Source organism: Heloderma suspectum, chromosome 2 (assembly GCF_057233095.1).
Source record: "Heloderma suspectum isolate Gila_16-S chromosome 2, 16-S_ref, whole genome shotgun sequence".
Classification (NCBI taxonomy): domain Eukaryota; kingdom Metazoa; phylum Chordata; class Lepidosauria; order Squamata; family Helodermatidae; genus Heloderma; species Heloderma suspectum.
The window spans coordinates 139,831,277-140,112,717 of NC_139459.1; the positions used below are offsets into that span (position 1 = coordinate 139,831,277).

At 43.6% G+C, this 281,441-nt stretch overlaps 5 protein-coding genes across 8 annotated transcripts; 2 read left to right on the forward strand and 3 right to left on the reverse strand.

The window, feature by feature from the left end:
* Positions 1–4,041: 4,041 nt before the first annotated feature.
* Positions 4,042–51,857, forward strand: GTF2E2 (general transcription factor IIE subunit 2). Of its 2 annotated transcripts, none has more exons than XM_084835043.1 (8): positions 4,042–4,178; positions 13,031–13,197; positions 25,348–25,439; positions 29,837–29,944; positions 38,526–38,708; positions 39,756–39,849; positions 47,346–47,461; positions 49,755–51,857. In XM_084835043.1, the coding sequence occupies exons 2-8, from the start codon at positions 13,035–13,037 to the stop codon at positions 49,869–49,871; spliced, it is 873 nt and encodes a 290-aa protein (XP_084691169.1). In that variant the 5' UTR covers positions 4,042–4,178; positions 13,031–13,034; the 3' UTR covers positions 49,872–51,857. The 2 variants fall into 2 exon arrangements, with proteins under 2 accessions (XP_084691169.1, XP_084691171.1); XM_084835045.1 differs by having other exon boundaries at positions 4,042–4,577; positions 49,755–50,716.
* On the reverse strand, positions 13,549–18,149 carry SMIM18 (small integral membrane protein 18). The gene has a single exon (XM_084835048.1). It carries the CDS (start codon positions 15,790–15,792, stop codon positions 15,499–15,501), a length of 294 nt encoding a protein of 97 aa, XP_084691174.1. The 5' UTR covers positions 15,793–18,149; the 3' UTR covers positions 13,549–15,498.
* Positions 51,858–55,177: 3,320 nt separating the features above from the next.
* RBPMS (RNA binding protein, mRNA processing factor) lies at positions 55,178–201,094 on the reverse strand. Of its 3 annotated transcripts, XR_014787869.1 has the most exons (9): positions 200,655–201,094; positions 130,527–130,604; positions 127,815–127,853; positions 124,586–124,648; positions 102,093–102,246; positions 84,485–84,615; positions 68,649–68,718; positions 60,573–60,679; positions 55,178–58,658 (listed from the first exon to the last, which is right to left on the reverse strand). XR_014787869.1 is itself a non-coding variant. In XM_084835047.1 (8 exons), the coding sequence occupies exons 1-7, from the start codon at positions 200,907–200,909 to the stop codon at positions 68,656–68,658; spliced, it is 783 nt and encodes a 260-aa protein (XP_084691173.1). In that variant the 5' UTR covers positions 200,910–201,050; the 3' UTR covers positions 55,180–58,658; positions 68,649–68,655. The 3 variants fall into 3 exon arrangements, 2 of the variants coding, with proteins under 2 accessions (XP_084691173.1, XP_084691172.1); XM_084835047.1 differs by lacking the exon at positions 60,573–60,679 and having other exon boundaries at positions 55,180–58,658; positions 200,655–201,050; XM_084835046.1 differs by lacking the exons at positions 55,178–58,658; positions 60,573–60,679; positions 68,649–68,718 and having other exon boundaries at positions 84,350–84,615; positions 200,655–201,038.
* Positions 201,095–248,831: 47,737 nt separating this feature from the next.
* Positions 248,832–266,160, reverse strand: DCTN6 (dynactin subunit 6). The gene is made up of 7 exons (XM_084835050.1): positions 266,123–266,160; positions 264,189–264,253; positions 259,673–259,778; positions 257,727–257,815; positions 255,891–255,938; positions 254,436–254,578; positions 248,832–251,396 (listed from the first exon to the last, which is right to left on the reverse strand). Exons 1-7 carry the CDS (start codon positions 266,143–266,145, stop codon positions 251,298–251,300), a joined length of 573 nt encoding a protein of 190 aa, XP_084691176.1. The 5' UTR covers positions 266,146–266,160; the 3' UTR covers positions 248,832–251,297.
* Positions 266,161–266,202: 42 nt separating this feature from the next.
* On the forward strand, positions 266,203–276,008 carry MBOAT4 (membrane bound ghrelin O-acyltransferase MBOAT4). The gene is made up of 3 exons (XM_084835049.1): positions 266,203–266,496; positions 271,988–272,212; positions 273,060–276,008. Exons 2-3 carry the CDS (start codon positions 272,034–272,036, stop codon positions 274,060–274,062), a joined length of 1,182 nt encoding a protein of 393 aa, XP_084691175.1. The 5' UTR covers positions 266,203–266,496; positions 271,988–272,033; the 3' UTR covers positions 274,063–276,008.
* Positions 276,009–281,441: the final 5,433 nt, after the last annotated feature.

Sequence of the window (281,441 nt, forward strand, 5' to 3'; positions counted from 1 at the left end):
TTAGCCAAATGGTTCCTGGATATTTTAGAGTACAATTCTATGGCCCCTAGACAGCGTCTGAGATGTAATGGATCTCCACCTCCAAAGCGGGAGACGGAGCTCTGACCTCAGATCCAACTGTGGATCTAGCCCTCCCCAAGTCCCTCCAAGCTGCTGTGAAAGCTCTGTCGCAGCTCCCAGTTGGAACCTCAGGAAGGAAGAAAATGGGTGTATTGGGGGTGGACCAGATCCAATTGGCTCTAGCCTGTCCCCATTCTGGCAGAGCAAGTGAATCCCATCTAACAAAAAATGCTAATATGGAGGATGGAAAGCCTCTGTCGCTCCTCTTGCCCTGCCAGCAAGAGACCAGCAGGGCTTTGGAAGGATGGAGGGCTCTATCATTTGGTCTAAACACCCATATGATTACTCAGTTAATTAAAAATACTTATATTCTACTTTTGTGCCTGACAACAGGCTTCTAAGGCAGCTGACGTTAAGACATAATATGTCTGTTGCTCCTAATTGCTATATCTGATTGACTAGAGTGTCACTTTTCATCATGGGCAAGTATGATCAGAGTCCAGGACCATTCTTTTTTTTTTTTTAATACTTTTTATTCTATTTTTTAACTTTATAAATGAAATAAACAATACCAACAATCTAATCAATAACTACAATTTCCCAACAATACAGTATTCTTAAGTTGTTCAGTCGTTCAGTCGTGTCCGACTCTTTGTGACCCCATGGTCCATAGCACGCCAGGCCTTCCTGTCCTGCGTGCTCTCCCGGGGCGTGCTCAAGTCCATATTCATTGCATTGGTGATGCTATCTAGCCATCTCATCCTCTGCCGTCCCCTTCTCCTTTTGCCTTCAGTCTTTCCCAGCATCAGGGTCTTTTCCAGAGAGTTTTCTCTTCGCATTAGGTGGCCAAAATATTTCAGCTTCAGCTTCAGTATCTGTCCTTCCAATGAGCACTCAGGGTTGATTTCCTTTAGGACTGACTGATTTGACCTCCTTGCAGTCCAGGGGACTCGTAAGAGTCTTCTCCAGCACCACAGTTTGAAAGCATCAATTCTTCGGCGCTCAGCCTTCCTTATAGTCCAGCTCTCAAACACAGCAATAACGGAAAAAAAAGAGAAAACAGAAGAAGGAGAAGGAAGAGAAAAAAAACATGAAAAAAATATAAAGGATTATTTAAAGAAATTAAATTTAAACTCCATTACACAGAAACTTCAAATCCCATTCTGCTTAAAAATTATACCTATAACATTGGCAATATTACAATTCAGTACAGCATAAATAATCAACCTAACATTTCAATATCATATCATCAGTCTTACAATTCATTTCCAGTAACCATATATTGCCCTTCAGCTAACATATAGTAATAAAGCTTAACAATTTAACCAGCCAAAGATCTAACTAACCAGTAATAATGGTAATAATTAAAAAAGGAGATTTAAAAGGATACATAATAATAATAATAACAAATCACTAATACATTTAATTCTGGAGGTGAGGGACTTGACCTTGGGGGAGCTGGGGGTGGCGATGGCCGACAGGAAGCTCTGGCGTGGGCTGGTCCATGAAGTCACGAAGAGTCGGAAGCGACTGACCGAATAAACAACAACAATACATTTTATAATGTTATATAATAATAAAGCCTAAAATCAACCTCACATCACTAATATATTTTGTACTAGATATATAAATGAGTGTATACATTGTACAGTATATCATGAAGGATTTAAAGAGAGAGTCCAGGACCATTCTGATTAACCTCCCACCCATGGTCTCTCAAGCATCTACAAAGGCTCTCAATTGCCTAACTAAAACTTAAAGATTAACTGTATGAAAGGCTGCCAAACAGTGTAAATAAAGTTAAGTGAAGGTCAGTTTTGCTGAAATCAGAATAAACTTAGGTGAAAAGTTCCAGTACACCTTCAAGACCACTCATGGAGGTCTCAAATACAGGCAGTCAGAATTTCCTACCACACACACAAACTTATTTTAATAAAAGTCGCACACAAAAGCAGCAGGAGCGCAAGATGTCCCACTGTCTGAAGTGGGAAGATATGCACCACCACCCTGCTACAATAGCAGCTGAGAGATTGGGTGGCTGGCTACTCTGGAGAGGGACCCAGGCCCAAATGCTGCAATTGGCTGGGTCCTTCCTCAAAGCACGGCATTGTGATGTGGCCCTGGGGACTGCCTGTACAGAAGCCACCCATACAAGAAGTCTCCAGGGCCACCTCACAATGCCATGCTTTGAGGAAGGAATCCTCAAAGCACAATTGGGCCTGGGCACTCTCAGGAGAGGCCACCCACCCAATTTCTTATCCAGGGGACTCTCCCAGAGCAAGAGATCAAGGGGGTGGCTTGTCTGGAGAGGCTGCCCGCCCGATCTCTTGCTCTGGGAGAGTACCCTGAACAAGATCAGGCGGGCAGCCTCTCCAAAGTGGCTGCTCGCCCACCCGATCTCTTGTTCAGGGAACACTTCCAGAGCAAGAAATTGGGCAGGTAGGCTGGTGGGCAAACTCTTCAGAGAGCTCACCCACCCAATCTCTTGCTCTGAGCCCTCTCTCAAAGCAAGAGATCAGGCAGGCAGGCAGCATCTTTAGAGAAACCAGCCATCTGATCTGTTGCTTTGGGAGAGGGCTCAGAGCGAGGTGGAGGGGGGAAGGTGGCTGCTCCTGTAAGGAGCCCTGCTTACCACTCTCCTGTTGTAGCATTTGCTGTGCAGGTGAGCGGGATTGGTGTGGCAGCAGTGCCCACGGACCCTCTGTAGTGGGGGGCAGCAGTGGCATGAGATCCATAGTCCATCCCACTCTGTTGCTTGAGCCGGGGATTCACCCTGCCTCATGGGACGGCTGGCCCTGAACAGAAGGAAGGAGTCAACCACCAGTCCAGCACACTGCCATAGAAGAAAGAAATGTGCCAGCCTGCCCACCTATAACTCTAATTCTGAGTCCCTGGCTCAGCCAGGAGCTAGCAAAGAATTCAGCACCCTTGTTCCTCTGGTAGGCATCACTCATGATTGCCCAGCACTCGACCGCCCCCATAGGAAGGCGGGGTCATCTCCGATTCGCTGGCTCCGGCAGAGACCTAAACTCAGCAGCTTCTTTCTTTTGGGGGCAGTTCGAGGGCGTGAGAGCCCTCTGGGAAGCATTTTACGTGCATGCGTAGGCACAGTTCTCAAAGTGAAGCTGCTAGTCAGGAGTTCTTTCCTCGACTGGGCCGAAAACGAAAGGGGGGAATCATGTGGTCTATTAGTGGTTCGCAGCCCCCCGTTCCCCCCACTGCCACCCTCTGATTCCCGCCGATCCTATCCACAAGATGTCCACTAGCCCAGTGGCTTCAGAAAAGGATCAGACACAAGCCCCCTTCGTTCGTTAATCGCCAGTGGGCTGGTGTGTAAAAAGGACAGGCTGAGAACGAAGGCGGAACAAACACTGCTTGCATTAGTTTTTTTTTTTTTAATCCATGCACACAATACCTGTTCTCTGTAATGCGCCACATACATAAATGACACCAAAGTGTAATAATAAAACACACCATTGTACTTATGCGGGTATTTTTAGCTTCCCCTTGGGGCAAGGTGGACAGGATATGTAACTTTAGAGGCGCACGATGCCAGTGACCCTGGGGGAGCTGGGGGTGGCGACGGCCGACAGGGAGCTCTGGCGTGGGCTGGTCCATGAAGTCACGAAGAGTCGGAAGCCACGGACCGAATGAACAACACGATGCCAGTAGTCTGATGACCCTTCGTGGTAGGCTCTTTGTTTTTTACTGCGATGTAAGGCTCTCAAGTAGATGCAGATCGTCCGCCCGTCGGGTCCGTATTTCTACGCTACTGAGAGCATCCTTATAAGCGAGCGCCTTACAGCTAGCTGAGTCCTAACCAGTAGGCTTCCTCCGCTTATACCCCTGTTACAGGGAGGGAAGCGTTTCGCTCCGCCCATAGCAACCCGCTGGTCGACTCTTCTCCTCTGTTGCCGTAGTAACTGGAGCTGAACTTCCGGATTTGTAGTATGCGTAGCTGTGACGTAAAATTACGTCGACGAGCGACGGGAAGGATGGGAAGTGTGGTGGAAGCCCCGCTGTAGGAACCTGAGCCAATAGGGAAGCAGGAGCCTCAGGGCTCCGTTGATTCCCCCCACCCCTCTACCCCTCGTCGTTGGGGGAGCCTCGTGCGCGAGGTGAGTGATTTGGTGCGCGCGCAGGCGCGGCCCCGGGACGGGATTGGCGGGAGTCGGTGTCCTGAGGGGAGGGGAGGGGAGGGGAGGGGAGGGCGGCGGCATCATTGTCGCGCGGCACCTGCTGCTGCTGCTTGGCTGGATGGGGCACTCCGAAGCTCGGCCATCTCCGCAGAACTGGGCGGTCAACAGCCCTGCAAAACAGGCGCAGTCAACAGGGGAGCCTCTCTCCTCACGACCCACCTGAGGCGGAAGGGTTCCGGGCATGTCAACCAGGAAGCGCCAGTTTCGTGTTTTAAACACGGGCGGGGGCGTCTCTCCGCGGTAGGCGTTGGACTGAGAACTGTAGTTCCGTGAGGGGAGATCAGACGACGACTAAGGATCTCGTTTTAACTGAGAAAGGTCAGCAGCTTCACCAAACTACAGTTCCCAGGATTCTCTTGGGGGAAGCCCTCATAAGTTAAAATGGCATAGACCTGGTGTAATAATTGTTCCCCCTCCTCAGGGAACTCTCAGAAAGTGTACTTCTGTGATGAGACGTGGGGATCTCTAATGGAGAATTCTTAGCAGCCTCACCAAGCTACAATTCCCAGGATTCTTTGAGGGAGGCCGTGATAGATAAACCAATGATAGTTTTATACAAGTTTGTAGTCTAAATATAGGAACATAGGAAGCTGCTTTATACTGAGACAGACCATTGGTCCATCTAGCCCAGCACTGTTGACACTGACTGGCAGTGGCTCTCGAGGGTTTCAGGCAGGAGTCTTCCCTTGCCCTACCTGGAGAAGCCGGAGATTGAACCTGGGACCTTCTGCACGCAATCATGTGCTCTGTCACACTGAGCTGTGGCCTCTCCCAATATGCCCTTAGAGTTTTCAAAGATGTTCACAGATTCAGTAATCCTTACTACTACTGTATGTTCACCACCACTATTATGAAAGCCAGTGTGGTGTAGCGGTTAGTGTGTTGGACTGGGACTTGGGAGATCTAGGTTCTGGTCCCCACTCAGCCATGAAGCTTACTGGATTACTTGGGCCAGTCACTGACTCTCAGCCTTAGGGTTGTTATGAGGATAAAATGGAAAGGAGGAGGACAATGTAAGCTGCCTTGGGTTCTGTGCAAGAGGAAACAAAGGTGGGATATTTATTTACAACATTTGTATACCCCTCCACATCTATACAGATTGCGGGGTGGTGAACAACAAGAGATAAAAAGAATGAAACATGATGTTAAATTTTTTCTTTAAAAAACAGAGTGTCAATAAAACTGAGGCTGATCATTCAAGGAAAGCTTCCTGGAAAAGAGGTGTTTTCAGGAGGTGCCGAAAACAACATAGTGTTGGTGTCTGCCTGACCTCCAGAGGCAGGAGGTTCCAAAGAAAGGGAGCAACCACACTGAAGGCTCTTCTCCTGATGGATTCCAATTAGGCCACAGGTGGCTGGCCACTCCGCAGAGGCTGGAGGTTCCAAATGTTGCACTTTGATGGGTTCTTCATCAAAGTACGGCATTGTGAGGTGCCTCAGTGGCCTCTGATGACCTCAGTGACCAGGCAGGTTGGTAAGGGAAAAGGTGCTCTTGGGTAAACTGGTCCCAAGTTGTTTAGGGTTTTGTACACTAGTACCAAAACCTTAAACCTAGCCCGGTAACCAATAGGCAGTCAATGCAGTTCCCTCAGCAAAGGAGTTGCATGCTGAAAAGGGGCAACTCCCGATAACAGCCGAGCTGCTATGTTCTGCGCTAACTCCAGCTTCCTGAACAGCCTTAAGGGCAGCCCATGTATAGTGCATTGCAGTAATCCAGTCTTGTGGTTACTAGCACCTGTACCACCATGGCCAAGCTATCCCTGTCCAGTAGAGGCCATAGCTGGCGAACCAGCTGAAGCTGATAAAAGGCACTCCAAACTGCCATGGCCACTTGGGTCTCCATTGACAGTGATGGATGTAGGAAACCCCCAGACTACAAACCTGATCTTTCAGAGGGAGTGCAGCCCTGCTCAGAACAGGCAATGAGCCTATCTCCTGGGCCCAGGAATCACTCATCCACAGGAATTCTGTCTTGCCAGGATTCAGTTTATTGGCCCTCATCTAGCCCATTAATGCATCTAGGCACTGATCCAGGATTTGCACAGCCTCAGCTGATTCAGATGTCACAGGAAGATAAAGGTGTTTGTCATCATCATACTGATGGCACTTGGCTCCAAGTCCCCTAATGACTGCTCCCAGTGGCTTCATATAGATGCTAAAGAACACTGGGGACAGGATGGTACCCTGTGGAACCTTTTAGCTCAATTGCCAACGGGCCAAGGAATAGTCACCCAATGTTACTGTCTGAAATTGACTCCACAAGGAACACCAGAACCACTATAACACAGTGCCTCCAGTGCCCATGCCATGGAGTTGATCCAGGAGGATACCATGGTCGGTGGTATCAAAAGCTGATGAGAGATCTAGTGGAATTAGCAGGGTTGCGCTCCCGCTGTCCCTCCCTTGATAAAGGTCATTCATCAGAGCACCTACGGCTGATTCAGTCTCATAACCAGGTCGAAATCCAGACTGGAATGGGTCTAGATAATCTGTATCGTCTAAGAGTCCCTGCAGTTGTTCTGCCATGACCCTATCCAGTACCTTCCCTAAGAACAGGGTATTTGCAACTGCATGGTAGTTATATAAAAAACATTGGTCCAGACTGGGCTTCTTTAGGAGCAGTTGCAGTACTGCCTCCTTAAGGACAGCAGGAACCACCCCTTCCTGTAGAATAGCCTTCACAACATCCTGGACCCATGCAGTCATACCCTCTTGGGATATAAATGTATTATGACATAATAAATTATCTCATATTCCTAAGCTTGACAGAATACTAACTTGTAAGGCCACTCCATTAACTGTAGAGATAACTGCTCTGTATGCAAATTTTCCAGTATGTTTCATTCACTCACCATACCTAACTTCCCTGTGAGTTCTACTGTATTTCCCTATGTAACGAGAAATACTGATCATACTGTTATTTTACCTGACAACTCATCCTGGGATGAAATGGAAAGTGAGTCCATGTTGCTGAGTTTTAACTCTTCCATTTTAAATTTTCCTTTTGAATGTTAAAAAAAAGCAGAGCTTAAAATAAGCTCAGAGGTTGTTATCCTTGAACAAGTGACTTTGGGCAGCTCCTTGTCTTGAAATGTACCTTGAAGTGAATACAGTTTATAGGTTTGGGAGCACAAATGTAGCTGTTGTTTTAAAAAGTGGTACCCTGGTGATAGGCAAAACTGATGTATTGTAGTAGCTAAGCATGTGCTCCAGGAAGTCCCAATTGGCAAATCTTTTTTTCAACTTATGTTTTATTATAAATTTGAAAAAAAAGAAAGGAAAGCAAAAGATTTGATCAGTTGCCAAATCTTGCTGTGAACTCAAGATGCTCTCACACCTGCAAGACAGAGATAATGTTGACCTATTTTGCAGCATTGTTTTAAGGCAGCCTCCCCCAACCTGGTGCCCCTCAGATGGCCATGCTGGCCGGGGATTATGGGAGTTGTAGTCCAACATATTGGGAGGGTGCAGGGTTAAGGGATGCTGTTGCAAGGAGTACTGAGATATTGGTTCACGCTTAATGGTAAACTATGGTTTAACATTGTGTGCACAAGCTCACTCTTCCTGTGGTGTGATTGTGAGGAGGAGATCAGAAAGTTTTGCCTCTGTTATCAAGTAACTGTGGTTACTCATAATGTCTGAACCAAGAATTGTGGTTAGTGTTACATATGATTTAGAGAAACAAGCCAAGATCTTTTTCCACAGTTTGAAGTTGGCTTGTTGCCATAGTTAACACTAAACACGTGTTGTCTGAGTTTGATCATAGCAAGTAATTGTAGTTAGTTGAGAATAAAAGTGACAGCTTGATCTCGTCACATCTGTGCCAGAGGAGGAGAGGGGAGTGTGCAAGCCCAATGCTCATCCATGCCCATTCCTGCTGTCAGGATTGATTCTGAGCATGTGGAGATGGCTAGCAGCTCAGACTCCGAATGGGAACAGCCAGAACTGGGGGAGGCTCCCTCCCTAGTGAGCTCAGATATGGATAGGTGTTCTTCTCAGGACCTTGGCACACAGATGGCTCAACCTGAAGCCCCCCCCCATTTTCCTCCTCCTTGAGAACTAAGGTCTCTGGGGAGGAGGAGAGTACGGGGTGTAACGTGAAGGATGCTAGAGCCCGGCGCAGAGCAAAGCGGGAAAAGTTAGAGGCGGAGCTCAGATGTTCCACCCGAGTGGCTGTGCATGAAAGCCTACGTAGGAGGGCACAACTGTAAGGGAGGGGCATCCCCCTCAAGTTATTCTGGCCGGCCGGCAAGTTCTTCTTTCAAACTGCTGGCAGTGGCTCTAATTCCCACTTGGCTCCTGTATTGATATTTGTAATTGTGTGGAGTAGCTGTTTTCCTTTATAGCCTGAGAGTCTCCGAGGATTTGCATTTGTAAAGAACCTGGTCATTAACTAATAAAATAGTGAGCGGAAGCCTCGTATCCCCTTCATGGATCACTGCCTTGTTGTGGCGAAGGGGCTTGCGTAACTCAGTGAAGCCAGAAGCTATGCCGTGCAGGGCCACCCAAGATGGACAGGAGAGTTCTGACAAAATGTGGTCCACTGGAGAAGGAAATGGCAACCCACTCCAGTATTCTTGCCAAGAAAACCCCATGAAACGTATCATAAGGCTAAAAGATATGACACCGGAAGATGAGCCCCTCAGGTCGGAAGGTGTCCAATATACTACTGGGGAAGAGCAGAGGGTATTTCCAAGTAGCGCCAGAAAGAGTGAAGCAGCTGGGCCAAAACCGAAAGGACACTCAGCTGTGGATGTGTCTGGTGGTGAAAAGAAAGTCCAATGCTGTAAAGAATAATATTGTTTAGGAACCTGGAATGTAAGATCAATGAATCAAGGTAAGCTGGAGGTGGTCCAACATGAGATGGCAAGACTGGACATCGACATCTTGGGAATCAGCAAACTAAAATGGGCAGGCATGGGTGAATTTAATTCAGGTGACCATCATATCTACTACTGTGGACAGGAATCCCTTAGAAGAAATGGAGTAGCACTTATAGTCAATAAAAGGGTGGGAAAAGCAGTACTGGGGTACAATCTCAAAAACAACAGAATGATCTCAGTACGAATCCAAGGCAAACCATTCAACATCACAGTAATTCAAGTCTGTGCCCCAACCACTGATGCCGAAGAAGCTGAGGTTGATGGGTTCTATGAAGACCTACAACACCTTCTAGAGCTCACACCAAAAAAAGATGTCCTCTTCATCATAGGGGATTGGAATGCTAAAGCAGGAAGTCAAGAAATCACCGGGATGACAGGCAGGCATGGCCTTGGTGTACAAAATGAAGCAGGACAAAGGCTAATAGAGTTTTGCCAAGAGAACATGCTGATCATAGCAAACACTCTTTTCCAACAACACAAGAGGCGACTCTACACATGGACATCACCAGATGGTCAGTATCGAAATCAGATTGATTATGTACCTTGCAGCCAAAGATGGAGAAGCTCTATACAGTCAGTCAAAACAAGACCTGGAGCTGACTGTGGCTCAGATCATGAGCTTCTTGTTGCAAAATTTCAGCTTAAATTGAAGAACGTAGGGAAAACCACTAAACCATTCAGGTATGACCTAATTCATATCCCTTATGAATACCCAGTGGAGGTGATGAATAGATTTAAGGGATTAGACCTGATAGACAGAGTGCCTGAGGAACTATGGACGGAGGTCCGTAACATTGTTCAGGAGGCAGCAACTCAATCCATCCCAAAGAAAAAGAAATGCAAGAAAGCAAAGTGGCTGTCTGAGGAGGCGTTACAAGTAGCTGAGGAAAGAAGGAAAGCGAAAAGCAAGGGAGAAAGGGGAAGATATACCCAACTGAATGGAGATTTCCAGAGAATAGCAAGGAGAGACAAGAAGGCCTTCTTAAATGAACAATGCAAAGAAATCGAGGAAAACAATAGAATGGGAAAGACTAGAGATCTCTTCAAGAAAATTGGAGATCTCAAGGGAACGTTTTGTGCAAAGACGGGCATGATAAAGGACAAAGAAGGCAGGGACCTAACAGAAGCAGATGAGATTAAGACGAGGTGGCAAGAATGCACAGAAGAACCATACAGGAAAGATCTGCGGTCACTGAACTTGAGCTGGACATCCTCGAGAGTGAAGTCAAGTGGGCCTTAGGAAGCATTCCTAACAACAAAGGTAGCGGAGATGACAGTATTCCAGCTGAGCTCTTTAAAATCGTAAAAGATGATGCCGTTAAAGTGCTGCACTCAATATGCCAACAAATTTGGAACACTCAACAGTGGCCGCAAGACTGGAAAAGGTCAGTTTACATTCCAATTCCAAAGAAGGGCAACGCCAAAGAGTGTTCAAACTACCGCACAATTGCGCTCATTTCACAGGCCAGCAAGGTGATGCTCAAAATCCTACAAGCTAGGCTTCAGCAGTATGTGAACTGAGAACTACCGGAAGTACAAGCTGGGTTTCGAAGAGGCCAGGGAACTAGAGATAAAATTGCCAACATTTGCTGGATCATGGAGAAAGCAAGAGAATTCCAGAAAAACGTCTATTTCTGCTTCATTGAATACGCTAAAGCCTTTGTTTGTGTGGATCACAACAAACTTTGGCAAATTCTGAAAGAGATGGGAGTACCAGACCACCTTACCTGTCTCCTGAGAAACCTGTACAAGGGTAAGAAGCAACAGTAAGAACCAGACATGGAACAACCGATTGGTTCAAAATTGGGAAAGGAGTACTACAAGGCTGCATATTGTCGCCCTGCTTATTTAATTTATATGCAGAGTACATCATGAGAAATGCCGGGTTGGATGAATCACAGGTCGGAATTAAGATTGCCAGGAGAATTATCAACAACCTCAGATACGCAGACGATACCACCCTAATGGCAGGAAGCGAAGAGGATCTAAAGAGCCTCTTGTTGAGGGTGACAGTGGAGAGTGCGAAAGCTGGTTTGAAACTCCACATTAAAAAAACGAAGATCATGGCATCTGGCCCTATCACTTCCTGGCATATAGAAGGGGAAGAAATGGCAGCAGTGACAGATTTTATTTTCTTGGGCTCCAAGATCACCACAGATGGTGACTGTAGCCATGAAATTAAAAGACGCTTGCTCCTTGGGAGGAAAGCTATGGCAAACTTAGACAGCATAGTAAGAAGCAGAGACATCACCTTGCTGACAAAGGTCCGCATAATCAAAGCTATGGTTTTCCCAGTAGCAACGTATGGCTGTGAGAGCTGGACTATAAGGAAGGCTGAGCGCCGAAGAATTGATGCTTTCGAACTGTGGTGCTGGAGAAGACTCTTACGAGTCCCCTGGACTGCAAGGAGGTCAAATCAGTCCATCCTAAAGGAAATCAACCCTGAGTGCTCCTTGGAAGGACAGATACTGAAGCTGAAGCTCAAATATTTTGGCCACCTAATGCGAAGAGAAAACTCCTTGGAAAAGACCTTGATGCTGGGAAGGATTGAAGGCAAAAGGAGAGGGGGACGGCAGAGGATGAGATGGCTAGATAGCATCACCGATGCAATGAATATGGACTTGAGCACACTCTGGGAGAGAGCAGAGGACAGGAAGGCCTGGCATGCTATGGTCCATGGGGTCACGAAGAGTCGGACACGACTTAACAACTGAACAACAACAACAATCCTGGAGTGTGTGATTGCGAAGGGAGAGGACCAAGGGGCCTGACAGGAGCGTTAACTACAGTTTAGTACAGCCTTTCCCAAGCTGATGCTTCTCCAGATTGTTTCAATTACAACTCCCAGCATTCCTGACCATTGGCCAAGCTGCCTGGAACTGATGGGTGTTGAAGTCCTAAACATCTGTAGGTCACCAGGCTGGGGAAGGCTGGTTTGACATATCAGTTTTTCTTTGAAATGAGCTTCAGATTCTTCTGCCTAGCTCCTTTTATAATAGAATGCTTTTCCTGATCCCCATAGTTCCTTGTCTGGTTCCTAAGAGTGTCATAACTTAATTGTTTTGCTGGTGGCTTTAGGAGCGACTATAGCAGCAAGTAGACAATACTCTTATGTTTTTGCTTCTAAACTTTCCCCCTTCTTAGAAACCCCTTCACCATTCTCCAAATTATAATGGGAGATGTTCTAGAGGCTGTGCTTAGTTGAAGCTTTAAGACATGCACACTTTAATCAGCTGGTATAACTTAAAGTAGTTCATTCGTAGAAATAACATCCTGTGCTGAAACTTTTTTCTGTCTAAATATGCATAGGATTGCACCCTAAGAGTGAATGTTTTATCTTAGGAAAGTAAAACTTAAAGTGATGTTAGGATCCTTTAGTAGTAGTTTTTAGGCCTTCTCTCTCAGTTGTATCAGCAGAAAATTATGCTCTTTTTTGTTTATATTTGCTAAAAAATAGAAAAAGAGGGAAAGTCCTAATTTCATAGAAGCTGTTCTCCTGCTATGTGACTGCAACATCCTGTAATATGAGTTCCAAGTGTAGCTGTTAGTATGATGAAAATATATTTTGAATTTTGTTTTGGTAGCTAGACTTTCAAAGGCTTGAGATTTATCCCATTATGTTCTGTGGGTCTCCCCAGTCCATCCCTCTCTGATCAAGGAAAAGAATGCTGGACATCTGATAATAAATCTGTGCAGTTCTAGTTAAAGAATTCCGGGAGTTCCCCAAGGAATTACACCCAATAGCTCTCTTATAAATACAGCCCTGGTGTTGATCTGTAGTTCAGAAATGAAGGAAACTATTCTTGACCAGAGCATCTTCAAAGTTATAATGTTAAATTAAGCAGTATTCTGGCCTGTTAATGTGTGTCTCTCACATTTTTTATGTCAGAATTATGGATCCAAACTTGCTACGAGAACGAGAACTTTTCAAGAAACGAGCACTCTGTACTCCTGCTGTAGAAAAACGTCCGGCACCCTCTTCTGATTCCTCATCTTCTAAAAAGAAGAAAGCAAAAGTAGAGCAGGGTGGATCATCCAGTTCAAAACAAAATGCAGGTTCGTAGAGGAAAACCAAAATTGATTTTTTAAGAGTGTTCATCCATTTTTCCCTTATGTCTAAACTTTCCAGAGAACAGCCTTCAGTTAGCTTCCCATGTGGCTTCATAGGGACCTTCTATGTTTCCACCAGTGGAGTAAATAGCAGCTCCAGCAATGAAAGGAGGGGCAATTCAGATCAATTGGCACGAGGGGAAGGACACTATCCTTTTTTCAGCACAACTTCCCTGATCCAGTCTAAGTGCCCTGTGGCTGCTTTTAATTAAAAATAGAAATGGCAGAGGATTCGGTGATGGATCTCCTATGTTTGGCCTTATGAATGTCATCCTAAAATTATTTTTTCTTGAATCTTAGCTTTCTTGAGGTGATATTGGTGGGATGTTCATTTCTTCAAAAATAATACTCAGGAATTGAATGTTGATAACCAAAATTAAGCTGAGGTGCTATTTCTCTGTGTTCTGGTGCTACAGTTGCAGGCAATCTGCTGCAGGAGTAAGCTAACATTTTCTTAACCTTTCATGCAGCATACCTGTAGTAATGAAGTGGTTCTGGTTCTCTTCATAGCGGCTGGTCTTATATAGGTATTTGTGAATATGGTGAATATCATAAGGCATTCCTCTGTTGGCATAATTACTTACTGGTCCTGCCTCTCTGACTCTGCAGCGAAAGTTCGAGTCATATGGATTAGACTACTGTGCACTTCTACTCTTAGAAGAAAAAGTATATTTAGTAAGAAGCCAATATCATATTTATGGGTTTTTATGGTATTATGTCAAATCACACCTGGAATGAGCGCCCAAGACACTCCTCTCCACTTCTTTTGGGACCCACTGACTTGTCCTGAGGTTTTTATTTTGGGGGTGGGGATTTTTTTGTAGTTGATGGTAGGAGCTCGTGCAAGGAAGAAAGGAACGGTGAAACCAGGAGTCCTGCTGGGTGCTCACAATTGCACAAAGGAATAGAGTAACACTTATGTAATAGAGTTGTTGTTTAGCATCAACATCCAATCAGTTCCTCTTGCATAATTCCCCTTCCTTCCCCCACCCCCCTATTTTCTTCAAGCCAGTGATCATATATTTTCAGGGCGGGAAGTATGAGAGGCAATGTGAGTGCTGCAGCCCAGCCAAACAGTTTTAACTGTGCACTGCCTGTGTAGTGTTGAGGTGTGATTTGGATTTTCTGGGGTTTGGCTTTGATTAGGAGAAGACTGCTGTCCCAGTTGGAGCTAAATGTTTCATGGGACTGCTGCCAAAAATTGCATGTTCTGACATCACCACTGCTCACAGGGTAAATGGGTGTTGGCAATGGGGAAACACATAGTATGACAGTGTCAGGCCATCAAATTATACTGGATATCGTAGATTTGGGGGTGAGGATGGGGGCTCAACACAGGATTGCTATTTTAGGTGGCAGACCAAGTTGCTTATAATGTTTAGTCTCATCAAGAGTAGGGACAGGAAACAGGGTTGCTTTCAAATTAGCAGAAGTTATTTCTTGTCTGTTTTAGATATGAAAAAGAGAAATGTTCAACTGGTAATCAAAGGATATATTGCTGGGTTTCTCCTGTTCCTTAACTGAGCTGACGTCTGAACCCTGCACCTACATAGTGGTGCAGATTTTTAAAATACAATTGTGAGAAACACTAAAAACCCAGAGGCTGCCCAGACTCTGAGATAACATGCATGAAGAGCTTGAAACTTGCTGTGCAAATAATAGTAATCCTTATCATTTACATATCTGATTTCTTCAGGTATCTGTACTTATTCTAAAAATGTTCTGTGTTGATGATATAGTTTTCTTAATTGGATGTATTAGACTGTCAAACTACTATAATGACAAATATTTTTAATATATATTATTCAGATCTGTCTTCTTGCTATAGATACATTTGTATTCCCTCTGCTGTCTTAATATGTTTGTATTGTTTTCATATTCTGTGTTTTAATTTATTGGCTGCCTGGGAGTAGAAATACTGAAGGATGCAGTATAATTTTTAATAAATAAAACAATAGGTAAATTGGTCAGATGAACAAGTTTACTCAAATCATCAATTCTAGTCAACAGGAGTTCATTGTAAAACAAAACAAAAATACCCATTTTCACATAACACTGCAGCTCATCACCCATTAATAAGCGTTTTATGAACTGTTCAAGTTTCTATTCACCAGTGAACAAAAAACAGTGCTAGTAATAATATTTAAGGCTAAGCAGGATCTGACTTGCTTGGTCCTAAGATGCAAGAGGCTTCATTATAGTGTTGAACATCTGTTTTGATACAGGTGCTAAGTGATCAGTCCACCACTACACCACTTCTGTTTCACGTTTTCTGAAGCTGTCCATCATAGATCTAACAGGATTTGGTTCATTCTCTAAGTCTTTCATGGTTTTATTTTTCGTGCAGCAACAGCAGTCAAGCAGCTCATATAAGAAAGCTAGCACTACTAAACATATTACAGTAAATATAAATATGACCAGAATGACAAAGCAGGCAGTGTTCCAATTGTCATGGAAAGGGTAAATTTTCTGCACTTGAAAACCAAGGTACTGGTAGAGGGATGTTGTTTCATTCCAGCGACTAATGTTGAAGGTTGCCATATTTTGAGATTCCTCTGGGTTCTGTGTCTGCGGTAGCTCTGTATGTTGAAATACATAAATAGAAAAATATAATTGGAAATTTTCCTTTGTTTTGAGAATTTCCTGATTTTCTTTTAACAAAAAAAAAAATTGAAATATTTTTAGTGGGCTGATTGTCAGTGGGTGCTTCTTGTTATAAGGAGTGTTATACAGTGGTGTTGAGCTGTGGCTGCATTATCTATACTTCCAGTTTTATTTCTAATAAAGCAAAGTTTTGGACCATAGCTTTTACTTTGGTGTGTTTATTCTTACTGTATTGCAAGTATGTACTGTCATTTGTAGGGTTGGGCAATTGAGTGGTCAGATAATGGCCATGTATTTTTAAAGCATTATCTTTATTAGAACAAAAGATCATCAACAGGTTTGGTGCTTATGCTAATTGCAAAAACAAGTTCATTACTGTGAAACAATGAAATTAACTTTTAAAAAATTGTAAGGAATTCATATAACTTCCTAAAATGCTAGGTAAGGTTTCTATAAATGTGAACAATTCACTGTGCAGTTTTCTCTTTGGATTTTATCGCGGAACATTATAGTCAGCCTACAGCAGCGATGCACAACCCACAGACTGCTTGCGGTCCCCAGATGTGGGTTGTGTGGCCCACATGCTCCCCTGGCTGCCGTTGAATTCCCCTGCCACCCATGCAATGATCAGCATCACTGCTTTCATGCCTCCAGTCAAGGTCACTGGGAGGTGAGGAGACTGCAGCCTCCTCCTCCCCCTGGTGACACTGAAGCAGCTGGCATTGCTACTTCTACAGCGCTAATGGTGGCATGAGAGCAGCGAGTCAGGGTTACTGGGAGGGAAAGAAGGCTGCAGCCTCCTCCTCCCCACAGTAACACCAAAACAGCCATTTTAATAATGGCAGTTAAGCAGCTATCAGGTTGGATCACTTCCAGGTGTTCCTGACCATTTTCTTGAGGGCCCTGTCTTACATAAAAACACAGAGATTCTGCAGCATGCTGTCTGCAGACTGAGTGGACATCTTCACAGCCCATGGTTACTCCAGAAGGTTGTGATTAGCAACCTTCTGGGCATGTAGATACCTCTTGGCCAACGGAGTCTACAGCATTGCCTGAAATGTTCTAGCAGACACTTCTCTTGGTGTGCAGCAGGCTCCCTGCCCCTCCTGATTTTTATTATTCCATAAGCGTGTGTGTGTGTTTTATGGGGAGGCTGGCATGCTCCCCATAAAGGGCTGCCCTTCAACACCATCTCTACTGGGGTTTGAAAGAGTGAGTTTGAGTTTTGGAGCTCAGAACCCCAGCAGTGCCTTGTGCTTAGGTTCTTGGACAAATTGCTTTTCTTTTAGTCTCACCATTTTGCCTTCTGGGAAATAAGTGTTTTGTGATCAGCCATGCCCATCATAGTAGGCCACAGGGTTCCATCCTCTCCCCGATGCTATTTAACATCTATGTGAAGCCACTGGGGGCTATCATCAGGAGGTTTGGGGTGCAGTGTCATCAATATGCGGATGATACGCAGCTCTACCTCTCGTTCAGATCTTCACCAAGGTTGGCCGTAGAGTCCCTGTCCAAATGTCTGGAGATGGTGAGTGGCTGGATGGGGAGGAATAAGCTGAGGCTGAACCCTGACAAGACCGAGGTACTTTTGGTGGGAGACAAGAGGAGGCTGGGGGATGTTGACCTGGTGTTGAATGGGGTACGGCTACCCTTGAAAGACCAGGTCCACAGCCTGGGGGTCATTTTGGTGTCCCAGCTGTCCATGGAGGCTCAGGTGTCAGCTGTGAGCCGGACAGCGCTGTATCAACTCCATCTGATACGGCGGCTGTGCCCCTTCCTTCCCGACCATCTGCTCCCATCGGTAGTACATGCCCTGGTCTCCTCTCGTTTAGACTACTGTAATGCGCTCTACGTGGGGTTACCCTTGAAGATGGTTCAGAAGCTGCAGCTGGTACAGAACGCGGCGGCTTGCCTGATTAAAGGCAGCCGCCGGCGAGATCACATCACTCCAGTGCTGAAGGAGTTGCACTGGTTACCAGTTGTTTTCCGGGCCAAATTCAAGGTGTTGGTTTTGACCTTTAAAACCCTATATGGTTCTGGCCCAGCCTATCTTAAGGAGCGCCTCCAGCAACACCAGACAGGCCGCTTAACAAGATCAGCCTCAGATGGCCTTCTCTCTGTCCCATCAGCCAGGACAGCTAGACTGGTGGGGACGAGGGAGAGGGCCTTCTCTGTGGTGGCCCCCACTCTGTGGAACTCCCTCCCTAGGGAACTCCGTCATGCCCCCTCTTTAATGAGCTTCCATCGTGCATTAAAAACGTGGTTGTTCAGGCAGGCATTTGGGGTGGGTTAGGGTATTTAAAAAAAAAAAAATATGGTAAAATTTTATTGTTTTAAATTGTTTTATGGTGGGTTGTACATCTCCCAGAGTGGCTGGGTGACCAGTCAGATGGGCGATTAATAAATTTAATAAATAATAATAATAATAAAAGTAGCCATGTTATGAATGAGCATGGCAGCCATTTTGTGAGAGTACCCATGATACTCTCAAAATTCCAAACGTGCCCACCAACCCCAAAAGATTGGGGACCCCTGCCCTACACAGACAGCATGCTAGGGGATACAAACCCTTCTGATTTTGCCTTGCCACATTTGTTTGAAAGCAGGACCCCTCCACTGGTACACAGAGGACCCCCACCTGTGCATGGAAAATATAAACATATAAAAACCTAATGAGTTGTATTTAATAGAGGCTCCTGGAAAGAATTGCCATTATCTTAAATGGCAATTTGACCAGTTTAATTTTTAAGCAGGACCTACATTGTGCTTTAACATTTCAAACTGGGGTAGAAGAGGAAGCAAAAAGACCCACAAGACTGGTATTGTACTGTTAAGTATCTGTTATTTGGACTGGTATTGTACTCTGGTCCTGTCAAATAGCACGAGATACAGCAAAGGAGCAGAATACCCTCTTACCCACAAAGTCCTTCTCAGTTTGTGCCTGTGCTGTTTGGTGGCAGTGGCAGAGCTTGAGCCATGTTCTGAAGGATCTCATTTAGCCACAGGATTTGATAAATTTGCTGTAAATCTTTCAGGCCATGAATAGGTAGTAAAATTGACACACGGTTGCACACATTCCAGATGTATTTTGCATTTTACTACTGTTAATAGAGTCAACATCAAGTACTGAAATGGGTCAAGATGTTGAGATGCAGGTTTTTGTGGTGGGGGGTATAGAAAATTATTAGCAAAATGCATGGCCTAAATTATTAGAGAACCTGTCTACTCCATAATGCAAAGAAATTGTTTCCTATTGAATGCTTTTCAGGAAAAGGAATCCCTGAGCGTTGAAAATCCTGATAAAGTTGTCAGTGGCTTAAAAAATATTTTATGTATTTTATTTCATTTCACTAGCCTAGAGATACCAACAACCTGAAGTGTTCTTTGCGGAATGATTAAAGTATATTGAAAATGTTTCATTTTACTTTTTTAAAAAAGTGGAGTTACTTTTGAGAATGTATATTTTTTTTCTAATTTTAATCAGATGAATGGTGGTGGTGGAATTGTATTATAAAGTAATAGAAAGCTGTACAGATTTGTACGAAGATTAAAAAGCAATACATTTCAATATTTTGTAGTTAACACACAATATTTGGGGAAAGGGTTGAAAAGTAAACTTTCTCTGTTCAAATGAAATTTGCACCTTATTTTTATAAAGAGAATTACTGCTATTTTTTTTTTAAATCTTACTTGTGCCAGGAGGATTAGGGCATCTAACCATGTCATTCCGCTAAACCAAATCACGCTTGTGCAACTCCGCAAAAACTATCAGTTACACAAACAGCAACAAGATGCACTATATGAGCTTGTGGAAGCTGAGTGAAATGTGTTATAGCACAAAGCGGAGCTGAGATGCACTAGCAGAGCTTTCGCAGGCTGAACCTTGATCTGTTAGTGGAGTAGTTGCGCAAGGGTAACTTTAGTTGGATTCCCCCCTTGCGCATAGGTACGCACCTAGTTTCTGCTAGTGCAAATTTGGAAACAATAATTCTGCTTTTACAGTAAGGTTCATATTTAGGCATTTCATTATATGTTCACATTGTCAAATAGATAAATATTTCATTATTTTTCATGTGTGTTAATTCTAAAAAATGCTTTCTGATTGTTATTACAACAATGACATTTTACTTAGCTATATGGAGATGAGTAAAAGCACATGACTTGCAAAGTAGATTATCTGGGTCATGTTGAAGAAGTTTCATGTGACAACTCAGTTTTGAGTAAGATCCAGAATCTTCTGATAGATTTTGACTGCAATCCTATATCCAGTCATCTGGGGAAAAGCCTCATTGAACTCAGTGGGACTTACTTTGGAACAGATATATGAGATTTCATTGTTAATCAACCAATACAAGATAAATTAACAGTTCATGTTTACTCTCAAGTAAGTTACACTGATTTCAGTGGGTCTTACTCCCAAGTAAGTGTGCATGCGATTGCAGCCCAAAGCAATGATTGTTTAATACTTAAACTGGTAAAGTCCTATTGACTTCTGTAAAGCTGTGTTGGTATTAAGTCACTGATTCATCTCGTACAATAGGCAGTTATTAGGGGTTAAGGCTAGTCTAAGAGACCGGTGTAGTGGGTTTGATTAATAACATTTTTCTTGTGTAGTTTAGCAATTGTCTGAATTGCTAACACTCCTGCAGTAAAAAACACAGGCTTTTAAAAAACTAATAAATGTTTTTACCTTACAGAATTAGATTAATTGGAGGTCACTTAATGCCTCAAAAGGATCTTTTTCACAGAATATTATTTGGGTGTGTTGGGCTCTCGGTAAGATGGATGGTCATCAATTCTTCATGAATGCACAGATGGTAAGATTTTCTAATAGCACAAGGCAAGCATCTCTGCATTTGGGCAGCATACAATCAAGCTTCAGATGCAAGAGAAACTGTAAACTGTTTTATTTTTGTAATTTCATAAAGATAGGGTCCTTAGATGTTCTGATTTTTTGAAATCAGCTTTTCTTTCAGATAAAATACAGACAGTATTTTTTAAAAAAAGGTATAGACCTACCTCTTCAGAAAGGATGCTGGAACAGTGCTGATCTGCTGTTTAATACAGCCTCTGATACAGCTAAGATGGAGCTCTGCTACTATTGGCTGAAGCAGAATGCAGCTGACAACTTCCTTTATGCTCATTTGCATGAGACCCTTACCCGAGGAGGAAATCATTCATAAATCTGAAATATGTCCGATGTCAGAGCAGATCTCTCCCCCACCCCTCTTTTTCTCATTTTCTTTTCTAGGAGCTCTTTTACCAGTGAAATATATTTATAAATAATGTGGCCTTTTGTTCTTTGATCTGAGCATGGCATTTATTGTGTTAACACCTTCAGGTTTCTTTGCTGTTTTAATAGCATATTAAGTTGGGGTCAACCACCCATAACTAATCAGGATCTTGATATAACAGAGATACACACACACACACACTCACACACTCACACACACACAGTACTTGAAGATGTAAGCAGCTTTTGTCTTCCTGTTCTTTGTAGAACATTCATGGTATGAGCCATTGATCTGTGAACCTACAGCAGGGTTTGTGAATTGTCTCTGTAAGATTTCTATTCCCATGTTTTATTGTTGTCTTCTGGCCCCTTTGTATAACTGTAGTAAGCAAGGGAATGAAGCGATAGTTATGTGAATTTAAAAATGTGTGAAATTGTGTTCAGATTTATTTTGTTTACTTTAATATTGTAGGTTGCTTTTCTAGAAGCTCAAAACAGCTGGCAAAAGATAAAACACAAAAAATATGCATAAAGAAGCATAAATAATATGCAATGAAATGGAAAAGTAAGCCAAAAACAGAGTAGCCTCTGAAAAACCAGAAATTCAGATTTGACATTTTTGGTAAAGTTCTGTTTCAATGGAATTCTCTTTACCAGTTGGGCAAGAAAATTGCATTTGTTGCAATTTTTGTGTAAAGGTGATTTGAAAACCATCAGCTGAAATAGATTTGGCAGTATATTTTATCTTGCCTCTTCAGTAGGGAGTACATTGGCCTAGGTCTATCTGAAATAAAGCAAATACAATTTTCTGATTTTTGTAGTTTCCCTACTCTCTCACATCTTATCCTCTTAGAAATATATATTCAAGTTTTTTTCCCTTCAATAAAGAGGAGTTAAAAAGTCACATTCCAAGATAAGCTTTTTTTGGTGGCCATATAATGTTCTTCCCTTTTGTCTAGAGATTGTGGTAAAAGGCAGTTGAAGCAAGATGGATATTTTGTGTAGAACACAAGTAGCAACTTTCTTTTCTTGGATGAAACTGATTACCTAGATCCTTTCCAGTCTGGGTTCTGGCTTGGTTATGGAACTGAAACTGCTTTGGTTGCTCAGATGGATGATTTGCATCAGGAAATGGACAGGGCATGTGACTTTGTTGAATTCCCTGTGAGTACCTTTCAGTGCTATCAACAGCAGTATTCTGCTAGGTCACCTGGCCAAGATGGGGTTGGAAGGCACTGCTTTGCCATGACTCTAGTTCTTAATTGGGGGAGGGATGTTCGTGAAGGTGGTGCTAAGGGACTACTGTTCGGTTTATTGGGTACTGCAGCATTAAACTTAAACGCTATGGTTGTTTTTTTTTTTAACATATATGTGAAATCACTGGCTGAGGTCATCTGGAAATTTGGGCTTAATGTCATCAATATGCTGATGACATCTCTCTCTCATTTTTATCATCCGTCATCTTGGGAGATAGTGGAAATCCTGGACCATTATTTGGGGGCAGGTTTGAATTGAAGAAGATCAGGGTGGCAAGTGGAAACTTGATCCATATAAGATAAAGGTACCTTTTCTTGGAGGATCTGATGATCTGAGTGGAGGTGTGCAACTTAACCTGGATGTGGTTGTATTCCCTCTAAGACAGGAGGTTTGCATCTTGGGAGTACCTTGGATTTGGCATTTCTTTTGGATGCTGAGGTGGGGATAGTGGCTAAAAGTGTGTTTTACCAACTCCATCTGATGTGCCAGTGGTGTCTTTAACGTGGAGTAATCAGACCTGCCCTAATCACCTCCAGGTTAAATTAATGTGGGACTGCCCATGAAGACAGTTCAGAAATTCCAGTTGATCCAGAATGTGGCCACAAGTTCTTTGGTTGGGGCCTGGGGAGCCCATTGCTCCAATTCTTTACTAATTACATTGATTGCCAATTTGTTTACAGGCTCAATTCAAGGTGCAGGCTTTGACCATTGAGGGCATTAAAGCCCTCAATGACTTGAAACCAGGGTAGCTTTAGAACTGCTTTCTCCTGTACAGACCTACCCAAGAACTCCATTTCATTTTGTAGGCCCTCCTCCATGTCCCTTTGCAATCTTAGGTGCAGTGAGTGGGCACGAGAAAGAGGACGTTCTCAGTTGTTGCACCAAACTATGGAACAGCCTTTCCGTGAAGGTATTGTTGTCCTCATCACTGACTGCCTTTTTGTGGGCAGGATAACACTTCATGCATCTGACAAAGTGGGGTGTAGTCCACAAAAGCTTATGTCATAACAAATTTGTTAAGAGGACACAGGACACTTTAAGGTACCACAAGATTCTTTGTTGTTTATGTTGAAACAGACTAACATGGCTACCCTTTTGGAAATGATTTTATTCCAGTGTCCTCTTAGTTAACTGCTTCTCTAGTATAAACTTTCCACTGCTGCTAATTTAATAATTTATCAGTTGTTTTATTTGCAGTTTTGTTGTTTTTATTTTTAAATTGTGAGCTGCCTTAAGTACAGTTTCGAGACAAAAGGGGGAAATAAATTGTTGTAATAATAATAAATTGGATTGCCACTCACATTTTCATGCATAGCCAGTCACTCTTAATCCCACAAAATTCTGGTTTTTCTTTAAGTCTTTCTAAGGGTGCAATTCTATGCAGAAAATGTTTAGACAGAAAACAGTCCTGCAACTCCCAGCATCCCCCAGCCAGCATTGTTGTAGGACTTTTTTCTGTGTAAACATGCATAGGATTGTGCCTTAAAATACATTTTTCCGCTTCACTCCGTAGTTATGTTTGGTGCCAGAATTGCTGAGATGTCCCCTTGCTGGTGTATGGGTCAGATTTGGTGAGATTTTTTTAGTTAAATGGTTTTTCTGGCACATGAATCTAGAAGTCTATATTAATGAGGGTTTTAGCAAATGGTTTTGCTGATTGAAACCCAGGACAAGAGGCTTGTAGCAATGGAGTGAAGGAACTACAAGGCTTTGGAGCTTAAAGTGGGCTGAAGAATTTGGTCCTTTCTTTTGTGGGGGAGCTAGGACATAGGGTTGGATAGCTGACCACTGGGTGTTTAAGCTGGCCAAGTACCAATTCAGGACTACTAGGGAAATTGGTAGGCAGTTTAATTTACTTATTGTCAGTAAGGCATGTGACCCTTAGGGAGGGGTTATTTATTAGTATTGTTTACTTTATTTCATACCCTGCACTTCCAGTCCCAAACACCCCCCAAGAGGGGTTTACAATAGAACAACAAAAATTAAAATTATACTACAAAATGCATTGAAATATATATATATATAACAGTAAAATTGCATAAAAGCAGCAGAAAAATACATTAAAAAGCAGCATGTTAATAAAAGTATCAACATTCCAAAGCTTTTCTGAACAACCAGGTTTTCACCGCCCATAGTAGGTCTCCGTAAGTATGGTGCAGGGATTGAAAATGCCTGTTTCATGGGTCCACCTCCCTCACTTCTGAAGACAAGGAAACTGTCAGAAAACAGAGCTTGCAGGTAGGCACATGCAAGATAAGGTGGTCTTTCAGATAGGTAATTCTGATGAATGCAAACAGGTATGCTGGTTGATTGGCTGAAATGTCTTACTGACTCTGGTACCCTTCACATGCACTAGCCATGCTTCCATGAGTGTGTGAGAAATAAGCAACCAGTTGGCCCCACCCATGTGGTGGTTAATTCACACAAACTTTTTGTCACTATGGGATCACACTACAGGGAAGCAGTTTCCACACAGCTGCATGTGCAGGGAGCCTTATTCATGCTCTGTGGAAAGTCTGAGGCTCTGGTCTGGTGATCTCTTAAATATCATTCACACCAAGGCTGCCAGGCTTTGCAAAATAAATACTCTTTTTTTAATGTCACACACAAGTTGTTCAATTTTATTACTTATTTGTTTGCTTAAAATTCTTTTTCAGCTGCCTTTCAGGATGGAACCCTCCCAAGGCAGCATACAAGATAAAAGAAACTATACAAAACAATAAAATTAAATGAAAACCATGTTTACAAATAAATCCAGCAGCCTAAAAATTAAGAAAAGGCCATTTGAATAAGATCACTCCTTTGATAGAGAAATTTGCTTTAAAAATGTTGATTTCTCCAAATATAAACATAATGTTTCTGAGGATACCATAATGAATGTGTAGAATGCTAGGTATTGCTAGTAGCTTTTTGTTTGTGGGTATGGTAACAGAAGGGTATATTTAAGCTATGTCTGAGTTGCACAATGGAAGTCTTTGTGAAAACATATTTTTCCTTTACAGACCACAGCAATGGATCTTTTAATTTGAAAGCCCTTTCTGGTGGCTCTGGTTACAAGTTTGGAGTCCTTGCAAAGATAGTGAACTATATGAAGGTATAGTAATTTTGTTTCAGATGTTCACAGCAATAAAGCAATACCTTTATAGTATAATTATTTTAATTTCAGCAGCAATATTTAAATGTTTGTGTTAGTGACAGGAAAAATTGCTAGATGCAAAAAATGCCATGCATTTAAATCCTGAGTTCAGTGATCGGGGAGTACATTGTTCTGCCAGATGAAGGCTATTGTTTTGTGCTTAATCCTTCAGAGTGGAAAATAGGAGTAGATTTCAAGTTAAGTTGTGCATTGAAAGCTTCTAATTTGAGTATAAAACAACTGACCATACCTGACAACACACAACAATCAGCAGCCATAGTTTCCCAATGGCAGTTGGTGCCTGGGGATCTTTTTCTTTGTATGGAAATGTCTATACAAATAAGAAGGCAGGGTTTTGTTTGTAGGCCCCTCACAGACTAATTAAACTTCAGGTTAAAAGTCTTTTTTTCTCTTAATAGCAGTACATTTAATACTTATGATGAATCAAGAGGGTAATTTGTTTTTATATAACCACAACACTTAAAATATAGTTTGTTTGTCGTTCCTGTATGACCTTATTGCTTCTTGTTGTTCAGTCGGTCAGTCGTGTCCGACTTCGTGACCCCATGGACCATAGCACGCCAGGCCTTCCTGTCCTGTGCTCTCTCCCAGAGCGTGCTCAAGTCCATATTCATTGCATCGGTGATGCTATCTGGCCATCTCATCCTCTGCCGTCCCCCTCTCCTTTTGCCTTCAGTCTTTCCCAGCATCAGGGTCTTTTCCAGGGAGTTTTCTCTTCACATTAGGTGGCCAAAATATTTGAGCTTCAGCTTCAGTATCTATCCTTCCAATGAGCACTCAGGATTGATTTCCTTTAGGATTGACTGATTTGACCTCCTTGCAGTCCAGGAGACTCGTAAGAGTCTTCTCCAGCACCACAGTTCGAAAGCATTGATTCTTCGGCGCTCAGCCTTCCTTATAGTCCAGCTCTCACAGCCATACGTTGCTACTGGGAAAACCATAGCTTTGATTATACAAACCTTTGTCGGCAAGGTGATGTCTCTGCTTCTTACTATGCTGTCTAGGTTGGCCATAGCTTTCCTCCCAAGGAGCAAGCGTCTTTTAATTTAATGGCTACAGTCACCGTCTGTGGTGATCTTGGAGCCCAAGAAAATAAAATCTGTCGCTGCTTCCATTTCTTCCCCTTCTATATGCCAGGAAGTGATGGGGCCAGATGCCATGATTTTAGTTTTTTTTAATGTGGAGTTTCAAACCAGCTTTTGCACTCTCCACTGTCACCCTCAACAAGAGGCTCTTTAGGTCCTCTTCGCTTTCTGCCATTCGGGTGGTATCATCTGCGTATCGGAGGTTGTTGATAATTCTCCTGGCAATCTTAATTCCGACCTGTGATTCCTCCAACCCGGCGTTTCTCATGATGTACTCTGCATATAAATTAAATAAGCAGGGCGACAATATGCAGCCTTGTAGTACTCCTTTCCCAATTTTGAACCAATCGGTTGTTCCATGTCCGGTTCTTACTGTTGCTTCTTGACCCTCGTATAGGTTTCTCAGGAGACGGGTAAAGTGGTCTGGTACTCCCATCTTTTTAAAGAATTTGCCAGAGTTTGTTGTGATCCACACAATCAAAGGCTTTAGCGTAGTCAATGAAGCAGAAAGAGACATTTTTCAGGAATTCTCTTGCTTTCCCCATGATCCAGCGAATGTTGGCGATTTGATCTCTAGTTCCTCTGCCTCTTCGAAACCCAGCTTGTACTTCCGGTAGTTCTCCGTTTACATACTGCCAAAGCCTAGCTTGTAGGATTTTGAGCATAACCTTGCTGGCATGTGAAATGAACGCAATTGCACGGTAGTTTGAACACTCTTTGGCATTGCCCTTCTTTGGAAGACCTTATTGCTTACAGCATATAAAAGTATTATTCTAGGTAGTGCTTGGCTTTGAATCATAATTTTGTTGTAATTAATTTATGATTACAGCCTTATTAATCCAAAGTCATACATATACCTTAGTTCACACTCTGTTTTATAAAAGGCGGGAGGGAGCGGAATCCTGTAGCTAATTTGTCCCACTGGTCCAGTTGTAACTCTGTGCACACAGTAAGATTATATTTCTTGCATCAAGCAATATGGGCTTGCTGCTGTAAGAGAAGAGAGCTATGTCAAACTGTAGTCTCATACACTTTTGGTAGAAAGCCCTGTCCAAGTTGCGTGGCATAATAACATCTCAACTCAAATTGGGTGAGGCTTCTTAACCAAGTATGCACTTTGATAGGATTAGCCAAACTCACTTTTGACACAAAGCTCTTTGTCCATGTTGCATAGAGGGAGAACATGATGCAGGTTGATTGGGTAAGAGCCGAGCTACTATTAGGTGACCGTGATTTAGAGGGCCTTCTCAGTGGCTGCCCCAAGGCTCTGGAACTACCTTCCCAGGGAGGCGAGAGTGGCATCCTCCTTGAGATGCTTTCGCAGGCATGTAAAACCCTTTTGTTCTGGCAGGTCTTTGGGGATAGCTAGTCTGGACCTGTGAGGATATGACAGGTGGATACAGTGGTTATATTTCTTGTTGTCTTTTAACATTTTATACAATTTTAATATTACTGCTGATTTAGTTATATTTTTAACTTTTGTATATTTCTATTTATAGATTTTAACTGTACAAGTTTTAATGTTGTAAAGCCGCCTTGAGTCCTAGTATTGGGGAAAAGGTGGGATATAAACATAATAATTATAATGATAATGATGATGATAATAATAATAATAATAATAATAATAGATCAAGGGATTCCTCCCATCCATTTAAGTAGATGGTAGCCTCCTTTCTGATAAACATAGGTACCATTTCAGATTTTGAAAACGGTAAGGTACCATCAACAAAGACTTTAAAGCCTAGCAGTTGAATTCCTGTAATGGCAATGTAGTGTTGCTAAAATGCTGCTGTGACGCATTTCTGTACAATGGTGGCATATTTTTTAGTACACATCATCTGGAGCATTTACATGCTGATGTAAAAAAAATCATAGGATTGGATTGTAACCCAGGCAGATAGTGAGAGATAAATTGCTGAAATGTAAGCAGTTATGCTGTGTATCTGATCTTTTTAGCTTTTGAAATTCATTTTGTGTGCAATTCACTGCCCAGCTTCAGCATGTAGTTCATATACTCCTATAACATTAAGAGTATATGAATTACATGTGGAAGTTGGTCATGTAATTTTTAAAAAATGAATAAAATCTAATATACCTCGACTTCAGCAAAGCTTTCAACAAAGTGCCCCATGATATCCTGATGAGCAAACTAGCTCAAAGTGGGCTAGAAGAAACAATGATCAGGTGGATCCACAGTAGGCTACAGAATCGGACTCAAAGAGTGCTTATCAATGGGATCTTGTGAAACTGGGGAGAGGTAACGAGTGGGGTACTGCAGGGCTAAGTCCTGGGCCCAGTGCTCTTCAACATTTTTATTAATGACTTGGAGGAGGAGGTGCAGGGAATGCTGATCAAATTTGCAGATGACACAAAATTGGGTGGGATAGCTAATACTTTGGAAGACAGAAACAAAACTCAAAGTGATCTGGATAGACTGGAGTGCTGGGCAGAAAACAACAGAATGACATTTAATAGGGATAAATGCCAAGTTCTGCACCTAGGAAAAAGAAACCAAGTGCAGCTACAAGATGGGGATACGTGGCTCAACAACACTACAAGTGAGAAGGATCTTGGAATTGTTGTCGAACATAGCTGAATATGAGCCAACAATGTGATGTGGCTGCAAAAAAGGCAAATGCTCTTTTGGGCTGCATTAATAGAAGCATAGCTTCTAAATCCTGGGAAGTACTAGTTCCCCTCTACTCAGCACTGGTTAGGCCTCATCTGGAGTACTGTGTCCAGTTCCTGGCACCACACTTTAAGTAGGACGCAGACAAACTGGAGAGGGTTCAGAGGAGGGCAACAGAGATGATCAGGGGACTGGAAACAAAGCCCTATGAAGAGAGACTGAAAGAAATGGGCATGTTTAGCCTTGAGAAGAGAGAGCGCTCTTCAAGTACTTGTAAGGTTGTCACAGAGAGGAAGGCCAGGATCTTTTCTTGATCATCCCAGAGTGCAGGACACGGAATAATGGGCTCAAGTTACAGGAAGCCAGATTCCAGCTGAACATCAGGAGAAACATCCTGACGTTAGAGCAATACAACAATGGAACCAATTACCTAGGGAGGTGGTGGGCTCTCCCACACTGGAGGCATTCAAGAGGAGGCTGGACACCCATCTGTCAGGGATGCTCTGACTTGGATTCCTGCATTGAGCAAGGGGGTTGGACTCAATAGTCTTGTAGGCCCCTTCCAACCCTACTATTCTTTGATTCTATGATCTCATAGCAATTATGATTTCTGTCCCTAGACACGGCATCAGCGTGGTGATACACATCCATTAACCCTAGAAGAAATATTGGATGAAACACAGCACCTAGATATTGGGCTGAAGCAGAAACAATGGTTAATGAGTGAGGTAAGGAATGTTGTTATTCAGACTTTTAATATAAGGCCAATTTAAATATTCATATTGATCAGATGTTAACTAATACTACTCAGTAATAGTTCAGCTGTAAGAAATAGACCTGGTTCTCACATAACTACAGCAAATAGTGGGTTAATTAATGCCGCACATGTTCCATGGCCATTTTGAATATTCAACCGCTGACAGGAGGGTGCTGTATGACGTCCAAATCTGGACACTATAGGCTAATCATGGGTTAAACAACCCAAAGTTAATCTTCAATTAATAGTTAGGTAAACTGTGGTTTGTTCAACCCACAATTAACCTATAGTATCCAGATTTGAACATCACATAGCAACCTCTGACCTGATTGGAGGTTGAATATGCAAAATGGCTATGGAATGCGGCCAAAATGTGCTGCAGCAAATGTGCCCAGCATGTGGCGCATGTGTGAACTGGTCCACTGTTTTCGGTTGTCACACACAGAGCTATCAAGGGAGACAAACTTAACAAGTTGTAAACTTATTGCTTGATAACCGCTGGTTTAACTTGTATAAAGGTTTTATATGCTCCCAGAGAACGAGCGATCAAACAGGGAGAGCAAACAGTTGCAGTGGAAGAGGAGACAAAGGCAAAGCAGTGAGTGGGCTGGAGTAAGCTCAGGGACTTTCCAGTCTGAGTCACCGTGTGCTCAGCATGTGGCCTGAGTACTCTCAGCAGCTGTGTGGGCCGGGAGTTTCAGTCTGTTTCCTGTCTCCGAGCAGAGGAAGCTGCTCCAGCTGGTCTAGGGGCTATATAAGCAAGCAAGCTCTCAGAGAGAGAGAGAGAGTGAGAGAGAGCAATCAGAGCAAGCAAACAGGGAGAGCAAACAGGAGTTTGGCAGGGGAGGTTAAGGGGAGGTCCCTAACAGTTTTTTTAAATTTCTTTTTCTTGTAACACACACTTCTATTATCAGTGGGGATCTGTTGTTAACCTCCAATGAACAGGGGACAAAGCACAGGCTATCACAGTACAATCAGAAAGCTAGAAACATAAAGGGAATGGAGACTATGGAAGGAAAAGAATCTCCAGTGGTGGAGACTTGCAAGGTCTGTGCAATGTTTGTTTTCTTGCCTGAGATCAACATGGCCTACACGTGCAACAAGTGCAAGTTGATTACACTGTTGGAAGAAAAAGTAAGAGGACTGGAGCGGCGAGTGTCGACCCTCCAGGGGATAAGAGAAGAAGAAGAGTTCTTGGACAGAATAGTGGAACTACAGGAGCAAAGTAAAGAACAGAAGCTAGAAGAGCAACAGCACCCGAGGCAGAAGAGGAAAATGCTGAGGCGAGGAAAAATGAAGTAGAGGATACTCCTTGGAAGAGGGTGACAGTTAGGAGCAGAACAACGAGAAGCCACTCTGCACCACTGGAAGCAGTGGAACTATGAAACTGTTTTCAGGTACTTGAGGATGAGACTGGAGAACAGCCTGCAGAGGAAGAATTACAGGGGACCCTGCATGAGAGTGAGCAAGAGGCTGAAGGTCAGTCAAGCAGAGGCAGTGAAAGCAAGGCCTACAACAAAAAGAAGAGTAGTAGTTGTGGGAGACTCCTTGTTGCGTGGGATTGAAACCCAAGTATGTCGTGAAGACCCATGGACTCGCCAGGTATGCTGTCTCCCAGGAGGATGGATTAGAGACGTGACTGAAGGGTTGCCTATGCTCATAAAGCCTACTGACAGGTATCCCTTCTCAGTCATGTGGGAACAAATGATATCGCCAAGCAGAGCTATAAAGAAATCATGTCAGACTCTGAAGCTTTGGTAAGGAAACTCAAGAACTTTGGGGCCGGATAGTTTTCTTGGATGGGAGACCGCCTGGGAATCAGGATTCCTGCATTGAGCAGAGAGTTGGACTTGATGGTCTTGTAGGCCCCTTCCAACCCTATGATTCTAGTTAGAAGAGCACCAGCAAAGGAGGTTGTTACCTTGTCGTGGTGCTGGAGCTTGAGCACCTCAATGACGCCATGAGCTAAACCATGAAGGGACACCCAAGATGGGAAGGTCATGACAGAGAGGTCAGACTAAATACAATCCCTGGGGAAGGTAACGGCAACCCACCCCAGTATTATTGCTGTGAAAACTAAATGGATCAGTACAACCAGAGATACATCGGTATATTTATTTATTAAAATTTATTTATTAAATTTATTAATCGCCCATCTGACTGGTCACCCAGCCACTCTGGGCGATGTATACCATCGGAAGATGGGACTCCCAGGTCGGAAGATGGTCAAAATGCTACTGGGGAGGAACAGAGGATAAGTTCAACTAGCCCCAGATGTGATGACGCAGCTAGCTCAAAGCTGAAAGGACGGCTAGCGGCCGACAGTGCTGGTGGTGAACGACGAATCCGATGTTCTAAAGTTCAACACACCATAGGAACCTGGAATGTAAGATCTATGAGCCAGGGCAAATTGGATGTGGTTACTGGACTGGGGAGATGTCAAGATTAAATATAGACATTTTGGGTGTCAGTGAACTGGAATGGACTGGAATGGGCCACTTCACATCAGATGACCACCAGATCTACTACTGTGGACAAGAGGACCACAGAAGACATGGAGTAGCCTTCATAATTAATAATAAAGTGGCTAAAGCAGTGCTTGGATACAATCCAAAAAACGATAGAATTATCTCAATTTGAATAGATTGGGAAAGGAGTACGGCAGGGTTGTATACTCTCACCCTACCTATTCAACCTGTATGCAGAACACATCATGCAACGTGCTGGGCTTGATGAATCCAAGGCTGGAGTTAAAATCCCTGGAAGAAACATTAACAATCTCTGATATGCAGATGATACCACTTTGATGGCTGAAAGCAAGGAGGAGCTGAGGAACCTCATGATGAAGGTGAAAGAAGAAAGTGCAAAAGCTGGGTTGCAGTTAAACCTCAAAAAAACCAAGATTATGACAACCAGCTTGATTGATAACTGGCAAATAGAGGGAGAAAACATGGAGGCAGTGACAGACTTTGTATTTCTAGGTGCAAAGATTACTGCAGATGCTGACTGCAGCCAGGAAATCAGAAGACGTTTACTTCTTGGGAGGAGAGCAATGACAAAGCTTGATAAAATAGTGAAGAGCAGAGACATCACACTGACAACAAAGGTCCGCATAGTTAAAGCAATGGTATTCCCCGTAGTAACCCATGGCTGTGAGAGCTGGACCATAAGGAAGGCTGAGCGAAGGCAGATAGATGCTTTTGAACTGTGGTGCTGGAGGAAAATTCTGAGAGTGCCTTGGACTGCAAGAAGATCAAACCAGTCCATACTCCAGGAAATAAAGCCAGACAGCTCACTATTGAAGGCAAAACTGAAGTACTTTGGTCACATCATGAGAAGACAGGATAGCCTGGAGAAGATGCTGATGCTAGGGGAAGTGGAAGGCAAAAGGAAGAGGGGCCGACTAAGGGCAAGATGGATGGATGATATTCTGGAGGTGACGGACTCTACCCTGGGGGAGCTGGGGGTGGCGATGGCTGACAGGAAGCTCTGGCATGGGCTGGTCCATGAAGTCACGAAGAGTCGGATGTGACTGAACGAATAAACAACAAAAGTTAGAAGAGAGATAGAAAGGGAAAGAAAAATACTCTGGGTGAATGATGTGCTACGAAGGTGCTGACGCAAGATATTTGGATTCTGGGACCACGGGCTATACTTCCTGGGCTATACTTCCTGGAAGATGGACTGTTGGCAAGGGATGGGTTGCACCTCACAAGAACTGGGAAGAATGTGTTTGGCCACAGCATGAAGAACTTCATGAGGATGGGTTTAAACTGAATCCTATGGGGGAGGGAGACGTAAAGTTGGGGATAACAGTGGTTGAAAGCTCATGCACCACAACGGAAAGAAGAGATCTAATAGCACCCAATAATAGTCTTGAAAAACATGTAGGAAGAAAGCCAGACTATAAAGCACATGGTCTTCGATGTCTATATACTAATGCCCAGAGTATGGGAAACAAAGAGAACAAACATGAAGTCTTAGTATGGGAGGGAAATTATGACTTGATAGGTGTAACTGAAACTTGGTGGGATGACTTCCATGACTGGAATTCATGGGAGTTATAATTGAAGGATATAACTTGTTCAAAAAGAACAGGAGGAACAGACAGGGAGGTGGAGTTGCACTATATGTTAAAAAATACGTGTATCTGCACAGAAATACAGGAGGATGAGCTTGGTAGCCCCATCAAGAGGATCTGGATTAAAATAAATGGAGCAAAGAATAAAAGGAACGTGGTGGTGGGCATCTACTACCGGCCACCCAATCAAGGAGAAGACGAGGATGAAACTTTTGGAAAGCAAATTGCCAATGTTTCAAGGAAGCAAGATGTAGTAGTAATGGGGGACTTCAATTTCCCCGATATTTGTTGGGAGACAAATTCTGCAAAACATGGCCCCTCCAAGAAATTCCTCACTTGTGTTGCGGATAACTTCCTCCTACAGAAAGTGGATTAAGGAATTAGAGGATCGGCTATCCTTGACTTGAACCTAATCAACAGAGATGACTTAATGGATAAAGTAGCAGCTATGGGAACTCTGGAGGAAAGTGACCATGTTATACTTGAGCTCTTGGTTCTAAAGGAAGCAAAAGCCGAGTATAGCCAAATGCGTACCCTGGATTTTAGGAAAGCCAATTTTAATAAACTCAGAACAATGATAAGTAAGGTCCCATGGCAAGCGCCTCTAATGAGAAAAGGAGTCCAAGATGGGTGGGCGTTTTTAAAAAAGGAAATTCTCAAGGCACAAATACAAACTATTCCAACAAGAAAAAAGGTGGAAGACAACAGAAGAAGCCAATGTGCCTTCACAAAAAACTTAGAGATGACCTGAAAACAAAAAAAGACACATATAGGAAGTGGAAGGAGGGCCAAGCTACAAAGGAAGAGTACAGGCAGGTAGCACAGAATTGCAGGGATGGTGTCAGGAAGGCTAAAGCTGAGAATGAGCTGAGGTTAGCAAGGGATGCTAAAAGCAACAAAGGGGCTTTCTTCAGATATATGCATAGTAAAAGGCAGAGGAAACAAATGGTGGTTCAACTATTAAATAAGGATGGTAAAATGATAACAGATGACAAAGAAAAGGCAGAAGTGCTCAATTCCTACTTTGTCTCAGTCTTTTCCTGAAAGAGGGTCTATAACCCCCCTGGCAAAGGCGGAAAGGGCAGGATTGCAGCTTGAGATCTATAGGCATATGGTCAAGGAACACCTAATTACTTTGAATGAGTTCAAATCTCCAGGGCCAGATTAACTGTATCCTAGAGTAATAAAGGAACTGGCAGAAGAACTCTCAGAACCACTATTATATTTGAGAAATAATGGAGGACAGGTGAAGTGCCAGATGACTGGAGGAGGGTTAATGTTGTCCCTATCTTCAAAAAGGAGGCACCTGGGAACTACAGACCAGTCAGTCTGATATCAATCCCTGGGAAAATTCTGGAGCAGATTATAAAGCAATCAGTTTGTAGGCACCTTGAAAGCAACTGAGTGATTACTCGAAGCCAACATGGATTAGTCAAGAACAAATCCTGCCAGATGAATCTGATCTCATGTATTGATCAGGGAACCTGCCTTGTGGACTCTGGGAATGTTGTGGACATAATATCCCTCGACTTCAGCAAAGCTTTCGACAAAGTGTCCCATGATATCCTGATGAGCAAACTAGCTCAAAGTGGGCTAGAGGAAACAATGATCAGGTGGATCCACAGTTGGCTACAGAATCGGACTCAAAGAGTGCTTATCAATGGGATCTTCTCAAACTAGGGAGAGGTAACGAGTGGGGTACTGCAGGGCTCAGTCCTGGGCCCAATGCTCTTCAACATTTTTATTAATGACTTGGAGGAGGAGGTGCATGGAATGCTGATCAGATTTGCAGATGACACAAAATTGGGTGGGATAGCTAATACTTTGGAAGACAGAAACAAAATTTAAAGTGATCTGGATAGACTGGAGCGCTGGGCAGAAAACAGATATGTAATAGGGATAAATGCCAAGTTCTGCACCTAGGAAAAAGAAACCAAATGCACAGTTACAAGATGGGAATACGTGGCTCAACAATACTACAAGTGAGAAGGATCTTGGAATTGTTGTCGCTCACAAGCTGAATGTGAGCCAGTGATATGATGTGGCTGCTGCAAAAGACAAATGCTGTTTTGGGCTGCATTAATAGAAGCATAGCTTCCAAATCCCGGGAAGTACTAGTTCCCCTCTACTCAGCACTGGTTAGGCCTCATCTGGAGTACTATGTCCAGTTCCTGGCACCACTCTTTAAGTAGGATGCAGACAAACTGGAGAGGGTTCAGAGGAGGGCAACAAAGATGATCGGGGGACTGGAAACAAAGCCCTGTGATGAGAGACTGAAAGAACTGGGTGCGTTTAGCCTTGAGAAAAGAAGACTAAGGGGAGATATGAGAGTGCTCTTCAAGTACTTGAAAGGCTGTCACAGAGAGGAAGGCCAGAATCTCTTCCTGATCATCCCAGAGTGCAGGACACGGAATAATGGGCTCAAGTTACAGGAAGCCAGATCCTGGCTGAACATCAGGAAAACTTCCTGACTGTTAGAGCAATACGACAATGGAACCAATGACCTAGGGAGGTAGTGGGCTCTCCCACACTGGAGGCATTCAAGACGAAGCTGGACAGCCATCTGTCAGGGATGCTTTGACTTGGATTCCTGCATTGAGCAGGGGTTTTGACTCAGTGGTCTTAAAGGCCTCTTCTAACCCTACTATTCTATGAGACTTGAAATTTCTCTTTCCAAGGACATCGTCTCTCCTTTAGAGATCTTGATCACCACTTCACCTGCTGGAAGTCATACGACCTTTATCTCAGGCTCCAAGCTTATCTCGGAAGTCTCTTTGTTGGACTCGATGGTCTTAGAGACCCCTTCCAACCCTACTATTCTGTGATTCTGTGATGTTGAACATTCTTCAAAATGCACAGGTTTGCTATGTAAACTTCATAATATTAAAGTTAGCCATTGTGTATGTGGTAATTATGGAATGGAATTAATATTGAGTATCTCATATTAATAAAAGCTGAGAAGATGGGTACATTTTGCATGTACACATTCTGTAGTTTCTCAAATGTTTTCTATGAGTCATGGCAATGTTTCCTGAAATTCTGATAGCTGTGGCACACTTCTGAATTAAAATTTAATATTTCACTTTTATGCACTCTAAAAGTAAAATAAAAATACACACCATTTGGGGTATAAGACTGCAAGATGCCACCACATTCAAATACTAATTAAATAAAATTAATTAGTTAATATAGGAAGAGTGTAAATATAAAAAAAATTACCCTGTTCCAATAACATCACTGTGAAGGATCCCCTTGAAATGTATGCTTAACAGGACAAAGGCAACCTTATAAGTAAAGTTCTAGTGTTCTGCATTTTTATACAGACTGTGGTCTTTTGTAATGGGAGGAGCAGAAGTAATCCTAGCACTGTGACTCAGTTTGCATCCAGATTACAAAACAACCCAGGAATGTTCCTGGGTTGTTCAGGGAGAAAGAACCCAGAGTTACTTTGTAATCCAGATGTAAAGTGGGGCGGAAGGCAGCGCACCGCTTGCTCCTGGGCAGCCCCAACAATTCATGGGTCAAACAACCCATGAATTGTTGTTATGTGCAAACTGGGTCTGTGTGTGTATTTTACTAAAAGCAATCCTATGCCCCCTAGAAAGTGTCCTGGGGACATGGGATATTTCGGTTTCCTGGCTCCAAGCTCAGAGACAGGGCTCCAAGCTCAGAGACAGGAAATCATGCTCCCTGCCTCCTCCCTTGCCCCCTCGCAGCCAGTGCTGCTGCCACAAGCTCACAAATGTGAGATCATAGGGGGTGAAAGGGGGCATTCTTGGGGGTGGGGAGGGGAGAAGACTGGGGACGTGGAGATACAAGGTATCCCCAGCCTCCTTCACTCCCCCTCTGCAAAGCCACTGCTAGATGTGCAAAATTGCCTGTCTAGCTAAAATGCAGAGTGGGAGGTGCATCGCACTTACCGCTCTGCAATGGATACTCATAAGCTTCCGAGTTTGGAGGCTTACGAGTACCCAGGGTGGACCAGATTGGATTGTGCCCTAAGAGTATATTTTTGGAGCTTATAGACTGATCTGATCCTGTCTCCCTGAACTACTTGACAACTTCCACACTGAGAAGCAGAGATGCAACAGAATGCCTCCATGATTAGAAAGAGGCAAGGCCAGAGCGATGGCTCATGCAGTAATGCACAGGCAAATTCCGTTGAAGGCAGATCATTCTATTGTATCGCTGCATCACATCAAGAGTGACTGAATCATCCAGTCACTCCTGATAGAGACATGGCACAATTTAAAACAACCTCGGGGAGGGAGATCAGAATTGTATCATCTGGACACACAACAGGCAGCTCCTTCTTTGGGCCTAATATTTCTTGTGGCTGTTCAGTATGCAGTTATCTTGTGGCAAGTAGTGTGGCCCAGCACACAATATAAGAATTACTGGTTTAGCAAACTATGTATATGGAAAATACATGTCCTCTCCTATAAATTGAGAATGTGTGTTTGTATTACAGGCCCTTGTCAACAATCCCAAAATAGAAGTTATAGATGGGAAATATGCTTTCAAGCCTAAGTACAATTTGAAAGATAAAAAGGCTCTGCTAAGGCTCTTGGATAAACATGACCAGCGAGGATTGGGAGGAATACTTTTAGAAGATATTGAGGAAGGACTGCCTAATGCACAGAAAGCCATAAAGGTAAGCCATAACGGTAGTTTTATGTTATAAGAAATTGTTATCCTTTTCGCTTCCATAACAGCAAATTTGATAATTGTTTTCAAGACAAATTATTTTTTACTATAAGGTGCAATCCAGAGAGATTTGTGCATATGATCTATGTAACAATCTAAATGTTTCTGAGAGCTAATCAAATGTTTTGGAACTGCCTCTGCAACACCCACCCCAGCTGTTCTTTCAACTCCCTGGGCCAGATTGTTGTTCCCCTTGCCTCAGCTGATACAGGTAGGTAAAAGCTAACTCCCTGTGGGAAACAGGCTTATCATCTCCTTGCTGGTGGTCTTGCTAAGGAAAGCGTGACCCGGTTCACATGATCAAACAACCCATGGTTAACAAACCGTGGGTTGTTTGTGAGCACGAGTGAGTGAGCACACTGGCTCTCACCTAATTCTGCTTTGTTAACCCAGGAATTCCTGGGTTGTTGTCATGACATGTTAACACAACACTGTGGGTTGTTTAACCCTAAATTGTGGGTTGTTTAACTCAACAACAAACCATGGGTTAAAACTATTTTAAGCATGGGTTCTTTGATTGTGCAAACTGAATCGCTGTGCATGTGTGTATGTGTATGTGTGAATGTGTGCGTGAGAGTCCTGATTCTTCTAGTTTGTGATTGGAGCTAGATTGTTATTTCTGTTGCTTATATAGTCATAAAGCAACAAGTTAGACACTTAACATTTGGATTTCACGTTTAGCACTATTCTTCTTTCCCTTATTTGTTAGTTTGAACATAATGTGTAAACTATAGATAATAATTTGTATCTTTCAAAAAATATGTTATATTTGAGTCCAAGGTTTTTTGCCCAGTCATTCACAAAATGCTTTCAAATGATACAAGTTATATTACTTGTAGAGGTCATATGCAAATTAACTGCAGGCCTCTATCTCGTTTGGATTCTGAAATGGGTTTCTGGTGCTGAATGTCCCCGCACTTCTCTTGCAGATTTATTTGTAGAGACTCTCCAAGTACTGGAGTTAACAGTGCTTATTTCTGTGTTTGTATTTGAGGCTTTAGGGGACCAGATAATCTTCGTTACGCGTCCTGATAAGAAGAAAATTCTTTTCTACAATGATAAGAGCTGTCAGTTTACAGTGGATGAAGGTTGGTTTTCTTGTTAGAGCTGTAGCTATGTATGTCTAGCATAAAACGTATGTTATAGTGCTTTTAGAATAGTTAAAAATGTTTAAAATGTCACTCATATGTCTCTCAATTAATGTAATATTGTATAACTTGAACCTGAATACTTGCGCCCTTGCATTTACATTCCAGCATTTTCAAACAATAGGTTTCTTCTGTGTTCCGCAAACAAGATTTTTGAACTTGGGTCATATCTAAGTTTCCTTCCTTTGATCCTTGGTGTCTTTTGGCTAGTTTTATTTTTAACTGCTCCGTACTCCATTCCCTCTGATAAAGAAAAAATAGGCTTTTTTCTCCCTATCCAGCTGGCTATTCCACTGAGCTCCCCCTTATTTATGCTGTTGTTCTTTCTCCTGATGGACAAAGGTATAGTCCTGTTTGTTACTGGGTTGACAGAAAGTAGCTAGCTACATAAGATTGAATCAAGCTGAATAAAAGATCTGCTTGAATGAGGTGAATCTGGCTCATATTTTCATATTGTTCTTAATATCCATGATAGAGGTTAGCAGAATACCAAAAATCTTTGGGGGGGGAAATCTAAGGAGGAAAAACAACAAGGCAGCCTCATAACTCAGTGGCAAAGAATGTTAAGTGAGTGCAAAGGTAAAAAAACCCCTAACAACCTGGTTAGGTGTGGGGGATCAAATGAAGTGCTTCGTTGGAACATGGACTCAGAGACTCATAATAAATATAGAGATATAGAGATATAAATCATTGCATTGTCTGATAGGTCATTTCCTGGTTCACATTGAGAAGCTGTTTTTAAATGCCCCCAGGGATTGAAGAGAAAGCTGTTCACCCCACGCTGTCAAAAAAAACCCAACCCAAAATGAATTGGGGACTGAGGACAGAGCATAGTGAATGGGCAAAGAATGCTGACTGATGGTGAGGGCTCGGTGGGCAGCGAAGGGAAACTGGAGAGGGGGAATGGAATGGAGTGACTGGAATCCTGAACAAAAGGGTTCTACACCGCAACATTTTGTTAATGTGTGGAACTTAAATCCACAAGATAAAGTGGTAGGCACTAGCTTAGATTATTTTAAAAGGGGATTAAACAAGGAGCATATATCTCTTTGTGACTGTTAGCCATGCTGGCTATATGGAACCTCCCAGATTCAGAGGAAACATGCAGTGGAATTCCAGTTGTTTGGGGTAGCAGCAGGGAGAGGTATTACCTCCATGTCCTGCTTGTGGACTTCCCATAGGCATCTGGTTGGTCACTGTGGGTAAAAGGTTGCTAGACTGGAATCAGTAGCATTTTCTGTGTTCGCTCCTTTCACATGATTGTCCCAGTGTCTCAAATCCAAATAGCACCAATCCTATAATCCTTTATTTGACAGGCCTGTGTTAGGTCCCACTTAGGATAGCCAGGTCAGGAGATCACAGGCTTTCAGTATCAAATATGAGTGTATGACAAAGGGGTATGAATTCAGATCCGTATTCCCTATAGGAGGAACCACCTGTCAGCAGACGGCTCCATCTTCTATCTGAATAGAATGGTATAATGGAAAACCAATTTTCTACCCAAAATTGCCTCATCAATGTTCAGAGGTCTGCTGGAAATGTTGATGTGAGAGCAGTGTGCCCTTACAAAGGATATGGTTGTTCACTAAATGTAGGAATGGTTGATAGCTCCTCCATAAAGTCTTCCCTTCAGAAAGAAATATTTTAAATGAGTATGAATAATGTGCATTGTCTGTTTTACTGAGCACTTGCACCGTAAGTAATTACTGTCTTTTTCACAACTTAGGGAATTATAGGCATATGCAGTAATGCACAATTCTCCCCCATAAAACGTAATGATGAGTGAGGTAATTCTTGTCTATTATGCATTGCACTGTCATCACCATTATCATTATACTTTATTTATGAAGTATCTAAGTTTAGTAGGTGTATGTTAGCTGCAGTACAGTCCCAGTTCAGTCCCCCAATTTCAATCCCATTGTCTTTTCTGTAGGAGTTTGAAACTGTAGACACTTAAAGGGCTATATTTACTTCCAAATCGCAAAAATTAACTATTAGTTTAATATTTAGAACTATAATATCCAATTAATATTGTAGTGGAAAGTAAAAGGATTCTTAATTTGATCTGTAGATGGCAGCATAATCTCACATTTGTAGTTTGCTTGAAGATCTGTTAGTAGTATTGGTTTTAAATGTTACTTTGAAATCTGAAATGTTTCCAGTATGATTATCTATTTTTAACACTTAAAACCTGCACTTATTCATTTATCTATTTACAATATTTATATAGCTGCCCATCAACGTATGTTTTCTGTACAGCTTACATAACTCAGAATAAAATGCAATATGAATGTGCAATATTTAAAATACAACAAAAACAGTAAAATGTAGTCTTTAAAACGTTCCCTTTGTTAGTAGTGGAAAAATGGCATCTCAGGCTTTAACAGCTTTTAATTAAAAAAAGAAAAACAATACAAACATGTATAAAAGGCCTAAAACTATATACATAAGAAGCTGGCATCCCGTACACTGGCATGCTGGAGGTTAGTTGACATAACAGTACAAGAGGTTTATAACTATTTGTAGTGAATTATTCTCCTGTTGTGTGTGTGTGTGGGGGGGGGGGGGCAGCATTCAGGTCAGGGAAGATTCTACCTCTGGAACTAGATAATCAAGCTAACAAGTACTTTCTAAGGAGCTGGAGGTGACCTCTCTCTAGATCGCCACTCCTCTTAGGGAGGGGAAGGCTTTCTCAGAGCGCCTTAAAGAAGCTAAGAGATGCAACAAAAAACAAAGATGGAAAGAAAAACGGAAGACAACTAAGGGTAAACATTAAACCTCACCTCATCCAGAAGCTAAAAGCCTCTCTACCTCTGCTGCTACTAGGGGATGGGAGCTAAGGAAATGTTGTTCTAAGTCAGCCACAAATCATTGGCAGTCTGTGGAGCTGTGCAGGTATTCACAGCAGTACCATTGATCTAAAGATACAAGCTCTCCCCAGATCTGAAATAGATGTGGCTAAGGACAGATTGGCAGAGCTCAGCGGCCAGGCGTGCTCTGGCATCAGGGAGAACATTCCCCATCTCCCGTACGTGAAAGCTTGTGCCATAATAAATGTGTGCCATAATAAGGTGGCACAGGGCACTTTGTTTTTGCTGCAGCTGGCAAATACAGCTGGCTTCTAGAATTCTTTTCTGCTTTAGATGTAGACATAAACCATGTTCCCTCCTTGATATTTGAAACATATTTCAAATGTTTTACAGAAATGCTGCTTCTTTTCTAGGATAAAAGGGAAAGTTCTTTAATTTCTGATAGGCATGTTCTCAATTTCTGTTTCTGTTTGAATACATTTTTTCTTGAAGATGGATGACCAGAACTGAACACAGATGTGACCTCCCTTATTAGCTTTTGCAAAAGTACCAGTATTTCCCTTTCCATATTAGAAATGTCTCAATAAGCGCGTCCAAGAATCGCATTTACCTTCTTTGCAGCTGTATGACCTTATATTTCATACTGTTGAATTTCATTCCATTTCTATTATTCCAGCTCATTAGGTCATCCAGTTCTTCCTGCATAATGCCTCTGTTCTTCTCTGCATTTACAATACCTCCTTACTTGGTTGTGTCTGCAAAACTTACCAACACAGTCCTCCCTGCCCAAGGCAATCAAAATACTATAAAGCAAGTGGAGATGTGCAAAGACTTGGAAATCTGTGTATTTGCATTACTTTCTCTGCAAGGCCTTTCCTATTTAATCAGACATGCACACGTGCACACACCATTCAAGTGCTTCTTATTCATTTCATTTACACACCCATTCACTTGACAGGTTGATTAAAAGCTTTTTACCCTGCCTTTCAAACAGGATCCCTAAGGTGGCTTCCATCAAAAAGTTAATAACTTTTTAAAATAACACCTTAAAAATACCAGCAAATGCAGAGAGCTGGGCATGTAAACCTTCCTCAGGAGAGTATTCCACAATTTAGGTACCGCAACAGAAAGGTACTATCTCTAGTGCCCACCCTCAACATTTCAGAGGGCAGGAAACCCAGAGCAGGCTTCGGGTGCTGATTTGAGTGTCTGAGCAGGTTCATGTGGATGGAGGTGGTCCTCCAAATACCCTGGACTCATTGGGTTTAAAAACAAATCATAGCAGCATTCTGAATTGAGCCCAGAAGTGGACAGGGAGCCACTGAAAATGATTCAAAATTAGTTGAATATGCTCCATTCATCACACACGTATTAAGAATTTGGCTGCTATATTTTGAACTAATTGTACTTTCTGGAGGCTATTCAGAGGCAGCCCCACATAGAGCACTTTACAATAATCTAGTCCAGATGTGGCTAAGGCATGAATAGCTGTGGCCAAGTCTTTGTTTTCCAAGTAAGGGTGCAGCCGGTGCATCATCCAAAGCTGGTGAAAGTGCTTGTGGCTACTGCTGTCACCTGGGCATTCAAAAGTAATAGCAGGTCCAGTAGAATCCTTTAGCTATGAATGTTATCATTAATGGGGAGTATAACCCTGTTGAGTACAGGCTGTATATCTGTCCTTGGGTCAACAAAAACCTCAGTCAATTAGACTTTTGTTTTGTCTTAATTAAGCTTCAGTTTGTTCATCCACAGCCAGTCCATTACTGCCATCCAGTTTAGGATTTTTATTACCCCTCAGATAGAAAAGAAAGCTAGAGCTAGGTATCCTCAATCAGCATATTGAGAACACCACAACCCAAATCTCTGGAAAACTTCACCCAGTGGATTCATGACCATGTTAAATAGAATGGAAGACAAGATTGAACCCTGTGGCCTGTGGAACAACGGCCATGGTTGAGCAGCAGTCGCCCAGTACTGTCTTCTGAGACTTAGTTTCCAGTATTTTTTTAATATACTTATATCCCACCTTGGTATGTCCTTGTTGAAGCTGGGATACAAACATATCAAGATATTAAACTTCTACCTGTTTAATACAGGTAAACTTCTACCACCTGCTGGGAACATGAGCGGAAGGGTGCTCTTGCACTTCTGTCCTATTTGTGGTTTCCCACAGGCAGCTGGGTGGCCTCTGTGTGAATGGAATGCTGGACGAAATGTTGGTCTGATCCAGCACAGCTCTTATGTTTGCTGAAGAACAGGAAAAAGTAAAGTAACTGCAGGCACTAAGAGAGGATGCTCCTTTAAAAAATAAAATAAATCACAGAATTCCATGCCGACTCCATAGGAGAGACACATAGGAGTCGGCATGGAATTCTGTGATTTATTTTATTTTTTAAAGGAGCATCCTCTCTTAGTGCCTGCAGTTACTTTACTTTTTCCTGTTCTTCAGCAAACATAAGAGCTGTGCTGGATCAGACCAACATTTCGTCCAGCATTCCATTCACACAGAGGCCACCCAGCTGCCTGTGGGAAACCACAAATAGGACAGAAGTGCAAGAGCACCCTTCCGCTCATGTTCCCAGCAGGTGGTATACATAAGCATACTGCTTCTGATGCTGGAGATGACATACAGCCATCAGGAGTAGTATCACTGATAGCCTTATCCTCAGTGAATTTGTCCAATCCCTTTTTAAAGCTGTGTTGGCCATCGTTCTGAATTTTCAAGCCGCAGCAGGCAGTTGCCGCAGCTTATCACGACATGCGACCCTGGGCAGGGTGGGTTGTTGCCAGGGTTAACAAGAACCATACTACAGCCCATGGGTTCTGGGTGGCTTGTCACCCACGGGTTGGCATGCCTGGGTTGGCATGTCATGATAAGCCGCAGTAACTGCCTGCTCCATCTTGAATCTTCACAATGGCGGCTGGCATGTGCTGCAACCCACTGAAGCTTGATTAAGCCATGGTGGGTGTCACTGATCATGTGAATCGGATCAAAAAGATGAGAGTACTGAGGGATGAATGGGAGCCAATGCAATTCTGTGTGCTTAGGTTTGGTTGCAGTTGGGGATGAAGATTATGGCATTTAGGATGATGATCCCCTTGCTATACTCTTAGTCATCTGCAATGCAAAAGTAACGTCCATGGACCTGCAGAGATCTCTTTCCAGAGATCTCTCTATCAGACATCTTTTTACTGGAGATGCTGCAGACTAATGTGTAAGTATTATACATGCTAAGTACATGGTGTACAAGGACTTGTTTTCAATATTAATATGATTATGCTGTAAACTCAACCATGTTTTCTGTGCATTAAATGTGTAATATTTACTCACAGTTCTAAGACATCTCCCATTTTTGTTTTTTACTGAAAGTCTAAAACCGCTGAATTTGTATGACTAGAGGAGAAATGTCAATGGAACTGTGGCACTTGGAGCACTCAGTAAAACTTCTCAAAAGATAATAATAACTGGCTTCTTCATCAGCTTTTATACATCAGGTTATTCTTCTAGGTTTAAGTAGTGGTGCTACGGGAGTCAGTGTATCTAAAGCAAGAAACATGGAGGATTTTCTTGGTTAGCACCAGGCTGCACAAATTATTTACTGAATACATCAAAGCGACTTGAATACATGGTATATTGCGGAATACCCAAAAGGATTTTCAGGCTCTGTGTTTTAGGATTTTATTTATGGGTTGTGAGCTGGGCCTGTTGACAGGCTCTATCTAACTTAATGACTATGGAATGAAGGGAAGGGGAATTGTGCCAGTCACAGCCTTGATAAAGGCATTCCAGGAAAGCACTTAAAACGATATATGGAGGCTGTTTGTGTGCAGGTTATCTGACTGTTGCTGCTCTTTGAAGGTTTTGGCCCCTTCTTCATTTTCTCTGACCAAGAGGCTACAACAGCTTTTTGGTTTTGAAGGATTTGGGAGTTCTTTAAAACGTCACTAAGTACTATAGTGCAATTTTACAGACTTGAGTAGAAGCATGATGAATCTATTAATTACTTACCTCAAGCCCAAATTAGATGTTCTAGGAATGGGTGGCTGCTGCCAGCCCATGTCTCCTCAGTGAAAGAACACAGATGAGGTCATTGTGCTCAGCGTTCCCTGCCTCCACTGCATGTCATTAGGAGTAGGAAGCTGGGAAACACCAAGTGTGATGACTTCATGTTGTTGGGGAGGTGGTGCTGGCACCAGCTGTCTAGTTTAGGCCTGAGTACACTAAACATGTCAGGTGTCATGGATATTTAATACCAGTCATCAGAATGTACTGAACTAATGCTCACAAAACATAATAGAATGCCTATGAAGGGCTGCACATATGATAAGGAATGAGAAAGCCTCAAATTGTTGGGAGGTCCTTCCTAAAAGCAGGCATGCTGAAGCGGACCTCTCATCAGATTCACTGCTGTAATATGAAACCTTCCCCATCAGTCTTACTGGGATTTTTGGAATCAGTTAGAATCTGCAATGTCACTGACCATCTGGCACATCAGTTTTTTGCACTGCTTAAAATTCTGTAGGTGTTCACCTGCATGAATAGCATAATTGTAAAATCGATAAGGAACTTTTTGTATTTGTTTAGCCAGTGCAATGTCTAATTAATATGCTGTTTTGGTGTTTTAGAATTTCAGAAACTTTGGAGGAGTGTTCCTGTGGATTCCATGGATGAAGAAAAGATAGAAGAGTATCTGAAACGCCAGGGAATTTCCTCCATGCAGGAGGCGGGGCCAAAGAAAATAGTAAGAAAATGGCAGGCTTTCCACAAGCCTTTTCTTTGCTCAGTTTGTGTGTTCTGTTCCAGTGTCAATTAACGTGTTGATTCTTTACCGACTTTTAAGAGCCTGTTAAGAAGAATTGAGTATGGACAGAATTAATGTATGGACATGGGGGGGAAATGTCATTGGTCTGTTTAGAGATGCTTATTTATTTACAATCGTGTACTGCCTCCACATCCAAAGCAGATTCCAGAGTGGTGAACTTAAAAGGTAAAATGATAAAAGAATTAAAATACCATATTAAAATTGTTATTTTAAAAACAGAATACCCATAAAAACTATGGCTGGTCAGTTAAAGAATGCTTCTTAGAAGAGAGCTGTTTTCAGGAGGCACTGGAAGCAGCACAGTGTTGGTGCCTGCCTGACCTCCAGGGGAAGGAAATTCCAAAGAAAGGGGCCACCACACTGCAGGCTTGTCTCCTGCTGGACTCCAGTCGGGCCATAGGTCCATGTGGAACCACCAGGAGCATGCCCTCTGATGACCTCAGCGACCAGGAAGGTTGGTAAGGGAGAAGGCGCTTCCTCAGGTTTCCTGTTTAGGGCTTTGTCCACTAGTACCAAAGCCTTAAACCTGGCCTGGTAGTGAATAGGCAGCCAGTGTAGCTCCCTCAGCAAAGGAGCTGCATGCTGAAAAGGGGCAGGTCCCGAGAACAGCTGAGCTGCTGCGTTCTGCACTAGCTCCAGCTTCCTGAGGAGCCTTAAGGGAGGCCCCACATAGAGTGCATTGCAGTAATCCAGTCTTGAGGTTACTAGCGCCTGTACCAGTCCAAGCTATTTCTGTCCAGGAGAGGCTGTAGCTGGCGAAAGGCAGTCCTAGCCGCCATGGCCACTTCGGCCTCCATCAACAATAATGTATTTAGGAGTGCCCACAAACTATGAAACTGATCTTTCAGAGGGAGTGCAACCCCATCCGGAACAGGCAGCAAGCCTATCTCCTGGACTCAGGAACCACTCACTCACAGGGCTTCCATTTTGCTAGGATGCAGCTTCAGTTTATTGACTCTCATCCAGCTCATTACTTGCACAGCCTCTCCTGATTCAGATGTCACAGGGAGATAGAGCTGTGTGTCATCAGCGTAGTGATGGCACTTGGCTCCAGGTCCCTTAATGACCGCTCCCAGTGGCTTCATATAGATGTTAAACAACATTGGGGACAGGATGGTACTCTGCGGAACCCTATAGCTCAATTGCCAAGGGGCCGAGGACTGGTCACCCAATGTTACTCTCTGAAATCAACCCTGCAGGTAAGACTGGAACCATTGTAACACAGTGGATCCCCATAGCATAATTTCTACAGTGCAGAGCAATAATACTCCAGCACTACCTTCTAGAATCAACCATCCAGGTAGGAGCCGAACCACTACAATGCCCAGCCCAGACAGTCTATTCAGAACGATACCATAGTCAATGGTATTGAAAGCCATCAAGAGGTCCAAAAGAATCACAGCATCACTCATCTGCTGTGTTTCTCATCAAAAGTCACCTCACAGGGTGACCAAAGCAGTTTCCATTCCAAAACTAGGCCTAAAGCCCAATTGAAATGAATCTAAACAATCAATTTCATCCAAAAGTGCCTCTAGTTGATGGGCAACTCTTCATACAAGCACCTTGCCAAGGAAGGGGATGTTGGCAACTGGCCAATAGTTATTTTTTTCTGAGTCCAGAATAAGTTGCTTCAGGAGTGGCCTGATCACTGCCTCTTTCGAAGAGGCTGGTGCTGTCCCATCTGTCAAAGAGGAATTTACAATCCTCTGGACCCAGCTGAACAACCTCTCTGTATTAGATGTAATAAGCCAAAAAGGACAAGGGTTGAGCATACAGGTGGTTGGCCAGACTTGGTCAAATGCTTTGTCAACATCCTTGGGCCCCAACAACTGGAATTCATCCAAGAAAACTGGCTTAGTTAATTTATGGAACTCATTGTCTTTGTGGCTCTAACCTGGATGGTTTTCCAAAAGGATCAAGCAATTTCATGGAGAATTGGTATTTCAATAGCTATTGGCCATGATACTAAAACAGTAATTCCACATTCAGTGTATTGTACTTCCAGTTGTCAAAAGCCGGAGACAACCATCAGATGATAGCTGCTGCCATCATGCTGTGCTCGTGAGCTTCTCAGTGGCATTTGCCAGGTGCTGTTGATGAAATGGGAATGCTGGGTTACATGGGCCTTTGATCTGATCCTGCAAGGCAGTTCCTAATGGCTTTATTAAAAAAAAAAAACTTGAATGTGATCATCTCCCATTTCTCCTTTTAGGTTCCTGTTCAGAGGAGGAAGAAGCCTGCTTCTCAGAAGAAACGGAGGTTCAAGACTCACAATGACCATTTGGCTGGAGTATTGAAGGATTACTCTGATGTGGTTCCTGGCAAATAGGGGGCCGTTTGGAAGGAACTATTGTCAGCTTTTATGCCAGTGCTCAGTAGCTCTGAAGGACAAGTGTCCTGTGTATAATGTGGTGTGGTTCTCCCCACTCAGTGCTACAGCAGCTGAAAAGGAACAGATCTTGAGATCAAGGATCTTGATGCTTATTTTATTGGCTACTGTGAAGTTGGATCAGAGCTGTTCACTGTCAGTAGACTTTTGATATTGGGGTAAAATATATTCAGCATGTAATGCCAGTGTTCATGTTCATCATTTATGACGTTTTTGAAGAATTCTTTGGGGTTCTGTGGGTATTTTCTTTTATTCATCTGGGGTTGACTTAGAGATAAAACTGAGCATTTGTTTTATCTATGTCAAGAAAACATGTTTATAATAAAATCGTTCTAGAAAGAAGGGTATATTTCTTTGCTTATTGACTGAACAGAAGTAAAAGCTGATGTTTGCTGTCTCTTGGAAACAGAAAATAAGAACTGTGGAGGCAGTGTCAGGATACAGCTTAAAATGAGCTCTATGCTTGCAATATAAGCTCCTCCTTCTCCTCCTTCAGGGGTAACACTCCTCAGTATTTTTTTTTTCATATAGTAGTAGTAGTATTAACATTTTTATACCACCCCATAGCCGAAGCTCTCTGGGCGGTTTACAGAGATTAAAAACATTAAAAATACAATATGCAAAATTTAAAAACATAAAAAACATACAACAGATAGTATAAACAGAGACAACATATCTCAGTAGCTGTAAAGATCACTAAAGTCACCTCTGCTCATATTATAGGATGAAAAGCAGAACCTTGTTGTTTTTTAGTAGCTATGAAAATAAATAATAGATGGCTCTACTATTTACCAGCTTCAGATTCTACTGCAAGGTCAGTGGACAGTGGTATGGACAGAAGCATCTATACATATATTTTGTCAGTTTTCTTAACATCTTGGTTTGGGGACACAAGTTCCATAGTGTTTATTTGCTTATTCAGAGTTTGATCAAGGGTGTTCTTTTTCTTCTTTTCCTCTTTCAAGCTGCTCAAATTACATGGTAGCCTAAAAGACTTTACTGTAGGTTTTGGTGTCCATTCCTCATCTGACCTGGAGGACTCATTTGCAGTCTTTGGGGGTTACCGCGCATGATACATAAATGCTGGTTTAGGAGTAGGAAGACCTAGTTGAGTCATAAATTTATAGTTCTGTTTCATGTTCTTATAACAGATTTTCTCCCATTTCAGCCCATTGTTCTTTGGGGAAGTAGATGGACAGGACTTTAAAGGTATCTTCAGTCTTGGGTTTCTGTCCCCTTTTCTTATTGGTCCTTTTGCCACTCTCTGTGGAGACTGTCTTTCCAGAACTACTGTTGTTGGTACCTGAACCTGCCTTAATACCTTTTGTAAGAAGAAAATGAGAAGGTAGCGCCCCACTGGCTTCATCCTTCAAGGGCTTTCCGATCACTTGGATCATTCTCCACAGGCCTTTTCCTCTTAGCAATGTGGAAGTGCCTCTTGGACTATCCTGAAGACCTCCATTAATTTCCAGTAGAGTTTCAATTGGTTACCTGTGCAAGGCACCACTCAAATTATGGAGATCATGCATTATTTGCAAGATCGTGTTGTTTGTACTAACATACAGCTCAGCCTATGTTGGGAATCTGCAGCTTAGATGCTGGGCAGAATTCCCAAAATCACGTCGTCTACTGCCTCTCCTGGTAACATCTGTACTAATTCTAAATTTTTACATTATGCAACTTGTGCAGGAACAAACTCTGCAGGAACAAGGCCTTACTGTTGCCTTATATAGTTTTCTTTCACCCATCTTAATTGCATTTAGAAAAGTGTGGGACAAGTTGGCATCCAAGATCCAAACAAAAATGGGGGTGGGTGTGATCAGACTAATGTTACTGTCTTCTCTAACAGTTTTCCACACTCCTCGGAGATCAAGTATCCTTCCATTTTGAAAACCAAGATACTAATTAAAGTATTTCCTTGGCTCTATATTGTGATTCAGAATTAATTATTTCACTTATACTAAGGATAGTCTATGAGATTGGCTTGTCTCCAATTTCAGAGTGACTGGGAACAGCTCCTGGATGTAACTATTGACTATGTAGGCAACTAGGGGGGAAAAGGGTAAGAATACATTTCCTCCTAATTATTTTGATTGCAGGGGGGTTAATAGGAATAAATTGGGTATGTCTGTGTCTCCCCCATTCTAGAAAAAATAAAGATAACGAGGAAAAACTTTCCGTTCTTGAAGTGGGGTTTGTAGTTGATAATGATAGTGATGCCATCACCACTCTAGCGGTAGATAAGGGACATGTGCTGCAACTCCTCTTCAAATTTAGGGTAAGGGGGATGTTAATATTGGGTATTGTATTCTCTGAGATATGTAGCACCCGAGGTATTTAGGGTACAGTTAAAACTGTATTTAGAAATCCACAGCCAACAAAACTGTTTATGCATCGATGTAATATACAATCATTTCCTAGCAGCACTTAAAAATCTGGTCATCACAAATTGAGCGTGTAATTTTTCATTTTTATCAGCTTGGCACTCGAAATAGAGATTGGTTGGATGCTGGCTCTACAAATTGGTATAACAGAAGGGTAATTTAATTTCCTCCCCTGATATTTATAACTGGGGGTGGGGTGGGGGGAAGGAAGGGAATCAAAAGGGAAGTACCAGCAGGATTTTGCATGGTTGCCTGAGAGAACTGACATGAAGCAATTTGTAATGCATTTGATCTATAATTCATCACAGTCCTTCTAGGCTTTTAGAGAATGGAGGAGAAACAGGCAAGTGAGCTTAAACAAATTGTGTAAAGAATGCCCATTTGGCTTTTCCTGTCACTTCCTGTAAGTGCAGGCAGATAGTGGTAGGACACAGGGGAGTCCTAGGCTCTTGATACTTGCTGATGGAAAGGGATTTGAAGGTAGGGATAACCACAGAGATTGTGATGACAGTGACATCCAATTACTTCCAGCTCCATGGCTCACATTCAGGTAGCTGCTAATGTGCTGGATTGAATTCCTCAGTGTCCTGTTGCCTAGAGACCACCAGGAGCAACACATCCTTGGCTTGATTAAAAATAGTCATTTTTCACTGCCAGGTACATTCAGTCAAGTTGGTACAATTACCACTACTGCTACCAACAAGTGCTAAGTAGAACTGATTTACCTCTTGGTTTCAGACTCTAAAATGGGAACTGTGATTAACATTAACCATTATTACTTGGTGCAGACACGAGTTAAGCTTGAGTTGAGATGGGAAGAGAAAATTCACGCCTGGAAGGTGATGTGGCGGAAGGAGGAATGTTCATTTTGGCAGCTGGTTCCCAAGTTCTTAACTGGGGTTATGAGGGAGCCTGTGTTACATTTTCACCAACTTGGAATGTTTGAGAGGGAAAAAGGATTCCATAATCCCTGACCATTGTCCATGCTGGCTGGGACCAATGGGAGTTGTACTCCAAAATATCTGGAGGGCATCAGGTTCACCAACCCTCCAGTATGGATTGCAGCTTTAGTCTGAGAGATGGTTTGTAGGCAGAGAGCAGAGATGGGGAGATGGTGGCTAAATCTTGCCAGAGGTGGTATGGCCCTGGTTTTGGTGCAACAGGAGCCACCTCGGCTGCCGTGAAAAAAAATGCTTCTCATGAGCACACTGGGTATTCTACGGACACAATCCTAGCCATGTTTAGACATGAGAAACCCCAACACCTCCCAGCATGCCCCAGCCAGCCATGTTGGATGGGGCACACTGGGGAGTAGTAGGACTTTATTCTGTCTAACCATGCATAAGATCATGCTCTAAATATCTCAGCGTAGCTAATTAGTTAAGCATGGTGTTTGGCTTGGTAGGTACTATAAGGGCTCGGCAGAATGGAAAGCCAAGTGCTGCTAAATATATAAATGTCTTATCTGGATAAAGAGCTTGGAACGGTAGTAAAACTTCTTAACAAGTAGATTTCCTGGCATGAAAGCCATCTAATAATCTTTTGATGTGTCTTCAGTACCATTGATTTTGAGAATTCCTTGAAGCCTACCGAAACTGAGAAGTTATCTTAAAGATACTAGTCATATTTGAGGGGTGTCTGATATAATTGATTCAAGATTATTTTATATACTATCTTGTTTAAAAGGCAAGGGGTCCAAAAGTAGCCATCTTCACTTTTTCCACAGTCTTGGTCCATTCACTAATTGCTCATTGCTCATCCTCAATCTATGTTTGCGTACCTAAGATGACAACCAAGTTTTTTATTTACAGAAGCGGTTCCCTCAAAAGGAAACAGAGGTGAGGCAAAAATCGTTAATTATCCACAATTCAAATGTAGATGGAGTCTTTGAGCAAGTAATTTTGAAGGTGGTGAAGCATAACTGAACTGAAATTCTAGTGGAATTATTCCTGACAAAGGGCCTGCTCACATACAGTGCTGACTTATCATGTGATGGGGTTGCAATTCCAAATGAGCCATTACCTTAGGCCTGGGGATAAAGATCACCTGGGGATCCTTCACACTGAGCTTTTATCCTGCAATTGAAATTGCTCCTTCACAGAAGTTTGCAGGCTCTTTACATGACGCCGTGATCATCCAAGGCGTCTCCTGCACTAAATGCCCTGTTCCGTTTTTAAACAGATTGCAGCTAATGAGCTATCGAATTACCCTGTTGTGCTCAGCTTCAGTTTCCTCCATGAAAAGAGTAAAAGTGGCAACAAGAGGAGCGAGATCCATGAAAGATAATGGAAGACTCGGATACGGGGAGAAGGAGGGGGAAAGGGGACAGGGAAAAGGAAGCACGTGAAAAAGGGAGTCATTGTGATCCTGCATTTAAAAGGGAAGCAGAAAGCCTCGTTTTAAATGCAGGATTAGGCTGGTGTAGAGATGCCCCTGGTGTCTACTCAAATAGTTTGCAAGGGTGTTTGTTCAGAATTTAAAAATATTTGAACTATTAAGTAATGGGATAGAATGTAATGCACATGCCTGTCTGAACCAACCAAAGATGTTCATCTCGTTTTCTTGCAGACAGGGTGGAAGAATCAGCAAAAACAGCGTCTCCCTTTTTCGCTGGTGGAAGCCTCTGCTGGATCAAAGAGCCTTCCATTAACGGAGGGGCACCACTGGAAACACCCCTTAGTTTCAAATCTCATTCCTGTTGGGTGTGTGTACTGGCAAGTAGCTGGCACATCCTGCCCCCTGGCGCTTCCTTGCAAGATCCCCAAACCCAGAAAGGAATTTATTCTCACAGGGACTTGTATTTCCTCAAATGGATGCAAACAGATAACCAGACACTGTAGCATAATCCACTGATACATGGATGTAAGTTATAATCATTGTCTTTATTTTTAGAAAATTACAATAGAAAAGTACCTTTTAACAACTTTTAAAAAAAATCAGACAAATTGGAAGCATCATCTGTTTCAGCCATTGCCAATATAAGGTGATAGAGAAAAATCAAGTTTTTGGCTGAATAATTCCAATACAGTTCTTTTTAGAGTTATTCAACCACCTGCTGTCACATTTTAGTTTTGTTCAAGTCATCCATCTATTTTTGTTTGGGTATTTTCTATCCCATTTTTTTCTGAAAATTTTGCAATTTTTGAAGCCTTTAATTTCTTGACATGTCACTTGTATTTCCATGAAAAAATACTGTATTTTCATTAAGACACTGAAGTTAGTTGTTATTCTGACAAGCATTAACAGTACTTGGTGGGGAAGCAGGTTCAGAAAGATTTAACCATATTAAAACAAATAGCTCCTTGTTGAGCAAGCTAGTCTAGTCAGACCCACCAGTATTGTGATGGAGTAGCTGTAGGGTGACCAGATGCAAAGGATGACAGGGTTTCTGGCAAGAAGAGTGATCTCTGGCAGTTGGTGCTTATCAGCCAGGTGTGAGGAAAGCTCCATCTGCTGACATTTCTTCTTCTACACCAATAAATAAGGGCACCGGAGCCTGTCCATCCCTCCTGCATGTGATCATCCTTGCTAGCTGAATAATTAACTGCAGCGCATGTCTACTCAGAATTGAGTCCCACTGGGCTTGTTCACATGATCAAAAAGCCCACTGTGGGTTGTTTAAGCCATGGTGAGCCCCAGTGTGCGCCAGCTGGCATTTTGCATATTCAACCCCCAACCAGGGCTTGTCATGTCGTCCAAACCTGGCCACCGTGCGTTATATGAGAGTTAAACATGGTCCGTTGTAGGGTTATGCGAGGGTTGTTTGTGAACCAGGCCAATTAGTTCAATGGGACTTACTCTCAGGTAAATAGGCATAAGATTTTTTCATGCAGCTTTTTGTCACATGAAAATGCACGTTGATTTTTATAGCCTGTTTTTAGACAGGAATAGCACTGGGGGAGTGCACTTTATTGTCCAAAGCCAGATTATTTTCTCTACAAAACAACATTATCTAATCCACAGCAATGTTGCTTCAAGGGTATGACTTAATTACTAAAGTGATTGTTGGTGACCTGGCTCAGACGGATAAGCTTTGGGTTTCCCACTTGATCATTTGACTTCTCCCTATCTTCACTCTGCTCTCTAGAAAATGAGTTAGCTACAGGAGTTCTGCGAGGGGCTCTACTGATGGTACGCTGGGCCCTGGGAAGAGCAACAGCAAGCATAAGTTTGGGGCTGATTCACAGTATTCATCATTAGATAACTCAGTTCACATTTTTACATTTTTGGCTTTTGGGAATCAGTTTTCTGGTTACAGCAGACCCAAATCCTGATTTGATCTTGACTGGCGGTATCCATTGCAAAGCAATTGCACGACGGTGCCAAAATCATGTAACCTACTTCCTTGTTTGGCCGGAGGAGGAACTGCTCAAGCTACATTCACTCAACTTACATATCACACCTGAAAATGGTGGCATGAATCAGGCTAGAAAGGGGTGAATCATTCGAGCTGCAGGGTCTAGGCCCCACTTCACTGCGGAAGCAATTCAAGTAGTTGCTCAGCCATCGAATCACTGCACAATAAGGAAGAAGCATTCTCCGAAAGCTTTCTCCCAGTGGCTGCTGCGGAACAACATTGCACGTTGATGTCTTCGCCAACACTGCAAGAGGTGCTGGGGGCACGTGTGGTGCGGCCCTTGGGTTAGTAAGATATCTTGGGCTACACCAGTCCATGCTGAACTGTGTATTTTTCCAGCCCGCTGCCTTCACAATACAAAACTGGGTGTACAAGGACTGCCGTGTTCCCACACTTACTCCGTATAAAATGAGCAAAGGAACCAAGCCGAGACAGTAATGGTGGTGGTTTGGTTCTTTATGTGGGGCTGCCTCCTGCAGTGCCACAAACTGGCGCCCTTGCATACGGGAGGGGGAGACTAGTAGTGACAGGGGCAACCACGTTGTATCTTAATTGACACTTTCTCAGGAAAACAATACATTCTTAGCCAGCTGTTGCCCAGAACCTGATTGTTTCACTAGAGGTTGGATGCAGCCTTTGGTTTTTTGATGGACATGGGGTGCCGGTATCAACACCTGAAGTTAAAGCCTCCTGCCTTCCCCACAGATATCAGGTAATGCTAACAACTTACAGGTTACTGGAACCCATCCTCCTTGTAGATGGAGTTAACTACCTACATGTCAAAAATACACATATATATAAGTTTTTGTATTATTATTTTTTAAAAAAACAAGTAGATTGTAGGGATGTTATGAACTTGCTTTACAGAAGACTTTGACCTGGTTTGTATGATCACCACAGTTTAAACAACAGGCCATGGGTTATTTGAGGGCTGTTTTCCCCCTCTAACAAGCCATGCCACCCAGGTTCAGACAACATGAAAAGCCTGCCCAGGAGACTAACTAGGCAAATGGAACCCAGTACATGCTGTGGCTTAAACAACCCACCATGGCTTGTTTAAGCCACAGTGATTGTGCGAACCAGGTCATTTCCTGCATAGCTCTGCCATTCAAGACTGGTTCTCACATACAAGTAGCTGCTTTGTTGTTGTTGTTTTTTAACCAAGTAATCATATAGGGTACACAACTGCATGTTAAGACACGTTTATCTGAATGGAAGCAGTATGCAGACACCATTATTGTAATCATGGCAGCACACTTTCCAGCTGTGATAATCACAGAAATTGGTTTAAATTTTTCCCTGGCTTCCTACTGTGCACTAGTGCTTTTTTCATGCAGTTGTATATCCAAGTATGTGATCAGTTAGAGAAAACACAGCTTGAACCAGCTGTCAAGACTCTGCTAATATGTAGTACAGCAAACTATAACATATCCCAAAGTTACAAAAAAAGATTGTGTTTCTGATTGTCTTGCTCAATATAATTTGGCACAATTAGGAGAAACATGTACATGTACCACAGGAACACTTCATATGTTCAACATACATCATCTCGGGCTCCCAGCCAGGATAACCAAAATGTCTATACATTTTAACAATACAGTTTTTAAAATCTGAACAAAATTTTAAAACAAGCCTTGAACATGCAGCTTAAAAGGATAGGGAAAAGAGAAATCTTAATTACAGGCATTCAAAAGTCAAGCACATAATTAGTGATCCAATCCAGCATAAGATCCTTCTACTTACAATGCTTGGCATAAAAATACTTGATCTCTTTGTTGCTTTGCTTGAAAATACCTTTTCAAACCAGATGTTCACCCATGCTTTTTAGAATTTGCACTCTTCTTTTCCTTGAAATTTTATACAGTGTAGAAGAGGAACACATTATTACTACTCAATATTTCTGATTGTATTTCTAAGAAGCAGATGTGTGATAGAGGCTGTGGCAAAGTCTTGAAGGAATCCAAGCTTGTGTGAGGTTTTTCAAGCCTGTAAGAAAGGGAAGATACACCAATTAGGAAAAAAACCCTATCAAGCTCCTGGAATGGGGAGAAGCTGCAATACCTCTGGATGCCCGTGACTGTGTACAGCAAATGCTCCTGCAGGTCTGTCAAAACACACAGCAAATTAACCCTTTAAGTCAGGGGTGTCAATCGTAAGACACAGGGTCCTCAATAAGAACATAGCCAAGAGCCTTGCTGAATCAGGTAAGATGCTAAAACACGGTGAACCCCACTCATGCCACCTCAGAATCTGCTGGTGGAGAATTTGGGTAACCAGCACGTGACACCTCTGCTCTAGGCCATCTCCAGGTGTAGAAAAGAACCTTTAAAAGCCAATGAACAATGTGTGAGCACAGGCCACAACAGAATACAGGAGGGGTTAGGTTATGTATATTGCTTAGCTCATGTCAGGGATTCTTAAACTTTTGTTGCCTTGTGAGCCTCAGTTTGGATTTGCCTGTTCTTTGCAGACCATTCCATGTCTTCATTACAGCCCCTTATGGGTGAGGACCTTTGAAAGGCTTCCAAATTACATTGCAACTTCTGCACACCAATGCAGCTGTATTCTGTACTACAATGCAATGGATGAAGGAAAAGGGGCAGCATTGCTCTGTAGCTTTGCTCGTTTTGCTTCTGACCCCTACAGATTGTCATGAGGAGCATAAACAGAATCCTGGATTAAATCAAGCATCCATCTAGGCCAGCATCGTATTTTCAACAGCAGCCAACCAAGGCCTCTGGGATACTAACAACTAAAAGGAAAACCAGTGAAAAACAGGGTTATGCTTGCTTGATACAGTAAAATTTTATTTTTATTTTACATACCAGACAGAATATTCAAAAGCTAGGAAGAGCTCAAGACAAGAATGCAGCTATTCAAGCCAACCCACAACAATGATAGGCAATTGTCCCTCTAAACAGTTTAAAATTTGTTCAGTTTACATTTGCTGCTCTTCTGAACTGAGTGCAGTAAAACCGAGCATTCAGTGACACCTAGAGTGAGGGTCGCTGAGATACGATGGGCTTCTACAATCTATGGCTTTAAGATTCCCATCAGTGCTGCCTTGAAGTAGTGGCTTAATGCATACCTGTTTCACTGCCAGGACAACCACTGTTTAGATGGGCTTCTTGGGGAATTTCTCTCCCTGAACACATGTCTTGGCAGTGAGAGACATGCATCTAACCAATTCTAAAACAAAAAGTAACACCAGGTGTTAGCAGCTTGCTAACTCAATTGGCTTCAGCTCAAGCACAAACCAAGCAAAGTTCTTAATGCAGCCAAACCTTGCACAAACACTTGCACAGCTAACAAAAGCTTCAGCTTCTGAAGCTATACCACATATTAATAACCCAATAGCAGCAAATTGGTGGTGCACAGTGCCTCTGGCAAAATGTCTCCATGCAAGGTGTTTCTGACTAGCACCACCAGTTTAATTTCTGCTAAGGAAAACACAGAGAAACAGCATTGCTCAGCAGTGGCTCTTGGCACAAAGCAACAATGATGATAAAAATGGAGGGTCCAAGGCCATGGGGCTGTCTCCCATCTTGCTCACATGCCAGTGAGACCCATCACTAGCACTATGGGGAGTTAACACTTGGTAAAGGAACTGGAAACAAGCGGAAATGCTTGTTTCCAGAAAGGGGCAGGTCAGCAGAGTTTGCAGAAGGGAGTTCCGCTAGCCTGTCCCCTTCTGGAAATGGGCATTTCTGCTTGTTTCGGGGCTTGCTTTATGACGCCCTAACTCCCCGTTGTGCTAGCTTTGGCTCCTGCTCGTACAATGGAAAAAGCGGGCAGGTAGCAGCAGTATAGGATATTGCCCTTCGTTTGCACTACTTCGCTATTAAGACTGTTCGGCTCATCCAAATTAAATCATATTTTCATGACTGGGCCTTGACTTACCCACCACACTGTAACTTTGAAGATGAAGGTAAGATACCAGTAGCGACTTAGGAAGAATGCATTAATACCCACAAGACAGATTGTAGCCGCCATCACACACCTGGTACCTGTGACAGGAAGATACACGCACCATCAGAAACTCTAAAGCTTCTCTTGAATGTAATGGGTAACATGACAAGGACCACCTCCAAGACTATTAGGAGTAGATATGAAATCTCTTTCAACTGGCAACAGGGCAAGTGCACAACACCACCACGACCTTCCTTGGAAAAGTCTATAAAGTTTAAATCACAGCTAAATAATATTTGCAACAAGTTTTACATTTGTATTTATATGTCAATATTATTCCCCATAACTGAAAGCAAGAGAAAGTCAATAAGCCAAGGCCACCCAGTAAGGGCTACTTTATACATGACATTTTTCTTACAATGTAGAGGTCTCCATGTTAACTTACAAAACTGCACATTTTGTTTTCCTTGAGTACACTGATAAAACCAGAAGTTACCCAATCTAAGTATCCACAGTAAAATGAAGTCTTTGCACCAAGCTTCATGTTTGACCCACGTACGTGTTATGTGGAATTATCTCCATACAGGAAAAAATCTTATGTATGGTTGTGCAGGAGACTGACGACAAACTCAACACAAGGTACAAACTCAACACAAAAATCTGCTACAAATAACTGTAGCAGAAATATCTGTGCGTCAAGAATATAAGCATTGCTCTGTCCTGGGTCCATGTTACATGTGAGAAGTGTTATAATTTCAGGGTGAAAATGTACTAAGCCCTTGTTCTTGACAATAGCTTTCAAGAGAGTGCAGACTACAGGAACAATTCCATGTTTGCCCTTTTGCTTTTCGACCTTTCCCACCCTTGTTCTCTTCTTGGCTACATAACTTCCATAGCAGTGTTCCATTTTATTCTGGCTTCAACAGCACCATGTATAACCAAGGATGAAGTAGCAACAGTCCAGCTGAGGGATGGGGTGGGAACACTTCTGAGCTACCCAAGTCCCAACTAAGCTGGACCCCTATCGAATCCTTCCACCCCCTGCAGTTTTCCAATCATACGGTAGCTTTATAACCTAAGTACTGTTTTAGAAATTCTTTCCATTTTCAGAAGCCAAGTCTGATGCTTTCAGTTCTGTTTAATAATGATGATGATGATGATAATAAAAGTGATTAGAAGCTTCTCTTCACCCATCTGATAGGAGCCCAGCAACACAGCGCCGTGAGGTTTCCAGAATATTTGCATGAGGTAATTTGCATCGGAAAATTTTCTTATGCCCTACAGAGTGAACGAATTTGGCATGTTTATTTTACTTGTAAAAAGCAATTTGTTTCCAAGTACACACAAGTATTTGACCTGAAAGCACAGTTAATATGATTCAAAATGTTATTATTATGTTGAAATTTTTATTGGAATTTTTGTGAAAAACCAAACGCAATAGCATGCACTTCCCTTTGTTTAAATTTAAGGGAAAAGGGTAATGAAAACTGATGACACACTAATAAATGTTAGCAATCTAAAGAACTGCGCACGGTATGTTGACAACCATTCATGTAAATCTGAAAATGCAACTTGCCTAATATCGTATTTGCAACTGCCATCCATTCATTGTTACCAATGAACTGATGAAACATAAATCTTTCTTCCCTACATCACTGTCCCTCCACCCTCCAAAGTCTTGTCTATTGTTCCCAATAATGACCAACTAGATGCTTCTGGGGAGCCCACAAGGAGGGCTATTTCCCTGTGGCTTGCCCTGTGCAGCATCTGGAATTCCAAAACATTCTGCCTCTGTACATGGAGGAAATCCCATTTGGCAAATTCACAGAGAAGAGGTTTATCAATGGCTAATCCTTCCATTTAATTCCCTCTGGGCTAGGACAGGTCACTTGATGAGTCCCTCAGTGAACCGGAGTGCTGTCCCAACACTCCAGAAGGGCAACTCTGTTCTGCTTGCCCTATCCTTTTAACATCTCCAGTAATTGTGTGAAACTGTAGCTGGAATGATCCAGCCAAAGTTAAGCATGTTAACATCCCATTTATTTCAGTGGGAAAGCTGAAATTACATTTTCAATCAGCAAAATTGCCAGACCTTAGTTGAATTGTGCCATTATTGGTCAACTATGAATTCCAGCCTGCTTCCTTGAACTGCAGGGCAGCACTGAGAGGAGCTATCCCATTTTATCCTCGCAGCCAGCCTGGGAGGTAGGTTAAGGTGAGCGTTATTTGTCCGAAAGAACCCAGTGAGTTTTGCGACTAATAAAAGAAAAATGTGATGCCTCGAAGCTTGGCTACATTTAGCAGCTGCTCCAGTGGGAAGCCACCCCCTTTGACTGTTAAAAACCCCAAAGGTAAAGCCCTTCCTACAACTATCCCAGCTGACAGGGATGGCTGAAGAATTGGGTCATCCCTAACCTTCCCTTGCCCTACCAAGGAAAATGAGTGAGTGTGGGTCCCTGTGAGTCAAACAAGTAGGAACAGATGTGGCAGTGGTAAAAAGCAGCGCATGCCCACAGAGCTCTTCCATGGCTAGGTGAGCATGCCACGTGTGCTAACTCTACATGCAAAAGGTCCAAGCCTTGGGGAGACAGTTTCTGATGCGATTCCGTTTAAATCGGGTTTTTCATGAAATTGGGTTTGCTCTCCTACAGCAAATGTGGCCAGTAAAGCGGTGTATACATTAAAAAAAAAACCACTTTCATGGGGGTTGGGTGGGCGGAGTCCCGCAACTAAAACTGAATGTCAGTGACTGCATAGGTGCAGGGCAGCGAATGAATGGAGGCTTGTACAATGGAGGACGAATTACTTCCGAGTAGACATGTTAAGCCAACACCTCTCCTCCGTGTCCACCCTTTCATGATGGAACTTTCCCTTCTACCGATCAGGCTGCTCCCCCCAGCCCGCACCGAAGGCAGTTGAGGTCACACAGACTCCCAAACTGGATGAAGCCGCAGCGATAGGAAAACCCTTCACAAAATGAGTTTGCAATAAAGCGGGTTTTAAAGCATGAAAATTTGCATTTGCTATGGAGAAGGGCAAGCATCATGTGCAATGATCACCTTGGGGGTGCAGTAAAACTGGAATAAATGCCCCATGTAGATGGGGACTTGGTCTTGGCATTTAAAAGGGAGCTTTATTGCTTTCTCTGTCCCTCAAGGTTCATACAGAGTTATGGGATGCAAAATGTGGATAGGGATGTTTCTTTCTCCATGGTGGTTTTGCTACTGCTGCAGCCAAGATGCTGTTGAGGGAACTGTTCCCAAATATGGCTCAGTGTGCATTTCAGTTCTTGTCAGAACACTGCTTATTTTGTAGGGGGGAGAGAAATCTACAAATCTACTCAAATCTCATTTTTGCATGCATGTCTCTCTCACAACTATGCTTGTACTAAAATAACTTATGGGCATGCTCACTCTCTCTGCATAACCCCACCACCACCACCACCACCTAATGACAGATGACATATTTGGAAAATAAAATCACTGTACAGGGGAAATGACACTCACTGAGTTTTAAAGAAGAACACCAGCACAGTTCTACTGCTAACCATGCACAACAGCTAACAGAATACACACAACCCATAAAACAAACCAAATCAGACGCACTGGCCAATAAAATCACAGTCAGAGGAAAAAAGTGGAACAAGACAGCCAATCAAAACCAGTCAGTCAGTAGTTGGGCTGAAGGTCTAACTGAAGGAAAAAACACATGTTCAAAGCATGATGAAGTACCACCAAGGAGGTGGTCAGATAGATCCCCTAGGGCAAAGGGTGGGAGCAGAAACTTGGAGGGGGACAAGACACAGAAGAGGCCCTCCAAAGCTGACAGGCAGGATCATATGGGAGGAGATGGTTATCAGTGGAGGTTGGTGGCTCTAATGTCAGTGGGGCAGTGAATCCACTCCAAGTTTCAGCCAGAACCCTAAAGGAGCTACCCAAGCTGTATCTGGCCGAAACCTGGAGCAGATTCAACGCCACTGGAACCACCAGCTTCCACTGATGTTTAGGTATCCCGATTCCAAGCAGTTTCATCTTGTCACTTGCTTCCTCCCCACTCCACCCAGTGTAGAAAGAAAAGCACCTCTTGAAGTCCTAATCCCCTGACCGTTCCTTTTGCCAGAGGAACACTTCTGAAATACGAATGAGAAGCCATGGGCTAAGCGCCTCCCTCCTCTCAAGAGGCTTGCTGGCAAGTCCCACTGCTGCAGCTGTGATGCCCTCCACATCCCACTTTAGCAGCAGAGTTTGCCACTCCTTGAGCAGCTGAACTGGGCTCAGAGGCCAATGCTTGCTGAGCCCTACCCTGATCTGTTTTGTCAAGGAATGGCAGAGGTCTGCACAGAAAGTAAGACCCGTTTCATCATCAGCCTATCTGTCCTTACTTTCCCCCTGCAACTGGGATCCAGGGTTATCCTCTTTCTGTTTTCACTGATTCTTGTTCACGTTTTTTTTGGGGGGGGGGGGGTTAATGTCTCTGCAGAAGTTCTAGATCTTCCCAGATTTTCTCCACCCCTGCTTTTATAATGGTCACATTGGTCCTTGTCCAATTGTTCTCAACAGAATACTGCATGTAAATAAGATATTTCTATCTGTGGTAATGTACACACCAACTACCACCACAGATCCTTAGAATTAAAACAAACATATTAAGCTCCACACAGGCCCTCCCTAGGAATCTGCACCCACCCAAGCTGGCCTGGTCAACACTGAGCCATCACGCACACATAAGGAGTGTTCACTCCCATCCTTTGTTCTCACTCTCTGGCCTCAGGATTCAGAGAGGCCCTGGAATGCCAAGGATTCTTTCCTGCAAGCCTGATTTGGTCAGTTTGCGCCACTAACAGAGACGACATTGTTTGCCTCAGTTGTCTTTCAGCTTGTGGCTAAGCAAAAGCCGCACAAGAGATGCTCCAGAGCTGTGGATTTCAAACTATTCTAGGGACTCCTGGGACTCCTTAGAAGCTTATCAGGGGCCCCTCAATGAGAAAATCAGTAGGAGTTCATGACAAACAGGCTCTGCAACTAAAAGTTACACTGTCAAGCCTCCTGTTCACTGTTCAAGCCAGCCAGTCACGCCTTCCACTCCATCACGTTCCTCCTCCCACCCATTATCCGTTGCTCACCCGCAATACTGACTCCACATTCTGTGGTCGCTGTGCATGCTTAGTCCTCATTAGGTTGTGGGGGAGGGGGGGGCTTTTGCCTGCTTTGGGGTTCCTCCCTAACTTCGGCAAGCTTTGGGGTTCCCCCGAGCATGCCGACACCTCCCTCTTGTTTCTTAATAGCTCCATTTTGGCTACATAGCTGTGATAACTCAGCACCCAGCTTCACTTTTAGTATACATGGCTGTTCCTGAACAACAGCTTGCCCTCCACTCATCTCCCCTTGCAATGGGAGAATATGCGGGTGTGCTCCAGGGTGCATGCAGTTCACACAGTGCAATAATGAAGCCCAACTGATATAGCTAGTGATCATCCTGGCTGAACTGAGTGTGAGCCTTAGTACATGCTCCAGAACCCTCTGCAATACACTGGGGTTTCAGGGGAGACTGACTGATATGAAAAAGGTCCCCCGCCCATAGAAAACTTGAAAAATACTGCCTGGAGAAACAAGAAGGATGAGGCTTGAAGTTCTGTCTGATCTTCTGGGACCAGGACCAGCATTCTATTCTGCAGCGGGACAAACTCCATACTTCTCTCCAGTCTGTGCAGCCACGCTGCTTCTGTCCTTACTGGCTTCCTTTGCGGTATTAAGAACAGCACACATCTTTCCTGCCCTTTCACCCTCACAACCCTTGTCCTTTAATAAACCCATGTGTGCGCATGCATGCACTTGATTTACAACTGTTCAACCTTGATGTGGAGTCAGTGAAGTTTTCATTAATGTTTAAAAACAGGAGATTTGTTTTATTTGGCTAAAAATGCCAAAAACAGGGAGGAAAGATGATGGGTGTATTGCTCCTCTTTGTTTTAGAGAAAAGCAGCAAGAGACCAAGAGGATGCATGTTGGTTGTTATCTTCAGAGGGTCAATGGAGCTGTTGGTAGTTTATGCAACATGAACCTGAAGCAGTTTCACCACAAATTGACCTATCCAGCCAGACTTTGGGCCAGTTCCAATGATGAAGAAAATTCTCAGCCAGTCTGGGTCTCCGGCACTTGCACATAACCCCTCCCCCACACAACACAGGGAAAAGTAACAAATAAACTGAGCTCTACAGTGAAAGTATTACTTACTCCCCAGAAAGAATGGAGGGAGGGTGATCGGTGACCTCACATTTTAATCTTGGGAGCCTCATATTTGAATGGAATCTTAAAATGAGGCTCTGCTCAGGGAGCTCCTACCTAAGACAAAATGGACAGCTATAAAGAGGAGCAGGGCCTTTTGGGTTGTGGCACCTCCCAGAGGAACAACCTTCCTAGAGAAGCCTCTTTGCCCAGTTCACTACAGATTTCTATGCAGCTAAGTCAAAACTTTTTTTATTTAGAACGTTTTTAAAATTGTCTGATGATGGCTGTTGATTTTAAAACTGCTGGCTAGGTGCTGACAATATTTTATTTTACTGTTTCATGCCTTAACTTTAATATTTACTCCTGTCAGCTCACCCACATCCCCTCTCCCCGCCCCACTGCACCCTCCATTTGTCAGACTGACTGGGTAAAATAAGGCAGGGTCCTGTTCCTCCGTGATTTTCTCCCCACAGGGAGAAATATGAGCACCCGAGACATATTCTGAGAAGAACTCTTGTCTAGCCTGAAATGCCTGAACAAGCTCCATATCCATATGGACAGGTACTTAAGCTTAACAGATCCTTAAAACAAAATGTTAACTCTTTCATAGTTCTCAGCGAGAGGGGTAGTAAAGTGGTGATGTGAATTTAAGGATTATCAGAAACGTGAAGACTCTCTGCAGCAGCTTCTCACGAAACTGCAATTCCCAGGGTTCAGGGTGGAAGGGCGCATGACTTGAAAACAGATGTTCAAAGCATACACTATATGCATGCCCATGCCTTAACTGCTCTTTCCACCTTTCATTTCAGGGGCTGTAAGCCCCCAAACACATCCAACGCCCTGCGTGGCAAAGGCATGGGGTTGCTCTCACGTTCATCAAAGCCCAAATGCATCGGCATGGCATGGAACAGCTCCCGAGAAAAGAGGGGAATGCATGCTGGCGACACTCCTCTGGTTGCTGAGATTATACTTGCCACACTGGCCCCATCCACAGTGCAGAGCCAGGAGGCCACCAGACTAGAACAGGTCTAAAGCTGCCACAGCATGGAGAGGAGTGGGCTGGAACCCCAAATGATGAACCATGCAGATACATACTAATGCGACCTGGGATACATTTCCAAGCTCCCCTTAGCAGAAGAAGTCCTTAGGATGGCAGCTTCACAAGGGAGCTTTAGTGCTGTTTCAGACTCCCCACAACCAGCTGGAACTGGATTCTACACTCCTGGATTTGCAACACTAAGAACACACACAGACAACTCTACTTTTGTGACAAGAAGCTTTGCCAGTTCCAGAATGTTGCAAAGCATCCATTATCAACACAGAACCACCTGCGTTTTGAATTAAAGTTTATTCTACCAACCCAAATAGGCTGAAGAATGTTAGATTTGAAAAGCCAGATCCGTTATCTATGGTTGCAAAAAAAGAAGAAAAGAAGAAGAGTTCTTCCACCTCCTCCCACTTGCCAGTTCTGAGAAGAAAAGGCACTACACCTCCAAGAGCAAAGGCCTCAACTTCCTATTTTAAGTACATATTTTCTGAACGAGGTTTACAACTTCAGCAGAAAACTGCAGAACTCTTTCCTTGTAGAGAGTTGGAAGTTAGTTTCTCTCAGAAAGGAGATGGTGGGGGGGGGGCGTGGGGGGCACGGAGAATGTTTAGCAACCAGTTTGGAACAACTACTATCAGCCACATGGCTACAAGACAAGCAGAGGATGAAAGTAGTCACTGGCCTTACATCTATTCCACACACACAAAAGGAAACAAAAGCAACAGCAGCCCTGGCACTCCCCCTAGTGATAATCTGGAGCAGGTTTACAAGGGATGTTTCCCATCCACTTACACAGTATTCAGCAGAACTGACGGGACTTCCAGCCCTGAGAAGTAGCCTCTGAGGGAGGGAGCCAGCGCATCTGAAAAGGACAAAAACCCAAAAGTGAGAGACAAGAATTAGAAAATCCAGAATCCTTGACAACCATGGTCTTCAAACTTTTCAGACCAGGGCTCACTTTTTAATCCCAAACAGCAAGGTGGACCCCACTTTTAATCTTTATTTATTTATTTAGAAATGTATATCCCACCTTCTTGCAGGTGGCTCAAGGCAGCTGACAATGCAATAAAGGTAACAATCCAACAACAGACACAGCAAAGCAATACAGAAAAACAAAATACAAAATTAACAATAACAATGAGCCAGCAAATAAGATGTCTTAAAACAGGAAATAGATATAAGAGGAATCCAGTGCTATTCAAAGCTTGAGGGAAACTGTAGAAATCCTTCCTATTATGTCCACCTTTCTGCTCTTCTCTCTGTGGAACCACGCAAAAAGAGGCCAGGACTTGTGTACCCTTAAGAATAGTTGTAGTACATAGCTACTTAAGGTAAAGGAAATATTAAACATTCTCTCTCTCTCTCTGCCAACCTCCCCAGCCTGGTGCCATGGCAATATGCTGGACCACAGCACATTTGTTGCAGTCCAAAACACAGAGCCACTATTTCAGAGCTCAGCAGAGCAATCAAGCATACCTGGAATGGGGAGGGAAATTGCAAGAACCAAGTGCTTCATTGTTTATTTATTTGTTTGTTTACAATATTTATATGCTGCTCCATACCTAAACAGATTTCAAAGCAGTGAACAGAAAAGATAAAACACTAAGAGCATAAAAAGATCAAAACACCACATTAAAATTACACTTGTTTAAAAACACAATGCCAATAAAAACATAACTGGTCGGTTAATGAATGCCTCTTGGAAGAGAGCTGTTTTCAGGAGGCACCGGAAACAATGTAATGTTGATGTCTGCCTGACCTCCAGGGGCAGGGAATTCCAAAGAAAGGGGGCCACCACACTGAAGGCTCTTCTCCTGGTGGACTCCAGTCAGGCCATAGGTCCATGTGGAACCACCAGGAGCAAGCCCTCCAATGACCTCAGTGACCAGGCAGGTTGGTAAAGGAGAAGGCACTCTCTCCAGTATCCTGGTCTACTTTGAGTAGAACCTGTCCTATGGAAAAGAAAACTTCAGCACTGTTGTTGTTTTTCTACTTATCTAGTTCCTACCCCACTCCCATTACCTGTGGAGCAGCCTGCATTGTCTCACCTGATACGGATGTTTCTTGTGAGAATTTCTGCCAACATACCATGCTGTACAGAACTCACTTCATGCATAGTATCAGTACACATAGAGGCCTTTTTAAGGTTTTACTTTTAAAAAACAATGAGACTTCACCACAGAATCAGTTCTAAAACAGTTGATACACCATACTTGCTTTCTCAGTGAACTATGAGCAAATTTGCTGTGAGCAGAACTAAAAGTGAAGGTGGTTTGTTGCTAGCAAACAGAATCAGCAGAGTTTCACCCAGCTCTGCTTATCCTGGAGGTCACTTCTCTATAATTGATGGAGTCATTCACGATTACTGAACACCAAGAGCAATCCTGCATATACAATTTGCACACCCCAGCTGAGTTCACTGGGTGCACACAAGCAGATGCCCCTCTGATATTTTACAGGTGAAGATCACAGCCCTAGGAAAGTGCTTCAGAAGACTTCCTAACACTCTTAAAATCAAGATAATGGTACAAAATAGTTTTCACTCACAAAATTAAAAAATAAAAAAATTGTAGGAAAAAATTCCACATTTTATATTCAAAATCCGAAAGTAAAGTGTAACATAAGTAACCCAGCTATAAATGGGAACACCAATTCTATTATGGAGCCAGACAGAGGTCAGTCTTTGCAGCAAAACACACTTCTGGTTCCTGGGTCACTGTCAGGAGAAAAGAGCAGCCCTTGAGAATACAGACTGTAGCCATCCCTGATCTAGGCCAACCATTTCATTCCTCAGATGCTATACCCAGCTTATCCCAACCCTAATCATACTTTTAATTTAAACATTTCCCTGCAACTGAAACCAACCATTCCATCAAAACAGATGAAAGTGTTGCATTAAAATGAGAAAACAGCCAAGGTAACTCAAAGCCTCCAAGTCACTCTAGTACAGTGGTGGAATACAGCAATGCTAAATTTCAAAGGATGCCAATTTCTGCAACTTAGAAAACAGGTCTCTCTCTTCCATGCAAACAAAAATTTCCCACCAGCTAGGAGGTGTGCACAAGGCACAAGGGTGCACGAGTCCATTCATTCACAGGTTCATCTGGATCAGTGCATCCTTCTTCCCTTGTACTTGATTTGTCAATTTCAGGAACTATAACTTTTTTCAACCACTCTAAAACAGTTACACATGGGTAAACATCCAATCAGATTAGCACGAAACCAGCCTTTGCCAACCTGCTGCCCTCCCGATGTATTGGACTACAACTCCCACCATCCCTGGGTGGGGATTATGAGAGTTGTAGTCCAACACATCCGGAGGGCACGGGGTCAGGGAAGGCTGGACTCATCTTTCAACACTGTACAGAAGATTTTCAACTATGGGGCAAGATCACCAAGTCTGGCAGGGGTGGAGGGAGGAAAAGAGTCACAAGTCCTGGGATTCTGGGAATGATCTGCTGCTGTCAGAAAGTAATCTGCAAAGGTGGGGGGTTGGGGGTTGGGGGCGGTTTCCTTGCAGGAAGCAAAACCTACAAGACCCCAGACAGAAACACTGCAAGCAGCAGCTGGAAAGAGGAGTTACTCAGTTCCTGCCCTATAAGCCACCAGGCAGGCCTCGTTACCTCCTTGTGTCATCTCTTTCCCAGCCCCACAGGGCCAGTCCTCCCACTTGGATAGAGCAGCTGTCCAGTTTTGAGCTCAGATGAGTGGGACTGAGCCCAGGCAAGAAAGGCGGGAGGGAGGAACTGCTTCTAAGACCTTCTTTTATTATCCCTCATGCACAGCAGTGAGATCCACAGAATTTTGCATGATCCTTGCACACTCAACAGTTAGAAGCACAATCGAACATGCAGCGAGTTCAGAAGAGGCACAGTTCAAAAAGTTCAAGAAACACCGCTATAATCTTAAACCTCCATGACAATGGCCAGAGAATCTATCACTGGATAGTTCACCCCAGGAAGGAGCTCTCAGCCATTGATTGATTGATTGATTGATTGATTGCATTTATATCCCGCCTTGTTTCCTCTTGCAAGGAACCCAAGGCGGCTTACATTATCTGCCTCCTCACAACAACAACCCTGTGAGGTAGGTTGGGCTGAGAGTCTGTGACTGGCCCAAAGTCACCCAGTGAGCTTCCATGGCCAAGTGGGGACTAGAACCCGGATCTCCCAACTCCCAGTCTGTCACTCTCACCACTACACTACACTGGCCATGCCCTTCCATCTCCTTCTTTTCTAGCTAAGGGGAAAGTAAGCACTTCTTGCTCTGAAGGAGTAATGCAGCCATTACTAGATTCAAAGTCACACTGTGGTTAAGTGTCTAATTTCAAACACGCTTATATAGATGGTTAATTTCTAAAAGCTATGGGTCCTATATAAATATAATAATGAATGGTAAAAGAACACTGAAGATGTTTCTATCCTGCCTTTCCACTTAAAAAGCGTCCTGGACAGCTTACAAAACTGACAAAAACCAACCCAACTAATTTTAAAACTCCAGGAAAACAGCCAAGCCGATGAAGCAGTCCTATCCCCCACAGACAGATAAGAAGTAAAGCATAACAAAGAACTTGAGCACCATTAAAAGCTCTGGTGAAGACGATGAGCCACGTGGGGCCTAAAAGGCAGTAATGATGGTGCCAGGCAAATATAACTAGGGAAAGAGTTCTGAACAACAGATTCTGAACATGGTAGCCCTTCTATACTGGCCCAACCCCACCCCACCCCTTTCTTCCTCTGGCAACCACACTCCACAGAAAGAGCACAATGCCGTACCACCGTGACCTACACACACGCACACACCTTCCTTATTTATTTCTGCAGACATCACTTCTGATAAGCCCTCAAAAGGAACAGACAAGCAGAGCAGCCAGAGGCCAGCAGAAAGATGCAATGGGTGACCAGAAAAACAAAATCATTTAAAAACCCATCCTTGAAATGGCAGTGACTACACCGCTTTGCTGTTCAGCACACCAGGACAAGTTTAGAAAAACAGCCACAGACTTAATTCCCTAAGGGAAAAACTCCAGGCCTACAAATTAACTGAAGAAAAAGAAGAGGTTTCTTTACTTTGGTGTACAGCTATCCCCCAAATCTCTGACCAAGAGATTATACAGAACCCAAATAGCTTCTGTAATTCCTAAAAACTGTTCCACACAACGCCCTTCAACAGATCAGCATTTGCCACTGAGTGTAGATTCAACAGAGAACCGTGGCAAGCCCTGGTTCTCTGGTGCATGTGCCTGCACAATACAAATGTTTTCAAACACTCGCTTGTCTTATTCACACTTAAGGGGTACAAAGTCTTAAAGGGTATACAGAACAGAAACTGAGCGTCCTAAGTCATTGGCTGACCCTTTCCCACTCAGTTTCACTGCAGAAACACATAGAAGAAACATAAACATGAGACACCTACTCCTTGCTCACAGGTTTGTGCCCCTGAGTCCATCAGGCCATAACAAAAGAAGTAGTGCTGGCACTGCCTGCTGTCGGCCTGGGCAATGGAGGAGAGAAAGAGGGGGCATCACTGCAGAGGAGGACTGGGTCAAATGAGAACTTGTCCACGGAGAACATAGAAATAGCATAGTCCAGCCTTCCCCAACCTCATGCCCACCAGGTATGTTGGACTACAAATCCCATAATCCCCCAACCAGCATACCAAACCATGGGCAATTGTTGGGTTAACCTTGGGTTGTTTAACCCCTAAACTACCCTGAGTTCCGAGTTCAGACGTGTTACTGGGTTGTTAATTGAAAGCAGAAGTGTTGAGCACGCAGGAGGCAGCACGTTCACTTGCTTCTGTTCAGCCATGGCAATTACTGGATTAAACAACCCAGGAATTGCCATTGTGTTATCCACAATGACACCAAGATCTTTTTTCTGGTTTGTCCCCACCAACTCAAATCCCATCAGCATATGTGTTTTGCCCTAATGCACACTACTTTGCTCTAATTAACACTGCCACATAATTTATTTATTTTTAAAGCACATAGTATACTAGAAAGCTCACTCCCCACAGGCAGGGGAATACAAACATGTTATAGTAAAATTAAAATGTTAAACTATTAAGATCATGGCACATTTTGTTAAGATGATTTCTTGAAATGATCATTCTCCAGGATAGCCCATTTTAGATTGCAACTTTACTTTAACCCACTGAAATCAACAGAAGCAATGCCACTGACTAATTTATGTGGGTCACAGCACAGGTATGCTTCATGTTTTAAAACTGTCATAATGGCCTACCTTGTACTTAGCCTGGAATGAGGTTATGCACTCACTGTATAATACAACATACCTGACTTTTTTCCCTCCACTGCAGCTAACAGCAAGTGTGTGTGTGTGTGTGTGTGTGTGTGTGAGAGAGAGAGAGAGAGAGAGAGAGAGAGTTAGAGAGTTTAAATCAGTGAAATGGCACAGGAAGGGTTGGAATAACCAACAATCCAATTCAATCTCTTCCACCAGACATAGGGAGACAAATCATGGATTTCCCATGTCACATGGAGTTTGGCCCCAAGATTCTTTTAACTGAAGAAGTGAAAGATCAAAACGGAGAGCTTCTGTATACGAAGTATGTACTATAAACCTATGCCACTGAGAATAGTGGGCTGGATAGCAACTTTCGTTTCATGTTAGTACAGTTCGCCCAAGTTATTTAAGTTCCCCAAGTGACACCTACCCTGAGCCTACCTGCCTCATACCTTCATAATCCTCTATAAATCCAAAAGATTCGAGTCACAATCCAGCACACGTTAGTCACAACTAAGTCCCATTGTATTGTTTTCAGTGAGAATTAGTCATCACTAACTTTTGCTGGATTGTACCCTCAAAGTTTTCTGGAGTCTCAGACATATCTCCATTTGCTTCAACTGCCCACTCATGGCAGGACTAAACCTGGTTCGCTATGGACTAACCCCAACTCAATTTCTAGGGCTATCAACCAGTCAAAATATTAATAATCTGCCTTTTAACAGATTAATCAATCAAATAAATTGAAACAAACTTCAATATAGGTGTGTTTGAGATATTAAGGGAAGTGCAAGACAATATAGCAGCTATCAACATCTGTAAAAATGAAAGACAGTATTTTCCCCATTCTTACAATAACAGAGCAATCCAAAATACTTTATAAAACACACACAATTGTCACTTTTAACCTGCAGACAAACCAAAAAAACCTGGCCCTCATCAATTCATCAGTCAAGACTTAATCCATTATTCCACCAATTAAAGCCCTATCTTACTGTAAGAATTAGCTGTCCCCTTTGCCTCGTCAGTAGTTTCTATGGCGGAGACCACATGTAAGTATTTTTTAGGTTACTGGCACTCTGAATGAGAATGATAGTCATTGGCAACCCACAAGTCCAGGATGCCAACTGCTCCTAATCCAGGCATACTAGAAGGATCAGCACAGCCAACACAGAGCTGTTGTGCTCAAAACTCAAAACCTTCATAACAGAAAGTTCCTCTTCATCAAGTTTGGTACTAGAAGACAACACACACAACACACATTTAAGCTGGACGTTTCCAGCGCTGGGATTAGTGACACATGGCCTGCCCTATCAACCACTACTGCAGCCCAATGCTCTTGAATGGGAGCTTCGCTACAGCTCTGCCAAAACTGCCTTTGATGAAGCCCTAAAAACATGTAATGAGCTTAAACAGCATGGGTTGATTATGCATTTTATCCACACAAACCTATTTAGCATATATGTATTAGCACAGGAGGTGGAGGCCAGACAACAAGTAGAGGACTTACTGCAATTCCATTCAGGTAAATTTCCCCATAACAGGACCTTTTAGTACAATACTTTTACAGTACTTACAACATTCTTTGTGCACCTGCCTGTCAAGGCTGTAGTGTAAATGGGCTACCACGATAGTAGCAGTTGGGATAAGAACTGTGGTGCACCAAAGGCTCTCACACAAAAGTAGTTAAAAGGGACAGCATCCAAGCCCTCAGCAAGGTCCACTGGATATCATGTTGGACCTCAATTCAAACCTTAACCTAGCTATGACTTATTGGCTGACTCAAGGGATGTCATAACCAGCATCAGTCCCTAACTGTAAAATGGGAATAGCAGTGGCGTATTACGCCACATGATGGTAAGGATCCGTAAGAGAAGGACTGTTAGGCCCATCAAATTCTGTTTGATCAGAGGCAACATTGAGATGAAAAGATGTGTGTAAACACCATGTGAAATAATGCTTTGCTCAAATCATTTTCAGCACTTAACAACCATTGCCTATCCCCAGTTTTTGGTAACTGGATCTGGATTTAGACAGCCTGGCATAGATGAGAGGGATTAGGACAAAGCAGAAAATTTTTCAAGCTGTAAAACTTTGCCCATGCTGGCTGGGGATGATGGAAGCTGTAGTCCAACACATCTGGGGGGCACCAGGTTGGGGAATGTTGGCCTACGCTGTACTTTCTTCCTCCTGGCATAAACTACTGTTCCATGTGGATGCCATTATCTGAATGAAACTTGGAGCCATGGACAACTGAAGTGGTTTAACAGACCAAACTCTCCTGCACACACAATCCGTCAAAAAGCTCTTCCTCAGACAGAGAATTTCTACTGAAGAGTTTGGTGGGTCTTTCCTTCTCAGTCACTAGTGACTAAGGTCGTCCTCAGGGGCCCTCCTCTGCCTTTAGAGACAAGGCAGGTAACGACTGGTGTTATGGCCTTTAAGGAATGGACATTACAGAAGACAAAGTGGAGCTTAAAACAGAAAAAAACCAAATCAATGGAAGAATCATAGAATAGTAGGGTTGGGCATGAGCATCCCCAATGTATGATGTGCCTGGAATGATATTACTGTGGTTTGAGCTCTGTGAAGAATTCTTAAGTGGAACTGCACCATCTGTCATTTTATTCCTTCCAGCCAACTACATAATACAAATTATCTTCTGGCATATTTCTGATTTGGCCCTTAGTGCAGATTCTGTTTCACACTCCAGACTTGCTCTTGAGCACCAAGACAAACACAAACTGTTAAATACATCTTCTACTTGACATGTTATCAGTCCAGCAGCTAATGTTTACATGGAAACCTAACTTGGAAAGCTACAATCCTGACCTGATCACTCCTAGGGGGTAAGAATAAGATGTAGCTTGCATGTTGCCATTAGCTACAAAAATGAATGGGGAAAATGTGTGGGGTGCTAAACCTGTGGTCTACTCAGGATGTGAAAAGTGCTCCCCGCCAGGAAATCCCACCTTCACATGCTCAGCATCAGCAGGAAACCAGCCAGCTGGACTTCTTGTCACCCAAGTAGACCTGGGATGGGAGAGAATCATAGTCCAAGTACTCTAATATGCCTGACCTGTGGAAATCAGAAGTACTAAAAAAAACCCCATACTCCTCATTAGCTGAATGTTTAGAGACCTTAGAAACTGCAAGGTATGACCTTGATGAGTTAGGTTCCTCTGCTTAGAATAGCTCAGCAGCTGAGGCATAAGTTTGTTTAAGGAAGAAAGGAAGGAGAGGAAGAGTAAAAAAAAGTAATTGACAGAAAAGTGGTGGGCTTGAGAAGAGAGAGTTATTTAAAAACTGAATATTTCAGGAAGGAAGAACAAAATAAAGAGGAAAAAGGCAAGAAAGCCTTTTGCAATGGGGAGAATTTTGCAATGGGGAGATTGCAAGCAAGACAATCTCCAATTAAAAACAAAAAAACAAAAACACCCCACTCCACAATGGCTTCTAAGAATAGCTATAGAAACACAAATAAAATCAATAGGGGTTCTGCAATATGTCATGGAGAGCCCTTGTCTTGTGTAAGGATGATGCAAAGAAGGAGCTGCCTTTTAAATTCCTCATTGGCCTCCATGATGCCCAACCAGCATCCCATTACTCCTCAGTTCTGTGCCACAGGTGTCTCACTGGGCTGTATGAAAGCCTGGGCCATCCTGCATGCGGCCATCCTTACTAGCAGCAGCAGCAGCAACACATCTGCCCCTCCCCAAAGAGCCTAACCAGCAAGGCTTCCAGGGAAGCTCGCCACAGAATTCTTCTAAACTTGCACGATGTACTGAGCTGCGCGGGAGTGCTCGAGCGTGTAGCAGTTCAGGCCAGACGTACTCCTCAGCGATTACTGCCATCCATATTTAATTACTTTTCCCCCTTTGTTTGTTAATTTTTAACTAGGGTATGCCAGCTCTCAGGGGCCATTAGGAGTCCCAGGCAGCAAGGTTCAGTGAGCAGAAAAACTGCTTGTGACAGAACATACATTACTTCGCATTCTTGCCTCCCACTTTGCCAGAGAGGTGTGGAGCTTTGGGGGATTATTTTCATCCTTGCACTCACAGTCCATCCTGCTGCAAGTCGTGAATAAAAGATAGTGTTCCATTTGAAGCTAATTTTCCTTTTCCTCCCTGTCAGAAACTGTTTTCCTCAAGCTCTGGTTCACATTCTCATTTATTTCCCCCAAGTTTCCAGGCAGTAACTTTTATTTCTTTTAAGAGGGGGAAGGCCATGGCTTGGCAAAGTTGCATTCGCTCAGGAACATAAGAAGAGCCATGCTGGATCAGACCAAAGGCCTATCTAGTCCAGCATCTGTTCACACAATGGGGAACACACAAGTAGGACATGGGAACAATTAAAGGACTTTCTTGCTCGTCTTCCTCCGCAACCAATATCCAGAGGCATACTACTGCTCCTGATTCTGGAGGTAATATATAGCTATGTTGACTAGTAGCCATTGATAGACTCATCCTCCAGGAATCATGCATCATTCTTCCTGTTCAGCTTTATATGTTCCATTACCACTGCCTCACCAGAAAAGGTCAAAGGTGAATACCTATCATTCTGCCCCCCAAAACGGCCATGGCCATTGATATTATCCCGAAAGTGATGGTTTAGAGCCTTGCCATATGTTGCCACTTGCAGCCCATTCAACTTAAACGGGATGGAAACTGACATATCCAAGGTATTTGCAAAGAATACAGTTTGTATGCTATAGGTTGGTGGTTCTTAAAATTGTGCGCCAGACAACTCACGATTCACTTCTAGGTGGTCCCTAAGGCCACGATGGAAATAGCCAATGCTGAAGAGGCAAGCGGTTTGCCTTTTCAGCTATGCAAGCAACTAAAAAAAATGAAAAGATGATTAACAGAACCAAGAGGAGAGAATCAGCTTTCAGAGTGGGAAGCACTTAGGGAAGGGACATTTATTTACTTTACTTATTTATTATGAATACTTACATACCACTTAATGTAATAAAATCCCTAAGCAGTTTATATATAACAATATTAAAAACACAGCATTAAAATATACTATTAAAAACTATTTCAGTTATAATAACATTAAGAGCATTCTGCCTCCCACAAGGTAACTTATAGGACAAGCAAACCAAAATAGTGGTGTTAATTTCAGCAACATTTAACTATTGTTGTAGGAAATAAAACACACCACACAACTGGTTAACTACAGCTTCGTGCACCTAAAAGCAAAGGATTGGCCTTCGAAACTAAGCCCTTACCTATAAGCCCTGGCCCAGGACCACCATTCCTCCAGAAAGGACAGCTCTGAGCTGTCAGGTGCACTGATTCATCAAACCTGACATCCAAAAGCCACACAGGGACAACACCAGCCTTCACCAGCACAGCAGGGGACTAGCAAGGGCAGTATGGGTGGCACCGTGCAAGGGACAGAAAGCCAGATGGTGGCAACAAAGTCACAACCAACCTTGAATCACTTTTTACCTTATGGACAAGGAAAGTAGAATTTAAGCCACAGCAGGCTGCTTTGCGTGTGTTAGAAACAGACACCTGGATCAACCAGTTCCACTATAAAAACAAAACCTGGTTAAGAATTTGGGATTTCATGATGGGATTTTAATGTCAGTTGTTTTATCAGATCCTGATATCTCATTGAAACTGTTTTTAGCTGTTTAAATTATTTTAAATGTTGTGTGTCAAAGGTTTTTTTATATTATGTTCTGTCAGTTTTGTGAACTGCCCAGAGAGCTTTCACTACTGGGCAGTATAGAAATGAAATGAAATACAATATAATATAAAATAAAAAGAGGTTGACTGTCCTAGAACCGAGGCTGAACTTCGACTCACTGGGAAGCAATCTGCTTCATCAACTGCAGAGGAGGCCCACAACATAGCCTGAGCCTGAAAGGGATAAAAATATACACGCCTATGAAACTGAAGTCCTACTGTTTCCTGAGATACTTGTATCCTAAAAACTGAACTGGGACCTTTTGCATGCGAAGCTCCCCCTTGGTCACTTCTTAAATCGTTTTTGCTGACGCCTCCAAAGCATGGGAGATACAACAGCACACACTTAACTGCTGCCAGTAAGAGCCAGCGCCTGAACGAAGATCACACGCAGCCATGTACTCATAGGGCAGGCATCGAGATAAAGTACCTGCTGCTCCCAACTGCCTCTACTTATCTCTCTGCTCTTTCCCCACCCCCCAACAGATTGCTACCTGTGACCCCTTTTTCTCCAGCTCCACCATCCTCAGGTCTCCTGCTCCCTCAAAAAGGACTCCACCCTTTCTGCCTTCTGCCCTTGCTGCTTGCAACTGCCTCCCAGAACACCTGCATGTTTTCCTCCTTCAAATCTCTCCTGAAAACCTACCTTTCCTATGAAGCCTTTGACATAACCCCCTATTCCCCATGCCCTACCGTAACTAAGCCTAAGTAGGTGTAATGATGCACATTCTTCCTATTTACCCCCTGCCTCTATTTCCCTCCCTTCCCTCTGTTGTTTCCTTGTGTCAGATGAGTTTCTGGGTAAGGACCTGTCCTCTTCTGCTCTGTAAAGCACCATGCACATTGATGGTGCAGTCAGTCAATAATGCTGTGCACTGGAATAGGTTTGCTTGGCAATTCTATTCCTGGCTTTTATGTTATTACATACTTCCTTTAGAAAGGTCAGAGCAGCTTACAAGCCCCCCATCCCCACCCCAGCCACTTAGCTTCAGCCATGCTATAGCGTTGGATGCTTTTAGTCTGCTCACTGATGATGGACCTTACAGAGGAAGTCTATCCTGAATTACTCTGAAGCACCAGTTGATATTCGCATGCTTGCCCTGTACAGAAGGAGATCAAGCTTTCAGATTATGGCCCTCCTGGTCATAAAATATTAGGGCCCATGAATCCAGCTGATACAGAAGACAGAATTCTCAGACTGTAAACACTAGGACTGGATCATATTTCTCGAGGCCAGAAGAAACATGACAGTTACATAATCTGGATATACAGGATGTGATATTTACTCTAAGTTAGCTCTCTCTTTTAGAACAGGATTTGATTTCTATATGAAGAGCTGCCCACATCCCCAGTCTCCTCTGGAAACTATCCCGGTGTTCAGCTTTTCTCATTTTCCAGTAAATTGACCTAACATCCTGTTATTAGTATTTAAAACTACTGGATTGCAGGAAAAAACACCCAAACTCCTCAATAGTGTTTACAGATAACTTCCAACTGACCCATCTACTGCCTCTATAATATGTCTAATTCTTGTGGTGATGCATCATATATTAATTTTTCCCATTTTTTTTGCAAATGGTTCCCACATTTGCAAAAAAAACCACCAACCCAGAGTATATGAACTGCTCCTCAATGGACGGATATAGTTAGCTGGAATTTACCAAAGTGCCCATGCAAAATGTCAACAGTGTGTCACAACAGATTAGCTTATCAAATGGCAAGGAGGTTCCACTCCTGCTTCCTAGATTTCTTATTCTGACCTGGTTCACACATAGTAACAACCTATGGTTTAAATAGCCCATGGGTTTTCATGCACAAGAGGGACAGAGTGAACATTCCTTTGTAGGTTGTTGACTGTGACGTCTGTGGTTTGTTGTTGGGTTAACTGCTGGGTTCAGATGTCACACTCAACAACCTAGGAAGGAGCTGATCATGGATTGCTGAGTAAAATCGGAAATGGCCTGCAGCACACCCACTCTCTCCTGCTCCTCCCCAACAGCGCATGGTCTGTCGTTACATGTGAACAGCCCTTCTGTGCAGCCATCCAATAAAAATCTTGCCACTTGGCAGGGTGGTTTATTAAAAAAATTATACTCTGCTTAACCAGCCCTATCAGGATCTTGAAGTGGCTTATAATTAAATAATCACTGCAATAAACACCACACAGCATCTCTAAAACCAACCAATTACATCAAATCTGCAGGAACAATAAAAGCCAATTATTCTTCTGCTTCACTGACCCAAAATACCTAAATAGGAAGGTCTTAACAAGTCTTCTGAAAGCTGGAAGAGTATCAGCCAGGCAGCCCCCGCCCCCGTGAAACTCTAAAACTCACTGTCATTGTCCATGGGGTGCAGAATCTCAGACTCAGGGGCCAAATCTGGCCTTCCAGAGTTTCCCAGAGGGCCAGGCCCCCTTCATCTTGCCACCTACCATTTGGTGGTTTCCTGGATTTTGTGCAGTTTTCCCCTATTCCAAAGGTTGAAACACCACTCTAAGGCTTAGTCACTGGCAGTAAGGGCTTTGAGCTACAATCCGCTGGTACTTTGGGTATTTTAGCCCTGCCCCTTTTGCCCCCCCCCACTGGAATGCAGCCCCTGGGAGCTTCTCCGAAATGCAATGTGGCCCTCAAGGTGAAAGAGGTTCTGCACCCCTCCCTGCTCCACGCCTTCAGCAGCAAGGGTCACAGAGTAAGACCTCACTTGCAAATCTCTATGTCTCCCACTCACGTTCTAATATATGCAGCTGAGGCCTTGCTCTGCAAACGTTCAAATAACCTGGACCCAGGCTCTTCAGGGCTTCAAAGGTCAGCACCAGCACTCTGAAATGGGCCCTGAAACAGACCTCTTAATAGGCATAACACCTTCCCCTTCTGTGTATGCTGGGCAGGAGCTTATGCGCAGCATTCTAGACCAGACATTTATCAAGAGGCAGCCCCACATAGAGCACACTGCAGTATTCAAACCTAACCGTTACCCCATGGCATATCTCATGGCGGCCAGATCTCTATTCCCCAGAAAAGAACACAACTAAGGCCCACGGAGCTGGAAGATGAAACTCACTGCTGCCACCATCTGAGAATCAAGTAGCAAAAGCAGAATCAAAGGGAGTATTCACAGACTACAAACCTGCTCATTCAGCAGGAGAGTGAACCTAATCTAGGAACAGGCTGAACTCCCCTCCCCAGGCCAACATCTCTGTATTGCCTGGATTAAGTTTCAGTTCATTAGTTCTCATGCAGCCCATCACCACCTCCAAGCAGCCATTCAGGACCTTTATTGACTCACTGGGAACTGAGAGTGATACAGGGAACTGGCACAGGAAATGTACATTTTCACTTATTAAATGTCCATCTGTATCCCCCTCATTACAGCTTAGAATAAGAGTCCCCAACATGGTGCCCATGGGCATCCATAAAACTTTTTATAATATATATATATATTTTTGAATCCCATTTAAAAAAAAATATGGACATGGATTTGTATATATCCAGATCAATGAATACATATGAAATGCATACAACTTTCTAATAATTACACTTAGGCTTCAACATAAGTGGACCAAATATCCACATAAGTATTCATTTGAAGGTGAGGTCTATATGCCACCGGTTCAAATACTGAAAGCGTTGTAAAGTCCTCAATCCATTGCAATATAGGAGGAGAGTGTTTATCCTTCCAGTGTTGTAATATCAGTCTTTTAGCTGTCGAAAAGGTGCAGAGAATCAATTTACGCTGACCATTTGTTAATTTCTGTGAAGCAGGTAAATAATTTAAGAGAGCATGTAAATCAGTGAATATTAAACACTGTTCTAGTACAAAATGTATCTGTGTAACAACCTCCTCCCAAAAAGAAGCAACTACTGGGCATTGCTAAAACCTAAGTTTAAAAGAAGCATTAGCTGTATTGCACCGCCAGCAATTAGCCAAATTAGACAATCCCTTATTAAAGAGACATTGCGGTGTCCAATAGACACAAAAGTTTTTGCTGAATAAGACACATAGACGTGACAGGTAGATGCCAAAACGGTAATCCACTGATTAGGCATTTTGTGGCGGTGCCCACAGCAGTTTCTCAAATTCCCAAATGTGCCCACAGGTCCAAAACATTTGGGGCATAGAATGTGCCTAGCTTAGAACGTATGTGAACCAAGCTCTCGTGACACAGAGCTCCCTCCATGAATCACCTCCTAGAAGGCCTTGTATTTGCCCTTCTATAGGAGGTGGTTTTCCCTACCTCTCTCCTCACTGGCTTCAGGTACACATTTGTACACAAGCACACTCTCACACACCTTGCCCTTCTCCACTTCAGGGCAATATAGCCTCGGAACTTCAAAGAAAAAACATGGCAACAGCAAGCCCGGGAAGCACAGTCCATATATACAAAGGGGTATATATGTGTACAAAGGCCCAGCAGATATTTCTAACTGCCTCAACTGAGTGGAAGTGAAATTACTCAGGAAGAGAAAGGTGTTCAGGATTCTATCAGGCAGTGGGGTGCTGTCATTTTTCCCAAGCTTGTCCCCAGTAGTCCCAGGAGGACGTGTCAGCTTGATCGAGGTGTGATCATTACTTTCTCCCTGGTGTGCCTGTTAGCCAGACCAGTGTTAGTCGCACGGTGCGCACTGGAGAGGATCAGGTGGTAACGTGGGTGAAGGTGTGACTGATTGGTACAAATTACCTGGGCATGCAGTGAAGCAGGGTAGGTGAAAGCAGGCGGAGGTAGAGCAGGTGCTAACTCCGCTGGGTAGAGAGGGTACGGCGCCCACACTTCAGGGCTACTGGGGTAAAGTGCAGGCACTGTGAGCTCATCTGCAAAAGAAGAATAAGGAGAGTTCATGGTTATAAACACAGCAAGTGCAGAAGACAAAACGGCAAAACGCAAGAGAACCTTCTCCAAAGCCACACTAAACTGGCCCCTCCGATCCGTTCCACCATCTCCTCAACATGCACAATCATAAAAGGCGGGTAAAACTCTGCCCTGAAGGAGGGCGTGAAATCCAAGATCTACAACAAGGTTGTTCTCCAACAGGAACCAGGTGTCAGGGTAGGCAAGAAATGCAAAGCAGTCTACTGCAATAATTCAGAGTGGGAAAGCGAGCCAGAGAAAGGATTCTGATAAAAGATCAAATACAGATTCTGGGGTGAGTAAACATAGCTGAAAACAAACCACATTTCAAGTTTCATCAGGGGAGCGGTGGAAGGTAAAGATCCACAGGAAAGCTCAAAAGCATGCTCTTTGCTGCATTAAAGGTGACATTGCAAAAGAAACCCACACAACCACAGTGTAACTTGAAGAGTACTTGCTGGGGTTATGCCATAATAACCAGTGATCCACGTGCTCCCAAAACATAATCACATATGTTTGGGAATGGGGAGTGGGGAGAGAAATGCCCTCCCAAAATGGTGTTCTGATTAATAATGTTCTGAAGCCTGTCCCTATTTGGATTCCATCCCAATCCTGTATCTGGGATCACCTGCCACAGCAACTGCACTCTTGTAAGCCACCTCACAATCACCACCTTTTGTCAATGGACAATAAATCTGTATCCTCAGTTGTCACTGGGAAGGAGAAACAAGTCAAAAGCCATACACCACTCATACTTGACAAGATGGCTGCTGAGCAACTGTGAGGCCCAACAGGCATGGACGCTACCTGACATGAACTGAGTGTACAACCTAGAACATTCTCCAGAACATTCTGCAGTGCGAAAGGGTTCCATAACAGATATGCAGTGGTTCATTAGCAGACAGATTAATGTGGAAAAGGTGCCCTGAAGAGAGACTTTAAAAACTACTGGCCTAGAAGACCTAATAAGTGTTGAACTTCTCCCAACTTTTTCTCCTGGTTACTCTCAGGTTGGCCTACTGATTAGCTAGGAGACTTACATAAGCATCCCAGAGAAGGTCTAAACGAGCCCTGGGCATCTTGTTAATGATCACAGCCAACAAACCCATCATTGTGGCCAGCAAACTGCAGAAAGTCAATGGCTTTCCCACCTCCAGTTCCCATTCTGCTTTGCCAGTTCCCATTCTCACCCTACTTGCCCAACACCCTTCTCAGACTTCAACTCCAGCTTCCATTCATTTGTACTACAAGCAAGTTCCCAAGACTGACAATACAGTGCCAGTCAAATAAGGTTTCCAGGGATTTACTGCATTAGGCAGAACTCCAGTTCAAACCAGCAGCCCCATATAGCACGGATGGGGAACATGTGGCCTTCTACACCTTCAGTACTGTGTCCAGTTCCAGACACCACATTTTAAGAAAGGTTCAGATCAACTGGAATGAGTTCACAGAGAGCAACAAAGATGATTAGGGGGCTAGAAACTAAGTCATACAAGACCGAAAAAACTGGGTATGTTTAGCCTTGAGAAGACTGAAGGGGGATATGATAGCACTTTCCTAGTACCTAAAGGGTTGTCTCACAGAAGATGGCTGCAACCTGTTCTCTATCACCCAAGACTGTGGGACAAAAAACAATGGGCTTAAGTTACAGAAAGGCAGATTTTAGTTGAACATCAGGAAAAACATCCTAACAGTCAGAGCACTCAGACAACAGAACCAACTGCCTAAATGGTGGGCTCTCTGTCACTGGAGGTGTTCAAGCGGAGACTGGACAGTCATGTGTCAGGGATGTTTTAAACTGGATTCCTGTACTGAGCAGGGGGTTGGACTTGAGGGCCTAAATGATCCCTTCCAACTCTATGATTGTATTCTATGATTCTATGTTGTTGGACTGTAGCTCCCATCAGCCCTAGCCAGCATAGCCAATGGTGAAGGATGATGGAGCTGCAGTCCACCAACATCTGCAGGGCCACAGAGTGAAAAACGGGTTCTGAATGTATTAGATTGGTGTACTTGGGAGCATGCAACCCATGTAGCATAAGTATATGTGTTGCTCTGAGTTCTGAGTTTTGGAAGTGCAGCTGGTGGGAACACGACAGCAACCCTTGTTGATAGTGATATCCAGACTGTGGAACTCCCTCCTGAGTTTGGTTGGCCCCTTCACTTCTGGGGGTTAGGAGAACAGCAAAGACTTATTTCACCATGCCTCTAACTCATTTTGAGATTTTAATCTCCTTCTGTGGCACATAAACTAATGATGTTGTTTTATGTCCCTATCTTGCTGCTTTAATTATGTGACTGTTGCATTATATTTCTTTCTATTTTTTTACTCTTTTATTGTATTTCTTTGTTTTAATCTGGAAGCTATCGTGGGTGCCAAAAGGTAAGGTAAGATTTTTTTAACCTATTTTTATTTTATTTTTATAAATAAAATAAGCACTACCAACAATATAATCAGAATCTTCAGTTTCCAACATTACAATATTCTAAGAAAAGGAAAAAAAGGGAGGATAGCAAAAGAAGGGCAAGAAAAAAAAGACAAAAGAAAAAAAAGAATTATAATAAACTTCAGTAAGAACAAACCAAATATCCAAACAGTCTACCAAAGAGGTAGAAATTTTCTGAAAACAAATATACATACATACATACATACATACATACAAAAAAAAAAATGCTTTTCTACTAATGAAGAAATACGAAAATCTGTAAAACTGCCCTGGAGATTTTTACTGAAAGGCAGCGTAAAAATCCATTAAATACAAAGCATACTAAATTGTGGCTTTCCATCTTTTTACCTATAAGGGATAGTTGCTACATCACATTATCTGCAAAGTTATTGTTGCATATTGCAGAGGATTCTGGGGCACGTTCGACGGTGCAATTCAGTTTACATGGACCATCGGGCAGATGCGTATGTGTAAGACAGACACTGATATTCCACTCTTGACACCATGTTTTTTACACATTGCTAAGAATTTATTATCATTTCCCCCCATCTTTCCGTTTGCAAGTGGTTTTAAATTCTTCTGCTTCTCCTCTCCCCATTACATTTTGTATCCTGCTTTTCCTTCAAGGAACTCCAGGCAGTGTACACAGGGTTCTGTCACTTTATCCTAACAACCCTATGAAGTAAATTAGGGGGGGTCACTCTCTCTCAGACTAAGACCACACAAGAAGCTTCGGGGATGGGGGTTGGTGGGGAGAGACAGGTTTCTCTATCATGGAGGATAAGGCTATCAATGGCTACTACTCATGATGGCTATACACCACCTCCAGGTATATACCAAGCACTGCAGAACGGCGGGAGAGGGCTATTTCCCTCATGTCCTGCTTTTGGGCTTCCCATGGTGATCTGGTTGGCCACTGTAAGACTAGGATGCTTGATTAGATAGAAATCTGGCATGATCCAGCACATGATCTTATGTTGCTCCAGTATACTGCATTAGTCTTGCCTTCTCTTTCTCCTCACCTTCTTGACTTTGATAACAGGATGTGAGAATGAGAAAATTCAAAGTAAAAGATGTCAATAACTGGTTAATGCCCGTATTCATCACCCATATCACAACTCAAAACAGTTCTAGGCTAAGAATGGTTTATTTGATTACTTCTGAGGATCCAATAAAAAGAATTCTACATTGTGTCCTATCCTGCATGCCAGGAAATTTGATGGAGTGGACATAGAGTTTACCTGCATCAAACAATCAGTTCTGAAGACTTTTCCTGAAATTAGGAAGGCCTAAATAATAGGAGATAGGCATCTATAAACAGGGATGAAAAAACATTATACATTTTCCAAAACAGAAGAAAGTGCAAATATGTGTGTGTGAGGCTTGAGTTACACTGCAATCTTATGGAATTTCCACAGCACCCTGCATTCTACAGCAACAAATTAGCTGAATTTGCCAGAGTGAAAATTTGCCACATCTAGGTTCCACCCTTACTCTGCCCTATTGCACTGTGGCAGCAACTGAATCAGGTTGTTTACTCACTTTGACAGCCTCCAAAGCTCTAATTCCCCAACTGCATGTGGGAACACAGCAAGCAAACTGTTAGTGTGCCATGATAAACTAATGACAGGCCCTGTGAACCCAAAGAACCCACTCCCATAGAGGAGGGTGTCCCTGCATCTCTGCATGATCCACTGCTCTAGCCTCATCTTCTGTCCAATCAGCTTCCAGTGGGGGCAGGCAATTCAGCTGCATCAGGTGCAAGAGGATCATTCCAATCACTCCAAAAGCAGAGCAGCAGCAGAATAACTCACCCTCAAAGAAGGTATGCTCAGAACAGTAACTTCAGTAGAAACGCAGATAGTCAGCTCCTTTGAGGGCGTGTAGTTCTTATTCGCTTACACTCTAGAAGCAGACCCTTTTAAGTTTAAGAGCCATTAAGCTAGGGGGCGGGGGGGGGGGAGAAGAGGCTACTCAGGTCATTCTGAACAGACCTTCAAAATAAAGAGTTTATACAAAGACATTTAAGAGGAGGGCAGCTTCTACTCCTCCGCTTCTGCAACAGTTCCTAAGATCCACGTACACCAGTATATCAGGGGATCAAGCACCTTATGAAGGTTGTAATACTGACACCTTCCTCCTCCTTCCTATGCCTGACACCACCCAGTGCTTCTTTGTATCTCCAGCACTCACCTGTCCCTGATGAATTCAGGCCAGGCAGAATAAATAGTTACTCATAATATCAAGGGCATTGCTAGGTTCTTAAAATCGGAGGCACAGGCCCATAACACAAATATGCATATGTCCAAGTCTAAAAATAGCTTTTTAAATATAAATAAAAATAAACATATAAAGAGAGAGAGAGAGAGAGAGAGAGGTGTGTGTGTGTATAGATTACATACACACATAAGACATGTGCACTGACACACACCCCACCCCCACTTCAACTCAGACCCCAATTCAGCGTTTTGGAAAACATCCCACTTCTGCTCAGGCCAATTTGTAGTCGGTCCACTTCAGCTCGGCACCAAACTTGAGTCAAAGTTTGGAAAGATGAGTCTTTATGCTTCCTGTTGACTACCATGGGAAATTAGAAAAAAAATTATTTTCTCTTGGTCAGAACTGGATGATAACTTCAGGCATAGTCACCCCCTAGAAGGGGATTACACCTGCCCAATGTCAGAAAAATAGGTGCACGGTTTATATTTTGCTTTTCTTTTAAAGGGAACTGCCAATAACATTTTATTCTTTGGAAGAACTGGATAAACAATTCAAGATTCATTGCCCCATCAGAAGAGATCATGTCTGCCAAATTTCAGAATGATAGCCACAGGGGGTTTTGTGCAAAGGTTGCCTTGACATTTTGAGGTCTCCAAAAGAGGACATACTTATCTCCCTATGTTCCTTGTGGACCACTGTTCTGAAAATTTCAGACAGCCTAGAGGTGTCCCTAAGTAAGAAACCAGCAAAGTTTCAGAAGGATAGGTGCAGTAGTTCATGTGGAAGGGGAGTTTTCCGATTTGGGGGAGGGAGGGACTTGCTTTTCCTTTGCATCACCCCCCCCCCCCCCGGGCAATGGTTTTGGGGTAAATTTGTATGAAAATGCACAGATCATTAGAGGTGTCCCCCAGGCAAGAAACCTGCAAAGTTTCTGAAGGATATACATGCATGCAAATTTAGAATGACTAGAGTTTATTTACATTTCACCAATGTCAGCAGCAGGGGAACATAGGCGGGAAGGTGCTATTGCACTCATGTCCTGCTTGTGGGTTTTCAATGGGCATCTCGTTGGCCACTGTGTGAACAGAATGCTGGACTAGATGGAGCTTGGTCTGATGCAGCATGGGTCTTCTTATGTTCTTAGATAGAGATTGCTTCTGAGCATGTGCAGAATGTTCTTCTTTCACCACTGAGCACTTGCATTCTCGCCCTACCAATTCTATTCCCCTCCATGCAACCATCCCTCCTCATCCTACCATCCTCCAGCAACTCTTCATAAAAACAGATGCTTTGTTTTGTGCAACTCTCCTCTACCTCTTCCTTGTTATGCACAAGCTCTCATTGTATCTTTCTCCCCGTAACTTAATTTGTGCCAAGACTTCACCAGGACTCAGCCAATGAGTCTGTTTTCAAAACTAGGGCTCAGTTACGGAGAAACTCTGAGCATGCACTAAGTGCTTTTCCCTCACCGCTGGAGCTGAAAGGGTAGTCAATTCATTAGACAGAATTGGGTAGGCACTGTATTCAGCCTGCACTACCATGCTCACATCTCAGGACTTATTTCTGAGTAAACGTGCAGAACGTCAGGGTGCAAACCTCTCTGCAAAAGTAACATGCTAGAATCCTAAGTACACTTTCCTGATGGTAAACCTCGTTAAACATAATGGGGCTTCTGAGTAGGCATAAATAGGATTATATAAATAAGCAGTATTTATCTCCCCTCCATTTGAAAAATAAACCAAAACCTCCTGTTTTTTTTATTAAAGCTTTCTGTTCATAGGAACACACGAAGCTGCCTTATACTGAGTCAGATCCTGGGTCCATCTAGCCCAGTACTGTTGACCCTGACTGGCAGCAGCGTTGTTTCTCTGCAACCATGTGAACCCAATTTTCTCAAAGACTTGAGTGAGGAGGAGGGGAAAACAAATCCTCTTGTCTGTTTGTAAAAAGTCAAATGCAGTTCAGAACTTCTCCTGCCCACAGAAGAGAATTCTCTTTAAGAATTCCCCAAGATATGCTCTGGGTGGAACAAAGAAGGGAAGGGAAGGGAAGGGAAGGGAAGGGAAGGGAAGGGAAGGGAAGGGAAGGGAAGGGGAAAAGAAGAATGCTCACTGGAAATGCGGGGGGGGGGGAGGGAGAGAATTCCCTAAACCAACTGGCTCCTTTCAGAGAGGTAGTACTTCAGAGGAATTTAGGAGGCTGTGGAGGGTTTGTAAGGATTGCATGTACTTAAATTAACTTTATAAGGTGAGGTGGCTGAGGGCTTTCTCTAGCTTTTTAAAAACTGGAGAACCTATTTAAAAGCCCCAGCAGTTCCTCGATCGTGACGCCACATAGTCCTAACCTTCCTTTTGGAATAATTTGAGTCTACAGCTATTTAGGAGAAATTAAAGTAGAGGGGGAGAAAGAAGTTTGTGGAGGCGGACTGGATCCTTTGCTGTACTGAAGCTACTAAACTTCTACAGAAGCCAAAGGTTCCAGTTCAAGGCAGTAAAATCAGATGCTGTGTGAAATACCAGTATTTCAGATGAAGCTCTTTCTTCCCTTCATTCTCCCTCTTCAAAATTTCATTGCAAGCAAGCTCCCAACAGTGGGCATGTAAGAGCTGAAAAGTAGGGGGAGAGAGAAAAAACAATGAGCAGACTGTGGAAGGAAAGGAGGCAGTCTCCCCTCTAGTTTAAAAGGCTGGTGCATTCACACTAGAGTCCCTATTGGTTTGCCAAGGGAGTGAGTCCTAAGGTAACAGCAAGTCTACTGAGCTCAGAGGGAAGAAGCAGGCTTGTATTAAGCAGGGCTGTGCACTGCTTTGGATCCAGATCCAAATTCCGAACTGAGGCAGGGTGATTCAGACCAAAGCAGTCTGGATGTGAAGCAGGTCCGGATTAGTCCAAAGCAGGTCAGATTGGTCTGAGTCACTTCAGATCCCTTCGGAAGATTCTGAAGCCCAGACAGCCCGTCTGGGAAATGTTACAATTTCCTTAAGATTAGGGAAGGGGAGAGGAGGAGTTGGGAGGGGGGAACCAAGCCTTGGCAAGTGACATCTAGCTGCCAATAGTGCTGAACTTTTAACTCAGCAGTCTCCAATCACAATAGGGTGATTGAGAGGGCGTGCAATCACTCCTCTATAAGGAAAGGCTTCAATGTTTGGGCTATTTAATTTAGAAGAAAGGCAAATAAGGAGGGAGGTTTATAAAATTATATGGAGTAGTGAAAGTGGAGCAGTGCAATAAATAAGCTGAGTTCAGTGTGGCTTTTCCCAAGGTAATGTGTATTGTAGCCAAACAGATGTTTAACTTTTTTCTTCCCTCAATGAGGAGTGTCAAGTCATCCAGTGAAACTGAATAGTGGCAGATTCAGGAGAGACAAAAGGAAAGTACTATTTGCACTTCAAAAAAAGTTACAATGGAGATTAGGGATAGTGACTTCCTAATGGTCACCTTCCCCTTCATGGATCACTGCCTTGTTGTGGCGAAGGGGCTTGCGTAACTCAGTGAAGCCAGAGGTTATGCTGTGCAGGGCCACCCAAGACGGACAGGTCATGGTGGAGAGTTCTGACAAAATGTGGTCCACTGGAGAAGGAAATGGCAACCCACTCCAGTATTCTTGCCAAGAAAACCCCATGGAACGTATCACAAGGCTAAAAGAGATGACGCCGGAAGATGAGCCTCTCTGGTCGGAAGGTGTCCAATATACTACTGGGGAAGAGCAGAGGGAATTTCCAAGTAGCGCCAGAAAGAGTGAAGCGGCTGGGCCAAAGCCAAAAGGACACTCAGCTGTGGATGTGTCTGGTGGTGAAAAGAAAATCCAATGCTGTAAAGGACAATATTGTTTAGGAACCTGGAATGTAAGATCAATGAATCAAGGTAAGCTGGAGGCGGTCAAACATGAGATGGCAAGATTGAACATCGACATCTTGGGAATCAGCGAACTAAAATGGACAAGCATGGGCGAATTTAATTCAGGTGACCATCATATCTACTACTGTGGGCAAGAATCCCTTAGAAGAAATGGAGTAGCACTCATAGTCAATAAAAGAGTGGGAAAAGCAGTACTGAGGTACAATCTCAAAAACGACAAAATGATCTCAGTACGAATCCAAGGCAAACCATTCAACATCACAGTAATTCAAGTCTATGCCCCAACCACTGAGGCCGAAGAAGCTGAGGTTGATCGGTTCTATGAAGACCTATAACACCTTCTAGAACTAACACCAAAAAAAGATGTCCTTTTCATCATAGGGGATTGGAATGCTAAAGTAGGAAGTCAAGAAATCACCGGGATAACAGGCAAGCATGGCCGTGGTGTACAAAATGAAGCAGGACAAAGGCTAATCGAGTTCTGTCAAGAGAACACGCAGCTCATAGCAAACACTCTTTTCCAACAGCGCAAGAGGAGACTCTACACATGGACATCAACAGATGGTCAATATCGAAATCAGACGGATTATGTCAGTAAAAACAAGACCTGGAGCTGACTGCGGCTCAGATCGTGAGCTGCTTCTTGCAAAATTTTGGCTTAAATTGAAGAACATAGGGAAAACCACTAAACCATTCAGGTATGACCTAAATCATATCCCTTATGAATATACAGTGGAGGTGACAAATAGATTTAAGGGATTAGACCTGATAGACAGAGTGCCTGAGGAACTATGGATGGAGGTCCGTAACACTGTTCAGGAGGCAGCAACTCAATCCATCCCAAAGAAAAAGAAATGCAAGAAAGCAAAGTGGCTGTCTGAGGAGGCTTTACAAGTAGCTGAGGAAAGAAGGGAAGCGAAAAGCAAAGGAGAAAGGGGACAATATTTCCAACTGAATGCAGAGTTCCAGAGAATAGCAAGGAGAGACAAGAAGGCCTTCTTAAATGAACAGTGCAAAGAAATCAAGGAAAACAATAGAATGGGAAAGACTAGAGATCTCTTCAAGAAAATCAGAGATCTCAAGGGAACATTTTGTGCGAAGACAGGCATGATAAAGGACAAAGAAGGCAGGGACCTAACAGAAGCAGATGAGATTAAGAAGAGGTGGAAAGAATACACAGAAGAACTATACAGGAAAGATCTGAATGTCCCTGATAGCCATGATAGTGCGGTCACTGAACTTGAGCCGGACATCCTCGAGAGTGAAGTCAAGTGAGCCTTAGGAAGCATTCCTAACAACAAAGCTAGCAGAGATGATAGTATTCCAGCTGAGCTATTTAAAATCCTAAAAGATGATGCTGTTGAAGTGCTGCACTCAATATGCCAACAAATTTGGAACACTCAACAGTGGCCACAAGACTGGAAAAGGTCACTTTACATTCCAATTCCAAAGAAGGGCAATGCCAAAGAGTGTTCTAACTACTGTACAATTGCGCTCATTTCACATGCCAGCAAGGTTATGCTCAAAATCCTACAAGCTAGGCTTCAGCAGTATGTGAACCGAGAACTACCGGAAGTACAAGCTGGGTTCCGAAGAGGCAGAGGAACTAGAGATCAAATCGCCAACATTCACTGGATCATGGAGAAAGCAAGAGAATTCCAGAAAAACGTCTCTTTCTGCTTCATTGACTACGCTAAAGCCTTTGATTGTGTGGATCACAACAAACTGTGGCAAATTCTGAAAGAGATGGGAGTACCAGACTACCTTTTCTGTCTCCTGAGAAACCTGTACGAGGGACAGGAAGCAACAGTAAGAACCAGACATGGAACAACCAATTGGTTCAAAATTGGGAAAGGCGTACAACAAGGCTGCATATTATCGCCCTGCTTATTTAACTTATATGCAGAGTACATCATGAGAAACGCCGGGTTGGATGAATCACAGGTCGGAATTAAGATTGCCGGGAAAATTATCAACAACCTCAGATACGCAGACGATACCACCCTAATGGCAGGAAGCGAAGAGTATCTAAAGAGCCTCTTGTTGAGGGTGAAAGAGGAGAGTGCAAAAGCTGGTTTGAAACTCAACATTAAAAAAACATAGATCATGGCATCTGGCCCCATCACTTCCTGGCATATAGAAGGGGAAGAAATGGAAGCAGTGACAGATTTTATTTTCTTGGGTTCCAAGATCACGGCAGACGGTGACTGTAGCCATGAAATTAAAAGTCGCTTGCTCCTTGGGAGGAAAGCTATGGCAAACCTAGACAGCATAGTAAGAAGCAGAGACATCACCTTGCTGACAAAGGTCCGCATAATCAAAGCTATGGTTTTCCCAGTAGTAACGTATGGCTGTGAGAGCTGGACTATAAGGAAGGCTGAGCGCTGAAGAATTGATGCTTTCGAACTGTGGTGCTGGAGAAGACTCTTACAAGTTCCCTGGACTGCAAGGAGGTCAAATCAGTCCATCCTAAAGGAAATCAACCCTGACTGCTCATTGGAAGGACAGATACTGAAGCTGAAGCTCAAATATTTTGGCCACCAAATGAGAAGAGAAAAGTCACTGGAAAAGTCACTGATGCTGGGAAAGATTGAAGGCAAAAGGAGAAGGGGACGGCAGAGGTTGAGATGGCTAGATAGCATCACCGATGCAATGAATATGAACTTGAGCACACTCCGGGAGAGAGCGGAGGACAGGAAGGCCTGGCGTGCTATGGTCCATGGGGTCACGAAGAGTCGGACACGACTTAACGACTGAACAACAACAATGGTCACCTTAAACATCTTCTGATTAGGATCTCTAATCCCCTGTGTGGCTTGACAGTTTTTACTTTTTGTTTTAGTCTTTGAGAAAAGGAAATTTTATGCATGGCTAGCACAAAAGCCACTGGGCCTAACTGTCTGAACTTTGGCAGGTTCAGTCAGCTTAATAAGGGCTGCCAGGTCCCCAAATTCCATGCACTTACGTGGAAGCACAGAAAACTTACAGCTCTTTGCTTTGACAGATTTTCTTGAAAAAAGCAAATTTTACCTGAATAGCACAAAAGCCACAGGACCTAACTGTCTGAAATTTAGCAGGTTCAATCAGCTCCAGAGGGCTACCAGTTCTCCAGATTTCATGTATTTATCATGCAAACTAAAAATGCTATTGCCATTTATGCTTTCCAATGCAAGTCAATGGGAAAATTTTTTTAAAAAGGCAATTAGGACAGCTCAAAAGAGCCGGGGCCTATGCCCAGGTGGCCCTTCATCTAACAACGCCCCTGCATAATATCAGGTTTACCCTTGCCTTGTAAGAAAGCTACTATTACCTGTTGATCATTTTTTGCTGCCCTTTTCTGCATCATTTCCAGCTCTGAAGTACCCTTTTTGAGATGAGGCATCTGAACTGTACCCAGTATTCGAAATGCAGCTCCATTATCAAGGCAAGTATGATAGTAACATTTTTTTTTATTTCCAACCCCTTTCCTAATAATGGAAGTTGCCCTTTTCACCAGTACTGTACACTGGAGTTGACATTTTCATTGACCAAAGATCTCTTTCATAGTTAATCGTTGCCAGTTCAAACTCTACCACTGTTGTGAAGTTTGTGCATCAGGCATGTAAGGACCAGTTCGTTGTTTTTCATAACAGCAGAATCAGTAAGCCATGCTGAAGTGCATGACAGGAGTGCACAGTCTTCTCTGAGGGCTGGTAAACAAACCATCATAGCTTTTCTTGATCTAGGATTATGATGATTATTTTGCATTTCTTAGTTGCCTTTCAAGACAGCAGTCTTCCCAAGTGGACAGTGAAAGAGAATAGATTCATCCTAGGGCTAAACTACACACTACGTTAAATGCATAGCATGTAGGTGATCATGACTGCTTATTTTGCTTTCATGTAAGCAATCCAGATAGGGGCCACCATGCACGGGTGGGGTGAGGTGGGGTTTAAACCTTCCGACCCAGCTACTTTTTTCTTTAAATCCCCCACCACCCACCCCAGTGCATGGCCTTAAAAAAAAAAAAAACTCTAATGGCGCCACCTGCACATGGTGGTCCAGAGCCAGATCAGGGACTTGCGTGCCTACACAAAAGTACAATAAAAAGTTATGATCACCTACACACTACACATTTAATGTAGTGCATAGTTTAGCCCTCAATCTTTATTTAGCTTCATCTTGAACCATTCAGGTGTCTGAGCTGGCGGCAGTTTAGTCCGTATCTTAATTGGTGTGAACTGCCCAGAGAGCTTCGGCTATTGGGCGGTATAGAAATGAAATAAATAAATAAAAATATCTTTTCTATACAGTTGCACAGGCTTCTGTTACAAGCCTAGCACCAACAGTTTGTACAGCTGAGCATCTGCAGGGGCCCACTGTCACACAGTGCTCCTTACAATGACTACTGATGCCACACTTGCCAGGCAAAAGTGGCTGGTTTCTTGTCACTCTCACACAGGGTACTACTTCACCAAGAGACAGGGGCAAGGTGGAGTAATAGGAGGAGGAAGGCAGGAAGAGAAGCTGAGTCTCTGGTACAACTGCTTCCCTCCCAGCTGTTTTGAGTGCAGCAACCAAGAGCAGGGCAGGCAAGCATCAATCTGTGACAGGGCTGCTCCTCCTCCTTTTCTTCCTCCTAGCAGGGCTGGCTTTCCCAACTGCCCTTGCTCCTCCTGGCTGTCATTACTCAACAGTCACAGAGCATTTCCACACAAGCAAGTTACCGCAGTCGTGATTGGCCACTCACGGACGTTTGTGGGTCCTTTACATGATGTCATCAACCTCCAGGACATCTCCCGTGCTTTCCCCCCTTTATCCCACTTTCAAAAATATTGGAGTTAACACGACAAGGGACATTCATCCGTTCTATCGGCAGTGTGTAATGACAGCAAAGTGGTATTATCACAGCACCATCTAGTGGCTGTAAATGAAATGTATAGAAACATATAGAGCTTGCTGAGGAAAGACTTTCGATTCAAACCATGTGTCCGCCTGTGTAAAGGAGCCGGTCATAATCCTGCAAAGAATCTGGAAGCAGAAGCCCCGGTAACGTTGCGGGATAAAAAGCCCGGTATGGAGAAGCCCAGAGTGATGCTGTCCCCACTGATAAGGCCCAGTTATGAAAGGAGGTGGACTATCCACCAGGAAGGAGGGAAACCCACTGGAGGTCTCTTGTCCACAGCCAGCTCTATTTCATTGCACCTTTCTCCTTTAGTGGGGTTTAAAATCCTTCCACCTTTCCACAGTCTATTTCCAAGGCACAATGGCAGAAAACACTCAAGAGCAACAGCCTCAAGAATTACATCTCAGTGGAGCTCACAGGGGATGCATTTTAATTACACTGAAGATTAAGTGTTTATGCTGTTGATTTTAAAGCAAGATAAACAGTGAAAAGCTGGCAAGAGCTAATGCAAACAACCTTCCCTTCTGCCATTCATTTCTAAGGTTTGTGGTCATTCTTGAGGAGAGAGCAACGAGGCTATAAATACACACAGTGCACTGAACGTTGCCTGAAACCTGGAACCCAGGAGGAGTTTAGTAAGGACGCAATGCCAAGGATTCCCTTCTCTCTCTCATCCACCCCAATACAGCTTTTGGGAAACTGCTCTGCCAGTACTTTCAAACAATGCAACTGCAGTCACACATATTCTTCTGCTACCTCTGCCTCTGGCATTTCATCCTCTCTGTATTGTCTCCCCACTCTGTTGACATTTAAGCCTAAGCTCCTTGGGGGACAGGGACTATAACATGCCATGTACAAGGATGGAACATTTTATGATTACTATTAATAAAAATGATATATAAACAAATATTAGCCGTGGGCAGTGGTGCAGCTAGGTAATTCAGATCCTGGGCTAAATAGGCTTACATTCTCTCCTCCCCCCCCTGCATTGAGACAGCCATGTGTATCACTTCAATTGTGAAGCACACAATTAACATTTCTCTTCTCCCCACCACCGTCACCACCACCACCACCCCATGCTTTACGACTGCTACATCCAACATACATTCCCGATACACTGGAGCAAAGAAACATAATTTTGCTTTTAAAAATAAATACTCTCAGCAAGTGCTGTTTTGCATTTTAAACTCACTCAAATCACCAGCATAACAACTGGAATAAATTGGAATTTATTCTTGCTACCCTGACACTAACACATTTGCTTTTGAATAAGCACAATATTGTTATAGAAAAGGATATTTTAAAATGAGCATCTGTAACCATGCCCATCTAGACTATAAAAGGTTTTTGAAAATAGGAAGGATGATGTGGCAACCAGCACAGCCCTGGCATGCCCATGCCAGGCCAGGTGCTGATGCCAGGTTCCTTTGCCACTGTTTCCATCACCTGCCACTCTCCAGGTGGCCCCTGGAGGGGCTCCTAGACTGCGCCACTGTCCTTGGGCCACATTGTCCTTGAGCTTCCAAGGGGCAGTTTTCCAACACATAAAATGTATAAGCAAAGGGGAAACAAGGGACTGAGGTGGCCAAATGAGTAAGTTTGCCCTAAAAAAGTCACATTAGTTCAGCAACAAAGTTTACAATTTGAGATCAATATGCAAACCCCACATTATGATTTCACACAGCATGAATACACTGAAGATAGACAATATTTTTAAGGAAGTTGGGGACAGTATGGTAGAATCATCATTGCTTGTAGTGTGTATACTTGTTTCTTTTTGTCCGACTGTGTTAAGAATTATCCTGAAGGGTTTTTATAATCACCAACCCCCCCTACAAAACCCTGTTCAACCAGGGAAAATACTGGGACAATACAAACAAGCATACACACCAGGTAAAAACTACTATTGTCTGACTCTAGAGTTATAGAGACAACCATTCAAGCTACTTTGTTCATGATTCTAACAAACAATATATAAAGGGGGCATCCTTAATATTATTTGATATAAATAAATGTAATCTCTCTCTCTCTCTCTCTGACAGTTTTACCTTTCACCACGTAAACTTGTGACTTCAAATCTCACATATAGTGCTGGTCTGTATTCCTGCAAAGAGCAAGCCAACGTACATATGGGATGACACTGCTCAATCTCAGAGCAAAGTTGGTGTTCCCTGCCTACCAGCAGGGCAGTGAAACAGGGTCATCTACAGCCAAGGTAGGTGTTGCTGAATACCGGGAGGCCTCCCCAGATATGCAGAAAAATACTAGTTTCTAAATAATAAGAAAAAGAAAAATAGCCTGACCCTTTTTCTGCAAAATGGCCCAGTGGGAATAATGCCATATGTCAAGATGTAGCATCATTCCCATCAGGCTATTTTGCAGCAAATGGGAACACAGCTGGGCTGCTCTGAATGCAGTTCTGCCAGTGCTTGAAGCTGCAGCAAAGTTCTCTCTCTCGTTGTTTCTCTGGTTCTTTATCTTAAATAATGGTCAGATCCTCCCACTGAACAAAAGTGAATACACTTCAGACCATCTCCCCTGAAAATCAATGAAAATCACCCCCACTTTCACTTGGAATAAATGGCCCAACAAAAATGGGGTGAGATATTCAGCCACACACAAGTGTGTGTTCGCACGCGCGCGTGTGTGTGTTTGCCACAGTGTACATAACTTTACACTTACACTAAACCTCATTTGAATTTTTTTTTGCCCCTTCCTCCCAGTTTTGATGTCCCAAAGCTTTGGAGCTTTGTAAAATTCATTTGGGTTTTACCATCTTGAATGATTTGGTGTCATCTATAAACATGGCCACTTCACTGCTCTCCCCTGACTCCAGATAATTTATGAACAAGCCCCAGTCAAAGTACACATGCTTGGAAGTTCCCACTGCTTACTTCCTCCCACTGCAAGAATTGCCCATTAAGTCCTACCCTTTGCTTCCTGTTGCTTAACCAGTTACTTATCCATGAGAGGATCTGTCATCTTATCGTATGACTGGCACATTTCCTCAGAAGCCTTTGGTGAGCATTTTATTAAAGGGTTTTTGGAAGTCCAAGCGTGTACCATCTACCAGATCACCCAGAAAGGTGTTCTTTCCAGCCTCGAAGCCTGGGTAGGAGAAAAGCAGTTTGGGTGTGTGTGTGTGCAGGGGTAAAGGGTTTGAACACACACACACACACACACACACACACACTGCTTTTTCATTCCATCTCCACTTTATAACTGTTCAGCACAACCCACTTTCAAAGACACAGATTGCTACTGTAATATGCAGTTCAGCCCTCTGGAACTCTCCCTAATTATTCCAATGAACCTGGTTCCCAAACCTTAGAACATTGCCCTGACTGGCTAGTTTAAATGACAAGATTCTACCACAGAAACAAGACCAAATTCTGAGGTTGAGGGAGATAGCTGGTGAGATGGGCTGTGAGAGGCAGCAACCAAAGTTCTCTGGAAATACCAGTAGCTGATGTCTGTAGCAGTCTCTGCTCCAGAACTCCTCATCCTACCAACGTAATGTATTGAACAGATCCAGCAAAGTACAAATTCAAATTCTCTACAATGTGAACCTCTGGGCATCTTTCTCACCTCAAAGTGCCAGAGATACCTGGATGCTAGGGTGTTTCTAACCTCTAGGGATATAGTAAACATTACCATGGCCTAGCAAATATATCATTTCATGACAGTTGCTTGGCTCTGTGCAAGCATGCATGGAGACAGAACAACATTGCCAGCCGTCCTCATAAGAGGCATGCCAACAGACAGGGGCCAGGACCTCTATTTTGCAGCTGTCTTTGGCCAGCTAGGGAACCATGCAAAAAGGATTCAAGTGACCCATGTAATGAAAGTAATCTTTCAGGCCAAGATCCATATACCCATCCTTTTGAGGGGAACAAGAAGAACTTTACTGCTGGAGTAAACTACTGCTGTTTGAACAGACAGGCACAAATACACTACTGTTCACTGAAGACTCAGCTCTTAAAGGTACATAGGTTTGCTTGCTGGTTTATAATGACATACACACTACTTACATGGCTCCCTGGTAATGAACTGAGGTACAGTGTTAGGGGTGGCAGGAGTGCTTGGATTTGGCGTTCCCACTAGTTTGCTCTTAGCCATCTTCGTATTGGCCTTTGCGAACTCTAGTCGGAGCGTCTGAGGGATTTCTGGGTCAAAGCGAATTCCCTTTTGCAGAGAGAGAGGGGTGGGGGAGAACAAGATCAGTTCTTCATGCAGGTATAAGACAGTAGGTGAGTTGCGCTAAAAGTTATTGACAAGACTGCAGATAGTATCACAACATAGTAGCAGCATCATACAAAGCAAAGCAATCCAAAAAGAGGGAAATGGCATCCTCTTGAGAAATACAAACTACTGGGAACTGCCATATATAAACATACAATTGGGTGAAAGAAAAATGCATTCCAAGGCTCCTTAAGATAATCTTCACCAATGAAGATAGTTCAGTAGATAATACACATTCTAATTATTGACTATTAGTTATTATTTTAAAATACACAAGCGAAGGACGATTGCAATCACTGAGAATTTCTTTTGTTTACTTGTTATTTATTAAGCAATTTCTACGACACCTTTCAGCACTTAAAAGTCCTCACAAGACAGTATAAGGTAAGTTAAGAATGCAGAGATCAACAAAACCAGAAAAGCTGGGTGAGAAAACAACAAAACTTTGAAAAGACCAGTGCAAAGTAAGAAACAGGTGATCACTGTGATCACTGAAGGATCACATGCACACATGTGCAAGATAAGCTGGAACAGGCTAGACACGAGCACCTGAAGAGATACTGAGCATGAGAGTCTACAGTCTGATACTGCAGCACAAATGGACAGTGTCATTTTAGGTTCTACTAAGAGGAGCAGTATTTGCAACACTCAGGTGGTAACAATATCTAAGTTTTAAGTCACCATAGTTCAAGGAGGATTCTGACAAGACAAAACTGAGATTCGAAAGCGACTTACAGGTATAGATGGCCTAGTAAGCAAATCCCAAAAAAAACTGGCTGAAGAAATTAAGTGTACTAGCCTACAGAAGATCTAGGCCAACTGTTCTCTCTGTCTAACAGGTCTACAAATGAAGAGGGATATGTTTATATTAAATATTAGACAAATCTGTAAAGGGACAAGCTCCATAATGAAGCCTTTCTTGAAGTCTTTCAAGAAAATACAAGGGATAGACACTTACAAGGGAGCCAATAGCCAGTTGGGGGAGGGGACATGAACTGGATGATGACATCCTTATCATCTATGAAGTAGCAGCATTAGCATAGCTCATTTCAAATGCTTCACATACATTATTTCAGGAATCCTTCCAACAGCTCCATGAGGTAGGCCAGTATTATTATCCCAAGTATTGTAGATGGCAGGAACAAGAATAGTGGTTTGCCTAACGCATCCTGTTGCGTTCATGGCCAAGGTAGGATTTGAACCAGGGAGATCCTTGCTGACTCCTCAACCTACAGTACAGACCTATGGCATGACTGACTATCATGGCTCTTTTCCTCCCCCTCCCCCTGCCACCTTAGGTGTTCTGGGAATTGTAGTCCAAGGCACTGAGAACTCTCTGCTAGAATAATAGAATAGTAGGGTTGGAAGGGGCCTACAAGGCCACTGAGTCCAACCCCATGCTCAATGCAGGAATCCAAGTCACAGCATCCCTGACAGATGGCTGTCCAGCCTCATCTTGAATGCCTCCAGCGTGGAAGAGCCCATACCTCCCTAGGTAACTGGTTCCATTGTTGTATTGCTCTAACAGTCAGGAAGTTTTAGAGATCCCTAACACCACCGCAGAGAACCAGAATTTCACTTTAGGCCTGTGGTGTGGATATGCCTGGAGCCACTGTGCTACACCTCCCTTCCTCCCCTATACACCAGCAAGACAGCCCATGGTGCACTTTCCAGTTCTAAGACTCCACTTGACTATTGCTGCGTTTCAGTAATGGATCCCCATATGGAAGGTATTAGTGTGTGTGCACCAGTAAACATTCCATGACTCTTAGCAAGGACTTGATCATTCAGAAGAAACATCCTAATACCACAGGTTTGAAAGTCAAGTCTAATTTGTCTTTTGAAAATAAAAACTTTACATTTTGAAATGTTTATTAAAACTAGAGATGAACAACTAATAGTTTGTTGACAATACAATTACACTTCCATCTGGTGTGCAGACTGGGATGGAATCAAGAGTTGCAAGCTGTTGTCTATACGGCTTTCCCAAATATAATTTCAGAAGGAAATGATCAATCCCTATACTTTCCACAAATTTATGTATGTTCAGCCTAGAAACAAGGCACTACTAATGACACAAAGGTGGTGTTTGGATCTACTGTTTCTGTATGTCACTTTACAGTGTTACCAGTGGGACACTGGAATCCGATGTAGGTGGTTAAAGATAGGGGCACAGACTGATGCCATGAATTCAATTAACAGGACAGGGGAGGAAGATAAACAAGAGCTCAGAGATGTGTATATTTAGGGGGAGAGAGTCTTAGAAATTAAATATTTAGAGAAAACTTGCAGGCGGGGGAAGGGTGGTGTGAGGCAATAAATTAAACTTGAATTCTTCACTCCCATTTTTAATTAGAAACACACAGTTATGTCAACCAGGCTTTCAAATTCCTGAAATAAGCTAGAGACAAAAATCAGAGTTCCTTAAGGCTGTGAAAAAATGGCATTATATATGTTACAACAAAAAAGCATGGTGCAGGAACTAAAACTTTAGCCATCAAAGCTTAGTCTGGAAATTCACATTATCTGTAGCCCAGATTCTGTAGAACTCTGGATCCAATTTGACTACTGCAATAAAAGGTGGTGAAGTGACCCCTCGTTAGAAAAGTAGTAGCTACACTAGCGAGAGGAACCTTTAGTGTTATTCAAAAATGTAGAGCGATCGAAGCAATACAACCCCAACCCCACCAAGGTAATTTTTTGTATGATTTTGCATTCAGTCATGTGAGTCTCCACCTGGAGTCTGAAGCAGTAAAGGCCGAACAGAGGTTTACCCACCTGAGTGACAGCTAGACCTGCAATAAATAGATTTGCGAGTTGACTGTCCTGGCAAGGGATGCTTCCAAAGTGCACCGAGGGAGGGCCACATGAGGAAGGGCCATAGCTCGGTGGGAGAGCACGTGCTTTGCACACAGAAGGTCCCAGGCTTGATCCCCAGCATCTCCACTTAAAAAGGGATGAGGGAGCAAGTAATGGGAAAGCCTCTTGCCTTGGAACCTGGTGAACCACTGTCAGTCAAAAGCAGTCAATATTGGGCTAGATAGATAAATTGTTTGATCTGGTATAAGGAAGCTTCCTTTGTTCTTATGAAAGATCACAGCATTTCTGGCATTATAGTTCCCTATAGTATAAGCAAACAATATATACAAGGACAGGTTCATGGGATATGTAAAGCTGAAGACAGACCTCCCTTTTAAATACACACTGCGAGACAAGATGTCTGGTTCCATCTGAAACTTAAGCATGCCTACTGAAGCACACACAGTAATGCTTAAGCCTATTATGAGACAAAATCTAGCAGCACAATCTCGCCACAACCAGGCTGACATCTTGCTTCTTCTTCCAATGACTGTTAGCCCAGCCTCTCCCTGAGAGGCTAATTTTTAGCTATGAAGCGTCCACTACCACCAGAGGAGCATTCAGAGGTACTACATCAAATGGCATGGTCCAGGTAAAAGCTTTACCACTTCATGATGAATGTGACTTTGCTTTCAGAACTGGGAAAAGTCCCTTGAGTCAATTGTACTGAGCCCCATCGACATGGAGACGGTTTTCAACATGATTCCATTTAAAACTGTATTTTCATCCAATCGGATTTACTTTTCCCATGGTACAGGCAGCCAATTACAGCGGCGTATACCCCCCCAAAAGCACCACTTTTGCGTGGCAGATTGCAAACAGCATCAAGGTCGGGCATATGTGGGTGGAGTCTCGCGGCAGATTTAAAATAAGGTTCTCCACCCCTCTTCCTGCTCCCTGCTGAGGAAGTGCAGTGGAAGTCAATGGGAGTTACTTCTAAGTAGGCATGTTTTGCGGGCTGTTCTCAGGGCAGAACTGGAGATTCCAAAATAATCCCAAAGCAACCTGCTGAAGGCTCATTTGGGGAGACAAAAAGCACCTTTTAAAATCATTACCTCCTCTCAAGGAAATTTTCTCCTGCCAATTCACACCCCCGTGCAGCAGCCTGACTCACACCCCTTCTCTGCTTCCGCCCACCCCCAGGACCGGGACCCCACCAAGCACCACCACCACGAAGCTGCCAGCAGTACCGAACAGCATGAGCCCCACCGCTGCAGAACGGTGGCGGCTCCTTCCAGCGCCCCTTCGCTGCCCCTTTTGCTCACTCTCTCCCTGTCTTAAAGTTATGCGAAGGCTTCCCCACTCCTCCCTCCACTCCCTGCTGTGCTCAGTAAGTGCAGTGCAAGTAAATGGAAATTCCATTTGAGTAGACATGTTTGCTTGTGCACACCTCCAGAAAAACGAGGTTTAATACTGTTGTCTTCCCACCCCTTCTGTCTGCGCTCCTTGCTCTTAGGTGCAGTTGAAGTCAGCAAGAATTCCTGTTTTCAGTGCAGAAGTGGAGATTTCAAAAGGACAAAACTCATCCCAAAGCAACTGGTGACTTTAATGCTCATTTGGGGGACAACAAAGCCTGATCACCTTTTCAAGTCTGTTCCTACGCACCTTCCCAGGTTTGAAACAGTAGGCTTTCCCACTCCCCACTCCCCACATATTCCTTCCCTGTGGTGTTTTTCAGATTGTAAGACCAAGGGTAGGGACACTGAGGGAGAGCAGTGTGTGCGCCTGGGCCGATCTGCACCTTCCTCTCTCCCGGCAGCCCTGAGCAACATGCTGAGCAGAAGCCCGGCCACTGGAGGATCCTCCACAGTGCCCCTCTCCACCTCAGTCTCCGCAGAGGCCCTTCCCTGGGAGGAGGAGGAGGATTCAGCATCCCCCAGCCCACCCCTCTTTTTATTTCCCCCCCTCCAAGCTCCACACCTCCACAGCAGCAGAGGGATGGAACCTCAATGGAAGTCAATGGGAATTATTTTTGAGCAGGCTGTTTTCAGGGCAGAAGTGGGGATTTCAAAAAACAGAAGAACCGCAGGCTCATTTGGGGGAAAACAAAACACCTTTTAAACTCATGACCCCCTTTGCGAAGCTCCGCACCTCAGGATAGGCAGAGACTCACAACAGTAGGCCTCCCTACCCCTCTCAGTTCCCTGCTGAGTAAGTGCAATTGAAGTCAATAGGACTTGCTTCTGAGTAGACAGGTTTAGCGGGCTGTTTTCAGGGCAGAAGTGGGGATTTCAAGAGAACAGAAGTCATCCCAAACCGCAGGCTCATTCGGGGAAAACAAAGCACGATCAGGCGCAGATCCGTTCTTCTGGATATGATGCAGCTTTCCCTTCCTCCTATCAGCGCTGCACCCCACAGCCCACGCCAAAGGCAGGATCACTACTTAAGGTCACACAGACTCCAAAACCACACTGAAGCCAGGTCCACCCTTTAATGATGCCACTTTCCCTTCCACCAATCAGCGCTGCTCTCCCCCAGCCCGCACTGAAGGCGGTTCAGGTCATACGACTCTCGAACCCGAGTAAAAGCCCCATGTAGATTGGCCCCAGGAGAGTTAATCTTTCATGGCATAACTTCGCTCTGCCTGAAGTTGTACTGTGTGCACTCAATGGAGTCATGTAAATTGTGTGACATGCATTATATCCTAGCACAAATATTATTTTTAAGCAAGGCCCAAACTTGAAGAATGGATGTAACCCTTAGTAAGGGATGGACCCTTAGCGGCCCTTCAAGTTTCCCTGTTCACTTCAAATCAGAAAAAGATTGTACTCAGAAACCAGCAAGTATAGTCAACAGCCTGAAAAATTACAAACCTAAACTCCCTGGGAGTCTGAGCTATTCCACAAAAAACACCACCAGTTTTGTGTTCCAAATTAGAGCTCCAACGTCCTTTTAAAACCTCAGAAGTTTAAATGACCTAATTTGTTTGGCAGCAAAATCTGGGGCCATAGGCTTTAGAGCAAGTCACATTCCTAGAACATCTTTAGCATCAGCACCATATAAGGTAGTCTGTATCCTGCTCTGCTCCATTCTTATCCCTGGAGATTAGCACAGCCAAAAACTCATTGTACATAAAAAAAGCAGAAGACAGAAAAACAGAGTGAGAAATCAGAGTACTTACTGCTTGCTTTTATCCTAGTCTGAAAGGATTATTCTCTGAATTTAAGAGATTTTTACTCTTGAGAGTCATCAATAATAAGGTTAACTCTGTACACACAGAAGATGATCTTTTCCGAAGGATAACTTCCCCCACCCCTAGACACATTAGTAGTACATTTTTAAATTGTCAGAGCTGCACTCCCTCTGCTGGAAATGCTTCTCCTTAATCCCAGGTGTGGGAGGGTTGGGGGTGGTCCATTTTGAGGGAAATGTATTCTTCATATGATTAGAGGCACTCTTCCTTATTCAAGCAAACCTGGTACAATTTAAAGGGCTTTAGACTAGCAATCTCTATGTATATTTCCATCATGAGGAAAGCTCACACATACGTTGTCATCACTTGATTGCAGCAACATCAAGAGATGGTTTCTATACCCGACATATCAAATACAGAGCTTTCGTTAATATACCCTTACATCACCTCAAAATACACCCTTTCTTTTAAACAGAGGAAGTTTATGCACTATTCATTTGAGTAAGTGATCAAAGAATGAGATGAATGTGTGAGCATTAGCCCATACTCCATTAACATGGAAGATTTTTCCCCCCCATGCAAGATAACGACATCTTAGATAGCTGTCTGCATTCAACAATAACCTGCTGGTGACAAGATCAATGAGTTCAGTTACTGAGGCCTGAAGATGTGGACAAGGTGCTTGGCCAAGTCTGATCGACCACTTGTGTTCTTGACCCTTGCCTTTCATGGCTTATTACATCAAACAAGGAGGGGATATCCAGCTGGGTCCAGGAGGTTGTAAATTCCTCCTTGAGAGAGGGGGTGGTGCTGGCTGCTTTGAAAGAGGTGGTAATCAGACCACTCCTGAAAAAGCCTAACCTGGACCTAGAGGATGTTAACAATTATAGACCAACATCCCCTTCCTGGGCAAGGTGCTTGAGTGGGTGGTTGCAGGACAGCTCCAGGCACTCTTGAATGAAATGGCTTATCTAAATCCATTTCAATCGGGCTTCAGGCCTGGTTTTGGAATAGAAACTGCCTTGGTCGCCCTGTGGGATGACCTCTGCCGGGAGAGGGACAGGGGGAGTGCGATCCTGTTGATTCTCCTGGACCTCTCAGCGGCTTTCGATACCATCGACCATGGTATCCTTCTGGATATGTTGTCTGGGTTGGGAGTTGGAGGCACTGCACTGCAGTGATTCTGCTCCTACTTGGAGGGCCGATTCCAGAAGGTGGTGCTGGGGGATTATTGCTCTGTGCCACGGCAATTATGCCATGGGGTTCCACAGGGCTCTATTTTATCCCCCATGCGGTTTAATATCTACATGAAACCGCTGGGGGAGGTTATCCAGAGGTGTGGGCTGAGGTGCCAGCAATATACGAATGACACCCAGCTCTACCTCTCTTTCTCATCAAACCCAGGTGAGGCAGTGGCTGTTCTGAATCAGTGCATGGGCACGGTAGTGGACTGGATGAGGGCCAATAAACTGAAACTCAATCCAGACAAGACAGAAGTACTGTTAGTGGGTGGTTCGTCTGCCCGGCTAGGTGATATTCAACCTGTTCTGGAGGGGGTTGCACTCCCTCTAAAGGATCACATTCGTAGTCTGGGTGTGCTCTTGGATCCAGAATTGTCACTTGAGGCACAGGTGAACTCGGTGGCATGGAGCACTTTTTATCAGCTTAGGCTGGTATACCAACTACACCCTTATCTGGACAGAGATAGCCTAGCTACAGTTATCCATGCTCTGATAACTTCTCGTCTGGATTACTGCAATGCGTTATACGTGGGGCTGCCTTTGAAAATGGTCCGGAAATTTCAGCTGGTCCAAAATGGGGCAGCAAGATTGTTAACAGGGACTGGCCAACGAGCTCATATTACGCCAGTACTTTTCCAGCTGTGCTGGATGCCAGTCCATTTCCGGGCCCGATTCAATGTGCTGGTGTTAACATTCAAAATGGCTTGGGACCAGGTTATCTGAAGGATCACCTCCTGCCACGTGTGCCTGCCCGGACCTTAAGATCATCCTCAGCGGCCCTCTTCCATGAGCCCCTGCCAAAGGAAGTGAGGCAGGTGGCTATTAAGAGGAGGGCTTCTTCTGCTGTGGCACCCCAGCTCTGGAATGAGCTCCCTAGTGAGGTTCGCCTGGCACCTACACTGTATTCTTTTCGGCGCCAGGTGAAGACCTTTTTATTTTCCCAGGCATTTTAGCTTTCTAGACTTTTAGCTTTGCTGTTTTAAATCTGTATTTTAAATCTCTGCATTGCTGCTAGGTTTTCTTCTGGTTGTATTGTTATACTGTGGTTTTACTGTTTTATATATTTTATATGGTTTTATTGTGTGCTCTTTTAATTTTTGTGAACCGCCCAGAGAGCTTCGGCTATTGGGCGGGGTGTGTGTGTGTGTGTGTGTGTGTATGTATGAATGAATGAGAGGTATCTCTTCATATCAGACAAAATTCCCACATGGTAGCCTACACGAGTGACATTTAAAGTATAGTTTGGAAGTGCACCATCCTAAAACCCCATTTGTGCTTTTCATGGGCAATTCAGTTGCAGTTCCCGGCTTACCTGGGGAGCAATGTTGTGGTGCTGCGCAGTCCCGATATGGAGGCAGGGAAGGGGCAGCTGAGCCGCGGCAGCGGTGCCAAGTGGGCACCCATGGGGGAGACAGAGAGCCAATCAGAACTAAATTGGCTCAGCAGGAAGAGGGCTTTGTTGGCGGACTGGAGGGAAAACTTCCCTCCCTCTAGTCCACCAGAGGCTGTTAAGAGCAGGGCCTCTCATGTGGCTTCAGCATTGCCATCGCAGACTTCCCTACCTACCCACTCCAGGGTAACTCATTTCTTGCCATGGATTACAGTTAGTCACCAGTCAATGGGGCTGGGAAGGAATTTTATCTGCACACAGATTGGCACCAATGTGCAGGGCTTTTCGCCTTCCTCATTGCAAGAATAATAACTTGGTGATTTAACTTGACAAGTATAACTGTAAGGGTGGTTATAAAACTTTCAATTCTAGGTCACAACTTTGCAGGCGTGGAAGGCATTGAGCTGGATCCACTGGGAAGGGGATTGGGTGCCCCGTTTTCCCCTTCAAGAGGGGGTCCCCCTTAAGGGACCATGGGGAGGTGGCATTAAGACCCAGCTCAGCGTGGGGCTGCAATACGGGCCACACCCCAGGGAGGCAGAAAGGGCTCACTTCAACAGTCTGTGCAGTGGGGTGTGCCTCTTGACTCCTGCCCCCCACAATGAGGTACCTGGCAGGTGGGCCAAGTTGATGGGATCAGACTGCAGGTGGGTAGTCTGATTAATGGATCCATGCCCTATGCCCCCACCAACTCTATTCCAAGCTGAACCAATAAAGTTGTGGCCAATTATTTAACTCATCCAAGTCTTATGTCTGAATTTGTTTCCCCACCTCCCTGTCCTGCCCTAAAGGGATTAGCTATGCACTGCCACACACAATGGTGTCATGCATGAGACTGATTGAAATCAATGGGTCTTTAATTTGTCACATAACAAACTTGCCTCATCTTGTATTGTATTGTGGAGGCAAGTCCAAGCCACAAACAGCATGTCTGTCAGCCTTGGAGGAGACAGGCAAAGCATGTATGATAGGGGGAGAGGAAGACAGATGGACGGACGGACAACAGAAGGACAGTGACACTCAGAGCATGCATCAGAGAAAAAGAGATAATGGAGAGGAAATGATATTGTTCTTCAGTTTGCTGATTAGTTTGGTGAAGGAGCTGAACGCATTGGAATTTACTTGCCCAAACGTTGACTGTAGACACCTAGTTTATTCTGACGGGACTTAACTGTGATTAACTCTTTCTAGATGAGGGCAACTGTTTCTCTACCTTTCATCCCCCACTTTTGTACTTTTTTAAAAAATCCACAAAATAAGCAAATAAGTCCATAAAAGTAAGTATCCAACATTTACACTAACCTGGTTGCCCTATGTCAGTCATTTGTAACATACGAAGAAGAAAAATAAACTTTTGTAACGTTTCCCCATCCTGATAGGAATTTTTACAGCCTGCAGGCACATGGCTTATTTACAAGTATGTTCTTAGGGTAATTCGTTTTGAAATGTAAAATGCCCTCTCAAATTAAACACAAAGCAGAGGAAACCCCTGTGAAGCAGAACTGACCACTGCGCTTTGCTGCCTTGTTAGGAACTAATGCCAAATATCCAGCTCATAAAAACAATGCTTATCACAGACTAGGATCAACGCTGAAATGAACCCAAAAGACCATGTAGACAAACCCACAGTACTAAAAAGCATGGCTACCCACACACCTGCTACAGATCAATGTACAAATTCTAATCATTGCATACTGGATTTGACACAATACAGGAAGGATTCCAGATTACTCAAGCAAGCCAGCAAGCCACCCAAGACATATGCTAGTGGAGAAGGCAAACCTTCCCCAGCCACCCCCACAATCCAGTGCATAAAAGCTCTGTCTAGGAAATCCTATTTTCAGCATCATAAAACTTCTGGCTTAACCTGTTAGGTTATATATGAATTAGGGATCAGAACTATGTTTGTGCTAACTACATTTGCTCAAATCCTTCCCTTGTTAGATTGACCAACCCTACTTCTTTCCCCCAACCCATGTCACCCTCCTTTTTATTTCCCTTACTTTGTTGTCTCTTGATCTGTCAATATGTAGACCATAATGTCTGTAAAGCAGAGACCTATCCTTTTTGCTTTACTAGTGAACATATCTAGGCTTGCACAGGTTGGAATACTCCTTAGTTTACTACAGCAAAGACCTGAAGCAAACCTGTGCAGCTGTCAGAACTGGACACATTGTGCCCGCCCCATCTGAATGAAGCCATGGCCACTGGCACCCCTAAGCATGACCCCTATCATGGTGCACCCCTATAGCTCCCTGAGGGAGGAATCTCTCCATTTCGTTCCCTAGAGAGAGTTTTCCCCACAGTAGGGGGGGAAGGGCAGCCATATAACTATATCCCTTGGAACACTCCCTCCTGACTTCACACAATATTGACTAGGGATGTCCGTCATTGTGAAATCCAGTTCTTTTTTTGCATTAACTGAGTTCTGCGGGGTGCATGACTTACTTTGCATCTGTGAGCCAAGGTGCGGGCTGTTGCCCGAACTCCAGGAGCTTTCTAAAGCATTTTTGGGCAAGGTTCTGCAATTTGCACAAATTATGGTCAAACTCATGTAAATTATGCAAATTTGACCACAATTTGTGCAAATTTGGCCATAATCTGTGCAACTTGCTCAGAAATTTGCACAAATTACAGAACCTTCTAAAAACATGCAAAATTCCCAGAAAATCCATGAACTGCCCAATTTGTTGCAGATCAAGTCAGGAGCCACTGCAGGAACCGAAACAAAGTCGGGGGGGGGGCAAGCCTAGGAAACCTCATCGAAATGTCCCGTCCCCCCCCGATTTCTCTGACATCCCTAGCATTGATTGCAAATATGCACTGGTTAGGGAAGTCTGCTACTTGGTGACTGAAGATGGTACTGCAGGCTTCAAACACAGCAACACACTGAAATTAAAATTAATTAATGTGTTTTAAAAACAAAATAAGTGCAGAGTTGCACACCCAAGGTCCCCTTAGCATGTATGCCAAGTTTCAGTGTCTAGATTTCAGAGTTTTGGCACTATGGAACTGACAGATATCCTCTTTCATTACTACAGAGGTTACTCTAGATAGTGGTATATAAAGCATATATATATATACATTAGCGAGTGTGTATATCAAAGGGCTACTACACTGAAATAAATTAAATATTTCAAACAGTATATAAATAGTTCACTATGTCTGTACAGAATTTAACATTATTTAAGTATCTCAACCTTCCCTTTAGTGGTGTCTGTATGTATATGTGAGAGTGAGAGCGTGAGAGCGCAAGCTTCAAGCCATTAAGGTTGCAGAGATGGGTTCAAATGCGATAGTGCTGAGCAGCATTTTCAGTGGAGTGTAGTTGGGGTTCCTCTGCCCCGCAGAATTCTTTGCCCCTATTCCATGACTAGGAGAAGCAGAATTATGCAAAATACCAGGAAATATACACAAGTTTACTTAATTTGCAAGATGTACGTAGGCTACAAAATTCAGATTACTTTTGCACAACATTTCTTTCCTTCAGCGCACAGGTTATGTTTGGTTTCGCAAACCTTAAAACAGACAAATCCTGAAAGCAAGATCAACTTATCCGTGCCTGCTTATGCAGGTGGGGAACTCATTCCAGAAAAATGTGGTGCAACAGCCCAGGGCTGCACATTTAGTCAAAAGACAAAGAGTTTCAGGCAAAACAACCTCTAGGGATTGCTACCTTGTTTGTGCCAGTTCTTGTCCTGCCTGAAAGTGCTCACTGTGAATGCTAACATGCTGTTTAGATTTTGACCCAACTTCCTGGGAGATTCTCTGTGAAAGTACAAGCACCTTTCACTGATGGAAAGATTGCCTGTTCTGGTATGCTCAACACTGCGATGCTTTGCATTCCTGGCAGCTTTACTTTTACAGACTTCTGAAGTATGCTCCAGCAATGCACTCCATTTTAACAATTTTATGCATAACAAGTTCAATGGAAATGATCTATGGGACAGCATGTACTTGAGTAAAAAGTCAAGATTAATCAGGACTGAATCTGGACCCTACCTCTCAAGAAAGGCACAGAAATATGAAGAAAATTAAGGAGATTGCATGAATCATGTTGGAACTGTTCCACTATTTTCTGCAATACAAGTCTAGTTCAACGTACCAGGATTTATATTTCCCAAGCCAAGATTAGGGCATATATGGAAAATCAGTTCCTTCGTCAGGCTCAAATGCAATACTTCTCTTAGGGAACCCTTTCTATATAAATTTGTCTGCCAAGGGCAGCTATGCATCTGCTAAGATACTCTTGTACATTGCAGAGGATTTGGGGACACATTTTAGGGCAGCCTTCCCCAACCTGGTGCCCTCCAGATGTGTTGAAGTATGACTTCCAGCCAGCATGACTGGCTGGGAGTCATAGTCCAACACATCTGGATTGTACCAGGTTGGGGAAAGCTGGTCTAGGGTCTGGACTCCATCAACCAGCCAGACATGTCAGGCTTTTCCGCAGTCCCACACAAACTGCGAGTGCAGCGCAAAAGGAGTCCAACACTCTCCTGCAACTAGAGGAAGAAGATTCATAATGGTGGTTGTGGGTGAAGCTTCCCCGTTATATTCTCACAGAGTTCCCTGGAATGCAGGTTGAAGACCACTGGTCTAGAAACATAACAGCAGCCTTGCTGGGGCAGACCATCTAGTGACTAGTCCAATATTCTGCCTGCCCCAGTGACCAACCATCTGCCCCTGGAAAGCCCACACACAGGTCACAAAAGAAAGAGCCCTTTCCACTGGTTGCTCTTCAGCAACTGGTCATGAGAGGCAATCCTGACTCTGAAATCTGGAGGCTGCATTTTAGCCATCGTGGTAAGTAGCCACTGAGAGACGTTTCCTCCATGACTAGGTTCAGTCGCACTCTGAAGCCAACTAAGCTGGTGGCCATTGCCATCTCCTGAGACAGAAAATGGCATAAATTAAGTATGTGCTGTGGGAAGAAGTGCTTCCTTTCGTCTGCCCTGAATCTCTTGCCAAATCATTTCCACCAGATGACCCCGAGATCTGGCATTATAAGAGAGGGGGGGAACTCTGGATCCACTTTCTCCACACCATGCATAATTTTATAAGCCTCTATCATGCCTGCCCCTCTTTAGCCACATCTTTTCCTAACCAAGTAGAACTAATCAGAACCTTTCCTTATAGGGAAGGAGCTCCAGCTACCTGATCACGTTGGTTGCCATTTTTGACACTTTCCCATATATATGTCAGGTGACCAGACCTCCATGTGTGGCTACACCACATTATGATTATTATACTAGTAGTTTTATTTTCAGTCCCTTTCTGTACTAGAGGGCTTCCCAGACTAGGCATCTGTCTTGCCACTACTGGAAACAACTGGCCTGTTCAGCCTGGTTCCTTATGTTCCTATGGTCAGGAAACTGAAGACACAGCAGAATTCTGCAGACAGGAGCATGGTTCTCAATGATTCTCGATCACATTCTATGGGTCAAAGTAGAACAGGCTGGAATTGGCAAAAATACTGCAAGAATTCAAAGCGAAATTGTCATGCTCCCCACAGCTCCTGTTTTAGGCCTTTCTGTAGTAGAAGTAAAGAACTGAAATCTCTTAATAATTTTTGTGGATGCACAGTTTGTAAATATTTTTAGTCAAGCTCAGTAACTAATTTTTCCTTCCCGTGCTTGTTATCCCCTCACTAATAAATATGAGTAATGCCTTAGCATTTTGCATTGCTGTTGTTGTTGTTCAGTCGTTAAGTCATGTGACCTCTTCGTGCCCCCATGGACCAAAGCACGCCAGGCCTTCCTGTCCTCCACTCTCTCCCGGAGTGTGCTCAAATTCATATTCATTGCATTGGTGATGCTATCTAGCCATCTCATCCTCTGCCGTCCCCTTCTCCTTTTGCCTTCAATCTTTCCCAGCATCAGGGTCTTTTCCAGGGAGTTTTCTCTTCGCAATAGGTGGCCAAAATATTTGAGCTTCAGCTTCAGTATCTGTCCTTCCAATGAGCACGCAGGGTTGATTTCCTTTAGGATGGACTGATTTGACCTCCTTGCAGTCCAGGGGACTCGTAAGAGTCTTCTCCAGCACCACAGTTCGAAGGCATCAATTCTTCAGCGCTCAGCCTTCCTTATAGTCCAGCTCTCACAGCCATACATTGCTACTGGGAAAACTATAGCTTTGATTATACGAACCTTTGTCAGTAAGGTGATGTCTCTGCTTCTCACTATGCTGTCTAGGTTTGCCATAGCTTTCCTCCCAAGGAGCAAGCGTCTTTTAATTTCATGGCTACAATCACTGTCTGCGGTGATCTTGGAGCACAAGAAAATAAAATCTGTCACTGCTTCCATTTCTTCCCCTTCTATATGCCAGGAAGTGATGGGGCCAGATGCCATGATCTACGTTTTTTTAATGTGGAGTTTCAAACCAGCTTTTACACTCTAATCTTTCACCCTCAACCAGAGGCTCTTTAGGTCCTCTTCGCTTTCTGCCATTCGGGTGGTATCGTCTGCATATCTGAGGTTGTTGATAATTCTCCCGGCAATCTTAATTCCGACCTGTGATTCCTCCAACCCGGCGTTTCTCATGATGTACTCTGCATATAAATTAAATAAGCAGGGCGACAATATGCAGCCTTGTCATACTCCTTTCCCAATTTTGAACCAATTGGTTGTTCCATGTCTGGTTCTTACTGTTGCTTCTTGACCCTTGTACAGGTTTCTCAGGAGACAGGTAAGGTGGCCTGGTGCTCCCATCTCTTTAAGACTTTGCCACAGTTTGTTGTGATCCACACAATCAAAGGCTTTAGTGTAGTCAATGAAGCAGAAAGAGACGTTTTTCTGGAATTCTCTTGCTTTCTCCATGATCCAGTGAATGTTGGCCATTTGATCTCTAGTTCCTCTGCCTCTTCGAAACCCAGCTTGTACTTCCAGTAGTTCTTGGTTCACATGCTGCTGAAGCCTAGCTTGTAGGATTTTGAGCATAACCTTGCTGGCATGTGAAATGAGCGCAATTGTACAGTAGTTTGAACACTCTTTGGCATTGCCCTTCTTTGGAATTGGAATGTAAAGTGACCTTTTTCAGTCTTGTGGCCACTGTTGAGTGTTCCAAATTTGTTGGCATATTGAGTGCAGCACTTTAACAGCATCATCTTTTAGGATTTTAAATAGCTCAGCTGGAATACTGTCATATCCGCTAGCTTTGTTGTTACTAATGCTTCCTAAGGCCCACTTGACTTCACGCTTGAGGATGTCCGGCTCAAGTTCAGTGACCGCACTATCATGGCTATCAGGGACATTCAGATCTTTCCTGTATAGTTCTTCTGTGTATTCTTGCCACCTCTTCTTAATCTCATCTGCTTCTGTTAGGTCCCTGCCTTCTTTGTCCTTTATCATGCCTGTCTTTGCACAAAACGTTCCCTTGAGATCTCCGATTTTCTTGAAAAGATCTCTAGTCTTTCTCATTCTATTGCTTTCCTCGATTTCTTTGCATTGTTCATTTAAGAAGGCCTTCTTGTCTCTCCTTGCTATTCTCTGGAAATCTGCATTGTTGGATATATCTTCCCCTTTCTCCCTTGCTTTTCGCTTCCCTTCTTTCCTCAGCTACTTGTAAAGCCTCATCAGACAGCCACTTGGCTTTCTTGCATTTCTTTTTCTTTGGGATGGATTGAGTTGCTGCCTCCTGAACAATGTGACGGACCTCCGTCCATAGTTCCTCAGGCACTCTGTCTATCAGGTCTAATCCCTGAAATCTATTCATCACCTCCACTGTATATTCATAAGGGATATGATTTAGGTCATAGCTGAATGGTTTAGTGGTTTTCCCTACGTTCTTCAATTTAAGCTGAAATTTTGCAAGAAGCAGCTCATGATCTGAGCCACAGTCAGCTCCAGGTCTTGTTTTTACTGACTGTATGGAGCTTCTCTTCAGCAAAGGAGATCGTTACCTTGCGTGGTGCTGGAGCTTGAGCACCTCAATGACGTCATGAGCTAAACCATGAAGGGACACCCAAGACGGAAAGGTCATGGCAGAGAGGTCAGACTAAATACGATCCCTGGGGAAGGAAACGGCAACCCACCCCAGTATTCTTGCCATGAAAACTAAATGGATCAGTACAACCAGAGATATGTCGGTATACCATCGGAAGATGGGACTCCCAGGTCGGAAGATGGTCAAAATGCTACTGGGGAGGAACAGAGGATAAGTTCAACTAGCCCCAGATGTGATGACGCAGCTAGCTCAATGCCGAAAGGACGGCTAGCAGCCGATGGTGCTGGTGGTGAATGACGAATCTGATATTCTAAAGCTCAACACACCAAAGGAACCTGGAATGTAAGATCTATGAGCCAGGGCAAATTGGATGTGGTTACTGGGGAGATGTCAAGATTAAATATAGACATTTTGGGTGTCTGTGAACTGAAATGGACTGGAATGGGCCACTTCACATCAAATGGCCACCAGATCTACTACTGTGGACAAGAGGACCACAGATGAAATGGAGTAGCCTTCATAATTAATAATAAAGTGGCTAAAGCAGTGCTTGGATACAATCCAAAAAATGACAGAATGATCTCAATTTGAATTCAGGGTAAGCCATTTAACATCACAGTGATCCAAATATACGCCCCAACCACAGATGCTGAAGAAGCAGAAGTAGATCAGTTCTATGAGGATCTGCAGCACCTACTGGATAGTATGCCAAACAAAGATGTTATTTTCATTACAGCAGACTGGAATGCTAAGGTGGGTAGTCAAACGACACCTGGAATTACAGGCAAGCATGGTCTGGGAGAACAAAATGAAGCGGGACATAGGCTGATAGAATTTTGCCAAGACAACTCACTGTGCATAACAAACACTCTCTTCCAACAACCTAAGAGACGACTTTATACATGGACTTCACCAGACGGTCGACACCGAAATCAGATTGACTACATCCTTTGTAGCCAAAGGTGGCAGACATCTATGCAGTCAGTAGAAACAAGACCTGGAGCTGATTGTAGTTCAGATCACGAACGTCTTATTGCACAATTTAGAATCAGACTAAAGAGAATAGGGAAGACCCATAGATCAGGTAGATATGAGCTCACTAATATTCCTCATGAATATGCAGTGGAGGTGATGAATAGATTTAAGGGACTAGATTTAGTAGATAGGGTCCCGGAAGAACTATGGACAGAAGTTCGCAACGTTGTTCAGGAGGCAGCAACAAACAACATCCCAAAGAAGAAGAAAACCAAGAAGGCAAGATGGCTGTTTGCTGAGACGCTGGAAGCAGCCCAAGAAAGAAGGAAAGCAAAAGGTAACAGTGATAGGGGGAGATATGCCCAATTAAATGCAAAATTCCAGAGGTTAGCCAGAAGAGATAAGGAAATATTTTTAAACAAGCAATGCGCGGAAGCGGAAGAAGATAATAGAATAGGAAGGACAAGAGACCTCTTCCAGAAAATTAGAAACATCGAAGGTAAATTCCAGGCAAAAATGGGTATGATCTAAAACAAAGATGGCAAGGACCTAACAGAAGGAGAAGAGATCAAGAAAAGGTGGCAAGAATATACGGAAGATCTGTATAGGAAGGATAATAATATCGGGGATAGATATGACGGTGTGGACAGTGAGCTAGAGCCAGACATCCTGAAGAGTGAGGTTGAATGGACCTTAAGAAGCATTGCTAATAACAAGGCAGCAGGAGATGACGGTATCCCAGCTGAACTGTTTAAAATCTTGCAAGATGATGGTGTCAAGGTGATGCATGCCATATGCCAGCAAATTTGGAAAACATAAGAATGGCCAACAGATTGGAAAAAATCAACTTATATCCCCATACCAAAAAAGGGAAGCACCAAAGAATGTTCAAACTATCGAACAGTGGCACTTATTTCACATGCCAGTAAGGTAATGCTCAAGATCTTGCAAGGTAGATGCCAGCAATTCATGGAACGAGAATTGCCAAATGTACAACCTGGGTTTAGAAAAGGCAAGTAGCAAACGGTAAGAACAGACCACGGAACAACGGACTGGTTTAAGATTGGGAAAGGAGTACGGCAGGGTTGTATACTCTTACCCTACCTATTCAACCTGTACGCAGAACACATCATGCGATGGGCTGGGCTTGATGAAGCCAAGGCTGGAGTTAAAATCCCTGGAAGAAACATTAACAATCTCAGATATGCAGATGATACCACTTTGATGGCTGAAAGCGAGGAGGAGATGAGGAACCTCATGACGAAGGTGAAAGAAGAAAGTGCAAAAGCTGGGGTGCAGTTAAACTTCAAAAAAAACAAGATTATGGCAACCAGCTTGATTGATAACTGGCAAATAGAGGGAGAAAACGTGGAGGCAGTGACCGACTTTGTCTTTCTAGGTGCAAAGATTACTGTAGATGCTGACTGCAGCCAGGAAATCAGAAGACGTTTACTTCTTGGGAGGACAGCAATGACAAATCTTGATAAAATAGTGAAGAGCAGAGACATCACACTGACAACAAAGGTCCACATAGTTAAAGCAATGGTATTCCCCATAGTAACCTATGGCTGCGAGAGCTGGTCCATAAGGAAGGCTGAGCAAAGGAAGATAGATGCTTTTGAACTGTGGTGCTGGAGGAAAATTCTGAGAGTGCCTTGGACTGCAAGAAGATCAAACCAGTCCATACTCCAGGAAATAAAGCCAGACTGCTCACTTGAGGGAACGATATTAAAGGCAAAACTGAAGTACTTTGGCCACATCATGTGAAGACACGATACCCTGGAGAAGATGCTGATGCTAGGGAAAGTGGAAGGCCAAAGGAAGAGGGGCCGACCAAGGGCAAGATGGATGGATGATATTCTGGAGGTGACGGACTTGACCTTGGGGGAGCTGCAGGTGGCGACAGCCGACAGGAAGCTCTGGTGTGGGCTGGTCCATGAAGTCACGAAGAGTCGGAAGTGACTGACCGAATAAACAACAACAACATGGAGCTTCTACATCTTTGGCTGCAAAGTACATAATCAATCTGATTTCGATATTGACCATCTGGTGATGTCCATGTGTAGAGTCGCCTCTTGTGCTGTTGGAAAAGAGTGTTTGCTATGATCAGCATGTTTTCTTGGCAAAGCTCTATTAGCCTTTGTCCTGCTTCATTTTGTATACCAATGACATGCTTGCCTGTTATCCTGGTTATTTCTTGACTTCCTACTTTAGCATTCCAATCCCCTATGATTAAGAGGACATCTTTTTTTGGTGTTAGTTCTAGAAGGTGTTGTAGGTCTTCATAGAACCGATCAACCTCAGCTTCTTCAGCATCAGTGGTTGGGGCATAGACTTGAATTACTGTGATGTTGAATGGTTTGGCTTGGATTCGTACTGAGATCATTCTGTCGTTTTTGAGACTGTACCCCAGTACTGCTTTTCCCACTCTTTTATTGACTATGAGAGCTACTCCATTTCTTCTAAGGGATTCTTGCCCACAGTAGTAGATATGATGGTCACCTGAATTAAATTCGCCCATGCTTGTCCATTTTAGTTCGCTGATTCCCAAGATGTCGATGTTCAGTCTTGCCATCACATGTTTGACCACCTCCAGCTTACCTTGATTCATTGATCTTACATTCCAGGTTCCTAAACAATATTGTTCTTTACAGCATCGGATTCTTTTTCATCACCAGACACATCCACAGCCAATGGATTCGGCTTTGGCCCAGCCGCTTCACTCTTTCTGGCGCTACTTGGAAATTCCCTCTACTCTTCCCCAGTAGTATACTGGACACCTTCCGACCAGAGGGGCTCATCTTCCGGGGTCATATCTTTTAGCCTTGTGATACGTTCCATGGGGTTTTCTTGGCAAGAATACTGGAGTGGGTTGCCATTTCCTTCTCCAGTGGACCACATTTTGTCAGAACTCTCCACCATGACCTGTCCGTCTTGGGTGGCCCTGCATGGCATAGCTTATGGCTTCACTGAGTTACGCAAGCCCCTTTGCCACAACAAGGCAGTGACCCATGAAGTGGCATTTTGCATAGGGAAAGGCAAACAGAGCCCTGAGACAATTGACTAGATTTCTATACTTAAGGTCTGGGAGCACAATATTCAGTCACCCCTGTTAGAGAGAGGTGAATCAGCCCTTCAGATGAAACAATTCCATTATATTAAGCTACATTAGCCCATTTCTCAACTAACATCCATCTTCTTGCATTGACAGCCTTAAAAACCTGTCCTTCCAACACATTTTTTTAAAAAATGTACATGAAAGTTGGCTGAACTTTGCGTGCACCCAACAATATCTGAGCAGTCTTACTGGCAGAATGCGAAAGGCAACATCTATTCCGCTAATGCCACCTGAAGGAAGACAAAGGCATTCAGAAAAACCTGAACACCATGCAATAGCATGCACCAAAAGTGCGGGGGGGGGGGGGATATTCCTGCCCCTCAGGAATGGAAGGAAATGAGATTTCCTGTCTCATTTACTCATTGCTAGGAATAGGAAAGTGCCCATCACTATGATGGTCAGAAGATAGTAGAAGGATAGGCTATGTGTTGCAGGGAACATTGTGCTTTCTTGCAAGATTCCACTTACTGGGGCCAAGCTATTAAATGAAAGAGACAAAAAGCAGGTGTACCAGAAGGAGGAGTGGGGCACTGGCTGACAGCAGGGGGCAGAATGGAACAATGGGTGGAGCTGGTGTTGTTAGAACCATTATTTTGTTATTATTTATCATATGACTACTTGCTCTGTACATTACGTTCCATAAACAAGTTTTAATTACTTGTGTTCTTGTCTGGGTGAATTATAAAGGTTGCACATCTCACCTCACATCCTGGCTTTGGAGCACACAATCAAGGATATAAAAAGGAGAGTCCTGCTGCTCTCTGTAAATGAGTAGGTGTGGGCAGCAGGTTATTTTTGAGGATATTAGGAATGTTCGGATTCAGTGGACCAGCTGAGAGACATGGAGTTTCTCTACATGAGGCATTTATTGTGCATTCGTGATTGTTCACTCACGGAACTTCATGGGTCCTTTTCACAACATCGTCAAATTCCGATACTTCTTCTGTTGTTTTCAAGCGGGAATCCACCATTTTATAAACCACCAAAAATGTGGTAATATATAAATTGCACAATACAGCAGTGCCATCTACCGGTGGTATAAATGAAACATATGGAAAGGACCCGTCAAAAACAAATGGGGGGTGGAGCAGTGTGTGTATTGTGCCAATAATAAACCCACAAAGACTCTCGAAGATTTTTGCTTAATGTAAAGAAGCCCTTACTCAGTGACTACTAGGGGCAAAGGCCTTGTAGGGGACCCCTAGATATGTCCCTAGATACGTCCCAGCAGATTTTGCCTCTGCAACTCCAATGGCATAGAGTGAACACCAGCCATTCATTTAATAGGGTGAAAGTAAAGGCAAGGATATCGCTCCCTCCTGTTTATCAATGCACTATCTGAGGCGAAGATTTGTCTATTCTCAACTGTATCTCCCAGCTGCAGCCCATTTGCTTTATTCCACAGAACTACACTGAGAACTGAGCCAGTCCCTACATGCTGCACAGCACCATCCTAGGTTCTGTTCTTTCTCTTTGGTTTTCTGCCTTTCTATAAGCAGGTGTTTATATCAGGTGAGCATGCAAAGGCAGAATTCCCAACTGCAAGCTCAAGTGGTTGTGCTGCTGCTGAAGCTCTGCTCTAACACAATCCAATACCTTTTCATATGGCACCATGTACTTACATTCAAAGCATTCTTAGCAGCTTCCGCTTCTGAGCGACTGTCAAAACTAACGAATCCCACAGGCTGGAAGAAGAGAATAAAGGGAACGTTGGAGGGTTGTTGACGACTGCAACGTAATTCAGAGATAGGAATATATACACACCTCAATCATCAACGTTATACATTAGTACAACATTTGCTTTAATCCACCAATGAAACAGATTAATCAGACAAAGCACTGGTGACAGCCAATTTCAAATGGTGGGTTTGGATGTTCAAGGCACGTTTACTTATTTTTTTAAGGCTGTACCGTTTCTGGTGTATTAAAGGCAATGGCAATAAACACATTCAAGCTGTCTGCTCATTCTAATATTGTGTGTTAGCTTTGGCTTATTAAGAGTCTCTTTATCCTTTGTCCAATATTGCAAAAAAGGCACCTACATTATACAACATGAGTTGATGCTTATGTTGCAACTTCAAATGTCTATGGTGAACCTTATCTATATCCACACCTTGGGATGTTTTAGGAGACTGTATCTCTGCTTCATCTAAATATATTTCTAAAGCACTGCAAAACTGCAAGTCATTTGACACAATTTTGGAAAACCACCTACCAACCTATCGAAAGATCAGAATAGGTCAAGAATCATAGTGAGGGCATAATTACCTAATTCTTCCAAAATGTCTGCATTAAAATCTATTAAGGCCTGGGACTTAATACAAGGATAAGAGTTCCATGCTGTTGTGACACTCCATTTGTAAAGTGATCAAAGCAGTGGAAGTAATGAAGTGCAACATTTGTACCATAGCAACTAGACCACTAGGAGCTCAAGTACCATCTCACCTCTACCCCAATCCTTAATACACCTCACTCACAGGGTCTGTAAAACATGTAACCTGGCAAGGGTATAAAATCAAATTGATGGGCCCATGTTCTTATAAGAGTAAAATCTAAAACTGTGTAATATAAAAAATCATTATCTGACAGTGCATTTGCAGAACTTTCCATTTTCCAAGACAGGCCAATAACTGGCAAAAATTCTGACTCACATGAGACTTGCTCTTACCAAGATTTGACCTCTTGGAGTTTTCATAGAATTGAAAGAGACCTCAGAGATCATTTAGTCCAACCCTTTGCTCAGGGCAGGCTTTGCACTGTAGGGTGCAGCTACAGCATCCCTGACAGATGGCCATCCAGCCCCTGCTTAAATGCCTCCAGTGAAGAAGAACTCACCACCTTCTGAGGCAATCTGTTCCACTGCTGAAGAGCTCACACTGTTAGGAAGTTTCTCCTAATGTTAAGTCAAAATCTGCTTCCTGCGACTTCTTCCTACTGGTTCTAGTCCTGCTCTCTGGAGCAACAGAGTACAAGCCTGCCCCATCTTCTGCATGACAGCCTTTCAGATATTTGAAAATGACTATCCTCTCTCCCCTTAAGCTTCCCTTCTGCAGGCTAAACATGTGCAGCTCTTTCAACAGCTCCTCATAGGACTTGGTTTCCAGACTCCTCACTATCCTGGTTGCCCTCCTCTGGACACGCTCCAACTTGTTAATGTTCTTCTTAAAACTGAGTGCCCAGAATGGGACACATTACTCCAAATGTGGCCTGACTAATACGAAATAGAGTGGTACTATTATTTCCCATCTGGACACTATGCTTCTGTTAATGCAGCCCAAGATTGTATTAGCTTTCTTAGCTGATGCATTGCACTGCTGGCTCATATTTAGCTTGTGACCCACTAAGACACCTAGGTCCTTTTCACATTTACTGCTGCCAAGCCAGGTCTCCCACCTAGAATTATAGGGTTGGAAGGGGCCTACAAGACCATCGAGTCCAACCCCCTGCTCAATGGAGAAAGCCTGATTCATCCAAGTCCTAACCAGGGCTGACCCTGCTTAGTTTCCAAGATCAGACGAGATCAGGCACATCCAGCCCTTTACTGGCTTCTTTGGTTTTTTATACCTAAATGCAATAGTTTACATTTTTCTCTGTTCAATCTCATCTTGCTAGATTCAGCCCAGTGTTCCAGCCTGCCTAGATTCTTTTGGATCTTGATCTGGTCTTCTATGATGTTGGCTATCCCTTCTAGCTTCATGTCATCTGCAAAGCTGATATGCAAACGCTCTACACCTTCATCTAAGTCATTTATTGTTTGTCATAATCCAACTCCTACTGCCTTCGGTTTAGGGAAGCTTGTACAAGGTGTAAAGGTCTTAGAAACAGGAGTGTGATTCGGAAAAGATAGCCCTAAGAAACACTAACAATGTAATTTTTAAACTTGAGATATTTTATCAAATCAAATTTAGTTTTCACGGGTCACAGTTCTCACATTATTTTATTTATTTATTTCTACACCACCCAATAGCTGAAGCTATTTTACTTAACCAGTGGTATGTCAATTTCCAAACAAAAGCCCTATTCACACTTTCAAATTACATTCACCACAGCATAGGGCTCCATTCACAGCTTCCGCTAAAAGGCATGGAGGTTGTGGGGTCAGCAGGCACAATCCCGTTTCCCCTCTCCATTCATCCGGAGAATACAATTTGAAGATGTGAATAGGAGTTGAGACAACCACACTTAGACCTCTCAATCCTATATTGAGGCTTTGGTAATATGCATATTTCTTTAAACCATCAATCAGCTAAAAGGAACACACATAATCAACTACATAGCTGATTACTCCATAGTCATAATTTCCATAGCTGACAACCCTGTATTACTGTATGATGCTTCTGAAAATCTTTGCTGAATATAAACCCAGATAATTTATCCTGGCCCACTTGTTGGTAGAGATGAATCTAGACCAAGGGGTGGCAACGTGGTGCCCATGAACACTTTCCTTGGTGCTCACTGAGACACGCTACCCCTCCCAGTTTTATTTTTATTTTAATTATTCTTTACTGGCAGCTGGGGCTGTTTCAGAACTAAGAGAGAACCTCTAGCGGCTGCCATCTTAATTTCCCATGAATACCGCTGGGCAGGTTACCTGTCTTTTGTGATTAGCCATGCTCACCCATGGCAGCCATTTTGAGGTTGTGCCCAAGAGAGTTTCTCAAATTTCCAAATGTGCCCATGGGACCAAAAGGTTGCGTTCTCCTGCTCTAGACTGAATACCATCAGAGGACTGCTGGTGTTTAAAACCTTGTGCCAAAATTTCATACCAGCTCCATCGTTTATAATTTCTCACTCTATAAATACAAACTGTTGCAGCTTATACTACGAGATTTCACTGCATATAAGGCTTACCTGTTTAGATGTGAGTTTAATAAGAGAGCCTTCATAACCCTGCAGGAAGAAAAAAAAATACATTCTGGGCAAGATAACATTTAAGAACGCTGCTACAAAAATAAATGTGAATATAAAAAACAGATAGTACATTTTTCCTTGAGTGATTTGTCATCTGGCCTTATTCAGAAACAGCAAACTTAAAAAAAAACCTATGGTAGGAAAGATGTCTTGGACGTACTATATTAGATCAGAAGTGAAATAAGATAATCAGTTAGTTAAGAAAATGTCATTAAGGTTATCAGCGTGAGAAGCACAATATGAAGCAATACGATGCTTCATATTCAGCAATTTCGGTGGTACTTGACACCCACAAGATTGAACAAGATATATTCAGATACACGTTTCAAGTGTTGGAAATGTTCAGTGGTTAATGCAGATACACTTCGTCTGTGGTGGGGTTGTCAGGTAGTGAAATACTGTTTGAGGTAAGTGATAAACATAATGGAAATAATTTGAATTACTTTTTATCTGAATAGCGTAGGGGGACTTTGGAGACTGGGAGTCCTGCACCTAGTCTAGAGTAAAAATGAAGAAGTCATAGCTACTAGATATGAATTTAAAGTAATGTTTTGGACCTGCATATTGATTTTTTCTTATCCCCCGCCCCATTTTCCCCCTTACTTTCCCTTTTCTGTGCAATGGGAACTGTAGCTGGAACAGAAAAATGTGGGTCCAAAGGTGTGCACTTATGTTACTGGGTGGATTCCCCTCCAAGTTTGAGGATATATTATCATACCCATCATCCCTCAACCCCAACACACACACACAGCTTCACAGGCATGATCTGAACGTTCAGGTGTCTCCTTTTCCCTTTGCATCTACAGATTCCAAAGACTGCTGGTTGAATTCCCCACTGTGCTTGGCAGGCATGGTCTTAAAGTTCATGTGCTTCAGTTTCCACTGGTGTAATGGGTTTCTGCTGTGGATTCAAAAGACTGCTTTTCGGTGTTTCTCTGAGGATATCCCACCTCACACATAAATACATGCTTTGCAGGCATGATCTCAAAGTTAACATGCCTCAGTTTCTCCTTATTGTGAAATGGGTTCCTGCTGTGGAGCAGAGAAATGTGGGCTCACAAGGACTGCATTTCTGTGTTGTGCAGATCAGACCCAAACTCTCCCTTGCAATCATTTCTCTATTTGTTTCAGTGTGCCTGTGTGTGAAATATCAATGTCAGTTTACTTAGATGCTAAATACTTGTAATGCACTGCTTAAATGTTCTTAGGTTCTTTGCCAAGGAGGAGTATGGGTAGCAAACCAGATGTAGTTGGCTCTGCCTATGGTGACCCAGTCATCTGTCCACCAGTCCCGGTAGTCACAAGCCACCACTGGTGCCAGTCCCAGCTTCTCTTCGCAGCTGGCTCTGCCTCACCTTCCTTATCTTTCAGCCCTGCTTCCTTCCTTGTTCCAGTTCCTTGGGATCCTTTCTTCTGTCCCTGCTTCCCAAATATATGGTCTGTTTTTAGACAGTAACTATGCTGGTTATTGCTCACCTTTGTAGGTCACATTAATTCTTGACCCATTCAGGCTGTTGAGCGTAGTGAGCTTTACCCTGTCCTTTCATACAAGGTGTGTTTGCTAGGCATGCAAGTAAGTCTGAGATCAGGAGGCTATTAGAGTAACAGCTGATGTTGCAAAGCTACTGATGCCTTCTTAAAGTGAGAGAAAGCAGTGCTAATTTCTGTATGCAGTTCTACAGGGAGAAGAATGCTGGGGATCCCAAGAAATAAAGATGCTTAGATTCACCCTCTGAGGGGGTATTAAGATTGTTACGATATGTTTACATCAAGGGAGGGCAGAAAGTAGATCTCCAGATGTTTTGGACTACAGCATCCAGCATTCCTGACCATTGGCTATGCTGGCAGAGGCTTCTGGGACTTGGAGTCCAAACAATCTGAAGATCTACCTTCTGCCCACCCCTGAATTCTACATGAAATCTCAAAATTGGCACATGTATAGTCCAAGACACCCTGACTACTATAATAATCTGAAAATTGCATATGTTCACATCTTGTTTTCAAAATAAGGGGGATATAAAAGAGTACTTGTACATCAAAGTGTGAAAAGGGAACATGTATACCTTTCCTTAAAGGTGTGTGTGTGTTGGGGGGGGGTACTTAACATTAGCTGGAAAGATTTAGTCCTGTACACGTATAAGTATGAAGATTTATCTCTTAAAAGATATCAGTACTTCAGCTGAGTTCTGTTGCTTGGTTTGGGAGATGGACTTCAAGAAGCAACAAGGAATATCTGTGCATGAATGTGGTACATGCAGCACATCACTCATAGATCTTCTGAATCCTATCCCAAATCTATATCATTAGAGGTTGGTGTTTATAAACTTGCAATCCTGATCACACTACTATGCTATTTATAATCGCTCTATTCTTGGGCTCTTGACCAACTTTTGGTTCATGGGAAAGTCCTCCTAGCCAAGTTTTTATTTGAAATAAGATATTATGATAGACTGCGTCCCAACATTTTTAAAAATCCAAATACTGAAAATATCTTCTGAATTTCTGTCTGCCTCTCCAGAAGACGCAATCACACATTACCATGGCAATGTGCCATTTATAACAGTAACATGAACCATGAACATTCACATAAATAAGGAGATTGACACTACAGTCTCAGCATTTCTTCAGGAGTTGACAATAGAAGTAGAGTACCTTGAATGGTCTGAACAAGAGATAGAGCTCCCGGGGTTTGATGTCCAGAGGCAGGCCACTGACAAAAAGTGTCCGTACCTTTAAGAAAACAAAACAAAAAAGCCACCTGTCAAAAAAATGAAGGAAATTGAGATTCTTAAAAAATAAAAAACCAGTCCTGAACTTTAGTTTCCTCAGCCTTGAAAAGATATCCACAAAAGTTACTAGCCCACCTGCCCACACATTTGTGTGAAAGCCATTTGTAACAAGTCAACACCCTAGTTTGGGGGTGGGGAAGAGAGACCCGAACTCTTCCAATTTGTAAAAGCTTCCCCAAATGTGACTGCAAGTGCTTCTTATTCACCATAGGTATAAAACATACACATTATGAAAATGGCTTCAAAAACCATTAAACGCCAACACTTCATTTCACATGCCATTTAAACGGCTGATTCGAACACCCAATATACCCAGACCCATGTGTTAATTTTGGCTGTGCCAGAACAATGTCACAAGGTACTGTGTTGATACCAAAGGGATGTTTCTCTTGCAATGCACACAGATAATGCTGGTAAGGACAGTTACAATAATAGTCTAACACAGCAATCCTATGGTCTCTGGGAGAGCATCTGAAGGACCATAGGATATGGTCCCCCCTCCTGAGGCCATAGAAACTGCTACGACCTTGGAAGTGGGAATCCAAGATTGGATTGTTTCCCCACACCCACACAGCTGCCACAGAAAGAACCACAGTTGCTCTTCCAAGGTCACAACAGCGACATTACAAGAGCACAGGGAGAGGAAAAGGAGGGGGGATAGTGGGCAAAGAGGAGAGGCCAGGATCCACAGGATCCTAAATCCTCTCCAGTGGCTGTCCCACCCCCCAAAAAGAAGTTCAGCTAGACAAGCCAAGTGGAGGAATGGGAGGTGTTTTCGCCTTCATCCTCCTCCCACCCTGTCTTGCTCCTGCCGGCAGGGCATAAAACAGACGGAGGGCTCCAACCTCGGAGTCCTCTGCCTACTGAGTGGCAATCCCTAAGGACTGCACACTAAGCCTTCATATTACACTGCAGTCATGATCCCAAGCTTTTTTCATCAGGCATTTAGCCAGAAAGAAAGAAATGTTTACCAATTAAAGCAGCATCAATTCTCCAGTTTTAAGCAGCTGACTTAAAAACTACTACAGAAGTTGGCTTCTTGGCAATTACATATGAAGTAATGAAGACTTCTGGAGATCCATTATACCCATAGCAATGTGAAGTGTTTTACCAATGTCTATATGTTCATATAAAATTACTTAATAAACCTGTGCATGAAGAAAGCCTGCTGCAATCATGTACAATGTACTCTATTCAGAAATGGCCTCTGCTCAGTGTGTCCTCAGGAACACCTCCGATATAAACTACTCCGTAGTCTAAGAACATCTGGACAGGCCCTGCTCCAGGTACCTGATCTTTGCAATGATAGGCTCCCAAGACACGGCTCCTGGCTGTGGTGCCAGAATGTTGTATGTTCTCTCCAGAGAGACTTGCCAGATTATGCTCTTCTGGGGAACCTACCTATTCCATCAGGCTTTTAATGTATAATTACTTCAGGCTTGTAAATATATCAGATGTGTAAACAGCTCCAAAATAAACTTTTCAAGGGCAACTGAACGAGTCCCTCAACTCACGTAGGGCCCTACTGAATGGATTCCCATGCACCCTTGAAGTCTTATTCTTTCCCCCTTTTAATGTTTTTGTATTATTTGCAAGACTGAGTTATTAGATTTCCTCTAGCTTTAGAAATATTAAGAAACTATTTTAAACTAGCATTTCATAGGATTTTTTTTTTGCTGCATGTCACCTTGAGCTCTAGTCACAGAAGATTCATACATTTTATAAATAAATATTGAGAATTTCCTAAGCCAAGCCACAGTATTTTGCAATGTTTTTACCATATCATTCACACAAAGGATCTGCTGTTGTTTTAAGAAAGAAGCTGACTGTCAAATGAGTCCTTGGTTTAGGGCTCTGTCATCACGAAGTACTCCTAGCTAGTTTCCTGGTGTTATGATTTCCATAGTTTGCAACAGAACTTAGAAATCTACTGTACAATCTCCCTTAAGTTAGGAATGCAAGTTTGTTCTAGGCTCGTAAAGGGCTGCATGCATTCAAGTACGCAAGATAAAATGCCCAACTGTTGTTTGTCTACCCTATGCTTCACCAAACCAAACATTTTTTGCAGCATGCCAGAAGTCCTCAAGCTTTAGAAAGGTGCTTATTTTAGAGGTGATCTACACATTACATGAAATATTTCGGCCTGGCTGGTGCTGCTTCAGCACCATTACAGCTATGTGCTTATTTCTACTGTATTTGGGAAGCACATAAGAAAAGCGATGCCGGATCAGACCAAAGGCTTAACTAGTCCAGCACTCTGTTTGCACAGTGGCCAACCAGATGTCTATGGGAAGCCCACACATGAGCACAGCTACAACACCTTCCTGCTCACGTCCCCAGCACCAGTCATGCCGAAAGTGGCGCACTGCCTTTGATTCAGCCAACTACTCCACATACCTATCCCCACCACATTTCATAAAAGGAGAGGAAGTGACAACAGCTACCCTTTAGGAACAGAGCCCAGAGCGGAAAGGGACTTGGCCTTCCACTCCCTACCACCCTAGGTGGGGTAGCCACATTTCCAGGTGGGGCATTTTTGTGGGGGAGGTGCATAGTGCCAGCTAATCCACATACACCCCTCACTGGTAGAGAGGATGTGAGGGCCAGGCCAAGGGAAGGAAAAGGCACTGATCTTCCCCCTCTTTCCTCCCCGCAGAGAGTGTGTTAACTTACATAATGGAGTATGTAAAGCTCACCCTTTTTTTGAGAGATCTCTAGGAATACCAGACTCAAAAGCCTGACTTTGCCTATAGCAATAGTCGGTCCCTGTGTTCTGATTCTTCATGAGCTGAACTACCTTGGTAATAACAGTGAGCTTGGCTTTGATACTGAAATAGGTATTTCAGTTTTAGATTCCACCTTAAAAATAAACTTGTCTATACTACAGGTTTAGGGAAGGGCAGAGAGAAAACAAATACTTTAGGTTGCATTCTTTAACTCCTCCTTGAAGGTCCCTACTTCTTGTCCTGTTCCTGACCTTTAGATTTTCCTTCCTGTTGGACAACCAAGGGGGAAGTTTTTAACTGGTTGGTATATACTGGTAAGGGACTGAGTGACTGGAAACTAATTGTGGAAAGCAAATGGATTTTTTTACTGGTTCTGGGACCCTGAAAAGGCCTCATGCTGAGCTGTAGACACTGGGAAAATCAGAAATGAGGCTTGAGTTACCCAACAGTGTTGCTATTCCTCTAGGGTTGTTTTCACCCTTTGCCATCAAGTACTCAAGAAAAAGAACAAAAACAGCAACTCTGTGAGAATGGTGAGTGCTTTAAAAGAGTAAAGAGTAACTTGGGGTACATATTTTTTTAGATCATTTTAAGTTATCTCTTTATTTCACCCTTTAGCAATAAGCACCCAATCCTACTTTACTCATGATAATAATTGCAGAATAAACAAACTCTTACTGCAGTAAACAAACATGCTTATTTATTGCTGGCTGAGTAAAGAACACAACTGAAACTTAAGAGCAAAGCAAGAAATGTCCAGGGGGTGGAGTCTAACTTTAGCCCATAATACAAAGTTCTAACATTTAACTCTTCAATGGTCATGTTACTATACAAGCTATTTTTTTCAGGGTCACTTAAGTAATTATAGGGTGATTGTGATCATGAAAAATCCACCCTCAGTCAGGAAAAATCTTGAGTGAGCAGACTTTGGGGGCTGTTCCAGATGAGGTTTTTGTTGTGCACTCGCCCTGCCTTATTCACTGAATTTTTCAGAGGCTCCTAGCCTTAAATTACTCCTTTTCTTAAAACATGTCATTCTTTAAATGGAAGCTGTCTTTGTCATGTCACAAATTAAAAAGACAATTTTCCAAAAAATCCCACAAATCCTAGGGGGAGTGACGCACAGCTCGGGGGGGGGGGCATTTGCCCCACCCTGGCTACAGGGTTGCTACTACCACTCCAAAGCAGCCTAGAGAAAGGTTCCTGACCAGGGAACTATGGACTCCCATCTCAGAGGAAATCTTTCTCACTCTCACACACACACACCTTGACACACATCATCAGCTGCTCTAAGAACTCCGCCTTTTGTCAGTTATCAGTTAAACCTGAGGATTCAGGAGTACAGCAAAGAACAAAGATAGCCAGACAGCAAAGGATTTTGTTGTTACTATCTCAGAGAGGTGAAGGCAGTTTGAAAGAGGGATTGCTGCTTGTCATGCGTACACTCATCCCACTTCTACCCCTGGTTTGGCAGGTTTTTGTACCTTTTTCTTGTTTTAGAAATTTTGTTTGACCAAGGACAACAGAAATGTATCTTTCCCTATCCTTGCAATTACCACAACTCCTTTAACTCTGGGATAACCGAAATAAACAAACAGTAGATCAAAACAGGCTTATTCAAAGAGGGGAACGCCAACGGAAGATAAGAACTTCAGTTTTCAATTGGGAGCTTTCATCTTCTCTCCTTTCTCTGCTAATTAAACAGGATATTTACTTTTAACTCAAGCCCACATTTCAGTCAACGAATAGGTAAAGCACTTAAATTGAGTGACAAAAGGTCTCTTCTAACTTGATGTAATCCAAAGAAGTGACCCAAGTTCTATTCTCTGTAAATAAATTATACAGTGCAAAGGTGAAATTCAAGCTCCATTGCACTTTAAAAGCAAAATCCTAATAGAGGTCAATGAAGGAACACCAAAAAGAGAGATGATCAGCAATTCAGGGCCCAATTCAGACAGAAAAAAGTCCTACAACTCCCAGCATTCCCCAGCCAGCCATGCTGGAAGTTGTAGGACTTTTTTCTTTCTAAACATGCATATGATTGTGCTCTAAAAGACCTCTTACATAATGAAAAAATTGCACTCCCCACTCCTCAACCCTTAATGCTATACTTGTGCACATATTCTTTTATTTGATGAATGTTCAAAGCACCTTGCTAGATAAAATAAAGCAACCACCTAATCAAGTGCTCTATTTCCAAAAGAGGCCAGCCAGGTGCTTCTGCAAAGCCTAGAAACAAGACATGAAGGTAACAGTGCTCTCCATTGTTGGCTCCTAGCAGTTGGTATTCAGAGGTATACTGCCCCTCTCCACAGACGCTCCATTAGCTATTATGGAGGATGATTGACATTGATAGATAAATTCATGGAGGAAAGGTCTAACTTTTTTTTCTAAGCTAGTGGCCATCACCATGTCTTGGAGCAGTGAATTCTGTAAGTTAATTATGCATTGTGTAAAGGAGTATATCATTTTTCTCTACCTAGAATCTACACTTCCATTGTTTGTGGAGGTTTATATCATGCTGGTAAAACTGATGTAGTACTGCAAGATCTATAATCTTGAATCCCTATTTACCCATGCTATCAAGACACATGGATCAGAAGCCTACATCTAACAACTGAAGGTGCTCCCACAGGAATTAGCATGCCTTCACTGTCTCTGAGCCACAGGCACGTCATTTCAAACTCCAACCAGAAGAATGTCAGCAACTGAAACACACCAGATGACTAATTTTTTTTCAATGAATTTCATAGTGTTGTGCATAGTGACACTGTGGTATCTGAGCCCGTCAGATCTTTTCAATTAGTGAAGGGAACCCCAAGAAAAAAATTCAAAGCCTTCCAAAGAATAATGCCTTCTTGCACAAGCTAAAGTAAAATTTTCCTCTTTCTATAGTCCTTCCCTCATCTCATATTCTTTCTGGTATTCTTTCTGGTATATAGTATTCTGGCCAAGGGCTAACTACCCTCAAACCTAGCACCATGAAATTCCACAGGACTTTCCTAGCAATGTGTTCTTTTCTAGAAAGCAAAGTATAAGGTTCCCTTGTCCTTAAGTGGTTGCCAAAAGTACAACAGGGACAGAAACAAAGACTTCAAATGGCCTTTGACTGCTGCAATGACAATTTTTAAAAATAAGTTTTCCTCATTTTCCATTCTAAGAGATTTTTAATTAACGGAAAAACTAAGAATTTGTCTGGCCTGCTTTGAAGGGATGATGGGTGCAGGTGTTGCCTAGGATTTTGCGCACTACATCACTGAGGCCTCATATATCACTTACTCAAATGTTTTACTCTAAGTCTAATGAATTATATCCAAGAATAAAATCAAAACTAACACAATTTGGTTAAGTACGCTAATGTTGGTAAACAAACTTTGGGGACTTGTTAAGAGAGATGCTTCAGTTCAATGATTTACCCTGATTCCGAACAAGGCAGCTAATCTCTAAACTCTCATCAATAATTAACAGCTGTCAGGTAGTCTAAATAACCCAGCATGAGCTTAAAGATGGCAAAAACCCAGAGACCATTTCTCAGTTTGGTCCAAGGCTATATTCCCCTGAAGTTCATACACTAACCAGTATGAATCTAGTTCCAATTATATGATAATAACTCAAGAACAGAAGAGGAAAATCTTTCCTCATATACAAATCTACTGTCAAAACCCCAGTACTAGTAAAGTAGTTTCTCATTGCCCAAAGGGATTTTTTTCATCCATATCATTCAGGAGGGGGAGTGAACTGCAGCAGCCACATAGACAATGCAATAAGGCTTCACTTTACACAAGGTGTCACACATCTCCCCCCGCCCCCGTTGCATGTGGTAAGCAAAGGATGTTTTCATCTCCTCTGCTTCCCCCAGCATTTGGCAAGACTTTTTCAATTATTGTTCAAAATTAGACATTTCTATAGTAAGGCAGGATGTCCTTTATTAGCATATTTTTAGCAAATCCAAAGCAATTGTTTCTGGTGTCAAAGAAATTCTAGACCCAATATATTTGCTGGATGTTATCACCTTTTCACAATAAGGTTGAATTCTAAAACAGTGCCATCAAATATTAAGAAACTGGCGTTACAAATTAAAAGCCCACAAGGAATTGCAGCAGGGTGGGGCCAATTGGGAAATGTCCCCCATTGTGTAATAACATGAGACTGCCAAGCTTCAAGGCTAGATGAGTAGCTTCCTGCTCACCTAGCCCTGAACCTCAGCAGTCTAACACTGTAACACAACTACCATATATCACTGTCCACTGCCTGTTGAGATTCAGGGTTACACAAGTAGGAAGCTGCTAATCCTCCCCTGAATCCAAGATATACATTGTGGATTGGGATTGTGGGGAGAGGATGCATAACTGAGGGACACACAACTCACAACCCTATTTTACCCCCATTCTAGGAACTGTTTAGCTATTGGAGGCTCTCTCCCCCTTCGTAGCTGAAAGAATTTGGGGGGAGGGTGACTGATTAGGTTCAATGGAAGCACTTTTCCTTCAGTCCTAATAATTCCCCCAGAACTTCTTTAGTTTCAAAGGGATCAGAGTCCTTACCATCCTAGACTGGAAGGGGGAGAGAAATGGTATCCTAGAAAGGGATTCTAAGGGCTTCTTCACACAAAGCTTTTATCCTGCTATTGAGATTGCTCACTCACCGAAGTTTGCAGGTCCTTTTCATGACGTCATCAACCTCTAGGGCACATCCAGAGAGATTTCCTGGTTATTCCATCTCAAAAAGATCCAGAAATAATGAACTAAGTCGCATTGTTATGCTATTAAAACAGCCACTAGATGGTGCTGTTTCATTGATCTCTATGGAACTTTGGAAATTAAAAATTTCCCCTCAGCGATCACGTGGCTGCAGTAAATGCAGCAAGGCTCCACAACAGGAAGACTGTGGGTTTTTTCTTTAATGTAAAGGCAACCTAAGTTTTGTTCGAGATCAAAGCACATTTCTCTCCCTCAGGATTTTCCTTTGATCTTCCCCCAGTTGACACTCAACTGCCCTCAACGATTCATGGCTCCTTGATTTGGAGGACAATGGCCACCTTTGCCTGTGAGTGACCCTGTTTCATTGCCTGACTGACAAGCATGGGCCCACCAAGTTTTTTATGATGGTTCCAGCAAATTTTTAAGAGAATGCAAAATGTTACTTCATTGGTCTGACATGTAGAACCCCTAATGTAAGATTTTAAAGAAGCTGTCTTTAAACTGACACATACTGACGTTGATACATCCTGCCTTTCATAAATAAGACCAAGATAGTGAGTTCCATTAATTTAGATGTTTCCCAATTGATTTTAACTTTCTCTTCTCCCATATATTTCTCCCAATCAAAATCATTTATTTCAGTCAACCCTTTAAGATTTGCTCAAAAAGAGCTTAAAAATTGAAATACGGTAATTATACAAGAATGTATCTATAATGTTGTTCGTTGTTCAGTCGTTAAGTCGTGTCCAACTCTTCGTGACCCCATGGACCATAACACGCCAGGCCTTCCTGTCCTCCGCTCTCTCCCGGAGTGTGCTCAAGTTCATGTATCTATAATAACAGGCGTTAATTTTAATTACTGTAATACATAAGGTATTTCCTTTGGTTCTTGTTTAAAGATATTAGGTCAACTAGGTCATACAATCCAGAGAAGCCCTTTTTCTCCTATTAAGAAAAATCTACATCTTATCAAATTGAGGACAACATAAAACTACAATTAATGGTGATAAATCATGAGACAGTTTGCCCATTTGACAAGGACTCTGTGGAAGGAAGGTCAGAATATCTTCTGCCTAAAGCCACTGAACAAAGTGCAGCATTAATCCCAAGAACAGACACCATCAAGAACCTGGCTATACATTACCCTCACCACATGAGAATTCCACCTGTTGAGAATTCTGAAGGCTCCCCCACCAACAGACAGAGAAAGCTAGTGAAGATTAGAAACCATATACCAAGAGAAAAATAAAAGAAAGGACGCGCTGCTTACCTATAGCCGTGGTTCTTCGAGTGGTCATCTGTGAGTTCACACATATGGCTTATGCACCTGTGCAAACCAGTTATTTGGAATATTCCAGAGCTAAGCAGAGCTTTAGGCAGGAACCCCACCCACCTCCTCTGTACACACTCCAGGCATGGCTCTCACCTGCCTCTCAGTTCCAGGTCTGCCACAGCAGGGGAACAAAAAGGTGAGGCATCGAAAAGGGGAGGGGGGTGGGTTGTGTGAGTTCATAGGTGACCACTTGAAGAACCACAACTACAGGTTAAGTAACCTGTCCTTCTTCATGGTCTCTGTGACTCTCACATATGGGTGACTGAAGAGCAAGAGACTTACTGGAGGATGGAAATGTCACACCAGAATTGAAGAAATTCTGCCAAAAGCCGCATAGGTGCAAGCTCTGATATGCAGACAGTAATGTTTGATGAAGGTAGAAGGTTGAGCCCAAGTTGCTGCACTGCACAGCTACAGAAGCAAGATATCTCTGAGGAAACAGCAGAGGGTGCTATGGATCTAGTCAAGTGACTCTGTACTTGTAGGGGGGCTGGTAAGCCTGCCAGCAGGTAAGCAAGAAGTATGGCTGAAACCACCCATTTGGCAAAACGCTGAGATGACAAGTGATCCTTCTTTGGTCCCAAATGACAGACAAATAAGCAAGTAGGTTTCGTAAACGATTATGTTCTATGGGTGTAAAAGGGAGTGCCCTTCTGACATTTAGGGAATGAAGTTTGATCTCCACAGGGAAGGTGGGTTGAGGAAAAAAGATTGGCAGCATGATATCCTGAGTTAGATGAAATTGTGAAAAACGTTTGGAAGAAGGAGCAGTCTGGGAGTTGCACCACTTTGTCCTTATGAAAGGTTAGGAATGGCAACGAGGAGGGCCACTTTCACTGTGAGGAGCCTAAGGTCAACTGTGGCCATGTCGCCATTATTTGGGCCAGTACCACTGAACAGACTCCAAGCTAGAATCCGGGGGGGAGGGGGGCGGTGGCGAATAGAGCTTAGCAAGACTTTTCAGGAACTGTTTAACACGAGGATGTGAGAACAGACAGAAAACTTTGATATTACCATAATGGCTGATATGGCTGCCAAGTAAACCTTGATGGAGGAGAGGGCTAAATCTAGAGTTTTCAAAGAAAACTGTACACTCGTGATGTACTGCACGCTTCCCTCGCCATGCCCCCTTTTTTTGCCATTATACTGAAATGTGCAGCTGTGCAGCCCCATGAGTGTGGAGGTGTGACACTTCAGTGGCTCTTTTATATTTGAGGGGCTCTGCTGTGTCTTTCTGACCCTGTTTTAGGTAAAAATTGGGTGTTTTGTGCTCTTTCATATCCGCACCATCAGTTTGTCAGTTCCCCAGCCCGAGACTCTTGCAATGGTTCGCACTCACAAGCGTGAGCACTATGTGCCTAGCCATCGCCCCGAAATGGTGCCCGGAGCGATGCTGTTCCCCCACCAAGACCTTCCCCAGCCCTCGGGCACTGAGTCCAAAAGCAACTGTTGCAAAGATACGAAGCTGCAAAAATGTGCGAAAGTGTGATTAAATAAATGAAAATGCTCCTCTGTACCTCTGTAACTGCGCCGCTGTGAAGGGATGGGAGAGCAAAGGGGCATCACAGAGTGACGCATGCACTACGCACGCCTACAACACGCCCACTGTAAGATGTGAAGTCAATTCAGGGAAGGAACAGACGGCCCGCAACCGTGGGGGGAACCCACAGCAAACCCCCCAAATCGCAGTAAAATGACTCCTTGGAACTCTGCTTTTTCCAGGCGAAAACGGATGGCTGCGAAGTCGCGATTGTGTCATCTATCATGAAGGACCTCAACTCGCACCTGCCCCGGAGTAAAAGCCCGGTGTAGATGGGGCCTAGGTAACTATCCTCCTCATCCCCTCCCACAAACACCTGGCTTATTCATCACCCCCTGCTCCCACATCATAAACAGTGGAGAATATCCTGGAATACCTTCTCTGCACAACTGGAAACGATCTCTGTCTCTGTCTCTCTCTCTCTCATACACACACACACACACACACACACAAAATGGATCCTATTACTATCCCTACACCTTGAGCAATAAATGAAATTCTCTTTTGCCCACATTTGTTTCAAGTGAGCCCAGTGCTGAAGGAACATATCTTCTCCACTACAAACATAAACTGATTCCACAGTCATCCCCTCTTGCAACTCCTAAGAACTTTGTAGGAGTGAAAGGCAATAAGAATCTCTAATTAGAAAATCCTTGTTGTAAGGATGATGTACGACTAGAGGAAGAATCATTTTTAAGGGGAGCTCAATGTGGTTTGAGACAGTTCACTTTCCACACTGTGCACACTTGAGTCCCCAAGCCCTGACAAATGTGGAACGAACAACGATCCCTCTTACAACTGCCTTAAACTCTCTGAAAATAAAATTACCATCCATCTTTTGCATAAAAGTCCTTTGAATACTCTGAGGTGCTATGTAGATGAGGATGGCAATGAAAATAAATAGTAGTAGTAATAGTAGTAAGGTTTATAGTCTACATTGTTTATAGTCCAGATATGCCCTATATATATTAGCTGTTCTCTTTTTAAAGCTTGATCAATTGCATTACATGAAGATAACATAACTACTTGCAGCTAGCAAAACTACTTGCAACTAGCACAAGGCAGAATCTGTCCCACATACTGCCAGAATGAGCTGGTTGCAAAGATCTCCAATAAAGTTCACCAGGGGACAGTGGAAACAAACCTCTAGCAGATTCCTGGGACTAAGGGAAGCTGGAGCCATGTAATCTCTTATAATTTATTTGGCCAGGGACCAGAACTTTAGGACAAGATGTCAGAATCCCCTTAAATGGAGAAAAGGAGCTGATGCCAGTACATCTGTATATCAGAGCTAATCTGAGATGCTGAGTTTCCAAGGGTTATGAGCATGGGGCCAAGTCATTTTAACCTGCATTCCGCCCCCACATCAGATACCCAACACTATGACATTCAATGCCTGGGGCCTTTGTTTATATGCAATATTTAGATGGGGTTTCCATTTCCACTGAATGCTCTATGTACATGAAAGTTAGTTTTGCCAACAATTCCCTTAATGGTCTGCACAGAGTATGTGACAGAAAACCTTGTGTTGTGAACTTCCCAACTGTAGCTAGTGTATCTGAATATAACCAGAGAAATATGGACTCAGCAGAGGACATATTTTCATACACTGCAACAAGTATGTAAGCAAAACATTAACTCTCCCTATAATAATGTCTTTTGTTTAATGTTTCCTTAAAAAGAAAGTACACAGAAATCATTATCTGCAAAAACATTTTGTAGCCTGACTGCCCACCCACCCTCATTTGAAGCCTCAAAGAAAACAAGAGAACCAACTCATGTAAACCTTCCCTGCCTAATTGCCTGGAGGAAATCACTACACATCAGAGGCAACCAGGAAAGCAACTATTTACAAGCCAATTTTAGCCCTCACAAGCTAATGGGGTTGGTGTGGACCCCAGCTACTGTTAAAAAAATACTTCTGCAAATATTTTGAAGCAAACATGAATGACTTCATACTCCAAGTATTCCTCAAAAATTATGGAGTCAAGATGTCCTGTAGGTTCGTCTCCCCCCACATTTGCATTTAAAAAAAAAAATACATTCAATTTACTAAGTTAATATGGGTCCAACTTACCCATATTGAAACAAATTAAAAAGTGAAACTACTAAGTGCTTAAGCTAATTTGGGGCAAATTTCATCCACATCAACTTCTCAAAATACAATAGGGAAAATAGCATTTTGCCTACATCATAAATCTTATTTTTTTTATTATACCACTTCCAGAGCAATGGAGCAAATTGTTTTCTGTTTTTATAAAAAAAAAATAAAATCTGTACATCCCTAAAAAAAACCTATTACAAAGCACTGCAGGAGTCCATTAAACCCAGAAGTAAATTTTATTCTAGGAGGTAAATTCTGTTCCATGCTGGGTTTTTCTTGATACAGGAGTTAACACTCTCACAGCACAACCACGGAACACCGATTCCATGGGGGTGGGGTGGGGGCTATTGGGCTACATTCAACTTCTTCCATTATTTAGTATGAGCTCAGTAATTCACATAGGCATTTTGTTTCTCTTTGGTTTGCTCTTCTATTATGAGCCCAGTATTTTACCTATGCTGCCTTGAGTGCCATTTTTTGGCAGAAAGATGGCATATAAATAAAATAAATAAAAATGTGTCTCTTCTGGTTTTTTCTCCAGGGCTTCCCAACAGCCCGATGTGGTCCAATGTACCCCAGCAGCTTTTGTCTTAGACTATGTTTTTGGAATGTGATACCAATACAATTTTTAAATGTTCAACGTGAGACACTTTGAATTCAATCATTAACTTTATTTCAAGCCAGTACTTATCAGATATATTGGCCTGATCTCGTCTAATCTCGGAAGTTAAGCAGGGTCAGCCCTGGTTAGTACTTGGATGGGAGACCGCCTGAGAACCAGCCTTCCTGCATTGACCAGGGGGTTGGGCTTGATGGTCTTGTAGGCCCCTCCCAACCCTATGATTCTATGAACCCCAATACCAGTTTGAGACAGTTTAAAAAAAAAAGATGTGTGAGGATTAAGAGGCTATTTGCTACACTGCAAGTATTTTTATACCATTTTGTTGTTGTTGTTCAGTCGTTCAGTCGTGTCCGACTCTTCGTGACCCCATGGACCATAGCACGCCAGGCCTTCCTGTCCTGCGCTCTCTCCCGGAGCATGCTCAAGTCCATATTTTTTATACCATAGAATATCGTTAATCCACCATTCATAAACTCTTTCAGGTACAGCTCACAAGGAATTCAGTGGAGGAGTCAAACAGGGGGTACATATAACCCTTTCAACACACTGAAAGAATCCGCAGAGGGGACAGCAAGGGCAAGCCCAACCCACCGCTGGAACCATGCACTGCCTGTCCTGAAACATGCCTGTTAGATGTCCATGTGAATGAGTTCTCCACATTTACAAATGCCCACATGGAGACCTCCTACACTAAAGGAGGCCCCCTGCATACATCTGTACACGCAGAGAACTCATCACCACGAACATCCATTGGCCGTTCATCAGGGAAAGGGGGAGACAGTGTGCAGTTTCAGTGAAGGGTAGGGCTAGCCCATGCGGCTCCACACTTTCATTGCAAGGGGGTTCACATGAACATCTTTAAGTCACAGCTGATACTGCAGGGCAACCCTAATGGCTGCTCTGCCCAGGCATACCACAACTGAAACAAGGGCAAAAAGTTTCCTGATGAAAGGGAATGGAGGTTAAGCCAGCAAGTCTGGCTCTACAAATTTATTATTCTATAGCACCCACATAATCTCAGTACAAATGTACAAACAGCCCTAAAAAGTTATGCCAGGATTATTATATCTATATTGCTTATGAGAAGGCTAAGAAAGAGATAATCCTAAAGCCACAGTAGGGCAACACCTTTATTGGGGCCAATTAAAATGTCACAAACTAGTGAACAGGCTTTTGAGTTCTCCAGAACTCTTCTTCAGGCTGGAGGTTAAGCAGAACACCAACACACTCAAACAGTGTTGGGAGGCAAAGAGAGCTGGGCATAATGTAAAAGCGGTTAGTTTATTACAGTCTTAAGATAAGAGGCAGTGGCTTGCCTAAACAAGCTCAGGTCCAATGTAAATGAAAGATACTCAAGACTAAATCTGAATTTGCATTTATAGGCAGAAAAATAAAACTATCTATGGCGTATCCCATCATACTGCATATAAAGACAGAACCATCTGTCAGTGGTGCCCTAAAAGTCCAACACACACAATTATTTCAACTGGAACATAATTATTTCTTAATCTTGTAATATCAGTCTGTTTAGAATCACGCATGGTGTTATATATTTGTTATTTTGTTGTGTCTATGTATGCGTATTTTAGGACAATGAATTATATCCAGGATTGTCATTTTTGAGCAGCAATTCCATGTTGGGTTGTCATATCTACTAGTTCCAATTTCAGCCACTATGTTAAGCCCTCCCCCAAAATCTCATCCATATTGCATTGAGTTATGCCCAGAAAACATAGTAATGTGCATACATATAGATGCAGCATACACTATGTGCACACACATAGATGTATCTACAGGAAGCAACAGAATGGGACTGCAGTGTTTTGCATCAATGCATTCATTACTCAAGACCTTGCCTTAGTGGTGGGGTGGACAATTTGTGGCCCTCTTGATGTTTTGGTGTACAGTTCACATTATCCCTCACCATTGGCTAGACCAGCTAGGACTGATGGGAAATACAGACCAAAACACTTGGAAGGCAACAAGTTGCCTACCTTTGCTTTACTGGAATCATCCCCCAACTGCTGGGGAGAGGACAAACAACTATTGATTCATACAAGATTCTGTCGGTAAAATTTCAAGAACTTCCATGACCTTCATTAACTTTTGCACCCAAAACATTTCTGCACCTAAATCTGACTTCTTTGTTGTATATCATGCAATCCAAATAATTTCTCTGTTAGTCTAAAGTAGTCATTTTTCTTTGGTCTACTATGGATGGCAGTAATTTCTAAAAACTGGTCTATCATGTTATGGGTTTCCAACCCATCTCAGATCATACCAGATTAATTCCATTTGTGTTTTCTTCTTTGTGTCAGAGCAGTTGGGAGCAGCAGACTATGTCTTTGAATAATGTAATAACTACTATCCTCAATACTGGATTGCTAACCAACTGTTGGCCCAAAGGGACTTTCAGAATCCTGCAATACCAAAAGAACTCTTAGGACTGAACAGCAAATTTGATGGCAAACCCATGTCCTATAATGCAGGTCCCCAAACTGCTGTAAAGGGGACAGATTTCAAGCAGAGAAATTCTGAGTGGTAAGGGGGTGCTGAATCCCTCCTCCAACTACAGCTTTCCCCCTGCAATCTCCCAGCCCGCTTGGCTGCTTTTCTCCTAGCTGGGCTCAGAGATCAAAGTGAACCAGGGAGGGAGGGAAACGGCCAAAGAGAGGAGCTGAGAGATAAAGGGAGGAGTTGAGAGATTAAGTAGGGGACAGAGGAAGGATTCAGCTCCCCCCACCCATGCTTCCCTGCTTGAAATTTACCCTCCCACCCTTATAGAACGCAAACAGCCAAGGCACATGCCTATAGTGTCTACTTCATCCCTTAGCCTCATTCATATATTGTATTTCGCACACTGGTTGGGCTTAATGAAAGTATTTGGATGACACTGTGACTTTCTTTTACAATTTTGATCTTAGTTCTTTTTGATAACAGTTCTTTTTTTATTACTATACCAACTGATTATTTGGGTTGTATAATTAGCAGACCGTCATTCTCTCAACCTTCTGGCCAACTACAACAGGGAATCCTTCAAGACAGTGTTCTAGAAGCCATCATTATCTTTGTATTTTGTATATTCAGCTGCAGCCCAATGTTTAGAACTCATTTTAAACTTTTATTTGCAAGAAAGGAGAGCTTTTAGTAACCTGCATTTCTTTTCAGTCACCCATTCACTTGCATAAAGTGAATTGCATAAAGTAAAATTATCCAGGCAGCTTTCAACATGCCTGGTTCAATGCTGGTTCAGTGGTTTTCAGGGTCTTCTAAGACCCCTGGGGTTCCTTAGAAGCTGATTAGAGATTCCTCAATGAGATGATCAATAGCAGTGAACAAGCTACCTGGAAGTCAGCTTGCCCATCATCTCTGCCCTTCCCCTGAAATATGCAGCTGCAAGGGAGTAGATGCATTCTAAAGGTAACTCAGCTCCAAATCAGGCTGAATTCCATCTAAAGCAGGTGTTAGCAAAAGGTGGCCTGAGTGCACCCTACCAGCCCCGCCCCCCATCCTGCTGAAATTTGGCAGTGTAGCAGCAAAAAAAATGGTGGTTTGCTGCTGACATTTGGCAGCAAAATGCTATGGAGCCTCAAAAGTGCTGCATTTCACTTGTTTTCAATCTAAATGTGGCCCTGTTGAGTTTCCGTAGCAAGTGTGTCATCAAATTTCGGTGGCAAACCACTAATGTTTTTGATGTTGTGGGTGATGCAGCAGCAGCAGTTCAGCCCCGAGGGGTTCCAGGGCTAGAAACTGGCCCCTGGACCACCTAAAGTTGCCCACCCCTAACCTAAAAGATCAGGTCCACAACTTGGAGATTATGTTAGATCACCCTTCCTCAACCTGGCGCCCTCTGGATGTGCTGGACTGCAACCTCCATAATACCCAGCAGGAGTTGCCGTCCAACACATCTGGAGGGCACCAGGTTGGAGAAGGCTGTGTTTAGATCCACAGTTATTTTAGGATACCCAAGTGGTACCTGTGACACAAAGCTCCTTTCACCAACTGTAACCCCTTCCGAACAGATATAGCCTAGCTACTATGATCCATCCTCTGGTAAAAGCCAGACTGAACTTCTACTACACATGGGAAACATATCTGAACAATCCCCTTTATATTTACGGAGCTCCCTGCCGAGAGACATCAACAAAAATACCCACCCCCCAACCCATCAGCTAATATTAGCCCCAAGAGGGTAGTTCCCATTGGAGTCAATGGGAGCTTCCTCCCAGAATTAGCAGCTTTTGGCAGGAGGCCAGTTTTGTCGGAACTATGGCACACACAATCCTGATTTGGCCCTCCAGTAGCTGCTATTTATATTTTTTTTAAGACTCATGCAAGTGTCACATGTAGTCTGGCCACCAGTTTGTCTCAAAGAAGGGTTCTGAGCTTAGTCTGACATACTAGCTTTCCTCACACAGAGAGTTTCATATGGATGGTGTGGAGACAAACATACAATTCACCTGCCTACATTATGAAGTGGTGTACCACACAAGTCTGATGATTATGTAGCTCAGCTGCATGCAATCCTTGGACATCTGTACCTTCTTTTCAAACTACAAAATACAGAAATGAGCTGTGTTCACACCAGGAATCCTGGCTTATTAAACCACAATATGAACAAGCTTTGTACTGGTGCACACAGCCAGTTTTCTCCTCTAGCTCATGCAAGCAGGTAAACAAGTCAGGCAGGGATAGTTTACCATGACATCTGAACCAGTAGCTTGGTTTATTGCACCCAAACAAGCCAGGTTTCATAAGCCAACAAACACTGGTGTAAAGTTAGCTTATGAATCTTGGCTTGTTTGGGCATAATAAGCCATGATCCTATGCTCACATGTCTCAATAATCCAGTCTTTCCCAACCTGATGCCCTCCAAATGTGTTGGACTACAACTGCCTTCATCCTCCGCCAGCATGTCCCCAACACCTCTGGAGGGCACCAGGTTGGGGAAGGCTGCAGTAAGCTATCCCTTCCTGGTTAGTTTTACTTGCTTGCAGGAAGTGGGAGCAAAAAGGCTACATTCATCAGCATCCTGCTCATTCACACTGAGCCAGGATATCATCATGCGCAAATTCAGCTATTGTGGTTTAATAAACCAGGATTCTTTATCATTATGTGCGAATGCTACGATGGTCTTCCATCACAATTTTCAAGTGTCAAGATGAAAAGTCCTAGAACTTGTGTATACTTAATTCTGAAATTCAAATATCAAATTATTATTATTATTATTATTATTATTATTATTATTTTGTGTGGGTGGGAATATGCATGTGTTTGTCAATGAGATCACAGATCCTGACTGAACTATCTGTGTTCTACGGAGTGAACTGAAAGCAGGCCTCAAAAAGAAATATCTCTTTAACAATTATTCTTGTTTTCTTTAAAAGTTCTATCTCAGGCCAGCCAACTTCTAAACTATAAAACATTATTGCTCTTTGAGTCAAATTAAGGGTGCGTTGGGGCATGAGCTGGGGGGTGGGGACACGCTGATTTTTTTCTTCCCCCAAGGATCCTCTTTGATACGGAAAGAAAAGTTCTATTTTTAGTATTGCACAGGAGGACAAGTACAAACTATAACTCATTTAATAAAGGTCTCAAAGTTTCTTCTGTCCAAGCCACACATTTTAGTGAGCCTTCCTGTATTTTTATGAAGCCTGCAATATATACAAATGCAACAGAGGGAATAAAAACTATTCAGGGAGATAGCTATGGTAGCCCCAAGCAGATTAACAGTGGCAGAGGAATATCATTCTATACTGTTGAAATGTAATATAGTACAGCGATCATGAAGTTATAAAGAGGCATAAGAAGAGTCTTTAAAAGCCATGCCCATTTTTTTTCAGCTCACAGATCCTAGTAATTCAGAAGTAAACACAAAAAGTAACCTGCAAAAAGTCCCCAGCTTTGAGACCAATTTCCACTTTCCCACACTCCTGACAACCTTTGCAGGCATAGACTGAACAGCAGCAGAGGGACCTTGGACTAAAGCCTCAAAAAGCCTCTGCCTAGGCTGCCACAAAAATAAAATAAAAAAGGCCCATACAAAAGCTTGTGACCTATCAACCAAAACACAGCTTATCACCCGTATATGGCAACCCACTAGGGCTCACTGAGCATCTCTGTTTTTGTTGTCTGCCTTGGATGGCAAAACAAAAATTGAGGGGAGGGATCTAAGTACCTGGCAGGCCACAATACATGGCTAATGGGCTGTGTTTCACTTGGAAAGTCACAAGCTGCATAGACCTCTTCTATTAATATGACAGAATACAAGCCTTCTATGCAAACAACAAAAAGATTCACAGGGACTGTGATATACCTTTATTAATACCAATCAAGGTTCACTATGTGGTGTGTCAGCTTTTGAGTCACACAGAACACCCCCATAAATATGTCACAACTGCCCAGGACTCAGGTTTATCAATGAATCCATTGGATTTTATTTGGGGTGTAGGGGCTTTTTAGGACACTCAGCTGTGAATGTGTCTGGTGGTGAAAAGAAAATCCGATGCTGTAAAGAACAATATTGTTTAGGAACCTGGAATGTAAGATCAATGAATCTGGAGGTGGTCAAACATGAGATGGCAAGATTGAACATCGACATCTTGGGAATCAGCGAACTAAAATGGACAAGCATGGGCGAATTTAATTCAGGTGACCATTATATCTACTAACTGAAGCTCAAATATTTTGGCCACCTAATGCAAAGAGAAAACTCACTGGAAAAGACCCTGATGCTGGGAAAGACTGAAGGCAAAAGGAGAAGGGGACGGCAGAGGATGAGATAGCTAGACAGCATCACCGATGCAATGAATATGAACTTGAGCACGCTCCGGGAGAGAGCAGAGGACAAGAAGGCCTGGCGTGCTATGGTCCACGCGGTCACGAAGAGTCGGACATGACTTAACGACTGAACAACAACAACAGAGGCTTTTTAGAAGATTCTGTTTTGCTGTAAACACTTGATTGATAGTGGACTGGTCAAATAACAACCCTACTACAGACAGCTACTTATATCAGATTGAAACTGGCAACTTTTTTGCCAGACAAACAATGAAGTCCTAATAAGCTATTGCTTACTTACAAAACATAAGAAGTTCCCATCAGTGATATTATCGCACTGTTTCTGTTTTTTTAACATGGATTTTGGATGTTATCTTCACTTTTATTGCATTTCGCCTCAAAGAGCTTTTATATAGGGCACTAATACATTTTAGAAATAAATAAATAACCAACCAAGCCGTGTATTTCCAAGCCTGCAAATACAAGTATCTGAGGTCATAATGCTCTTCTGAAATGAAACAAAGCAAGCATTAAAACCCTCAAATTCTTCTCTGGCCCAGATTAAAATTTCTCTCTTAGCTTTTTCCCATTCAGGCAGCCCCCAAATCCATACCACCCAATACCCAGCCCCTTATCAGGTTGGTGCCCCATCAGAAAGCATGAAGGAAGGGTTACGTTGTCATCCCCCGCATTGCCTGGCATGCTCCCCACACAGTACACCACGCCACAAATAACCCCTGAGAAATGTAGTTTTCCCAAGGGCTGTTGTCATGTCAATTGGTCTTTAGAAACGTCATTTCCCAGGGCCTCTCTTTCCACTTACCATGGGAAGTGCTGCTACCATGCCAGCCTATAAATAAGAGGGGAAGAGAGGGGTTCGGGAGGGCGAGGCAGGCTCAATATGAAACTAGGTTGGCTCAAAAATAAAAATGTCCCATAACCTAGAATAAGGGGTTTATATATATTTTAAAAACACCTTCATTAGAATGTCAAAATAAGGTTGGTGTCAAGCCATTGTTTTATTCTCTAGAAAGCAGAAGTGTGTGAAATACTCATCTACAAATAAATTCCTTCATCTGATTTTGGCTGAGGTTCTAGTATGTTATGTATATGTCATGTAGCAATGCATAATTAACACAAAATTCAGTGCGAAAAGATGATGGCTACTAGCTGAGTCGGCTTTGAAATAGACAAGTTCATGGACATTAGCTATGACAGTTAAATTGAATTTCCATGTTCAGAGGTGGTATGCCCCTGACTACCAGAGGCCGAGAAGAAAGGAGGGCTGTAGCCTTTATTCCTGCATTATAGTCTTCCTAGGGGCCATCTGACTGACCATTGTTGGAAAAAGAATGCTAGATTACATGAAATTTCTAGTATGGTCCAGCAGAGCTCTTCTTACATCATCACCACCACCACCACCACATAGATTTCCATCCCACCTTTCCAGCATTTCATCTTTAAGATGATTCATAAACATGTTTGCATAAAGTTGTTTTCAATCTCAGGGCGGGGGGTCCCACACATACATCTTCCACCCTAGAACAAAAACATTCTTCCCAGAAGGACCCACCTCCTTAACTAATCTGGGAGCAGAGCAGAGTGTCCAGGTCAGGAGAACAGGGCTGCTCTTGCCACACAGGTCTTCCCACAGTCAGCTGGCCTGATGGCAACATTAGTTAAAAAAAACCCTACTAATCAGTTTTGCTAATACTAGTAAAAAACTTCCCTGTAGGTCCGCCAAGTCAGCTTTAGCTCCAGAATACCTGGAGTCCTATAACATTCATCTGTAACAGGATCCTGACTGCTCAAAATATTCATATTTTAACTTCACCAAAACCTCAAGGATCAGAGGTGACAGGATTCACACAAAGTGTTCTCTTCATGCCTGAAACTACAGAAACCCTGTTACCATGTTCCAAACATCTGGACTATCCCTATTACACAGGACCATCCCTTCTACCACATATTTCTATATTATATATGTCAAACTTGGAAGGATAAGCACCCACCACCTATCATTCTATGGTCTGAAGATCTTACTGCTCTTGCTCAGGGTTGATGTGATTTAAATCAAATTGATTTAAATCATTATTTAAATCGCTTATTTGAAGGACTCAATTTTAATTATTTAAACCACAGTTTAAATCACTAGCAAGGAAGATTCTATTAATCATCATTATTGTTTAATATAACCTTAATACATATTTAGAGATGTAGGTTCATTAGAAGGTAGGTACACACTAGGTAATTATTCTGAATTGTTTCCAGATTAATTTTCATTAAAAATGGGGTGATAATTTCATCATTTTAGTACTAACGCAGAATGAACTTGTGAAGTCATTCAGGAGATGAACCAGCTCCAACTGTTCAATTAATCATGATATTTTTGTCATGACGTGTCAGAATCACCACCACCATCACCACCAAACAGGCTTTTAAACTGTACTAACAAGATTGTTGAAGAAGAACACTAATCAGAAGAATAAACAAACAACATTATCAAAACACACTCATAGATTTTTGTGGAGGAAATATGCAGCAGAAGTTTCCTCAGGAGTCAGGGTGAATATGCTCTGTTCACTTTTGGTTTCACTTTCGATTCCCCTCCCCTATCCACTGCATTTATATACAGACTCCCTCTCCTTGTTCAGATCTATCTAACCAAATTCTCTATTTACTGATCTTCTCTATTTTTGCACTTAGAGAGAGGCAAGGCCTTGAAAGAGATAGAGAGCAAGCACACGCACAACACCTGCAGGGCAGAACAGGGTTGATCAGGTTATCTCCCATCTCCATAAACTGCTGTTAACATATTCATAGAATACAATTAGAAGTTGTATGATTAGTATTCATGATGATATATTTGACCTAGGCTCTTTTTTTACTAATTGTTTTAAGAAAATTTCAAAATCCGATTTAAATTTTAAAAATCCTGTTTACATTTTTTTAAATCCATTTTTAAAAATCATTGATTTTTATCACCCCTGCTCTTGCTACATTTGAACATGTTCTACAGCCGTCAATTTTGTATGGATGCTTATTTAGATACTGTTGTTGTTGTTTAGTCATTAAGTCGTGTCCGACCCTTCGTGACCCCATGGACCATAGCACGCCAGGCCTTCCTGTCCTCCACTCTCTCCCGGAGTGTGCTCAAATTCATATTCATTGCATCGGTGATGCTATCTAGCCATCTCATCCTCTGCCGTCCCCTTCTCCTTTTGCCTTCAGTCTTTCCCAGCATCAGGGTCTTTTCCAGGGAGTTTTCTCTTCGCATTAGGAGGCCAAAATATTTCAGCTTCAGCTTCAGGATCTGTCCTTCCAAGGAGCAGTCAGGGTTGATTTCCTTTAGGATTGACCAATTTGACCTCCTTGCAGTCCAGGGGACTCGTAAGAGTCTTCTCCAGCACCACAATTCAAAGGCATCAATTCTTCAGCGCTCAGCCTTCCTTATAGTCCAACTCTCACAGCCATACGTTGCTACTGGGAAAACCATAGCTTTGATTATACGAATCTTTGTCGGCAAGGTGATATCTCTGCTTCTTACTATGCTGTCTAGGTTTGCCATAGCTTTCCTCCCAAGGGGCAAGCGTCTTTTAATTTCATGGCTACGGTCACCGTCTGCCGTGATCTTGGAGCCCAAGAAAATAAAATCTGTCACTGCTTCCATTTCTTCCCCTTCTATATGCCAGGAAGTGATGGGGCCAGATGCCATGATCTTCATTTTTTTAATGTTGAGTTTCAAACCAGCTTTTGCACTCTCCTCTTCCACCTTCAACAAGAGGCTCTTTAGATCATCTTCGCTTTCTGCCATTAGGGTGGTATTGTCTGCGTATCTGAGGTTGTTGATAATTCTCCCGGCAATCTTAATTCCGACCTGTGATTCATCCAACCCGGCGTTTCTCATGATGTACTCTACATATAAATTAAATAAGCAGGGCAACAATATACAGCCTTGTCGTACTCCTTTCCCAATTTTGAACCAATGTCCATGTCCGGTTCTTACTGTTGCTTCTTGTCCCTCGTACAGGTTTCTCAGGAGACAGGTAAGGTGGTCTGGTACTCCCATCTCTTTAAGAATTTGCCACAGTTTGTTGTGATCCACACAATCAAAGGCTTTAGCTTCATTTGTCAATGAAGCAGAAATAGACATTTTTCTGGAATTCTCTTGCTTTCTCCATGATCCAGCGAATGTTGGCAATTTGATCTCTAGTTCCTTTGCCTCTTCGAAACCCAGCTTGTACTTCCGGTAGTTCTCGGTTCACATGCTGCTGAAGCCTAGCTTGTAGGATTTTAAGCATAACCTTGCTGGCATGTGAAATGAGCACAATTGTGTGCTAGTTTGAACTTATTTAGATATATGGACTGCTCATATTAACCTATATGTTTGAAATAGAAGTGTCAAATCCATACACACACACATACATTTTTTCTATCTTTTCATATTAAGGTGATGTAAGCAATTATTGTGCATTGATATTTTTTTGTTATGCTTTCTTCTTCTTTTGTTCTTTCATGGATTTCCTCCCCCCAAACACACACACTTTTTTGTTATTGTTGTATTTGCAAATAAAAGAAATGCCCTACCCCTATGTTCGGCCTACCTGGCTGTGGGGGGGGGGGTCATCACAAGCGGGGGAGAAGACAACTAGGGCTGCCACTGGGCAGTCCTTCACACCATTCCGAAAGGGGAGGGGCTGGAAAGGTTTTGTCCTTCACTCTCTCGCTGGCATGGCTCATGCTCAGTGGCTCAGCGTCAGTGCAAGAGGCAGCATGAGTGGTGGCAAAGCAACCAGCATGGCAAAGCAGGCGGCAGCGCAATCGGTGCCTTCCTTCGCACCAGGCCTTGGCCTCTGTAGCGGAGGAGGCGGCAGTAGCCAGCCTGCAGGAACGCAGTCGGGCCGCCTGCCCTTGTGTGTTTCTTCCCCCAGGCCTCAGTGGGGAGGAGAAGAGGAGGTGGCAGAGGCCGGCCGGGGCTAGGCCTGCACATTTCTTCTCCCCCAGGCCTCAACCTCAACGGGGAGGAGCAGAGGAAGAGGCGGACAGCCTGCCGGGATGGTTGTGCGCAGCCTTCTGAGAAGGGGTTCCCACGGTGGTGGTGGGCCCAGCCTTCTCGGGGAGGAGCAGCGGCGCGTCCAGAGCATTTCCTCCTCCCTGGGCCTTGGCCTCAGCAGGGCACGCGGCGGGGGCCTGCACAGACATGGTGGGGCTTCCAGCTTGGCAGCTACTCATCATCAGGCCTTTCCCAAGGACGCAGCCAGCTCGGACATCACCCTACAGGGCCATTAGGCCCAAGGTTTGGAGGCAGGGCTCCCTGGAGAAGGGAGGGTCAGCTACAGGTGGTGGCCTCTTTGTCTGGCATCCGCTCCCTGGGCCTGCTGTGTATCAGGTGGCCCCAATCCTCCCCCGGGTGTTCCACCACAGTGTCAGACCACACACAAACGTCGTCGGGACCTTCAGCCCAAGGTTGGATAGCCTGGCCCCAGGGGAAAGGGAGGGTTAACTTTGAGTGGCGCCACTTAATAGAACACTCGGTACTTGGGTTCACACCCACTGTGGGTTCAACACCGCAGGCTGTGCTGGGAATACAGTTCCAAGGGCTCCTGCTCTTGGTACCCATGTAGGTTTCGCCACAAATGTTCTGTCTGTGGTGGGCAGCACCCCTGCACCTCTTACCCTCAAACCAAGTGCTAGTGGGGACACACATGGGATGGACAGGGTCCGCCAGGAACAGGGGGCTGTCGGCCAGAACCGTAAGTGGTAAACTGGACGCATTGGCCTTCTGTTCTAAAGCCAAGGGAGTGAGTGACTCCATGGCAGACTTTAGGGTGCAGCATACCATTCAGGGCTGGGCCAGGATGTCCCCCACAAAGGCAGACTCTAGACACCCCCTTTCTCCAGATGTCCTTTTGGGTCTTCGCAGGCTGCGGCCAGCAGTTTGTGTCTTTCACTACAAGCCTGCACTGTTCCACGCGGTGGCCTTAACGGCGTTCTTCGGGGCCGTCAGGATTTCTGAATTAGTCTGGGCATCCAAAAGTGACATGTCAGGAAGGGCCCTGAGATATTCAGATGTACAGGCCAGACCAGATATCAGCCATCTGCAGATCCAGAGATCCAAGACCGAACTGCGGGGCAAGAGCGTGATGGTGTCCCTCTGTCCAGCTCAAGTGGAGGAGTTATGTCCAGTTAGGGTCTTGGTGGAATTTATGGGGCTACACAGGTCAGCGGATGGCCTGTTATTCTGTCATTCTGATGGTTCCCCGTTGACCAAATTCCAATTCCCGACCATTACTAAATCAGCACTGGGTGCCCTCAGCCTGGGCAATTGCTGATTTAGGACACATTCCTTCTGGATTGGAGCGGCTTCCACAGCCGCTTCATTGGGTTTTTCGCAAGATCAGGTGAAGGTGGTGGGCAGATGGTGCTCCAGGGCCTTCCGGATGTATCTGCGGGGGTTGTCTGCCTGGTATGATGCCCGGTTTCTTGTGCTTACTATTCTGATTTTCCCTAGATCGTTGGATTGGAGGCGCGCCAGTGCAGGTGCTCATATGTGGGCACAGCATGGTGTTTTGGGCTGCTCGGAGGGCTTCCACGTCGGGCTGTGGATCCCAGCTCAGAATGTCCCAGTGCACCAATGTGCAATGGCTCAGCAGACGCGGCACATGGTGGGAGTGCGTCCTTCCCACGCTATTCCATCAAGGTTGGGTTGAGCTTCCTCTGCAGGTTTTGGTGCTGCATTTAGGGGGGAATGATTTGGGATGTGTTAAAGGCAAGGACCTGATTGAGCGGGCCTTGGCCAGTTTCCAGGAGATCCTGCACAGGTGGCCGGGAGTAATCATTCTATGGTCTTGCTTGCTTCCAAGGATTAAGTGGAATGCACGGAATATGGGAGCTATTGAGAAGGCTCGACGGAAAGTCAACAGAGAGACTGCCTTGGGGCTATACGAACACAGTGATGGGACCATCACTCATCAGGAAATCAAATGGACTAGGAGGGAGCTCTACAGACAGGACAGTGTACACCTGTCGGACACAGGAAATGACATCTTTCTGTGGGATCTGCAAAGGGGCCTGAAGGAAGTTCTTCTACGCAGGTCGGGGGGGGGAGTTTGACAAGCAATAGGTGGCAAGGACGGGCGAAGGAGAAAGAGCTTAGGGATGGTGAGCATTCAGAGGCACCTTATGGTGACAGGTGATGCCTGAGGCCTCCTGAATGGGTTTTGCGGCTCAGCGGGGGGGATAAGGGTTGCCTGGGAGACCAACTCACCTCACTCACCCAGGAGCTGTCCCATGAGGGGCAGACCGGAGGGGCAGTGATGCAGGCTGGGAATGTTTTTGCCCAAAGGTGCCAGCTAGCCGCTGGTACAGACGGGGCCCATACTATGTCTCCCCTTTGCACTTATTTCAATAAATGTGGCTCAATTTCAATCCAAGATTTGTTGTCAGTCTCTTCATTACACCGTCTCCACTCGCAATGCATATGTCAGGGTGGAAACTGAGCCCATAGAGCCCCAGAGCAGTTCTGATTCTGAGGAGGAACAGCAATCCTTGGGAGAGGAGCTCGCTCATCTCTCACAAGCACAGCAGCTGGCAGAGATTCCTCCTGCCAGCATTCCTGGGAGAGATAGTGACCCTGGCAGCGAGACAGCGCTGGAGGGGGGCTTGCTGGACGCTCGGCGCAGATGCAGGGAGCGACGACAGATGGAGGGCATAGAAAGGAGGCATAGCGCTCGCTTGGCGCACAAACAACAGTCGTGTCCCGAGGACCCAAGGGAAAGAGGGAGGATCTCTCCCTAGCCCATAAGTTCAGGGTCTTCCCGTGGTTCCCTTCAAATGGGGACCAACTGCCTTACCTGGAGCTTAGGCTACTCTGCTATCTTTCCCCAGTGCTGTTCCTTGCTTTGTCACTAGTGATTAGTATCTGAAAGAGTCATAAAGTAATAAAGGAATAAACTCTTGGAAAGAATTCCTCGTCTGTGTCCTGAGTTGGCTATTGGTGGGGACTGCAAGAGGCAACTAGGGTGCTCCTTACAGCATATTTGGGTGGGGGAAGAGACACTTAAATATCCCTGTGAAATGTGGCCAGTGCCACAAGGGTTGTTCCTACATTAACAAATATATTTAGGCTTAACCATGCAACATCTAGTTTTTTAATCAGTGTGCTGTAAAATATGAAAACTCTGGCCACAATTGCTAACTATGAAAAAATAAATGCATCCCTTTATAAAATTAAAACCTAACTTCAGAGTTAAACCTAAGGTAACTACTCTGTCTTAAAGGCCTTAAATCCACATTCCATTTTTTCCGTCTCACAACCAAAAACAAGTACATGGCAGAATGACAGATAAAATCTACTTACTTGCCATAATCAGACTTAATACATTTCATCCAAAGCAACTGCTTGTGTACTCTGGAGTCCAGACAGCACCTCTAACTACATCCTCCTCCTCCTCGATCCTCATTCCTGGAACAATCTGCAGCAATGTGCCTACACCAGAGACTTCCACACCTTGTTCAAATACTTTAACAAAGGATTTACCCTTATTCCAAGATGCCAATGGCATTCCATTGATTCTTTTATTGCTCTGCTGAACATCTGGATAAGTTCTATCAATGTGTGGATCAAAGTTGGGATTACTCCAGAAGAGTAATATAATGTAAATAATGGTGCTCAATGTCCAGAACCCAGGCCCATAAACCATTATGGAACTGAAATGACTGGATGTGAAAAATACAGATGCACCCTTTCTTCTTTAACGTTAATGGGCAAATTAGAAAACCACACATTTTTTAAGTTGCTGGAAACCCTTCCACCACAGCACAGCACAGAGGATTCTGGAGCATGGTTTAAGGCACCCTCTAATTCATACAGAGGCTAGCCAAGGCTTTGGGGGCTTAGCGTTGCCCTGTGCGAACCAAGAACACAGTCAACACTTAACTCCCCTGTGGCTACATATTGCAGGAAACATAGGCAGTGGTGGGCACACTGGCATATTGCTGCTGATTTTCTCAGCAAGAAGCTTCTGGTAGAATTCTGAGGAACCCCAGGGATTCCTGGAACAGCCTGAAAACCACTGACCTGGAGTAAGTGAGAGTAGTTCAATCCAAGGGGTTCTGTATATATCAGACTTCCATAACCTGGTGCCCTCCCAGATATGTTTGACTATAGCTCCCATTCATCCCAGCCAGTATGGCCATGCTGGTTAGGGATGATGCAACCTGTGATCTGACATATCTGGGAAGGCACCAAGTTGGAGAAGGCTCCTGTATATTAAGAAACTGGAATGTAGGAACCAGATTCCACAGCTTTTATTCCAGGCTTGGACCACCTCTGCTCCTGCCACTGCCAAGTAGGTTGATGATGCATCTTAGCACATTCACACACAAGTATAACGTTGGATTGGGCTGAATTTGTGACAGCTGTATAGAATCATAGAATCATAGAATAGTAGGGTTGGAAGGGGCCTACAAGACCATCGAGTCCAACCCCCTGCTCAATGCAGGAATCCAAGTCAAAGCATCCCCGACAGATGGCTGTCCAGCCTCATCTTCAATGCCTCCAGTGTAGGAGAGCCCACCACCTCCCTAGGTCATTGGTTCCACTGTCGTATTGCTCTGACAGTCAGGAAGTTTCTCCTGATGTTCAGCCGGAATCTGGCTTCCTGTAACTTCAGCCCATTATTCCATGTCCTGCATTCTGGGATGATGGAGAAGAGATCCTGGCCTTCCTCTCTGTGACAACCTTTCAAGTACTTGAACAGTGCTATCATATCTCCCCGCAATCTTCTCTTCTCCAGGCTAAATGTGCCCAGTTCTTTCAGTCTCTCTTCATAGGCCTTTGTTTCCAGTCCCCTGATCATCCTCGTTGCCCTCCTCTGAACCCTCTCCAACTTGTCTGCATCCTTCTTAAAGTGTGGTGCCCAGAACTGGACACAGTACTCCAGATGAGGCCTAACCAGCACTGAGTAGAGAGGAACTAGTACTTCCTGGGATTTGGAAGCTACGCTTCTATTAATGCAGCTCAAAATAGCATTGGCCTTTTTTGCAACCACCTCACATTGCTGCCTCATATTCAGCTTGTGATCGACATCAATTCCAAGATCCTTCTTGCTTGTAGTGTTGTTGAGCCAAGTATCCCCCATCTTGTAACTGTGCATTCGGTTTCTTTTTCTTAGGTGCAGAACTTGGCATTTATCCCTATTAAATGTCATTCTGTTGTTTTCTGCCCAGCGCTCCAGTCTATCAAGACCACTTTGAATTTTGTTTCTGTCTTCCAAAGTATTAGCTATCCCACCTAATTTTGTGTCATCTGCAAATTTGATCAGCATTCCCTGCATCTCCTCCTCCTCCAAGTCATTAATGAAAATGTTGAAGAGCATTGGGCCCAGGACTGAGCCCTGCGGTACCCCGCTCATTACGTCTCCCCAATTTGAGAAGGTCCCATTGATAAGCATTCTTTGAGTCCAATTCTGTAGCCAACTGTGGATCCACCGGATCGTTGTTTCATCTAGCCCACTTTGAGCTAGTTTGCTCATTAGGATATCATGGGGCACTTTGTTGAAAGCTTTGCTGAGGTCGAGAGATATTATGTCCACAGCATTCCCACAGTCCACAAGGGAGGTTCCCTGATCAAAACATGAGATCAGATTCCTCTGGCAGGATTTGTTCTTGACAAATCCATGATGGCTTCAAGTAATCACTGCATTGTTTCCAAGGTGCTCACAGATGGATTGCTTTATAATCTGCTCCAGAATTTTCCTAGGGATTGATGTCAGACTGACTGGTCTGTAGTTCCCAAATTCCTCCTTTTTACCCTTTTTGAAGATAGGGACCATATTAGCCCTCCTCCAGTTATCTGGCACTTCCCCCGTCCTCCATGATTTCTCAAAGAGAATAGACAGTGGCTCTGAGAGTTCTTCTGCCAGTTTCTTTATTACTTTAGGATACAGTTCATCTGGCCCTGGAGATTAGGTGTTCCTTGACCATATGCTTATCGATCTCAAGCTGCAATTCTGCCCCTTCAGCCTGTACTTTGCCTTTGCTGGGGGGGTCATAGACCATCTTTTGGGAGAAGACTGAGACAAAGTAGGAATTGAGCACCTCTGCCTTTTCTTTGTCATCTGTTATCATTTTGCCATCCTTATTTAATAGTTGAACCACCATTACTTTCCTCTGTCTTTTACTATGCACATAGCTGAAGAAAGCTTTTTTGTTGCTTTTAGCATCCCTTGCTAACCTCAGCTCGTTCTCAGCTTTAGCCTTCCTGACTCCATCCCTGCAATTCTGTGCTACCTGGCTGCACTCTTTCTTTGATGCTTGGCCTTCTCTCCACTTCCTATATGTGTACTTTTTTGTTTTCAGGTCATGCCTAAGCTTTTTGTGAAGCCACATTGGCTTCTTCTGTTGTTTTCCACTTTTTTTTCTTGTTGGAATTGTTTGTAATTGTGCCTTGAGAATTTCCTTTTTAAAAACTCCCACCCATCTTGGACTCCTTTTCTTGTTAGAGTCCCTTGCCATGGGACCTTACTGATCATTGTTCTGAGTTTATTAAAATTGGCTATCCTAAAATCCAGGGTATGCGTTTGGTTACACTCAGCTTTTGCTTCCTTTAGAACCAAGAACTCAAGTATAACATGGTCGCTGTCCCCCAGAGTTCCTGTAACTGCTACTTTATCCACTAAGTCATCTCTGTTGGTTAGGATCAAGTAAAGTATAGCCAATCATCTAGTTCCTTCCTCAATTTTCTGTAGGAGGAAGTTATCCACCACACAAGTCAGGAATTTCCTGGAAGGGCTATGTTTTGCAGAATTTGTCTCCCAACAAATATCGGGGAAATTGAAGTCCCCCATTACTGCTACATCATACTTCCTTGAAACACTGGCTATTTGCTTTTCAAAAGTTTCATCCTCATCTTCTCCTTAATTGGGTGGCTGGTAGTAGACTCTGACCACCAGGTTCCTTTTATTCTTTGCTCCATTTATTTTAATCCAGATGCTCTCGATGGGGCTACCAAGCTCCTCCTCCTGTATTTCTGTGCAGAGGTATGTATTTTTCACAAACAGTGCAACCCCACCTCCCTTTCTGTTCCTCCTGTTCTTTTTGAACAAGTTATATCCTTCAATTGCTGTATTCCAGTCATGAGAGTCATCCCACCAAGTCTCAGTTATACCTATCAAGTCATAATTTCCCTCCCATATTAAGAGTTCAAGTTCATTCTGCTGGTTTCCCATACTCTGGGCATTAGTATATAGACATCGAAGTCCATGTGCTTCATGGTCTGGGTTTCTTCCTACATATTTGTGAAGACTATTATTGGGCACTATTAGAGCTGTTCTCTCCATTGCGGTGCACGAGCCTTTGTCCATTGTCACCCCCAACTTTACGTCTCCCTTCCCCGTAGGATTCAGTTTAAAGCCCTCCTGATGAAGTTCTTCATGCTGTGGCCAAACACATTCTTCCCAGCCTTTGTGAGGTGCCACCCATCCCTTGCTAACAGTCCATCTTCCAGGAAGTATAGCCCATGGTCCCAGAATCCAAATCTCTCTTGTCGGCACCACCTTCATAGCCAGTCATTCACCCTGAGTATTTTTCTTTCCCTTTCTATCCTGACTAGTGGAAGGATGGATGAGAAAACTATCTGGGCCCCAAAATTCTTGAGTTTCTTTCCCAAAGCTTCAAAGTCTGACATGATTTCTTTGTAGCTCTGCTTGGCGGTATCATTTGTTCCCACATGGATGAGAAGAAAGGGATATCTTTCAGTGGGCTTTATGAGTGCAGGCAACTCTTTAGTCACGTCTCTAATCCGTCCTCCCAAGAGACAGCATACCTGGCGAGTCCACAGGTCTTCGCGACATACTTGGGTTTCGATTCCACGCAGCAAGGAGTCTCCCACTACCACTACTCTTCTCTTCTTGTTGTTGTAGGCCTTGGTTTCATCACCTCTGCTTGACTCTATAGTTAGAAGTGGATCTGATTCATTCAAGTTCACTCACTGGACCTACAAGGTTTAATGTGCGAACTGGGCTCCACTGAAAGGCATTCTAGTCTGAGGCAGTATAAACATTCTACAGTAACTGTTTTGCACATGCACACCATCGCTACAGATGTAAAATTTCCAGAAATTTTGTGGCCATGGAAAAAAATATATTTTCCCCATTTTCCACCCAGAAAAAAACAGATTTTGGAAAAAATGGAAAAATAAGCAATACTTATTTTTTAGTGCTCTTTACAGACCTTTTAGTGTTCTTTACAAAGTCACATTGTTGCTTTAAGACAGCCTTCTCCAACCTGGTGCTCTTCAGATATTTTGGTCTTCAGATCCCATCATCCTCAGGCAGCATGGCCAATGGTCAGGAATGCCTGGGACTGTAGTCCAAAACATCCGGAGGGCACCAGGTTGGGGGGGGGCTGCTTTAAGAACATAAAGCAGCCTTTCTGTTCCTAAAGTTATTTTATATATAACTTAAGTTTGCTCAGAAAATTATCATTAAATTTTAAAACTTTTAAAAGTAAAGTCAGTACATTTTTAAATCTTTTCTGAATAGATTAGAACTATATTAAATGACTATTACAGCATCTGAAACACAGGACTCTATAGAACAACACCCAAACTGTCAAGAATGCACATTTACTGTCAAGAATGCACCACAGTGGCTCTACTCACATGTTGGGAAACTGAGCATAAATGTCTATCAGTAAAATCTACTTTGTTGTTGTTGTTTATTCGTTCAGTCGCTTCCGACTCTTTGTGACTTCATGGACCAGCCCAAGCCAGAGCTTCCTGTCGGCCGTCGCCACCCCCAGCTCCCCCAAGGTCGAGTCCGTCACCTCCAGAATATCATCCCTCCACCTTGCCCTTAGTCGGCCCCCCTTCCTTTTGCCTTCCACTTTCCCTAGCATCAGCATCTTCTCCAGGGTATCCTGTCTTCTCATGATGTGGCCAAAGTACTTCAGTTTTGCCTTTAGTATCCTTCCTTCAAGTGAGCAGTCTGGCTTTATTTCCTGGAGTATGGACTGGTTTGATCTTCTTGTAGTCCAAGGCACTCTCAGAATTTTCCTCCAGCACCACAGTTCAAAAGCATCTATCTGCCTTCGCTCAGCCTTCCTTATGGTCCAGCTCTCGCAGCCATAGGTTACTATGGGGAATACCATTGCTTTAACTATGCGGACCTTTGTTGTCAGTGTGATGTCTCTGCTCTTCACTATTTTATCAAGATTTGTCATTGCTCTCCTCCCAAGAAGTAAACGGCTTCTGATTTCCTGGCTGCAGTCAGCGTCTGCAGTAATCTTTGCGCCTAGAAAGACAAAGTCTGTCACTGCCTCCACATTTTCTCCCTCTGTTTGCCAGTTATCAATCAAGCTGGTTGCCATAATCTTGGTTTTTTTGAGGTTTAATTACAACCCAGCTTTTCACCTTCGTCATGAGGTTCCTCAGCTCCTCCTCGCTTTCAGCCATCAAAGTGGTATCATCTGCATATCTGAGATTGTTAACGTTTCTTCCAGGGATTTTAACTCCAGCCTTGGCTTCATCAAGCCCAGCCCGTCGCATGATGTGTTCTGCGTACAGGTTGAATAGGTAGGGTGAGAGTATACAACCCTGCCGTACTCCTTTCCCAATCTTAAACCAGTCCGTTGTTCCGTGGTCTGTTCTTACCGTTGATACTTGGTCGTTATACAGATTCCTCAGGAGGCAGACAAGATGACTTGGTATCCCCATACCACCAAGCACTTGCCACAATTTGTTATGATCCATGCAGTCAAAGGCTTTAGAATAGTCAATAAAACAGAAATAGATGTTTTTCTGAAACTCCCTGGCTTTCTCCATTATCCAGTGGATATTGGCAATTTGGTCTCTAGTTCCTCTGCCTTTTCTAAACCCAGCTTGTACATCTGCCAATTCTCGTTCCATGAATTGCTGGAGTCTACCTTGCAAGATCTTGAGCATTACCTTACTGGCATGTGAAATAAGTGCCACTGTTCGATAGTTTGGACATTCTTTGGTGCGTCCCTTTTTTGGTATGGGGATATAAGTTGTTTTTTTCCAATCTGTTGGCCATTCTTGTTTTTTTCCAAATTTGCTGGCATATGGCATGCATCACCTTGACAGCATCATCTTGCAAGATTTTAAACAGTTCAGCTGGGATACTGTCATCTCCTGCTGCCTTGTTATTAGCAATGCTAAAATGCTACTTTAAATCTACTTTAGATCAATAATTTTAATAAGGAATGAAAGAAATAACTATGCTGGGAATCTTACAGAGATAATTTTTAAAAACATTTTTCCCCCTTGCTTCATTATTTCCAGACATTTTACATCGCTAGTCTTTCTATAAAAGTGTTTTTATTGCCTAGTTTTTAGAAATCATTTTGGGGCAGTAAAGGCTGGGTAACAATATATAAATGCTTTGTCTTAAATTCTAAAAGAAAATATTTCATAATCCAAAGCTGTTCAATTTTTTGGGAAAAAACAAAAAGGGTCCTTCGAAAAAACGGAAAGAGCCTGGGTTCTTCCTGAATTCTTCCAGGGTTTTTTCTAAACTGTCATATCTCTAGTCTCCACTACTTAATGGAGACTGTCATCAAGTCATGAAAATGCATGTGTTGATAACCCCCTAGTTGCACTGGAACATGAAACAGAACATATGGCCTCTGATCAAAGTTCAGAGACGCTATCTGCATTCTGATGAATAAGTTAATATAGCTGTAGCCTAGCAGTCCTCTAGAAAGTTCTGATGATTGCAAGAATCTTGTCTCCTCAGTATCAGAGCTTTCCTCAGCACATTCCAAGCAAAAAATAGCAATGGCAATTATTCTAGTGTTGTTAGCAAACACAGCATTTGACACCTGACTGACCCCGTGGAAACTCCCTCTTCACTGACTACTCTGCATTTTTCAGAAACCTAAGAGAATACCTGAGTTTTCAGTTTGATGTCCACATTCTTGTCAAGGCGTTGCGAGGACACTGCTTTTAGAAGACTCCCAACACAAAGAGGAAGATATAGTTAAGACACCTTGTTTGTTTCTCATGTTCCCTAGAAAAAATTAGCTTTCAACCATTTAAACACACAATGCAAGAGGATATAAAATTTTCAGAAATTCTGAAGCCATGGGAGCATTAAAACACACACACACACACACACACACACACACACATTTTTCAGGAGGAAAAGGAGGTTGTGGGAAAAATAGAAATATATGCAATATTTACTTTATCAAACTTTATCTTATCAAATCATTAAATGCATCACTTATAACTTAGTTACCATAGAACAATGTACAATTCAGCATATTTTTGAAATTTACTGAGCAATCCTATGCATGCTTACTCAGACGCAGAAGTACGACTTTGTAGATTGTCTTACCAAAAAAAATTACACTACACATTCTGAGTAAAACATTGTCTTTAAAGGCTTTTCACTCACTCTAAAAATAGAAAATATTTCATAGGTGTTTCTCTTCAGTACTCCCAAAATTCCACTGGAAAAATTGAAAAGAAGTCCCGGGGCAGTGGGGGGGAGGGCAGAAGGGGAGAGAAGCAATACTAAGATTTTTTCCTGGGTTTTTGCATCTCTAATGTGAAAATTGTGATTATTTCACCAGACACTTTAATAAATAACGCATGAGTCATACTTAACAAAAGTTTTATCACCGTCCCCCATCCACCCACATTCTCTATAATTTGCTTAATTTTTTGTTAGTAGATGTTTTGCAAATTTTGGCTGGGCTTGGAAACTATCCAACAAGGATAACTCCACAGAAACAAAGCAAAGCACTTCTTTTTTGTGCTCAGCAAGGAGGTGATATGGGGAGAAGTAACAGATAGTGGGCTGGGGGAAGGGTAGCAACCTCTCTCCTTCAACCTATGACACTGGTGCTGTGTTCTGCAGAAGACACAAACCAGATGCCATTTTGAAAGAGGCTCTATCTGCCACCATGTGTTGCTGGTGGCTTTTAAAAATGAGTAACCCCTGTGCCAGAGTGCACTGGACGCTTTCCATGCTGGTCACCAGAACTGAATGCATGGTCACCAGTGGTGAACATACTGTGAACCCCACTGTAGACTACCATGACTGCAGCCTAAAAATAGTTAACATGTCATCAGAACACTGGAATACTGTTTACAAAACATCATCATACAACTTTGGAAACAGAATTTACCTGGCTTGGCCACTTCAACAATATTTACCAATGTATGTTTCCACTATAATGCACAGTAAAAGTGTTCTCTGCAGCTGAAATGAAGTGTAACTGCAATCTCTCATATTCATTGTGTGCTATCCTTACTTCTCCCATTCTTTGGGCATCTCTACACCAGCCTAAAATCCTGCATTTAAAACGGGGCTTTCTGCTTCCGTTTTAAATGCAGGATCACAACTGACTGCCTTTACACACGCTCCCTTCCCCCCTCCTGCTTTCGGTTTCTTTGCGGGATTAGGAAGGGCTTCTTTACACGGCAGCCACGTGGTTTGAACTGAGGGAGCGCCTTCCTTCTTCCAGCCCCAATCCTGGGCATTTACTTACTTGGGAGTAAGCCGCATTGGGCGTGCTATGGTCCATGGGGTCACGAAGAGTCGGACACGACTGAACGACTGAACAACAACTTCTGAGTAGACATAAGATCACCCTTTGAGTCTGCAACCCTCGGGTAAGCCCCACGGAACTTAACAGGGTGCTCTGAAACAACAGAGGACGCTGCTTCTGAGCTTGGTGGGGTGGGGGATCAGATGTGTCTCTCCTCGTTGCAGGGAGGCATTTTACCCTCTTCTCCCTCCAACTGAGAAGTGCACAGGCAGGAGATGCAATTGGCAGGCGAGTCTTGCCCTTGTGCCTGTCAAATCTGCTCCTGCATACCCGGCTCCCATCCTCAGCGCCTTCCTCATCCTGACGGCCCCCCAACAACGGAAAACAAACGCCCACAGCAGGCAGGCAGAGCTGTTTCTTCCGCTATGGGAGAATTTCACGTGGAGCTCATGGTGCTCCTGTTCCGCAGGCTGGAAAAAATACCCATTTTTTCCGTTTGAACAAAACACGGGAGAGGTGGGAGGAAACAGTGGAACAATGGCTGGGCAATGATGACGTCGTGCAATGGACCCACACAATTCAGTGAGTGAACAACCATGAACGTGCAATAAATCTGAGGTGTAGAGATCCCCTTTCTCTCCCTCGTCTGGCACCAAAGCTCATCCCTATCCAAGCAAGTATTGCAAAAATAAAGGTACACGTGGGAAGTGTGCATAAAAATAAAATGAATAATGTCTTTGAACATAACAATGAAACAAGCTTACAGCACAAGTGGGAAGAACTATAGGTCTAGAAGAAGATAGAGTGGTTTAAAAATTCAGAATACTTATGCTGAGGTTGAGAGGAGTGTAAGATGAACATCACCAAGGATGCAATTTTATTAAACACTGGCAGGCAACATGGACTGCAAACAGCGCCAAGTTCTAGCCCTAAGTTTGAACTGTAGAAATGCTTCTCCTTGAGGAAAACTGATTTTTACCACAAAAGCCAAACAATGCACGACATACCATAACACAAGTGGCACAGGAGGAAAGCAAAATAGCAGCATGTGTCATTGCTTTCCTCAAGGAGGGTACATTCCGTCTCTCTTGGAATACATCCTCATAAATACTAACTCCATTAATGGAGGGCTTTTTCCCTCCTCTTGGTTTAGATTATTAGAATCTGTTTATACTTGCTAGAATCCCACAAACTCATTTGACACAAACAAAACTTTCAGCCAAGTGACCCTAACAGGACCTCTAATGTAACCATTCGTAATGTCATCATCACAAGCCTTGTTCCTGGGCCTCTAACCATCTCATCACCATGGTCACGGACGTCTGATACCTAAACATTCATCCAACTTTTAAAAGCAGTTCTTCCCAGTTCCTGCCTTTGTTGGGGTTTGGAAAATTTTGAGGATGACACATTTTAAAAATTTCTGGCTTGAGGCGGATAAGAGGACAGGAAGAGTAGGTCAGATACCCCTAGGTGCGACATATTAATTTCAATTTATAGAATTCAAAGTAGACAACAGAGTTTTTAAATTATATATTCTGACATGTATTGATATGATTATGCTACTATGGGTCGAACTTCATGGAACTATTTTATTGATAAGAGTTATAAAATATTATTGAATATATTAAAATTTCCTCTTGATTGCTTAGCTCAGCCTAAATAGGGAAGGCAGCATTTCTGGAAAAGGTGCTCAAGCTTGGACTTTCAGCAGACCAATGGCAGGCAGGAAGCTCCACAATTCATTAGCACCAGGAACACCACTGTATGACCTGGATCCAAAGAACTGTTCTGACGGCATGCACCCAAGGTTAAGTTTGGACATAGGATTCTCAGCAGCTCCCGTCACCACATGACAAACCTCCTTTGAGATGGAGTTTCCAAAGCAGGCTGTGATACAGCATGGGCGGCTGCTAGTCAGAGTCAAAAATCCTTGTGGGCAAGCATCTTCATATAGCCATATCCAATGCAGGAAAGTTCAGCAGGGGTGGGGGTTGCAAGTTAGGTTTTGCCAAGGCTCTTTGGCCTTCACCACAGCTGCCAAACAATCCCCAGCCTTCCTCCCACCATTTGGAGCTGTGGCAATACAGCTTCGAAGTTGAGAGGAGGCCTGGCTCATCACCAGAGGGTAGCACCCCCCTGGCTGTGGCGAACTAATTGTGGAGGCCTGCTCAAAAATATGTGCCTGCTGTTGTTCAGAGGCTGAGCACAACTAATGAAAATAGGTTCCAACTTGGCCCTGGTAATGACTTAGCCAACACTAAACCTGGCATTTTGCACATGCTCAGAGGTACTCACTACCTGCCAAAGCAGTGTTCGTGCACTGAAATGGAAACAGATTAAAGGAAAAAGGAAATTCTCAAGGCACAATCACAAACAATTGCAACAAGAAGAAAAGGTGGAAGACAACAGAAAAAGCCAGTGTGGCTTCACAAAAAGCTTAGGCATGACCTGAAAACAAAAAAGGACACATATAGGAAGTGGAAAGAAGGCCAAGTAACAAAGGAAGAGTACAGGCAGATAGCACAGAATTGCAGGGATGGCATCAGGAAGGCTAAAGCTGAGAATGAGCTGAGGTTAGCAAGGGATGCTAAAAACAACAAAAAGGCTTTCTTCAGCTACGTGCATAGTAAAAGGCAGAGGAAAGAAATGGTGGTTCAGCTATTAAATAAGGATGGCAAAACGATAACAGATGACAAAGAAAAGGCAGAGGTGCTCAATTCCTACTTTGGCTCAGTCTTCTCCCAAAAGAGGGTCTATGACCCCCCTGGCAAAGGCGAAGTACAGGCTGAAGGGGCAGGATTGCAGCTTGAGATCGATAGGCATATGGTCAAGGAAAACCTAATTACTTTGAATGAGTTCAAATCTCCAGGGCCAGATGAACTGCATCCTAGAGTAATAAAGGAACTGGCAGAAGAACTCTCAGAACCGCTGTCTATTCTCTTTGAGAAATCATGGAGGACGGGGGAAGTGCCAGATGACTGGAGGAGGGCTAACGTTGTCCCTATCTTCAAAAAGGGTAAAAAGGAGGAACCTGGGAACTACAGACCAGTCAGTCTGACATCAATCCCTGGGAAAATTCTGGAGCAGATCATAAAGCAATCCATCTGGAAGCAACTTGGAAACAATGCAGTGATTACTCGAAGCCAACATGGATTTGTCAAAAACAAGTCCTGCCAGACAAATCCGATCTCATTTTTTGATCAAGTAACCTCCCTTGTAGACCATGGGAATGCTGTAGACATCATATACCTCGACTTCAGCAAAGCTTTCAACAAAGTGCCCCATGATATCCTGATGAGCAAACTAGCTCAAAGTGGGCTAGATGAAACAACGATCTGGTGGATCCACAGTTGGCTACAGAATCGGACTCAAAGAGTGTTTATCAATGGGACCTTCTCAAACTGGGGAGAAGTAACGAGTGGGGTACCGCAGGGCTCAGTCCTGGGCCCAGTGCTCTTCAACATTTTTATGAATGACTTGGAGGAGGAGGTGCAGGGAATGCTGATCACATTTGCAGATGACACCAAATTGGGCGGGATAGCTAATAGTTTGGAAGACAGAAACAAAATTCAAAGTGATCTGGATAGACTGGAGCACTGGGCAGAAAACAACAGAATGACATTTAATAGGGATAAATGCCAAGTTCTGCACCTAGGAAAAAGAAACCAAATGCACAGTTACAAGATGGGGGATACATGGCTCAACCACACTACAAGCGAGAAGGATCTTGGAATTGTTGTCGATCACAAGCTGAATATGAGCCAACAATGTGATGTGGCTGCAAAAAAGGCAAATGCTCTTTTGGGCTGCATTAATAGAAGCATAGCTTCGAAATCCTGGGACGTACTAGTTCCCCTCTACTCAGCACTGGTTAGGCCTCATCTGGAGTACTGTGTCCAGTTCTGGGCACCACACTTTAAGAAGGATGCAGACAAACTGGAGAGGGTTCAGAGGAGGGCAACAAAGATAATCAGGGGACTGGAAACAAAGCCCTATGAAGAGAGAAAGAACTGGGCATGTTTAGCCTTGAGAAGAGAAGACTGAGGGGAGATATGATAGCACTCTTCAAGTACTTGAAAGGTTGTCACAGAGAAGAAGGCCAGGATCTCTTCTTGATCATCCCAGAGTGCAGGACACGGAATAATGGGCTGAAGTTACAGGAAGCCAGATTCCGGCTGAACATCAGGAAAAACTTCCTGACTGTTAGAGCAATACGACAATAGAACCAATTACCTGGGGAGGTGGTGGGCTCTCCCACACTGAAGGCCTTCAAGATGAGGCTGGACAGCCATTTGTCAGGGATGCTCTGACTTGGATTCCTGCATTGAGCAGGGGGTTGGACTCGATGGCTTTGTAGGCCCCTTCCAACCCTACTATTCTATGATTCTATTATTACTTCCTGGGCTAAGCCCCTCTCAAATAAAGTCTTGGAATCCCCATCACCACTGCTCCCTTGCACAATCTGTGTTTGTTAATTAGTAAAGCAGCTCCAAAACTGCTTTCCCCTCTCAGAGTTTATCCTTGAGAAGGAAAAAAAAGACAAAGTTCTATTATAAAGCAGTCTTCCCCAACTTGGTGTTCTCTGCATGTGTTAGATTACAACTCCCACCATGGCTGAGGCATGGTGGAAGTTGTAGTTCAACACATCCAGAGGGCACCAGGTTGGGGAAGGGTGCTATAAAGTTTCTCCAAACTTTGTTGTAAATAAGGCCATGCATTTTTTACTAGCCTGCTAGTAGCCTCCATTTCCATGCTTCCCATGGAGGGTAGGAAGGCCCCTCCTCCATGGACAGTGTGAAAACACTGTACAGGATGCTGACCTCTGAGCACTTCAGTAAAATAAGTTTGCCTTCTACCAAATGTGCTGGTGGAGGAGGGACACAGCTCAGGGATGAGCTCCCCTTCCTCTGCAGTCAACACGGAAACCAAAGGAGAGATCTGTCCCTCATCTGCCAGCCCACTTGTTTATCCACTGCTGCCTGTGGTTACCAGGGAACCTGTTAAATACAAAGCTGATCCAGTGCCCCACTGGCATCCTATTTTCAGGATTTTCTCCACCACCATGAGGTCTCAAGACTTAGGCCTGGGAGAACACAGCTCTTCCTGCACAGGAGGGAGGACAGTAAAACCTTTTCCTGGGCCTGTGGGCCTTTTCCTGTGGATGCTTGTAAGAGATAGTTTCAGCCTCCTGAGTCCTGATAAAATAAGAGAGAAAACAGGGGAATAAGCTAGTTTCCAAAAGCAAACCAGAACTGTAATTTTGTACGGAGTGTACAGTGTTAACAATCAATATAGATGCATCATCTCAACTTACTTTATTCATGTCTGAGCTGTAATCTTTCCTCTGCAATACCCCTTTTTTGTGCTCAGTGTCATTAACTTTACTCACTTTACACAATAAGCAAAAACAGCTGTTTGTCTCGCTGCCTAGGATGAATCTCTAGGTGAGAAGGGAGAGGGCTTTTGTAAAAGGACTGGCTCTTTCAGGCCATTGATGTTCCTCGAATGATTGACAGGCAGACCAGGAGCCAATCTACACAGCCGATTTAATGTGGAGGGAGAACACATCAGGGTTGTTTGAGACAGATGACTCTGTCACCAATCCACAGCCAGCCAATAGCTTCCCTCTTGAAAAGCCGCATTTTCAGGAAGTCCTTTTAGTCCATATTTGTTACCTAAAGTGGTTCCTAGGTGGTTCCACTGCAGTGTGCCCTGTCCCCCCGTATTAAATCCCAGGCATGCCTCTATGACATGGCTGTGAGCCATGGTCAAGGTGCACATTCACTCTTTTTCCCCATTGGAAGTAGGGTGCACAGTCTTCAGACTGTGTTTCCCATTCAGAATACCACCGTTGCACATTTTCAAGCAGTCAGGATAGTATAGCTGCTTTTGCCAGTCAGAATAACTAGTCTGCCTTTCCAATTCCTAAAAGCACTACAGCACTGTTACTAGGCTTCAGAATTGCGCAGTAGTAGCTTTCACCAGTCAGAGTAACTAGCCCCTATTTCCCATTCATAAAAGCATACTTCCTGTTCTCCCCCAATCAGCCTCCAGACAGTTAAGTTCAAATATGATCCTGGTATGAGACTGAGCAACATCACACATGCCTGGCAATCCTAGGCTGTTCAGAAAATGGGGGGGGGGGAGGTTCATGGTATATAAAGCTCCAGCCATGGAATGGGAAAGTAGACAGAGCAAGGATGTGAACCTCTGCGCTCTTCCCAAGGAGTAAGTCCTGCTGAACACAATGGGACTTACTCCTAAGTAAAAAGGCGCAGGATGACACTTCACAGCTGCATAACTCAGGCACACTGAGTTGAATGGCGTCAGGTTTACTTCCAAGTAGACACATGCAAAGGACTGAGCCCCATGGAACTAAAGTGGGGAGGGGCTCCTGGTGGTGGTCGCCTCTTCTCCTTTTGCTCGCTCCCTGTATTGTTTACTTTTCAGCAGATCACAGTATCACAACTGTGAAATGCCACTACTGAAGGTTCCCACTACTGGCCGCCCCTTCGCCTTCCCATCTGTGTATTCTTTATTGTGCATGACATATTGTGAATAGCTAGCCCGGGGACAGACATCCTGCACAGAGAGACAAGGCTGGAGTTGCCTCTCTCTGCTAGCCTCCGCTTCCCTAGCCCCAAACTCTTGTTTCGGAAGGAAAGCCTCCCCCCTGCCACACACACACACACACACACACACACACACAGGGGAGCATGGACAGGGAACAAGCCTCTCTCATTTGCTAAGCAGGGCTGATGACATTTAGTTGTACTCTGCCCACCTGGAATGGAAAGTGTTTTCATGTGACCTGCGACAATGGGTTTTATGTGCTGTATACTCCGCTTTTCCTACTTCGTAAGCCCCTGACGGGCCAAACCGATTTCAAGAAAATCCAGATATAACTAGAAAGTACTTCTCATTCTGTTTCTATGTAGATTCCCCACAGCAAAAAATAAAAAATGTGGGTTAGTAACTGTTTTGGTTTTATGTGCAATGCTGCATGGGCAGAAAACAGTGACAAGAAAAATACCTGCAAGTTTCTAGATTTCTTCAAAAAGGTGAAAAATTAATCAGGATATTTCTCTTCAAATGAATAAATAAACTGAATGGTGTTAGATTGTGCTTTAGGGTATAGTGACAGCTCAATGTTTACACTGATCTTCCCTTGTGTAACTTTCTTCCAGAAAACCTGTAAGATAAATATATTTAAGCGGGACTGGAAGTTTCATAACACTGGCCAGAATGCCAATACAGGAAAGTACTGGGCATGCCATTCTGCTTTTGCTGTTGTCTTGAAAACACAGCTGCTAAAGAAACCAGTTTGTAAATATTTATGTTGTATATGCCCTTGTACATGGACAGCTGGTACAATGGAGCATATCACTGCGGAGTAGATCAATACTTTCTCCAAAACCCTTCCACATCAGAGCCCTCCAGTGGCACTATATTTGACCACCACTTTCAAGTCTTTTCCTCTTCCTCAATACATCTCAATATAATCTTATGCACTAAATCCATGCAACTCCCATGGTGTGCATGAGATAAATAGTAGCCTGTTTTTGTTTGTTTGTATACAAGGTACACTAAAACAAACAGGCCATGTTATGAAACAAAAAGAGGAAAGCTGTTAGTCTCAAATTGTCCCATTAAATCCAGTTAGATTAATTCTGGTAAACAGTGGGGGGGGGGGCATTATGTTTTTATGTACCACCACCTCAGAGTTCCTCAGCCAGAGTTCTCCAGCCCCAGTCAGCATAGCCAATGGTGATGAAGGGAGTTGCAGGCCAAAATATCTGCAGGGAGCCAATTTGGGGAAGGTTGATCTAAATCACAGCCACACACGTTACCACATCCCTGTTTAAACCAGTATCTTTGAAGTACTTATTCCAAAACAGATCCTCCAATGCCAATATGAAAACTTTTAGGACTCCAGCTCAAAAATATACTAGAAACAGACATGCAGGTAAGGAAAATGTCATTCAAAAGGGAGGAGGAGAGAAGAAAGGGGGGGTTTACCAGCAGAAAGATGCACACTAAATGCCTAATGAACACAGAAGAGCTAACAACAAAATCAAGAGAAAAATATCCAAAAAGAGATATAGAAGACAAGTGTTACTGGCCCACTGAATTTTGAGTTTTACAGTCCTCTCTCAAGAACACTTGCCTTTTTAGTTCCTTAAAGGGAGAGTAGGCTCTCATTTCATTCATTTTCTGTCTCTCTGAAATTTTAAACATATTGGGAGATTTGGGGATTTTATCCTCAATCTTCTAAAGCACCTTCATATACTTCCCTCATGGTTTTGCTTTGGATTGGCACACCTCTCTTCATTTTAGAATGTTTGACAAGGCTTTGGAAACTGGGAACCAGCTCAATTTTTCCTGTCAGTATGTATTTTATAAGTATTTGTCCTACTTACCTTTAATTTAAGGTTACAGTACACAAGTTCCGGCAAAAGGAGAAGGGGACGGCAGAGGATGAGATGGCTAGATAGCATCACGGATGCAATGAATATGAACTTGAGCACGCTCCGGGAGAGAGCGCAGGACAGGAAGGCCTGGCGTGCTATGGTCCATGGGGTCACGAAGAGTCGGACACGACTGAACGACTGAACAACAACAACACAAGTTCCACTTACAGAACACACTACTACATACATTTTATTCATGGTGGTAGTGACATGTAGAGCGTGTCAATTCAGAAGCCCCACTCAGTTCAATAGGACTTACTCCCAGGCAAGTGTGTATAGGATTGCAGCCTAAGAGCGTGAGCCAGAAAGTCTAGTTCGAATCTCACCTCAGCCATAAATTCACTAGGCCCTCTTAGGCAAGCCACTATCCACTGAGCCTCAAGCCTCCTATCTGCAATACGGGGATAATAACGAGGATGTCTTTTGTAAGAATTACTAAGGTAATATTTCTAAGGGCTTTGAACACTAATGCTAAATAAATGCTATCTGTTATTTATTTTATACAGTATCATAACCAGCTATTTAGTACAGCAAAAGGCAAATGCTCATGGGCGGCTGTGCCGCCTTAATTCTGCTCTACTGTATTAATAGTTACGGGACTTTTTAATCTAGTCCCTGTCTTGACAGCATTCAAACACTGGTAGAATGAAATAGATTTAGATTAATTATTTGTAGAATGAAGTTTTCTGCTACTCAGTTTTATTACTTGGAATATTCCTGCGTGGCAATTTCATGGGGAAAAGATATAATCTTTGCTAAAGTATTATCAGCAATTTCGCAGTTTGAAAACATCACTCTGTAAACCATTAAACATATTCTCCTGCTTCTGATGTTTCCCCTACATTCATCCAGAGCGAACTAAAACTTCAACATACGTACAAGTACAAAGCAAACTTTCAGATTTCTTTGGGTTCAGAAGAGCAGCTTACATATTATCTCTGGAATGCTGACAACCTGCAGTGTTAGTGCAGCGGTCAACTGACAATATATACCAACCAGACTGAAGTAATCTAATGCCACCTAGAGCCCGACAACTACCAACCAAGCCCATCTGGGGTTTTGTTTTTGTTTTTCAATACAAAATCTCTCCAATCTATAGAGTTTGGAGAGAAAAGGCACCCTTTAGAAAGGAATGAACAAGAAACAGGAGCGTGCAAAGAATGGTCTTTCCACAACACCCTATAAGGTTTGCATGTGGAGTACATGCCCCAGCATCCACAAAGGGATGTTAAGGCATTAAAATAATTGCAAATATTATAAATGCATTTTCCCAACAGCTAGCCAAGTAATGTCCTACAAACATGAAAGCATACATACTAACAAATAGCTGGTAATTAATTTCAAGTCTTTTGGAGGCCACTGATTTGTAATTATAAGATAGCCATTAGATAAAAAAAACTCTGTTATCAACAACTTCAAAGAAGTACCACAAAATAAGGTATATAAACTAGACAGAGAAAGTGTATGTTTAATTTATTTATCTTCACTGGTTCTACAACTAAGATTTTAATAAAGTTTTTAAGAGTCACTGATATTTTCCTAATAATTCTTAGCTATGGGCATTCAAATTTGCACCTCTGCCAAAAACAAAACAAAAATTCATTAAGAAAGCAATCCTAATCCTATGACTCCTAGACAGCGTCTGGGGGAGATAGGATTTTTTGGTTTCCCAGCTCCGAACTCGTAGACAGCAGTATGAGCTCACAGCCAGGAAACTGTGCTCCCTGCCCCTCCCGCTCCCAGCTGGGGCAGAGAGAATTGTGGCAGCTGCCCCTCCGTGCCTACCTGTGCTCGTAACACAGACAGGGTGAAAAGGGTGCGTTCCTGCGGGCGGGGAGGGGAGGAGACCGCGGAAGCTGTTCCAGCGCTGTTCCCACCCTCTCCCCTAAGCTGCGCTTAGATGCCCGAAATCAGGCATCTAAGGCAAACTGCAGGGCAGCCAGAGCACGGAAGGAATCCTCTCCTCCATGCTTCAACCACCCTGCATTCCTCTGAAGTCGGAGGCGACCGCCTATCTCAACAGGATTACACCCTAAGACGCCTTAAGAACCACCTTTTTAAAATACAGTGTTATTACACAATACAGATACACTAGTCTGTTAGTTTTCTAGTTTGAGCATTCAGCACTCACACATCTATATGTTCAAGCTATATCTTGCAGCCTCAAAGCTAATAATATCCTTGTTAACAAACAAAATTTCAGAAACAGCAATTTTCTGGATTTGTAGTTCCATGGTCCCATGCAGATACAGTGCTTTATTTCTTTATTTACAGTATTTATGTACCGTTCTACATCCAATAAAATATCAGAGCAGTGAATAAAAAGGATATGATAATAATGATAATGATAATGATAACAACAGAAATACGGAATTAATACCTTTAATATCAGTTTGTCCAATAAAATGGTGATTGGTCAGTCAGGCAAGGTTTAAATAAAAATATCTTTAGCTGTTGGCAAAAACGAAACAATGTTGATGCTTGCCTGACATCAACTGGCAGGGAGCTCCACAGAGAGGAAGCCAGGACACTAAAGGCTCTACTCTGAGTGGACTCGAAACCAACTGCAGGTCCATGAAGAACCACCAGGAGTGCCTCATCTAATGACCTCAGTGACGGAGCAAGCTGGTAGGGCAGAAGGCACTCTCTCACATATCCTGGTCCCAAGTCATTTAGGGCTTTATACACCAATAACAAAACTAAAAACCTGTTGGCTCCCTAGAAACCATGGTTTTCAGATCAGGAGCCTGTCTTGGGAATGCACACATTCTCCCCTCTTCCATGTGGATTCCATCATCACCACTGTTCTTGTCAATGTTAACTATGGTTAACCATTACATCCTCAATACGAGCTATGATTAACATTAACCAGGTGCCCTTTTAACTCGGGTTTGCAACCCCACTTCAAAACCTGATTAGTAACAACCCTTATCATCAGTGGTGGAGACGTCACTAAAAAACCATGGTTAAGGATGGCAAAGGAATGAGGAGAATTTGTGCCTGAGAGGAAGAGGAAAAAGAGCAAGTTCATGTTCTCAAGCTTGGTTCTTACACTGCAAATAATTATTTGCACTGAGTCAGTGTTATACCTGCAATGGATCAAAGAAGCTTCCCAAATATCACAGGGATAATTATGAAATTCTCCAGCAAAGGAGATCGTTATCTTGTCGTGGTGCTGGAGCTTGAGCACCTCAATGACGTCATGAGCTAAACCGTGAAGGGACACCCAAGACGGGAAGGTCATGGCAGAGAGGTCAGACTAAATATGATCCCTGGGGAAGGAAACGGCAACCCACCCCAGTATTCTTGCCATGAAAACTAAATGGATCAGTACAACCAGAGATATGTCGGTATACCATCGAAAGATGGGACTCCCAGGTCGGAAGATGGTCAAAATGCTACTGGGGAGGAACAGAGGATAAGTTCGACTAGCCCCAGATGTGATGACGCAGCTAGCTCAAAACCGAAAGGACAGCTAGCAGCCGATGGTGCTGCTGGTGAACAACGCATCCGATGTTCTAAAGATCAACACATCATAGGAACCTGGAATGTAAGATCTATGAGCCAGGGCAAATTGGATGTGGTTATTGGGGAGATGTCAAGATTAAATATAGACATTTTGGGTGTCAGTGAACTGGAATGGACTGGAATGGGCCACTTCACATCAAATGGCCACCAGATCTACTACTGTGGACAAGAGGACCACAGATGAAATGGAGTAGCCTTCATAATTAATAATAAAGTGGCTAAAGCAGTGCTTGGATACAATCCAAAAAATGACAGAATGATCTCAATTTGAATTCAGGGTAAGCCATTTAACATCACAGTGATCCAAATATACGCCCCAACCACAGATGCTGGAGAAGCAGAAGTAGATCAGTTCTATGAGGATCTGCAACACCTACTGGATAGTACGCCAAACAAAGATGTTATTTTCATTACAGGAGACTGGAATGCTAAGGTAGGTAGTCAAATGACACCTGGAATTGCAGGCAAGCATGGTCTGGGAGAACAAAATGAAGCGGGGCATAGGCTGATAGAATTTTGCCAAGACAACTCACTGTGCATAACAAACACTCTCTTCCAACAACCTAAGAGATGACTTTATACATGGACTTCACCAGACGGTCAACACCAAAATCAGATTGACTACATCCTTTGTAGCCAAAGGTGGCGGACATCTATGCAGTCGGTAAAAACAAGACATGGAGCTGATTGTAGTTCAGATCACAAACTTCTTATTGCACAATTTAGAATCAGACTAAAGAGAATAGGGAAGACCGACAGATCAGGTAGATATGAGCTCACTAATATTCCTCATGAATATGCGGTGGGGGTCAAGAATAGATTTAAGGGACTAGATTTAGTAGATAGGGTCCCGGAAGAACTATGGACAGAAGTTCGCAACGTTGTTCAGGAGGCGGCAACAAAAAATGTCCCAAAGAAAAAGAAAACCAAGAAGGCAAGATGGCTGTCTGCTGAGACGCTGGAAGCAGCCCAAGAAAGAAGGAGAGCAAAAGGTAACAGTGATAGGGGGAGATATGCCCAATTAAATGCAAAATTCCAGAGGTTAGCCAGAAGAGATAAGGAATTATTTTTAAACAAGCAATGCGCGGAAGCGGACAAAGATAATAGAATGGGAAGGACAAGAGACCTCTTCCAGAAAATTAGAAACATCGGGGGTAAATTCCAGACAAAAATGGGTATGATCAAAAACAAAGATGGCAAGGACCTAACAAAAGCAGAAGAGATCAAGAAAAGGTGGCAAGAATATACGGAAGATCTGTATAGGAAGGATAATAATATCAGGGATAGATTTGATGGTGTGGTCAGTGAGCTAGAGCCAGACATCCTGAAGAGTGAGGTTGAATGGGGCTGAAGAAGCATTGCTAATAACAAGGCAGCAGGAGATGACAGTATCCCAGCTGAACTGTTTAAAATCTTGCAAGATGATGCTGTCAAGGTGATGCATGCCATATGCCAGCAAATTTGGAAAAAAACAAGAATGGCCAACAGATTGGAAAAAAACAACTTATATCCCCATACCAAAAAAGGGACGCACCAAAGAATGTTCAAACTATCAAACAGTGGCACTTATTTCACATGCCAGTAAGGTAATGCTCAAGATCTTGCAAGGTAGACTCCAGCAATTCATGGAACGAGAATTGCCAGATGTACAAGCTGGGTTTAGAAAAGGCAGAGGAACTAGAGACCACATTGCCAATATCCACTGGATAATGGAGAAAGCCAGGGAGTTTCAGAAAAACATCTATTTCTGTTTTATTGACTATTCTAAAGCCTTTGACTGCATGGATCATAACAAATTGTGGCAAGTGCTTGGTGGTATGGGGATACCAAGTCATCTTGTCTGCCTCCTGAGGAATCTGTATAACGACCAAGTAGCAAACGGTAAGAACAGACCACGGAACAACGGACTGGTTTAAGATTGGGAAAGGAGTACGGCAGGGTTGTATACTCTCACCCTACCTATTCAACCTGTACTCAGAACACATCATGCGACGGGCTGGGCTTGATGAAGCCAAGGCTGGAGTTAAAATCCCTGGAAGAAACATTAACAATCTCTGATATGCAGATGATACCACTTTGATGGCTGAAAGCGAGGAGGAGCTGAGGAACCTCATGACGAAGGTGAAAGAAGAAAGTGCAAAAGCTGGGTTGTAATTAAACCTCAAAAAAACCAAGATTATGGCAACCAGCTTGATTGATAACTGGCAAATAGAGGGAGAAAACGTGGAGGCAGTGACAGACTTTGTCTTTCTAGGCGCAAAGATTACTGCAGATGCTGACTGCAGCCAGGAAATCAGAAGATGTTTACTTCTTGAGAGGAGAGCAATGACAAAGCTTGATAAAATAGTGAAGAGCAGAGACATCACACTGACAACAAAGGTCCGCATAGTTAAAGCAATGGTATTCCACGTAGTAACCTATGGCTGCGAGAGCTGGACCATAAGGAAGGCTGAGCGAAGGCAGATAGATGCTTTTGAACTGTGGTGCTGGAGGAAAATTCTGAGAGTGCCTTGGACTGCAAGAAGATCAAACCAGTCCATACTCCAGGAAATAAAGCCAGACTGCTCACTTGAGGGAACGATATTAAGGGCAAAACTGAAGTACTTTGGCCACATCATGAGAAGACAGGATACCCTGGAGAAGATGCTGATGCTAGGGAAAGTGGAAGGCAAAAGGAAGAGGGGCCGACCAAGGGCAAGGTGGAGGGATGATATTCTGGAGGTGACGGACTCGACCTTGGGGGAGCTGGGGGTGGCGACGGCCGACAGGAAGCTCTGGCTTGGGCTGGTCCATGAAGTCACAAAGAGTCGGAAGCGACTGACCGAATAAACAACAACAAAATTATGAAATTATGCCAAGCTTAAAGACAACCACTCCCTGGTCACCTGTGGAGAGTAAGTGCCTCTATGCCAAGCACCTCAAAAAAATGGTAGGGTTTTTTTGGTACAATGACAAGTGACTAAAACAGGTTGTGTGTAAACAGGTGGGCTGGTGTCTGGTATGGACTTACTTGCAAGGCTAAATTATATTTGACAATATTAAATGAGTCAACACATAGCAGTATACAGCTCTTATCATCATCATCATCCACTTTGTTATGCACCAACATTTGTTTTTGGTACCAAAAAACAAATGACCATCATCTGTAATGAATTCTCCCTTAACAGCTTCATACCCTCAACTTAAGTACATCACTGGTTGCTAGGGCCACTCCAAAAAAATGTTGGTACCCCATGTGGAAAATCCACATCTACCTGCATAAAGGTGTGCCTTTACTCCCTGTCCTCTGAGGTCCCTGATCGGGTCCTCTGCTTTCCAGAGTAGATATTAAAGGGGACTCTAAGCAAGGACTTCTTGATAGTTGTACCGACTCTTTAGAACTCCATGCCCATGAATGATTGCATTGTACCTAAAAATGGATGTATCAGTGTATTACCGGTCTGTGTCAGTTTCATGTGTTCATTCATAAATCCATTCCTTCCCATTTCTATAGTAATCTGCACATTTTATTTTTTAAAATCCACCAAAAGTCATATTTAAATAACCATTACTATATGTATTTTAATATATTCATATTTTAACATATTCTCACAAAATATGCATTTCTAACCGTGCATTTTTATATGCATTTTGGTTACTTTTGAGTCGAGAATTGTATTGCAAAATCCAAACAAGGTTAACTGCGTTCTGATCCACACATTTGTCCGGGAAGTGCAGATCCAATCAATTCACTTCAAGATGTGGACCGAACAAAATCCTCGAGCGACCATATTTTTAACATCTTTATGCACTTTTCATTGTTTAATTAAACATGGCTGCTTGAGAGGGCTTTCCTGGGCTCGGCTAGTTGGTTTGGTTTGCATTACTTTTGCTGCAGGGCTGTGGTTCCACCAGCGATGTACTCCAACCTGCCGTGGGGTCTCTGTGGTTCCATGACATTGTGGCCATTCAGCCCCAGTGTCGCATTTTATCACTCAAAAACCGCTTCTTCTCAGACTGCATATAGTCCGATGCTTACAGTACAACAATGATAGACTGGGTCCTTTTGGGACATGGAAACACGCAAGACAGAAAATGCGCTTGGGGAAACAGCGCAATAAAGTTGGAAAAGAAATGAAGGCGATAGTGTGGAAACACACCCCAGTTCTTTTGTATTTGGATTATCGGTATTTATTTCTGTATTCTTTATTTTATTGTACGCTTTGTGTATTTTTATTAACAAAAGGTTTTTCTCTTCGTATCTCACTGGTCAGGTCTGCTAATCTCTCACTTCCTTAATGGTACTTAAAAGCTGCCACCCAAGACATCTGGTGGCAACTTCACTTTGCCTCAGAAGTAGAGTTGCTTCTGCAGACGGCAGTGATCACAGAAGAGCGTTTCTGCCCATTTAGAGTTGCGCAGAACCAATGGAGTTCTACTCCTTCTTGCTTATCCACTGTGTTGATGTGCAGAAGTCCACCTCAAGTGCCCCATTCAAGTGTACATACGAAGCTGCCTTATACCGAATCAGGCCACTGGTGAAGCTCTGCAGAACATGCTATTACACCTTTTTAGGGAAGCAGTTCAGACTTCTTTGTTTCACCAGGACTTTTGAATGTTATACCAATGGTTTTAACTTTTATTGATTTTCTTATTTTAATTGTTGTTAGCTACTTTGACAATTGTAAGGTTTAAAAGTAGCATAGGAATATAAAATAAAATTGATCCAACTAGCCTGGTAATTGCCTGCTCTGACATCTTCCCCAGCCCTATTATCCGAAGGACATTTAACTAGAGATGACGGGACTTAAACCTGGGACCTAATGCATATAAAGCATGTGGTCTCTTCCACCAAACTCTGTCCCCTCCCCTAGTCTAGTCTATCTCCCTTCGTGGGGGGGAGGATTGTTTCCCTCCCACTCTTTTCATTCTGCCTATTTTAAACTAAACACAAAACAGACATATTGTAGCTCAAAGCACATTCCTATTATAGAAGGGTTGAGAATGGAATTCCCAAAGTCATTAAATTAACCAGGTAAGTTAGCTGCAAAGTCATTAAAATGCCATCAGGAGGTTGCAGTTGCACGTTTTTCAACCCCAACATGTCCTAAACATCTTCAAACTACATGCTTATCAAAGGGGTGGCTCAACAAATATTAACTGCAGCCACAGGTCTGAAACAACTGCTTTCCAGGAGTCCTGCTACCATATAATTCTGAACTCCGCAGCTGCAACAGCCAAGTTGCTTAAGTGAACACTGGTGAGTAGTGCAGCAGAAAGCAGGAGGGCTGTCATTTCCACATCTTTTTTCTAACTGAACATGTTCTCTCCCCACCCCATTTTGTCTTCACAACCCTGTGAGGCAGATCAGGCTGAGAGACCTCCCATTATATTGCCCCGATTTTAATAAAATTCCCAGGCGGATCTGATAAGTTTTACTCCTCCCTTCTTCTTTCAGACTCTACTAAGGAACTTAAAGTAGCGAAATTCTGTGTCTGGGCATGTTCTATTAGGAATCAGATGGTTAAATCTTATTACAATTAATCTTAGTATTAGCTGATACTAATAGATACTGTCACTGAGGCTAGTTTTGATCTGAACCTGTTATTCTATGTATGCTTTGTATCTGTAGTTGGTACTGTACTTCTTAACCTGATCCATATTTTGTATTCCTAGTGGCTGGTCTGTGACCATAATTAAATAAAAGTACAGGTACAAAGTACAGGCTGAGAGACTATGACTGGCCAGTGAGCATCTTGGCTGAGTGGGGATTTGACCCTGGGTCTTCCCCGTCCTATTCCAACACTCTAGCCCAGTGATGGGCAACCTTTTGAGCTTGGTGTGTCAAAATTCGCCAAAAAACCGAGCATAACTCGGGTGGTGTGTCACTTCGAGAAAAAAACCATAATTTCGCGATATTTATAGTTTAAATAACAAAAATGTATAATTGTAGTATATAACTGTATTTAATAAACCAAAAACTAATTATTTAACTTACCTGCTTAGTGACTTCTTTGTTCATCTGTCAGTTGGTTTCTTTTGTTGGTCTTGATATTATTTAACTTGTGTGGGGTGCCGTGAACTAAGATAAGTGAGGGGGAGGGGGAATTCTTTAACTAACCTGCCTATTAGTGACTTTTTTGTTGCTGAATTTCATTGGCTAAACCTTCAATTGAAGGTTGGTATTTTGTACACTTCAAGCCCAAGCAAGCGCTACTAACTTCATCTGTCAATCTGTTTCTTTTGTTGGTTTTGATATTATTTAACGCTGAGAATAAGGTCTCACAAAAGTACGTAGAGGGAAAAATTGTGAGTAAAGCCATTGCTATATTTTTCCAGGGTGCTAAAAGTGTCTGGTAATCGGTTCCAGGCACTCCAAATTTCCTGTTCGTAGTGGCACTCCTCTTGATTCTCCAAGCGGCACCTTTCCAGATTCTCAAGCTTCGACCTCAAGTCGACAAACACCTGAGCCCAGATGCTGTCTTGAAATTCTGCAAGTTGCATCTCCAAATCATCAATTTGCATCCATTGGAAACCATTTAATTCCAAACTACTGTAGACTACTACATCAGGATACTTATTTTTATGGTCTGTTCTAGACTTCTAAATTGATTAAATCTATCACTGAACTGGTCAAGTAACGAGTCTAAAACATGCTGGTACTTTATATGCAAGGGTTCCATTTCATTTTGTACAGCTGCACTGGCCTTCTCAAAATACTTTGTTACTCAAGGAAAATACTTATAAGTTTTAGTTTCTACATCTCGCTTGAAAATTTTAAGTTTACTTTCAAAAGCTTTTATGTATCCAAACATAACGTCAATACTTTTGCCAAAACCTTGTAACTTTAAGTTCAGTTCATTAATATGAACAGAGTGATCTGTAAAAAATATCAGGGTGTTGACCCACTTATCATCATTGAGCTGAGAAAAGTTTCCCAGATCCTTATCCTCAAGAAATACCTTAATTTCTTCAAAGCACTCCACAAAGCGCTCAAGAACTTTGCCTCAGCTCAGCCATCTTACATTATTGTACATCAGCAGTCCACTGTAGGTGGAATCAACCTCCAGTAAAACTGCAGAAAATTCTTGCTTGTGAAGGGGGAGAGCAGCTATTAAATTAACTATTTTTGTAACAACTGACATTAAGTCATTTAAGTCGGTGAATCCTGCCTTGGCACATAAAACCTCCTGATGGATAATACAATGAAAAGGCACAATCGGATGTCCAACAGCTTCTGTAAACAATTTGACAAATCCGACTTTTTTCCCCACCATGTTTGGTGCCCCATCTGTCGTCACTGACACAACTTTAGAGATATCAATGCTTAGGTCACGGAATGTTTGTATAACAACCTTACATATTTCGCTTCCTGATGTACTTGTTGGCACTGATACTAACTTTATCAACTCTTCTCTCATTGTGAGACCATCAGAATATCGACCAATAATGGCCAACTGAGCATGTGATGTGACATCAGTAGTTTCATCAAGAGAGATCGAAAAATATTTACAATTACTTATGTCTCTCTTTAATTGATGTTGTACGTTTGTGTTCAGTCTCATTATTTGGTCTTTTATGATATTTCTACTGAGTGGTAACTCAGATATTCTCTTAATAATTGCATCTTTATTCTGCATATCGTGAAATAGAACTGGTGCACATCTTAGGAGAGTTTCTTTAATAAATTCTCCCTCACTGAGTGCTTTTCCATGCTGAGCTATGGAGTGAGCAATGCTCAAACTTGCAGATGTTAAATTTGTAGAACCTTTTATAAATTTAAGGATGGAATTAGATTGGCTCTTATGAAGGTGTAGCTGCCTGGAAATGTATTCCTTCCTTTCATCCTCACTTTTTTTCAAGAGCTGGGAATGATTAGTTTCAAAATGTCTATTTATATTCCACGTTCTGCTTACTACCGTTTCAGTACATAGAACGCAAAATGATCTGCCATTTTTTTCTATAATGCCATACATCTCGGTCCATGTCTCTTGAAAGGGTCAGCTACTGCTACTACCACTTCCTTTACTTAACCTTGGTTTTTTATTTTTTGGGTTCTCCATCAGGGGGGCAGTGACAGAAGATAGAATTATAGATAGCCTGTTAGCCCAGCAGGCAATTAGGGGTTAACTAGCCTAACTGACCACAAGATGGCACATGTAACTGTCTTTTAGGAAAGGGCAGGGTTAATAAGCAGAAATAGGGGTTAATAAGGATGCACAACAGTAATAGTGGTGAAATGAAGTCTGCACTATGCTGCAAAATGGTGTTCCTTATATAAATTAAGATGGCTGCCGCTATTTCTAATGGTGGGAAACGGCACCCATAGCATAGGCCCCCGCCTCTCCCAGCCTCCCCCTCACTTATCTAAGTAATGATGGTCAGTTAGAAATCCACGACACCCCAGAACAGTAGACTGGATGATGGTTGCTGTGGTTATGTGGTTGCTGGTAATGGCGATCACAGGGCCCCCAGAGATGCGTCCCCCGCAGCATTCCGCTGCTCCCTGCTCCACTGGCTGGAAGTGAGATCAAAGATCCCCTAACGGCCTAACCGGAAGTCCCAGAACTAGACGCTCTGTGCCAGAGTTCTGTTGTTTTGGCCTACAGACCTCCGGCACAGATTGTCTACACTACACTACAGCAAATGTTTCATCCTCGGCTACTGCACCTGGCCGTGCAGTAGCCGAGGATGAAACCTCCTTCTCGGCATGCGGCCCCATACTTCTCTGCATGCGACCGCATGCGGCCGCGTGTCATCGAAAATGGCTACGCGTGTCAGTGCTGACATGCGTGTCATAGGTTCGCCATCACGGCTCTAGCCACACCTTTAGCTCCCTGGAGGAAAGATGGAATATAAACATAGTAAACTGTAGCCTGACATGCAGAGCTTTCCACTACTTAATTCTAGGCCAGGAACAGCTTCACCTGCTTAATTTCAGTGTTTCACACTGCTGCAGTATCATGAATAAGTATGCATGTTTTACTAGCCCATCCTGAAATAATCACTAGCCCAACTACCCACTCAGATCTATGTTAGCAATTTTTGGCAAGTTGATGGCCTGGAAAAAAGACAAGAATTGACTTAATCAAAGCTTTCCTATTTGGTCACTCAAAGGGGTTTCTTACTTGCCACACATGGGTGGCAGAACTCCAAAGGGTGAGATCAGAAGGAAATTAAATGCAGGAAGTACTGACAGTGACAATCACATTGATAACAGTGGTCAATCACAGTACAGTTGCACTGATAACAACAAAACATCCTGGAACTAGGTAAGCCAATTAACACATGTAATGTGATAAAAATTCTTTAGCCTGATTCAAGCTTCTGGCGATAGAACTGAACCTGCTGATGATGTCTAACACAGTAGTCTCCCACTCTAAACTCCCTTTGAAGTTTCTTTGCACCACAATGGCCACTTTAAGGTCATTTGATATAATGTTGCCTACTCCCTCCACAGCTACAACCCCACCTCAACAGCACCCACCCTTATGTCTTGCATACTAATTTTGTTAAACTCCTCAACAGTTTTAGGCGTTCACAAAAAAATCCCAAATACCTCAGCAGCCATGCTGATGGCTAAGGAGACCTCACTATAAAGTATTGGAGCTCTTACATGGAGGTTTCAAAAACTGCAAACCATGTTGACCATTTTTTGTTCATTGTCCTATAACTTAAGTTCTCTGGGCGATGGGATTAGCTTCTGAGTAAACGTCCCAGGCAACTATGTTACAATCCACCAGTCAAAACATTTCCCAAACGCCCCCACATTAACCATGAAGGAAGGCACCAATCATACAGTAATGGCAGGATTGCCATGCTAATGTCACATAACCTGTTCCATAACCACTCCCACATACAATGCCCGAGCGGGCTTCCAGGAAGCGTGTGCCCCACCTGCCCCATCACAGGCTTCCCTAGCCATGAAATCACCAGGCTGACACACACGCCTCATAGGCAACTGGGTTCCCAGGAGAAGGTCTGAGGGCTCCTTCACACCGGGCTTTTATCCTGCGATTGAGATTGCTCCTTCACGGAAGTTTGCAGGCTCTTTACATGACGCAATGATAATCCCAGGCATCTCCTGCACTAAATGCCCTTTGTTCCATTTTTAAATACATCGCTGACAATGAGCTATCAAATTAGCCCATTGTGTTCCGCTTCAGTTCCCTCCATCAAGAGTTAAAGCGGCAAGAAGAGCGAGATCAATGAAAGATAATGGAAGACTCAGCTACAGGGGAGGAGGGGGGAAGGGGTGGGGGAGAAGGGGTGATCCTGCATTTAAAACGGAAGCAGAAAGCCCTGTTTTAAATGCAAGATTTTAGGCTGGTGTAGAGATGCCCATAGTCCTGCTATAGTACAAGTGTATCCCCACAAGCATACACTACCCTGAAAGGTGGCCTAGAAATATTTTAAATAAATATAACTGCATTCAAGTCTGTGTTGGTATCTGTGTGGAGAGGAACATGCATTTTGCGGGGTGGGGGGACACAGACAGGTGGATAAAGAACAAGAACTATACAACCAAGGCCACAGGAGGCAACACTGTGACCTGGTTGGTAGCTCAATGGGAAAGAGGTGGTGTGGGTTCAATTCCCACTTCTAGAAGATGTTGAAATGACCTCTGAAACAGAAAAGCTTTCTCTTACAGAGTCTTGCAAGCAACAATACTCTTGTTTGCCTCCCTAACCCCACCCATTTCCCCCTCACCTTGCACCAACGTTGTCCTGCCTAAATAAGAAATAAGTCATCCTAACTTCCTCTGGTTCAGCGGCCTTGCTACACTGCTGTGACAACATCTTCCACTGGTGCAAAGGGATTTTGCTCCAATCCTATCCCACCCAGTCAATGTAACTGGAGGACAGGACTGCACCACTAGTGCTGTCTTAGCTGTAGTTTTCAAACCCCATAACAGCAAACATATGCGGTTCAGTGCCTATCATACAGAAGCAAAGTGGGGGGCAAACCCCAAAATTAGGTTTCTGCGTGCTCAGAGAGGACTCTCAAGGTATGCAGAAGTATATAAATTTGTAAACGGAAAAAGAAAAGTGATGCTTTTTTTTAAACCATCTTATAATCTTCCAGAACATAATGAATGTTGAGACACAGAGACATGAAAATACTAGAGTAACTCATCTCACTATCTGAAAAGGGAACTTCAAGGCCAATGCTGAATGCCAAAGGTAGCAACTCCTTTTTCTTTTTAGGGTAGGGGGAGAGAAGTGTGTTCTGGGCACACAGCTGCCCAAACACATCTATGATAAAATCCTGAATTTCTCTACTGCTTCCTATGGGCAACTTGCACTTCTGCCCCATCGGAGGAAGAAAGGAATCTAAAGGACCCAGACTTCTCACACAAGGTGCGAGCCCAGCAACTGGGTATATTGTTGAAGATAGCAACCTTTAAATTCTCAGTTGCAGGGGGGGGGAGAATTGGAGGTAATTGGCCGGAACCCATCTCCTCTAACAGCTTATATAACATGCTAAAGGTGAGCACTAGGGAAAGGGAGGGGGCCGTGAGGTTATATGATGAGGTTTAAAGAAATCCCTCTCCTCCCTCCCAGGGGTGGGCAACTGAGGGTGGTCCGAGGACCAACTTCATCCCGCAAGCTGCCTTGGGGGTAAAAAAAATTTTTAAACCTTCTTTAAAAAATCAGCAGTTTGCTGCCAAAACTCAGTGGCAAACCACTCTAGCGCTCAGTAGCACTATTGAGGTTAAATTTAGCTTGTCTGCAATCTAAATTTGACCACTTTAGCACTACATAGCTGCTAAACAAGCTAAATTTGTCTGTGTTAATGCTCCACAGCTGCTACAGAGCACCATTTTGTTTTCAGTTATTTCGGGGCACAGTGGGGTTTGCAAATGGCCCACATGATGCCCACACCAGCTATACCGCAATAAAGTGCTCAGTCAGGTCAAGGGCTGACAGCCGGCACCAGTCCTGAGCTCTGTAGTACTATATAGCACAGTGGAGGAAGGTTTCAAGAGAGTAAGGAAGGTGTCCTTTGCCGCCCGCAAACAGCATTGCAGGGATCTTTGTTCCAGGCTGCTGGAACCCTAAACATGAGCATTCCTGTTAGGGGCTGGAGATACACACAAGTTTTTGTTGTGGGTATGGACTTGTAAAATCCTAACACCTAAGTACAGAAGAGGAGGGGGGAAGTTCTAATTAGGGGGACCAAATGGCCATGAAATGCTAGAATTTATCAAAAAGTTTGATTATATTTGTTTAGGCTTGAATCAAGACAATGGGTTTCCTGTCCTTCTACAGGTGTTAACAGAGGTAAGACATTGTGTTATCACCAATTACTGTTGTTGTGAATGATCACTATGCTTATCTCTATTTCTAGAGGGGTAGCCATGTTAAGGCTATTGCAGAACAAACAACAAAGACTCTTGTGGCACCTTAAAGACTAACAAATTTATTCTGGACTGGACATAGTCCATGAAAGTTTATGCCAGAATAAATGTGTTAGTCTTTAAGATGCCACAAGACTTTGTTGTTTTTTCTTACCTTCTATGTCTGCCTTCCCCAAGCTGGTGCCCTCCAATGTTTTGGATTACAATTCCCAGCATACCTGACCACTGGCTATGCTGGGTGGAGTTGATAGGAGTTGGTCCAAAACATCCAGAAGACACCAGCTTGGGGACAGCTGTTCTATGGAATTAAGCTTTACACAGGATTGTCCCAGACTGCTTCGTTTGCATTTCACAGCTGTTGGGCCACACTATTTACATTTCCCCCCTCTATATGCATGTATATGATGTACATCTAGATACATATACACCCCATCTGCCAACTGAGGATAACAGTTCATGCATCCGATGAAGTGGATTTTAGTCCATCAAAACGTATGTCATAATAAATCTACTGGTGCAACAGAATAATATGGCTATCTTTCTAGATGTTGTTACCCCAAAGGCAGTAATAACCAGAATAGATTGTAAAGAGATAGCCAATCACTTCTGTTCAATATCTATCAATTGCTTAGATGTAGGAGCGGACAGTATAAATTTGAAGACCATGGGAATTTGCAAGGGATTGCAAACAAAACAGACCCAAAACTCAAGATTATCTCAAAGAACCAGGAAACTAGGAACAAAATGAAGTTCAGCAATGTCAACTGCAAAGCATTACACATCGAAAAGTCAATCCAAATGCACAGATGTATGCACGAATGAAGAGAATAATTACTGCAACACATCCAAAAAAGATATAGAAGCAATGGTAGAGAAGGTTGAACTAATGTCAACAATGTAATGCTGTGGCCTGAAGGGTCGATGCCATTTTAGATGGTATCAACAGAGGCACTGATACTGGCAAGTCCGTATTTGGAATAATGAGTTGAGCTCTAGGCATCCCAGTTTAAGAAGATGTCAGCCAGACTTTCAGAGATGATGAAGGTCTCGAATGAAAATTGCACAACAACAGATTGAAGGACTTGAATTTGTTTAGCCAAGGTTAAAAAAAGAAATACATTTCAAATATTTAAAAGACCTCAGAGAAGAAACAAGACATGAAAGAGATTAAGCAAGGAAAGAAACCGTTACATAAATTGGTTCTTTTAGGCCAAAAAAGAAGCAGCAGCACTGGTTCTTTTAAGCTTCAATGCCATGCACACTTAACCTGGGAATAAGCCACACTGAGCATAATGGGACCTCCAAGTAAATACACATATACTGGACTGTAATACAGTTGTGTGGCAGAAATACACTAGTAAACATTTGTGACCTAGTAATTTTATTGACTGAACTTCGCGGTTGACAGAATGACCCAGTGGTAAATTTGGGTTAAACATTAGAATTTCCTAACTAAAAGTAGTTCAACACTGGAACAAGCTGTTAGGGAGGTTGTAGGGCTGTTTCTCACTGAATCAGCCAACTCAACAGTTGAGGTCCACTCAGGATGCCTTACTATCCATGTCATCTTTGTAGCAGTTTTGGGCAGTGATATTCCAAAATCAGGTCTTTAGAGAAACCGCCCCACATTTGTGGGACTTCCTTCCTGAAGAGATGAGAAAAGCTACCACTTTGAAAGTTTTTTGGAATTGGTGTAAAGCCTACTGTTTCCATCAGGCTTTTGGTGGACAATACTGTACTCAATATTGTTTTCGGTGGCTGCTTCTATGTTGTTGAGTGATAATTATATATTATTTTTATTTGTTTATTACATTTATATTGTCATTCCACGACTTAACGACTGAACAACAACAACATTTATACCTTTGATTTATATTATTTGATTGATATTATTTTTGTTTATTACAATTATATTGTCATTCCACGACTTAACGACTAAACAACAACATTTATACCTTTTTTTCTCCAAGGAACTCAAGGCAGCTTACAAAATCCTCCTCCCCTCCATTTTATCCTCACAACAACCCTGTGAGGTAAGGTTAGGCTGAGAGCCAGTGACTGCCCCAAAGTCACCCAGCGAGCTTCATGGCTGAGTGGGGACTAATACCCAGATCTCCCAAGTCCCAGTCCAACACTCTAACCACTGGTTTGTAAATTCTGTTTTTTAAATTGCAATCAGCTCTGAAGTTTTTGGAAAAGTGGTATAACATATTTTAATAAATAAAAGAAACACATTGTGATATAACTTTATGCTGTACATTTCCCCACCCCACAACAGGACTTTCTCCCTCTCTCACCACCCCTGCAGCCCTCTGGCTGCCCAAAAATCTGCTCCGGGGGGTTTTAAGATATTTTAAGGTATTTATTGAGACTGTAGTATCTTCAAAACCTACACACAGACACACACACACCCCACCTTCTCTACAAACACAACTCTCAAAAACTGAAAGTACTGAAGTAATTGATATACTAAAGAACTTGAAATGACAAAAACAAATATATCACAGAGAAAAGGGTAAAGAAGACTAACTGTACTCAAAGGAGAACTTTAACAACTTTTGCCACCAGTCTCTATGATTTAGGGGAATATCACAGTCCATTACCACCAAACATCATGAACCATGCTTTTGGCAGTACATTTTCCATGTGGCAAATAAAGGAAAGCCGCAATTTGCAGACAATCCTAGATTCACTGAAGAAAATAATACATGATATTAAAATGTACACCATCTGTGCAGTAATTCATATAACCAGGCATCTCCATAGTTAGAAAAAACATATTTGGTAAATATGTTCACCTGTACTGGCTCAATCATGTTTAAAAAAAAAGGCGGGGGGCTGACCAGCTGTCAAAGGAACCACATTCATAAGAAAAGAGCCATGCTGGATCATACCAAAGATCCATACAGTCCAGCATTTTGTTCACACAGTGGCCAACCAGGTACCCCTGGGAAACCTACAAGCAGGACATGAGTACAACAGCACCCTCCCGCCTATGTTCCCTAACAACTGTTGTACATAGACTCACTGCCTCTGATACTAGGTGTAGCAAGCATATAGCCATCAGGACTAGTAGCCATTGATAGCCTTAGGCTGGGTTCAAATAATCACACGGGGAGGGGAGCCACCATGGCGTCTTTTCCCCGCCCTGCACATACCAACCAAACAACCACCATTTCCCTAATTACCTGTGACGTGGTGTCAGCTATTGTGTCATCCGAACCTGGCAAGGTGCACAGTGAGAGTGGCTTCTAAATCACCCCACTACCCATGGCTTGTCATAGGGGTTGTGGGGTGGTTTAGAGCCCACCCCTGCCTTGCACCTTGCCAGGTTCAGATGATACAATAACTCATGCTGCGTCCCAGGTAATTAGGAAATGGCGGTCATGCAAGCAGCACACACCGGGGGGGGGGGGGAGAGAAGCCATGGCAGCTTCTTTTCCTCCAGTCATTGTCCAAACTCTGCCTTACTCTCCATGAATTTGTCCAATTTTCTTTTAAAGCCATCTTAATTGGTGGCCATCGCTATATTGGGGTAGTGAATTCCATAGTTTAACTATGCATTGCGTGAAGTACTTTCTTTATCTGTCCTAGATCTTCCAGCAGCTTCCTGGGATGACCCTGGGTTCTAGTATTATGACAGAAGGAGAAAAATATCTCCCTATCCATTTTCTCCATGTCATGCATAATTCTGTATACCTCTACCATGTCTCCCTTTACTCACCTCTTTTCTAAGCTAAACAGTCCCAGATGTTGTAACCTTTCCTCGTAAAGGAGTTGTTCCAGCCCCTTGATCATTGTACTTGCTCCTTTCTGCACTTTCATGTGAAGACAGATGAAAGGAATTTATTCAGCTTCTCCGAATCTCCTTATCCTCCTTCAGTACGCCTTTAACTCCGTTGTCATCCAACAGTCCAACCGCTTCCATGGCTAGTTTCCTGCTTTTCTTAGTTTTAAAGCATTATTTAGTGTTGGCCTTGATGTTATTAGTGATATGCTCCTCAAAAAGCTTTTTTGCATCTCCTTTGTGCAACTTTGTGCTTCCTTTTGTTCTCCTCATTTGGGCAAGACTTCTATTTTCTGAGGGAAGCTTTCTTTTCTCTAATGGCTTCCTTGACACTCCTCATTAAAGATGCTGGTAATCTCTTGGAGTTGGTGCTACCTTTCCTAACATGTGGTGTACATTCTAACTGAGCTTCTATTATTGTGTTTTTGAGCAATCTCCAAGCATTTTGAAAGGATTTAACCCTCTTGACTCCCCCTTTCAACTTCCTTTTTACCAGTTTCCTCATTTTAGAGACATTTCCCTTTCGAATTCAAATGTGACTGTGTTGGACTTCCCTGGCAATTTTCCACTTAAAATATATAACTCAAGTGGAACATGCATTTATCCAATCAATGTGGGGATAATTGAAGTCACTCATTATTACAACACTTCCTCCCTTGTATGCCTCTCTGATTTCATTTTCCATCTCAAGATCACCCTGAGCATTCTGGTCTGGGGAAGATAGCATATTTCTAGTAGTAAATTAATTTTGGGAGCCCAATATTGTCACTCACAATGAAACCTGGGCATTTTACTAGAAGAAAGTTCATTTTGCACAGGAATGAGGCTGGTCCTTAACAGTATTAATCCAGATCACAAATCTTTAAATCAGCTCCGTAAATGAACAGTCTACACATTTTTGTTTTGTTACCCCAACAATTGCCTGTGGTTTGTTGATGGCTTAACCCTGGGTTGTTTAACCCATAAATAATCCAGAGTTTCCAGGTTTAGACATCACAAAACTACTAATCAGGAACAGCCTGTTCCTGGGTTGTTGACTGCAAGCGGAAATGACGAGTGCACAGCTCACGTACTCTGCTTGTCACTGCAAATCATGGGTTAAACAACCCAAGAATTGCCTCCGTGATATCCGAACCAGCACATTATAAGGCTGCTTCCTATGTCCCTAATAGCCTTGCTGGGGAAAACAGGTAGACGATAAACCTATCTTTCCATCTTCAGAGGAAATGGTTAAACACCTCCATAATCGTCATTTCCTTAGTCAAATTAGGAACACAAACACTGAATGCTTTGAAGCAAAGAAAAAGACATATCCCATATTACATTTACTTTGGTCCTCAACTTCCATTTCCCCATGTGTTCAATGGGAACAATAGTGACCTACTTCACAAACCTTTTCATTTAATTTCCTCCCAAACCTAGCTTCAGGCAATACATTGTGTTTTAATTAAGATGTTGTTGTAATTCAGTCTATATAGTTAGCCGTCTTGAGTGTCATTCTAAAGTATTTCAACTCCACATGACGTATACTAACATCAATAAATTAAAGATAGAAAATGCATGCGCACTGTGTAGAAGCAATGGTGGCATGGAAGAATGTAACCAAGTGAAAAAGCTTCCTTGCACAACTCAAGGATGATAGTGGGCATACAGTTAACTTACTACAATTCCCATACTGCCCACTTACCATGAACTAACATCAGATTGCCCTCGCTCTACTAAGTTAAATATGAATAAATGCTGCATTTTACAAGCAGTTTTAAAACATTTGAGGGTAGAATTTAAGGAAGAACTCTTGCTACCGTACATCAAACTTCTGCAAGTTTTAGAAGCACTGCTAATTTTCTGCACTGAGACCATCAAACTTTAGATTGGAAGTTCCTTGAGATGAAGGGGGGGGGGGGCTTACACACTGATAAGCCATACACACTGATGTCAGCACTCCCTAAGGGAGAAGTGACTGTTGCAAGGATTACAGTCAAGCTTACATAAACAAACCATTAAGAATGAGGTTGGAAAGGGGCCTGAAGTTAGTGAAATTCTCTACATCAGTGCCCAACGCTCATAAATGGCCTGTATAATACTATTTCTATCACACTAAGGGTGCAATCCTATGCATGTTTAAATAGAGAAAAGGCCTACAACTCCCAGCATTCCCAGCCAGCCATGCTGGGTGGGGAATGCTGGGAGTTGTAGGCCTTTTCTCTGTCTAAACATGCATAGGATTGCGCCCTAAAAGCGGCAAACAGGTGGTAGTAAGGGGCATACAACAGAAGTGTTTGCAGGCTCCACTCCATGCTCTCACCCTTTTACTTAGCTTCCCATGCACTACTCCCTACTGCTGGAAAAGTGGTAGGGACGAGCATTCAGGCAAAACACTTCTGAGGAAGAGTTGTAGTACACTACTGGAAACTTCTCTGAAAGTTCCCAGTCTAGACCCTCTGAAAATGCTCTCCACTTGGACTCTGAGAGACAAGAATGTCCAAAGGATGGCACCACTAGAAGCAAGAAGAACATGCATAGCACCGAAGCCATGTGTAAATGCACTGCTACAATAACATGGCACATCTTCACAGGACCGTGTTCCACAGAAAAAGATTACCATACTATCACCAGTCTTTCTGCACTATTACCAGATTTCACAATAACCAAATTCTACAATTAGTAAAACCTCCTCCTCCAAATAAGTGAAAAAAGTTATGAAGACTCTCAATTACCTACTCCTGTGGAAAGTGACATTTCTCTTGCTACTATACATGTTTAATTATGCTAGATAATTAAGAATATTGTGGACTCCCGAAAGTTTTTATTTAAGTTCCCTGCTAATATCAAAATTACAAAGTTTGTTCCAGCCATGTCTACAACAAACATTTAATGTACCTATAAATTAAAATAAACATAGAAATATTTCATTAGTGGATTGCACATGCTATCTGGTCAATACTTACCAATGCTAATGTTTTTATGTTAATACTTCATACTTAGCCAAACAGGTAAGTTATCATTTTATAACAGGTTGATGTTTAGAAATCCATTTATTGTAACTGATGAAGAAACTTACAGATAATTTTTCTTAACAATTAATAAGTGACCGAGTATTATTCCCACAGACAGGTAGAATAAATCTGGTATACAGAGAAATGTTTTCTCTTTCAAGAAAAGATTTGCTCCTCCCTGCACCCACCAGGGCTCATCTCAATTAGATCTGTAAAGTCAGTAGTGCATTACACCCACTGTGTTAATCTGGGTAGCTGCTGCTGCCTTAACTATTTCTCAAAGCTATTCCCAAAAACTAAGGGTGACCATAACTTTCTTGATCCCTTTGACATAGTCCCAAGGAAAAACACACAAACTATTTCACAAACTGCCTTCAGATTCAGGTCCTATTACATCGAGTTTTCAACACTTATCTCCAAGAATGGAGTTTTTTTTAAATAGCAGGGTGTTTCATAAATGCAAAAGCAATCTATCCATTACCCAAACACACATAAAAAGACAGACATCAAATTCATTAGACAATCTGAAAGTATATGCAGTTTATATAACCCTTAAAACACTGCTTGACATCTCAAAGTTACATGAACTTCCAAGTATTGCAGCAGAAGGCTATAAATTTATTTCCCCTACATGGGCGTAAGACCCATTAAACTCAATGGGTCTTACTTCTGAGTAGACAAGTATAAGGATTGCGCTGAAGTGGACAACACACTGCAGTTATACCGAACGCTGGAAATTTCTTGCATTATTGTCTTAGGTCGCAATCCTATGTATTTCCCTCAGAGAAAAGTCCACTGAACACAGCAGTCTTTCTTTCAGAGCAAGCACGCATAGGATTGCGCTGTCAAACAATTAAGAAGGTAAACCGCAGCCGCGTTCGAAAGTCATCGGTGACTCGGCGTGCTTTTTTTTTTTTACGACCCTTCCCAAAGGTGGCTCTGAATTAAGATTTACCCATGTTATTGTACAAGTTCTCAGCATCTTAACTCATCGAAAAAGAATGCGCTCGATACGTTATCTATTAATCTGAACGCCTGGCTTTTTCAAGGAGCACGTTGCTTTTCAAGAGTAGTCTCACGGGGGAGGGGTGGCGGGGCCGGAGGAGAAAGGAGAAAGGCACCAAGTTCGGGAAGAAGTGCACGGCCACACGAGAAAACGAGGAACACTCAAGTGCTTTGCTTCAAGAATCCCCCCTTTCCCCCGCTAACTTTGAGCGTTTAACTCGGACGACGGCCAACTTTAAGCGATGCGGTTTGGAACATTCGAAACTCCTTTCGGTTTCCCACGCGTTGCGCAATCTTCCTAGCCCCCAAACCGGACGGAGCCAAGCGTCAATACGTTTTAGGGGAGGGGGTCGAAAACAACGCTGGGTCGCCCAGTCTGCCTTCCTCAGAACTGTTCTTCCCCGTCCCCAAAAACTTTTTCGGAGCCTCCCCAAGAAGCCTATGGCGCACGACGTCGCGCTCTGGAGGGGAAGCCTGGGCGGGCAGCGGCTAGCCGCCTCTGCCGCCGCTCCCTCCTCCTCCTCTCAGGCAGGTACCTCTTCCTCCTGCAGGTTCGGCTCGGCCGGGCTGAGCTCCTGCTCGCTTTTCGCGCTGCTCATTGTCTCCTCCGCCGGCCCGAGGTGCCCTCTTCGCCGCGCCTCGCCTCGCCTCGCCTCGCCTCTCCGCGGCGCGTCTGGGCTGAGGTGGTCGCGGGCGGGCAGGCGCGCCAAGAAGGCGCGCGGCGAGGACGGGCGAGGGAGGGGAAGCAGCGGGGCTCTCGCCCTGGCCACCACCAGCTGCTTCAGCAGCATGCAGGGCTCTCTCTCGGAGTGACGGAGCGAGACCCCGAGTGAGCCGAGAGAGGGGCGGGGAGTAACTCGCGGCTGCTGCCCCTTTTGCAAAGAGGTGGGGGAGAACCCACAGCCTTGCCTGCGCGCCTTGCTCTGGCTGGCGGGGAAGGTGGCTCCCTCGCCTGGCGCCCGCTCCCTGGGACGACGTGGGAGGGAGCTCTCGGCGGGGGGGGAGGGAAATAATCGTGAGGGAGAAAAAAGGACGCCCCTCTGAGACCCACCGGCCGGAGCACGCGAATAGAGGCGGGGCAGAAAGCAGACCTCAAGGCTCTGGAAGCCAAAGGGGTGGAGCTTAAGCGGGTGATAACTCTGAAGCCTGGTGTCGCTGCGCGAGGGTTTGCAGCCTGCCTGCCTTGGTTCGCTCCCATCGTCTCCTTTATTTTCCCGACGGAGGTTTTGTGCCTTTCACTGCTGCTTGGTAGATGTTTACGTGCAGCTTCCTCTTCCCAACCACCCCCCCCCCCAACGCCGGAGAACAGGTTTTTCAAGAGCTATCAGCAACCACTGGTACTAGAACCTCCATATGCAGAGGTAGTATATCTCCGAGTATCGGATGCTGGTGGGGAAACATAACAGAATGGGGATTCTTCCACATTGGCCTAGAGCACAGAGTTAAAAGGCATTGTGCATCTATTCTGCATTGTCTTCCTTTACCCGAAGAAGCTGTGGGAAAACAGACGTTGGCGTTTGGACCTCCATAAAACTCTGAACGAGGCAGGGCGATTGTACAACAAAAGCCTCATCTGGAAGCACCCTGGGGTTGCTATCTCTGTCAGGAGGTGATGTTTGGGAGGTTCCCAGGGGCACCCTGCTGGCTGCTATTGAACACAGAGTGCTGGATTAGATGGATATTTTGTGTCATCGAGCAAGGCAAATCGTAGGTTCTTACTACATCTCCATAGCTGGGGAAAGCTGCCTCACAAGCTGAATTTCTGCCTCACAAGGCAGCTGAATTTCTGTCTCACAAGATACAGAGCCGGGAGGTAGGGGGGTGCAAACTCTTTTGTACCAGATTACTTTACCTTTTGGTACCATTCCTTCTCCCCACAATAAATCAGTTTGAGTTTTAGTAGTTTCTGTCTGTGGCCCTATCGTTCTAATGATAAACTGTTTTTGGTCCCTAATCAATCATCACCTTAGTCTAGGGAATTATCTTTAGATAATCTATCATCATATGCGCGCACTTGGTAAGCCAGTTGTCTTAGGGGCAAGCTACACATTACATACAAATACATATAATGATGCAATGACAGCCATTTCTAAACAAATGCAGTTTTGGCAGGGGGCATTTTTGCAGTGGAGAAGCAGCAGGGGAAGGGAGTAATTAATCCTTTCCTAATCCAGTTTTTTTCCTACTGCAAATCCCCCTCCCATTCCTGCCAAACTGTCCCCCTGCCCAAACAGAATTCCAGTTGTATAGTTAAGCATAGCATCCTCACCCTAGTTGTATGTAGGGGGAAGGAAATACCACACTATTAGGACCTGTCCAGAATATGTCCTTAGCACTTGACTGACTTCATTAAGAAGGTAGTGGGAAGGCTCAGTAATACATGTTTTGTATGCATCAGGCTCAATCCCCAGTATCTCCAAGAATCTCTGATAACAGGGCAGGGAAAGGAGAGCTACCACCAGTCAGATTAGACAAGTGTGGGCTCAGTATTAAGACACATATGTTCTTTTTTCTTTAGTGCACTTGGGAAAAATTTTTAACACTTTTTCTTTTTTTGACATGGGCAGGTTCACTGTTACACAATTTGAGAGTCCTTGAGGCCCATTCATTTCTTACGGCACCTTCACAAGTCCATACATATACTGATTGGTAAATTCACCTAGTATTCTGCACTCATAGATACACATTCCTGACTGCTAAAGGAGGCTCATTCTACCATGCTGTCATCTATTACAGGTATATTTACCTATGTTTTGGTTCACTCTCCACAAAGTTGCTTGAAGGGATTGAGGTGAGGGGCATATTTCTTGGCTGTCACTGCTAATCTTCCCTCCTCATCAAAGGCTTGCTTGTTTTAGAAAGTCAGCCACTCAGCGTGTCCTGGACTACTATTATGAGGTAATCTATTATGAGGTTTCAGTTGTCTTGCTAGTGTGAAAATACCTTAATCATTTTGGTTATATTCACATTCCTAATTTTGAGCATGAGGCATAACAAATCTAGCATTTGGGTATTTTTCTAGCAGCATGTCTTGGGGTAATATGTACCAAATCTGAAGTTTCTAGATTATGTGGCACTAAAAATACCAATCACTGTGTGCCTTGTGAGACTATCCCAGTAGGACAGTGAGTATGGATAAGTGTGCTAGTTAAAAGTTTGTGTGAGTTAATAACTTTTGTGGACTTAAGTACTAGGCTGGCATAAAAATAATATAATAGAATCATAGAATAGTAGGGTTGGAAGGGAAGATAAGACCATCGAGTCCAACCCCCTGCTCAGTGCAGGAATGTAAGCCAAAGCATTCCTGACAGATGGCTGTCCAGCTTCTTCTTGAATGCCTCCAGTGTGGGAGAGCCCACTACCTCCCTAGGTCATTGGTTCCATTGTCGTATTGCTCTGACAGTCAGGAATTTTTTCCTGATGTTCAGCCGGAATCTGGCTTCCTGTAACTTGAGCCCATTATTCCGTGTCCTGCACTCTGGGATGATCAAGAAGAGATCCTGGCCTTCCTCTCTGTGACAGCCTCTCAAGTACTTGAAGAGTGCTATCATATTGCCACATCACATTGTTGGCTCATATTCACCATGAGATCTACAACAATTCCAAGATCCTTAACACTTGTAGTATTGTTGAGCCAAGTATCCCCCATCTTGTAAATGTGCATTTCGTTTCTTTTTCCTAGGTACAGAACTTGGTATTTATCCCTATTAAATTTCATTCTGTTGTTTTCTGCCCAGCGCTCCAGTCCATCAAGACCACTTTGAATTTTGTTTGTGTCTTCCAAGGTATTAGCTATCCTGCCCAATTTTGTGTCATCTGCAAATCTGATCAGCATTCCCTGCACCTGCTCATCCAAGTCATTAATACAAATGTTGAAGAGCACTGGGCCCAAGACTGAGCCCTGCGGTACCCCACTTATTAACTCTCCCCCGTTTGAGAAGATCCCATTGATAAGCACTCTTTGAGTCCGATTCTGTAGCCAACAGATAGTTGTTTCCTCTAGCCCACTTTGAGCCAGTTTGCTCATCAGGATATCATGGGGCACTTTGTCGAAAGCTTTGCTGAAGTCGAGAGATATTATGTCCACAGCATTCCTACAGTCCACAAGGGATTACGCCAGTACTTTTCCAGCTGCACTGGCTGCCGGTCCATTTCCGGGCCCGATTCAAAGTGCTGGTGTTAACATTCAAAGCCCTTAACGGCTTGGGGCCAGGTTACCTGAAGGATCGCCTCCTCCCATATGTGCCTGCCCGGACCTTAAGATCATCATCAGCGGCCCTTCTCCGTGAGCCCCTGCCAAAGGAAGTGAGGCGGGTGGCTACTAGGAGGAGGGCTTTTTCTGTTGTGGCACCCCGGCTCTGGAATGAGCTCCCTAGTGAGGTTCGCCTGGCGCCTACATTGTACTCCTTTCGGTGCCAGGTGAAGACCTTTTTATTTTCCCAGGCATTTTAGCTTTCTAAATTTTTATCTTTGCTGTTTTAAATCTGTATTTTAAACTCCTGTACTGCTGCTAGGTTTTATTGTGGTTGTATTGTTATATTGTGGTTTTAATGTTCTATATATTTTAAATTGTTTTATTGTGTGTTGTTTGGTTGTAGTTTTTGTGAACCGCCCAGAGAGCTTCGGCTATTGGGCGGTATAGAAATGAAATAAATAAATAAATAAATAAATAAATAAGGGGGGTTCCCTGATCAAAACATGAGATCAGATTCGTCTGGCAGGATTTGTTCTTGACAAATCCATGTTGGCTTCGAGTAATCACTGCATTGTTTTCAAGATGCTTACAGATGGATTGCTTTATCATCTGCTCCAGAATTTTCCCAGGGATTGATGTCAGACTGACTGGTCTGTAGTTCCCCGGTTCCTCCTTTTTACCCTTTTGAAGATAGGGACAACATTAGCCCTCCTCCAATTATCTGGCACTTCACCCGTCCTCCATGACTTCTCAAAGAGAATAGACAGTGGTTCTGAGAGTTCTGCCAGTTCCTTTATTACTCTGGGATGCAGTTCATCTGGCCCTGGAGATCTGAACTCATTCAAAGTAATTAGGTGTTTTTTAACCATATGCCTGTCAGTCTCAAGCTGCAATCCTGCCCCTTCAGCCTGTACTTCACCTTTGCCAGGGGGATCATAGACCCTCTTTTGGGAGAAGACTGAGACAAAGTAGGAATTGAACACTTCTGCCTTTTCTTTGTCATCTGTTATCATTTTGCCATCCTTATTTAATAGCTGAACTACCATTTCTTTCCTCTGTCTTTTACTATGCATGTATCTGAAGAAAGCCTTTTTGTTGCTTTTAGCATCCCTTGCTAACCTCAGCTCGTTCTCAGCTTTAGCCTTCCTGACACCATCCCTGCAATTCTGTGCTACCTGCCTGTACTCTTCCTTTGTAGCTTGGCTTTCCTTCCACTTCTCATATGTGTCCTTTTTAGTTTCAGGTCATCTCTAAGCTTTTTGTGAAGCCACACTGGCTTTTTCTGTTGTCTTCCACCTTTTTTTCTTGTTGGAATTGTAATTGCGCCTTTAGAGTTTCCTTTTTTTAAAACTCCCACCCATCTTGGACTCCTTTCTCATTAGAGTCACTTGCCATGGGACCTTACTTATCATTGTTCTGAGTTTATTAAAATTGGCTTTCCTAAAATCCAGGGTATGCGTTTGGCTGCACTCGGCTTTTGCTTCCTTTAGAACCAAGAACTCCAGTATAACATGGTCACTTTCCCCCAGAGTTCCTATAACTGCTACTTTATCCACTAAGTCATCTCTGTTGGTTAGGATCAAGTCAAGGATAGACAATCCTCTAGTTCTTTCCTCCACTTTCTGTAGGAGGAAGTTGTCTGCAACACAAGTCAGGGATTTCTTGGAGGGGCCATGTTTTGCAGAATTTGTCTCCCAACAAATATCGGGGAAATTGAAGTCCCCCATTACTATTACACCTTGCTTCCTTGAAACATTGGCAATTTGCTTTTCGAAAGTTTCATCCTCGTCTTCTCCTTGATTGGGTGGCCGATAGTAGGCTCCCACTGCCATGTTCCTTTTATTCTTTGCTCCATTTATTTTAACCCAGATCCTCTCGATGGGGCTACCAAGCTCATCTTCCTGTATTTCTGCGCAGAGATATGTATTTTTAACATATAATGCAACTCCACCTCCCTTTTTGAACAAGTTATATCCTTCAATTGCTGTATTCCAGTCATGGGAGTCATCCCACCAAGTTTCAGTTATGCCTATCAAGTCATAATTTCCTTCCTGTATTAAGAGTTCAAGTTCGTTCTGTTTATTTCCCATACTCTGGGCATTAGTATATAGACATCGAAGACCATGTGCTTCATAGTCTGGATTTCTTCCTACATGTTTGTGGAGACTATTTTTGGGTGCTATTGGAGTTGTTCTCTCCAGTGTGGTGCATGAGCTTTCGTCCATTGTTACCCCCAACTTTACATCTCCCTTCCCCGTAGCATTCAGTTTAAAGCCCTTCTGATGAAGTTCTGCATGCTGTGGCCAAACACATACTTCCCAGTCCTTGTGAGGTGCCACCCATCCCTTGCCAACAGTCCATCTTCCAGGAAGTATAGCCCGTGGTCCCAGTATCCAAATCTCTTGCGTCAGCACCACCTTTGTAGCCAGTCATTCACCCGGAGTATTTTTCTTTCCTTTTTCAGTCCCTCTTCTAACTACTGGAAGGATGGATGAGAAAACTATCTGGGCCCGAAAGTTCTTGAGTTTCCTGCCCAAAGCTTCAAAGTCTGACGTGATCTCTTCATAGCTCTGCTTGGCGGTGTCATTTGTTCCCACATGGATGAGAAGAAAGAGATACCTGTCAGTGGGCTTTATGAGTGCAGGCAACCTTTCAGTCATGTCTCTAATCCGTCCTCCTGGGAGACAGCTTACCTGGCAAGTCCACGGGTCTTGGCAACATACTTGTGTTTCAATCCCACACAGCAAGGAGTCTCCCACAACTACTACTCTTCTTGTTGTTGTAGGCCTTGGTTTCCTTTAGGGGTGGACGAAAGTCGCTTACCTGTCGTTGAAGAACGTTCGCGGTGGGGGGGAGGCGCTTCGCTGGCCCCCCCGCGAAGTTCCGGCCGGGGGGGAGGCTTCCCGCCTCGGCCCGGCCAAAATTCAGGCCGGGGGGGAGGCTTCCCGCCTCGGCCTGGCCGAAATTCAGGCCAGGGAGGAGGCTTCCTGCCTCGCCCGGCTGCGAACGCGAAAGTTAAAAAAAAAAAAAAAAGCCCCCTGATAGGCTACGTGACGATTCACGTAGCCTATCACGGCTAGATCTGCAAAGTCAGCCGTGATAGGCTACGTCAATCGTCACGTAGCCTATCACGGGTGACTTAAAAAAAAAAAAAAATCGCGTACGCTAATGGCGGCCCCTTTAGGGAGCCGCCATTCGCGTTCCTTATTTAGTCGCTGTAGTCTACGTAAATGTTTACGTAGACTACAGCGACCAAATAAGGAACGGGAATGGCGGCTCCCTATGGGGGCCACCATTATCCGTACGCGCTTTTTTTTTTTTTTTAAAGTCACCCGTGATAGGCTACGTGACGATTGACGTAGCCTATCACGGCTGACTTTGCAAATCTAGCCGTGATAGGCTACGTGAATTGTCACGTAGCCTATCAGGGGGCGTGTTTTTTTTTTCTTTCATTGCAATGGCGGCGGCGGCAGCCGGTCGAAAGACCGGCTGCCGCTCCCTCCCCGCTCGAACACCCGCCGAACCGCCGGCCGGACCCGCCACCGGGAGGGACATTCGGTGAAGGTAAGTCCCGTCCCGGGAGGGGTGCGGGGGGCGGGGAGGGGTTCGGAGGATTTCTCCCTGAAACTTGTTCGGGGGGCCGAACACGTTGGCGCTCGGCCCGCCGAAGTTTCGGGAAGAAATTCTCCGCCATCCCTAAGTTTCCTTGCCTCTGCTTGACTGACCTTCAGTCTTTTGATCACTCTCCTGCGGGATCCCCTGTAGTTCTTCCTCTGTAGGCTGCCCTCCAGTCTCATCCTCAAGTAGCGAAAACAGTTCCATAGTTCCACTGCTTCCACTGGTGCAGAGTGGCTTCTCGTTCTTCTGCTCCTGTCACCCTTTTCCAAGGAGCAGCATTTTCCTTTTCTGCCTCAGCATGCCATTGCTCTTCTAGCTTCTGTACTTCGCTTTACTGCTGTAGTTACACTATTCTGTCTAAGAACTCTTCTTCTTCTCTTATTTCCTGGAGGGTCGCCACTCGCCACTCCAGTCCTCTTACTTTTTCCTCTAACAGTGTAATCAACTTGCACTTGTAGTATGTGCAGGCCATCTTGATCTCAGGCAAGAAAACAAACATTGCACAGACCTTGCAGGTCACTACCACTGGAGAGTCTTTTCCTTCCATTCTATTCCCTTTATGATTCTAGCTTTCTGAATGTGCTGCGTGTGGTTTGTCCTCTATTCACTGGAGGTTAACAACAGAGTCCCACTGGTGTGGAAGTGTGTGTTACAAGAAAAATAAATTTTAAAAAATTGTTAGGGGCCTCCCCCCTTGATCTCCCCGGCTGAACTCCTCTGCTGTTCACTTGCTCTGATTGCTCTCTCTCTGGGAGCTTGCTTGCTTGTATAGCCCCTAGACCAGCTGGAGCAGCTTCCTGTGCTCTGCTAGGAGACAGGAAACAGACTGAAACTCCCTGCCCACATAGCTGCTGGGAGTACTCAGGCCATCCCCCTTGAATTCAATTGGAGCTCTCAGGAGCACATGGTGAGCGCATGGCAACTCAGAATGGAAATGAATTAGGATCTTACATCCTCATGCTAAAGAGCGGCTGCATGAAATACTGACGTAACATCATGATTTGTGACTCTTCATGACACAACACTTGTTGTTATCCATAACTCTGGAGACAGTCTTAGGGCATCTCCACATGGGGCTTTTATCCTACTATTGAGATTGGTTACTCATGGAAGTTTGCAGGTCCTTTACATGACGTCGTCAACTTCCAGGGCGTCTCCCATGGTAAATTACCTTTGTCCCATTTTTTAAAAGATTGGAGATAATGATTTATCAAATCACAGCACATTGAGTTCCCTCTTGAAAAGAGGAAATCCCTCAATAAAAGGAGCTAGACCACAGCACTATCTAGTGGCTGCATAATGAAACGTATAGAACACAGAGATAAGGGGGCGAGATGGAATCGCATGTAAAGGGAGCCCGTTGTGATTCTGTATTTAAAACGGAAGCAGAAAGCCCTGCTAAAGTTGTGAGATTTTAGCCTGGTGTACAAATGCTCTTAGGAAAGGATAATTAAACATGTTGGTGGGTGGGAACCCAAACTAACCATGGGCAGAGCAATCCTACCCCCGGATCCCTGGCTGTTGAGGTTAGGATGGGACACAGAGGAGCTCCGGCAGGGGCAAGGGGTGATGTCTGCCTCGGAGACCCCAGTCATGTCTGTGGAGATCTCTGCAGACATAAATCTGCCACTGACAATATTCCCGCTGGTGGACACCCCTGAAATGGGGTGCCCTGGGGGCATTGGATCCATTGGTCCCAAACCCCTCCATTCCCTCAAGAGGCCCATAAATTATGATAGCTTACGGACTGGGTCCATCAACTCTGACAGCCTGAGGCCAGCAAAGTTAATTTCCCCCCACTAGTTTCAAGGAGGCTGCTTTTAAGAAATAAAGATCAGCTGTGGGATGGGAATGGAGTAGGGATGGGCGAAAGTCCCTTACCTGTTCTCGAAGCTTGCTTCGCGGTGGGGGGGAGGCGCTTCAGTTCTCCCCCCGAAGTTCAGGCGAGGGGGGGGAGGCGCCCCGCCTCGCCCAGCCGAAATTCAGGCCGGGGGGGAGGTGCCCTGTCCCTCCCCGGCGAAATTCAGGCCGGGTAGGAGCGCCCCGTCTACCCGGCCGCAAAAAAAAAAGTAAAAAAAAACACACACACACACACCCGTGATAGGCTATGTAACAATTTACGTAGCCTATCACGGCTAGATTTCCAAAGTCAGCCGTGATAGGCTATGTAAATCGTCATGTAGCCTATCACGGGTGACTCTGAAAAAAAAAAAAGTGCGTACGCAAATGGCGGCTCCCATGGGGACCGCCATTTGCATTCCTTATTTTGGCACGTCTAGTCTACGTAAAGATTTACGTAGACTACGGTGAAAATAAGGGCAACGCAAATAGCGTTCCCTTATTTTCGCTGTAGTCTACATAAATGTTTACATAGACTAGACGTGCTAAAATAAGGAATGAAAATGGCGGTACCCATGGGCTGCCGCCATTTGCGTACGCGCTTTTTTTTTTTCATAGTCACCCGTGATAGGCTATGTGACGATTTACGTAGCCTATCACGGCTGACTTTGGAAATCTAGCTGTGATAGGCTACGTAAATCGTTACGTAGCCTATCACGGGTGTGTTGTGTGTGTTTTTACCGCACTTTTTTTTTTTTGAAATGGCGGCGGTGGCAGCTGGTCGGGAGACCGACCCCCGCCCCGGACGAAACGCCGCCGAAACACCGCTGGGACCCGCCGCCGAGAGGTACATTCAGCCATGGTAAGTCTCATCCTGGGGGGGGCGGGGGGCCAGCGGAGAATTTCCCCACCAATTTCGGGGGGCCGAATGTGTTGGCATTCGGCCTCCCGAAGATTCGGGGAGAAATTCTCCGCCATCCCTAGAATGGAGAGAAGATGAGGAAAAGCCACACACACACACACACACTTCCTGACTTGGCTGGTGTGAGCCGGCAGGGATTTAAGAGTGGCAGCTGATCCTCCACTTTGCTCACCCCACCTCATTCCCTTAGGATTGCTCTCCAAGGCTAACATTGTAGATGTTTATGTCCAGTTAATGTGCTGCTTTTTCTTACATATAAATAAGGTGCCAAATCCCAGTCAATCATCAAAAAAAGGTCCTGGTCCAGTATTGTGTGCCAGGACACAGTAGTGTGCTACAAGATGTAAATTAAATAATTAAAGGCTGCTGTGAGCTTGAAAGACCCATCCACAGATGAGGCTGTCCACTCCATCTCTGTATGATGTACTGCTCTGACATTAGAATCATAGAATAGTAGGGTTGGAAGGGGCTACAAGACCATCGAGTCCAACCCCCTGCTCAATGCAGGAATCCAAGTCAGAGCATCCCAGACAGATGGCTACCCAGCCTCATCTTCAATGCCTCCAGTGTGGGAGAGCCCACCACCTCCCTAGTTAATTGGTTCCATTGTCGTATTGCTCTAACAGTCAGGAAGTTTTTCCTGGTGTTCAGGTGGAATCTGGCTTCCTATAACTTGAGCCCATTATTCCGTGTCCTGCATTCTGGGATGATGGAAAAGAGGTCCTGGCCTTCCTCTCTGTGACAACTTTTCAAGTACTTGAACAGTGCTAGTGTTCTCCCCTCAGTCTTCTCTTCTCAAGGCTAAACATGCCCAATTCTTTCAGTCTGTCTTCATAGGGCTTTGTTTCCAGTCCCCTGATCATCTTTGTTGTCCTCCTCTGAACCCTCTCCAGCTTGTCTGTGCATCCTTCTTAAAATGCAGTGCCCAGAACTGGACACAGTACTCCAGATGAGGCCTAACTAGTGCTGAGTAGAGGGGAAATCGTACTTCCCGGGATTTCGAAGCTATGCTTCTATTAATGCAGCCCAAAATGGCATTTGCCTTTTTTGCAGCCACATCACATTGTTGGCTCATATTCAGCTTGTGATCGACAACAATTCCAAGATCCTTCTCGCTTGTTTGTAGTGTTATTGAGCCACGTATCCCCCATCTTGTAACTGTGCGTTTGGTTTCTTTTTCCTAGGTGCAGAACTTGGTATTTATCCCTATTAAATTTCATTCTGTTGTTTTCTGCCCAGTGCTCCAGCCTATCAAGATCACTTTGAATTTTGTTTCTGTCTTCCAGGGTATTAGCTATCCCGCCCAATTTTGTGTCATCTGCAAATGTGATCAGCATTCCCTGCACCTCCTCCTTCAAGTCATTAGATAAAGTAGACATTAGACTGCTACTTTATCCGCTAAGTCCTTGCCCTCCTTCTAATCAGCTTTCGGTGTGGGTGGGTCTCTGCACTGATTTGCTTAATTCAGATCATTGCCAATGCAAATATGTAGCACAATGCCCACTCTCAGAGGCGGGCTGCCCATTGAAGCTCTGCATGAATCACTGCTTTTGATCTGCCTCCATCCAGGCATGCCCAGATCGGTGACTCATGCAGAAACACAGAGAACCTGTTCGCATGTCATGACAGTTCCTGGGTTGTTTAACCCAGGAATTGTAAGGGCTGAGCAGCAGTGAGCATGCACACTACCTCCACATGCTCACCACTTCCACTTTCAGTCAACAAACCCAGGAATTGTCCTGATGTGCGAACCAAGTCAGAGGGTAGGCTCCTCTGAGAGCAAGTAAGTCATAAGCCATATATGTTCAAATGTAAACTTTTTCAAGAGTAAAATGTGCTTACAATTTTAATTCAGAAAAAAATGCTTTGAAGTTCGGAAAACTCTGATCTGATCACTCTCATTAATTTATGCACAGGATTTTCCATATTAATTTTACCATTTCTACAAACACAGATAAATAAAATGACTCCATCAGTTTGCATCAAGCCCAAAGGTCTTCAGATCTAGGCAAACTTCATGCTGAGGTTTATCAACATGATACCTGCCTCTCTGCCACTAAAAATAAGCCTGATGATCAGAAAGGATTTAAAACAATCATTCATTTCTAAGGGGCTCCCTAAAGCACAGCTCACTGACAGCAGAGAAGGCAAGTGGCTCCTTTGAAGCCGCTACAGCCTCTTTATTCGGTGTGTGCAAAAGAAGGCCGTGTGTTAATATTCTTTGACTTTTTTATACCAGTAGTTAATGTTCAAGAGCCACATTCCAAATATAGTCATTGGGACATCTGTGTTAATTTTAAACACACACACAAGACATACACATACCCCACAAACCTTTTGGACCCAAAGAGTGTTTAAGGGGTATCTTATCTTATGCATGTTTAGACAGAAAAAAAAGTCCTACAATTCCCAAGATTCCCCAGTCAGCATGGGAGTTTTAAGACGCTTTCCTGTGTAAAGATGCATAGGATTGATCCCTAAATGAAGCTCTTTTAGGCTTGAACTAAACATCATGTAGGAGTTGCATGACTGGGAGTTCCAGTGTCTTTTAGAAAAAGGAGCCCTGGGGCGTGGGAAATCTGGATCTCGATTTCTGTAGGGGGAGAGGGTGTTTTTTTTAACCCTTTCCCACATTCTGTTTTCTTACTGAAACCCACCTATCCCCACCCAAAGCTGCTGTTTGCCCCAACTGGAAAACCTTATGGATTCACAGAACCATGTCCATAAATTTTTCTAGTCAAGGCGAACAACACGGAGGCAGGCAGGGGGTGTTCAGCGAGAAAATGGTGCTGGGGTGAAGGGTTAAAACCTCATCCCCCTGTGCCTTTGGTCACAATCCTGATCAAGGTCCCTCAAGCTGTATTTGGGAGTGTTGGTTCTGCTGATGTGGAATATCCAAATCACATACATTATTGGTCTTCCTCATAAAGTCTAGCGGAAACAAAGACACAGGGTGGTGGCAGTGCCATGTGTATTGTAACACCTATACAACTTTCTTAGAATAACCTGTTTGGCCACTAGGCTCTAAGACACAGCACAACATTGGTACCTCTCAACTTTGTGCTTCTTTTCCTAGTACTATCGAGTAGAAGGATAGGTACATACAGTTATTTTAGGCCAGGAGTGGGCATCATGTGGCCCTCCAGATGTTGTTGGACTGCAGCTTTCGTCATTCCCCACCATTAACTATGCTGGCTAGGGCTGATGGGAGTTACAGTCCCACAACATCTGGCGAGCCACATGCTCGTGAGCCCTGCCTTAGGCAGTAGTTTTCAAATTGTGTTCCAAGGAACCCTGGCATACCTTAAGAGATTTTTCAGGGGTTCCTCACTTAGGGCAGACATGCCAGATAAATCTCCCTGAAATGAAAGACGGCTTGCCCACCGGCAGATGCAGATGGAGGGCGCATTGAATGTGTTTTAGCCCATGTTGTCAGTTCATGTAGGTGAGGCCTAATAGGCCTGACCAGTGTGCCTGTATGAAAGGAGTCTATACCCCAAATACCACAGAATCCAAGGCAATGTGTAGGAAATCTATGGCATACGCTTCAGGGTTCCTTGGCAGAGAAGGTGACACAGAAAGTGTTAATTCAAGCTAGAATTTTGCAGGCACCACATCATTGTTATCTTAAGCTGAAGATTAAAACAAACTCCAGTACCACCATTATTCAGCAAGCAAGACTTCTCACACTTGTCAGAAATGTTGGGGGTGGGGGGCTCCTTCAGACAAACCAGTTCCACATAAACTTGCACAGCAAATGTGCTGTGCATCACTGCACATGTCAGGCACTCTGGTCTCAATACAAGGTAGAGCAATAGAGAGTGTTCACCTTCAAGTGAACAGAAGCAGGAAGGACTCTTGAGCAGCAGTGAAGAGAAAAACCAAGCATCTTTCCTAAGTGATATTCTACTCATACTGAGGAACAGTACCAGGGGGCGGAGAATAATATAGGTGGAAGTGTGAGGTGATTTGTTCCTTCTGGTCACCTGACTAACTAAGCTAGAAGGATTCTCTCCAAAGGTTTCTACCTGCTGGCTTCAAGGGCCCACAACAGTGCCCTTCTTCTGATTAATCTCCCTGGGAGCAGAGTGCATAAGGAGCAGGTTCCTGGCCCTTGGGTTGTGGGGCCAGATAACATTAGTGAGGGGAGATCCCAGTGAATGCACATATTTTTTTCTTTTCAGAGATGAGATGTGTCATGATGGAAAACATGCAAAAATATCATGGAGGAGCCCATATAAGGCAGTCAAGAACAAGAAAGAGGCTGGAGTTTGTCTTAGTGGTTGTAAGGCAACTTCCCTTAGCTCAGTCTTTTTAGCTTCGCTTGGCTATTGCCAGTATTTATATAATTGCCAAACACTTGTCTAGTAAGTTATGGTATTTACCTTAAAAGAGCTGGGATGCTTCCCAGGCTCTGTCAGAACATATGTCCACACAATCTACTTTCCCTGTCCCTCCCACATAGCTGTTTGATTAGGTGCTAGTGGTACCCCATGTCTAGGTCTTGTCTCCCACAATCACAGCTGCACAGAGTACAGAAAAAAGAACAAGGCCCAGCTACAAACAGTGTGCACCAGATTTTTGGAGGAGGGAGTTGTGTCCAGTGCAGCAATGAATCCCAGTTTTATTTATGTATGCATTTATTAGCCTCATTCTCTGCCCAAAAAAATGGCATACAAAGCATTATACACATTAAAAAGAAACAATATAAAACCATAAATGATGCATCAAATAACAGTACATAAAACATCAATAACATCTGCAATCAGAACATCTAGATAACATACCAAAATAAAAAATAAAGCAAAACAAATTCTGTCTTGGCACAAAAACTGCCTTGATCCCCCTGATGTTTCTGCACCAAGAAAAAGACGGGAGTGCAACTCTGCCAATGTTCCTGGACCTCTATGCAACCTTTCATGCTATTAACTATGGGTATCCTTCTGGATAGGCTCTCTGGAAGAATGGAAGCACTATGTTTCTGTGGGAAGCTACTGGGAAACTACTACTCAGCCAAGTAGGATTCCATCTATCTTGTCCACCATGCTCTTCAACATCTACATGAAACTGCTGAGTGAGGTCATATGGGAATTTGGAGTGAACTGTTGTCAGTACGCTGATGATAACACTATTTCTTATTTACACCTGATGCTGAATTGGTTTCTGGGATCAGTAATGCTTGAGGGCCAATAAACTGAAGCTCAGTCAAGACAAGATGGAGGCACTGTTGGCTGATGGTTTGCTTATCCGGTGAGATGGTGTTCAACCTGTTCTAAACAAGGCTACACTCCCCCTACGTTAGATCAGCTTTGAACTCTGGGTATACTCCTGAATCCAACTTTGCCATGGGAGGCCCAAGTGGCCTCTGTGAAATGGAGTGCCTTCCATCAGGTAAGGCTAAGTGCACCAGCTACAACCCTCCTGGACAGGGATAGCCTGGCTACTGTTATCCATACTCTGAAACACCTCCAAGTTAGACTACAGCAATGCACTGTAAGTGGAGCTTTGTTTGGAGATTGTTCAGAAACTGCCGTTAGCTCAGAACACAGCCAGTAGCCTGCTGACTAGGACTGGTAACATCTTGCCTCCTCTTTTGTCTTTTTGGTGCCAGACAAAAGCCCATTTATTTTCCCAGGCTTTTAATCTCTGATTAAATTGTTGAATGCAGCTGTTTTATCCTGCTGTTGTATTCATTGTTACTGGATTGCTGTTTTATTGTTGTTGTTTCTAGTTTTTATAACCCTGTTGTAAGCTGCCCTGTTTTTTTTAATTAAACAACAGAAAGAAATACATGCTTTCAGCAGTTAACACATCCAATTAGCCAGGAGGCAGGAAATACCTTCCCAAAAAGCCAGATTTTAACATAGTCTCTATGTGAAGTCCAGTTGAGCCCCTGTAAGGAGAGCACCTCTATGGAGAAAGCCCAGCGCTATGGTCTTACAATCCTCACCTCTGAAATGGATGGGGCAATGTACAAAGCCTCTTCCATGGTTCTTGGGGAATGTATTGGTTGCCTTTTCTCTCTCTCTCCCTTCTTTCCTTCCTATCTATTTATAGACTAACCCTGAAGGCTGGGGGCAGGTAACACAAGCAAAGATCAGTAACAGAGAATAAGAGCTCATCTAAAATAATGACATCTTCCCAACCTTTCCCAACTTTACCCAGAGCCCCAAAGGCAACCCAAATGGGTAGGTCTTAGAATGCTTCCAAAAGATACTCATGCTTTGACTTTGTTGAATATGCAGTGGGAGGGAGTTCCATAGCTGGGGTTGGAGGCAGCCACCAAGAATGCCTCCTTTTGACCCTTTGCTGATTGAACCTCACACAGAAAATAACTAAGAAGGTATCTTCCAAGGTATGTTGCCCGTAAGGCGATTAGGGCTATCTAGGACTGGATATTTGGGGAAAGGGGTCTGTCATAGCAGCCATGTCTGGGAATGGGCTAATAGGCAGGCCTGCTCTTGCTTCCTGTCCAGGCTTTTGAAGGGATCCCAGTCTATACCTGATCTGGTCTTAAGAGTTTGGTAACTGTTGCTGGCCTCCCAAACCACATGAAAATGTTCTTTCTGTGAGTCAGCCCTTATGCATTCATCTGGGCAATGTATCTCAGTTGCAGTGAGCATTTTTCTGCAAGGTATTATCAATTAAAATGGGAACCTTAGTCTTCTCATGTACCTATGAGTAGGTGATGACAGATGGGCTCTTTGTACAAGCAGTCAAATTTCAGGTTTCTAATAAGATCATTCCGATATTGCTACCTGTCTGTCAAGTATAGTCAGAAAGGTTGTGAGGAAGACACTGCAAAGACTTCTATTTATGTTTGTAATGTATGTTAGAAATATAATGAATTAGGAAGAAGGGGCAGGAAAAAGTAAAAAAAAAAAGGCAGCCTATATTTGTGATCTGCATAATGTTACTGTAAACTAATGTTATGTAATGTAATGTTACTGTAAAAGTAAGGTAATTACAACCTCTGTCTTGGACTTCAATATGCTGATGATAATGTAATCTGCTCACATTCAGAGGAAGATCTCCAAACTATCCTAAACATCTTCACAGAAGTATATGAAAAGCTCGGCCTCTTGCTTAACATAAAAAAAACAAAGTGCTTTACCAGCAAGCACAAACCAATCCCTCTATAGCGCCATCAATCCAGCTTAATGGTGTGATGCTGGAAAATGTCGATCACTTTTCTTATCTTGGCAGCCATCTCTCCACAAAAGCCGACATCGACGCTGAAATTCAGCATCGCTTGAGCTCTGCAAGTGTAGCATTTTCCCGAATGAAGCGTAGAGTGCTCGAGGATCGGGACATTCGCATGGGGACTAAAATGCTTGTTTACAAAGCCATTGTACTACCGACCTTGCTGTACACCTGTGAAACATGGACCATCTATAAACGCCACTTCCAACTTCTCGAAAGATTCCATCAACGCTGCCTCTGAAAAATTCTGCAAATTACTTGGGAAGACAGACAGACTAATGTGAGTGTACTGGAAGAAGCAAAGACCACCAGCGTGGAAACAATGATTCTCCAACATCAACTTCGCTGGACTGGCCATGTTGTTCGAATGCCTGATCATCATCTCCCAAAGCAGCTACTTTATTCCCAACTTATGAATGGGAAATGGAATATTGGTGGACAGGAAAAGAGATTTAAAGATGTTCTCAAAGCTAATCTAAAAAAATGTAACATAAGCATTGAGAACTGGGAAGCTCTAACCCATGAGCATTCCAACTGGAGGTGAGCCTATATTAAAGGCGCTATGGACTTTGAAGAAGCACGAGTTCAGAGCGAAAGGGAGAAACGAGCTCAGCGGAAGGCACGTCAAGCAACCCCTCGCCGTGACTGCCTTCCACCTGGTCACCTATGTCCTCACTGCGGGAGGCTGTGTGGATCCAGAATTGGCCTTCACAGCCACCTGCAGACCCACTGCTAAGACTCCATCCCTGGAAGACAATCTTACTCGGTCACGAGTGATCGCCATGAGTTACTGCTGAAGCTATTCTAGAGAACCCAACCTACTTGCAGTGAAGAAAAGTGCAACTTCTGTAGACCAGTGAGCTGGCATGTGGAAGCACCCTCTCTATGTTCAGTACAAAATACCTTTCCCTCTCCAGGATCAAGTTATACAAAACCAATTCAGCAACTTTGTAATAAAATCTGGCTGTGAGCAGCACTGGTTGGCTAACAGTCATGGGTAACAAAGATACCCAGCATTCCCCAGCAATATTTTTGCAACAACAACAATTTTGTTGTTTTTAAGTAAGCAAGTTGCCCTCGAAGTGCAGAAGTGAGGAGAAGAGCACACTGATCCCTGCTACCAGCCAGAGGAACAGGGGCCACAGGAAGGATGCACCCCTCCCTGCCAGGATGGACACTATGACAAGGAGACCAGACCAGCCTCAGCTGTTGGACAGAAAAATGACTGCTGCAGGGAGCCCTGCTGCCCTCCTCGTTCGAAAGAACTTCAGCTCTATCTGACAGTTGCCCTAGGACTGCTGAGGCAAGGGAAAGGGCACTGGACTCTGGCCCTGATCCAAGGAACAAGAGCTACTGGTTAGGTCTTTTTGGTATGGTTTTAATCTGTTGTAAGCCACATTGGAGATATTTTGATCTAAACAATAATACAGAAATAAATCTTGTACCACTTTGAACAAATAAAATTAAAAGGCCGGAAACATGGAAGGAAGAGCTAGACTGAAAGGTGACTAACATGATGGCATGCATCCAACGTGATGGCATGCATGTCTGTTGTGCAAAACTGTGAAGAACCCACTGTGACTTCTCTTTAAACGTTTTGCCTGACTGCATCCTGAAATGCTAAGTTTCCTAACATAATAAGGAGACAGCGAGTATCAACAACCATTTATCAAATGGCAACTTACCCGTTGAGTGCATATAATTGCTTGGTTAACCATATGTCTGTACAATCCGCCAAGTGGTTAGCATTTTACCACACTTCAGTTTCTCATTAAAAGCAGGGAAATTCTCCTTGACAGGACAATACAGAAGATGGACTTGCCAGAGAGTCATGTGATATATATCATTCCTCAGCTTCCTCTTAGTAAATTCATGTCAGTGGTCATTTAGATCAGCCCCTAGAGAGAAACAGTACAAAGGACAGCTGAGCTCCCCTGTGTTTAAAAAGATGATTCTGAATATTTCAGAGCTAGCAGGTCACAGAAATCCACAGGACTGCGTGGGAGTTTTGCTGAACCTAGATTCAGGCAGTAAATTTCAGGATGATGCTGATCCCGAGAGGCCCCAATTAACACATTGCTGCAGGCAACTAGAGACTGTGAAACCTCTTTAAAATACATAGTCGGACACTAAGATAAATGCTGTTATCAGCACTGTGGGAAAATCCAAATCCAACAGGATTTGAAGCAGTGGTGGCTGGTAGCTCTAATGCCAGTGGGGGGTAAATCTGCTCCAGGTGCAACCCTTGGATGGCTCCGTTAGAGTTCTGTCTGGTTTTGACTGAAACCCAGAGCAGATTCACCACCCCACTGACATCGGAGCCACCAGTTTCCTGATAGATTAGACCAAAATTCATTTAATCCAGCATTCTGTTTCCAACAGTGGCTGGCCAGGTGCCTTGGGCATGTTTAGAAACAGGGCAGGTCATGATGGCAACAACCTTCTCCTGTTGTTTGGCCCCAGCAAATGATATGCAGAGGTATAGTCTCTGCACGTAGAGGTTTAGCTATTCTAGCTAACAGCTACTGATAGGTCTATCCGCCACTGAGTATGAAATGTGCCGCCCATTTTTCATCAAGGAGAAAACTGCTCCAGGTATCCAAATGTCTGACAAATGCTGGCTTAAAGGTATGGTTGCAGTTTAAGAGCAATTTTCCCACAATAAATAATACTTGCCAAATTGGTCTGGTTAATGGCAGCAAGCAAGTTCTGAAAATAATTAAGATAATTCACTGTACAACTCCTGTAAAGAGACTCGATTTGGTTGCCTGCTTAACTTCTGACATAATTGGATGCACATTCTTTTTTCCAGGAAAAGAGTCCAGTGTTTTTCTTCAGAAGATACAGGTTTCAGAGGCCAAGGGTCTGCTCACATCAATGCTAAAGACAGAGAAATACGACTGTGAGGGGCTGCAAGAGATAAGGGAGATGAAAGCCAGCTGTTGGCTGCCTTACCTGAGGGTGGTTTGCTGCTAATGGGAGGCTAGTGGTGCATTGTGGACCAGCTGGGTTCAACTATACAGCCTCTCATAGCCTATCTGTTCAGTTTTCACCAGGGGGTGGGAAGAATTGAGCGGGACGGTTGGTGAAATTAATCGGTCCATCCACAAAAGAACAATAATCCTCTTGATAAATTGGTATTGCAAAGGGGGAAATCCACATAGACAGTTCCAATGGCATTTTAAATAAATACATAAATTAAGTGTGGAGCACCCCTAAAAGCATCCCCCGCCCCCCCCCAGCAGGAGTTGGCATAATTGGGCATCTGTGAGAAAGCAAATGACAGAGAACCTCAACATTACCAAATTTGCATTTTGTTAGTCCTCTTAGCTGCTAATGGCCCACGTGTGTGCACGCATACACACACACGCACACACACACACCCAACCATCACAGACAAGAGCAGTCTCTGGCACGTAGTGCAGGAGAAGCATGGGGAATGGTGACACTCGCTGCAGGAACACTACAAAGCATGAAGGGCAGCAACCCAGGTTTAGCATTTTGTATGGAATCAGTGAAGCCATAAGCTATGCCGTGCAGGGCCACCCAAGACGGACAGGTCATGGCAGAGAGTTCTGACAAAATGTGGTCCACTGGAGAAGGAAATGGCAACCCACTCCAGTATTCTTGCCAAGAAAACCCCATGGAACGTATCACAAGGCTAAAAGATATGACGCCGGAAGATGAGCCCCTCAGGTCGGAAGGTGTCCAATATGCTACTGGGGAAGAGCAGAGGGTATTTCCAAGTAGTGCCAGAAAGAGTGAAGCGGCTGGGCCAAACCCGAAAGGACACTCAGCTGTGGATGTGTCTGGTGGTGAAAAGAAAATCCGATGCTGTAAAGAACAATATTGCTTAGGAACCTGGAATGTCAGATCAATGAATCAAGGTAAGCTGGAGGTGGTCAAACATGAGATGGCAAGATTGAACATCGACATCTTGGGAATCAGCGAACTAAAATGGACAGGCATGGGCGAATTTAATTCAGGTGACCATCATATCTACTATTGTGGGCAAGAATCCCTTAGAAGAAATGGAGTAGCACTCATAGTCAACAAAAGGGTGGGAAAAGCAGTACTGGGGTACAATCTTAAAAATGATAGAATGATCTCAGTACGAATCCAAGGCAAACCATTCAACAACACAGTAATTCAAGTCTATGCCCCAACCACTGAGGCCGAAGAAGCTGAGGTTGATCGGTTCTATGAAGACCTACAACACCTTCTAGAACTAACAACAAAAAAAGATGTCCTCTTCATCATAGGGGATTGGAATGCTAAAGTAGGAAGTCAAGAAATCACCGGGATAACAGGCAGGCATGGCCTTGGTGTACAAAATGAAGCAGGACAAAAGCTAATAGAGTTTTGCCAAGAGAACATGCTGATCATAGCAAACACTCTTTTCCAACAGCACAAGAGGCGACTCTACACATGGACGTCACCAGATGGTCAATATCGAAATCAGATTGATTATGTCCTTTGCAGCCAAAGATGGAGAAGCTCCATACAGTCAGTAAAAACAAGACCTGGAGCTGACTGTGGCTCAGATCATGAGCTGCTTCTTGCAAAATTTCGGCTTAAATTGAAGAACGTCGGGAAAACCGCTAAACCGTTCAGGTATGACCTAAATCATATCCCTGATGAATATACAGTGGAGGTGACAAATAGATTTCAGGGATTAGACCTGATAGACAGAGTGCCTGAGGAACTATGGACGCAGGTCCGTAACATTGTTCAGGAGGCAGCAACGAAATCCATCCCAAAGAAAAAGAAAAGCAAGAAAGCCAAGTGGCTGTCTGATGAGGCTTTACAAGTAGCTGAGGAAAGAAGGGAAGCGAAAAGCAAGGGAGAAAGGGGAAGATATACCCAACTGAATGCAGAGTTCCAGAGAATAGCAAGGAGAGACAAGAAGGCCTTCTTAAATGAACAATGCAAAGAAATCGAGGAAAACAACAGAATGGGAAAGACTAGAGATCTCTTCAAGAAAATTGGAGATCTCAAGGGAACGTTTTGTGCAAAGACGGGCATGATAAAGAACAAAGAAGGCAGGGACCTAACAGAAGCAGATGAGATTAAGAAGAGGTGGCAAGAATACACAGAAGAACTATACAGGAAAGATCTGAATGTCCCTGATAGCCATGATAGTGCGGTCACTGAACTTGAGCCGGACATCCTCGAGAGTGAAGTCAAGTGGGCCTTAGGAAGCATTAGTAACAACAAAGCTAGCGGAGATGACAGTATTCCAGACGAGCTATTTAAAAATCCTAAAAGATGATGCTGTTAAAGTGCTGCATTCAATATGCCAACAAATCTGGAACACTCAACAGTGGCCACAAGACTGGAAAAGGTCAGTTTACATTCCAATTCCAAAGAAGGGCAACGCCAAAGAGTGTTCAAACTACCGCACCATTGCGCTCATTTCACATGCCAGCAAGGTGATGCTCAAAATCCTACAAGCTAGGCTTCAGCAGTATGCGAACCGAGAACTACCGGAAGTACAAGCTGGGTTTAGAAGAGGCAGAGGAACTAGAGATCAAATCGCCAACATTCGCTGCATCATGGAGAAAGCAAGAGAATTCCAGAAAAACGTCTATTTCTGCTTCATTGACTACGCTAAAGCCTTTGAGTGTGCGGATCACAACAAACTGTGGCAAATTCTTAAAGTGATGGGAGTACCAGACCACCTTACCTGTCTCCTGAGAAACCTGTACGAGGGTCAAGAAGCAACAGTCAGAACCAGACATGGAACAACCAGTTGGTTCAAAATTGGAAAAGGAGTACGACAAGGCTGCATATTGTCACCCTGCTTATTTAACTTATATGCAGAGTACATCATGAGAAATGCCGGGTTGTATGAATCAGAGGTCGGAATTAAGATTGCTGGGAGAATTATCAACAACCTCCGATATGCAGACGATACCACCCTAATGGCAGAAAGCGAAGAGGATCTAAAGAGCCTCTTGTTGAGGGTGAAAGAGCAGAGTGCAAAAGCTGGTTTGAAACTCAACATTAAAAAAACTAAGATCATGGCATCTGGCCCCATCACTTCCTGGCATATAGAAGGGGAAGAAATGGAAGCAGTGACAGATTTTACTTTCTTGGGCTCCAAGATCACCGCAGACGGTGACTGTAGCCATGAAATTAAAAGACGCTTGCTCCTTGGGAGGAAAGCTATGGCCAACCTAGACAGCATAGTGAGAAGCAGAGACATCACCTTGCCGACAAAGGTCCGTCTAATCAAAGCTATGGTTTTCCCAGTAGTAATGTATGGCTGTGAGAGCTGGACTATAAGGAAGGCTGAGCGCCGAAGAATTGATGCTTTCGAACTGTGGTGCTGGAGAAGACTCTTACGAGTCCCCTGGACTGCAAGGAGGTCAAATCAGTCCATCCTAAAGGAAATCAACCCTGAGTGCTCATTGGAAGGACAGATAATGAAGCTGAAGCTCCAATATTTTGGCCACCTAATGCGAAGAGAAAACTCCCTGGAAAAGACCCTGATGCTGGGAAAGACTGAAGGCAAAAGGAGAAGGGGACGGCAGAGGATGAGATGGCTAGATAGCATCACGGATGCAATGAATATGAACTTGAGCACGCTCCGGGAGAGAGCGCAGGACAGGAAGGCCTGGCGTGCTATGATCCATGGGGTCACGAAGAGTCGGACACAACTGAACGACTGAACAACAACAACAATGGAATACGCCTCACAGCCAAACTTGGATGAGTTTTTGATAGCCATAATGCTTTGTAGGCTGCAATCCTATACACTCTTATGTAGGAATAATCCCCATTGAACTCGATGGAGTTTAGTCCTGGATAGATGTGCACAGGATTGTGCTATAACTCTTTTGGGAGATCATTGGAGTCAGTGTGCATTTTCCCCTTGCAATACCAATACATGAAAAGTACATCAAAAGATGCATCAATACAGTTCAACAGGGCTCAGATGAGCATCACAATATAGATGGGGATATATATGGGCAATACACAACAGAAGGCTACTTATCCACGTGGATCTCCTTCATTGGATAGGGCTGACTGTTTCTAATGCACATGCATGTAAATGTATGTGGATAAATACTATGGCATGATGTAGTGCACAACCAACAGCATACACGTTTCAGCTGGTGAGGTTAATTTTGAACTGTTAATGGTATATTATGAGATAATTCTGTTTTACTATGAGACCTTTAACTAATAGGAAAAATATATTTTGCTTCTAAATCAATGCAGGACAGGTGACTGCAGAGAATATTACCTTAGCATATGACAGGCAGGAAAGGGCCTTCAGGAAGGTGAGCATGTGTGGGGTCTTACAAGAATGTCCCTATTTTCACCTGGTAAATGCTAGAGGCTACTATGCATTATTCTAGGGGTGAGCAGAAAATAGATTTGCAATTTACAATAGATTGGCAAGGATTTTTGACTCCCAAATGTTAACAGTAGCAACATCAAAATCACCACCACCACCCTGTGCCATAAATTATACTGCTGAAATGAAGAAAATTGGGATAACCAGTAGAGGATTTTCCTATGAAGAGTCTGAGCTCCGTTCAGTTCTGGTACTCAAAACAAATTCCTGGGGTCAGAAATCTGTTAATTCTCAGTGTGTGTCCTTTGCACCAGGCTCCGGTTGGTGGATCTTGGCGTTCTACTAAAAAGCAAAGCCCACCCCTACATAAGGAAACAACTCAAGAGTCACAATGCAAGTATCACACAGATGGGAACTCCTGGGCCAAAAGGTGATTGTACGAAGTGATATCTGTGTCAGGCTCTGTTCTCCAAGCCTTGAGTCACTGTTTTGCACAGCGTTATGAACGTGTGTTTGTGCGTGTGTAGGGCCTTACACTGTGAGCTACAGAAAGATGAACTACCCTCCTCCCCTGCTGTGTCAAGCACATTTATTTGGTGGAATTGTCCATTCCCCTGAGAGAACAGCCACTGCTCGACAGGATCGCCCCCCCGCCCCGTGATGCTAGCTACTGTAGTACTGTTCTCTCTCCAGTGGGGAATGGGCCTCCCGCTGGTATGTATAGAAGATAAACAATTGAGAAATTGAGCAGTTAATCAAAGCAGCTCTGAGACACAACAGAGACCTTGGGTTGGGAGCTTGAGTATATTAGAGTGTAAAGAGCATAGCCGGACAGAAGAGAAACAAATTGTCACATTGGCAGCACGAGACTTGCTCAAGCCAGAGTGGAACCTAGGCAAATGTGGATGGAGTCTGGCAGAATTTAGTAGGTCATATGTGTGCAGCTTAGCAGAAACTGGAGTTTACAGGCTTTTCAGATCCCCAAACTGGTTTACCTGACAGAACATGGTTTTATTGCTTGGACCAGGAAAATACAGGGTGAGCAGCAACCCTTGTCAGATGCTGAAATAATTTGCAATATTTTTCCATGTCTAGTTCACCAACACAATATGTGAGTATCTAGCCGTTAAAAACTAGCACGTTATTTTAAGACATCGCTTTATAACAACAGGTAGGATGATACTTAGCTGAACAACTTTTGAGTTGCACAAGCAAAATGGGAAGAGAACTACTGTCAGGCATGGGGCCTAGCTTCTAACAGGTGGCCACAGGGCTTGGGTCTGATATTGGGCAATGGGCCCATGGGTGTGGTCATGAACAGGCTAGAGGTCAGGTACTGAATTAGACTGAGAGCTAGAACCAGGAGGTGTACTAACGGAGGTCAGATGCTGGGTTAGAAAAGTTGGAGGTCAGTACCAGAGTAGAAGGGCAAGGCAAGAGAGAGCTTATGTTGATACCCCATGAGTTGCTCGAACTGACAGTCCAGCCCAGAAGAAAGCATATTACAATGACTGGCCCCTCTTCACTGGGCTGCAAGGAAAGCTGACTAACTTCAGTCTATGGGGTAGCAGGCAGAATTTGAGCCAGTACTGCGGCCTTAGATCATGCCCTTACGCTGTAGAACCTGAACAGCCTAACTAGCTGTTCAAGGAAACCAGAGCACTGGTGGCACAGGAGAGAAGGGGCCAAACACTGGCCGCGGGAGGCCCCAGTTTGAGACTCCCTTTGTGCCTTACAAATACTGAGCATGAAGGTGGTTACAAACAGGGATTTGTAAAGTCATCCCAAAAACGTTTTCAAGACTTATTTAAAATCCTTTGGCTTTCCTTGAAATTCCTCAGATATTTCACCTGAGGAAGAAAACCACAAGTTCCAATTTTGCTTTATGTGAAATGTTTTTGGCATCTGTAGTGATAAAGGCAAATATTTTCAGCCACTATAGATAGTGGCCTAATTGTATAATTTTCAGCACTTCAACTCATGGCACATAACAACTTATTTAAGACCCTTATAATCAACCAAAAAGCAAGGTAGTCCATTCTCTTATCACCCTTTTTCAGTATGAAGATTCCATGGCTACTGTCTATCACAGAGTTAAATTAATTTCAGTCTATTTAAATAAAAAGTAGAAAACATTTTAACTCTATGTGAAATTGTGGCCCATATGAATAGGTTATCAGCTAATATGAACAGAACAAGACAGCGTTCAGGCAAGAATTATCTTCCTTTCTTGAAGTTCTTTAGAATTATATACAAACTCTGGAATACGTTTTATTTCCTGTATGACAACCATCTGAATACATCAGTTCTGAAGACTCTCATTCCCCATACTACACTCTCCATAAGCCAGCCAGGCACCATTTATTTGTTTAAATGTATTATATATATTATGTGTTTATGTTGACCATAGGTTTTAACAGATTTTTATTTAAGCTATAAATACAGGTAAAGCAATATACCATCAAATTACATATAGTGGTTTTTATGACATATATAAAAATACAATAATAAGAGAAACCCTACAGTAAAATTCCTAGTGAACCCTGTAGCTATCTACTACATGTGTTTCCACATATTATATTGCATATGAGACTGATGTTTTGTCACCCCAAAAGCTAATAAGGCCAACTTTTCTGTTGTGTTATCCTCTTACTATTGCCAAACAAATGCTCAATTTTTCTGTTGATTAAACCTTTGGTCAAGTCCAGTTAAAAATTGAGTCAAATATTTTGATTCCTTGTGAATGGAGCAATTAGGAAAAAAAATAAAAGAAGTATCCAGTTGATGTCACACCACCTCAAAAAAAATCATACAACTAGAAGAGGTATAGAAAGAGGCAACTGCAATGATCAAGCAACTGGAATATCCCTTAGGAGAAAATGCTAAAAAAAAAATCAGCTTTGGAGGGAGCAATCCCATGGCCGCTAGACAGTTATTAGACGGCCGTAGGATATGCTGTTTTCCAGGAACCAACCTCAGAGCCCGCGCTTCTGAGGTCGGTTCCCAGAAAACTGACCTCTCCCCACATCCGTGCTGCCTTGCAGGCAGCGCAGAGAAGCCCCATCCTCCGCGCTCGGAAGAGGAGCACGGAACGACTGAAAAGGGGCAGGGCTGGGGGCATTCCAGGGTGGGGAGAGTGGATCTGTGTGTACGATACGTCCTATGTGTCGTACAGCAGCCTCCTCTCCAGCACGGCCCCCCACGGCTAGACAGCCAAAATCGGCTGTCTAGCAGAAATAGCAGGGCAGGAGAGGCATGGAGGGAACGACCCCCCTGTGCTTCTCCTGCCTTGCTTTGGATAGGTGGTCACCTCCGAGTTCAGAGGCGGACATCTATCTAGAAGGGATTGCGCCCTTAATTTAGAAAAAAAATTCTAATGGTTGGGGATATGATAGAGCTTTCTAAAATTACACCTGTTGTGGAGAATATAGGCAGAGAGAGATTCTTTCTCTCATCATACTAGAACTGGGGGTAACCCAATGGAGTTGATTTACAGCAGCTTCTGGCACAACAAACGCCAGCACAAGTGGCGTCCCTCTAGGAGTCAGCAATGACTCCGTGCTTGAGAGCCTTGTGTGGTGCAGAGTGGTAGGCGGCAGTATTGCAACTGAAACTCTCCCCATGACCTGAGTTCGATCCTGGCGGAAGCTGGGTCCCAGGTAGCCGGCTCAGGTCGACTCAGCCTACCATCCTTCTGAGGTTGGTAAAATTAGCACCCAGCTTGCTGGGGGAAAGGTAGTCACGACTGGGGAAGGCAATGGCAAGCCACCCCGCTACAGTCTGCCAAGAAAACCCCAGCGCAAGCGGCATCCCTCTAGGAGTCAGCAATGACTCGGACAGGAGGAACCTTTCCTTTCCTTCTGGCACAACAAGAGAAAGTATGTTCTAATACAATGTAAAATAGGGATTTCTCCTAAATATCATATAGCACTTTTAGTAGTATTACTCCATTATGCTGTTCACCATCAGTTAGTGTTGCGAATTTTGGGGTCCTGCATAAAGTATGTTGTTCTAAAAACCTCTTTAAAGATTCAAATTTCCCTGGCAGAGCAAGAGCACTCTCCGATTGGTTGAGGTATTAATCACATCGGTGGTACCTACTCTCATTCCCTCTCTCGCATTCTCTCTCTCTCTCTCTCACACACACACAAACACACACACACACACAGAGGCTTGTTGGTGATTGTATTGATTCATTACAATGACTGAAAAAAAGATTTGTTAAAAGGAAATTCAGGAAATCTGCCATTTGTAGATTCCTGCAGAATAGCATGTTTTTCTGCTGGCATTGAGGATTATATAGGCATGGAGATGAGGGGAGTGAAGACTGTAGGTACTACCACCATCATGGCTGCTGCCTGTTGGGGGGCAGGGGGTGCCTGGGCAAATTAGAACTTCCAGCCTGCAGCTGTGTATGAGCAGATTTCAGCAAAAATTAATACTGGGTGAATTATAATTGTTCTCTGAAATAATTGAACAATACCTTTTGTTTAGAAGAAGTTCCTACTAATTTATGAAATTCAGTGCCACAAGACTCTGTGATAGCCACTAATGCAGATGGGACTTTTTAAATGGTTAAGCCAATGTTTTTCAACCAGGATTCCATGAGCATCCCTCAAAAGTTACAGGTGTTCAACAAATTACTTTTGACCAGTTTTTATATTTTCTTTTTTATTTTATGTGGGGGAGGGCGGACAGACATGGCTGGGGTTCTGCAAGATATCATGACCTGTTACTGGGGTTGCTCAACCAAGAAAGGGTTGAAAACCACTGGGTAGACAAAACCATTGAGGTCTATCAACATCTGCCGGCTATAATAACTAAATGGAACCTCTGGACTGAGGGGCACCGTGCCTTTGGATAACACATGCTGTGGTCAAACCACAAGGATAGCCTTCACCCTCATGCCTTGCTTGTGATTGCCCAGAGCCATCAACATGGCTGCTCTTTGGAACAGACTGCTAGACTAGATGGGCTTTGGCCTGATCCAGCAAGGCTTTTCTTATGTTCTTATTAACCTGCATTCTATGTGACTCATCAGAAATAGTGACTCATCAGAAATAGTGCCTCAAAAATTCCTCAACACTGCCTAACATAAATAGATAAACAGGTTTGTCTTCCTCTCTGTGGTTAGCGAACAGACCCTCTATTGTTTTAGGATTCCTTGAAGTTATGAAGCTTCTGCTGAGCACATTCCTTTCTCTAAAGTGAGGTACTTGGGGGCCTCTTCATCCCCTTTAAGGATGAAGGGGCAACCTTAAACTGCTCCAACCAGCAAAACCCATATTGATGATCAAGGGGCATCTGTAACAACTGTTCTTTTCTGGCTCCTGGGGATTTTGTCTGTAGGCATCCTGTTTAGGAGCAACTCTTCTCCCTCTGAATGGCCCCGGCCTCTTGGCTGTCACATCCTCCTTCCTGGATATAAGCCCAGTTGCCTTAATCCACATTGGCCACAATTTCTAAAACTGACAAGCGCAAGCAAGCTATTCACTTTTGTTGACTGAAGCGTTTGCTCCAGTAGACAGCAGCCACACCACCGCCGGTCTTTGGGGGCCAATTCCAATGTCAAATTTGGGATGTTCAATCCCATTTAAAATGCTGGTCTACACTACAACTTTTTTTTTTTTTAATGCCACTTGATCTGCCGTGGCCTCTCCCAAAGAACCATGGGGAATATGCAGCAGGCTGTCTTTATTATTAGGCAGAGTGAAGTGTTCACCCCAGTCAGCAGATGCTGGAGAACAAACAGCATCAACAAAAGGTTGGAGCACAAAGTTGAGTGTACCACATGACCTGCCCTGGGCCCCCCAAGCTAGCCTCCTGCCCTCAGGTGCGGTGGAAGACACTGTCCTCTCACCAGTGTAACATACTGAAGTAAGATTCAACTGTCAGTCCAGGTGGCTTCTGTACACAGAATGTGGGGTGCCATCTTGCCCTTTGCTTCAGACACCAAAATGTCTTGGGCCAGGCCTGGGCTGCAGCATGGACATTCCTTTAATAGAAGCAGTCTGAGACAGCCTTGTTTTCCACATGTACATTCATATATAGAGCCTTTCTACAGCAGGCTTTTATTGTGCACTCGTAATTGCTCACTCACGGTAGTGTGTAGGTCCTTCGTTTGTTTATTTATTTTGTACCCTGCCTTTCTACCAAACAGTGGCACCACCCATGGTGGCTTACAGACCCAATTAAAATGGATTAAAACAATACCTTAAAATGCAATAAAAATATAACCATTACAGAAACAAATATTATTAAAAACAGCACCCAACCCACTAGACCCACTGAGAGGTTAAAGGCCTTCTTAAATAAAGCAGTCTTTGCCTGCTGGTGGAAGGACATTAAAGAGGGAGGGAGTTCCACAGCTTGGGAGTAACCACCCAAAAGGCCCTCTCTCGGGTCTCCACAAAACACGCCTCTGAAGGCAGCGGCCTCATAAAAAGGCCTTCTTCAGAAGATCTTAGGAACCAGACAGGCTCATATGGAAGAAGGTGGTCTTTCTCATTTATCCTTCTGAGTGGCTGTGAGCTCACCAGGTGCTTCTGAGAGCGCCAACTGGATTGGGTGTGTGTGGCCTGAGTACTCCCAGCAGCTGAGTGGGCGGGAAGCTTCAGTCTGTTTCCCGCCTCCCAGCTGAGCAGAGCAGAGCAAGCTGCTCCAGCTGGTCCAGGGACTACAGAACCAAGCAAGCTCCCAGAGAGCGAGCGACCAGAGTGAGAGGACAGGGGGAGCAAACAGGAGTTGGCCAGGGGAGTTCGGCAGGGGAAGTCAAGGGGGAGGCCCCTAACATTTTTTTTCTTTTTTTTTCTTTTTTTTCTTTTTTTTTTAACTAACTTTTTTCATTTATTTGTCTTGTAACACACACTTCCACACCAGTGGAACTCTGCTTTTAACCTCTACTGAGCAGGCACAGGCTAGTCTAGAACAATCACAAAGCTAGACACAAAAAGGGAAAAGAGGCAATGGAAGGACAGGACTCTCCAGTGGTGGTAACCTGCAAGGTGTGTGCAATGTTTGTTTTCTTGCCTGAGAACAACATGGCCTACACCTGCAACAAATGCAAGTTGATCACGCTGCTGGAAGAAAAAGTAAGTGGACTGGAGCGGCGACTGTCGACCCTCCGGGGAGTAAGAGAACACGAAGAGTTCTTGGACAGAATGGGGGAACTACAGCAGCAAAGGGAAGACCAGAAGCTTGAAGAGCAACAGCAAGATGAGGCAGAAGTGGGAAATGCTGAGGTGAAGAAAAATGGAGTAGAGGATACTCTGTGGAAAAGGGTGACAGGAGAAGAAGAACTAGACGCCACTCTGCACCAGTGGAAGCAGTGGAGCTGTGGAACCGATTCCAGGTACTTGTGGATGAGACTAGAGGACAGCCTGCAGAGGAAGAATCACAGGGGAACCTACATGAGAGTGAGCAAGAGGCTGAAGGTTAGTCAAACAGAGGCGATGAAACCCAGGCCTACAAGAAGAAGAAGAGAAGAGTGGTAGTAGTGGGAGACTCCTTGCTGCGTGGGATCGAGACCCAAGTATGTCGCGAAGACCCGTGGACTCGCCAGGTATGTTGTCTGCCAGGAGGACGGATTAGAGACGTGACTGAAGGGTTGCCTGCACTCATAAAGCCCTTCTCATGTATCCATGTGGGAACAAATGATACTGCCAAGCAGAGCTATGAAGAGATCACGTCAGACTTTGAAGCTCTGGGAAGGAAACTCAAGAACTTTGGGGCCCAGATAGTTTTCTCATCCATCCGTCCAGTAGTTAGAAGAGGGATAGAAAGGGAACGAAAAATACTCCGGGTGAATGACCGGCTACGAAGGTGGTGCCGACGAGAGAGATTTGGATTCTGGGACCACGGGCTATACTTCCTGGAAGATGGGCTGTTGGCAAGGGACGGGTTGCTCCTCGCAAAGGATGGGAAGAATGTGTTTGGCCACAGCGTGAAGAACTTCATCAGGAGGGCTTTAAACTGAATCCTACGGGGAAGGGAGATGTAATGTTAGGGGTAACAATGGAAGTAGGAGCATGCAGTGCAACGGAGAGAACAGCTCTGATAGCGCCCAATAATAGTCTTCAGACACATGTAGGAAGAAAGCCAGACTATGAAGCATATGGTCTTCAATGTCTATATACTAATGCCCAGAGTATAGGAAACAAACAGAACGAACTTGAACTCTTAATACAGAAGGGAAATTATGACTTGATAGGTATAACTGAGACTTGGTGGGATGACTCTCATGACTGGAATACAGCAATTGAAGGATATAACTTGTTCAAAAAGAACAGGAGGAACAGAAAGGGGGGTCGGGTTGCACTGTATGTGAAAAATACATATATCTGCACAGAAATACAGGAGGATGAGCTTGGTGGCCCCATCGAGAGCATCTGGATCAAAATAAATGGAGCAAAGAATGAAAGGAACCTGGCGGTCAGAGTCTACTACCAGCCACCCAATCAATGAGAAGACGAGGATGAAACTTTTGAAAAGCAAATAGCCAATGTTTTAAGGAAGCATGATGTAGTAGTAATGAGGGACTTCAATTTCCCTGATATTTGTTGGGAGACAAATTCTGCAAAACATGGCCCCTCCAGGAAATTCCTGACTTGTGTGGCGGATAACTTCCTCCTACAGAAAGTAGAGGAAGGAACTAGAGGATCGGCTATCCTTGACTTGATCCTAACCAACAGAGATGACTTAGTGGATAAAGTAGCAGTTACAGGAACTCTGGGGGAAAGTGACCATGTTGTACTTCAGTTCTTGGTTCTAAGGGAAGCAAAAGCCGAGCGTAGCCAAACGCGTACCCTGGATTTTAGGAAAGCTGATTTTAATAAACTCAGAACAATGATCAGTAAGGTCCCATGGCAAACGACGCTGATGAGAAAAGGTGTCCAAGATGGGTGGGAGCTTTTAAAAAAGGAAATTCTCAAGGCACAATCACAAACAATTCCAACAAGAAGAAAAGGTGGAAGACAACAGAAGAAGCCAATGTGGCTTCACAAAAAGCTTAGGCATGGCCTGAAAACAAAAAAGGAGACATATAGGAAGTGGAAAGAAGGCCAAGTAACAAAGGAAGAGTACAGGCAGGTAGCACAGAATTGCAGGGATGGTGTCAGGAAGGCTAAAGCTGAGAATGAGCTGAGGTTAGCGAGGGATGCTAAAAACAACAAAAAGGCTTTCTTCAGCTACATGCATAGTTAAAGGCAGAGGAAATAAATGGTTGTTCAGCTGTTAAATAAGGATGGCAAAGCGATAACAGATGACAAAGAAAAGGCAGAGGTGCTCAATTCCTACTTTGGCTCAGTCTTCTCCCAAAAGAGGGTCTATGACCCCCCTGGCAAAGGTGAAGTACAGGCTGAAGGGGCAGAATTGCAGCTTGAGATCGATAGGCATACTGTCAAGGAACACCTAATTAATTTGAATGAGTTCAAATCTCCACGGCCAGATGAACTGCATCCTAGAGTAATAAAGGAACTGGCAGAAGAACACTCAGAACCGCTGTCTATTCTCTTTGAGAAATCATGGAGGATGGGGGAAGTCCCAGATGACTGTAGGAGGGCTAATGTTGTCCCTATCTTCAAAAATTATAAAAAGGAGGAACCTGGGAACTACAGACCAGTCAGTCTGACATCAATCCCTGGGAAAATTCTGGAGCAGATGATAAACCAATCCATCTGGAAGCAACTTGGAAACAATGCAGTGATTACTCGAAGCCAACATGGATTTGTCAAAAACAAGTCCTGCCAGACAAATCTGATCTCATTTTTTGATCAAGTAACCTCCTTTGTGGAGCATGGGAATGCTGTAGACATCATATACCTCGACTTCAGCAAAGCTTTCGACAAAGTGCCCCATGATATCCTGATGAGCACACTAGCTCAAAGTGGGCTAGATGAAACAACGATCCGGTGGATCCACAGTTGGCTACAGAATTGGACTCAAAGAGTGCTTATCAATGGGACCTTCTCAAACTGGGGAGAGGTAACGAGTGGGGTACCGCAGGGCTCAGTCCTGGGCCCAGTGCTCTTCAACATTTTTATGAATGACTTGGAGGAGGAGGTGCAGGGAATGCTGATCACATTTGCAGATGACACCAAATTGGGCAGGATAGCTAATACTTTGGAGGACAGAAACAAAATTCAAAGTGATCTGGATAGACTGGAGCGCTGGGCAGAAAACAACAGAATGACATTTAATAGGGATAAATGCCAAGTTCTGCACCTAGGAAAAAGAAACCAAATGCACATTTACAAGATGGGGGATACGTGGCTCAACAACACTACAAGTGAGAAGGATCTTGGAACTGTTGTTGATCACAAGCTGAATATGAGCCAACAATGTGATGTGGCTGCAAAAAAGGCAAATGCTCTTTTGGGCTGCATTAATAGAAGCATAGCTTCCAAATCCCAAGAAGTACTAGTTCCCCTCTACTCAGCACTGGTTAGGCCTCATCTGGAGTACTGTGTCCAGTTCTGGGCACCACACTTTAAGAAGGATGCAGACAAACTGGAGAGGGTTCAGAGGAGGGCAACAAAGATGATTAGGGGACTAAAAATAAAGCCCTATGAAGACAGACTGAAAGAACTGGGCATGTTTAGCCTTGAGAAGACTGAGGGGAGATATGATAGCACTGTTCAAATTCTTGAAAGGTTGTCACAGAGAGGAAGGCCAGGATCTCTTCTTGATCATCCCAGAGTGCAGGACAAGGAATAATGGGCTGAAGTTACAGGAAGCCAGATTCCGGCTGAACATCAGGAAAAACGTCCTGACTGTTAGAGCAATACGACAATGGAACCAATTACCTAGGGAGATGGTGGGCTCTCCCACACTGGAGGCGTTCAAGATGAGGCTGGACAGCCATCTGTCAGGGATGCTCTGACTTGGATTCCTGCATTGAGCAGGGGGTTGGACTCGATGGCCTTGTAGGCCCCTTCCAACCCTACTATTCTATGATTCTATGATTCAGCTTACACCATGACAAAGGTTCATGATATCATACTGACTGCACTCAGATGCAGTACTGCATGGGGATGGGGGAGAAATTGGTTTAGTTCATTCAAACTTACCAAATGCTCACCTTCCAAACCTACACACAAACTGGAATGTAGTTATACAGTGATATCCATAGCTTTAAATTTTGTGAATCATATTGCAGATCAAAAATGTATACCAAAAATGCATATCAGAGAGGAAAACGTGCAGAAGGATGCATATGTTGGGGAAAGTGCCCATAAATGTTATATTAGGGAAATCGGTTGCAAACAAATGTGTACATTAGGAGAAGCACGTACAAAAATGCATGTAATAGGAGAAAGGTATGCAAAAATGTGTATAAATTTTCATATGGACATCTAGGGGGGAGGGGGGATCACAAACTGATGCAGAAACAGGATGGAAAAACTTAATGTTTTAAAAATGAAAAACCGATTGCCAAACTAGACATTCTTTAATGGTGCAATCCTATGGCCGCTAGTCAGTGGCTAGATCGCCATAGGATAGGTAGGTTCCCAGGAACCAACCTCAGGGTCTGTGCTCAGAGCCTGTGCTACGAGGCAGCGTGGATCAGCCCCACATTCCGCGATTGTAAGAAGAGCACGGAGCAGTGAAAATGGGGCGTTCCTGGGGGCGGGCCAGGGCAGGTGGACATGCCTTTCTGATGCTTCCTATGCATCGTCCAGCGTCCCCCCCCCCCGCCGCTCTGACTTCCCGTGGCTAGAAAGCCGAAATCGGCTGTCTTGCCATGAATGCAGGGCGGCTGAAGCTCAGAGGGGAACTTCCCCTCCATGCTGCTCCTGCCCTGCATTGGATAGGCAGTCGCCTTTGAGTTCAGAGGTGGCTGCATATCACGATAGGCAAGCATTCACAGCCCCACCTAGATCAGGATCATGGCAACCCAGGAGGGAGGATACAAGCTTTTCCCCTCCCCTCCTTGGCCTAACCACCCCCATGCTTTGCAACCATTATCCCCTTTTTTTTCCTAACAAGGAAAATCTGGTATTATTTAGAAGTGGTGGAATAGGAGTCTCATGTAATTGTGGAATTCTGCTATACCACACCACCATCTAGTGTATAATGAAACAAATAGAAAGGCAGAGAAAGAAAACCCCTGGAAAAAAACTTGTGTAAAGGAGCAAATTTTAATCCCGCAAAGAATCCAGAAGCAAACGCCTTGGTAAAGGTGTGGGATAAAAGTCTCATGTAGAAATGCCCATACTTAAGAGATCCAGTTCACACTTGGCCCCAGCATAGAGATATATGTAGACCACAGTGCTTATTGTTTGTCTTTTGTAGTTCTTTGGGTTTCTCCAGCATTTCAGGCCGCTAACATAATCTCAAGGGCACAGATGTGGGAGAGACTGACACAACCACTTGATCAAATGATATTCCAAAAGGGGTCACGTTCACACAGATCTCTTCTGTTGAAGTCCCATTGGTTTCAATAGAAGAGATCTATGCATGAGCTTAACTCTCCTGTGCTTACTATATGTACACTTAAGCAGTTCTTAAAAAAAAGAAAAAGAAAAAGTACAAAGCTGCTCCTTTCCCTGCTGCAACAACCTGCCATATAAGGAATATTTTTCTTGATTAGAATTAGCACTGCTATTGAACAAAAGAGGAACCTGCTTCCATTGCCCTAAAAAAAAGTATCATCCCCAACTGTGAAGTGCTAATCTCTGCACACTGTGAAATCTGTTTTCAGACAAATAATGTGTACTATTGAACTGGAATAATGTCAAATTTAAATAATTTGATAGGATTGTTTACTTTGGCTGCATAACTTTCTCTTCTCAAAGTTGCATTCATACTAGAGTCCATTAGTGCTGCTGGGGGCATTGCATTTCCACAATCAGCTGGGTGCAGAATTAAAACAGTGGTTCTCCATAGTATTTAATGCAATATTCCTTATAATAGTCCCCATAATGCCCTTCTCCATATAGGACAAGATCCTACTATATTTACTCTGACATAAGTCCGCTTCAGGAAAGGTTCTGTTTCACCCTGCAACTGTCCTTTTAATTAGTTATTTCACTTCAAGCACTTTAATTCGTTGCTTCCTGTTAACTCACTTGACCTGCTTTCCTGAATTGGTCCTTAATTAGTTAGCTCCTGTTTGGCAGGGTAACTTTCTTTTAATTAATAGTTTATTTCAACCTTTTCCCTGAATGTTTATACAATGTTCACCCATCGTATTTGGGAAAAATCTAATTAGTGGTTTCTGCTTTGCAGCCAGAGCAATTACTTATTATTATTCTTCATAATGATTACAATCACACAATCATGATAATAAAAAAAGATAATGAGCAATTGCTCTGGCTGCAAAGTTGAAACTAGTAATCAACATCCCCCCCGCTCCCCCGAACCCAAATAGGAACTGACTAATAAAGGATCAATTCAAGGATGCTGGCATAGTGGACGAATAGGAAGAAAGTAAAGTGTCAGAAACCATGATACAGAGGCTACTTTAAACAGAAGGGGCAAGAAGGAATTAAAAAACAAACAAACAGTAGTTCTGGGAAGCCTCAATAGCACATTGCCAGAATGCCATGGTGATAGCATTTTAGCTTTAAAAAAATTACAAATCGGGGATTGGCTTTCCAGGATCACATGACTCACAGGGCCAGGAGGATTCTGCTCTGTGGTCTTAGAGCTTTTCTGCACAAGGCATTTATTACGCACTCATCATTCCCTACACGGTTTATTGATTCTTTAGACATCAATGTGACCATCCAGTTTCGCTTCTGTTTTTAAACAGCACTTCGGGGGAGTGTTCATAGGGCAGGGAAAATGGGATATTATTTCTGATGGCGGAAAGAAAATGCTGTTTCTACTTAGAATCATAGAATAGTGGAGTTGGAAGGGGCCTATAAGATCATCGAGTCCAACCCCCTGCTCATTGTCCGAACCTAAGGGCTCCTGCACACCAGGCTTTTATCCTGCGATTGAGATTGCTCCTTCACGGAAGTTTGCGGGCTGTTTACATGATGCAGTGACCCTGCCATGACCCTTCTGCACTAAATGCCCTTTGTTCCATTTTTCAATAGATCGCAGATAATGAGCTATCAAATTATCCCCTTGTGTTCCGCTTCAGTTTCCTCCATCAAAAGAGTTAAAGCAGGAAGAAGAGGAGAGAGATCAATGAAAGATAATGGAAGATCAGATACGGGGAGAAGGAGGGGGGAAAGGGAGCGCATGTAAAGGGCGTCAGTTGTGATTCTGCATTTAAAACGGAAGCAAAAAGCCCCGTTTTAAATGCAGGATTTTAGGCTGGTGTAGAAATGCCCTAAGTCAAGGCATCCCTGACAGATGGCTGTCCAGCTTCATCTTGAATGCCTCCAGTGTGGGAGAGCCCACTACCTCCCTAGGTCATTGGTTCCATTGTCATATTGCTCTAACAGTCAGGAAGTTTCTCCTGATGTTCAGCCGGAATCTGGCTTCCTGTAACTTGAGCTCATTATTCCGTGTCCTGCACTCTGGGATGATGGAAAAGAGATCCTGGCCTTCCTCTCTGTGACAACCTTTCAAGTACTTGAAGAGCACTATCGTATCTCCCCTCAATCTTCTCTTCTCCAGGCTAAACATGCCCAGTTCTTTCAGTCTCTCCTCATAGGGCTTTGTTTCCAGTCCCCTGATCATCTTTGTTGCCCTCCTCTGAACACTCTCCAGCTTGTCTGCATCCTTCTTAAAGTACGGTGCCGAGAACTGGACACAGTACTCCAGATGAGGCCTAACCAGTGCAGAGTAAAGGGGAACTAGTACTTCCCCAGGATTTGGAAGCTATACTTCTATTAATGCAGCCCAAAAGAGCATTTGCCTTTTTTGCAGCCACATCACATTGTTGGCTCATATTCAGTTTATGATCTATAACAATTCCAAGATCCTTCTCGCTTGTAGTATTGTTGAGCCAAGTATCGCCCATCTTGTAACTGTGCATTTGGTTTCTTTTTCCTAGGTGCAGAACCTGGCATTTATCCCTATTAAATTTCTTTCTGTTGTTTTCTGCCCAGTGCTCCAGCCTATCCAGATCACTTTGAATTCTGTTTCTGTCTTCCAGCATATTAGCTATTCCGCCCAATTTGGTGTCATCCGCAAATGTGATCAGCATTCCCTGCACCTCCTCCTCCAAGTCATTAATACAAATGTTGAAGAGCACTGGGCCCAGGACTAAGCCCTGCGATACCCCGCTCATTACCTCTCCCCAGTTTGAGAAGATCCCATTGATATCTTTGACTCTGATTCTGTAGCCTACTGTGGATCCACTGGATCGTTGTTTCATCTAGCCCACTTTGAGCTAGTTTGCTCATCAGGATATCATGGGGCACTTTGTCGAAAGCTTTGCTGAAGTTGAGGTATATTATGTCCACAGCATTCCCACAGTCAACAAGGGAGGTTACCTGATAAAAAAACGAGATCAGATTCGTCTGGCAAGATTTGTTCTTGACAAATCCATGTTGGCTTCAAGTAATCACTGCATTGTTTTCAAGGTGCTTCCAGAATGATTGCTTTATCATCTGCTCCAGAATTTTCCCAGGGATTGATGTCAGACTGACTGGTCTGTAGTTCCCGGGTGCCTCCTTTTTACCCTTTTTGAAGATCGGGACAACATTCGCCCTCCTCCAGTCATCTGGCACTTCACCCGTCCTCCATGATTTCTCAGAGATAATAGACAGTGGCTCTGAGAGTTCTTCTGCCAGTTCCTTTATTACTCTAGGGTGCAGTTCATCTGGCCCTGGAGATTTGAACTCATTCAAAGTAATTAGGTGTGCCTTGACCATATGCCTATTGATCTCAAGCTGCAATCCTGCCCCTTCAGCCTGTACTTCACCTCATAGATCCTCCCCTTTGGGAGACACAAATACTTGTGTATTTGTGCTATTCTGCTATACCACAGTGCCACCTAGAGGTTATATAGAGGAAAAGCAGGAAAATGACGGCTCCTTGTGCAGTGCTCAGATCTGAATTTTGTGACGAAACCCAAAGTAGGCACAGCGGATTAATAGCCTCATGTAGAAAAGTTCTAAGAATCCTGGCTTGAACTTCCTGTAGTTTCTTCTTCTAACCAGCAGTCTGATGAAGGAGGGACTGATAGCACTGCTGGTTTGAGTTCTGCGTTGCCTGATAGGGAATCCAAAGAACTGCCCACTGTTCTGCTGTAAAGGAAATCAGCCACATAGATGTTCCAAATCGAGCTAATTCAGACAAAAAACAAAACAAAAACAAAAACACATCAGACAGTGCAGGATGAAAAGCCTCCTTGGCAGGCAGACAAGCTGTCAATGTGATGTGTAACACACCAGAACTCTGGCAGTGGGCTGGTAAAAGTCAAGATTAGTAATGGGAGAACAGTAAGTAATATCAGCAAAGAGACAGCTGGATGTAACTACAGACCAATGAGAACACCCCAGCGATGTTTCTTTGAAGGGGAACCAAAATATTTAGGTAGCCCCTGAGCTTGTGTATAGACAATACCCTTTCAAAGACTTTAAGGTAGTATGATGGATCCATCGTTGCCTACAGCAGAGCACACATTACAGTTTCCCCCCTATCACACGATGGTCGCTATTCAAACTGGTTTTGAAGATTCCTGTAATACTTCAACAACAGCAACCCCAAATTCTATTTGACCAGAGAGAATGAGTATGAGAAACTGAGGAAGCAATCCTATGACCACCTACCTGGGAGTAAGCCCCATTGTACACAATAGGACTTATTTCTGAGTAAATATCCATGGGATGGGGGCCAGCTCCAGGTCTGAAGGGGTCCTGGGCAATGCATCCTGTGGTAGTCCTTCCTCTATCATTGGTTCCTGCTGGGCTTAACTGGCTGTGCTGGGTCACTCCCAGAACGATGCTAGGTCAGAGGCATTGTGCAAAATTAAAAGGGTAGCTTGATCCAGCTGCCTGGCACTGCTTGGACTGCTGGGACAGAAAACAAATCAAGTGGGGCTTAGGGCAGGCATTTGCAGTGGAACCCCTGCTACGGTGCTGGGGCCCTGGGCACCTGCCCAAAGATGCCAGGAGCTGACAGCAGCCCTGCATAGGCCTGAGTGCTCAGTGTGCGTTAGAGCCAACAAAGATTTTTGCATTCACTTATAGACTGAGTGATTTCTGTGGCGCAAGATGTGGTGATAGACACTAGCTTAAAAGACTTTATAAGAGAATTAGAGAAAGGAAGGAAAGAACGGCCTATGAGTGGCTATTAGCCATGGCAGCGAAATGAATCCTATGTGTGCTTGGTGCTGGTGACAAACACCATGATGGGAAACCCTAGCTTGTGAGCACCGGCTGGAGGGATCCAGATGGACCTTGGCTGATCCAGCAAGGTAATTTTTTATGTATCCAGGTAAAACGGGCAGGGAAACGTTTTTATTGACTGGGAGCTTATATGGAATAGGTAAATAAGTGAAAAGAAAACAACTGGAATTACCCTAGACCAGCTTTCCCCAATCTGGTGCCCTCCAGATGTGTTGGACCAAACTCCCAGCAAGCCCCAGCCAGCATGTCTGTCTCCAGATGTTTTGGCCTACAACTCCCACGATCCTTCATCATTGGCTGTGCTTGGTAGGCCCGATGGGAGTTGTAGGCCAAAACATCTGGAGGGCCACACATTGCCCACTGCTAGGGGTGGACGAAAGTCCCTTACCTGTCGTCGAAGGACGTTCGCGGTGGGGGGGAGGCGCTTCTCTGCTCCCCCCACGAAGTTCTGGCCGGGGGGGGGAGGCTTCCTGCCTCGCCCCGGCCGAAATTCAGGCCGGGGGGGAGGCTTCCCGCCTCGTCCCGGCCGAAATTCAGGCTGGAGAGGAGGCTTCCCGCCTCGCCCGGCCGCAAACGCGGAAGTTTTTTTTTGTTTTTTTTTAATGCCCCCTGATAGGCTACGTGACGATTCACGTAGCCTATCATGGCTAGATCTGCAAAGTCAGCCGTGATAGGCTACGTCAATCGTCACGTAGCCTATCACGGGTGACTTAAAAAAAAAAAAAAGCGCGTACGCTAATGGCGGCCCCCATAGGGAGCCGCCATTCGCGTTCCTTATTTAGTCGCCGTAGTCTACGTAAACATTTACGGGGGGGGTGCGGGGGGCGGGGGGGTTCGGAGGATTTCTCCCCGAAACTTGTTCGGGGGGCCGAACACGTTGGCGCTCGGCCCCCCGAAGTTTCGGGGAGAAATTCTCCGCCATCCCTACCCACTGCTGCTCTAGGGCCAGAGACACTGACTCCCTCTATGGGACTAACTGGTTAATTCCTGGATGAGTGAAGAATGGTTATGGACTTTTAAGGTGTGAGATCTCATGTTCTCACCACTCTGATAGACTCCTCTGCTGTTCTACAGTGAGTCAGCTCAGAAGCTGTTGTGCCCAAAATCTACTTACTGCTGCTGCCCAATCAGCAACAGTTGACCAGAATCAAATGGCTCTGATTTTCTCATCGCCCATCAGCAATGTTTAGTGACTGAATGTGTATTTGTGTATGAGGCTGAAGGCAAAATGCTAATGGGAAACTAAAGTTGTGCCACCCTGCCTGGCCAGCTTCTCGTGCTAAGCGTGTGTGCAAAATATCTGTTTTTTACCATTCAACTTGAAAACAAGTATGACAATTTCAAACTCTAAAGAAAATGCTACATAATTTAGCATAGTTTTAAGAACTTTAATTTTTTATATTTAAGAAAATGGAGGATCAACAAACGTCTGCTGCTTTCACCTTCCCAGTGATCCTTAGGGGAACTGAAACCTGAAACCATCACATCATCTGATAGAGCCCCATTTGAGTGTCTGCAACCCCTCCCCCTCCATATCATCTTAAGACCTGACTATGCAGACATCTTGACTACAGGATTCAGTCAGCCTTTCTTTTCCCCTCTTATTCCCCCCCCCCAACATGCATTTTGTAATATCATGCCTGATTAAGAGATCTTGAAAGCTTGCTCATTTTTGGATGATCTTTTCGTTGGCCTAATAAAGGTATTATGCTATATGGATTTTGGCACTTTTCTTATAGCCTGCATGGCTGCCTTGGTTTTTTTGTAAAAATCATGTGATCTTTATGCCCATGTTGTAACTATATGTCCATACACACACACGTGCACACACCTCAACGCCCAAGGTAGGTGATCCTCTCTCCCTACCCTAGATCACATTGCTGGTGAAAACTGGATGCAGCCACATCATAGCATTCTATTCTCAGAGTCAGGCAAGGGCTGGGGTATCAGAAAAGGCTTTTAGTGCCTCAAGGCTACTCCTACGGCTTGGCATGGCGGGGCTACTCCCTTACACTCTAATTTCCTGTGCTTTCTTCAGCATTGTTTAAAATATTTACCCGTCTGTTCTAAGCCCTTGGGCCTCACAGGGGTCTAGCTATACCAGCTCTCTTATCAGAGCAATTTAGAGTCATTAGCCTTTCCTCTAATGACTTTTTACCATTGGAATGCAGGGAGGGAGATGTTACTCTGTACTCATTTGATAACTTTGAAGCATTGCTGCGAGATTTAACATGTTCCTTGAGAAATAATGACGATTAGCGGATGTGTGTATTATTGGAAAGATAAGACGACAACATTGAGGAGAAAGTGGTTGGCTGTCGCTGATCTGGGAGGACATATTTGGTTATGTCCTCAAAGAAAGTGGCCAGGATCCAAACTAAAGAACCACACAATTTGTTCTGTGCACGCAAAGGGCTTTGCGATGGTATTGCTTCATCAACAGCCTCCTGCAGCACATAACAACATAAGAAGAGCCCTGCTGAATCACATCAAGGCCAGGGGCATCCCAAGTTTGAAGGGGCCTTCAGAGAGTCTACACCAGTGGGCCTTGATGGACTTGCCTGCCAGCGGTAGCCAGCAGCAATATTGAGATCAGTACTGAGCAGCTTGCCGCTCCCAATTTAAATCCCCCACGATGTATTGTGGGAAATGTCAGCTGGGAGCTTCAAGCCACTAGGCCACAGGTGGGCAACATGCAGCCTGAATGCTGCATGTGGCCCCGTCCCTTTTAAATGGGGTTTTAAAAGCACTAATTTAGATTGTTTGCAAGCTAAATTTGGCTGCCCTGGCGGCACTCTGTAGCTGCTATTGCTAGCACAAGAAAGGTTAGATTTAGCTTGGAGGCAAGGTAAATGTAACCACTGTAGCATTGTGTAACACTACAGAGAAGTTTGCCAACAAATTTCAGTGGCAAACTGGAGATTTCAGCCCTTCTGGGGGGTGTTACACAGACTGTGAGATGCCCTGTAGACTGAGGCCCGCGGCCAGTGTCTGAGGGCTGAAAATCGCCCCTGGACATCCAGAAGTTGCCCACCTCTGCACTAGCGCTGGGGGGGCAGGCCAGGCATCAGTGCAGCAATGGGCCCTACCAGGGGCCCTGGCAGCTGGCTGCCCACAGATGCCATGTGCTCATGTCAGGCCTGCCAGAGCCCATCTAATCCAGCATTCTGTTTAAAATAGCGGCCAACCAGAGGTCACTAGAAATTATAAGCAGGGCATGATGGCAGTGTCCAGGACTTCCCTTGCTGTTTGTCCCATGGCTTAAAGATCTACTCATCATTTTAAAAATAAGTATGCCACTGGGCATGAGAAAGCTGCTCAGGAGGACAGAAAGCGGTCTAAAATGATCAGGAAGTTCCATCTTCAGACAATAGTCATTCTGACATTAACCCTTTTTTATCTCTATTTGACCACTGTTCAGGATGTTGCTTGTTCTGGCCTGACATTGTTTTGGATAGGCTCCAGCAAATCTCACAGGGTCTTGACACCTCTTAAAGGTCCAGGGATAAAAGTTTGCATAAAGACACTAACCAATTATCTACAGCCCAGCTGAATCCTATTTCAGAGAAGCTCTTGGGGGATGCATTCTAGTGGTTGGTGAGGCCAAAGGCAAAAGGGGCAAAGCCAAAATACCAGCATATTTTAGCTTAACGTTCTTCCTGCCAGTAACGAAGCCCCAGGAGAGGCATTTCTGCCTTTTAGAATGGGGGAAAAACTGCACAAAAGCCAGGAAATCACCAAACCATTGGTAGTTGGGGGAAGGTGAAACCCAGAGGGCCAGATTTGACCCCAGAGCCTGAGGTTCTGCACCCCGATCTACAATTTACAGAGCAATCCCATGGCCTCTAGACATTGTCTGGGGAGACATAGGATGCTGCGGATCTTCTTCTCTACTCCCATAGATAGAGCTACAAGTGTGGTGGAGGAGATCAGATTGTGGATCCCTGCCCGCAATCCCAGCTGCTGCAGGAAGCTCTGAGGAAGATCCTCTTTCCAAGGTTGCAACAGTGACTCTGAAGAGGTCAGGGAGGTTGAAAAGGGGGCATGCAGGTGCACAGGGAGGGAAGGGGGAAGGAGAAAAATGGATCTGCAAGATCCAGAAGCCACTCCATCACCTTCCCCCATCCAGACAGAGCAATCCATAGGATTGTGCTCTGAGTGTCTTCTTTTCCCCCTCATGGTAATGTTCTTATGGGGAAGTGTCTCCATTTCCCTTTGCTGAGTGGGAAAGTGCCTACAATGTATACAGAAGGTTCCACGTTCAATCCCTGGCACTTCTAGGGAGGGTTGGAAAATACTCCAGTCTGAAACCTGGAGAGTCATTGCCAGTCAGTGTTGTAGACAGTACCAAGTAGATTGTCTGACTTGGTAAAAGGTAACTTCCAGTGTTCCCCCATTCCTGGGCTGGCCTTCCCAACATGAGCTGAGTGTGCCCTAGAATCCACCCAACTCTCCCATGTGGCAGCGCATTGTACTGAAAAGAACAGTAGCATGGTAGATAAGCTACTTTTTAGGGATGTCTGTTCACCATTTACTGAGCTTCACATTGAGGATCTTGTTTCTGAAAACCACTGGCCTTCAATACATGAATGTTATCCAAGGAAAAGAGCAAGCACATCATACCCACTAGATGGCAGTCAACCTTTACAAGACACCAGGGTTCACCTGGAGGAGGAAAGCTGTACATTTTAACCAATGCTGTTCAGTTGTGGTCAGCTGTGACAAAAAAAAATAAATTTAATGAGGCTGACAAGAAGCCCAAACATATCCTTGTTCAGGGGAAATCAAGGAAGCAGCAGCCCGCAGGCACCTATGTTTTGATGTGTGTGATTTGTGGCTCAATACATTAACCATAGCCATTTTAAAAAATCATGCTGATTATGTGGTGAAACCACAAGTCACCTTTTAAAAATTTGTTGGGCCTACCACACCCTCTTTTGTGCTATTATATGTGATTAGATTGCAGCTCACCAAATCCAAGTTCATACATTAGACAATTGGGTTTTCAATTTTGTAGGCTGCTACAGTTTCTTAGTATAGATGAAATTTTACGTAATTAAGGGCACAATCCTATCCATGTTTAGACAGAAAAAAGGCCTACAACTCCCAGAAAGTATAAAATAAGTAAAGTGAAAGGCATATATTGTTGAGTTGGAACAGGTGATAAGAGAAATGTGAGTCAACAATCTTATGTCTGTTTAGACAGAAAAAAATCCTTTATCTCCCAGCATTACCCAGCCAGCCATGCTGGGTGGGGAATGCTGGGAGTTGCGGGATGTTTTTCTGTCTTAACATGCATAGGATTGCACTCTAAATTAAACTACAGCACTACCAGTTTCACAAGCTACTTTGGGAGCCTGCTGCTATACCTTTCCTTTTCTACTGTGGCATTTCCCCACCTCCTTATAATCTTAAAGATAAAATTACATAGCACTTAAGAGTAAAGGTGTATTGTAAGTTTAGGGCAATAATACTCAAACTGTGCACCATAATTATATATTTTGTGAGTCCAAAATATCCAGCCACCCCCACCACCTGTTTGGTTCTGCATGATGTATAGTGTAATCCTATGCATGTGCTTAAGTCCTTTAAAATTCAATGGGACTTACTCCCAGGTAAGTATATATGTGATTAATGCCTCAATGTTCTATCTTTTCCTCATTTCAAGGGCCAATCTAAGACCTTTTGCTGCTGGAGGCAGAGTAGCAAATGGCATCCTACCCCACACAGTCAAGGTGCATGGTACTTGAGACCAGCCAAGTTATTTTGGCTGAGAGAGAAAACCCCACAAACACCTCTCCCCATCCCTGACAGTAAACACATAATAATCATAAGTTAAACAATCAACAATTGGCTGCCCTTTCATGGCACTCAGAACCAGCTCCCTGAGTTGTCCCTCTACCTAATGGTAGGACTGTATCTTTGTGCTGGATTTGACTTTTGACTGGGTCACGCCATTGCTCCTGCTGTAGAGACGCAACAGACTAAAAGGGGCAGATGCTGCCAGGGGGAAACATTTAAGTAAAGGCACAGTACCCCTAAAAAGCCTCAATAGTATACTTCAGTTGTGAAGCACAGAGCTAACATTTCTCCTCCCCCTCCCGCACCATTCCATACTTTACAAGTGCTTCTACATTGCCAATAGGTTAGATTTAACAAAAAATCTGTCTTCCAACTTTGATGAAAAAGCAATACCCTGAGAATTTCTCACTTAAAATCCACTTAAATCATACCACCATTATGACTACAGGAATAAAATGGAGTTTGCTTCTGCTGCCCTGATGCTAAATACATTTACTTGGGAACAGACATCATTTTACAGTAGAAAGGGATATATATATATATATATATATATATATATATATACACACACACACACACACTTTAAATATATATTTAAAGTTAAAATAATAACATGAACGTCTCTAACCATGTACTGTCTGGCCATTCTGACTGTATACTTTTAAAAATAAAATGGACAGGATGCTGTAGGCATCAGCAACATCAACAACACACCATCAGCTGTGACAGGCCCTGGCATGCCCAGGTGCTGACTCTGGACCTGTTTGCTACTTCCTTCATCACCTGCTGCTGGGGGGGGGGGGGAAGGACTTTGGCCCTGAGGTTCAGCTCTAGATGCACCACTCTCAAAGGGTTTTGTATTTTAAAAGCCTTCATTTTATGAGGTATTTGAAGGCCATTTTCAAGAAAAAAAATTGATCACAGCCGGGAAAAGATTTTTGGATTACGAAATAGTACGGGAAGCATTGTTGTAACAAGTCAAGGCTTCACCCCTTGCTTGTACTGTAAAACATGTCCAGAACTCTATTTAATAAGCCTTAAAGAAAATAGTGTTGGAAAGCGTAAGAAAGGCAGCAGAGGCGTGTGGAAACCCTGCCCCACCCTCCCCAATTCAGCTCTAGGTGCTTGCATTTTGAGGAGCCCCTGAATGTGAGTGTGAGCCCCTGAACATGTCAAAAGGCACATCTCGTGAATTCTACGGCGCCTGAAGCAGCAGCTGCATGCACAACTAGCAGTATACACCCAAGCCTTCTTTTGCATGCAGCTCAAGGCAACTATGTTTAGAGGATATGCCACTTAAATATGTGAAACTGGTATCACCAGTCACATAACATTATTTTATATGGAATTTTCAGTGTGAGAGCCTATCTATTTACGAAGACCTTCCGGAAGTGGGCCTCTTTAGGGATCTTCCATTCAGGAGAAAAAAAAAACAGAGAATATAGCAGAGCTTATTCATACATGGCCCTGATCTTTTGGAACTCCAGTTGTAATGAGGCTTTTGTGTAAGCCTACAGGTGTTTCAAAAACATGGTAAGATAGTTTAAAAGGTAAGCCACTTTAGGCATTGCACTTGAAAGTAATTTTAATTAATCTGTTTTCCTTGCAAAACAGCAAAATTGGAATTATTCTTACTTTACAGTTGATCAACTAAAGTTGGGACTTGCCTGCAGCCCTCTAGTTAAGCTATGGGAATGTGAACAGCATGCTGGGTCAAGAATGGCCAAATGATGACTCGCTGTCAGGATCTGGCCCCAATGCAATTTCATCTGGACACTGGTAGTCCTATCACATTTTTAAACAAGGTGTGTTCAGCCCACCCATCCCCAATTCACTCAGAACGGAAGGAAACATATTTTCCCAAAGTCATATTCCACTCTTAATGTCACATCTCTTCTTGGGTTTGTATGTAATGCCCCAGATAAGTCCAAAACCTTTACACTGCTGCTCTCTGGTACCAGGATTATTACAGAGCCTGGCTATTTCTGAGAGGGTCAATTTCTGCTATGTTGCTGGCCCCTGGACCACCAGAGACTAGAGCAGTCCCAGAGAACATGGAAGTCGGTTATCCCATACTAGATAACGCTTATCCTCAACAATTACCTACCAAAAAATGAAAAATTTAAGAATACTTAAGTACCACCAAAATCAGTAGACCTTACTCAACACAAATAAGTGCTTTGTTCCTTTACAATCGGTGGGTTTAAGGATGCTTAACTTTCACTGGGTTGCAAAGAAGCAGAGACAACACGCTTATTATGAGATTGTTAAACTAGTTATCTTATGTAATAGCAAAGCACACCTATACAGGTTAGTCATAAATAAGTCCCACTATGTTCAATGAAGTTTACTCTTAAGTGTGTTTAGGAATGCAGCCTTAAGAATAGGATTGCTTTGTATGTTATATACTCTATCATGCAGCAGACATTTTTTCACTATTTTATCTAGAGCACGTACAAACTGATATCTGGACTGCGACAATGAAATAAAGCCAAGGGAAGTTATAGCAATTCTAGCTGGGTTACGCTGATACTCATTCTTGTATCTTTGTTGATCTCTAACTCACACAAAGTACAATCTAGGCAGTTCAGCATTTAAAGTTTCAGTTATTTCAATGAGACCATTAAGCATGTGTTTAAGTATTTTCCATTGAAATCAACAAGACTTTAAAAAGTGCTTAACTTCGCCCGAATTGTACGATGGCTTTCAGTGTACCCCAATACCACTGATAGCTCTTCCTGTCTTATGTAATGCTTAAAAAATTCCTTCCTTCCTCCATTAAAACACACAATTTTGTCAACTTGAAAAGAACAGACAATACAGGAAACCAAGCCCACTGAAAAGAGTACAAGCCCACTGAGGGGAATACATCAAACACAACTTTTATATTTCATAATTTTAATAAATAAAACTAAGTTGCATAATGGAATGAGTAAGCCAGGCCAAAAAAAAAAAAAAAAAAGCCGGCTCTTACAGACATGAAGTTCTGAAAGTAGTTGGCAATATCTGCCTTGCAATTTTTGTAATCATGCAGGGAGGTCTTCAGCTCTTCACAGGAGTGGAAGTTGCTTTCATAGCCTTCTTAAGATGATGGTAGTTTGGTAGAATTTTCATTAGGAAGTCTAGTTGCAATGTTTGTGGCTAAAAGGAACAAAAAGCACAGTGTTAGACAAAGCATTAAGACAGGCAATAACACCGGCAGTCTGAACTCTTGTTGCTGATGCTCTGCTCTAGCAGGCAAAAACGAACTGATCTGGTAACTGGACTGAGAATTGCAGCACTACAGAAGATGCAGGGGTTTGGGAGAAGCACATGGTCTGGCTCGGCCTTCCCCAACCTGGTGCCCTCCAGATGTGCTGCGCTTGTTGTTGTTCAGTCGTTCAGTCATGTCCGACGCTTCGTGACCCCATGAACTTCCTGTCCTTCCTTTCCTCTGCTCTCTCCCAGAGCGTGCTCAAGTTCATATTCATTGCATCCGTGATGCTATCTAGCCATCTCATCCTCTGCCGTCCCCTTCTCCTTTTGCCTTCAGTCTTTCCCAGCATCAGGGTCTTTTCCAGGGAGTTTTCTCTTCGCATTAGGTGGCCAAAATATTTGAGCTTCAGCTTCAGTATCTGCCCTTCCAATGAGCAGTCAGGGCTGATTTCCTTTAGGATGGACTGATTTGACCTCCTTGCAGTCCAGGGGACTCGTAAGAGTCTTCTCCAGCACCACAGTTCGAAAGCATCAATTCTTCGGCACTCAGCCTTCCTTATAGTCCAGCTCTCACAGCCATACGTTGCTACTGGGAAAACCATAGCTATGATTATATGACCTTTGTCAGCAAGGTGATGTCTCTGCTTCTCACTATGCTGTCTAGGTTTGCCATAGCTTTCCTCCCAAGGAGCAAGCATCTTTTAATTTCATGGCTACAGTCACCGTCTGCGGTGATCTTGGAGCCCAAGAAAGTAAAATCTGTCACTGCTTCCATTTCTTCCCCTTCTATATGCCAGGAAGTGATGGGGCCAGATGCCATGATCTTTGTTTTTTTAATGTTGAGTTTCAAACCAGCTTTTGCACTCTCCTCTTTCACCCTCAACAAGAGGCTCTTTAGATCCTCTTCGCTTTCTGCCATTAGGGTGGTATCGTCTGCGTATCTGAGGTTGTTGATAATTCTCCCGGCAATCTTAATTCCGACCTGTATTCATCCAACCCGGCATTTCTCATTATGTACTCTGCATAGAAGTTAAATAAGCAGGGCGATAATATGCAGCCTTGTCATACGCCTTTCCCAATTTTGAACCAATCGGTTGTTCCATGTCTGGTTCTTACTGTTGCTTCTTGACCCTCGTACAGGTTTTTCAGGAGACAGGTAAGGTGGTCTGGTACTCCCATCTCTTTCAGAATTTGCCACAGTTTGTTGTGATCCACAAAATCAAAGGCTTTAGCGAAGTCAATGAAGCAGAAATAGACTTTTTCTGGAATTCTCTTGCTTTCTCCATGATCCAGCGAATGTTGGCGATTTGATCTCTAGTTCCTCTGCCTCTTCGGAACCCAGCTTGTACTTCCGGTAGTTCTTGGTTCACATACTGCTGAAGCCTAGCTTGTAGGATTTTGAGCATAACCTTGCTGGCATGTGAAATGAGTGCAATTGTACGGTAGTTTGAACACTCTTTGGCATTGCCCTTCTTTGGAATTGGAATGTAAACTGACCTTTTCCAGTCTTGTGGCCACTGCTGAGTGTTCCAAATTTGTTGGCATATTGAGTGCATTTATGATGCTTTAACAGCATCATCTTTTAGGATTTTAAATAGCTCAGCTGGAATACTGTCATCTCCGCTAGCTTTGTTGTTACTAATGCTTCCTAAGGCCCACTTGACTTCACTCTCTAGGATGTCCGGCTCAAGTTCAGTGACCGCACTATCATGACTATCAGGGACATTCAGATCTTTCCTGTATAGTTCTTCTTTGTATTCTTGCCACCTCTTCTTAATCTCATCTGCTTCTGCTAGGTCCCTGCCTTCTTTGTCCTTTATCATGCCAGTCTTTGCACAAAACGTTCCCTTGATATCTCCAATTTTCTTGAAGAGATCTCTAGTCTTTCCCATTCTATTGTTTTCCTTAATTTCTTTGCATTGTTCATTTAATGCTGCACTACCACTCCTGTAATTCCTAGCCAGTGTGGTCATTGGTTGGCGTAGGATGGTCTAGCTTCTAGAAGCTTCCTACCCAATTTCTCTACCACGTCCCCAGATCACACCCCCAGTTTTCCCTACAAGCCTCTTCTCAGTGTGAATAGGAATGGAGACTTTGGCAAAACTCTCCCTTTACATAGGTCAGATGAACACATGTCCTTTTACACATGTACCAGATTAAGATGATAGTTGTTCACAGCCATGCAGAAGCCAAGAGCAGGCCAAAGCCCACCCATTCCTCCAGTGCTCGTGCTGGGGAGGAAGTGATTGAAGAGCCTTGGCCTACACCTCCACTTGAGTAGGAGTGGGTCAGTTGGCAGTGCCCATATTGCCAGGTCCTTGACAAGCTTGAAAACCTGAATCAGAAACTATGCTTTGAAGTGGGTTTCTGTTTGTACTAATTATGGTGTTGCTTGACATCTGGACTGACAATCATTGTTATGGTGAGGCCCCTGCACCATAGAAATGGAGTGCTGAGCAGATGGAAAACAAAAGCCAACAAGCAGGTCTAAACCACTGGCCTTGGAAGCACAAACCACAGCTTGGTGTGATAGCTGACTGTGCAAGTACAAGTTCCTTCACCTGACTGTTTCTCCTATTTCTTCATTGGGAATAGGGGTTGATTATTATTCCACAGAAAACATGGTGAACTGAAGGAGCAAACCGAGAAAAGGGGAGAATTCCAGGATGGCCCCTGCTCCTAATCCAGCTGGAGCATCTGACCAGAAGGGCTACATCACAGTCTACCCATCTACTGCTTATGCCACCAAGAGCTGGATCCTCTTTCTCCTTCACCTGGACTGCTTTTCTTGGTTTAACTTTTACATCTGCAGTTCAGGCAGCCAGCCGTTACCCATCAGGGAGATATGCAAACCCGCTGTTCTGAAAGATCAGCTGAAGCAAGCCAGCTTCACAGGCCAGATTGGGTTGGGAAAGTCACACTGTTGCAAGGGGAGAACAAACTGGGATCAGAATAGCATGGGCTGACCTCTCATCATGCGCCTACCTGTGGCCGCTCAGTCTGCACTCGTCGAAGACAGTCAGCTCCATAGATCACTGTGTTCTCAGGGATGACTTCATAGGTGTTGACGTTGCAGCAGGCACCAATGATGCAGCCACTCGTCAAGATCACATTCCTACCCACAAACGCTGTGGAGACAAGATCTTTAAGACTCACAAAATAGGAAGCCCATCTGGAACAGGCAGCATCATTAAGTCCAACCAATGGTCTGCCCAGCCCAGTGATCCATCCCTAATTGAGGCTACCACCAAAGTACTCCATTCCCTGCCAGCCTCCTATAACAGCTCTCATTTTTGTTGTCTTGTTTCTAGAAGTTATCTTATCAAATTGCCTCTGCATTTGCCAAAAAATTACAATCAGATCTGGGCTGCAATTATGTGCACACTCACTCCTGAGTCCCACTAATTACAAGGGTTACTTCCAAGTGTGCATGGGATTGCAGCCCAGTGATGTCCAATTGTACTTTGTCCTCAAGTTGTCACTCCCTGTACTTTCTAGCAGAACACAGGAAAACCTCAGAATTTTGAACATTTGCAGTTGGACAGAGTTAAGGGAGAAAAGGTTTCCAAAGTTAAACACCAATTCTTATCACCTATGGATCTGCCTAAACTTGCCAAGTTTGGACCTTTCCCATTGTAGCTTCTGCATGAGCTAGTTGAAAAATGCTCCCTCAGAAGCTTGCAATCTAAATTTCAACAGTGGGGGAGGCAGGGAAGAAATGGGAGGGTAACACAGGATGAATGTGAGCAAACACAGTCACATTTACTTAGCCTTCAAACTTTACATGTTAAAATGTGGGAGTACTTTGGTGCCTTAACAAATCGCTTGTCTGTCTGAACCTGCCTTACTGCAGAGGTTTTTAAGAATTCCACCATCACACTGACTTTTCTGCCAAGGAACTCCTGTGCATCTTGCCATGGAACCCCGGCACATTGCTGAGGATTCTGGGTATGTTCAGGGCACCAATTCCAGTTATATCATGCACTTGCCAGGCCTGTTGGGCTTCACTGTTGCCTCATGTAAACATAACAGGATTGCACAGCCCAACCCCCTTTTGTGGCTGTGCATTTCAGGGGAACTTTGGTAATGGTGGGCAAGCTGTTTCTTCACGGAAGGTTGTTGTCTGCCATGGCCAGTCCTCTCATTGAGGAACATGAGGATGCCTTTAAGATTTCAGAGCACATCTTGAAACCACTTCCTTAATGGAACATCTAAAAAGCTCACTCCAATCCTAAGAATGCAACTAGGGATTTCCAAGTATATATGCTTAGGATTGGGCTGGAAGTGAAATGCACAAGGCAGTCTCACATAAACCATTCCAACACAATCAGATGTGAGAGAAGTTCTTGAAAACATACAGAGAGCATACAGCATTATGCAAGAGTTGGAAACATATAAAATATTTCATTATTAGATTTCGTCCTTAATCCACACACTTACATTTGGACTCAATTACATTGTTGTCTCCTATTTTCATTGCCCGAGAATCTACAAGTCATGGTTAAGAAATGTACTTAACATTTTGAGTTTCCCTTACCCTAGATTCCTCCTAGTGAAAGCTCTTCGCAGCTTCCCTATATTCAGGAAATGCACCCTGGGCAAGCAAGCTGCTATCTTTATAGCACTGGAGACAAGAGTTTGATAAAACTACTTGATAAAAAGTTAACATACAGATCCTACCTGATAGGCAGCTACTGAAATCTATCCCTTTTGACAAAGGACTTCCAGACAACTCAACTGATTGGCTGTAGATTCGGGGCTTTCATTTGAACACTCCTGAATTTTTGAAACATACCTAGTTTTGCTTATAAATCTCAAGACTGTATACTCAAAGGCTTCCGCATTGCCTAAAGCAGCCAGCTGTGTGACGCTAGGTTTGCTATGACATTACAAGCTGTGACGATTTGCCACAAAAGTGGCATGGTGCCTCGAATTACTCTCAGCAGAACAGAAACAGTGAGAAGTTCTTTGTGAACAACCAAATTGGCTACTATTGTGGATGAGCCCTTTGTTAAGGCAAAAGTTCTTTTATTTCAGCTCTTTGGCTTCCACAGTTCTAAGTTGCATTAACAATAGGCAGAGCAAGCAAAGGGCCTGTTCGCATGTCATGACATCCCACCGTGGCTTAATTAAATTGCAGGGGGCTGCCATGTTGTTGCTGGGTACCGTTTTTGCATGGCACTCATGGGCATCTGGCCTGCTGTGTGATGCAAACACAGGCAGCAGTGATTATCTGAGGGTTAGTGAACCCTCAAATAACCCTAAAACAAGCCATGAGTTATTTGAGGGTTGTCTAACATTCAAACAACCCCTGCTGCCTAGGTTTAAACGACATGGCCAGCCACGGCAAGCCAGGCACCTGTGGGCATCATACAAAAATGGCACCCAGCACAACACAACTGCTCCTGTGGGTAAATTAAACCACAGGCTGTTGTGTAGTGCAAACCAGGTCACTGAGAGGCAGAGGAGGAAGACAGGCTATGCGACCCACAGCTCATTGTACTGGAAGGCCAACAACTAATCTTAGTACACAATAACATTGGGGTATCATATTTAACTTAAGGTAATTTAGCCAAAGGTGGGTAATTTTAATGCTGAAGTTTTATTCTGTTTCGCAGGTGTTGGAGAGGGCTGTTTTTGTTCCCTGGCCCTTTGGATTATAATGGATTATTAGATCTAATAAATGTATTTAGAACTACTCATTTGAGTTTGGAGCTCAAATATTGAAGCCTTTTAACACAGAAAGCTGAACAATAGAGAGGCTGCTACCCACGATTCAGGCTTCCTTTCACATTAGAGGATCCACCATATATTTGCCATGTGTTTTTGTCGTGAAACTTGCAACATATGATGTAGATACTTTTATTTCACTGCATGTTCCCTCTGAATATGCACAAAGTCACAATTAGCCTGTGCAGTATGTTTTTGTCCAGACATAAATGGATATAGCTGCCCTAGATGTCATTAGGGTTCACTGTGCACTGCGCACACCCTTTATTAGGAAGAACTCATATTGAATGTGAACAAAATGTATTACTGGGAACCTTTGGATACAAAAACCTACTAAGAGATATAGAATGATTAATGACTAATGACATCTGCGCTATTGTGGACAAGACACACATCCCAGACAATTCTCCCTTGTGCAAAATGGGATCTAAGGAATTACTATGTCACAGAACTGATCTTTTAATTACTTAAGTATCCTGTAACCATCACTATCCTGTACAAACATCAACCTTTCCCAGCTTTTAACACTGCCCTTCGGAAGGATACAACAGCCAACTTCAAATACGTTATTGGTGCCGATGATCATTGGTTTGGCTCCCACGTCCTCTGTATCAGGGGTAATATTTTCAGGATAGCTGTAAAGGGATTGAAAGTCTGCATTAAAATCTCTACATTTTAAAAAAGTCATGCCATGCTCTTGTAAAAGTGTTGAGAACTGTCTTTGTCTTTGACATTTATAAGGTTTGGACAGTTAAACTTTGGTACTAGATAGACCCTTTGATTTGATTCCCCACTCCTCCCCACATCCAGAAGTCATCTGTTTCTTGTAGAATACTGGAACAGATATGAACTTCTGCAAAGAATGTTTTATAACATTTGTAAGAATAATGTTTTGGCAAAAACGTCATAATAAAATGTATAAAGCAATTCTAATATATGCTGTGGATAAACTGACTTAAGGGCAGGTTTGCAGAACAACTTCCTAAAATATCAGTTTAGGTTGGAAACATGGAAGCAGATGAGGAGAGTTCTTCAGTATAGAAAGTCCACTGATTCACCTTCTTTAAGAGTCAGAAAGCTTACCAGACTGAGGAATGGTGAGGACAGCGGATCATTGCTGTAGAGCAATATGCTCTGCCAGGCTAAAGAGGAGACCAGCAGAGCACTAGTAGCCCTGTGAAGGTGTGGTCACTGCAGGGATCTGAAGAGCTTCCAATGATTTCTAAGGCTGCAATCCTATACACACTCACCCGGAAATAACTCCCATTGAACACAATGGGCTTACATCTGAGTAGACATGCACAGGATAGTACTTGAAACGTTTCCTAAATCTCTCTGTAGTTGAACCCCAAAAGTCATGAGAACACTAGAAAACTACCGGTCACCAAAATTAGTGAAATGAGATGGGTTTTAAAAAATCACATTAAACATTGTGATCAAATTAAGTACCTACAGCAATGAACTACTGAAGGCATGTAAGGACTGTAGGGGGCTCTGTTCTTTTTTCTTATATGTGCTTTCTTTAATGGCATATATCTTTTACAATGGAACACAAGACACCTGAGTCTTGTCATGGAGATTCACTACTGATCTGCAGCAGTATTCACTGTGGTTTTTCCCTTCTTCTCATCCTTACACTCCTGTTACATTTAAATAATTCCTGAAAAGCTGAACTGTTCTCAGCCAATGAGAAGTAGCTATTTAGCAAGATGGTGAGTGAATGACAGCGAATGACAAGAGAGGTTAAAGGAGGTGGCTCGGGAGAGTGAAGGCAGCTTCCTATGTTGAGTAAGACCAATGGTCCATTTAGTATTGTCTTCTCAGATGGATATTGGTATCCAAGATCTCAAGGAAGGGTTTTTCCAGGTCCTGCTTTCAAGATGTTTTTCACTACAGAAGGCAGGAGACTGAGGCTGGACCTTCTGCATGCAAAGTGAGTGCTCTACCACTGTGGGAAGCTGCAGGGATAGGAAAGTTATGATACATATACATGTGTGGGAGAGACTGCATAAAACTATAAATAATGTTTTTCTTTACATTTTAAAAAATAGGCTTGTACGTTTTATGAATTAAGGGCACATATTTATTTTTTATACTGTTTTCACTGTAGTGTATTATTGTAAAAAGAATGCAAAAAGAAAATATGCAAAGATTACTTTTCCTTCTAACAATGACAGGTAGCTTCTGTTCTATTGAATTGTAATTTAGCTTACACTTTTACAGTATTTCAAAGACACCTATGTCCATTGATACCAAGCAATATGCACATTTAAATATAATATTAAAAGGCTTATGATCAATCAGCTAAAATATCCTTTCACTCTTACTCAAATCTATTAAAAATAGAACTGACATTTCTTACAGTAATACACTTTATTGGTCCCGCAGCCATATGGAGCAAGTCCAGCATGAAAACTGGCAATGTGGCTGGATTCACTAATGCACTGCCAATGTACAAATGTGCATTGTATGACATACTGAACCATACTAACCCATTAATGATAATTGCCTGTTCTTCTATGAGGTTACCTTCTCCAATCACTATTGGTCCTGCTTCTGCAATTATCCGTGCTTTGGGGTGAATCACTGTTCGTGGCCCTGTGGAAAATACCCAAGGATTATGCCTGGTATGGCATTGGTATGTCACCCCAAAATACTTCAAGGAAATAGATGATCCTTAGCAGGAGTGTCATCTGAAGATTCCAGTTTGTCTTAATCAATACATGGTTGTAACACAGTACCAAAAAGAAATCTGCAGATGTGAGCAGAGTTCATTTTTCACTTGTAGTAACCGAGACATCAACAGTGTTTTCAAGTAGTGGACTGGACTGTTACAACAATGTCAGCTGTTTATATTCCTAGCAGGAGCACCACATACAGAGGGAAGAAGGGGATATTATAGGTGACGTATGATTTTTCCTCTCAAGAGCACCTATAGTTCTGACCAGCTCACTGGTTTTACCCACTTATTGTTATAAACAAGGAACCTGTTTGGATTATCTTCTCTCTAATCTTCTCCCTCTTCAGCAAAGGAGATCGTTACCTTGTCGTGGTGCTGGAGCTTGAGCACCTCAATGACATCATGAGCTAAACCGTGAAGGGACACCCAAGACGGGAAGGTCATGACAAAGAGGTCAGACTAAATACGATCCCTGGGGAAGGAAACGGCAACCCACCCCAGTACTCTTGCCATGAAAACTAAATGGATCAGTACAACCAGAGATATGTCGGTTTACCATCGGAAGATGGGACTCCCAGGTCAGAAGATGGTCAAAATGCTACTGGGGAGGAACAGAGGATAAGTTCAGCTAGCCCCAGACGTGATGACGCAGCTAGCTCAAAACCGAAAGGATGGCTAGCAGCTGATGGTGCTGGTGGTGAACGATGAATCCGATATTCTAAAGATCAACACACCAAAGGAACCTGGAATGTAAGATCTATGAGCCAGGGCAAATTGGATGTGGTTACTGGGGAGATGTCAAGATTAAATATAGACATTTTGGGTGTCAGTGAACTGGAATGGACTGGAATGGGCCACTTCACATCAAATGGCCACCAGATCTACTACTGTGGACAAGAGGACCACAGATGAAATGGAGTAGCCTTCATAATTAATAATAAAGTGGCTAAAGCAGTGCTTGGATACAATCCAAAAAATGACAGAATGATCTCAATTCGAATTCAAGGTAAGCCATTTAATATCACAGTGATCCAAATATATGCCCCAACCACAGATGCTGAAGAAGCAGAAGTAGATCAGTTCTATGAGGATCTGCAGCACCTACTGGATAGTATGCCAAACAAAGATGTTATTTTCATTACAGGAGACTGGAATGCTAAGGTGGGTAGTCAAACGACACCTGGAATTACAGGCAAGCATGGTCTGGGAGAACAAAATGAAGCGGGACATAGGCTGATAGAATTTTGCCAAGACAACTCACTGTGCATAACAAATACTCTCTTCCAACAACCTAAGAGACGACTTTATACATGGACTTCACCAGACGGTCGACACCGAAATCAGATTGACTACATCCTTTGTAGCCAAAGGTGGCGGACATCTATGCAGTCAGTAGAAACAAGACCTGGAGCTGATTCAGATCACAAACTTCTTATTGCACAATTCAGAATCAGACTAAAGAGAATAGGGAAGACCGACAGATCAGGTAGATATGAGCTCACTAATATTCCTCATGAATATGCGGTGGAGGTGAAGAATAGATTTAAGGGACTAGATTTAGTAGATAGGGTCCCGGAAGAACTATGGACAGAAGTTCGCAACATTGTTCAGGAGGCGGCAACAAAAAACGTCCCAAAGAAAAAGTAAACCAAGAAGTCAAGATGGCTGTCTGCTGAGACACTGGAAGCAGCCCAAGAAAGAAGGAAAGCAAAAGGCAACAGTGATAGGGGGAGATATGCCCAATTAAATGAAAAATTCCAGAGGTTAGCCAGAAGAGATAAGGAATTATTTTTAAACAAGCAATGCGCGGAAGCGGAAGAAGATAATAGAATAGGAAGGACAAGAGACCTCTTCGAGAAAATTAGAAACATCGGAGGTAAATTCCAGGCAAAAATGGGTACGATCAAAAACAAAGATGGCAAGGACCTAATAGAAGCAGAAGAGATCAAGAAAAGGTGGCAAGAATATACAGAAGATCTGTATAGGAAGGATAATAATATTGGGGATAGATCTGATGGTGTGGTCAGTGAGCTAGAGCCAGACATCCTGAAGAGTGAGATTGAATGGGCCTGAAGAAGCATTGCTAATAACAAGGCAGCAGGAGATGACGGTATCCCAGCTGAACTGTTTAAAATCTTGCAAGATGATGCTGTCAAGGTGATGCATGCCATATGCCAGCAAATTTGGAACACACAAGAATGGCCAACAGATTGGAAAAGATCAACTTATATCCCCATACCAAAAAAGGGAAGCACCAAAGAATGTCCAAACTATCAAACAGTGGCACTTATTTCACATGCCAGTAAGGTAATGCTCAAGATTTTGCAAGGTAGACTCCAGCAATTCATGGAACGAGAATTGCCAGATGTACAAGCTGGGTTTAGAAAAGGCAGAGGAACTAGAGACCAAATTGCCAATATCCGCTGGATAATGGAGAAAGCCAGGGAGTTTCAGAAAAACATCTATTTCTGTTTTATTGACTATTCTAAAGCCTTTGACTGTGTGGATCATAACAAACTGTGGCAAGTTCTTGGTGGTATGGAGATACCAAGTCATCTTGTCTGCCTCCTGAGGAATCTGTATAACGACCAAGTAGCAACGGTAAGAACAGACCACGGAACAACGGACTGGTTTAAGATTGGGAAAGGAGTACGGCAGGGTTGTATACTCTCACCCTACCTATTCAACCTGTACGCTGAACACATCATGCGACATGCTGGGCTTGATGAAGCCAAGGCTGGAGTTAAAATCGCTGGAAGAAACATTAACAATCTCTGATATGCAGATGATACCACTTTGATGGCTGAAAGCGAGGAGGAGCTGAGGAACCCTATGACGAAGGTGAAAGAAGAAAGTGCAAAAGCTGGGTTGCAGTTAAACCTCAAAAAAACCAAGATTATGGCAACCAGCTTGATTGATAACTGGCAAACAGAGGGAGAAAACGTGGCGGCAGTGCCAGACTTTGTCTTTCTAGGCACAAAGATTACTGCAGATGCTGAGTGCAGCCAGGAAATTGGAAGACGTTTACTTCTTGGGAGGACAGCAATGACAAATCTTGATAAAATAGTGAAGAGCAGAGACATCACACTGACAACAAAGGTCCGCATAGTTAAAGCAATGGTATTCCCCATAGTAACCTATGGCTGCGAGACCATAAGGAAGGCTGAGCGAAGGAAGATAGATGCTTTTGAACTGTGGTGCTGGAGGAAAATTCTGAGAGTGCCTTGGACTGCAAGAAGATCAAACCAGTTCATACTCCAGGAAATAAAGCCAGACTGCTCACTTGAGGGAAGGATATTAAAGGCAAAACTGAAGTACTTTGCCACATCATGAGAAGACAGGATACCCTGGAGAAGATGCTGATGCTAGGGAAAGTGGAAGGCAAAAGGAAGAGGGGCTGACCAAGGGCAAGATGGATGGATGATATTCTGGAGGTGACGGACTCGACCTTGGGGGAGCTGGGGGTGGCGATGGCCGACAGGAAGCTCTGGCATGGGCTGGTCCATGAAGTCACAAAGAGTCGGAAGCGACTGACCGAATAAACAACAACAACAACAACCTTCTCCCTATGTGCAGTGTGGGATCATGTTTTCCCACCCTTACTATTTGGTGTGCCTGTTCCCTGGGACATCCACACATGGGAGTAATCCTTAAATACATATGTAAAATGCAATGAAATTAGATCTGAACAGCATGACTGATATCCTACATTCAGTCTGGGATCTGGGGCCAATGCACATATAATTTTTAGGAACCACATGGCTTATTTTAATGTTATGTGTAATGGAACAACAGCAGGCAGGATAGGAAGACAATCTCACTCGTCCATTGCACACAGGGAGATGATAATCTGATTCAGCCCAAATTAACTGCCCAGTCTACTACGTATGAATACCAAAAGGCACAAAGCCCTTTGCTTTAAAAAAAAGCGACCATTTTAATGCATTGCTTGAGTCAGTATGAGATCTAAAAAAAGTAACTGCATCAAATGCTCTTGAAACAGACTGTTTCTTTGCAGTTTCATTTGGACTATACCCAAGGTGATTTTAAACCTTGCTGCTCCCTTCCACCACTGAAATTTGAAATGGCGCTCCTGGTTCCTATCCTTATTTCAGCTCACTCTTGCTTTGAGCAACTTAATCTAGGTACATTTTTTAAGAGATTGCCTACTACTTGAAATACATCACCTAATGCCTGTTTTACAGCAATAAGCAATACGTGGGAATTAAGAAGGATTTCTGTAGATTAGCTTTCAGGTCCCAATGATTATTCAAATTAACTTTGAATAAGCCAGCAGTAACAATACCACAGAAATGACATTTTCTTACCAATTGTCACATCTCCTTTGATTTCACTCTCCACACAGACAACAGCTCCGGGAGCAATCTTTACACTGGAAAAAGAGATCAAGAGAAATAGCACCAGAGTTTTGCATCTCCCTCCAAAGCACATGTACATGGAAGTAAACCTAACTGATTACAAGTAAGCTTAGAACATCTCAGAATCTTTGAATAACAATCCATGGTATCCTTCTGGACTACCTTGCTGGAATGGGACTTGAGGGGCATAATATTATAGTGGTTCCAATCCTTCCTGGACAGACTGTTCTAGAAAGAGGTGCTGGGGGACTCCTGCTCGATGCCTTGGCTGTTGACCCATGGGGGTCTCACAAGGTTCCATCTTGTCTCCTATGCGGTTTATTATCTACACAAAACCACTGGGAGAGGTCATCCAGGGATCTGGAGTTCGATGTCATCAGTATGGAGATGACACTGAACTCTTTCTCCATTCCATCTCCAGGGTGTCTGTAGAGGACATGAATTGGTGCCCGGAGATGGTAATGGATCTGATGAGAGCAAAACAAATTGGAGCTTAATCCAGACATGACAGAGATGCTCATACTCAGAACAGCTGACCTGGAAATGGGGATTCAACCAGTGTTGGATGGGTTAGCATTCCCTTAAAAACACAAGTTCATAGCATGGGGTTTCTTCTGGACCAGCTTTGACACTGGATACCCAAGTGTCACCTGTGGCCATATGTGCCTTTGCACAGCTACACCTGTTCCTGAAGACTGTATATCTGGCCATGGTGACACATGCTTTAGTTACATCATGCTTGGATGACTGTAATGTGCTCTACATTGGGTTGCCTATGAAAAGTACCTGGACACTACAATAGGTCTAGATTGGTGCAAGGGCCACATATCAGAAGCATGCAACTCCCTTCCTGAAACAATTTGTTCCTGGGCCCAATTCAAACTGTTGGTGATAACTTTTAAAGCCCCTTACAGTTTGGGCCTAGGATATCTGAAGTACCACCTTCTCCCATATGAATCTGCCTGTCTAATGAGATCACTGGAGGCCCTCCTGCATGTCCCATTATCCCCACAAATACTCTTAACTGGGATCAAGGAGAAGGCCTTTTCAGTGAATTCCAAGGCTCTGAAACTACCTCCTGAGAGAGATTCACTTGCTAAGAAAAGAAGCAAATGGTTCATAAAGTGGCAGGCCGTTTTTTTTTTAAGAGAGATGCAATTGTCCTTCATTAAAGCCCACAGCGTGTATAAGTGCTCCTGCATGTACAAAAAGGCGATGTACAAAAGCAGACAATATAAAGTTATTATATTGCATTATTTAAGGGCTTAGATTGTAGACCTTCTGGAAGGGTCTTTCCATTTTGTTTCAACTATATTTGTACAATGGCTACTCTCATTTCAGGCACTTAATAATATTGTATTATTTTAGATGTTGCAGTGTAGCACTCTTTTGCAACTTTACAAAACCAGAGGGGCCTAAAGAAGTGGCAAAGTAAATAAATAAAAATCTAATGAGAAAGAATTGCCAAGTGGGAGAATTCTCCACAGATCTACTGTAGCACAAGCTTTTGCAGACTAGGGCCCACGACCATCAGAGGCGTGAAGCATTGTTCAGAACTGGCAGATACCCGAGTCCAGTAAAAAAATACTGGAAACGCGCGGGGTGAAAAGGCCGTGAAACATAGGAGGCCACAGAGGGCCTCTGCCATTCCTACACACAGCCAAAACGTATACAAGGCGATTACAGGCCGCTCCGTTCACAGCCGTACTAACTGCGCGCGGGCAGCCTGTGCTGACGTAACCTCTGTAACGACCAACGAAGGCGCTTGACCAACACAATTGATCAGAAGACCCTCCGGCTTCCAGCCCCGCAGCCTCCACGCAGCTAAAGGCGGATCTAGCCCTCCCACCCCTCCTAAGCCCACCAAGAGCGGACCGGCTCACCTCTTCGGCACCTTCTCCGCCATCTTTTCTGCTCACTCATCCATTGCTCGGCCTGCGACGACTTAGTCTGCTGATTCGGTAGAACGATCGGAAAAGGAAGGCAGGAGGCGAACTTAGGACCGACTCATCAGCCTCGCGCTCTATCGGCTGGCACGGCGCGGTTCGTAGCCAATGAGAAATAAGGGACAGCGGGACGGAGCCGTCCCGAGGCTCCGCCCATCTCCCGCCTCCGTCAGAAAAGGAGCGAATGGGGGCGCTCTCGTGTCTACGTGACGGCGACAGACCAAGTCAGCGAATGCTGTTCGCCTGAGGTTGGCAGTGATTTGGCAAGGCTGCCATGCATTTAGCAGCTGTGCCAGGCTGAAATTCAACAGGTGCAGATTCTTTCCTTATTATGAACGCGAAAAGCAAGGCTAAGGAGCAACTGTTGAATTGTGGCCTGTCGTGTAGGAGTCACCGGCGCATTGGCAGGGAAAAAACATGGCTTTAGCCACCTTCACACTTTAATTCAGCCTCCTCCAACCTGGCGCTCTCCGGAATGTGTTGGACTACAACTCCCATCACCCCAGCAAGCTTACTGCCTTGGATGCTGGGAGTTGTAGTCCAACACATTTGGAGGGCATCAGGTTGGGGGAGGCTGAATTAAGGTGTGAAGGGGTCTCCACATGATCGCTGGAGAACGGGGTTGTACTACTGGCCTCAGGCAGCCGTTGGACCCTCTGGGTTGTATCCAGTGTATCTAACTGAAGTCCCATTCTTTTCAATGGATCTACTCAAAGTAGGACTGCAATTGGGTGGTGCAGCTAGGTAATTTTATACCTTGAACTTTTCTTATGGGGCTCTCCTTTATATGGCCCTGTGTATTCCTTCAGTTGTAAGGCACACAACTAACATTTCTCCCTCCCCAACACCACCGCCATTCCATGCTTTACAATTGCTTCTACATGTCTGATATGTTCAACCAACACAAAAGTGTTTGCAAACCTTCTATATCTCCCGAGTGTGTGCCATGTTACATTTTAAACTCATTTAAATGACAGCACCATGACTACAGGCATAAATTGGGGTTTGCTTCTGTTGCCCTGATGCTAAACACATTTACCTGGAAATCAGTACTATTTTCTTGTAGAAAAGGATAATATATATTTGAAGTAAAACTAATGGAACAATCAGCTGTAATGATGTACATGCCCAGCTGGCTACCCACTGACTATAAAAAATGTTTCTGGAAGAAGAAGAAGAAATAATGATGTTGTAGGGACCAGGGCATGTTAATCCATAGGCTTTCTCCCTCCAGGCACCATGTGAATAGCCAGGCACACAGCTGTTGGGGTCAAGCCCAGTTCAGAAGTTTGCTCACCTACGCAGGTTCTTACTGCAGGAGACAGGCCCTTCACTGCTGAACTTACCTCTACAACACATGTAAGGCCACAGGGACAGGTGACTGGGATGCAGCCAATGGGCTTAGCTCCGCTCTCCCCTCAGGTGATTGTAATCCAGTAGGAAATGAACTTCTGAATAGGGCAGCAATTAAAGCATGCAGGGAGCTCTTACATGTCACACAAGGGGTTGTATAATAATGAGAGTCAGCATTTGTTTTAGTGCATTTACATCTGGCCAGATGCTCAAGGTGGTTTATGTAGTTCTCCCAAAGTTTAATCACACAACAACTGTGAGATAAGGTTAGGCAAGAGATATGACTGTCCTCCGGTCACCCAGAGAGTTTCATGGCTGAGTATTTAAACCTGGGTCTCCCTGGCCCTATTTTGACACTCTACAACATACCACACTGGTGTTGTGGTATAATGAAGGCAGTAGTTGACTTGAGCCAGGGGATGACCTGAGTTGGAATCCCTACTGAGCTGAGTATGACTCCCTACTCAGCTACACATGACTCTAAATGTGTTGTTAGGAACTATGTCAATTAAAAAAAAACATTAACTGCTGGCAAGTGTGTGATGGGACTGCTGTGCACAGGATCCTTTCCTCCCCTGCTGTGGTCCCCACGAAAATCACTCTCCCCCACACCTGCTTTTAGCCTTGGGACTCTCCATGGTAGATAAGTACAGCTGGAGAGTTTGGTATCCAACTGCGTATCTTATTGACCCTTATCAAACATATTAAAATGTTTTTGCATACCTACTACAGTTGTCATTTTGTACACTGATAGTGTATTCTCATATAATGATGCACATGATGGCAACCACTGAGAAAGGATAAGAGCAAGTGTATGCTCTTTTCATTCTTTAAAAGTATGGCAATGTCATGTGTCATGGAGATGTTAAAATTGTTTGGTAATTGGTATTTAAGCTCTTATCTCTGCTCCCACCTCTTCTTGTAAACAATATTTCAGAAGGAACCCAGCAGAACAAGTATGTAACATCTGTCAATCTAAGCTTCATGGCACAGATGCTCAGCAAAGATGGCATTTAGGCAAACAAAGAATATGTTTACTTTTTTCTTTGACATTATATTTCAGAAAATCCAGGGAGGAAATCCAGGTTTCCTTAGTACACTGGGGTTTTTTTAACTTTGATTGACTGACCTTTGTTATCTAGGTGGCCTCCATTAGCAGCCCACCCCAATATAGGGAAAGGAGGTGATGTACACTGAGAGTCTTTACTTAGGTGAGACAGGACTGGAAGACCACCAGCAAAATAGCATCTTGAGAAGCAGAGTCTCAATGAACTGGGAAATCCCATTTTTATTTCAAGCCACAGCCTTATACCAGCTGGCTGCCTTTCCATTTGCTGTTTTGTTTCATTATCTATGCACCTCTAGGAATCTGTCTATAAATGCAAGGTATGTATGCTTATTTTATGTATTACTACTATTATTTTTATTTGTGAGATTTTTTTTCGCCAAGAAGGAGCACACAAAGCAGTGTATAAAACAAGGCTTTAAAAGCCTACAACAGTAACAGTAATCTTATTAAAAAAAAAATCAAATATGGTAAAGAGAAAAAAAAACCAAACGACCAGCATTCAGAAAATTATAAGCACATCAGGAACAAGGAAAAGCATCTGAGAAAGAAAACATCTTCACTAGCTGATAGGAAGGAGAATAAGGAGGTGGGCTGACAAGTCCCCTTAGGAACGGAGATCTAAAAATAAGATGCCACCATGGGGAGAGCCCTCCTCCATGAGAGGTGGCCTAAAAGTAATTTTAAATGCCTGAATCAATACACGCTTTGGTAAAAGAGACCTTATGAAACAGGTCTTCTTCACCTTATCTGAGTGGACAGACAGAATGTGAGTCCCTGGAGATATGCTTGGCCCATGTAAGGTTTTAAAGGGGCTGTTCACACAACATGTTAACCCACACTCAGTGGTTGAGTGTGGGTTGTTGTTGAACCTTGGGTTGTTTATTGAATCGTGGGTTAGTGTGTTGTCTGAACCCAGGACATTTTCCACAGGGTGACTTGTTAACCATGCAGTGTGGCTTATTTTATTCAAACAAGCCAACGTGAGAACCCATGGTTTGTTGTTGGGATGTTCATGGTGGTTAACAAGCCACACTGCATGGGTTCAGACAACACGCGAACCCACAGTTCAATAAACAGCCCATGCTCAACTAATGAGTGTGGGTTAGCATGTTGTGCAAATCCAGTCAAAGACTGGCACTTTGAATTGAGCTGGGAAGCAAATCTGTGCTAAAACTAGAGGAGCTCTATGTGTGTCCCAGAATTCTGCACCAGCTGAAGCTTTTAGGCTGTCTTCAGTGACACCATGCACGGTGCTTTGCAGTTGTCATTTACACTTCATTTACAGTGAAGTAAATGGCAAATTTAGGTACTGGTGCAGGTTTAACAGGTGTAATGATGTGGGCTTATTTCCTTACAAGGGTGGTGGGGACTTAGGCAAGAGCTAGACACTACACAGCAAACTCAGATTCCCAGCTCTGTGCTTGCTGCATAACACACATGTGGGGATTGGGGGGCACTTGCAGGGGAGAAAAGGCAGGCAGAAGGATGATGTTTTTAATCTTTCCCCCACCTGTCACATTTCCCTTGTGACCTCTCCTTCCTGTCCACTTTTCCCCTCCCCCCCAGTTGGGGTCCAGCCCCCTACCACCACCTGTTAGGACTGGGGCATCTGAAGGGCTACCTTCTCCGGTATGAGCCTGCACGCCTGCTGGGGTTATCTTTTAAAAGCCCTAAACAACTTGGGGCCCAAGTATCTGAAGGAGTATAGCCTCCTCCCAATAGGCATTGCCAAAAAAGAGGACATGTATTTGCATTAAATTTGCATGTGCTAATTTATATGCTAATTGGGGGCCGCGGTGGCTTAGTGCTTAAGACGCTGAACTGCAGACCGGAAGGTCGGCAGGACAGCAGTTCGAGACCCGAGTGCTGCGTGACGGAGTGAGCTCCCGTCTTCAGTCCCAGCTTCTGCCAACCTAGCAGTTCGAAAGCAAGAAATTGCAAGTAGATAAATAGGTACTGCCTCGGCGGGAAAGGTAACAGCGTTCCGTGCACCTCGGTGTTCAGTCATGCCGGCCACATGACCACGGAAGCGTCTTCGGACAGCGCTGGCTCTTCGGCTTAGAAACGGGGATGAGCACCGCACCCTAGAGTCGGACACGGCTGGTTGGGGACACCTTTACCTTTTTTATTTATATGCACAGATGCAAATATATAAACCATTACTAGAACTGAAATGGAAATGAAGTGCATCTCACTGTGGGAGGAGAGACCCTGACCTGTCACTCTGCTCAGTCTGCTCTCTAGGCGAAGTGTTGATGAGCAACTTCAAGGCCCCTTCGCTGCTCTCCCTTCTTAGGGTTCTTTATCTTTAAAGTGGACTTTGACGGGACAGCCCTTCAAACAGAGGGCTGTCCTCTGTAAAGTAGGGCACATCCCCACCCCTGCCATCAACCTGCCTATGCATTAAGATAATCAGAGGAAGCGGTTCTCTGAGTTCTATCCATAAGAGAAGTGCATTCTTCATTTACAAGAGAGAGAACCTTGTCTGTGCTGGTGCTCCGACTTTGGAATGCCTCCCCAAGGGCCACAGGCCTGGCAATGGCATTGTATTCCTTTCAGTGCTAGGCTGGAATCTTTTCCTTTGCCTGGGCTTATTAAATTTTGGTATAGTTTATGGCCATATCATTTTGTTAATGTTTTATTTGTTTTAATACTGTATTGATTTAAAATTGTTATGTATACCAACCTGAAATCCATTTTTGGATGAAGGTATGGTCTGTAAATTGTTAAATCAGCCCTTGAAAACCTTCATATGGGCCCCAATGCCCCCAGACATACATTTAGTAGGAACCAAGGAGAGGGTATTTTCAGTGGCTGCACCTAGACTCTGGAATTCCTTTCCAAGGGAAGCCCATCTTGTCCCCTCCTTTGTATCTTTTCAAAAGATGTTGAAAACCTTCCTTTTTTAGGAAGGCATTTGTATTGTAATTGGTTCTGTTACTGAACTGGTTTGAAATGTCTCTAGTTATTATATAATTTTAATTGCTGTTTTAATGTTGGTTTGTAAGTGATTTTTTAAATTGTTAATATATGGTTTTACCTCACTTGTTGGCCACCTTCAGCTCTTCTGAGGAAAGGCAGGATATAAATATTTTAAATAAATACATACATAATAAATAAGCCTGGCTGGGGAAAAAAACAGCAGGGTAAAAGTTGTGGGGAGAAGCAGCAGCACAGCTTCTCCCCTTCAAATACTCTTTACCCCCATATTCACATTAGGCAGCACTGGCAAACAGAGATCTGGGAATCCCATGTTTGCCATGTAACCTCTAGTTCCAGACTTTGAGGATCGTTTTCTGTTCTGCAATTTTTGGAGCTTCTGTAAAAGCAGGAAACATCCCATGCTGAAAAACTGCCTTAATTACTGACCTTCTTTTTAGATACGTTTACCTCTTGGTAGGTGGTTTCCTCCTGGCCTGTGCTTCCATGGGGTGCTATGCCCTTCTGCTGGTCATACCGGCTTTCTGCTCTGTGGCTGTAATGCGTTCAGCTGGCCTGCAGCAAGTCCACAAATGGGCATTCTTCTTCCAGATGAGCTGGCAAACACTCTGTCATCTTTGGCTGCATTATAAAGAATATTACCTACAGGAAGCGGCGTGCTTCAGGTAAAAATGTGATCCCTCCTGTTTATTAACCTGTGGCACAGCTGGCACAACCAACTGCGCAGAACACATTTTAGGAACAGTTTGTTTTGGAACTGGTTACTTGGCATTATTTTAGTACACGTAGGAACACATAGATGCGATGTGCAGCAGGTCGCTCTCATGTGTAGACAGATGCCTAGGCAGCTGTGGGCCTTCTTAGCCAGAGAGTCCGTTCCTGGGCAGTAAACATTTTATTTTTTAGTTTTGGTTTTTCTCTTTATTTTTACTGAGTGCTATGGCAATTATATCCCATATAAACTGGTACGGTAACACAGTTTTTAAAAATTATGCCCAGACTAACAATCCCTGAGCAGTGAGCTAGTTTTGAGTTTTACAGAACACTTTGTCAGGTTCAGTGTTAAGCAGAAAGAGCAGGTGGTAGAGGAAGAAAGATATATTGCTGCTAAAGGTCCTGATTGAAGTCTTGTATACATGTTAGTTTCTTTGGGTTTTTTTCCAGTTTATATATCACCATCAATGTACATGATTGATGCTTTACAGAGTCACAACAAAAAGACGTTCTCTGCCTGAAGGAGCTTACAATCTAGAATTTGATACAGGGGCGGCAATAGAATGAGGGGAGGAAGATAGCAGGGAAGGGAAACAGGGAAACATGCATTCAGCTCTGTTACATGTACATAACCTTAGTTTCAGGACGGAATGAGGACTAAGGGGATTGTAGGCTCATTCGGTTAGATTGTGGCTGGCGTAAAATATAACAGGTTGCACCAAGGCCTAGAAGCCAGGGCCCCATAAATGCAAAGCATATGTTCTTCTTCCACTGAGTGTTGCCTCTGCTCTGTTTCAGATTTTCCATCATGCTTTCTGCCCTCATGCTGTTGACCCAGAGGGTCACCTCACTGGCTTTGGATATTCATGAAAGGAAAGTGAGGATGGGGTCGCCAAGTGATGAAGAGAAGGCCCCACCCTGGTGGCATCTGCTCCAGGCACTGCCATTTTGTACTTATCTGCTCTCATTTCCTACCCTGCTGGGAGGCCCTCTGTGTTCTTTCAACAGATTTCAGACATGGATGAGGCATTCCAGAACGCCACCTTCTGCATGCTCCCTCTGGGCTGCCACTCAAAAAGGGTTGGGTGCTCTGATTTTGGGCTTTTTGAAAAATATTTTGGGAGGATACATTTGCCCTCAGGATGATTTAACAGATTGCACCCACTTTGGCTGTATTTATGTTATGTGGACTTCAGCTTTGTTCTTCAGGCTGACGTATTACTCTCATTGGATGCTTGACGAGTCCCTCTTCCTTGCAGCTGGTTTGGGACTGAAACTTGGCCATGATCAACATGTAGAGACTGCTGATGGAGTCCTCTTGGACACAGACATTTGGGCCCTAGAAACAACCAACATGATTGCTGCCTTTACCCGAACATGGAACAAGAGTACAGCTCAGTGGTTGAGAAGGCTCATTTTCCAGCGGAGCCATTCATATCCTCTGCTGGCCACCTTTGCCTTCTCAGCCTGGTGGCACGGCCTCCACCCTGGCCATGTCTTTGGGTTTCTGTGCTGGGCTGTTATGGTAGAAGCTGATTACCATTTTCATCGCTTTTTTGGTTCAGTTGCAAAATCCCAGCTTCAGAGATGGCTGTATCAAACCCTGACGTGGTGTCATACACAGCTAGTTATGGCATACATTATGATTGCCGTTGAAATGAGGAGCCTCTCTGTGCTTTGGTGGCTGTGTTCTTCATACAATAGTTTCTTTCCACTAGTCTACGTCATTTCACTCCTACTGTTAGCAAAGAGAAGAGTCAGCAGTTCCGCTGTCCATGACTTCCACACATCCCAGCCTTAGAAATATTATGCATGTTGATAAATCATTTAAAAATGGAGGTCCAGACAGAGCTAGGATTTAAAAAATAGTCACAGTAGGTTCTTCACCCATGCTCCAAGGGTAGTTTTGCAGCGTGCATTAAAGATGAGCAAGCTGAATAGTGTCCAGGCATTGCTCCTCCCTTCATGCATCAGGCAGTTTCTCTTCTTCAAATAAAAACTGCACACTGTGTTTATTCATCACGCACATTTCATTCATCTTTTGCCTTGTCCAAACAAAATCACAAACCTTTTGAAAACAGTTGTAAAACCACTCTAAGAATCGGGAATGGTGGAGGTGAGTTGGTGATGGCATGGCTGCTGGCCTATAGGAGCCTTTCCCTATTCAAGCTAAAACAAGCAGAAACATGCAAAACATGCTATTTTCCAGAACTTGCCTTAGATGAGTAACAAAGTATTTATGTTTACAAAGCAGCAGTAAACACTGTCATCAAACACCCTTCACTAATTTTAAAATGTTACATCTGTCTTTATGTCCACTTAAACGCAAGAAATTAACTTGCCTCCTTAGCCATTGTAATATGAGCCAGATGACTCCCCCCCAAAAAACATATCCATTGGTACCAAAAGTAAAGTCTTTCAGAAGACTTTCAGTTCTCATTTGTAGGTTCCAAGTTATGCAGTACTGTTCATATAACTCTTCTTAATAGGTTCCAGTGTCCCCCTTCTACATACCACCAGCAGCCTAATCCTGTGCAGAGTTAGGCATGCCTAAACCCACTGATTTAAGTGGGCATGTCTAGTTCTGCATATAACTAGGCTGAAGGGTTAGAAAGCACTCCACAAACACAAACCAGATTTAAATCAGAGAAAGAAAGAAATAGTTTTCTTTTTGGCCTAAGGGGCTTCTTACCAACAGAGAGGTTTTTGTTAGCTTAGCTGTTGGATACCAGCTATTCAAATAAAGTAAGAAAGTTTCCTGTGGTTAGCAAACTCTTTTAGATGCAACATATGAATATAATATTTGGGATGTTGCACATGGGACCCTTTATCTTGCAGACTCTGTGATCATATACCTTTTCCTCTGAACATACAGTTGGTACCTAACAACACGGATACCTATGCACATGCCTTTAACTCCCCCAATAGAGTGAGTGGCAGAGCAGGTGTGTCTTCTCCTCCCAGGACCTGTCATTGCTGCAGAATTGGACCAAATGTGATGGTTCCACTATGAGAGAAACATCTGTTGATGCTCCTAAAAACAAATGCCTGTCCAAGCCCTTATGCTTTAGCCATGGTACTGAAATCCTACGTTGTGCTGCAGCTGTGCTTAGCATCCAATTCTAGTGGTGGTCTGTCTCTCTGGCAAGTGATTCACAAGTCCAAAGTGTAAGGGAGTAGCATTGCACTGCCACTGCAGAACATATGGCAGCCTCCAATGCCGTGGTGCGGTTATGCCTTTAGACTTGTGAGCCAATGAGCAGACAGCAGCATTATGCAAGAGAGGCAGGCAGGAGAACAGGCCTGCTTTTATGCCTGCTAGCCCCCTTACTCCTTGTCAGCGTATGGTACAAGCTAGGATGTCCGATAGCATCCTAAAAAAACAGAAAACTAGGCTGGCTGTAATTTATTAAAAAAATCACCAGGCGGCAGCATGACCCAACTTTACAGCTCATTCCCTATCCTATGATCCTATCATGAATCCTATCCTACATAGTTGAAGGACTGTGGTTGACAGTCTGTTTCTTCTATGCTCGAAATCCAAGCATCTCAGTAAGTGCATTTGGTGATAATGTGCTAAGTATAGTGCATCGGAGGCAGCAAGACATCTACAGCTGACCTATGGCCTAGATCACAACAGAGGTTGCTTCTGTTTCCTCACTGTCTATGCATGCTGTAGATTCCTTTGTGAAATAAGACCTCAGTAACTTAACCTGTGTCTGTCCAAATAAATCTTCACCCACTCCCATTACCGTTCTGAAGGCCTTGTATTACTCCCCACCAGCAGGTATTTTAATTAAAAAATAATTTATCATCAATAAAACAGTATGCATTTTAAAAGTTATAAAAGAAACATTACACTTTAAAATCCATATTAGGTTCACAGCCAACTCAAAGGTCGCAAAAGTTGTGCAAGTTTTTGAGATCTCAGATCTCTTCATCAGGCAAGTTGTTAACAAAAAGCAGGTTGGGGGGAGGGCGGAATGGGAGGGGGTGAAGGCTGACAATGCACAAGTCAACATGAAATCAGCCTCTTTTTTCCCATCCTATTCCCTTCTCCTGCTTTTTGTAAAATCTTGCTTGATGAAGAGATCTGAAGATCTTGAAAGCTTGCATAATTTTGGTGACCTTTGAGTTAGTCTAATAAAGCTATTACCCTAATTCAGATTTTGGGATTTTTCTTATGGCCAACATGGCTGCTTTTGTTTTTGATGACATTTTAAGAGTAGCAATGCACTAACCATAGAATTGCACTCAATTACACAGGCTGTCCAAATCATCAATGTGGTGCTGGCCATGAGCCTACATGGGTTTTGAGCAGGACTGGACAAATTATCACTAGTCTTTAGGATTAGCTACAGAAACTCCATGTTCAAAGGCAGTATGTCTCTGAATAGCAGATGCTGGGGACAAATAACTAGGAAAGGTTTTTGCCATCCTGCCCTTATTGTGGGCCTCCTGCAGACATCTGTCTAGCCACTGTTCATGTTATTGATTTATTCCATTTCTATCCCTCCCTCCTTCCAAGGTTCTTCCCAGGTCACAGCATCCATGTGAGGTAGGTTAGGCTGAGAGGTGGCGACTGATGCAAGGTCACCCAGTGAGTTTTGGGCTGGGGGCAGATTTGGACCCAGGTCTTCCAAGTTCTAGCCTGACACTCTAACCACTGTACCACATGGGTTCGCCATAGGTTGGAAAAAGGATGTTGGACTAGGATCTGATCCAGCAGGGCTCTTCTTACACTCTCCTTAGCCATGATAGCAAAATAGAACTTCCACATTCAGAAGCAGTATATCTCTGGGGGGCAAGCAATGGGAGAAGGCTCTCCTGCTTCATGCCTTGCTTGTGAGCTTCCAGAAGCATATGGACGGACGCTATTGAAAACAGAATGCTGGGCCCTTGATCTGCTGCAGCTAACAACCAAACAATTTGTTGGAGCTCCATTCAATGCATTTAATGTGTAGTGTGTCGATAGATAATAGATAGATAGATAGATAGATAGTGCAACCTTGATCTTACAGCTTCAGCCCTCCTCCTTTAACAACAGTCCACCACACATCTTTGGTTATGTCTCCTAAGAATTTTTTTTTAAAGAGTTATGAAGTAATATGTAATAAATCAAAATACCTCTGAGCATGTACATGGTGTCCACCCCCCCCCCACCATTTAACAACAGAATCCTGTTTGCACAGATTAAAGGAGCAAGGCTTCCTTTCCACACAAACCTCAGTCCCCGCACTTCTTTTTAGAAATTACGTACTATGCCCACCTCCCTTGATATCATTCTGAGCATGTCCAGTTTTAGGTTTTGAACATTTCTAAAGCTGTTTGCTTATGGTGATACTCTGCTAAACATTGTACAAGTACACCAAACCTGATTGTCTTTAGTACCGACTCACCTTCACCAGTGGGTCTATATCTAAATGATAACCGCTTCAAAGTGTCTGGTTTACTGACAGCATGTATGCATGGCTCAGCTGTTGTCATGGTACTCTGAAAATGGCTCAGAATGCAGGACTAGGTCTGGTCCACTTGTGGGTTGGTCAATATTGGACTGAGGTGTTTCCTCTTAGAGGTTCTACAGACTTGAGCCAGAAGGGGAACTTGGTAATGCCCAGCTGATATGTGTGTGTTAGGGTGCTGAGAAGCACCAGGGCTTTGTGTAGGATTGGACTTAGCAGCTGGAGTCCTGAGGGCCAAAAGTGGCTCATGAAGGAGTATGAGCTGGCCTAGAAGCATGTGGGAGGTGGGGGGTGGGAGTGGCAATGGGCTTTGATGGCAGTCAATGGGGGTGATGGGCCCCCCATTGTACTACCCTGCCTTCCCTGCTCAAAGGGCCTCTTCACCCATTGGTCGTTTAGGTATGAATCTGAAAATGCAATGTGTGAACGTGACAAACATGTTTGTTGCCAACACACATCTCATACACGTACATACATCAGGGAACCCGGAGCTCCCTATAGGGCATACTTGGTGGCCAATCTGGATTTGTGGCTGTGCAGTGTGTGAAACAGTCCCAAGTGGCCCTCTTGAAAATATCGTTGCTAACCAGGGATGCTACAAGGTGTGGACCATGAATGTCCAGGGTGGAGTGGGGGCAGTGGCAATTTCTCTCCCACCTCTGTCCCCACAAAGCGGTATATGCAAAGAGAAAAGCACAGTTGAGGATAGTACATGCCTGTGCAACAGGACCTGTGCCAAGAAGTGCATTCTGGTTCTCATACCTGGCAGCCCTAGTACCCGGGAGGGCTATTTCTGTAAGACAGCAGTGCCGTTTATGTCAGATGTCTTTTAGCCTTCAGAGCAAAGACCTTCAGTGTGAATGTTGTACAGCTGCTTGAACTTTGCCCAACTGGTCTGAGCAAGCGCGATCTCTACCTTTTTGTGTCTCATCCAAATATTTTATTTTCAATACAATATGACCCACCCCTCGTTAATTCCCTCCTGTCCCTAGTTCTGAGAGCAAACATCTACCCCCGCATTGCCTGGCTGCCAGGTTCCTAGCTGTCACCAGACTCAGTAAAAGGTCACCATATTGATTCCCTAACAGTGCTCTGTTAAAGATGAATGCGCACCAATTCTCGCCATATGGTGCTGAGGTCCAAACAGGAAACCTTTCAGTGGGATCTCAGCTGGGGAGCTCCTGGCTGGCTGGATTGTTCTGCAGAGCCTGTGCGGACAGATTCCTGACCAAGGCGGGTAAAACAAACAGGTTCTTGTGTCCTTGCCAGCAACAAAGAATCTGTCAAGGATCTCAGAGCCTGCCCAAGACATTTTGCTGCCTGCGGTAACAGGTGTGTAGTGTCCAAGGCCAGCCAAGTTGTTTTGGCACCTGAGGCAAAAAATCCCACAAGCACCTCTCTCCTCTCTGGCAGGAAAAACGTAACACTATTAAGTTAAGTAGCTAACAATTGTTGCCCTTTGACCAAAAAAGAAACTGGCTGGTGAAACAGACCATAGATTAGGTATGGTTTTCATGCTCTGTCCCACATGCCAAATGTGGTTTGGATATATGCAGAAATTATGCAGGTGGAACTTTCCCTACCCTTTTATTTTAAACCTGGGAAAGCCGTCACTTGCTTAATTTCTGTATGCCAAGCTGCTGTTAGACATAAAAGCAATATCAGGAAGAGAAAGGGTGACAACCCTATTTAGAGGATTTTATTTATTTTTGGCTCTCAGTTCTTTAATTAAATTGCACCTTTTGATTCTGCAACGTAAATGGAACCAGATGGAAGGTTGAGCTAAGTTAAGGGGTCATGGTGAAAGCATAATGTCTAATTTTCACACAGGGGTCAGCAATAGGTACCTCCTGCTCCAGACTTGTTTAGTGCCATCTGCCTTCCCCAATTTCAACTCCAGAGGCAAAGAAGCACTACAGATGAGCAGCGTTTATGGTGATGGGATCCAGCTGTGGGCTGTTTGGGGAAGAAGGCAGGCATGGCATTGAGCTCACCAGTAACACTTGTTATTGGCCAGGGATAGAAAGTCTCACCTACAGCCCCTTTCAATCTGCAGATCTTTTCCAGTCCCTTCCAGTGCAGAATTCTTAAAAGCACCCACCTCCCTCAGGCTGTCATATTAGCTTTCTATGGGAAAGTGGGAAGATGTCCAAGCCAGTCATGGTATGATTAATAAACCAGATGCTGCTGTTCTTATGCATGGCACAGAGCCTGCAATGTAAAGGCTCAATTGTTCCACCCCTTCCTCTGTAGACAATTTGGCTGGTGGGGCTTTTTAGTGCTTCCTTGATTGCTTCGGTGCAGGTTTCTTGAAGGATGTTTACCAGATCACAGGCCTTTGTGCTAGATTCATTTTTACACAATTTACATAACCCACAGCAGAAAAACACACTCGCACAACCCTTTCTGCATCACAAAATGTATGCAGACAGTACTCTCAGGGACAAGAAAATCTGCCTTATGAAGCAGCTCTGAGGAATTCCCTTTTCTGTGTGAGTGTTAAGGGCAGTGCACATTGAGTGAGAAGCCCGCTGAAGCCACGAAACCTTTCTGGGGATGCTTCTGTCACCCTATACAGTGAATCTTATCAGCTCCTCACTTTTTCAGAAAGGATACGTAACAGTTTTAGTCAGCTGCTGCTCACTGCATAGAAAGCAAGTCTTTAAATTATTTTATGTTCTGTAAGGATTATGATAAGGGCCCAATCTACATGAGCCATTTACTCCAGGGCTGCTGCGATTCAAGGTCTTTCAGGACCTATGACGTAGTCACCACTTCGCAGCCTAACTGTGCTTTTCACCCGGAAAATGAGGATTTCCAAAGATACTTTTTGCTACAATTTTTTTTAGTTTGCTGCAGGTTTCCCATGGTTGCGAGCTGCCTGTCCCTTCCCCAAACTGACTTCGCATTTTGTGGTGAGTGTGCGGTAGGCATGCCTATTCTCCCCTTCCCTGTGACACCCCTTCACTCCTCCCTGTTCCTTCGCGGCTGCGCAGTTACAGAGGAACGGGGAAGCGTGCTCATTTCTTCAACCACACTTTCGCACACCTTGCAGCTTCGTATCTTTGCAATGGCTGCTTTGGAGTCAATGGCCAAGGGTCTTGGGGTAGCAGAAGGTCCAGGACCAACTTAGCTCCAGCCACCATTTTGGAATGATGGGTAGGCATGTACCTCTCATGGGCACACGCCTTGGTGTGTGCAAACCGTCACAAGAGTCTCATGCTGGAGAACTGCCAAACAGTTGGCATAGTAATGAAGGAGCAGACCACTCACATTTTACCTAACAAGGAATGGACAGACACCAAAGAACCCCTAAAATACAAAACAGCCACTAAAATGCGAACTGTCGTATCCCTACCCTCACGAGCCTGCGCAGCTGTGCATTTAAATATAATGGTAAAAAAAAAAGGGCAGCATGACTGCTGCAGCTTATTTTGCTTCATCAGCTATGTGTCAGGGCACAGCAGATTTTCCTGCTGAAATCCACAGTAAATTGCACGTGTACTGCAGCAGAAGCTAATTCACAGCTGCAATGCTGCACAGTTACGACAGAGTGAAGGTTGAAAGCAGTGCTGTTTGGATGGCTCCCCGGGCTTCTTATAATCTTCGGGGCAGAGTATTCGTTTTATGTAAACATGGCTGGATCTACATGGCAACGGAATGCGAAGTGCTTTCATGTTTAATGTGGATTTTTATGAAATCGGCTTGGTCCATCAGG

Coding starts and splice junctions, on each gene's coding strand:
- GTF2E2 (XM_084835043.1), top strand. CDS start 13,035: ATGGATCCAAACTTGCTACGAGAACGAGAACTTTTCAAGAAACGAGCA. Junction 25,440..29,836: donor AGATAGTGAACTATATGAAG/GTATAGTAATTT, acceptor TTCTGTCCCTAG/ACACGGCATCAGCGTGGTGA. Junction 38,709..39,755: donor ATGCACAGAAAGCCATAAAG/GTAAGCCATAAC, acceptor TTTGTATTTGAG/GCTTTAGGGGACCAGATAAT.
- SMIM18 (XM_084835048.1), bottom strand. CDS start 15,792: ATGGCAACCTTCAACATTAGTCGCTGGAATGAAACAACATCCCTCTAC.
- RBPMS (XM_084835046.1), bottom strand. CDS start 200,909: ATGCTGCTGAAGCAGCTGGTGGTGGCCAGGGCGAGAGCCCCGCTGCTT. Junction 130,605..200,654: donor CGAACCTGCAGGAGGAAGAG/GTACCTGCCTGA, acceptor GTTTTCTTAAAG/GTACGGACACTTTTTGTCAG. Junction 84,616..102,092: donor GTTCATTACCAGGGAGCCAT/GTAAGTAGTGTG, acceptor CTTCTTTTGCAG/ATGAGCTCACAGTGCCTGCA.
- DCTN6 (XM_084835050.1), bottom strand. CDS start 266,145: ATGGCGGAGAAGGTGCCGAAGAG. Junction 264,254..266,122: donor GCGGAGAAGGTGCCGAAGAG/GTGAGCCGGTCC, acceptor CTCTTTTTCCAG/TGTAAAGATTGCTCCCGGAG. Junction 257,816..259,672: donor CAGGCAATTATCATTAATGG/GTTAGTATGGTT, acceptor ATCCCTTTACAG/CTATCCTGAAAATATTACCC.
- MBOAT4 (XM_084835049.1), top strand. CDS start 272,034: ATGGGGTGCTATGCCCTTCTGCTGGTCATACCGGCTTTCTGCTCTGTG. Junction 272,213..273,059: donor CAGGAAGCGGCGTGCTTCAG/GTAAAAATGTGA, acceptor GCTCTGTTTCAG/ATTTTCCATCATGCTTTCTG.